The 288358-nt window shown below is 40.0% G+C and overlaps 9 protein-coding genes and 1 long non-coding RNA gene across 15 annotated transcripts; 7 read left to right on the forward strand and 3 right to left on the reverse strand.

Moving 5' to 3' along the window:
* Positions 1 to 6593: 6593 nt before the first annotated feature.
* On the forward strand, positions 6594 to 11625 carry rtn4rl2a (reticulon 4 receptor-like 2 a). The gene is made up of 4 exons (XM_046403601.1): positions 6594 to 6943; positions 7519 to 7745; positions 7901 to 8134; positions 8313 to 11625. Exons 1-4 carry the CDS (start codon positions 6886 to 6888, stop codon positions 9165 to 9167), a joined length of 1374 nt encoding a protein of 457 aa, XP_046259557.1. The 5' UTR covers positions 6594 to 6885; the 3' UTR covers positions 9168 to 11625.
* Positions 11626 to 26010: 14385 nt separating this feature from the next.
* On the forward strand, positions 26011 to 28466 carry LOC124066831 (N-acetylaspartate synthetase-like). Of its 2 annotated transcripts, none has more exons than XM_046403624.1 (3): positions 26011 to 26281; positions 26823 to 26987; positions 27790 to 28466. In XM_046403624.1, exons 1-3 carry the CDS (start codon positions 26149 to 26151, stop codon positions 28191 to 28193), a joined length of 702 nt encoding a protein of 233 aa, XP_046259580.1. In that variant the 5' UTR covers positions 26011 to 26148; the 3' UTR covers positions 28194 to 28466. The 2 variants fall into 2 exon arrangements, with proteins under 2 accessions (XP_046259580.1, XP_046259571.1); XM_046403615.1 differs by having other exon boundaries at positions 26012 to 26329.
* Positions 28467 to 31853: 3387 nt separating this feature from the next.
* Positions 31854 to 36456, forward strand: LOC124066838 (CD209 antigen-like). Of its 2 annotated transcripts, none has more exons than XM_046403636.1 (7): positions 31854 to 32043; positions 32339 to 32471; positions 33638 to 33736; positions 33827 to 34621; positions 34696 to 34838; positions 35408 to 35517; positions 35633 to 36456. In XM_046403636.1, the coding sequence occupies exons 2-7, from the start codon at positions 32366 to 32368 to the stop codon at positions 35769 to 35771; spliced, it is 1392 nt and encodes a 463-aa protein (XP_046259592.1). In that variant the 5' UTR covers positions 31854 to 32043; positions 32339 to 32365; the 3' UTR covers positions 35772 to 36456. The 2 variants fall into 2 exon arrangements, with proteins under 2 accessions (XP_046259592.1, XP_046259602.1); XM_046403646.1 differs by having other exon boundaries at positions 31855 to 32043; positions 32346 to 32471.
* Positions 36457 to 42397: 5941 nt separating this feature from the next.
* Positions 42398 to 44775, forward strand: LOC124053573. Its single transcript, XR_006842185.1, has 5 exons — positions 42398 to 42455; positions 43415 to 43515; positions 43663 to 43746; positions 44132 to 44215; positions 44692 to 44775. It is a non-coding gene; the product is annotated as an uncharacterized LOC124053573 (long non-coding RNA).
* A 1605-nt stretch (positions 44776 to 46380) lies between these two features.
* LOC124053317 (up-regulator of cell proliferation-like) lies at positions 46381 to 53828 on the forward strand. The gene is made up of 7 exons (XM_046378368.1): positions 46381 to 46406; positions 47214 to 47339; positions 48395 to 48683; positions 48772 to 48829; positions 49925 to 50194; positions 50289 to 50555; positions 51261 to 53828. Exons 1-7 carry the CDS (start codon positions 46381 to 46383, stop codon positions 53720 to 53722), a joined length of 3498 nt encoding a protein of 1165 aa, XP_046234324.1. The 3' UTR covers positions 53723 to 53828.
* A 4-nt stretch (positions 53829 to 53832) lies between these two features.
* Positions 53833 to 73672, reverse strand: cabp2a (calcium binding protein 2a). Of its 2 annotated transcripts, XM_046403668.1 has the most exons (8): positions 73056 to 73672; positions 72324 to 72506; positions 62329 to 62550; positions 58241 to 58271; positions 56609 to 56743; positions 55940 to 56049; positions 55249 to 55396; positions 53833 to 54964 (listed from the first exon to the last, which is right to left on the reverse strand). In XM_046403668.1, exons 1-8 carry the CDS (start codon positions 73113 to 73115, stop codon positions 54939 to 54941), a joined length of 915 nt encoding a protein of 304 aa, XP_046259624.1. In that variant the 5' UTR covers positions 73116 to 73672; the 3' UTR covers positions 53833 to 54938. The 2 variants fall into 2 exon arrangements, with proteins under 2 accessions (XP_046259624.1, XP_046259615.1); XM_046403659.1 differs by lacking the exon at positions 62329 to 62550 and having other exon boundaries at positions 53834 to 54964; positions 73056 to 73285.
* A 4266-nt stretch (positions 73673 to 77938) lies between these two features.
* vwa11 (von Willebrand factor A domain containing 11) lies at positions 77939 to 97483 on the forward strand. 2 transcript variants are annotated; one of them, XM_046403680.1, is made up of 18 exons: positions 77939 to 78097; positions 87798 to 87985; positions 88970 to 89106; positions 89245 to 89389; positions 89610 to 89703; positions 90696 to 90824; positions 91486 to 91672; positions 91811 to 91980; positions 92254 to 92366; positions 92463 to 92579; positions 92682 to 92855; positions 93006 to 93138; positions 93249 to 93401; positions 93915 to 94007; positions 94256 to 94527; positions 94689 to 94822; positions 96194 to 96353; positions 96525 to 97483. In XM_046403680.1, exons 2-18 carry the CDS (start codon positions 87803 to 87805, stop codon positions 96903 to 96905), a joined length of 2775 nt encoding a protein of 924 aa, XP_046259636.1. In that variant the 5' UTR covers positions 77939 to 78097; positions 87798 to 87802; the 3' UTR covers positions 96906 to 97483. The 2 variants fall into 2 exon arrangements, with proteins under 2 accessions (XP_046259636.1, XP_046259644.1); XM_046403688.1 differs by lacking the exon at positions 77939 to 78097 and adding an exon at positions 86720 to 87298.
* LOC124066874 (prostaglandin D2 receptor 2) lies at positions 78391 to 85174 on the reverse strand. The gene is made up of 2 exons (XM_046403700.1): positions 85040 to 85174; positions 78391 to 82359 (listed from the first exon to the last, which is right to left on the reverse strand). The coding sequence occupies exon 2, from the start codon at positions 82350 to 82352 to the stop codon at positions 80997 to 80999; it is 1356 nt and encodes a 451-aa protein (XP_046259656.1). The 5' UTR covers positions 82353 to 82359; positions 85040 to 85174; the 3' UTR covers positions 78391 to 80996.
* Positions 97484 to 98986: 1503 nt separating the features above from the next.
* On the reverse strand, positions 98987 to 110418 carry LOC124066885. 2 transcript variants are annotated; one of them, XM_046403719.1, is made up of 5 exons: positions 109892 to 110418; positions 105865 to 106040; positions 105703 to 105757; positions 103248 to 105571; positions 98987 to 102926 (listed from the first exon to the last, which is right to left on the reverse strand). In XM_046403719.1, exons 1-5 carry the CDS (start codon positions 110160 to 110162, stop codon positions 101115 to 101117), a joined length of 4638 nt encoding a protein of 1545 aa, XP_046259675.1. In that variant the 5' UTR covers positions 110163 to 110418; the 3' UTR covers positions 98987 to 101114. The 2 variants fall into 2 exon arrangements, with proteins under 2 accessions (XP_046259675.1, XP_046259666.1); XM_046403710.1 differs by having other exon boundaries at positions 105703 to 105769; positions 109892 to 110416.
* A 696-nt stretch (positions 110419 to 111114) lies between these two features.
* On the forward strand, positions 111115 to 122006 carry LOC124053327. The gene is made up of 8 exons (XM_046378378.1): positions 111115 to 111914; positions 113247 to 113365; positions 113643 to 113742; positions 113988 to 115156; positions 117546 to 117930; positions 118007 to 118137; positions 118421 to 118526; positions 120123 to 122006. The coding sequence occupies exons 1-8, from the start codon at positions 111653 to 111655 to the stop codon at positions 121277 to 121279; spliced, it is 3429 nt and encodes a 1142-aa protein (XP_046234334.1). The 5' UTR covers positions 111115 to 111652; the 3' UTR covers positions 121280 to 122006.
* The last annotated feature ends 166352 nt before the right edge of the window (positions 122007 to 288358 follow it).

Below are 288358 nucleotides of genomic sequence, written 5' to 3' on the forward strand. Positions count from 1 at the left end.
ATGATGAATTACTCAGAATCTTTCAAACCCTGCAAAAAACCCCAACTTGAATCAACTCTCTTATTTAACTCACACTCATCAAATATGAAATTCACCTATTCTTCAGTAAAAAAGGTGCGTGTGTGTCTGTATGAATTCAGTTTTTAAAGACGAATTAATCTGATGTCCTCCTGCTAATTGGTATTGTGACCTCTCTGCAGCGGCTGTCAGGAGCTGAGCTGAGGGATTCTTCTTGGTCTCTGTGCGGTCACATCTCTGACGTCTGCCGGCATATCTAAAGACAGAAGGCCATCGAGAAAAAGCTGTCGGATTACAATACACAATACATAAAACACAACGCATATTAAAATCACATATAAAACATAAAGTGACAGTGGTACAAAAATATAAATCAGTAAGTTATGGAACAAATAGGCCAAGGACAACAACATGAGAGATAACAGTTCAATGAAAACACACACATCCACTCTGCTCTCAGTCTATCAATAGACATTTTAATTGATCAAAATTTATTATTATATATTAATTATATTTATTTGTCTGAATTTACATTAGTTCATTCCATTTAATTTAGTTACTGTTTGTTCCATTTGTCTGGAGCATAACATTTTAGGGTCTCTTTCTCAATCTCAGCAAGCGCATAACTGATCTGACAATATTATTACAGAACAGTCCTGTTTAAAGGTTTGTCACATTAAAAGTAAGTGAAAGAGAGAGGGAATATTTTCACAATCACTATCACTACCTTACACCGGTGAAAGGTGTTAATAAGAAAGTGCACGTACAGACAGAAAACTCATACACATGGTGCACACACAACAAGCACAGTTTACGTTTGGAGGTGATGATGACATGAAGCAAGTCCGCGTGAGAGATGTGAGAAGAGAACTTGGGAAAACGAATAAAGCTGTGAATTTAAGTTGATCCCATTGCAGTGCGCTTTGGCAATTCTGTAATCATGCCATAACTGAATCAAACTGACATGCGTGACAGATGGAAACAGAGAGGACGGTGGAGCAAATCAAACGCTGTTACAGATCAGAGGAAAGAAGGAAGCTGGCTAACAAGCTAATTCATATGACAGAGGAAACATGACCTGGCTGATTATCTGTCCTCTGTGCCACATTCGATATGAGATCCCCGTCTCCCTGCAGATGAAGCAAGGCAAATGGGAAGGCTGTGTGTATGTGGTCACTGCATGATAAGAAAAGCACTATATCTTCCGTGGTGAGAGATATTTCTTGTTGTGGGAAATGTTCCACCATAATGTGAAGAAGGCGTTTTGAGATTCGCCACTCTGAGGACGGAATAATTAGTGAGCCTCATAGCTCAAGGAACAACTGCTGTGATTGCTGTGTGATGTGACATGAATGGGAACCTGTCAACGCCAGAGTTTCTATGCAACCTGTATTTCTACGTGTTTCACCTATGTTTTTAGAAGCTGTTACTTATTTAGATACATCATTTGAAGATAAGACACGTTGTGAGCTAAATACTATTATAGACATATATATGAACTTGTGAGATATCATTGCTGCAGTTACACACTGACAGCCGTACAGTCAGCACTGCAATAGAACCATCTATGCGCTCTCATATCAGAGGCACCAAATTCACTTGTAAGATTTTAACAAAAAGCTTTTTCTACACATATGTACTGTATACTGGTATTAATGTTTGACAATGGTTGTGACACAGAAACGTGGCGATTTGATGAACCTGTAAAATGTCGACATTTTGTATGAGATTTTTTGCATTATTTTTAGCCTTCAATTTTAAACTGCAAACCACCGAGAGAAAGAAAGAGAAAGAGAGACAGAGAGAGAGAAAGAAGACAAAATGCTCTCATGAATTTGGCAGTTTGTGAGAGCGGTGAGTGGACACTGAGCAGACGAGCCATGAAGAGAAATGTAGCGAGTGAGTGAATGAGTGAGTAAGGGAGGGAGGGATGGGAGGAGGAGGAGGAGGAGGAGGAGGGAGACTGTACAGTATTGATCTGAACACATGCTAACACATATGGCTGAGTGTTATACAATTGTTATGTTGGTGATGAAAGAGAAGGAGAAGAAGTTGCCAGCAGAGTGAGCACGGCCACTCTGTTGTTGAATAGCATGGTTTTTTGAGGCCGCTTTACACATTGTATGTCTTCCAGTATGAAGGATATGATCCGTTTGAACCACGTGCACAAACTGGGAGTGAGACCAGCATCCAGCATTTAAGGGGCTCATTTAGTTTGTTTAATACACTTGCATGCTGTGCCTTTGGGCATGTATAGCGTCTGCTTTGGTCATAAAGCTGTCCCTATTACATATACATAGATACCTTACCTCCAATTATTCAGTTAAACTAATTGTAATAAATACCAAACAATACACTTTTCAAACACAACAAGGCCAAAGTGAATCCTTGTTATGTTTTCTTCCAAAAATTATGTCTCTTGTGTAATCAAATCCTTTAATCAAATTACAAAAAAACATCATTCCATCATAAACCATCATAGTTTGTTGTAATAATATAATGTAGAATGTTTCAATGCTGCCAAGAAGTCCACTGTCTGATTAATCTCAGTTAACGGTTATTTTCTTAGACTTTAAAAAGCTCCTTCCAGAGGCACAGAAGACATTATACAACTGTTTTCACTGACTGACTAATACCCCTCATAATGAGTAAACTAAGCTGCCTGTGTAAATTTGGCAGAGTGCCGCTTTAAAGACAACAGAGATCAAAGCACATTACACGTACAATGTAATGTAATGTGCAAGCGATACAAACAGCGTTGTCAGTTGGTCGTCATTTGGAGCCCATCGACCCGTTTTGCCCCAGAGCTCCCTAATGCCCAATACTCAGCTCAATACTCAGGAAACCCCAAATACAAGACTACTTAGTAATAAAATGTATTTTAGTTGGCTGGTGTTAATACAGCTTCTCCTCTAGCACACAGATAAATCACTGTTAAATACAAAACATTAAATGCACAATATTTAACTTTAAAGTCATGAAAATGGTAGCATAAAAGCGATGACGTCTTCCAGAATTGTGTGTCTGGCATTTTAAAAACTCAATAACTTGTTGCCTTATAAGAAGAATAAGAAGAAACTAATAACATGTCACTCCATTAGCCATTGTGCTGCAGACTGGGTGCCAGTGTGTGGAAAGAAAGGCAGCAGTATATGGTTAAGCGGAAGTGGTGACGCTAAGGGACAGAACAAATGAAAGACTGGCAAAAAAAAGGGAGGGAGCATTGGAAGACAAAAGCAAAAGCGATGTAGGAGAGGGGGGGCGAGGAAGACACTGAAGAATAGCACAAGTGTCTTTGTCTGTGGCAACTGCACAGACGCTGAAGGATGCTGCTGGCTCCATGAATGCGTGTGTGAGAGGTACATGGGCCGCGCCAGTGAGCAATGTGTCGGAGAGTTTCCTACAAAACAATATGACATGTTGAGTCACGTTCCAGAAGTACATGTCCCGGTTTTTGTTTGCCATATTGTTTGTTTGCGTGACTCTACTCGTGTTTGAGTATCTGTGTGTGACTTTTAAGTATCTGTGCCTACATCAGTCCTTTACTTCATTGCTCATCACCCCGTCCTGCCCTTCTGTCTTTCTCGTACCTTCTCGTTGAGTATACACGTAGTGCACGCAAACACAGACTTTTGTGATGAGATGAACCATTTAAAAGTAAGTCTGCCTCACTAAATCCGTAACACTCCCTGTTGATATGAATGTTGATAAAGAGAAGCAAATAAAATGTTTTCATGCCAGTGTGAACTAAAAGAGGGCTGCAGTTCAACAACAGGAAGATATTACCTACATTTAATATTTTCATCACGGGCAAGAGAACAGAAAGACGTGCTGTTGCCTTGGCAATAGACACACCTCTACTGCAGTGTCCCATCAGCCTTACCAACACCTACTGAGTGTGATAGCGTTGACGTCACGCAGGACCGAATTACGCAGCCACACCTGCGGCAGTGAATCCAGGAGGCAAATTTGGATCAGTTGATTCAAAGTGCAATCATTTTATATCAGGATGCATCACACTACAGAGAGCAAGATAACAGAACACCTTTAGTGGTAGATGAGGTGATGGTGACACACTCCTCAGTTGGTAACAAGCAGGGCAGAGGGTGGATAAAGTAGAATAGAGCAGGATGCAGACAGAGGGCCACGTAAACAGACATTCAGATGACATTCAGATGGACACAAAGACTGGCTGGCAGATGTGCTGGAGTGGGTGAGGGCCGGGGAAGCCTCCGTTTGTTTCTGTGTGGGAAATACACAAACACGACGTAGGGATCTTCACACTCATTGAAGAAACCGTGCCTACACAGAACCGCAAACCTGCTGTGTGGGTGACTGGCACAACACGGTTTGACTGACACTCTGCGGTGGCATTTAGACAAAGTTGTGCCTCAGCAGGCAGGCATGCGAGCACACGCGCACAGACACACACTGAAACACACACTTGCACAGCTGGTACTGTGGGTGTGTGCGAAGGGGAGGCCTGTGAGGTGCTGGTCCCGGATGGCCAGTGGGCACTGAAGCTCATTCACATGTCCAGATAAGGACAAAGCAGGAGGTGTGCGGGAACAACAACACACAGCGTGTGATGGATCCCCTCAATTACTCATTTGTTTATCATTGCCTGTGGCTCATTTGGCTTAGTTTAGAGTGAAGCTTGTGTATACACATTGTGTGTGTGTGTGTGTGTGTGTGCGTGTGTGTGTGTGAGTACTGTACTTTCTGCTTGCTGAGGTGCGTACATGTGTGCGGCCATGCACACGCCCTTATGTATGACTGTTTCTTCCCTTGTACAGTTGTCTGCTCTGCCACCTGTCTCTTACTATGAATGGGCACATTCTCTCTCCTCATGGATCTCGTTCTGAGCATCAAGCTTGAATTATTCTCTAAGGTTAACTCTCACCCATTTTATATGCTGTTCACACAGTTGGAATATTTCCTCTCATTTAGAAGTGTTGCTTGTCAAATGTTATGCAAAACCAAAGCTCTTTAAAAACTACAGTGGCAGAAGATAGTTCAGATAGTTAGAAAGCTCTGCACAGCTATAGCTCTTTACATACTCTCTTACAGAAACAGAGACTGCTGGATCAAACTAATCAATGAACAGTTAATGGAAGACTGAGTCATAGAAGCAACAACAAACAAGAAACCAAACAAGTTCGAAACAATTAGTACTATTAAGCAGGAACATTAAAAGCGGATGCCGTCTTGAAAGGAATTAGTCTACGAGATTATTCTCTGCTTTTCTGTGGAATGTTAGTTGTTTGCACTGCTAGGATTTAATCCCTGGGTGCAGTATTTAGAGCCAGATACAGTTATTTTCTCCGTGGTCAGTGGATGATAGAACAATATAATAATAACAGGTAGACACTATGAGCAGAAAGATAGAAACACTTGAGATGTAATGCAGTACATTACAAAAGACCTGCAAAAACAAATGCAAACTTAGTTTTTTGTGCACTGACTCAATTCGGGGCTTTACAGTGCAATTTTAGAAATACTTAACACAAGAGCTCCACGCAAAACTAAGCCTTAATGAGCAAATCAGAGTCAACATAATCTAAAACTTCATGAAGGTAGCTAACGTTACAGCATTATTTCAATGTGCGGGGCTTAATGTTTTTTTTTTCTTCAGTCAGTCTGTTATTTCATCAGTAGTAAACTATTTCTCCAAACTACATTAGCTTTGATCAATGACAAGGCAAATGGCAGTTTTATTTATCACGCTGTATCCCTGTCACAATCGATGCTATCTTGCTGTCTTACAGTTGGTGGTCAGGCACAAGCAGTGACAGCTTGAGGCACAGACACACAGCAAAACAGACTTGAAGTGGCATGCATATTAAGGCATCTGCTGTATTTTGGCTTTCTGGCTTCATTTCTAGCCCGTTTCCCCCATTTATGAACCTAATTAACAATGTTTAAATTAGAGGAACAAAAACAGAGAAATAAGACAAGAGGGATTAAATTTCAAGTCACTTTGGATAAATGCAATCTCCCATTCATTCCTACTGATTTTGTTTAAAGCGACCTAACAAGCTCATCATTAGATGGTTAAAAAAAACCCCTCTCTTCTATCTGACCACCGTTGCCTTGTTTAGCCATTTCAATCCAGTTCATATCTACATCATCAGCTATAATTAAAGTACAAACAACATGACTGGAGCATGTCGTAGTTAACCTCCACAACAAATACTACTCAGTCACGGTTGTTTTGAGTGACTCTCTTCTGGCACCAAAGTCCCTCTTGGAGCTGAATCATAATTCGGGGGCATTCTCTTTCCCTAACACAGAACCATCAGCCTTTTTCTGTATCTTTCTGTCTGGCTGCTGAGAGCCGGAAACAGACCATAACTGTCTTTGAGAGAGCCAGCCAGGAAACGAACTGTGCGCTCTTCTCCTCCGCTCCTCCACAGAGCCCAGTCATTATTACCGGGCATCGTGCCTTGCTCACCCTCCCCACCCTCCACCCCCTCCCTTCACTGTTTCTACTTTCCCTCTCTCGGCCTCCCTCCCTCTTGTTCCTATGTGCGTCGAGAAAGTCTCCTCCTCTTCTCAGAGTCTGAGCGCACGTCTACAGCCAGTCTTTACGCGCGTACAAACTCTCCAAGAGAATCCCCTACGGTCGGCCCCTCCCCTCTCCGTTCTTGCCGCCCTCACTCATTCATGACCCGGGATTGGTGACGTAGGAGATTCCACGGTGCCCACTGCCGTAGGCAATAACGGGATGCTCGAGTATATATGGGACACTGGTAGCCATCAACCGGCACACTCTCAGTCGCTCCGACTCGGGAACCAGGGCATCAGCGGAGATAGCAGGCTTTACTTCGCCCTCTTAGGCTAACTCGCTTTGGGCTTTGGTTCAGGATGGAAACCTCTACGATTTCTCGGAGCCGACGATGCTCCATCATGCGCAACTGCAAAAGTAAGTTCCTCTCTGTCTAGTTGCTTTTTTCTGGAAACCTCACGGACGCTACAAACGTAGACCTAATGCTGCTTTTCATTAGTTGTTCAATAGTTTCTACGTTTTTAATCTAAGAATGGTACTTTGATACATTTTCAACCTAACGTCGATTATGGATACAAAACTGAATGGATGATACAACGTGGAAAGGAAACTCAGACGTTCTGTCAGAAAAGTACTTATTTTATGACTTAGAACAATAAAACTGAAGGATGAAGTAGACCGTAATAAGGACTTTTTATTAACTCTAAGAAATAGTTGCTTTTGGTTGAACAATTTTGTGCTCATGTTGTGCGTAATGGTCTGTGCATGCGTAGAGCTGAGGCGCAAACTTCATTATTGTAGCTGTGGGTTGTTCATCCTGCTATTCTAGATATAACTGCAGCTAAAACGCCAGTGCACGCATGCAATAAGAGCAAAATAAAAGTGCATTTAGTATGCAATTCAAGTATACTCTGTACTCAGTGTGTCGCGGCGGATGATTTCAGCACCTCGGACAGCTTAGCTCACCTCCCTCTCTCCCCGCTCTCTTCCAGGCGGTCTCTCTCTCTGGCTGGTGGTGTGGCTGGTTCTCGGCAAGCCAAGCCCGGCATCGGCATGCCCGCATCTGTGCGTGTGCTACCCGACTCCAATGACTGTGAGCTGCCAGGCGCAGAACTTCACCGCCGTCCCGGTCGGAGTGCCCTATGAGTCGCAGCGCGTGTTCCTTCAGAACAACCGGATCACGGAGCTTAGAGTTGGCTCTTTTGGCTTCGGAACTCAGGTAAGGAATGTGCAACATTGCATTTGCAATAAGCGAATGGGATGCTTGATGAAGCTATTTCTTAAGTTCAAAGCATAGAATATATAGTTGTATTTGTTTTTTAATATATATTTTTCAGATAATCACAGTTTAATTTATGTGTTTTCTTGCATCAGGTTCTGTGGCTGTTCTCCAACAACATTACGTGGATTGAGGCAGGAGCCTTCAGTGAGCTGAGGGACTTGGAGGAGTTGGACCTGGGAGACAACCCCAACCTCCACAGGCTGGAGGGGGGAGCCTTCCGTGGCTTAGAGAAGCTCCAGAGCCTCCACATGCACCGCTGCCGGCTCACTGCCCTGCCCCATGACATCTTCCACAAGCTTTACAGCCTGCAGTTCCTCTATTTGCAGGTAGGGGGAGAAATACAAATACAAGCACATAGCTCTGACACCCAGTAAAAAGCACACAGGCAGCCACCCACACATGTACATACACAAAGCACCAAAAATGTCCACTTACAAATATTATGAATTCTAGTGTGTCTGTGTTCTTTTCATGCTCAATCCCTTCTTTTCTTTTCTTCCACAGGAGAATAATCTTCACTTCCTGCAGGATGACATCTTTTCTGACCTCATCAACCTGAGCCAGCTTTTCCTGCATGGCAACCGTATCCGCACCCTCTCAGAGAACGTGTTCCGTGGCCTGGTCAACCTTGACCGCCTTCTCCTCCACGACAATCGCATCAGGCAGGTGAACCGCCGCGCCTTCCGTGACCTCGGCCGCCTCACCATGCTCTTCCTCTTCAATAACTCCCTGGCTGAGCTGCCCAGCCAGACCCTGAGGGACACACAGGGCATTGAGTTCCTTCGCCTCAATGCCAACCCATGGTCCTGCGGCTGCGAGGCCCGTGCCCTGTGGGAGTGGTTCCGTGAGGCCCGTGTCTCTTCATCTGAGGTCATCTGTGCCTCCCCTTCCACTCGCCGCGGCCAGGACCTCCGCTTCCTTCGTGAGATGGACTTCGCCCTCTGCCCCCTGCCCGATCCAGGCTCCATCGCCGGCTCCACCACCACCACCTTCAGCACCAAAACCCGCTGGTGGTTCCACAAGAACAAGCCCCAGTCGTCCACCAAAGGTATCTTCGAAAAAGCCTCAGAGACTGTGAAGGCTGGCTTGTATGGGAAAGGCCCATCCACAACCACCTCAGTAGTCAAGTATGAGTTGGGGGAGGAAGAGCTTGCACTGCCCAAACTCGACCCAGAAGAGTATTGGGCAAACTACGGCAACGAGGACTCAGGTGTCACCCTGCGATGCTTCGAGCTTGAATGTCCACCTGAGTTTGACCTGCCTCCATCCTCCTCCTCTCCTTCTTCATCCTCACCCTCCCTCCTGTCACTACTAGCCCTTTCTGTTTTCAGCCTCTGCCTCCATCTGCTATTCGGCTGAATATGACTCTTAGTGCCACACCCCTTTCCCTTTCAGCCTGTTTTAAAGGCTGTGAGGATCCCTGTTAGACTTTCTATACCCCCTTTGCCCGCTTTGCTGTCAAGGCACAGCGAGGGAGATAGGGGGACGGTTAGATTCTGAATCTACCACCTACAGGGCTTAACACTTTTCAGGGCTGCTAAGAGTTCTTCAGCTAAGATCATATCTATAATACTCTACAGGTGTGGCTTTCTGTGTCTCACCTGTATGATGTCATGATTCCCTGCAATCAGGGCTACGAGGGCTGAGTCCATCACTAATATCCGAGCAATTTGATAGCAGTTGTGAATGATGTTGTCAATTTTGTCACCTCAACTTAGTTAAAACTACTAGTGCTATTAGTGCATCCAATTAACTGGCTGCTACAAATACTACTACTACTGTTAGAATCAGTACACAGTAATGACAATACTGTAACCACTTAAAGTGTCATGTAAATAGAAATGTATTTTTGTGAGTGTTTAAACTGATATCTGTGGTCCAGCACAATCAACTTCATCTCAATCCAGGAAATACTTTGAAGACGAGTGCTTCTACAGGACAGAGCACAATGCACAGCGAGGCAGAGAGAAGCTGGGTGGGAGGGAAAAGAAAGAGGGGGACACAGGGACGTCAACCAAGAAGGAAGGGTGACAAGAAAAATCACAGAGAGAGGAGGGGAGAGGATTTTTAAAGACAGAATTAGAAAGAAGAAGAGGAAAAAGGAGGGAGGAGGGCAGCGGTGTTAATGCAGCAATAAGAAAAGATGCAGGGAGAAGACAGCGAGACCCTGTGCGAGACAGTGCTGGCAGTAGAAGCAGCAACATGCAGGAGAACAGTAATAATCATACTCATCATTAGTTCTATCCATCCAGCTTGTCCATCACTCTCTGTATATATGGTGTTGTTTGAAACAACCACAGGGACAGAATGCTTCTTGTCAGGGAGCCAGAGATTTTGGTTTTTGGATGTCTTTCTGTGACATATTGATATATTGTGTAAAGATTGTTGACTTGGATGCAGATGAAGATCTTGATAAAAAGACAAACTGAATATTTCCTGATTCATTCTTTTCTTTGGTGCAATATTTGCTGAATTTATTTGAAAGAAAGGGATTAGAGATGCACTACAAGGTTGTTTTGTGCTGAAGGAAAATGCAAATAACAAATGCCAACAAGCACCAGGGTGCCACTTACTAAACTGTGACAAAAATCTGACTACAGTGGACTAAAAAGACTGACCACATGGACCTGATGTCATAGATAGAGGCTGATCAGAATATCTCTCATTGTGATGGGCACTTGAGTGTGTGTGTGTGTGTGTGTGTGTGTAAAAATGAGGATGAATGGATTCACATGCTGGCACTGCTGCAAAAGGCAGATACGTCAGTAGGTTTGTCACTTCATTGACTCACTGGTGGGAGATGCCAGATGGATGGACGAAGTGTGAATTTGCCAACTGGCCAATTTGCAAATACACCAAGAGAGCAGTAATAGAATCTGATGACTGTCAGAGGTGGAGATAAATTAAGACTGACACATAGACGTGCCGACAGACTGATGGAAACGTTGTGGTGTGATAGCGTTAAAGTCCAACCTACAACACAGGGCTTTGGGGATTTGTTAATGATGAGACTGCAAAAAGATGAAAAAGAAATGTTCTGAGCGAGCAGCGGAAGTACGTGCGAAAAAAGGGAGAAGGAGGAAGTTACCAAATATAGGCATCCACTCGTTCTCCTTCAGCCATGTTTATCCATCCCTCCCATTACAAAGCAAGCGAGAAGCTGTAGGTGTGCTGATGTATAGCAAGTCGCTTTCTTCCTTCTTTTAATTTGCCCATCGTTTTCCCAAAGCGCTCTCCATCTCTCAAGGGCAGAGGAAAGAAGGAAGGAGAGGTTCCCTAGCTCCAGTAGAGGGGATGAGGGCAAGGCCGAGATGTAGTAGGAGTGAAAGAGTAGGAGGTAATGTTGGCGAGGTATACACACACATGCACACACACACACACGCACACGCACACACAGATCCACTCACAAAGCCAGTTAGCCTTGCTTCAACAGTAACAACCTCATGCAATCTTTTTTTCTCTATCTGGTTTTGACAGTCACAGAAAATAGACTGCTTCTTTGAGCTTTTTTGTTAGCGATGCTCTTGATTAAGAATGTTTTGTGGAAATATTCCAGTGTTTTCATGCTGTAGTCTCTTGCTGAGTCTGGTGGAGGAGGTCAAACTGAGCCCGGGTGCTCTTCAGTGACCATGACTGTGAGGTCACTGTCAGATGACCAAAGTGCCAGTTATACCATTTTCCTTGTTCAGTTTGTCTGTGTGCATGTTCTATGTTTTGTATCTGAGAAAGAAACAACAATTCTATATGACAGATTGGCTTATTTGTTATTTATTTTTACTGTAAAAGATGTTGAAAGATGCAGCATAAAGAGAGAATAAATTCATACTTTAACACATTGTTTTTGTGTGGGTGTTTCATCTTGGTGACTGTCAAACACCCAAAGCAATCAAAGTGCACACACACACACACACACACACACACACACACACACACACACACACTTGGAGACACAAACAGAGTTGCCAATGTGCAAGTCCTCCAGGCGGCTATTTAGCTTTCTCAGTTGCGCAACTATTCACCTTAGAAAGAATAGGAAGCGCGGAGATGAAATCAGAGCACGGCAGTGTAAACGCTATTACTATTTCACAACATTTCAAGCACAGTGATCCAACTATGTACTATATAACGCTTGAATGACACTTACTCCTGTAATGTGCTGACAGCATATAACCAAGAAGACTTAAGACAAATAACAACAGTACTTATAATAATTATTACTGTTGAGCATCACCTCTAGAGATTATTAAAAATAATCTGATGCAGCGACAAACACCTACCTAAAAGTAAAAGAGGAACTTGATGTACTGCTATTTCACAGTGATGTGTGACCATTAAGCTTCTATTAAAGGTCAAGTTTACGTTTTAAAATACAGAGTTCTCATGTGCATATGCATATTAATGGCTGCTCTTTGAGGTTTCAGCAGTCTGCCTTAGACAAATCAAGTGTGTGTTTTCCACAAAGAAACCAAATTCTGTTTCTGTCTCCTTGAACTACAGCGCAAGAACAGACAAGAGACAAAGCCAAAGAGTCTGTTACAATTTCTGCCAAAAAATACGTAATTAAATTTATTAAAGTTAAAATATTAGCAAGTACCAAAGGGTTACATCCACACATATGTTTTTTTTTTTTTTGTTAAAAGGGCTTATGTGTAGAGCATAACATTCATTTTGCTGCTGTGCATCATTTTGCCTTGTTTTTCCATACATATACATTGAGACATTTTGAGCACCATTTAAAGCACCAACAGGAGCTGCCTCTACATCCAGTACGTGCTCAAATTTTGAGCGGTGTTTTTGATTGGTTCTCTTGTTTGAACTGGCATCGTCTATCATCATCAATGGTTTATTTGACTCATATTTATGTTTTCAAGATGTACTCCAGCTTTTTTTCCCTTAGTGCCCATCCAGTAGGCTATTTATGCTTTAATAAACTTTGCCCAGTTTAAAACATCTGTTGCATCACCATCAATCATCAATAAGTTGCATCACTTTGATGATATAATTAAAATTGTTACATTCCTTGTTACATTTTCAATAGGATAGCTATCTGTAACCTATTACACTTCAAAAGTAACCTTCCCAACTAAAAGCAGAGATTTATGCACACTTAGATCTATGTAGTGTTTCCCTTTACTGTATTTTGTATGACAGTCGGACAGCTTTTGGTCTATCCGACCATCATCAGAGCATACACCAAGAGTAAATACATGCTAAGTAACCTGCAAAGACTCCTTTGGGCTCTAGACAGACACCTTACCCAATGACTGTAATTGAGAGAGGGAATTATAAATTCTGTAACTTCTGCTTATGTCAACCTCTGAGATTTTTGCTGTTTAATGGCATCTATGCAAGCGGCTCTGTGATGCTGCATTTTGGCACAACACCTTGAGCTACATGCTAACATCAATATGCTTACATGCTCACAATGAAAATCCTCACATATTGATGCTTAGCAGATAATCTTTATTATATTCACCGTCTTTGCTTATGTCAGCTGCAAATGTTACTAAACAAAAAGTACAACTGAGGCTGGTTGGAAAGTCATTAATTTTTCAGGCGTTTGCAGCAAATTATAATTCCAGAAACAATATCCAGGTTACTTTAGATAATCCATGAACATCACTATGGACAATCTTTCAGAGGGTCTATTTATTTAGTCGAAAGCAGTTCCAATGACAAGAGCTCATAGTGAGGCTGGATTATCTGGCAAGACCAGGATATTAGGTTTTGATAACACACAATACTAATGAATTTTTCAAATGTGACTTTTCAGTGACCTGAGGAGTGGAAATCTCAAAATCCTGCCGCATAAAACAAAAAGTGCCTGAAAGGCTTGGGATAAGGAAAAAAATATATAAATGTATATAGATGATGTAACATATGTAGAGAATAAAGCCTATCCCAGCTGACTATGGGCGAGAGGCAGGCTACAACCTGGACTAGTTACCTCAGTCCTCAGGTACTAGTCAGTGGCAGGACTGAGGTAAAAATACATTAACAATTATTTTGTAGGCAAGGGAAGATGCACACTTTGGCAGGGAAGGCATATATCACCTATCAAAAGAAACATTTTTTATACAACCACAAAATCAAATAATCACTTATGTGAAAATTTGTTCAACAGTATGTTTGTACCAGACTTCATTCTGAGAAAACAAGCTGTCACATACAAAAGTCACGGACTAACACTGCAAACACACACACACGCACACACAAACAGATCACACAGTGTAGCTCGCTTGGTGGAATCACAGCTTGTCATGCCTATTTAAGGACGAAACAAGCATCCTTCACATCCCCATTGGTCTCCAAGCTTTTGTGTGGCTGAAAAATTCCATGACGCACCTTCTTCGTAGAGAACATATATACAGAGTGGGTTTGATTGGATGCCGTCTGTGTCACTCAACCACTAGAGATAGTCAGAGGTGGGACGTGAACATCTCTGTGTAAGAAACATTATGTTGACTGGATGAATATTAATGATTCCCAGTTTATTCATGAGAAGAGAGGAAGCAAATCTGAGATGGGGTGGGCTGGTGTTTGCTGAGAGCTTTTTCATGTGCGTCACTACTTTGTCACAACTTGCCTCCACCTACTGTGCCCCCATCCCTCTCACTTTCTTTCCCTTTCTCACACACATATTCTCAAACATGCGAACAATTTCTCACTTTCTCATGTACTTACGCAAGTTGCACATAGTTCACCCTTTTATATGTTCAGGAGATGAACGTATGCAACCTCTCTAGCTTTTGTATAACAAAGCTGATATCACTTCAACTTTTTGTCACTGCACAGCTTTCACACATCCCCTACTTTTCCTAAGTGTCCATGATGTCATGTCCTCTATCTATCTATCTATCTATCTATCTATCTATCTATCTATCTATCTATCTATCTATCTATCTATCTATCTATCTATCTATCTATCTATAGATCTATCTATCTATCTATAACTAATTTGGAGGTGTGAATAAAATTCTGTCAGTGCAAATGCAAATTTCTTTTTACTCATGTTGTCCCCCCTGAATTATTTACATTATTCTTTTGCAATTTCCCTTCTTTTTAAAAAAACATACATTTTTGTCCTTTTATCTTCTTCTCAGCATGTAAACTAAATATTTTCCATATCAAAGAAATGAGAGCAGAAGTCAGCTGCTGCAGCAAGCCAGCTTGAAGGAAAGACTTTGATCTGGTGTACAACCGTGTAGCACTGCTCTCATTGTTGGTGTAATATATTTTCTATAGGTGGGCTTAGAGTTGTGTTTGCATTAAAAGGACATCTGTGCAATAGAATGCAAATCCAAAGAATAAATAGTATCTTAATGAAGCTCGTGATGTTGTGTGATGTCTGAGGCTGTATCGTGTTGTGCAGTTGTGTCACTTATGACAGATACACATGGTTATGTCAGACAGGATAGAAGAGATTTCCTGTGCAAGTCAATGCTAAGCACAGACTGCTTTGTGTCTGTGTGCAGCAAAAAGACAGAAAAAGGTGAAAAGTGACTGACGCCAATACGGGGTGAAAAACAGAGTTCGCTGTTGACAGAATGAGATGAAAATGAGAATTTGTGTGAAAGAGAGAGAGACAGAAAGATAGCAACAGAAGAGGTGTGATGTTTGAGTCATGTACTTGGATCTCTTTGCAGGCGAGAACATTTGGAAGGCTTAAGTGTGTGCACACACACGTGCAAATTCACCCTCATTGGCAGCGCTTAGTGTTGCTGGTATGCCTTGATAGAGGCCCACTGGGAGACAGACGTTCCTTCTCGCATCACACGAGTCAGAACCACGCACATGCAGGCCTGCACACGCGAACACCTACAGACATGCAAATAAAAGATATACTCTTACGTGCATAAGCAGCGTGGACTTACCACACTTTCTCAACCAAGAAGCCCCAAAATATCTTCATGTTTTCCAAGTCATATGCATTTGCATTTCAGTGCGAATTTTAGTGTGTTTGGCAAGATGAGTGCGTCATGAACTCTCCTATGATCCTGTTCCCCCTCTAATTATATTTGTGCAAAATTCTACCCTTTCACAGTAATATTGATGCAAGCAATAAAAACAGTCTACACAGAAGGCTGAGTGGACCAGACATACACATATGCAAACCAGCGCAAACACTCAGCAAACAGATGGAGACACTAGCATGCAGATGTCTCAGACGGATTCTGACATCATCTGGCAGGTTGTCATTTAAAGTGAGATGATAAAGAGTGAATAGGAGGAGGGGGAGAGAGAGCAACAGCGATGGGATGAAGAGTAAAAGAGGAAGAAAGAGGAGGAAATAAATGCTGAGATGAGCAGGACCCAAAAGGGGAACAAAGACAAACTGAAGTGTAGGAAGGAGTGTAAAGAAAAAGGAGACAACAAAACACTTAGTTGTCAGTGTGGGTCAAGACAAGAATGTAGTTGTTATAGTTGGTCTCACCTGTTCTCCCTTTTCTTCATTCATTAATGTGAAACTCTCCTCACACCTCGCTGAACTCTTCTACCCACTTTCATTTTCACCCCATGCAGAACTCATTGTCACTGAACTCATGTCATGAGTGTGTCATGGTTACAGTCAGCTCCTATAGGTCTGACTGCATGTGCAATCGCCCAGGAAATGGCATATTTTACGCACATTGTATTGTGCACATCAGATCTGTTCTTAAGACTTTTTGGACCTGACCACATCAAGTCACAAGTCTGCATAAGCAAATTGCAAACCATTTCAAAGCAACGTTTCTGAGAGCTTCTGAGAATATAACAAATAAACAAATTAGATGCTTTGAAAAGAAAACTTGATGGAATTTTGTCTATCTTCCCTCTTTTATTTGGGAAGTGACCATACTGAGTCTGAAGAATCATTTGTGCCAAGAATCATTAGTGGGTAGTTCTTCAGAAAGTGGAAGTGGAGTCATTTTTTCTTCTTTTTTTTTTACTTTTTAATATTGTAGGTGTGTAGGTATGTAGTAATAGCGATGTCTGCACATTTCAATATGTACTTATCAGTCTTGTACATAACCAACATTTCTAGTATCCACACACCTCACAATCACAATAGTAAAATACATAGAGTAATATAATATATATATAATTTTTCTTTTAAACCATAGGCCTGATGAGTAGACTAATCTTGCCTTATTCTCTCTTTGCCCCATCTCTTCTTTAGTCTTAGAGCAGTGAGTGTAAAGTGAAAAAATCATGCTGTTTTGTGCTATGTATAACTCATTCAGAGTATGTGCTTGTTTTTGCAGTCAACAGGAGAAGTGCCATAGTGAAAAGACAAAGGAATACAACTCATGTTTTTACATTTCACATTTGTTGCCAAGCCTTGTCCAAGGAGAAGTCTTGTTCTTCAAGACTCAAATAAATACAGGCAGCCATCAGATTCACCCACACTGTGGGAATCAGCTACATTATCATCCACTCCTATGTAACAAAGTCCTCCTGGTACTCTTCTGTCCATTTCAGGTTTCTAGAGGTGTCTTCCTGCAACAACACAGCTCTTGTGAAAATGAGAACGAGACTCTTCCTTAAGACTTGATAACAAACAGACTGAAACAAGTGAAAGGTAAAGAAATAAGTTGCATTGCTCTGTCTTCTCACTTACAAACAAACATTGTCCACACACCTATTCATGTAAAATTCTACTGTGAATGAAACGTTAAACAGTTCCCTTTTTGTCTCTATAACAGTCTTGACTTCATTATTTTTCCACTTTCTCACTACAGATGAAATATAGAGGCACTTGAGCATACCAACAAAGAGTAAAATCACCTGGTCAGTTCCATTTTATTATTGAATTTAAGACTAGACCCTGCAGCTGGTGTATTCATGTTGTTTCATTCACTGCGATACAGAGCGATGAGCAGAGTGTCTGCAGGAGAAATCAGCTTTTTCTGAACTTGCTTCATGATGTGTTCACTTCACACAAGCTGACCAGTCACAGTGGTTGCGGCCCCACCGTGGTATCTAGCTCCGATGCCTGGTTGCAATACTTGATGACGTGCTAGCACATGATAATCAGCATAGCCTGCTGTGCGGCTGCAGGGCTTTCACTAGCCCTCCATGGTACAGCATATCTCCTTAACACAGAACGATAAGCTATGAAAGCTTTAAAACTCCTGAAATCTTGAGTTCAAAGTGTTTCTTTACAACATTAAATATTCCTGGTAATCTAAGTTAGAGTGGGGAAAAAAAATAACCATAACCTGTCACTACCTTTTTAAAATACTTCATTACAGGATGAGAATCTTGCTTGTCAAATGAGACATGACATGGACACTTCACTTCAATAATTTGGAAATTAACTCTGCATGTATGAATATTTTATGATGTTGCGGAAGCAGCGGTTTGTCCCACAGTAAATTCTTTTGACTAATGTTAATAACTGCCAGAAGCTAAAATGCTCAGAGAAAATATTTCTGGAAACTAAGGGGGGTGTGCATGTCTGATCTCTCTAACTCATATTATCATGATACAGCACCAATAAATTAGTCCTCCTACCCACAGTTCCCACTCCTCTGTGTCCTAGTTTCCCTCTTTGCTTCACTGATTAAAACTGTCACAGATCAACTACATCACAAGCTCTAACCAAACTGATTCTTTGGAGCTGGCCCTCTGCAGATCACTGCCCCCTTCTTTCTTCCTGTCTTGAAGTCCACGTTATTACAGCTCACGTGGAGCCTCTCCACCTGTTTGCTGATCCCTCCTCTGTCGATCCTGCAGCACAGAATGGAACTTTGTATTCATCTGCCCACCTCTTTGTCTCTTCTCCCTCCTTACTCACTCTGTTCACTCTCTCCTCTCTCTCTCTCTCTCTCTCTATCTCCTCTGTCATCCTCGGGTACGTTCTGTACCAATGACTGTCCATGTCACTGAGGTGTCACCTCAGTCAGCAGTCATTTATACTCATCTTTCAATCGTGCAGTTGTTTCTTCATTTTTTCTGGATTCTACTGAATGAACATAGATTTGTAAATAGGAAACTACAAACTACGTGGAGGTGCTATAAATCATTTAGGTTCATGAAATCGTCAGACCCCATTTGATCACAAACATCTTATGGAGTTTATACATTTGTAAGCTTTTTTTTTTAATGCCTCCCTGTGCATTTATTGGACCCTCAAATATTCTGTGTAGTTCTCAGCCAGGGCTCCTGGCAATGGTTATTTATTCATATCTCACTGCGCTGTATTTTTCAAATCCCCCCTTTTTTCATTATAGCTCTTTTTATCTTCCACTATATGTATTTATTTTAAAAAAAGATCTGCCAGGCTTTAGACATTTTCATAAATCCAATCTATCTATTTCCTGCATGGAGTGTGAATGTGAGCAGGGCTTCATAATCAGGGAAATCTGTACCACCAATTTCCCATCTCAAGACCTAATAACATTTCAGGCGTTCTTGTGAATGAAAGATGAACATGAATAATAAGAGATGTCTTTCACCACATACACATACATCTGGCCTGACCACATCTTCTGCTTTAAGTTTTCTTTAAGTTTTGTGGTGAGTGTTGAATTACTGTCATTTGCTATAGACTATTCTTTGTGTCATCTACTCTGCCATTGCCATTGAAAAGGAGCAAGATAGAAATGTTTCTAAATCCAGCTGCATTTACTCAGAACTCTGTATGAATGACGCTTTTATATTGATGCCATTATCACTTTTGTGTTTTTGGTTTCCGCTTTGTCTTCAATGCTGGCAAAACGCCAATTAGCTTAACTTGCTGTGAAATGGTTGCTGTTGGCTAAAATGTTGTTAACTAACGATGCTGCAAACAGAAGGTCATGTTTTGTTGCAGTGGTGGCTTTGCTTCAGAAGGTGGTGTCGACTGTATGGTGTTGAAGAGGGGTGGTGGTTTTGTGGTGCTGAAACACTGTTGAGCCTTTTTAGCTTTAGCTTCAGTTAGACTTGACATGAAACTGTTTTTCCCTTGGTAAAAGAAAAAAAAAAGTCAAAAGACGTGTCATCATCTGATCAGATCGGATCATTCAGAGTCTTGATCAGAAGAATGGTATATGGGTGCACACTTAGTTTACACAGGGAAAATGAGCCATCCAAGAACAATGCGGTACGGCACGTTTATACAGTAGGACTTTGTAGTTGTTGTCAGCGGGTAACTGTTTTTCACACAGTTTACAATGACAATGGGCATGATAAAATGAAGGGTTCAAAAGGGAAGTAGTTCTCAGACAGTGCTCAGTGAGTTGTTACACTACGGTTCAAAGTATCTGATCAATATCAGAAGTATAGAACCAAGAGCAGGATGCTTCTTATCCAGTCTGTGCTTGTTAAAATGGGTATCCTTCATCACTAACTATTCACTAGCATCCCGAAAAATATATCTTAGTGATAATTAGAAGGCAGCGCCATTATCAGAGTTAGTCCATAAAACATTTTGTCCAACCAGTTGAAGGCCACATAGGTAGGTGGAGTGAAAAGGAGGCTGTCACAGAGATAAGGAAGACACAATGTCTTTCATATACGAGGATAATGGGGCACATTTTCAAACTGTCTCTCTCGAAAGTCATTCCTAGTGTCATACTCGGTTGGTCATATTAACAGCTCAGATGGCAGTTTTCTCACTAGTTTACACTTTGCCAATAATGGTGCAAAGTTGATGTTAACGTTGGATTGTTGAAAGTTACAGAAAGGTCAGATGGCCGACCCTCTGATCTGAGGCTGGTATAAAAAGAGCAAGAACTCTTACACTGCCCATGGATGTGAACATCTATCCAGGTTAAAGCAGTCACTTTAAGCTTGTGCTGGGGATAAAAAAACCCAAAACAGCAGTGATTAATACTTTGTGTTTGCACTGTCGACAGTTTCAGAGTGACGATTGCTCACCATTAAGCAGAAGAAGCAGCAGCAAACAGAATTTGACCAGAGGCATGGTGTTGGAACAGGGAAATGACGGACCAGCACAGAGGCCTCCACACTGTACTGCCCACTCAGCACAAACTGAACAGCCTGGGCCACCCGAGGATTTGACTCAGTGCAGCACTCGCTAACAAACATAACAAGGACAGTTGTTTCCCTGCAGAGTAAGTGAGAGAAGTGTTGCTCCTCGGAAGAAGCTGTGCTCCTGGCTCTCGTCCAGTTCTCTCTTTTTCTTTATGGTCCAAGCAGAGAAATTAGCATAATTGACTTAAAACGACTACAAAGTTCACTTCCTTCTGACTCACTTAGGGATATGGTTTTCTTTACAATATGGCTTGGCAGTTTATTCAGACAGACACTTGCATAATAATTCTTTTCTACATTTCCGTATTGCTTTAGCAGTGTGGTCCCTTGCTAAAAAAAACAAACAAAAAAACCCCCAAAACCTATATAGGTTAATATCCAAATGCACCAGGCCCTGTGAGTAGTCTGGACCAGCTGGATACTGCACCTATTTTTGAATTTTGACAAACTGCTTAGAAGCTGTTGAATGTTCTCTTTTAAAGGTGTGGGATGCTTAGTCTGACTTTTGTTTATATAAATTATGGTGTATTTACATCCTCTGTGGGAAGGTTTTATAGATGGCAGTGCACAGTTTGCACGGTTTGAATTTTGATGCATAAAGAAAATGTGTCTCACATAATGGCTTTAGCCGTGGGTGCCTTTTGAATTTACTGAGTCACTAGCTAAATTAGGTTAAAAACAAGCTATCACTCATGCCACTGCAACACTAGGATAAACAAACAAGAAAAAATGATCTGAAGGTGTTTGGGGGATCACCAGATATGGATGATCAAAGTGTTGCAAATCAGTCAGAGGCTTAAATGACATCACAGACACAGACAGGAAACTCTTCTCGATGAGAAATTGTCAGTTGATCTGACCTTGGAATCAATGCCACAGAAGATGAAAAGCTGAAAATATTTTCTCTGGCAAGGACTACAAGATGATGCAACGACTAAAACTCTGTCTGAATCCACGAGTGTCAGTTTAAATTTAGATTGAGATACTGTGGCTCCATGATGAAACAGCCAATCAGAGGAGAGGCTTAATGACCTCACCTGTCAAAAGGGTAATCTCTATAAACAGACATGTCTACATCTGCATAGGAATGAGGAATGGGTAGGCAAGAAATTCTGGTTTCTCCAGTAGGCAATGTGAGGGGAGTTCCACCCCCCTTGTGATCCTCTCTTCCTCTCTCCATCCTCTAGCAGAGAGAGTGCAGAGGTAGAATGGCTGTTTAGTTGAATGTGTTAATCTAGTGTGCCTGACTCATTGATCCTTTGTCTGACCGAGGTTTGTGTCAGTTAGACACACCTGACCCGGGTTCTGAAATATCAGTAGCCAAACTGTGCTGTGTTTTCATTTCCATGGTGCTGTCTGTGATGATGAAAACTGATTTGCTCTTTCTTTTCTCTGTTCTGTCCTTCTGTTAATTTTGCCTTGATTTGAAAATTGTTTCTTCTCAACTCCTACTCCATTATTGTGTCTTGAGTTGCCAATGGACTGTAAACACTTAGCTAAACAGAGAGCAAAGAAGAAATCTTGATCCTTTGTAGTATATCCACTGTCTACACTGAAAATTGTGGGACATTGGCCATTCTCACCAGAGAATTCATTGTTGTCACATGATGGCCGATGGGTTCCAAGATGGTCAGAAATGCATTCTGCTGCATGACCAGCATGATTCTGTGGCTTGAAAGGAATCTGATGAAATTTTATTGTTATTTACTTTTTTTGCTGAGAGTTACGTGAGAAGATTGATAGTTTTCTTATGAAGCTAGGCCATGCATTCAAAAATGTGCATATCTCTTAAAGCGCAAGTTAGCACTTGAAACAATGCAAGGTGGGTATGAATAGATACACAGCAGATAATAATAAACTTGATAATGTTATTTATGGTCCTTCAATTAATTAACATAGTTTGCTTTTTAATCTAAAAGTGAGAAATTCCCTGTCTTAGCTATAAAATTTAATGGTCTCTTTATTGTATTTTTATTTACATAAATGCTAATGAGAGAACAGTAACTGTGATGGAGATGATACTAATCATATCATAAGAGAGCTGAGAGTTATTAAGTGGGAAGCAGTATGTGCCAAAAGCATGTACAGTTTATTGCAAAAGGGAATGAATGTGTGTGGGTGTATTTGTTTTAGTGCTTCTGCATCATTGTATTACTGAGTGAAAATTATTTAAAAAAACTGTTCCAGGTTTATTATTTAGTTATTGTCAAGTAACGTTTCAGTTCACCTGTGAAGGAGAGGGTTTATTAACATGCAGTGATATCATCTTTAAAAGCAGACACTTTTTTTCTGAAGTGGCCGATAGACATGGAATGAGCTCCATTTTTCAGATCACACTGCGCTAATGTCATTGTAGCAGTTGGGACGCTTGTATTGACTGCTGATGAATGAATGAAGTAGGAGAGGAATGTCCATACCTGTACAAGAACTGCTGCCTCAGGATGTGTATAGAGCTTTTCATGTTGCAAGACGGATGTTCATAATGTGTTGTAATATACTGACCTGATCTTCCTGAGCTTAAGGGAAGCATAGTGTGTACAGCTATAGATGGAGACTGCACCAGGAGAGTTCATTGTCTGTCTCTCTTTTCAGATGAACTGGAACCTTGTTTGGAGGCTGCTTTAAAACTGAAAGAATAAAGAAAGTCTGAGCTGGTTTGGACTCGTTCTGGAGGAGCAGTTGCTTGAAGGCTAACTGGTTTCTATGAAGCATATTGTGATAATAAGCTTAAGTTGGGGCAACTGGACTCCAGTTTTGGACTTTTGGGGAGTGCACAGAGAGAGACTGGAGCAAATTAGCATTTGCACCTTACGTGACCACAAACAAGTTGGAGTAATGCACTGGAATTTTTCTTGTCTTCTCCCGCATTCCTGTACTATGGGAGTTTATGTATTGCAAAGGATGTAGGGCCTGCTGCTGTTTTTCTGTTATTTTTACCTTTTGTTTTTTTTTTTTTGCATTGTATTCTTGAGCCCTTCTCACCAGCTGTCTGGGTCTTGCAGTAGCACTGAAGTTTACCTTTAGTGGGCTAGGCTGTAAGCAGGTATCTACTGTGTGATTTTTGGGTGGTAATTTCATTTAATGCAGGTCACTTTCCCCTATTCTGTATATCAGCTGACTCTGTACTAGGCCAGGTCTGTGTCAACACACTGCCTCCCTCTCATGGTGGACACTCTGTGGTACTGCAGGATATGTTGTATTGGATATTGTAGATATTAAGTGTGTAGTGCACGTTTATTTGGTATTAGGCCTGCTGTGTTCCTCTCCTGTGTCCCACAGGACCCTGATGGGCCATGTGTTGTCAGGTATGCTACAGTACTAGACGATCATATCCTGAACTACTTACAGATAATGAGCCATAAAAGTGCTCCTGTTATTGAATGTTTCACAGTCTTTCCAATTTTGTCTCTTGCTCTTGTTTTAGCCATTCATTCATGCCTTCCTACAGTCTAGCATTTTTGTCAGTATCATTTCACATGCATCACAAGCAACAGGCGTCATCACAGTTAAATTTAGAATTCAACAGATCCCACCCTCATGTCATATTTGGCATGCTTGGTTTTGTCTGATGTACACTGATTCTTTATGATCTCAACAGACCTTTGAGAGTTCTTGGACTAGAAGTGAGTCATTCCCCACCAGTTGCCTTTGCCTTCTCCCAGTCCTTTGCTTTTAGCCATCACACCAAAGTCTATTTTTATTCTGTGGAAATTATTATAAAATGACTGCATTACAGTAGCAACATCCCATTGTAGTGCTAGTGATGAAGTGCATCTTTTGTGGCTCAATCTCTATCCTTGAGCCAACAGAGAGACAGTTGGTGTTTGCGTATGTTCTTTCGTCACTCAAAACCTTCAGTCGCTTGTGTAATCCTAACGATTTGCAGTTTAGTGGTGGACTAAGAATGTCCCTGAACCATATGTTCAGTTTCAGGTGAGATAGTGAAGACATTCTTACCAAATGTCAAGTGCAACTCATTTCAATCTGTATATAAAGGTTGCTTTGAACAGTGTTGGACACGGTATAATTCTTTGTGTATGCACATTACTTACATTACATTACTTTATTACATATTACATATTTTAGCAATGGATGATTCGGCAGGGAGGAGCTGAAAAAGCAGGGCCACAGAGCTGTGTAAGAAATCACTGTTACCTTTGATGAAAATGTCTTAAAAATAGAACGCAAAAAACTGTCACAGTAACATTAACATCGATCAGCAAAGGAACTGCACTTTGACTTCTTTACTATTCAATTACTTAACAGCAAGTTTTTAGCAACATTACTTTCCATTACTCAGCCTAGCTTAGTCAAAAGTGCCTTTACAGAACTTTCCACACTCACATATTACATTTTCTTTACTAACAGTGGTAAACGAGATAGTATGACTCACCAAGCAGCCAGTCTTAAGTTTGGAGGTATTTACTAACTCTCTATAGCGAGTTCAACCAATACAGCTCACAGCTCTCCATAAGTTCAGTCCTCACAGTCAAACTGCAGATGATTCCATAATATGGGTTTATGGAAGACACATCTTTCTGAGAGTCTATCTGCGTCCCTACACATTCAGTTCCTCCTCCATCAAGCATTCAAGCTGGCCCCCAAAGTACACCAAAGCATTACTGGGATTCAGGACTGTAATGTAATTACTAAATTTCAAATTGTAATCTCTCATACTGTTTGATAAGTTATTGCTCAAACAGTGTTGGATGTGACAACATGCCTTATTTGTACATGGGTTTTAGTGACTCATTTACTGGAATGACACGTTTGTTTCTCAGTACAGTTAATGTCTGTCAAACGTATAGGGATACACACGCTCGCTGAACGAGTAATTCAAGTACTTTATTCACGTAAGTAGTTCAAGATGCTAAATGCGCAGCTGCTCCTAACTCCTAACATTGAGCTGCACTGACGCAACAACATCGGGGGAGTGTCTCAGGTCCGTTGACTCCAGAGTGGTGCCGGGCTGGTGCGGTGTTGCGCGCAGCAAAAAAGGGGTCCCGGGTTTAAGCCCTGGTCTGGCCCTTTGTGCGCGGGGTGCTCATGTTTTCTTTGGGTTCTCCAGCTTCCTCGCACAATCCCAAAAACATGCACATTAGGTTAATTGGCCACTCTACATTGCCCCTAGGTGTGAGCATACGTGGCTGTCTGTGTCTGTGTCTGTGTGTGTCAGCCTTGCGATTGACTGGCGACCAGTCCGGGGTGAACCCCGCCTCTCACCCGTAGCCAGCTGGGAGAGGCTCCAGTCCGGACAAGCTGTACATTCTTACTGGTTTACTAGTTATTAGTGAGCTTATTAACTGAACATTTTGCTGTGTCTTAGTGAGTAGGACTTCGCAATCAGAGCTCCGGAGGAAAATACAAGGAAAAGAACAGGATGACCAAGTCAAACACATCAAAGGACGTGAAGAGTATACTTGTGCGTAAATTTGAGCCGGCAGACAATCAACGGGTCCAGCTGATCTTTTACGAAGGGCTTATGGAGATGGTACCAGACACTGCCTTCAGAGGTTTGAGACATCACCCCGAGAGTCTCCTTCTCTATACTGTCATGACAGGTTAGAACAGCAAAAAGGACATGTGTTTCTATCACTGCCTCTGCAGCTTTTTTGGGGGGGGCGGGGGGGGGGGGGGGGGGGGCGGCGGGGGGGGGAGGGAACATATATAGTAACTGCAAACTACTTAGAAACACTGAGACTAAGTGAAGATCTGGAGACTGTATTCACTTTTTAAGACACAGACATAAAAATGTTTTTATAGACTTTTTCATAGACCATCTTCTTGCTTTTTTGCAGGCAGAAAAAGCACATTTTCTTTTCTGGCTATTAATCCGTCTTTTTATGTGTGTGTGTATTATTGCAATTTATATTATATATATATATATATGTATATATATATATTGAAATTACTTCCTCATTGTTTTTGTTGTGCTGGCACAAGGGACAACTTTGTAAGTCTCAGCTTCATTCTGTAGCCATGGCGAAAGTTTAAAGTACAACAACTATAGACTTTTGTTACATTCACACATCTGTCTGTATTTGTTCTCTGCAGTTATATGCTTTATCATCACCATGTGTTGGTGGGTGATAGGACTCCTCCCTGCAATTGTGCTGTGTGGGCGTTACTTCTGCAGCAGACATGTGATCAATGGTTACCTGGAGCACGCAATGAGAACAGACATGGGAGACATCGAGGGCTTTTACATGAAATCACCAGGTATATATTGTATCATCTAAATATGAAGCACAGTAGATACTGAAAAATCACTGTCGTGCATATGTAGATTGGAAACACTACAGTAAAATGTTTCAAATCTTACTTACTAGTCTCGATCCCTCTCTTATTCCCTGAGTAAACTTACTGATAAATAAGAAGGACCCTCTCATGAACTCTCATTAGTGAGTCTTGCACAGCCAAACCTCCAGCACAGTTTGAACCCAAAATGTAGACTGAAGTTCTGAGAGATAATTTACATAGAAACTAATTACAGTGAAAACCACAAACTGTCTGTATTAGATCCTGCTCTTTGCTATTGTTATTGTAACAATATATTAAAACAAAATTTGAAGGTTTTAAAATGAATTCAAGTGGGGGAAATAATACAATTTCTGGATCATAAAAAACTTTTACTGTCCTATTGCTGATTATTACTATAAAAGTTGGAAGTCTTGTTAGCTCACTGATGTCTCATCCAGAAGTCTGTGTGAGAGTAAGAAGCAAACACACTCCAAAAGTGGAGTGTTTGACCTTACACTCAACGCTGAGCTGTAACCAATTTAAACCTGCCTTCCAGCATTGACACTCACTCAGTGATAATCGCTAACCTGTTTAAGCCTGTGAACTAGTTTACATGCTGCATTGCCCTACAGGCTGTCCTTTCTCGGTCTAATGAACTCAGGACTGAAAAGCATATAGTTACTCTGAAAAAATAAGGGAACCAAGTGAGTTTTTTGTTTTAAACAGAATGATTTTCCTTTTTTTCTTCATGTTCATGTCGTGTCCTTGCCCTCCACCTCAGACTCCTGCATGTGGGTAGCAGTGGTAGAAGGCAAAGTGGTGGGTATCGTTGCAGCAGACGGTCAGCATAAGTCAGGAGATGCTGTCGAGTTGCGACGGATGTCTGTTGACCAGCGCTATCGGTGGTGTGGAGTCGGCAAGGCACTGGGACGAAAGGTTCTGGAATTTGCTGTTGCTCAACGATACTCCTCTGTCATCCTGGGTACCACAGCATACTCAGTTTCTGCCCACCTGCTCTACCAACGCCTGGGCTTCCGCTGTGTTTGGGTCACCAATGGATATGTCACACCTGGGGCAAGAGCTTCCTTTCTGGAGCGAATTTTCTACAGGGTCCGCCATCATCACTACAGACTTGATGTACAAAATAGCAGAATCACTTCAAATGGGCAACACTCACTTTTGTGAGTGCAGCTGCCTCAGTTAAAGAGAAATTTTCAGCCTTGTTGCTTATGTTCTCCAACCTATGTGGATAGTGGCAGACACTGACAATACTGTACATAGAGTTTACTTATGTCTCCTGCTGACAATCAACTATGGTTTCTTTTAACCATGATTACAGTCTCTCCTATCCATGTAGTTTTATTTACCTAAACTTAATCTAATCTTAAATGTAGAATTGGCAGATCGAAAAGATTCATATGAAATGTTTTCTTTTTGTCAGACCTCTGACAAATTATGTCACCTTTCTCCCAGTGTCGCTATATTAGAATATGTCACGACAGTCAGTGTGGGTAACCAGTATGTGCATGTATGAATGTGTGTGTGTGTGTGTGTTTGTGTGCATGCGTGCAGGTGTGTGTACTGAAACAACTTAAACAACTTTTCTATACCGCTTATTCATCAGGGTCACGGGGGACTAGATAGATAGATAGATAGATAGATAGATACTTTATTTATCCCGAGGTAAATTCAAGCATCCAGTAGCCCATTACAGCAGCGTAGGTTAGTCAAAAGTAAGCAAACAAACAACCAAACAAGGCCTAACTGTTAGTGGGAAAAATAGACTAAACATACTAAATAAACTAACATATGCTACATAAAGTACAATAGAGTGCAGAGAATGCAGGTCGACCAGATTGACTGTGTGTATAAAACAAGAGGCTAAAAAGCTACAGTGTAAACATACTGAGTTATAAAGTGCAGGTTAATTGTGCAAAACAATATAAGGTAAGGTGCAAGGTGCAACATCCAGCTCTGTGCCCACCACGGAGATAAAATGTTGAGTGTTGAATGGGTGTGTGTTGAGTGGATGAAGGGGGAAGCAGACCCATTTGCATGGGGATGGGTGTGGTTGGGTGTTGAGTGGGTTGAGGGGGTAGAGGGGGTAATGGAGACATTAGAATGAGAGTCAAACCTGTTGAAGAACTGGTTGAACTGGTTCGCTCTCACTGTGTCCCCTTCTGCAGTGCTGCAGGTCTTTTTGCAGCCTGTGATGGTCTTCATTCCGTCCCAGACCTCCCTCATGTTGTTCTGTTGCAGTTTCGGTTGCACCTTGCCACTGTAGGACTCCTTGGCCTCCTTCAGGCAGACTTTGAGCTCGATCTGTACCTGCTTCAGCTGTTCCCTGTTTCCCTCCTTGAATGCCCTCTTTTTCCTATTGAGGATGTCCTTGATGTCGCTGGTAATCCAGGGCTTGTTGTTTGGGAAGCAGCGCACAGTTCTGATGGGGAGAACAATGTCCCTGCAGAAATTCATGTAGTCCATAAAACAGTGTGTGACCCCCTCGATGTCCTCACCGTGTGGCTCCATCAGCACATTCCAATCTGAATCGAAGCAGTCCCTCAGGGCCTCCTCTGCCTCAGGAGACCACTTCCTGAAGCAGCGGGTAGTTGTGGGCTGCCTCAGAATCTTCGGTGTGTACTCAGGCTGAAGAAGGTTGTGATCGGCTTTTCCCGGTGTGGGGAAGGGGGTGGCCGTGTATGCATCTTTAGTGTTAGCATACAGGAGATGTATTGTCCGGTTCAGTTTGGTGGGACAGTCCACAAATTGGTGGAAATCCTGTAGAGTATGGGCGAGAGGCGGGGTATATCCTGGACTGGTTGCCAGTCAGTCACAGACAACTTAAATGTAATTAAGAATATATATATTTAACCAATTATATATTTAGTAGATTAAATATACAAGATATTTCTTCTCATCAAATAGTTCCTATGTTGGAGCATTCGTTTGTTTCAGGCTATTTGTTTTAACATGTTTTGTTAGAGAGATTTTATTTCTCATTCTGAATAATTTAAGAAGAAGAAGAATCAGTTTTATTGACAGTATATATATTTTTACATACACTCACTGAATTTGTCTTCAGCATTTAACCCATCCTTGGTTGAACACACACATGCAACACCCAGCAAATTACATGCAGTGAAACACACAGGAACAGTGGTGCTGTCGCTATCAGGTGCCCGGGGAGCAAATCGGAGGTTAGGTGCCTTGCTCAAGGGCACTAATGCTTGAAACTATAAATACCACAACTATAAAGCTGTTTGACCTGCCGTGTACAAAACTACTGAATTTCTTCTTTTTCTTTTTCACTTTTTCACCTCTTTTCATCTGAAGAACAGAACTGTCTATATTGGCAATCTAAGAATCTGTCCATTTTTTATCATAAGAATGTTTAAAGAACCATCACATTTGTTATCTCTCTATAGGTCTTATATATTGATTGGGTCCATAAAGGCCACTGCCTTTATGTTGTTTTTGCTTCCTTTGTTCTGGCCACATTGAGTCTCTGGATATGACTACTTTAAAAGAAGTGAAAAGAAATGTATTTGTATTTGAGATTAATTTCTTTCTCTGAGCATGCCATTCTCATTTCTAGCAGAAGCAGAAGTTAATTTTTCTCATTCATTATTACTTATTTTAAACAAATTTTTGTTTTAGAAAGAATTTTTTTTCCATAATTCCAGGATATATAGATGTATTTGATAGAAAATTTACTTTTCATTTTCCTACGTATTCAGAAACTTATTCTTAAATCTTGTCTTTGTACCCAGACAAATGTACTTGGTTTTAATCTGGTCACAATAGTTTTAAGATAGCTGTAGGGTTTTGAGGCTAGATATTTTACTTGTTTTAAAAAATCTTGGGTAAGCGAAGTTTCCCTGTCTCTGTTTCCCTGTTGTCCCTTCTATTGGCAGACAAGTGAGCCTATCTTGAGCAATACTTCCTACATTTCATTGCTTTTTTTCTTGTTTTTGAGAGCTGATCTTCGCAGTATAAGGTCTGAAATGTTGTAGCGATCCACATTATGTGATAACAGATCATAAGTTAGGGTAGTTTAATTTCAAAGCAATAGTTGGTGATATATTTTTGAAAGGGCTTTTGTATAATACCTAAAAAAACCTTAATAAAATACTTTTAATACTCTTTCCCACATGTGCTTTGGTGACTTGTCCCACTACTGAGTAAGCCAGCTGAAGAGATAATAAGAAGAAATGAATCCTGACAGACTGGAATCAACTGCTACGCCCTTCTTTTATCTCACACTTGCAGTTGTGTGTTCAAGCTGATAGCATAACTATTATAACATAACTTACACACAAATAATCACTCCTCAGAGTATACAGAAAGCATTGTTGTTTACCCAGAGATAAAAACTGTTTGTGCTAGTGCTAGCTTGCACTGTGGCATAAAGCATGTTACGAATGGATTTACTGTTCAGTGAAATGAAATTGACAAATTCAGATGAATATGTACAAAATATAATAAAGACAAATTGTTACCAGTACACAAGCAATCGAACTGACTCAGATTTTCCCCCAGGAGGTTGATACGAAAAGTCAGTGTTCAGCATTTTTGTGTTTTGCGAAATCTGTTCTGTGAAATCTGTTCTTCCTCATATCTGTTCGTGTCATTTTGTGGTTCATGTTGTGAAATGGGCCAAGAGCTTCTGCTGCCCTATGCAGAGCTCAGATTACACCAAATCTTTTAATCTCAGTTGCCCTCGTGACCTTGGACTAGGCAAACCAACCACAAACTGATTTAAATAAATTAAAAAAAGCAGTGTTGAGATCAGTCTTGAATATCCAAAAGTTTAATGTTAACCTGACAGTCTGACTTTTCTGACTGACTTACTAGCAATTAGTGAGAAGGCAGGCTCTTGCTCCGCCTACTAAGAAACCCTCAGTTTTTGAGTATGGCATATGTTGAAATGCATTTGCAGTGCAAAGCTACAAGAAGCCAACAGGCTAGGTCTTACTATCTGGGACTGGTCAAAACATAATTCCATCCAAATCTGATCTCATCTCTACAAGCTGGGGTAAGGGTGAATTTGGTCATGTTACATTTATGTTATTTAAGGCCTAGACTTGTTATTATTGTTACACTACAAAAACACTAAACCTAGAAAGCCAAATTTTTAATCAGCAACAGACAAGTAGAGGTTCCAGTGCCTTGACAACATATGCAACATATATCTCAGAATATTCTTTATGTTGAGACAGGAACTTGCTATCAGAAAAAAGCATAAATGACATTGGTTAATTGGTAGAATTTCTAGTAACATTACTGAAAAGCACTCTCCGAAGCTAATGTTGCAGTTTATTTCTGGTAAGAGTACAGTTTCTGAAGCAAATGCAAGGATGGCTGTCGAGTACCACGCCACTACACTGTCAAACATGGACATCGACAACAGTAAAATTGGGTATAAGCAACTTTTCATGGATGGCAGCAAGTTCCAGTATTCAGGTAATAAATTAAAATGTTTATTCAAAATAGAGTTGTTACTATTATATAGTATATATCTATGTATCTGTTTTTATATATGTACGCATACACACACAAAATTAATTTCTCTGGCATTGCTTCTGAGCCTCAACAAATGTGCGGTGGTTTCTGTATCCGCAAAGACCCTGCACTCTCCTTGTATTTCCTTATTTTGTTTGCACTTTGCTGAGTCAGGACACTTGCGGACATCATCCTTCGTGCAGTTCTCTGTAGCCTTCAGCCAAATGTGGAGTCATTTCTCACTTTTTGCAGCAACAGTAAAAAAAATGCAGACAGGCCAAATTTACACACTGTGTGCCAAGAATCATACAGTGGACAGTCTGAGCTAACAAAGTTAGCAACTAGCTGGTTAAAAGAGTGGAGCTTTAAGCAACTATTGAGACTGGTATTTCCCTCAGGAAATGGTTGGTGATAACCAAAACAGAATAAAAAAAAGTGAATAATGTCCTTAATGCACTCATAATGGACTCAGATCACCAAAAACCAGGACTCCAAATAAATGCTAAAGTTACTTTGTGTCTATTCTATGTGTAAATAGGCTACTGTTTTCTAGCTGTTTACAACAGCATCTTCATGATATTAACATGTTAATGTTATGTTTATTCTGCTGCACCTGCTTAGTCAAAAAAAAAACAACAACAAAAAAACAATTTGTTACAGTTTTAATTCAGCTGTATCACTGTTAAAAAATGTCAATTGTGAAAACAGTGAAAAATCATCAAGACGAAAGAAGATAAGCTAATTTATAGCTGCCTCTCCATCACAATAATTACGACGCTATAAAAATTGTCAATTGCCTGTGATTTTTCCATAGTGTTTATATTGAGATTGATGTCCCAATCTCAATATCCCAATTAATAGTTTTTTGTTGTATTCATGGACAATGTTGCAAATGACTAAGCATGACTGATTAAAGGCAATATACGATTTACAGGATTGTTACATTTATGGGATGAGCATCTTGATTTTTCAGATTTTTAATATTAGCCAGTAACCACAAAACTACTTTTATGGTGTGTGTGTTTGTGTTTGTGTGTATTTAGACATACACACACACATACACACAACACTCTCACAACACTTTTTAATATTAACATTAACATTTTCCTACTCTTGCTGTCATTCAGTTTATGCACTGAGAAACAGTCCTTTCCGGCTTGCTACAGTTTGCCTAGGCCTGCTGTGTGTTCTCCTGTTGGCTGGGGTCATAGGCCAGAGTGCCCACTGTGAGTCTACCCCTTTGTTTTCTCTGTCACATATCAGCACATTTTAGAAAGCTGCCCAATAAATTCACTGATATGCCTCTTCTCTTGTAGACCAAAAAATGCATCAGGACCATCAGAACAATCTAAAAGCCATCACCAAAGAGAAAGAGAATCTGCAGGAGGACCTACAGACAACACAAAAGAGGAAGAGGGAACTTGAGACCACATATAATAACTTACGGAATAGTAATGATTACTTATCTAAAAGGAACAGCCAGATACAGATCAATAACAACTTACTAACCAAAGAAACAAACAGCCTTAAACTTAGTCAAAGCCAGTTACAGGCCAGTAACATTGCTTTAAGCAACAAGATAGAACAGCTGAACACCAGTAATGGCCAGCTGCAGACTAAAAACAATGCCTTGACTACAGCCAATGACCTACTTCAAAAACAGTACAATTCGGCAGTCAAGCGCAAAAATGAGTTACAGACCAGTTATGACTCAGTGACCAAAGACAGAGACAATTTACAGAACAAATACAATAATGCAACCAGATCAAAAGAACAGCTGCAAGTGGATTACAACACCCTGATCAATGATGTAGAGCATTTGCGGGACAGGTACAACTTCTCTATCAATGAGAAAGACAAGCTAGCAAGTAGTCACCAAAACCTGACAATAACAAAAGAAACTCTGCAGGCCAGTTATGACGTACTTTTAAAAGCAACAGATGAGCAGCGGGCTTCTTATGCGTCCTTGCTTCAGGAAAAAGATGAGCTTGAAAACAGCTGCAAAAATGTAACTGTGGAGAGAGCCCTATTGAAGAGGAAAAATGACAACTTGACTGCTGAGCGAGACCAGCTGCAGGTGGAAGTTGAGAGGCTAAAAGCAATAACTCAAGGTAAGCAGACTTGAAACTGACAAAATGCACATGGGAAGCATGTTTCATATAGCATAAATATACTATATTTTCAGCTAGGACATGCCCCACTGGCTGGAAGAAATTTCAGAGCAGCTGCTACTTTACTTCTGCTGGAAAGAAAAACTGGAGGGCGAGCAGAGAATACTGTCAAAACAAAGGAGGAGATCTGGCAATCATAAAAAGCCAAGAAGAAATGGTTTGTTTATCTGTATATATTTATGTCGGTATCTGCATGACTGTACTCACAGGTGTCACTATATTCATTTTCATAAAAGTGAAATGAATCAGGACATTTCAGTTTGTTAAAGCTGCATTAATCAATATATTCATAATCACAATGAAGCATCTAATGTATAACGTGAAAGAGGTTCCCCATAGTGATGAAGCCACAAAGAACTACTACTTGGAGCAAGTGGAATATGAGGGTTGTATGGTGAAAGAACAGGGAAACAGTTTAAGCAGGGCAAAGTGTTTCTGGCAGCCCCACCAATGTTTGTTCTGTATTAGCTCTGTTATTGGTCTCCACCATCTGCTGAGGGAAATATCTGCCTCTGTTGCAATTTGATTTTCCATTAAGTTGAATAGCAAGTTGCTAAAATCATCCAGATGTCATTTCAGTCATTGTTAGTATAAAATTATTGATTAGTGCAGCTTTAGTGCAACAACAACTGTATAACATGCTAATGAAACAAAGTGCAATTTGATTTAAATTTATGTGTACAAAATCTGCAGTAACTTTTAATTTTTATGCCTTATCTCTCATAGACCTTCATCAACGGCTTGTATGGAAGCGAAAAAGAAGTCTGGATTGGACTGACTGATACAGGAGTAGAAGGGGAGTGGAAATGGGTTGATGGTACCCCACTGACTACAGCGTAAGAAACTAAACTCACATGTCTTTTTATGAATAAACTGAAAACTCTGGGCTGTGTTAACTTTGGTCACCCAAGGATAGAGACAGTTTTTTGTGTGCCTCTTCTTGTGCTGTAGGTTCTGGGGTAAAGACCAGCCCAACAGTTTTGACGGCAGGAACCAAGACTGTGTGGAGTTCTGGCACCGTGCGACAGGGAATGGTGACTGGAATGATGAGAACTGTAACATAGAGCAAAACTGGATCTGTGAAATGTAATCTTACTGTACAGAGAGCTTTATCTAGCCTTGCTGGCCATTGTTTGGCATTGCAAATCATCTTGTATTATCAGTGTAGGGCAAAACAGTGATGCATAAAGAGACTGCTTTCAGTGAATTGGAAATACGAGAAATACTAGACTCTTTGTTTGCTTAAAAATCAATATGAGACCAATTTACACACCATGACAACATTGCTAATGGCTAATGGCTGAAATGTTTTGTTGTGGTTTATTGTTGTGATGAGGTTGTTGATTGTTTGAAACACAATATCTTGGTAATGTGGAACCACTTTGGTTCAAAGGGAACCAAGCTTTCCATAAATATTTGTACATATCGTAGAAACAGTTATGTTTGTGTTTTAACTAATTTCTAATTAATGATAATTGATTTTAATTTTACCAGTATGTAGAAAAAAAATTATTGTTGTCCAACTGTCCAACTGATTTGTTACTGTTACTAAGAGTTGTACTCATTAATCAGTTCATGTTGAGCTAGTGATGAGGTAGTTGGGTGGAGCTTGCGAGAAGAGAAACAAACATGATCAAAGTGAGATTTTTACTAATGTTGGCTATTTTTGTGTTCATTTTTTTCTTCTTGCATCACCGAGAATGCACACATCCAGCCAGATTCACATTAATGCAAAGAAAATTGATGCAATATACTCAATAAAATTTCAAAATCTAGAACCACTGAGTCTGTGTTTTAACTTAAATGAACACGTTTATTTTAGATTCTCATTAACAAATTTTATGTATTGATTCAGTGTAAACACACAAAATGAGTGATGAGTGATTTTTAAATAAAAGAATTTTTATTTTGAACGGCTAAGGTAATGAGTGATGAGCTTAAGTAATTTGGATACTTATAGCATACAGTATAATGTACCTGTAGTTCACATAACTGTTGCTCTCTTCCCCAAAAAGTATATCAATAATGACTTGTGTTATCAAATATCATCTACCACACTGTGTATAAAATAGTGGAAACAGCATTAATCAGAAGACATTAACCAGTAGTGAATTATATGAATAGATAAACACAGAAATACAACTGTATGCAATTTCTCCACAGCAAAGTACATGTTAAAAGTAAACACACAGTGTTTTTTGTTTTGTGTTTTTGCAGCCCCTCTATTCGCTCTTTTGACAGTGCTGTTTGCCTTTGTTTTACATATGGTGTGTGTTTGTTTTACTGTTTTTGACTGTGGCTCTCATAAATATTTGATATTATTTAGTAATATTTAAGATCAAAACTTTTCTTTTCTTTAATGATGGGTTAAATAATTGTAGTCATATGCGATCATCTCTAAGACTCCAAACTTCACTCTCAACCACCTTGTCTAAACAGTTCTGGTAAACCTACACTATCTTCAATGAACCAAACTACAGACAAGAGTTAGTGAATAGCAGGTGAACATTTAGCAGCTAAAAATACTTTTTTCAATAAAACAATTAAATAAATATCTTAAAAATACAAGCGGTATGGTATAGAAAGTATGAGCAGTATCGGCAATGAAAGCAAAGATGGAGTTGTGAGAGACAGGTATGTGTTACGGAGGTCTTGAATGGTGCAAGAATTAAAAAAGGTTACAGGGTGGATGACAGCTGAAGGGAAATGTAATGTTTATTTACATTACAGTTGAAAATAATGGGGCAGTACTTACCACTCTGGAACTCCAGGTGGCGGTCATAGTCTTCATACCTTTTCAGGTGCGATCACACAGAGTTTATCTTGTATTATAGGCATCCACTGGTCCTTAGCATAACCATGTAAAGTAGTATCTTATTTTTTTCTAGCTAGAAAGAGTTAGCTAGTTTGCAGCTAGGTAATTAGCTACCTATACATCTACATAAAACATAAAGACTAAGTGCCCTCCACCTGAGGGGGCACTTAGTCTGACTCTGGCTGAGGTGCTGCACTAATTTGTAGGTTTGCTGCTTTCTGTTTAAATCACGGCAACAATGGTTGATAAAGACAACGAGGGGTATCCAGTAGCAATCACCAAGCAAATTATAAACCATAAACTTAATTCATCTGAGGCATTAAAAAATGCAAGATATCCGTGATGGAAAATCAGCACACAAAACTCATACTGTCTGTAGATACAAGAAGGTAAAATGCTTCTCACAGCTAAAAATAAGTAAAGAAACTGTGTTCTGTCAAATGGACAGAACACATGGACCCTGCTGATTGGACTGACTTTTTTAAAGCATGAAATTCAAGCTACAATGTTGTCTCCTTCTTCTCCTTAACAAACAACAAAAAACAAACAAAAAACAAAAACCTTGCTTTGAGCCCACACCAAATCTGTGTTATCAGCAGTACAACCTTCATTCTGCTGGTGCCAGTGCATTCCTCATCTACTTCCACATCTTTAGCCTCAGCTGACTACACTGCTACTTCTATAGCCTTTTTTTTGTTCTGTTGTAAGTGTTTTCTGCTGAGGCTCTTTCTTGGTTCTGTATTTTTAGATCACTAATGGAACAAAAATTCTCTGTACATTGAGCCCATAAGAGGACAACCATTTACTGCCTAGCACAATAAAGCAGTGCCATGCATAACATTGCCTGAATCTCCTTCCCCATTTGGTCTGGCAGTGGCAAAGCCAGAAATCCTACTCATTCTTCTACACAACACCTTTGCATTTGCAGAAGAATGTGTTCTCATTTCTCTCTCAGTGTTGTAGGTGTTCCTTCCATTATCTCACTCACTGTACGTCCTTTTAGACAGAACTGTTTCACATGATGTGCATAGTAGTATATTAATGAACAAATTATAATGAACATTCAGCGACAAAAAACAAAGATTTTTCCAACATATTTTGAATCATTACCTATGAACTGCAATGTAAGAAATGAGATTGTGTTGAATGTGCTGATACATTAAACTGAAGATGAACAAACAATTTGACACAGTTGTAAACCTAATGATTCCACTGTGCTTTCTGAACTAGATGTGTTCCTAAACGACTTTAGCTGTTTCTCTCTGTTGCATTTTTGAGCTGAAAGAAGGTTCACTTAATATCTTATTTGCCAATATACCACAGCACAAGAAGACACCATAACTTATAAAATAACTTCCTACTTGATAGAGTACAGATATTTATGACCCCTGACTCTTTACATCTACTAATCTACTAAAGGGACATTTGATTCAACTTTGATTTTACACATGAAGATCAAGTTAATGTTGTCTTAATCTTGAAACTAAAGATCCATTGGCAAAGACACCAGTGTGTTGCATTGTAGGAAATCTTGCTCAATACTAGAGACCAAGAGTCACAGTATCTCGACCTCTTTTGCATCATGGGAGTACCCTTTCGACCTCAGTGATTCTTCCTTCTTTATACATTCATGTTGTTAGTCCCTGAAACAAATCTGTACAATAACAATAATAATAATAATAATGACAATAATAATAATAATCCATCCACTATTTATAAATTGAGGGACTCCAGTGTAAATAGTCGTTTTCTTTTCTGTGCTGTGTACAGCTGCAGGTACTTGTTTCATGTGTATTTATTCTTTTTGAATGCACATCCTTCCCTTATCCTTGTAAGCTTTGCACCCTCTATATCCTGTCTGCTGCTGTAACACTGTAATTTCCCAGTTATGGGACTAATAAAGGATTATCTTATCTTATCTTATTTCAGTCTTTTCATTTGCAGTGCAAACTATAGGCACAACAGATGCACTAAAAACCGTGAAAACTGCAGTCAAAAAATACCTAATATTAATTCACAGCTGGGAAATGCTTTAATACTGTTAACTGAATTAACTGCTTTCAGCTCATAATCTTAAACAGATCTGGCTGTCCGTGTAATTCCTTGTTTGCTGTCATTCCTTTCCAAACATGTTTTTGGCTCCCTGTCTGCTGATTCCCATCTGTTCTGTGATTCTATTTCTGACAATTATTCTGTGGCTCATTTTTCCATTTTTAGCCTGCATGTTTGTCAATTTAATGACACATGTAGAAATGTGGTCAGTGATCTTAGGAAATAATCTAGAGGTAGAAAAAAAAACTGATTGTGACTGACGAAGAGTTCACAGCAATTTTTTGAAGACACGCAAACCTGGCACATTGCAGTGATTGCCAGTTATTATTTTTACTGGGTAGATTTATATTGGAGATTGTCATATTTCATCTGAGTGTCTTGGACTTCAAATTCCAATGAGACTTTTAGGAATTTTCAATAATATGAATAAAGATATAACCTATAACATCTTTGCATCAAAATGTCTAAAATAAATAGATCTTTGTTTTATATTTTGTTGAATTGTGTATGTACGTTATCCCAAATGTTTCCATCAAATAAAATCCATAGAAAGATGTATTCAGTGTAATGGCTTCCTGTTTCTGAAACATCCAGGAGTGAGTCAAAGAATTAGGAAAGAAATTGCACAATGATGTGAATGAAACTTTAAAACATCACCTCGCCTGTGAACATTTGCCTAGAACAGTCAGACAGATTTTAATCTGCAGTGATGGTTGTTTAACAGTCAAGAAAACAACTCCCATGATCCCATACTTCTTCACTAAACATCAAACAAATATCTTGGCTCTTACGCCACATTAACAACTTGTGTTTTCTTTACTTACTGCCCTTGAAACAATGTAGCACAATTGTTTGCATGATTGAACAGAACCACCAAAACAACATGAAGGAAAGCCTGTATCCAGGTATGCTACATATATGACCCCACCGCATACAGTTATTGTGACCAAAACATGAAGGTTGGTTTGGTTCTTCTGAGTAGTAAAATGATCCTAAAACTGTGAATGTCAAGTATTAATGTGATAATCAGTAGCAAAGTCCTGTGATAATGCTATTACTAAGAATACACATGGGAGAAAATGGGTTGGTGAAAAATGGTCGCCATTCATCCTCTAATGGAACAAATGACTTTGAATCTCCATTTAGACAACAGTGACTGAAATGGTGCACATGGCATTTGGCTCCAGGTCTTAGTGCCATTGGTGTGAATGTGTGTGTTAATGGATGAATGACAGCTTACTGTAAGGTGCTTTTGATAAATGTGCTATATCAGTGCAGCCCATTTACAGTTTATCATGCAGCCCATTCAGGTCACTGACTGATCAGTGCCTATTTTATACCTCATTCATTATTTACTGAACAAAGGGCTCATCTCTTACTTCATGTTTGTTAGAAAGGGACATAACTTTTCCAGGTTTGGTACTTGTATGCATGAGCCACGGCTGGGACACACACACACACACACACACACACACACACACACACACCCTCCCTCTGTCTGTTTGTGTATTCATCTGTCTGTCTCTCTCTACCCCACCCACTTAAAGCTGTAGGTGGTGAGTTCTCAGTTAGGCCACAGTGCTGTGTGGGAACAGTTCCACACACACACCTCCTCAGAGGTAAAATAAAGGTTTCTGCCTCAAAACGCTCCAAATATACTTTAATACACAACCTGTGGCCAATCACTCTCCAACCCATGTTTTCCCACATCAACACTTGCCCCCTATATTTAGTCAGTAATCAGAAACACACTATTGTTTGGATAATTAAGATTCTATATATTCCCATCTTCTGCCATCGACTGAGATATATGTATCATTCACCTAGTTACATCTGCAGTAAAGCTCTGCACTGGCATGTACCATGTATGTTCATGTCATTTAATGAGGGATATTTTGTAAGCAACTTTCCGTGTACATTGAAACATGTCAGCATCATATAAAAAGCTGAAACAGGCTTAATTGGATGTTCAATCCAAAGGCCAGAATTCTTTTTTCTATTAAAGCATTTTATATTGTAGTGGAGTGAGACATTCATAATGACATTAATACATTTATCTTATGCTCTTGCTGTGCATGTTTGGAATGTCACTGGGCAAGTTGGCACAGTGCGAAAAAAACCTTTTCTTGTTTTTTACTTTTATGTCTGTAAAGAAACACAATTTGTAAGGAGACAAACTTGCCATGAATGAATATGATGTGAAATGGTTATGGATGATTACCTCACCTACTTGCACTATACTTCCACCCTCACTTTTGGACTCCCTCCAGAACCATATTAATTTTACTTTTATTTTGTTTTACCTTATTCTATTTTATTTTATTTTATTCTATTATTATATGTTACTCGTTACGTTCTATGTATGCACCAATCACCAAGACAAATTCCTAGTAATGTGAAACCTCTTCACTTACAATGGCAATAAAGACAATTCTGATTCTGATTCTGATTCTGATATTTTTTGAGACTGAACCAAAATAATCATATGTCTTTCTGCAGTTCCTGTATCTGTACCAGTCTATCATCTGTGGAACTTGAATTTGAACACGGACGCACGCAAGCAGACCATGACAGTGGTATCGAGCATAATTCTTTGTTATTAACAATAAATCAATGATAATGAAATTATAATCACATAAATGAATGTGTGCAAAATACATAAGTGAAAGAATTACAGCAATTTTGTCACTTCAATGACATTGTTCAAAGTGTCACAGCCACCTCCTGGCATGTGAACTTGTTACATATTATACGAACAAGGGAGAGGCCGGTGCCTAATTAAATTGTAAGTGATACGCAATCCAAAGCCTTTCTTATCCTCCCCCTTCCATCTAACTCTCTGCCTTTCAACTTACCATGTTCAGCCGTGTTCACATTCTTAGAGCACTGTTTCACCAGGAAACTCAGGTAGGCTACTAATGTATTTTTTCATATATAAGTGTGTTAAACTTACAGAAACTTCCAGTCAGACGAGGGTCGTGTGACGCATTTAGTTAAGTCTGGTGAACTTATAAATGCCATGCACCAAACAACCATGTTATGACACATCATTTTATTTGTGTAACAAACATATAAATACACATTATGTTATCTCATAATTTAATGTCATACAAGACTTACATTCCCTGTAAATTTGACTATATTACGATATTATATGCTCAATAAACAAATTATTGCAATGTATGACTAGAACGCTTCTGCTGAACTATGTATTTATTAATTATGTTTATGTTATTCTCAACTATGAACTAAAAATGACCTTATGTAATTTCCCATCAGATGCTGGTCATGTCATTTTTATGTCAGGTGTATTTAGAATGTTGATGTAACTGTACTATACCACACTAAACATTCTTTGTTAGAGCCGTTTTCAAAGAACATTTGTGTTGCTGATGTTGAGTGAATTCAGTGTACAGTTTTGAGTGCAGGACTTTTGTTGGAGTATTTTTCTATCTCTGAAACTCCTCTAACTGCTCCATTCCAGTTTAAAGTAATGTTTTATCATCTAGTCACACCTGCATTGTTGCAGTCGAGTGGACTCTGTACTTGCTGTAATAGTAACATTAAACTGGCTCAGACTAGCTTATAGGGAAGTCTTTTCTTAGTTTTGTGTGTTTGTGTTGATCTGATTTAAGTTGGTAGGTGTTATAAATCCAGATGTGGTGCAGCATTTCCATGAAAAGTCATGATTCAAGACCCTTACGCAATAAATAAATAATACTTTAACTATTCACAGCAATCATTTAAATTACACTTGAATTGTATGGGCATCTGGTTCAGGAAGTTCAGAAATGCTTGCTAATACTGAGCTGCTGATGATAATTAAGTTTTGATCCTTCATAACTGGCTTGTAAACATCTGTGCAGGTTGATATGTAGTTCTAGTCCAGTTGCAGTAAAAGTCCAAAGGTCGATGGAGGTGTAAGCCGTAACTGACTGATTGATTCTGTCAGGGAGGATAATTCAAGGTAAGAATACATAACCTGTATAGACCTCATATCAACTGCTCTTAAACACTGTACTTTTACTATACAGTGAGGCAGGAGTCTGGGCATCAAAGACAGTAGGTGCACTAAAAATTAATAGAAAAATTCCATTGTTTTAATATTTTTCAGGATGGATGTGAGGAGCCGCATGTCTACATTTAATGACAAAGAATTGGCAGCAATGTCTGCTGGCTCAAAGGACAAGAGCATAAGGTAAGACATTTTTACTGCATATTTAAATGATATGTAAAGCAATTTCACTTAGTATTAATTAAAAACATAAAAAGCTGATAATGAGCAAAAACCTTGAAAATTAAAATGATGCAGTTGTTTTTAATAAAAATGCATTTGAAAAATATTTGTTATGAACAAAGGTTGCTTTTGCTGAGCTCTGGCTTTCACGAAAATGAGATGCAGATTGGTGTTGGTATTGGCTGGTTACTGTCTGTAATAATGTGCTTATGGATAGGGGTCATGTTGTGATTAAATGCCAAAAGGAAGTTTAAATGTGAAAATTATCTAAATAAAATATGCATGTCAAGTAGAAGGCAATTTGTTACTAATAAAACATTCCCTGAGATTGCAAAATCAATTTCAGATTGAAGACATCAAGCTCATGCAGTGGACAGAGCGTGACGTCTAAACGGTCCATTGACAAGCCTATAGGTTTCAAAGGCAAACAGTAAGTTGACAGAAATTCACAGGCTCACTTGCACAGAGTTACATAAAATTTGCTAGTTGACATTTTGGGAAATGCTCAGATTTATTTATTTATTTAAGTTGTTGCTGAGGTTTGGATAGAAGATCAGTACCATTCTCCTGTCTGTATGTCTGTATGTAAGACTGGAAACAGATGGAGACAACAGGCCTGTATCTTGTATGACTTGTTTAATCTATTAAAAGTCACATTGTAAACACTGAACTACCAGGCAATGTGTATTGTTCTAAACTAAGATATTCACGTCCTGGCTGTAGCATAATATTGGTATCAATATTTTAATTTACCTCTCAGCAAGCAAATCAGCTTATTTCCCAAATGTCAGACTCTTCTTTTACATGGCTTTATATAGGGACACTTCAGTTTTTTTTATTCAAATAAGTGAATTTATAAACAGCATTTTCATATTTATTTAAAGAAAGCATTATATTTTTTTTCAGTGAGAAGTCACCAGGATCTACGTACTCTGCTTGTGAGTCAGAGAAGTCATCAAAGGATATCCCCCTTCATTTCAGAAAAGAACAGTGAGATATGCCTCATTAATTTACTTTCTGAAACACATTATTTGGGCCTCTGTGATTTGTTACACTCTTCCACAAAATTCTATGTGGAGTAAATCTCTGTCAGTTTGACTCTGTTTGAATTGGCGTGTGTTTTTTCAAGAAGGTTTAAAAACTGGCCGGACTGCTCACATCTCACAAAGAAACCAAAGGACAAAGATTTAGTGTATATACTGTGTACATATATACTTTGTAGTCATTAATTTGATTTCCCCATCTCTGTTTGTTCAGTGAAGAGAAACCAGGGTCTACCTACTGTGTATCAGAGAAGTCTTCCAAAGATATACCACTCCATTTTAGGAAAAATCTGTAAGACTGATTTTTATTTCTTTTAACATTGTGATTCAGTTTAACCCTCAACAGCAAGCTTTCATTTAGCTTAAATATACAGTAATTAACAAAATTAGTAAAAGAAATTGTATCAGGTCTAAAATATATTTTCTTTGAATAATTTTCAGCCTAAAAGTAAAGCTACTATATCTCCTGGATAGACAAATCATGAAATCTGGATGTCCCGTATAATTGAAAAAGCGTAAAGGGCAAGAAGCTGGTCTCAGTAATGTTACAGAGGCTGTTTGCTTTGTTGGAAATACTTTATAACTGTACCACTAATATAACATCGTTTTTCTCAAGAAAAATAATTGGAAATTCAATGCTGTCATTTAAATGTCAAGTGAAGTCAGTGAACAGTGTTTTTGCAATGGATTGTTTGCTAAGCCATGCCTACTTTATTACTACATCTGTCAAGCCTGTCAGTATTTATTTATATATTTTGTAGTGTTTTTATTGCATTCTATTGAGCCAGGTTCTTGAGTGCACCTGAATTTCATTGTATGTTTTGTACAATGACAATAAATAATCTTAATCTTAATCTTTTAGATGTGAGAGACCAGACTGTGATTATTCTGAATATGACACAGACTTGTCTTCAAAGGACATCCCTCTTCATTTTGATAACAAAATGTAAGTCAGACTTTTGACTTTTATACATTTTTATACCAGCAGTTTCCGTTTTATTCACTTTTATTGTTTTCAAACAACTTTATGGGAAACATTTGGGTCTGAGGTTTAAACATCAGTGTCTGGTTATGAAAGAGAGAAGTTGTCAGAGGATTGCAGTAAACACTATACACATACTGTATACACTTGTCAACATGTTGGAGGTTTCGGAAACTTTGAAAAAATATAATATAATATTATTTTATGATTCTTGCATCTTTTCTATTCACATATTTGTTACATTTTAAAATAATTTTGTTATCTTCTCTCAGAAAAGTACCTTATGGGATGCCCCAGTCTTGGGGTGGACAAGTGATTTGTTCTGTAGACGCACAAAGGTATGTTTCCTGCATCTAAATGTGTCTGATACCACGCTGTACATCTGTGTAATTAACTAGATAATGTGAAAACGTGAATACATTTATACTGTGTAATGTATGTAATGATTTTCAGGCTGAAGGTCCAATGCCCTCCTCCTGCTGTATATCCAGTACTAAGAACTGATCACAGAGTCCCTGATGACTTAATCCAAAGCAGGTAACCATCTCTGATCACAATGCTGTCTGATTCATGTGCTGTTATTTAAAGAGCAGAAGGTTAGTTGGTTAAATATTTAACACAATTTGTCCTGGATACATTTAAGCAAATTTTCAGACACCTTCGGATACTGGGAGATGATCAGATTAGATGTTTTCATGTACCTAAACAATTTGTTCTCACGCACAAAATCTGACACACACTTTCTGGTGTGCTGCTAAATGGCAGGAAGTTGAAGGAAAACATGTACAATGATACAGCCAGATTCTATCAACATATATCTTCTGTTAAAGGGGTTACACTTAATTGCATATTCTCTTTCTAACAAGTTACACCTATTCTTCAATTTTGAAGAGAATTAGCTGATTGAATAGAAAGATCAAGAGCTAAATTAGTTCCGTTTAATATTTTTGATTTGTACATTTTGTGTCAATAGGTGTGTTTCTTTATCATTTTCAGATTGAAGCTCAGACCCTCTGGGTATGTGACACGTGTGACTGACGATTCAAAGGATAGTGTATACAAGTTTAAACAAGACAGACAGTAAGAAGCTGGATTACATGTAATACTGTGATATATAGTGATTGGTTGTCCTACACAGTAACATTGTTAAATTAATGCTTTAGATACTTATCTCAGGAATTAATTACTGGGATGAGTATCTGAATTGATCTAAAGGATTATTCATCTTGTTTTTCACTTAAATGTTGCAGTAGTCATTGTAACCTCCACCTTGTAATTTGCTACTGTGACAATCTGAATATAAACAACATAAAAAATGTCTTTTAAAAGTGTATAGATACCAGTTTAAAGTCACAGATCAGTGACACAGTATCCTGCGGCTTTTTTCCCATTTTGCCTTTCAGCGTCAGCCTGGACTATCCACAGTCAGAGTCCATAGCCTCATCTGACACATCTGATTATTCATCAAGTACGACTTCTGGATCAAGAAATTCCCAATATGACGAGAAGACTGTTTTAGATGGAGATATGTAAGCCATTTTTTAAATTCACTACGTTAATGTACAAGTAATGGTGTAAACCAGTAATGTATTTTTGCACAAGACTGAAACTGATCAAAACTGATGCAGCAAAGGCTGAGATATCCTGACTCACAAAATCAAGTGAGCCATTGTTTGTGAAAACATGATCCAGCCAGCCGCTGCTTGCATTTTCACATACGACGGCTCACTTGACCAGAGCGAGCAACGGCTTAGGTTCCACCTGCACATGTAGAATGCAAAGACGGCCTGTGTAGACATGGTGTCACACTAACCTGTGTAGCAAAGGCAGAATGACAGTAAGCCATTATACGGTCTGTGTTGACACTTTTATATGAAGTGAAGTGTATCTGTTCTGTCAGATGGGTGTGAGATGGCTGACAGAAGAACATGCTGAAACACGTTGTGTAGACAAGCTGTAATCACTATGGATCAAGGTTCAAACAGACTGGATCCTACACTTCCTGCAATACAACTTTGCTTCTTTTTCTTAAACCCTAAAAGGGTTTGACATGCAGTTGTTGCTATCCGGAAAGTGTTATAGAAAGGTGATAAAAAGATCTTCCTAGGAGTGGACTTCATCAGTCTTCATCTGAGACATCATTAGGGTTATTTTGTCAGACTTGGAAAAAGAGTCACAGGCAGCATCATCAAACTGTTTGTATGTGCTGAATAGTTTCCTCTTCGACTACTAAACTGAGCTTCATGTGTCAAATAGGTGGGGTGCTCCTTTGTTAATGTCTGATTCATATACAGTGTTTTGGTTGGTATAAGCAGTCTTAATGACTCATGCTTTATACTCAAAAGTCTGAATTTAATTCCTGATTGTAGTAATTTCAATAACACCCAGTTTTCACAGAGCGTAAGCAAAGCTCATCTATATTAAGAAATCTCAGTCAAAATGTCCCATTATACAGCTTCTTTAGCTAATAGAAACTCTTTGCCATTCATCCAGTTTCAAAATTCAAGGGCAGGCTAACACATAGTACACAGTTTCTATTACTGGTTAATGTATTAAATAATATCTGCACTCTTTATCTGAACAGTGAAGGAGAGGTGATTTGTGACATCTGCTGTCAGACCACAGCTGTGAAGACCTGCCTGACCTGTAACACTTCCTACTGTGAGTTTGATGTCCGGCAGCACTATACGGTGAAAACCCTGCAAAGACACAGACTCATAGATGTGTGTGACGAAGTTGAGGGGAAACGTTGTCTGCACTACAAAAAGACTCTAGATTTCTTCTGCAGGACTGATCAGATGCTGATCTGCAGCATTTGTGCACAGGACAATCACAGCGGCCATGATATTGTCTCACAGACTGCTGCAAGTCAGGTGAAAATCTGAAAATATGCAAATGATGGAAAAAAATACAATAGTAATAGTCAAGTGCTGCATTGCAGTTAATATTATTTTATTACAGATATTGGGTGGTGGTGAATACAAGAACGCTGGGCTACCTGAAACAGGAGAGCAAAAAGGTACAGATGTTCCCTGACCAGTAAAAACACAATAAAGCATTTTTAAAGCTCTTATCTTTTATGACTGGCTGTAAAAAGATGGACTTTGTTCTGAAGTTAGAACGTTAAGTTTGAATTTACGCAAAAGTGTATCCACAAAGCAGAACACAAATGCTTACACAGGGAATATCCTTTAATGAATAACTTAAGTCACAAAAATAAATCTAAACTCAGTTTGGCCAACTGTTCAAGAGTTATAGAATTAAAAATCCAAAAAGCAGAGGCGTAGGTGTGGTGGGTGAAGCTAGTGTGGTCAGGAGAAATGGAGGCAAAGGGGGAAGATGATGGAGACTGAACGCAAAGGAGATCCAGAGAGAGGAGGAAAACAAGGGAGAAATAAGAAGAGCTAGGTGCCATGAGTTGGGGAGAGAGCTGGAAATGGACCTGGGGCACAAAGATGCAGGAATTACAAAATGCACATGCATAGACAATAACATAAAAAGGATACCTGGGCTGAAGAGTTTACCACAAACATGACTGAACAATCTGCTACAAAGGGGAAAATGACCAGGCTTCTTATACAGGTGGGATGGAGGTGATTGAAGTAGATGAGCGGCAGGTGTATGGGTGGAAAGGTGGGAAGGAGAAGTAGGCCACCATGCCCAGCTCTTGTCATAGACAGGACGGACAAGAACAAACCAAAACACTATAAACGGTAAACAGAACATAATGAAATATGGGGAGAGTAATAACAGGCCTTAGTACAGAAAGCATTTGGTCTGACTTGACAGGGTCAAGATAAAACAAGTCTCTATATTTTCTATTTTAAAAAAATCTATTTTATCCTTCTATTTCATCATTCACAAGACATTTCTACACCTGCAAAGCCAGTTGCCAAAAATAGACTTTTAGTGAACTGTCTCAGTGGTTAAGTGTCATTCTCCTTGAATTTTCTGGCTTCATGGGTAGAACATGTGATGGGGGAGAGTCAGAGAGAGCTAAGTGTGGAGAAGAATCAGATAAGATATTTCACAACATGATCATGTTTCCTCACTTGGTTTGAAAGAACTGCACCAGTGGTATAAATGATTTATTGTGCTGTCTTATGCTTGACAGTGGTGCCACCTCCTGGTAACATCAAGTTCCTGTCAGTGAAGCCAAACTCTGTGGTCCTGAGCTGGGAAGGCCCGAAGGGACTGGAGGGGCCCAAGAACTTCAGAATTAAGTGGAGCTCCTGCATGAAGGTGGAGGGACACTTAGTCATCAAAGATTTTTTTAAAATTGAAATAAACCACCTTCAACTTGGACAAAAGTATTTCTTCAGTGTGGCCACACAAGACGAGGATGGCAATTTAAGTGAATGGGTCACAGCATCTGTTTTCACAGGTAATATTAGATAGATAATTTATTTTATTTCTATATTTTATTGCACAGAATAAATAAATAAATAAATTGAATTTACTTAACTGTTCTTTTGCAGCTGTACCACCCCCTCAGCACTTAGCAAAAGGACATTCAGAGGCCACAGCCCTATCTGTAAAATGGACCAAAGGAGACAACATGGAAGGAATTCCACATCAGTTCCTCATAACTGTCACAAGTCCTGGGAAGGAGCCATTGGCAATACACACTGAATACTGCTACAAGATATTGTCTGGCTTGGAGCCAGACACAGAGTACATTATCTCTGTCTCAGCAGTGCTGAATGATCAGTGCAGTGAGCCGGTCTCTATAACTATACACACAGGTGAGAGGTCATGTCTTTTTTAAAATCCATTCATTCAGCATGAACCATGCTGTACTGTAATTACAGGGAAACCGAAATATCATCAGAAATAAAGGTTAGGTTTACAAAGTAAAAATGATTCCAAAAGTGTAAGCAAGTGATTTAGTATTGAACTTCCATGAAGTCAAGCTACATTGCTACCATGCTGATTTTCAGCTGTTCTTTTCAGACTCTGTCATGAGTTTGACAGTTGAAGAATGAATAAAGAGTGCCTGAATGTTCAAACCCTTCTTACTTTCACAGCTGTGCATGCCTTGATTATTGCTGTGTAAGTGGGTCTAGTGGACCAACCTATTTTGGTTCCAGAAAGTAAGGGATAGATGTGAGTTGAGGAGATTCTCATAGCCACCCAACCATCTGTCCTAATTAATACTCCCATCTTAATGTTTATCGTGACCACCTTCTTAGCTTAGCATGCTAGCATGTTAACATTTGCTAATTATGATGTTGGACTAAACTTGTGTTGTTCAAATAGCTCTAGTACTATTCTGTTAAGCTTGATAAAGCTCCTTAGAGACACACAACACATTATATATTATATTATTAGCTCTGATAGGCAGAGTGCTGCTCTGTGATGAATGAACTGATCTTCATGAGTACTTTGGTGTGATAAAGAGCAAAATGAAACAGCCATACATTCATTGATCTCTTTGTGTTGATTCACAGAGCCTTGTCTCAGGGAGTTCCTCTCAAACATCGGACTTGAAGACCAGTATGACAGCAAGCTCACACTTAGTACGGTTCTTGAGATTAATCAAAGTGATACATCAGAAAACACACTTGAAACTGCAAGGTCTCTTCCTGAGGCCTTCTTGAAGAAACTTATGATGTTGAATGCAAATGCGAGAAGTGTCAGATGTGTGTCTTACAATATGGACAATGACAAGAGCAATGCCATCAATCCGTTGGACCTGATAATTGCATTGTTTCTTTGTTCAGATAGCTTTCTTCAACAGGTCATAGTTCTGAAAATGGCACTCTGCCAGTTTGCGATTCCACTCTTGCTACCTAACCATGAAACAAGAGAAATCATATTGATGCTGTGGCCCATGCGTGAAATTGTCAAAACCTTCAGACCCTCAAACCAGGCATTCAGAAAGTTAAGTTGTGAAGAAAGAATTGTGCTCTCTGAAATTCCTCTGGTGTCATTTGTCAGGCTGGGGAAGACGATTTTGTCTAAGTCTCAGATGCTGAACAAACTGTTTAGTAACACTCAGCAGAGCCATGACACATTTTATCATCGTAACATGATGTGTGGGGATGTTCCCAGGAGGATTTCAGATGGGCTTGTTGAAATCAGCTGGTACCTCCCATGTGGGAACATGAATATAGACAAATTCACTGAGCCACTGGCCATTGCCAACCTCAGAGGAGACATCAGAGCCTTTGACAAGCAATTCTCATTACTCTGCCAGACATCTGCAACCATTTATATCTTCTGTGATGATTCAGAAGCAGATTACTTCAAGAATCTGGATGGAAAAGATGTGAAAGCAAATGTCATTTTGATTAGCAGTGCACAGGGGAAAACCTTTACACTCAAAATGATGATGATGAAACCAAGTTTAAAGACAATTAATGTGAGCCAGAAGAAAAAGACTGATACAGAGCTGATAAAAGCTCTCCAGGAATCAATCTCTAAAATGCTGGAAAATTGCACAAACAAAGTGTCGGTGGCAAATCTGTCTGAAAGTGCTCGGGGTTTTGGGATCCTGGTTGATGAGGACAGTGATGAATGCCAGAGCGCATGGAAGAACGTGGGTGAAATCACTAAACGCGTCACTACCACCTCCAAATTCAAAGACAAACAACTGCCTTTCCAGGGAAACATCTGGAAAGCGCTTTCATGGCTAGAAACTGAGTGCTGGAGACTGCGAAAAGCTGGCAACCAGATAATCGAGGACTACCGCAAATCTTTGAAAGCAAAACAAGAGGAGCTTAAAAAGAAACAGCTAAGATTTCAGTTGACAGCTGCAATGTCAAGCTTCCTTCATGGTGTGGTCACCTCAGAGGTACAATGTTACTATTTCCTCAAATGGCTGGAAATAGAGCTGGACAATCTCTGCCATAGTCAACTGTCAGCTCTGCAGGATCAATACAAAGAGCTAAGCCAGAAATTTCCCCAAGACACAGAAAAAATTGCAAAGATTGATAAACAAATATCTGTTTGTTCTTTACGCCTAGATCACTTCTTTCGAGAGTGTGGGCAACTGTATGAATGTGCAAGTTGCCTGCCAGAATACAGCTGTCAGAGAAAAACCATGATACAGCAACCTGCACTGTCTGCTCAGATGCTGCTAGATGGTTTCCCTCTTGAGCTTGTTGATGGAGATGCGGCAAACATCCCAATGAAATGGATCACTGAAGTTCTTACTGAGCTTCACTACATCATGCAGTCCAACAGTAAGCTCAAGGTCATTACAGTCATTGGAGCTGAAAACTCAGGAAAATCAACTCTGCTCAACACCATGTTTGGGGCCAGATTTGCCGTTAGCAAAGGAACATGCACCAGAGGGGCGTTCATTCAGTTGATTAATGTCAACAAACACATCAGAGAAGAACTGGGGTGCGACTGCATCATGATCATCGACACTGAGGGACTGAAACCATATCAAATGGTTCAAGATGATCACAGTCATGAACGTGATAAGGAGGTAGCGAGTCTCGCTGCTGCACTGAGCGACATAACAATCCTCAGCGTTCCCAGGGACAGCTCCACTGAGAAAGACATCTTGGAACTGGTGCTTCATGCTTTAAAGAATGTGGAAAGAAAGCCACTGTGCCATTTTGTGCATAGTTACATGTCTGATATGCCTGCTGTAGAGAGGAGGAGCAGTAAAAACTTGGTGGAACTGCTCAATAAAATGATCGAGAAGGACACTAGGATGAAGAAGGCCAACATCACTAAAATCTCAGATGTAATGGAGATTGATTCAGACACCTGCGTCTGGCACATTCCTCCAATTTGGCATGGAACTCCACCGATGGCTCCTTTTAGTATTGCTTATAGTGAAACTGCTCATGCTTTGAAAAAGCAACTACTAAGGGACCTCAAAAAGTGCCAGGAAAGGGGTGATCTAACAGATTTTATCCAAAGGGTAGAAAACCTCTGGAAGGCTGAAAAATAATAAATGTAGCGTCGTCATTATCTGTGGATGCGACCACAGAAGATGCAACAAAATATTTTGGAGGAACACATTTCAATTTCATCAACAAATTGGAATTCAGTTAAATTTAAGAGAGAAGAGAGAGATAGAGAAAAGCTATCCAGTAAATAAAAACTGGTTTATTGTCTCTATTATATATTAATTTTTTAAAATTTACAGTACATTTTTTAAAAAGATCTGACCCGATGAATACTGTACAACATAAAACATTTAACTACATGATTGCATAAAAGGAATATTTACTTTTGAGACAGTCTGTCAATTAAGTTCCATCTGAGTAGGAAAACAGAGGTATGAACATAAGTCATGTGTAAGGATGTGTGGCAGACACCAAAAATCATTTTGTTAGTATTATCAAATCTTTATCAAAAAGATATTTGACATTAATAATCACAGTATCTGCAATCATTGTATTTGCCTGCATTGGTTGAATTATATCAACGGTGCAAAGTTTAAAATAATTAATAGAATGAATTGATATGTTTAGGAATTCATGCGTCAGTTTGTACAAAAAGATGCATATGTAATCTCACTGATTATTTCACTTTTGCTATCTACTATACAGTAATATCATACAATCACAGTCATGACAGTTTTTTAGCATTGAAATCGTGACAGTAAATCCTCATTCACACTCAAATACGTAACTTCAGATAAAGTCAGGTAATGTAGTAAACGGGTCTATTCACCCAAGTTACAAAAATCTCAAGGAGGGTCAACTGAACACCTAAACTGGGGTTAGTGTTAATACTAACCCTAACTGGGAGACTAGAAAAGTCGAGAAAATGTGTGTCTGTGAACTACTATTTGTTCTTTATTTTTGTGACAACAACTGCAAGTATATGTGTGTTTATATGTGCATCCACTTGAGTGTATATGCTTGTATCTGGTTCTCAGTTCATTAAAATATAAATGCACTTCTAAAGAAGAAGCTTTGATTTATCTACCTCCCCTGACCCTCAACAATCTCTTATTATATGTTAAATACATATTTCATTCATACAACAGTAACACATCGAAGGGATTCTCTTATATTCGAGAGGTGATTGAACGAAATTATAATTGAAAAACAAATACAGACACCAAGAAGTCTTTGTACATCAAGAAGAATTACACAAACATTAACAGTGTGCAGTCTGGTCCATGTTATGTTCGATACAGCATGTGATGTTTGGAGTCAGCGAGACATCATTCGCACAAACTCTGTGGAAAGAAAAGATATGTTGTCACTATCACTTGAGGAAAAGGTTAATATCACCTTTAACTGCATTCTTCTTCTCATTTTCTTTCTTTTCTCAGTCAGAAAATCCAATTACTAGCTCCATTTTCTTGGTATTGGATGCTGCATACATCCTAGAGAAGATATTTTATCATTCCTGAAATCTTTATACTATTTTTCACTTCAGTCTTATTTCTTATATTTTTTTTTCTTATTTCTCTGTCTTTTATTCCCCTCAGCATCATTACCTTAAATATTAATCACTCACCTTCAAAATCCACCTGTCCATCCCCATTGAGGTCTACATCTCGCAGGATCTCATCGATCTCACGGTGGTTGAGCTGCTCCCCCATTAGCTTCTTCATAGCTTCCCTCAGCTCACCAAGGCTGATCTGACCATCGCCATCGGAGTCAAACTGAGAAACAAAATGGACGGAAGAACGAAAAAAAAAAATTATCTCCTCCCAGTTGTGCAGCTCCTTGCAGTATCAAATAGCAGTTTACATCAAAGTCTGTGGAGATTCATAATATACACTAACGACTTTAATGGAATTTAATAGAAGGTTCAAGCAGTCAGCTCAAGCTGCATTGCTACATACACGTGACATTCCTCACTCTCCCCATTGGTCACTTAACCACCCCAAGATGATGCCAAAGTTATTAGGAGAGCAATACAATCACTACAATATAATCACAATCTGATCACAATCTCCCCTTCTGTTCCTGAGTTATGGCGTTGAATAAAAGCCAAATGTTATGATGTCACAGTTAAGTTGAGCTTTTACCTGTTGTGTCATCAATGTCATCACTTCATTTTATCCTGTTAGAGGTTTGTGTGAAATTTTGTCATCATTTTCATATGAATTTTTGAATTAAGGCCAAAAATGTGTTTTGTGAGGTCACAGTGAACTTTGACCACCAATCTATATTGCCATAAGGTAATAAACTGTGCTGCAGACCTCTTTGAAGGCATCCCTTAGCTCTTTGACACCAATCATATCTGCAGTCTCAGCAAGCATCTTGGGGCCCATCAGTTCCACAAAGTCCTCAAAGTCCACTCTGCCACCACCTAAAGAATGCAGAGAACATGTTAGCCACTTTTCCAAAACCTGTTCAAGGCGGATATGTGTGATTATTCTGCTTTGTTGTTCTGTATAAATGGTATGAACACAGAGTAGGGGGACCCGCAGGAGAGGCAGTAACAGAGGTAGTAAATGTAAAAAGCTTGAGAGGGAAGTGTTGTATTACAAATCACACTTCAGGAATGCCAGCTTGCCATCTAAAATCACATCCAGTGGTGACAGTATGCTGGCATGCTGTTAGGTTTGGTGTAAAAAAAAGCAAAGATGGCATCATGGCAAGTCTTTTTATGGCAGTACTGCAGAATTTCCATTATAAACTGATCCTTTTTGGTGTCTATAACAAACAAGCAAATTAAAGTTTAAAGCCATAATATATAATACTTTACTGTTCTTCAAATGTATTTTGTATGTGTGGCCAGTAGCAGTATTATAAGTAAAGGTGCAAGCAGGGACAAATGATTTGGCCTCTGGTTGATTTATCCAATTATACATGTTTTTGTGTGTTTGTCTCTCTCTGCATGCATATGATGTGTGTGTGAGACTCACAGATCTGCTGGCTCAGTTCTATCAGTTCCATCTCCGTAGGCATGTATCCCATTGTCCTCATACACTCGCCCAAGTCCTTACAGCTGATAAAGCCATCTTTGTCTTTGTCAAACTCCCTGAATGCCTCACGCAGCTCTGCAGGGAAGACGTGTTAGAGAAAGAGTGAATGAATGAGAGTCAGATATTGCTGTTTCACTCTATAGGTGTTTTGTTAAAGTCCTGTGTGTAGAATATTGCGACTGTCACGTCTCTCGTATTAATCTGATGATAAAGTAAAGTGAGACAGTCCTTGGGACAACTTCAAACTGTATGTAAAAACCCACTGATTTAAATCATGGCTATTGTCTGTTTTTTTTATTATTTTATTTAGTTTTGTTATGCATCTCATCATATAGGTGAGTAAATTATTGATTGATGCTTTAAAGATCAGTTATAAACCTCAGCCTTTGGGAAGTCAAAACTCCCATCAACAGGTTGAACCACATGACACCTCGTTATATTTCAACAAAAGGACTGCAGATGGTCTACACAAAAATCCATTTACTAACAACACTTACAACTTTAGACTTTCAATGAAATCAGACTTGATGTATAAACGACTTAAAGGGGAACTGCACTGACATTAAAGTCTGCTTACAGATCTTTGGGATCTTGGTTTTACTGCATATGTGAAAAACAGTTGTATAAAACCTATGGAGGGTGCCTCTTGTAATCTGATAAAGTGTCAATTAAGTCAATGTTGATTGGGTCTTAAAAACTTGCATTTGAAAATGAAAAAAAATGTAGGGGTGAGGAGTTAGACATAAGTGAGCTAAGGAGAAATCTATAGGATGCTCCTCATCACTGCTTAAGGCAAGTGACTCAAGGCTTTATTAGCTGCTAGGAGCATAACAACTTGAATTTCTGATTGAACGGTAGGTGGTCGAATTGTGGGTAATGTAGGCGCCGGGTTTGGACTTTTCATTTTTAAAAACCAAATAGACTGAATAAACGAAACAAACCAAGAAGGTTTTTCTACAAATTTGCTCCTATGAATGGCTTACAATATTGGTAAAACACTGTCACCTTTGGTAAAGCCATTATAACCTTTTTAACAGGTGCATTAATTGAAACTGGTACCTCGATTTGTCACTGTTCTAATTTTTTTCTCTAAAATAAGCCAACTAACATGTCAGTGTTCATAATGTTTTTAAGTGATTTAAGTTATTATGTTCCTTCACCAAATGTATTTCATTTCTATACAAATTCCAGTGAACACATTCTCCATAGTCAAATCATTCCCACAAATGTGGAGTGTGAAAGTGTGAGCCAGACCTGCGTAATATAGTTGAACTGTGCTTAAATTGTGAAGAATAATCTTTTCCTTTGAATAATAATCCTTCACTTTGATCTTCCACAGTTCAAGTAAAAAAAAAAAAAAACATCTGCTGGTTCACATAGCCGACATTCAATGAGAAGGCAAAGTCAGGAAAGCCTTTTTAAATTCTGCTCTCTACAGTGGAGCATGATTTTTCACAGTCAAACAGACGGTGTGAGGTTTAAAAGGAAGGTGCTTCAGGAGGAAGACGGGAATGACTGAAGGAGACGAGAGATGAAGTGAGGATTTGGATTAAGCTTTACATATATCTGTACCTTCCATTTCCTCTGGTCGTAGATCTCTGTCCTGCAGTGGTGTGGATGGAAGACATTACAGACATACAGAGAGAAATGCACAGCCAGTCAGGTACACACACACACACTTTCAATATCACAGTCTATACCTTGTTCTGTTGTGACAATGGCAAAACATGCAGGAATCATATAGTGCCTCAAATGGTTCCTTAATGCCTGTGAAGCATTTCTCTTTCATTTTCAGCTGCTTCAGCAGAGATTCTGTTACGGGATTATTTCGTTTTTGATCCGACTGACCCTTATAACCTTTTTAGTCAATCTGCTACTGCTTTGTGTCCAATCACTTTCTGTTCTCACTGATGGAGAAGCTTTGGAAGGCTGCTGTGCATATGTTCCACAACAAGCATATGACATGTTTTATATATATAAATATATATATAAAAAACAAACAAAAACAAATTAACAAAAAAAAAAAAAAAAAGCTTGCAGATGCACAATGACTAATCAAGTACACATCATTTAGGCCTCTCTCTCTCCTTTTCCATAAGCATACAAGCACACACATCTGGATACACAAATGTATGCAACAAAGCTGAAGAAACATTTAGTTGTTGATAAAATTCTGAAATCCAGAGAAATCCACCCTAGAAAAAAATGTCACTTTGACAGATTATGATATCAAAGGGGCTTAGCTCAGTTTTATCTTACAGCAACACACGAAAATCTACAGCTACAGTTTATGTTGAATTGGCTTCAGCGTGTGCTGGCATGGACGAAAGGTGATGCCAGGATAACTTGTTCACATGTGTTCTGTGAGGCTGTGGCATCAGGAGCAGGAATAATACAGGGCTGGATTAGAGGATGCAGGGGAGAGAACAGTGGCAGGGAGATTACAGCTGTAAATTGTATTACAAATCACGAAGGCTTATCGTTTTTCATTTCTGCTGCTGATTTTTGCATCTGCATTAGCATCTGCATCTGCACCACTTGATTAACAGACATTAACACATCTGCACAGGATGGACATACAGCAAACACACACACTTTTACTGTTATCTTTTTATGATAAAAAAATTGTGACTACTGGGTTGTGCAGGGATGGAGATAGAGAAGTAATGTTTTCCTTGCAGACAGAAAACTTTTTTTCTGCCTGCCTTACTCAACAAGCAGGCCACCACTGCTTGCTTTTGAAAACTTCTGGAACAGCAATGACCCAGCATCACCGAATGCTTCTGACAGCTAAACAGGTTGCCACCACAGTTTGCTTTGAGAGGGGTTCTGTTAATTCGGTAATGTTGTAAAAATTTGATACCACGAATATCAGTGGGGTTGCAAAGTAGAACGTACGTACAGTTCTCCTAAAGGAGCATTCATTCTGTGGCTCATTTTAGAGAACAAAGGATTATAGGGATTAATAACCACTGTCACCCTATCCATCTCATAGACTAATCTGTCTACTCTTTCCAGAAATCCCATCTCTTTCCTCGATCCATCACTTTTAATAAGGTCAGAAAGTTGTGCCACAACTGTGGCATCTCAGAAAGAATTCTACTGGGTTATTTGAATGATGTAAGAATATCTAACACTGCTAACACTAAATTACAACATTGGTCTACAATGCTCCAAAAGCTGCGTGGACTTGCAGAGTTAGGTGATTATTTTCTAACTGACCATCAGCAACCCTTTTCACCTACATGTCTGTTAATATAAAGAAATAATGATTATGGTCAAGGAAAAGGTCCTAACAGTGCATTCTAATGAATATAATGTCTTTTTCTGAAGTAGCTTTTAGGCATTTGTGAACTGAACATGTGATTCATATTCTGTTCAGTTCTGACTGGACAATTCGCCAAGTGTTTTCTGCTGGAAACTGATTCCCTGCTCTAGAAAAGGTAATGTCTGTCTTTTTTAAAACCCACACTGACAGATGTTTTGGCAACATGGTGGCTGAATTAAGGGGCTGCAAAGCCCACACCACACACTACGCTGGCACTTACATATACAGCAGTTATGGAGCAAATTTGGGATTCATTTACACCTGTGTTTCTGAAGCTATCACTCAAACAGTGTAAGTGAACCAAAACAACAAAGCTGTTGGCCAGAAAAACAAAAACAGTGAATTAAAAGTGTTCAACAGATTTGAAGGAAACTTCAGTGGCAGGTGCTAATTCCCTGCAGAGTGATTTCTATGATTGATCCATTTTACAGTATGCATTCACTGTTCCACACTTCCAGTTGTGCCCCACTTTGCTGCCTTGAAACTACGACACTTGCATTTCAATAGTGGATGACAGACAAGTAAGTAAAGCCAGATTCAGCTTTGGTTTATGTAAATGTTGTCATCTGTCCATGTTCACAAGGTTCTGTTTAGCCTGCTGACTGTGCATCCTTGGAAGTACTGGTGATTTTTTTATTTTACCAGGAAGTTTCATTGAGATCAAAATCTCTTTTACAAGAGAGAGACCTGGTCGAGGTAGCTGCCACAAATCACAACAGACATTTTTGAGTGCCACTCAAGAAAAACAACCACATTTCTCCTTAACCACATTTCTAAGTATATTTCCACGAATGCATCATTTCGACATGGACCAAATGGCGCACTCACATTTGTGTGAAGTATTGCCCAGTGCATAGCTGCAGTATTCCCATAGATCACTATTATAAAAGGGACATGTAAAAGTATTGACAGGACACCTCAAACTACAAAAAGGTAGGTTAGTCATGACTCTGTCTGTTATGAATTTTTGATCCATGGAGATTTACATTTGTAAAACTTCCCTCAAGCTCAGAAAAGCAAAAATCTGATGTCATCACAATATAAAGTCTGTAGGCTGAGCAGGAACTTGCAGGTGGGGCCAATGGGAGAAACACTACTGTACATAATCAGTGGACTGCATACCCAAGAAGTAAGCCTTGAAGCTAGAAAACTTTTCTGGCCCATGTGCCAGGACGGAAGCTCTCATTGGATGCATTGGACTGAATAGGTGCCATCCTACACCTGGTTTCTAAGTCTCTACAGATACTTCTCCTCATCTATGCTCCTCATCTCTTGCACCAGTGTAAGTGGAAAAAACATTATATTTTCTCTCTCTCTCTCTCTCTTTTTTATTGTTGTTGTTGTTGTTCAGCCGAAAACAGCAAAAACAAGCTAGCGCACATTTTTGATCTTCTTCTTGACTTTTGGGGTGATTGGAAAACAAGGTTATGGTGCATTTCTGTCACCAAGTAGAACTGAGTGTGGATGGGAAGTGTGTGTGTATGGAATGTCAAAGTGATGTAGATCCTCATCACCAGATCCTCATCACCAGTGCAAGTCTACAGTTGTCTGGATGCAGATGGTGGAATCATTAACTTTTCCAGGCTGCAGACAGGTTCACAAGACTGCTTTCAACATTCAACGAACACACTAAAGTCAACTACAAAATACAGTATAAGAATATAGTCTACAGTATGTAAATAACACCATTACATTTATCCTCTAAACTCAGCCCAAGGTCTTCCAATAGCTCAGGAGCCTATAACTCAGTAAAGTGCCATTGACTAGTGGTCACATTACTGGCCTAATGGCTCTTTTCAATTAGCACTGTCAGGAAATTACTCTGTTATTGATTTCTTCAATATCCCCCTGTCCCTACATAGGACATTAATCTGTTAGAATATATGAGACTCTTGCTAACATTTCTTTCTTTCTGAAATCTTTTGTTCAAAGGTGACAGATATTGTCATCATTTGACAAATGCAGTGTGAAAATATTTATAGTTGAAAAAGCTGAATCCTTTCGAGTTATTACAAGTTTGTTGCAATATTTACAACATCGTTCCTGTTGTATGATCATATAAATTCTTCTGAAATATGGTGATATGGGGTTATATAGTATTAATGGGTTGACACTCACAGGGTGACATTCTCATTGGTGGAGATGGGATGTGAAGGCTGAGATGATGTCACACTGAACGGAATGGTGGCCTTAACTTCACCTTCTCTTGGACACTAGGAGCAGTATAAAAATGGATGGATGAAGCGCTTATTGGTCATTTTGGCTATGATAATTTTGGACTCTCTGTGTGTGTGTGTGTGTGTGTGTGCGTGTGTGTGAAAGTTATACATACAAGCTGGCTCTGTGCGAAGCCCTGTCTGAGGAAGATACAAGCAGGCCCCACTAAGTTGTGCAGCATGTTGCAGTTCTTAACCAAAGCACACAGGGGCTCATCGAACTCCCGCTCGCTCCCTCCTTCCTCCTCGTCATCCGTGTCCACCCCACCTGCACCACCCAGGCCCCCCAGCATGGTGGCAGTTAATGGAGCGCTGCTTCGTTCTACGGCCGACTCCCCCTTAAGAGGAGGGGAACCAATAAATTAGGATAGAGTTCTGACTTAAATTCCCCTGACTGCAATTAAACTGGCTAATTCACGTCCTTGTTCATTGTGTTATAGCACTCATAAGTCAAATTTAATATCAATTTATTTATATTGTTTATTTAAAACAAAATCCCTTTGAATGATGGTTTTTAGCTGAAATGCTTGAAAGTTTTAAATATATGATAAACTTTAACAAATTATTAGGTTTAGATATGTACATTAAATATCACAGTTCAGTTCAAACTAGCTTTGATAAAAATAAATCCATTTCTCTCGACCGAAAGCAATTAAATGAATCCTTACCTTCTTCCGTTTGCTCTTTTTAGAGGCTTTATTTATGTTTCCCATCACCCTGCCCTCTTCTTGTCTCCCCCCTCCCGTTTCCCCTTGTTTTTCCCCACACTTCTTCCCTGTTTCTCTTTCTCTTGTCCTTTTGCTCTCCCTCTCTGCTCAGTTGTCACATAAAAGTCCAAAGCCCATACTAAATCCAGTGCAGTCCACAGGGCAACACCTCTCACACCCAATGTGGTGATGTTTGCACTTGCACCACTACTTCTGAAAGCGAATGAGGATTCCTGTCAGTGCACGTGCTGTAATCCAAGATCCTATTGGTCCGGTGAGACGCAAGGTAGGCATACGATGCGGCATTAAATCCTAAACTCATATAGGTTGTTGGAAGCTGTCATGATGAGCTCTGAGATGTGTGTGATATTATAGAATAGCAGCAGGGTGCTGGAGATTGATAGGGTGGGGTGGGAGAGTCGGGTCATATCTGGGCTGAAACAACCTGCTGCTGTTGCCAGACTCTGGCTCTGATTGCATGACTCGACCATTTTCTCTCTCCCTTTCTATCCGGTTTTCCCTCTCTCTCACACAAACACACTCTTTTTTTTTCTATTTATCTGTCACCCCCTCTTGCCACGAGTGAGCCCTTGAATTTGGACCAACTTAATCTAATCCATCCCACCCACCTTCCTCTCTCTGCCTCTCAAACATCATGCTTATAGTCTCAAAATGACTAGTCTGGCAGATCTGTGTGTGTGTGTGTTTATGTGTGCATGTGTAATGTGTGTGTGGAGGGGAAAGAGAGAGAGAGGGAGGGAGAGAGAAAGAGAGAGAGAGAAAGGGGGAGGGGATGGTAGAATTATGGATAGAGAATTGGCTGCCTGTTTAATCCCTGGCATTTCAGATTAGAGAAAAAGAGTTATGTTGACAGACTATGGGAGTGCAGGCTTCAAGTGGGAAAAATAGAGGAACAGTATTTATATTACTCAGTCTTTTTAAAAGTAAAATAAAAGGGAGAAATATTGGGAAAGATAGAGGAGTAAAGAGAGGGATATGTAACCTCAAGAAAGTACTTTTGCAAATACTGAGAAGGAGTTAGGGAGACAACAAATTACAGTGCAAATAAAAAAAAAACAAAAAGACAAAAAGCTCTATGTTGGATACCAGTTCCAGGTGAACAGGGCTTTAGGTATACCGAGGTCTGAAGTCTATCAACCTATACTGCATTTTTAAAATAAAGACACATTTTATGTAATCATTCTCTGGTTATTCACTCATTATATTTTCTGTTAAGTTAAACTGACTGATATGTTCACTGTATATTATCTCTCTGCTTTATGCTCTGGTGCAGGTTTGCAACTCTGATGGAAAATGATAAATTCCCCTCATTTTACTGATTTCATTTTAATTTAGCAGTTAAAGTTAGTTTATCTTTCTAAACCAGTGATGAATGTAACAAAGCATTTACACAAGTATTGTACTTAAACACAAATTTAAGGAACCTGTACTTCATTTCTACAACTACTACTTTGGTTGCTAGTTACTTCACAAATTTTAGCATTTCTGTGCCAAAACTCCCCAAATTATTTTCTTTAACAGGCTGATTAATTTTAAAAGTTAGCACATTAATCCATTATGAAAATAATTATTTAATGCAGTCCTATGCAAAACAACGAGCTCAACATTATCCAACCACTACAGTAAAATCCTGCTTTTACATTAATGCATAAATCATAATATTCTATTGAAGGGGGCATTTTCTACATTACAGTACTTTTCTAGTTAGTAGATTTAAGTACATTTGATTATACTTTTATACTTTATCTTGTGAGATAATATTATTATATTTCAGTATTAGTACTTTAAGATAAGTACTTCCTCATCTAGTGATCTGAACTATGTAACCTACAACATTTTGACTATATCCTAACCAAACTCTACTAATTTCCTGGTACTGAAAAAAAGCACATTTTTAAAAATTGTTCTGTTCAGGATTATGTTCTGTAAATATCCTCCTACAGTCTGGTCACATATGTAATACCAACAGACAATATTACAAACTTACACGCATGATCTAGTAAACTGTAAATACATGCTTTCCTCTAATACACATTCTGATGCTAAATTTAGTCCAGCAGCAATTGGTGTTATATTATTTTAATATCGATATAAGATCATTGAGTTTATGTAAGCCCACACACATCACACATCACACACACACATATACACATAATGTAGATTATGCCCGTTGTATGGTGCTGGTCATGTGGTACTGTGTGCGCCACAGATTAGCACAGTATGTGCAAGACCAATGCTGAGTGCCTGCAGCCCTAATCCTCTGCTGCCAGCTGAGGAGAAATAACACGTTTCTCGACAATTCCTCATTTCTGTGTATGAAACCTCTCACTTCCCTCTATCTGTTTCTGCATATTTCCTGCTGCCTCCGTTTCAGTGCAAATCTCTCCACATTACTGCTCTACATTTTTTCTGCTCTGATTTTATAAATATCTTGGCATTTTTACCCTCAATAAAACTGGTGAAATGAGAGTACATAAGGTAGGCCGTGACACACTTTTTAATTCACTGTGCAATTCTGCATGAATACAGATTTATCCTTGAGAAGCTTTATGACCCTTTACTGTCATGTCTGTCATTGTCAGTGAATCGCCAGAAGAGTGCAGCAAAGCCCAGCCTGTTGATCATGGAAAGATGGCCTCAGGTGTAATACTTTTGCACCACCAGCAGATGCCAGCCTCATACCTCAATACTAAAGGTTTCATCATTTTGTCAGAGAAACACCTGTGTGTTTTTGGACGGCACACAAAGCACAAAGAGAGAGTAGAGATACAGCATCGTGGAGAGGAGATATTGAAAAACCTGATTTGAAGCCCTGGCACAATCACTGAAAAGCTACCAGCTCCAGAGACAAGATTCCCCACCTGACCCTGCAGTCTGACTTTTCTACAAACTTTGAAAATTTAACAAAAATAAATAAATAAAAAATAGCCTGCAAATCTGTTGAGTAGAGATGACAGAGAATGATGAGACAACTTAGGACAAAGGATTTGAATTCACAGTGTCTCAGTTATATAACGGTATGGGACCCACTGATCCAGCTGGACACCCACCAGATTAGCAAATGCAAGCCTCAGTCCTATTTGCATCATATATTTCACAGACATGCACAGAATGCTTCAGCTGCATTTCATCACGATTCATTTAACTGAAACAATGGCTCACAGTGGTATTAAGGGTAGATGTCTAAAACTAGATGCATGCACATGCAGAAAAGCACATGCACACAGAAAGAAAACGCTAAGCAGTTTTTGTCTTGCTCAGTGGAAAAACAGAAACACTGACACCCAGCCATAATCAACAGCCTGGTGTGAACACAAAGCTTCACAGCCATTAAACCCAAAACAGAGCAGTTGGGTGAGAATTCATGCCCGATCCCTCGACAACAGCAAGCACACCAGATGCCTGAAAAACAAGGATAGAAGTGAGGCCAACAGGAAATCCAGTGCCCGGGCAGCAAACAACATTATGGACACATTCCAAAAGTCAGGATTTGCATGACATGCTATGCTAACAGCTTTGGCGCAGGTCAGGTCAAACATCTTGGATGAGACGGAGTGTGTCTATGTGTATTTGGATGCTTACACATGCTTGCATATTGACATACAAAGGCAGAATTATCGCAAATGCTGTAAATCAGTTCATTTGAGGCAAACAGGGTGACCTACAAATTAAACTATGAAGGTACTCACTTCTACTGACCAAAAAGGTCAACAACGGCAGTTTTGCAGCTATCATCACTTTGGGGCTATACACCACCTCAAGCCTGCAAAGACAGTATCGATGTCATTCAACTTGCATTTCCCACAAGTTTGGTACCATAATCCCAGTGCATTAAAGATGGGTAATAACGCTGTTACAGGTAGTATACTAAGCCTCCTTTATGTCAGAGCTTTAATGGAAATGCTCAATTCTTCATTCAGTCTGGTATTTTTCCATTGTGTTCTTTCCTTCCCCTTTTTCGTTTTGTGGGTGTGTGCCTGTGTGTCTCCTGTTGATCCCATTGGGAAGATAGCTGGGCGTTTCTGTGTCCCTTGCTGGCAGTCTTCCATGCACCTGTTGGCAGGCAGCAATGAGCTCACCTCGTCCCCTGCCTTTACAAAGACCGTTTTCTCCGCTCTGCCTGTGGTTCACCTGCTGCTGCTGCTGCTGCCTGCCAGTTCAGCTTCGACTACTTGCTGCCTGGTCCTAGTCCTGTCTGTCTGTAGTTTGGTGTTTCTGCTGAGACCACATGCACTCACCTGCCACCCTGCTCAACTCTGGTTTGGATTTCCTTAGTAAGAACTGCTGTTAGTCAGCCCCCTGAATTGTGTAAAGAGACTACTAAAGGCTTCATTAAACTTGTTGTTTTGAACCTTTTTGCTGACTTGAGTGATATGCTTTTTGGGGTTCAATTTTTTGGTTTGGTACAAAGTTTGGTTTAATTCCTTGATGTTATTTAAAAAAGAGGGCAAAATGCCATGGTTGACAGCTGAGGACTGTTCTCATTGAGTTGAGTTGATGTACTGATGGGAACTTGATTCCACGGCTCTGCTGCCAGATCACTACTGTGCACACACTGGCTCCAAATGATGACACAAGTGCAAGAGTGCCAACACTTCACATAATGACTTAAAAGAACAAGTACATCCTTCACTCTGAGCATCAGTTCTTTCTACATGACCACAAACATTTATTTGTACTGAATGTGACAAAACACCCCAAAAAACAAAAACAGATCAAACGTGGCAGTGCGATGACGTGTTTTAGTATGTTTGTTTGTTTTTCAGCCAACAACTTTATTATTATGATTTAGATTTTTCTCTTGTTTTTGTTTTCTTTGGACTAATGGTGTTGATAGTGATAGTTCATATAAGGAAAAGTGCTGGTTCAGTCACAGGAGGATTTCTATTTTACAGATTGCAACCGCATATGGCTGTCTGGATTGTCCCACATTCTCTGATCTCATTCTCGCCCACTTACCCATTCCCAAAAGGAGGATAATGCCTTTTGCACCTGTCCAGATTTTGTTTATGCATTTTTATGTGACCTAAAAGTTAGATTGGAGTCTTCTCTGAGGTCCTGGAGGTCCTACGGATTAAAGATTCAGAGTGAAAAATAGGATGAAGAGACAGAAATTCACAGAAAGGATGAAACTGCATGTACTTTCTCTCTATTCACAAGTATAGGACACAACCGTTGCTGCTCAGAGAGCCCCAGTGGTAATGGTCCATCACCTAACCCACTTTTAAATCTGTCTACTAAAGCTGCTCTGTTTTTTGGGTTTTTTTTTTTTTTTTTTTATGTCATTGGGTTGTATGTACTGTCTACAAATACTGGCACGCAATAGTCAAAAGTCTGTGATTTGATGTAATATTTTTTGACTTGCAATGAAATAGTTAATTGCTGAGTTGAACTGAAATGAACCTGTTTTCTATAACAGCACGACATTAAAAACACTCTAAAACATGGATTTTTATGTAAACTTAGCAAATAAAGCAAATATACTTAGATTTTTGTATTTCTACTAATAATAAAATAAAAAAAAATGAAGTTAAACACTATCCTTTTTATCTTACTTTTAATTTATTCCAAGGAAGAATTAAAAATGTAAAATTTTGCCTGCATGATTGGTTAACTTATAAGTGCTGATTGGCAATAGAATTATATTGATTTGGTTGGTGTTTGAATCCCACTGCTACTATAAATAAGCACCAGAATAATATATATATATATATATATATATATATATATATATATATATATATATATATATACTGTATATATATTTATATATATATAATGGATCATATGGTACTGAATGGATGCTTCTGTTAATCTCCCAAATTTGGAGAAGCCAGTAAAAAGAGAGATGTTGTTGATTGTATTTTGACATAATGACACATCACTCTTTACAGTTCTGCTTTACTAACAAAGCAGAACTTGCAAAACTCAATGACTGTCACAAATTTCCACAAACTTTATGAGCAGGTGTGTGTGTGCGTGGCTGAAATAAGCTAAATACATAAACACACACACACAGAAAGAGGGTGTAAAAGTTCACATAGGACAAATGTATGTTAACAATGACAACATGTGAGTTTCATATATACGTCAACTCAAAATCCACATTAGTTCTCAACAGTCTAAAGTAACTGATTGCAATAAAAAAAAACTACCTCTTACTCTCTTAAACTATAATGCAAAGGGATACTTAATTTGCCCACTCTGTACTGACTAACTTGTTTTAGTGAACACAATGATTTATAAGGCATCTTTTACATTTGTTAGGAGGGCTGAGGGCTAGGGAGTGATTAATTAAGCGGAGTAATTAAACTTGTGTAAAACATGGATTAGCATGCAGATCAGAGAGTCTTAACTTAAAAGCTAAATCTTGCTGATTCTGACTGAACCAAATGTCAGATGTCAGTCTGACGCCTGCATCTGTGAAACAAATTTGTCTAAGCATTCACAGAAGTGCATCCTGTGACACAAGTGTACTCTGTGTAGCTTGAGTGGTGTTCTGCTCTAATCTCACTTTACGTCGCAATCAATCTCTTCTCTCCCTTATGACTTCAAGCCATCCATCTCATCCCAGTCCTCCCTCCCTTCAGTTTCTCATCATTCACTCCATCTGTTGCTGAGTGTATAGATGACTCATATGAATAGAGAGAATAGAGGGTAAAACAAGAAAAACAGAGACCAAAGATAAACACCGCAGGATCCCGCTTTCTTCTCAGTGGGCACTTCATAAATGTCTTGTAATTGTGAAGGAAAAAAAGCTGACTATTTGCTAAGCCCTGTGCCCTGTCAAGTAAATATTTAGTTCAGTGATAATAAGGTCCAGTTTACCACTGAAATCTTTCTATATTGTTTGAAACTGTGGATTCTTAAATCCTGATGAAAGCGGGGTTGTCATTTCAAGCACTTGGTTCCAATACACTCATTTTGGTAGCTGAATTGACAGCTGCTGGGAAATTTTATCAGCTGATGGCCATCTAGACAAAAACTCTATTCCAGGAAAATACAAAAATATAAAAAAAATATGTAAGAGTAGAATGCTTTTTCCTTTTGGAGTCTTAGTTTATTATTTCTAGAAAAGAAAGGAAAAGAAAAGGCTTTTAGTATTCAAGACCTGGTACCACACACTGATAGGCTACACCACTGACATATATAAAGATGGATGACTCATTTCCACTTCCTTCCAAGTGTACAAAAGTGAACCTAAAATATCCAGATACAAGTATACAAGTACTGCCATTTGGAAGCAGAAATTGGGCATTAGACCTGTCGTATCCAGTTCCTCCCATACACCAGCCTTACCCAGTTGCAAGCAGCTCTCAGTTGCCAATCATGATGTCTCACTTCCCTTTTAGAGCATCAAATATCTCATTAAAACCAAACTTATCTCAGTTATCTTAGTTAGCTGGACCTATATTCCATCTGCTAACATGAGAAGGGCCTCCATGTTTGCTTTATCTATTCTACAGCCTGCTTTATCTATTCTACAGCCTGCCTCCAAGGGGCTTCACAGGGTAGGTAGATGGGTGAGTCATAGACAGGAGTTACTTAATGATATGCCACTTTGCCTCAGAAGCAACACTTACTGTACTGAAAGCAAATTAGCTGGACATGCTAATGATTTCAGCTTATGTTGTTCAGCTTAGATTCTATTTTGTTTTGTTACACTTTTACTTTTGTTTTGTTAAAGTCTTGGAAAGGCAAATAAAAGACACTGTGCTCTAATCTCCTTATTTTTTTGAAACCACAAATTCCAGTCAGTCAGTCTGGAAATGAAAAAGTGTCTTTTGTTCTTGTTCCAACAAAACCACAAACCTGTCAGATAGCGTGTAATTATATATGACTAAAATCCAGACCAATCCAATGAGAACAGAAAGTGTACTGTTAGCACACAAGAGGAGAACTTGAAACAAACTACAACCTAAGCCAAGGTTCACAAAATAGGTGGTAAACACAGAACTTTAATTTCGCAGAGATCAGTTTGATAATCATTCAGTTATAATTACTGATGTGCATTAACAGGCATACTATGCCTTCATCACCAATGCAAGGCCCAACACACCTGAAGGTTATTAAGGTCCCTGCAAGATACCACCACAGCTACCTGTTCTCTCTACTGCTCTAGACTGATATAGACAGAGAAACAGCTTTTCCCGCAGGCCTTAAGACCCTTTAATCAATAACACACAGTTATTCTCAAACACTATCCCTCCGCACACACCCGTGAACCTATGCACAACACACAAAGACATGCAAAACAATAGCAAAATTATTTGTGCAATGTGAGTGTAAGTGCACCTTTTACTGCTTTCTCCAGAATGTAATACTAATAATTCTGCTTCTGTTACATTTGCTTATTTCTGCTATACCCTTTGCTGTTTTGCTTTCTATTGCTACATAAATATTGCTCTATATTAATTTTATATCTACACTGATCAGCCACAACATCAAAACGACTGTGCAACCACAGTGCAACCATTAATTGCATTGTAAACATGTGATTAATTTTATTCACTTCACCTATCAGTAGTTTTAATGTTGTGGCTGTTTAGTACAACAGTATTTTCTGTAGTGGAGCATTTAATCTTGAAATTTTGTTAGGACATAATGATTCACATCCATGAACTCCTTTTTACTGCTTGCTTGTAATGTCTGTATAATACTGTGATGTTGTTCTTCTCTAAATCATTCTGGATTCATCAGTTAAGTGCATAAATGTGCTTAATGATAAATGTCTTGAAAACCTAAAGAAAACTACTGTTGTTGTATTTGAAGGTGTCTCATATTCAGTGGTGCCATAAGCCAAATGAATACAAAAACATATAAAAAAGGTTTTTAACATAAAAATTTAAAGGCGTACCTAATACCTAACAAGTGCATTTCCTTCCTAATAAAACATTTGCAAAACTTCTGTTTTGTATATGATGAAACCTGCATTGCAATCAGATTTCCTTGCGTGCAGGTTTGCACTATGTGTCACATCCTGTACGACTAAGTATGTGTATTTGCTTGCATCTGTGTGCATGCTCAGGAGATACACAGAAAACGGGGAGCCACTCACCAAAACTTGGCTCTATATCACATGGTACCTTTAAATCAAGCAATAGTTTGATGGTCTTCCAGGTTTTGTTTACAGGCCAAGCAAGTGTTCTCACTCTGATGTGCTCACTGATATTGAAACTCACAATAGCAGTGAACTGCTCAAGATGTTCATGAATGTTCATTCACTCATTCACTCATATGCAGCATATTTGTCATTAAAAAGGATAATGTTATTTTTGACAGTGTGTGTGTGAGCCAAATACATATTAAGAAGGGTACAGTGATATGCCAATTTAGAGGTGCATTTACCAAAGACATAGATGTAATGCCCAGAGAAATCCTACCTGTCCGAAGACTGAGTCGACAATGGGTCGTAGCTTTCTCTTGTCTCCCTCTTGCAACCAGAGCTCATCGGGGTCTCCCACAGGGGAAGACAAACTCAAGGTCTTGGCCTTAGGCTTTGGAGGCCTTTTCATACTAGCTGAACTCCATCGCCTGAGTGACTCAATCTTCTTCTTTATGGAACCCTGGAAGATAAATGAAAAAGCTCAAGTAGGAATACTGTTCAACAACTCATTGGTAGATACGTGAATGAGTAGAATAAGAGATGATTACTCATATGGCAGAGATAATAAATGAATAACTGAATGACCAGAAATATTTAACACTGCACATTGCAGAGCACACATTGCACACAAGATTCAAGATTCAATGCACCAACATTCCTAGAAAGAGGGGAATCAGAAAATGCTGATACACACTTCCTTTAGGTGAAATTGCATTCAGACATTTGGAATATAACCTTTTAATGTACTATCTCAGAGAAGTTCCTGAATTGTTAGAATTGGGTTGACAGCCTCAGAAAGATGGATCATTGATGGAAATGATCAATTCTACATTCTTGCATAAAAATGAAACAATAATTCTGACTGAATGTTGTAAACACATAAAGTAAATAGTGTGTGAGTGCCAGCCAGGTCTCTGGGTCACCTCAGCATATCATGCTGAGTCTGTAAGAGTACCACTGGCAGGATTAAGGACAGCAAACTCATATTTTGGCATGTACATCCACTGACCTTCTTCATTAACTTCCCCTCTGGCGCTTCCACTGATGATACGCTTTTCACGTCAGTCATCTTTGCAGCCCAGCTTGCATGCACAGAGATGTCCTGTTTCTCTTCTGTCTCTCCTCCTGTTGCGGTCTTGTTCCCTCCTCCTCTTTATCTGTCTCTAGAGCATCTGACAGTGGTTGATAATCTGAGGCATATCTCCTACTGTTGTTGCTCCTCCTCTCATCCCTCTCTCTCTCACTCTTTCATCCCTCCGCCTGTTTCTACATCCATATCTCACTTGTTCTTGTCTATCCACCTCTTCTCTTGGGTCCCCACTTTAATATTGAGACACAGTAACTTGATAAGTAATAAAGAAATAAAAAAATAAATAAATATTTTGTAAGAATGTGGTAGTTACACACACATCTTGTCTTTTTTCCCATCCATGTATGTGACTTCTCCAATAATCCCTTATTTATTTCCTCTCTATGTCTCTCTGATCTCATCTGCTCCAATGCTGATGTAGGCTTGTCCTCAATCCTCTGCACTTGATAGTGTGTCTCATTGTTTATGACATTTGCCATATGGGCCATCCACAGCACATTTCCAACTTGTAGCCAACAAGATGATGGCCCGCAGTATACGATGTGACCCAGGAAATTTGGATTTTGTATAAAATTGCATCACACTTTATACAATAGGTGGGGCAGGAACAGTATGTAAAATAATATGCTAAATATATCTGTTTGTAAAGTGAAAAGCACTGTACATTATTTAACATTTAACAGTATTTATAACAAATAGGATGCAGTGCGCAAAATTTGTAGTATGAATATATGCAATGTGCAGAGATAATAATCCCAAAAATGTGTCAGTATAACACACTGACTCAGATGTGGTGACTTTTTAAGTTAATGTAACACATCTTGTTCGTGGGGCACGATGAGAGTCAGTCTCCATGGGGTCATGGAGACTGACTGAGGCCAGTAGCAGAATGGAGTATTTCCTGGGAGCAAAGAGTCACATTTCTTGCTTGTCTCACCAGACCTGAAGGTGCACACATCCTGGAGAGATGACCAGCAGCAGTAATGATATTGCAGAGTCTTTCTTGGTCCTTGGCAGTTGTAACAGCTCACCAGATTGTAATGGACGAGATGAGGATGGAGTTAATGATGATGATGCTCAGCTCCCAGTTGAGGTCCTCTGTGGTGATGGTGCCCAGTAAGCCACAGTCCAAGAAGATAGATCTTTGCAGTGGGTTTTATGTATGCCGTGCCATGATTTAGATGGAGAAAGTTTAGTGACATCCGATCTTTGAGCGTAGCCAGGCAGTCATGGAAAGTGCACAGTTGATTTAGTTTATTGGGTTTGGCAGTGAAATAGGCAAATAGGTGAAAAAACCTTTTTGCCATGACACTCACAACTGAGCTCAGATGCATCCTGTTTCCATTGATCATCCTTCAGAGGTTTCTACAACTGGAGTTGAGTTCACATGTGGTAAATTCAGTTGATTGGGCATGATTTGGAAAGACACACACCTGTCTATACAAGCCCTCACAGTTGATGGTGCATGTCAGAGCACAAACCAAGCCATGAAGTCAAAGGAATTGTCTGTAGACCTCCAAAGGTGCAGAAAGCATTAAAGGTCCCAAAGAGCTCAGTGGCCTCCATAATCTGTAAGTGGAAAAAGTTTGGAACCACCAGAACTCTTCCTAGAGCTGGCCGCCCAACTAAACTGAGTGATTGGGGTAGAAGGGCCTTAGTCAGGGAGGTGACCAAGAACCCAGTGGCCACTCTGACAGAGCTCCAGCGTTGCTCTGTGGAGAGGGGAGAACCTTCAAGAAGGACTAATCAGGCCTGTAGGGCAGAGGGGCCAGACGGAAGGCACTCCTCAGAAAAATGCATATGAAAATCTGCCTGGAGTTTGCCAAGCGTCATGTCTAGAGGAAACCAGGCACTGATCATCACCTGGCCAATACCATTCTTACTGTGAAGCATGGTGGAGGTATCATCATGCTGTGGGGATGTTTTGCGGCAGCAGGAACTGGGAGACCAGTAAGAGTCGAGGGAAAGATGACTGCAGCAATGTACAGAGACATGTTTGCTGACAACCTGCTCCAGAGTGCACTGGACCTCAGACTGGGGTAAAGGTTTATCTTCCATCAGGACAACAACCTTAAGCAGACATCCAACATCACAAAGGAGTGGCTTTGGGACAACTCTGTAAATGTTGTTGAGTGGCCCAGCCAGAGCCCAGACTTGAACCCTATTGAGCATCTCTGGAGAGATCTGAAAATGGCTTTGCACATACGATCCACATCCAACCTGCTGGAACTTGAGAGGTTCTGCATTGAAGAGTGGGAGAAATTGCCCAAAAATAAGTGTGCCAAGCTTATAGGATCATACTCAAAAAGACGTGAGGCTGTAATCGCTGCCAAAGGGGCTTCAACAAAGTATTGATCACAGGGTGTGAATACTTATGTACATGTCATATTTTTGTTTTTTATTTTTAATAAATTTGCAAAAAAGATTCAAGCAAACTTGTTTCCCTTTGTCATAATTGTTTTTTTGTGTAAAATTTTGAGGGAGAAATGAATTTAATCTATTTTGAAATGAGACTGTAACATAACAAAATCTAATAAGACGGCATGATCAGTGGTGTCAAAGGCAGCAGTCAAGCCAAGGAGAATGAATGCCATTGATAGTACTTAAAAAGTACTTGAAAAATTACTTAAATAAAGAAAAGAAGAAAAGAAGAGCAGGAGTTTCTGTAACAGGCAGCCTTTTGTGTGGTGCAATCTTGAGTGCATAATCTCAGAAATCTGGGGTATTGCGATGCACAAATGTCAGGAGTTTGATATACTGGTGCCTAGAGGTGCAGCTAAAAGCCACAAACATGATCATGAGTAAATGAAAAGAGAAGACAAATAAAGGGGAAAAGGGCTCAGCAGAGCAAGAGCTGACAGGTAGGGATAAAGAATGATAAACAAGAACATTGGTTTAGGTGTGGTCTGTTGTCCAAAGTGAAAGTAAAAAACAATCTTTTCCCTAAAAATGCTACATTATTCAAACTGCAGTCACATTTATAAAGTTTAAAAATAAAATAAAAAAAAATGTTATTTTACATTTTGCATTCTTTGCTTCTGAAAATGCATTGCTGATATTTAGACTGCAATAACTGGAAACAAACAAACATGATTTTTTTTTTTTTCAAGTAATGTTAGTTTTCCAAAGAAAAACACAGATGTGGATGACAACAACAACATTGCTTAGAGCCAGTAATTCCAAGAGACAGCAGCAGAGGGGTCTCTGTCTGTGCTGAGGCTACTGAGCTCACTGGTAGTGCGATCAAACCAGACGTGCGATCAAACTAGAAGAAAAGTTACAAGGGTATGGGCCGAAATTGAACTGATAGGATAGTGATTTTCAACAGCACATAAAAAATACATGAATGTTACAGCAGTTCATTATAATTTCATTATTATAATTTCAGTCTTGTGAAATGAGGTGGTAGCAAAAGTGAAACTAAACAGTTGAGATTTTGTTTTACTTCTCTTTTTAGTAATGTCATTCTCATGTTGTTAACTGCTTTCCTGCCTGTACAACATCCATTGCACATCCTGGGTGAGGGATCCCTCCTCTGTTGCTCACCCTGAGGTTTCTTCCATTTTTTCCTGTTAAAGGTTTTTCTGGGAGTTTTTCCTTAGTCGATGTGAGGGTTGAAGGGCAGAGGATGTTGCTGTTATGTTAAGCCCTTTGAGACAAACTGCTTGTAAAAATGGGCTATACAAATAAAGTTGACTTGACTTGACTTGACTTGATTATTCCAGCGAGGTTCGCTTTAAAAATGGAAATAGAAGAAACAGACTGTGCAACAACATGTTTGTAGCGTGGATAGTCCATGACCACAGTGACACAGTCCCTTTGCTAAAGAGGTATTTTGCACCTGGAGAATGGCTGCTAGACAGAGGCAACTGCATGTCAGATACTATCCAAAATGAAATACTTGAAATGTTTGCTAATGCCACAAAGTGTGACATCCTCTCTGAAACTTAACACTATTTTTTTCGTTGGACACACAGCAGATGGAATGACAGACATTAGTGTATATATACAGTATATCATGTTTGTGCAATTCTCATGCTGTTTGCAGTTTGTGGATTCAAATTCGATAGCACAGAACTTGTTTATTGGATTTTACAATGTATGTTTTTCATTAGCAGAAACACTGCTTTCATGCATCAAAGGTATTTTTCCCAGTTTAAATTTATGTCTTGAACATCTGTAAAGGTGGTGGTGGGAGAGTGCACGGAGTAAGCCATGACCGACATTGCTGTGCCTGTTGTTTGGAGCTGCATTCAGAAGGTCACTGGTGGTAGTCACGGTGGCTATCCCAGAATAGTTAACAATGAGTTAGAAGTTTTGGACACATTATGATAGACAGATGAAGATAATCTCTGTGTCTGCATAATGACCAAGAACTCCAACTAAACAAACTTTCAGTCTGGTGCTGAACTCAGTCAACAACTATTTGGAATGCACCATTATTTCTTGGACTCAGCAATCAGTAGATACAATTTACCCGGGTGATTATATCAACTGATTCTTAGGAAACTAATAAATCAATATGTAGGACCCACAACTTACACAGTGTTCGTCAGTATTCCTTATCAACTTAACAATGATATCACAGTGTTACAACTTGTGTTATTTCATTGTAAACCTCAATGGAAGTCTACTGTACTGTATAACTGTTTGAACCTAGTCTTCTGATTAAGAAACAGGACATTTAGTAATCAAGCTCACGCCCACTTCCGTCCATTCGTGTTCATAAGTTACAGCAGAAAAAAAAATCTCATGTTGCTACATGTATTGTAACAAAACAGTATAGCATTCTTGTAAGCACTGACAAACATAAGTTTGTCAGGGAGCAGGAGGACTTAACCCTCAGATATTTCTTACAAACGGAAAACCAAAAAGTCACTCAGGCTCTGGCAACCTTTCAAAAAGTAAAAGATACCCTTCATATCAGAGTTTCTTCAGAAAATCCTGGTTGGAGGCCAGTGGTGAGTATAATTATATGGGCAGTTATGAAAAGAAGTGGATTTATTATTTTCACTAGCTTTAAGCGATCTTGTGTCAGCATGTGCAAAATATAGGGCAATATTTTGTTGTGTTTTCTTCCATTGCCATAAATGACAAATGTATTTCACTAGTCATATAGCCAAATTAATTACAAATGGATTTCTATAGATAGAACGTACAGTATGAAACTGTCTGTTAAAGATTCATATTCTGAGATTTATACGTAATAGATATAAACCAAATAAATACATACACTCATAACATAGAACAAACATAGAATATGTGCTGACCTTTATTAGTGTTCTTCTACTTACAGAGATGTGCATTACAATATACATACACAGTTGCTGTGCTTGAAGCTTTTGATAATAATAGACATGCATAATACAGCTTTTTTGTGCATATTTTTTAACAAATGCAAATGTGTCTTCCCTTGTGTGTGTGCATTCATGAGTGTACACCAGTGCATGATGTTTAAAAGAAAAGTACTGATGTACAATGCGATTTTCCACTCAGCATCTGTCACCTATAAGCACTGTAACAGCATTAAACCCTTTTAAAGCAATACTTACCACCGACCCTCCATGTGCTCTCTCTTTCATTCTTTCCTTGTCTCTCATCCATACCAACTGTTTCTCACAGGACTTTATATAATCTCTTTAGCTTGGTCATTTTCATCATCTTACTTTGTCTGTGTTCTCACTGTTCTCCAGTTGTTTGATTATATCCTTATCCTTATCTGTGTGTTTGTGTCTTTTCTGTAGTTGAATAACAGTGTACCTCTAATCTTAACTACATCTAGACCATTCCATTCATGTCTCTTCAGAGAATCTTTAATAATTCAGTTGACTCATTCAAATTCAGAGGAAAGTGAGCCTAATTTTTCACTTTTAAAAAGCTGTTCCCAGTTAATTATATTTAGATCCTTCCCTTGACATAGCTAAATAAATCGATACATGCATACATATATACATATGAACCAAAATTTATCATATCTTAATTGAGTAATAATCTTCATATAGCTACCAAACCATACATTAGACATAGTATTTAAAGTTGCATTTGAATTGAATTTAAAACTGAGCAGGCAGTTCAAATTTGTAAAAATAATATCCATGTTATTTTACTTTGCCAAGTTAAATGATATCCCCGCTTGAAATGAGTCATGTTCATATATGAGCTAGCTATATGTCACATTTAACTTTTAACCATTTATGATGACCATTTATAAATATTTGACTTTTTTTAAAAAAAAAAAAATATTGCAAGGGAAGGCTGAAATAGAATATAATTAGACAAAACATAAGGATTTTGGTTGAGGAATTATGTGAACCTCTGCCAACACTTCTCCTTTTTCAGTTCTTTTCTGTCTTCTTTAGTTCTTCTTCTCATTCCTTTGTCTTTATAACTTCAAAGACTCCAGGAATTGTTGCACATTCAAAATGGCATAAGGAAATGAATTAATACAGATAAGGAAAAAATGAAAGATGGCCACCAACAGAGGGTGAGGGAGGAGGATAATCTGCTGAAACTGAATGGATGAGAGTAAAGCGAAGCTTTGTATGTCAGCCTGACCCGTTAGGTTTAATCCTGCTCTGTCTTTATATTTTGAATTTTCACTGTCTGATATTCTCCACAAATTACAACTACCTCCATAGTAATCCTACCCTGCTACGGCCTACATTAAACGTCAGCCTGAGTGTGATGTTGATTGCGGTGGAACCAGACAATTGAAACAGCTGTGGCAATCAAAATTGTTATCAGATATGAAAAAAATCTAGTAACTCAGAAAGGTGGTAAGCAGTTTAGATTCAAAGTGCTGCTGGATTACAGGACCTCAAAAGCATAATCCCACCTCATCATTTCATGTCTGTTTACGTAATCAGTGCTATACTGCTCTCTGGTGGTCAAAATTAACTTAGCTTGAACTCAGAATAAAAGAACACAGAAACCAAAGATTTTAGTCTGTTAGCCATAAACGGCTTTTGCTGCTTGCAATAAACCTTTCAATTGTTCCATTTGAATTCATTTGTTTTATGTTAAATAAAAATCCTCATTTTATTCTTCTCATGACCACTCACTCACATTTACCTTGTAACTCCATGGGATGTTGCTAAATAAAGGAAAGACACTTGAGAGTGCTTTCCTTTGATGTATTTTCCTGATTGTAGCTGCAGTTTACTGTGAGAAGGGAAAGTATCACAAGAACTGAATGATGGCATGTTGATAAATTAAAAAGTTTTTCACTCTTCTACTGAAAAAACAAACTTAGTGAAAAACCAAACTAAAACAGATGAAACATTTCTGTCTTTTCAAATCTTTTCAATTTAACACTGCAGACAAACAAAAAAGTGTTTATTCATGACAGTGAGTGAAACCATTCAAAAGTGGTGGTGCTATATGGAGAGTTAAGGGATCATCAAGATATACTAATTCAGGGGCACATTAATGTCTGTACCAAATTTCATGGCTAACCCTAAACGACTGAATCCCGTAATAGCTGTTGAGACATCTCACATAAAAACACTAATGTTAACCTCACAGTGGTGCAAGAGGAGTCAAGGTCAGTAAGCTTCACCCTTTGAGGACCATGCTGAGCCAAATGCATGCTAACCTGCTCATAGTGACAAAGCTAATATGCTGATATTAAGCAGGCATAATCCTTACTATGATCACCAGCTTAGTTTATCATATTAGCAGGCTAACATTTGCTAATCAGCACATAGTACAGGTAAGGCAATTAGAGATTTGAAGGTACTTTTGTCACAAACCAAAGTATTATACAAAATGAAATGCTGACCTGATGATGGTGACTACATAACTGACATCATTAAATACATAAATCAAGAGTCCCACTAATCTGGCATCTACCATCCAAGTTCAGCCAATTTCAGCCTTTGTTTTTAATTCATGTCTTGGGAAGGGAGGTGAGGATGAGTCATTTGGTGGCACAGGTGTCCCAGGGCGAGTATCTCTACTGCTCTTCTGCCTAATATGTGCTTTTAAACTTCTCCCTGGTACCATCAGCAACCCTCCCTTTTCTTCCACCAGACCATCAAACACTGCTCCCAGACTCTGTCGTATTGTCACACAGAAGTTTGGGCAGCTGAAGACGTATAGAATGGGGTTCAACACTGGATTCAAGAATGCAAATGTTGTAGCTAGGGGCAGCCCCACCTCAACCAGGCTGAGATTTTTGACCCAGTACTGGGCTGTCACTTCGATTATGCAGAAGATGTGATAGGGAGCCCAGCACAAAGCAAATGCTGCAATCACAAATGTGACCATCTTGGTGAAGCTCTGGGACATCTGACTGTGACTGGTCTGGTTAGACATAGTAGGAGACAAAGCAGTAGGTGTCTGAGATAAAGACGGACCAGATGCTGGAGGCTTAAGACAGACATTAGTGGCTTTTGTGGTTCGAGGGGTATTTGTAATTCCTGATTCGTCCTCTTTGTTTGACACAATAAGTGCATCAGTGAACCTGGCTACACTCTGCTTTCTCCTCATGCTCCTTTTCCTCAGGCTGAGACCAATTTGGATGTAGCTCCCTGCAATCACCAGCAGGGGGATCAGGAATGCTAGCAGTAACTTGGAGATGGCTGTTCCTGCCTCTCTCACTTTGCAGTCTCTGTCCAGAGTGGTTTGAGAGGTGAAATGCAAGGCAAAATTATGATAGCACAGTTGCCTACCATCCTCTTTCTGAATCACTGAGCGGAAAAGTAAGTAAGGTAATGTATTGATTGACGCCCATAGCCATCCCAATACACACACCTTCCAAGCTCCTGCCACTGATCGATGATTCTGGCTCCACACTGGCTTGACCACCAGAAGGCAGCGGTCCAGTGAAATGGCTGCCAGCAGGAAGGCTGACACAAACATATTCAAAAAGAAGATGGAAGCCTGTATTTTGCAAAGTGGGATGCCAAGCTTCCAGCTATGTGAGGAGCTAAGGTACACAGTGAAGAGGGGTAGCGTTAGTGTTGCCAGGAAGTCAGACATGGCCAGGTTGAGCACCCAGACTGATGCCACAGTGCGGCGCCGCAGGCGGAAGCCCACCACCCAGAGGATCAGGGTGTTTTCTAAAATCCCCAGGCAGGAGACCAGACCGTGGATGCAAATCACCACCAAATTGGTCTTTGTGTCGTTATTTAGGCTGTGGTTCCTCATGATCTGTAGTAGAGGACAGAACAGTGGTCCCCCCAAGGCACCTGGGTTGAACGTTGTGTTTGACATCAGTGCTCTGAAGAGGAAAGACAGTTTTAAGAAACTAATGGAGAACTAATTAAAGGAGTTAGGGTTAGGGTTATGGTTAGGAGTTTAACACATGCTTGGTCTTGTTTGAAATGTAAATGCTTTGTACATGTCATCTGCAGTAGCTGGGTTCTTTTCATGCATATTCTTGTTTACACTGAGAAAGATTTCTGTTTATTTTATTACAGTCATGGTGCTGAAGACGGTGATATTGATAATGATATTTTCCTGTCGATTTTCTGTAGACAGCTGATGAATGTATGATAACTAAATTAAATGAACACCATAAACACAGGCTTCATCTTTATTGCTCAATTACAAATCTTTGTTGATGTAGATGGCAGTGTAAAGAAAACATCATCAGACAGTCTCAGGCGATTACACATTTGGACCTGTACAGTCATGTAGTAATGAGAATTTCTAGGTGAACTGCATCATGTACCAGCTCTTAGGTGGATACTAAAAGCACTAATGCACATATTCTTTATTCCTCGTTTTTTGGAAAACAAGTAAAAAAACATTTCCCTTTAGTATCCTTTTGTTACAAAGGACATGTCAAAACCTGTTCCTGTGGTCTAACTACATACCAGCATCTAGATGTGTTTAGTTATGCATTACAGGCGAGGAATGTTTGAGGAGATACCATCACGTCATTGTCAGAACTATCTATCTTATCTATGTGCCTATCAATCTCTTTTTCATGGAGATAACAACTTCTGTATTACTTTTCTTTGATGAGAATAACAGGGCACATAAGTTAACAGAAAGTAAAAGAAATAAAGGTAGTCAGACCTTACTAAGACGCTGTCTTTTCAACCTCTGAATGGATGGCAGTCAGTTCATAATGCCAAATGTATCAATGCTCTATCACCCCATGCCAGAATGTTTCCATGGCAATGTAGTCACGTAACTGCTGCCATTAAACTGTCTGGAGTCATGGAGCTGGTTTACGCACCAGAATAATGATGACTGACTTGTTGGGCTGCATCATTGTATGTCACAATGTTCTTATTGTTGCAAGACCTGTTAGCTAAGAAAGTCTGGAGCTCTTGTACTCAGAGACTCAGCTCTAAAAAATGAAAAATACTCAGCACTAAGCTAATATAATAATCCTTTGCTCATCTTAGCTTACCACTTAGAAGAAAAAGCAGAAAACTAGTTATTTTGTTGTGTTTACGTAATATTTTTGCATTAAATGTCTCAAAATGAGTTGAGTTGAGTTGAGTTGAGTTGAGTTGAGTTGAGTTGAGTTGTGTACTTTACTTTTTTATATGATCCCAAAGCTCTTCAAAGCCAGAGAAATTTTATTCAAACTAAGGGTGTGCTCTAATTGGTCGCCACTATAGCTTCCAGAAGAGGTTTAAAGGGTGAGGAAAGAAGTCGGCAAACTTCACATAACGGGACCAAAACATTACATCGTCTTCGAACATTCCCGCCTGAGACACGTCAGATAGATTTTAATGAGCGATGGTGTTTTTAAATAATGAAGACAATAATGTAGACTCCTCCACAGTATGTTTAATATATTTATTACTCTGCACAAACTAAAGACCTAAACCAAGACAATCTCGACAGAGCAAATCACACGAAGAAACTGAACCTATTGCTCTATCAGATTTTGTGATCTGATAGGGATCTTCATCTATTTACATTTCTACTACCCTATTGCAGTTAAGTTAATGGTAATATGACATACAGAGTTACATACCAAGAAATAACTGACATGTGGAACATCTAATTCTAATCTAATTAATCCATGACAACACTTTCCCTGTAAGTGTAAACTGTCCATGTTGGTCTCAAATCTGAGGGTGTTTTTGCATGAATAAAGTTTTTAATTGTGAATGCACTTATTTATAATAATAAATTGACAGCTTGAACAACGACAATTTGAGAAGCAGGTGCTTATTGGAAACACTGAAAATATAGTACAAAGTGCACCCCTCTGTATCTTAGCAAACCTGCACAGTTCTTATTAACATTTCTTTTTCATAATCAAATTTTCTTGTTCATAGAGGTGTGTATTATGGCTAAGTGTGCTGTCTTAATTCCCTGCGAGCTGATAGTGTATGTAATCGTGCAATTTCCTGTAATGCTTTATATTAAAATTGCAGGTAGCACTACTCATGTTTGACTGTAATAGCTCTTTGTTAGCTGTTCTGCTGCTTGCTTGATTTTGATATTTAATACAGACAACAAATTGGCATTTTATAGGTAATATTTACTCTATCTTTATTGACATAAATCAAGTGGAAAAACAAAATATTAGAAACCGTTCTCAATATTAAACAATACAATTCAGCAGCGATATCAACATTCAATAATATAACCTTCATGAAGGTAGGATTTATTGCAGGGCTGTGTGTATGTGTGTGTGTGTATGTATGTAGACAGACAGACAGAGAGAGAGAGAGAGAGAGAGAGAGAGAGAGAGAGAGAGAGAGTATCAATCTGGTAATCTTACATAAAATTAGCATATCTGAGGATAAGGAACAGTATAATTTATGAGAATCTATTCTTTTTCCATGAAGCTGTTTGTGTTTTAAAAATGTACATCAGTTATAAAAACAGTCATGGTTCTACAGACTTCTTGGTAATGTGATGACAGTTACATACAATTATTAATGTGCTGTTAACTATGAATACATTTAAGTGTTCGAAACACTTACCTTGATCTTAGGTCACTTTCACCGCATGGAGGGACAGACACAATCTTTCATTCAAAATTCCTGTAATGTCTTTGTATTTGTCTTCCTGGTACTCATTCTCTGAGTTCTGTCACTTTGTACAACACTCCCTTTTTGGGAGACACCCACTGAATTCTGCCCCCACCCACAACCCCACCTATCCTCGCGTGCACACTCACACGCACGCACGCACACACACGCACGCACACACTTGCCTTGCTCTGTCCCATATACTAAGATTTCTGATGAGAGGCAAATTTGACTGAAATTTTGGGTAAACTACATAGAAAAACAGTAAGTATCATAGTAAGAACTGAAACATGATATGTCTGATGTGTCATTGTCTGTCCTACGTGACTGGGTATCTTGCCATAACTGGACTTGTGTGAACTAGTTCTCCTGTTACTTCATACTGTGTAGTAGTTTCCATAATGATGTATTACATCAACACAAATTGTAAACCTATACTGACACATCCTCACACTCTCTGTGTAGTTAACAGTCCTAATCTGCCTCCACCTACAACAGCAACATTCACACTGGCGTTACTTAGCAGCTCACAGTATTTATCAGAGGAAAGTGTGAGGAGAAGAGGAGATAACCAAGTTTTGTTTAGTGGTTCTGAACATCTCTGTCACCATCTGGTGCCAAAAATGACTCAAAACATCTTTCATTTTCAGTATGTCTCTTTTGTGTTTTGTGTTTACAGTATGACATATAGAGTGTAATAAGTAGACAAAGTGTCTGGGTCTGACAAGTGAAGCCAATGTATAAGTGCCTTAAACCTGCATTCTTTCTAATGGCCAGTAAATGAGGACTGATTGTATGTACAAAGATGAGAAAATGACCCTACCTCTCATTTGATTTATTAATTTAGTAAACAGTTTCCCAATGAGTCTATGGTCTCAATTTCTAGTTTCAAGTCTTTAAAAAAGCATGATGTTGTTGATCATTTTGTAAATTATGGCACACTCATTTAACATGATTGATGATGAGAACCTGGGGGGCTTCCAGCAACTTTTTTTCAAGGGATTTAAGCCTCCCTGGCTCCCCCCACAATTGCAACACTGGATAGAGGGTGGAAACAAATTGATGTGACTACATCATGAAGAGGGATCTACTCAGAGTGTCACAGAATATGGTCACTTTAGGTTGCATGAAGTAGAGCGGGTCATCCAGTTAACAGAAGGTTGCTTGTTCGATCCCAAGCTCCTCTGGTCTGCATGTTGAATTGTCCTTGAGCAAGACACTGAACTCCAAAATTGTTCCAGATGCTGTGACATTAGTGTGTGAATGTTTAGATCATAACTTTCTGATTGATATCAGCCTCTGCCATTAGTGTGTGAACGGGTGAATGTGACAGTAGTGTGAAAGTGCTCTTAGTGGTCAGTACATCATCATCCATCCCAGCTCCATCCTGTACTTCCTGAACACAAGTCAGGGTGATAGGGATTAAATGAAAAATGCATGTAATTGGGGAATATTTCACTAAATTTTAATGCATAACCACTCTACATGTGTGTATGTGCCATAAATAAATCGGATGTAATTCAGAAAACAGTTCCCTTGTCAGATGACATGCTGAAAACAAATGAATATTATAGTAAGCGCTTGTGCAAGTGCGGGGTTGGTGGGGTTGTGGATGGGGGCAGAATTCAGTGGGTATCTCCATAGAGAGATTGTACAAAGTGAAAGAACTTTGTCTCAGGAAGACAAAGAAGAAGATATAACAGGAATTTAACAGGAACAGAAAAACAGGAACCATGCTGTGTGAGTCATTGTCCACCAGTCCTCCAGTTCCATCTTGAGTGTTGGGAAGAATTTATCAAGTATTATCTTAACATGTCCCACCTTTGTTTGTTACTCACAGTGTGGTGGTTTTGGTAATAAGCTAATAAAATGCTTATAATCATGTATCATTCCACTATAGAGTTATTACAGTAAAGTTGGTACATTCCTCAAGATGTCTTAAGTTATGGCAGTGTTTAAGTGTCTACACCCTTGTTAATGCTTATACCAGTGAACAGTTGCATGCGCGCGCACACTCACACGTACATACACACACCAAGTCATGTTTCTATCACTTCTGAGAACATAACTTTCATTCCTCAAAACGGGGGATTCAAGTCTCCACCCAGCATATCCACAGTACTATATATATTCAGTTATAGAGGGGTGGTGGAACTGCACATTACACAACTTTGAGAGTCACTGTCATCTTCACAGCTGAGACACATCAAGGTAAGACTGTATATTAAGGTTCAATTTTGTTAATTTTAATCACAAACTACTGCACTGACTTTCCATGTTACTTGAGACATCAAGATCAAAATATTTCAGAATATTTAATTTAGAATGATGTTAAGATTTTCAAGATTTTAATTCTAAGAAGAATTAAGGAATCGGGGCATATGTGTATATACACTCATCACATATGTGTGTATACACACATATACACTCAGCTTTAAATAGAAATAATTCTCAGAATATTTGAATGCTACAGACAAACCTTCTAAAAATCAGCACATGTCCTCTGTACTTACTGGTTTTGTCAGCTCCATTGTCAGCTTACATGGGAGTGAAACAGCACTGAAGATGAAATTAATCTGTTTGATATTCTTTTAATATATATTCCAGAAACAAAGTCAGAACTCAAATCGGTTGAATTAGCAGCCCTTTTTCTATGTTTGTCATTCAACCAACCTGATTACTGATATCTAATCAATTTTTGTCCTTAGAGCGATCATGACTTCAGTCCTGGGAGTAGCTCTGCTGGCTTTTGCCCTGTCAAGGCCCACTGTGGCCTTTGCCCCCATCGGGGGTGGGACATCCACTCATATCAGCATTACAAGAACCGCCCTTCTGAAAAAAGTTACAGAGACATGTCGGGCAGTGGCTGAGGCAGCTGGTCATGAATTCAATCCTACGGTAGGGTGGAGGATTAAAGTGTGCATGCCAGCGCAAACAATCACGGCAACACGGAAAAACACACACACACACACATATTCACATATCCACCCTGATTTCATAACATTTGTGTGTTTAAACATTTAAAAAAATGTCTGAAGAGACTGGTAGAAGCTTGTGGGAGATGTTTTCATAGGGAACAGCAGCCATACATTTTATTTTAGACATGATAGTGGCATAGCTTTAGGGATGGCAAATATTTGACAAATGACCCACCACTTTGGTCCTGGAGCAACTATTGGACCAACTACAATGTAAACTGACTTAAAACTTTCAACAGAATCCTGCTGACACTGGCTTGACCAGCATGATGGTTTTCAGTAAAAAACTGAAAAAATATGTATTCAAAGTGGCAAAACAGAAGACCCTCTGTAGTCATAGTCTGTAGTCATCAACCTGACATGAAAGAAAAACTATTTTACATTGCTTAAAGAAGCAGAGTTTGGATTTTGCCTTTTAAAAAAAGTCCTGACAGATTTGATGGAGCTCAGGATTCATCTTGAGGACAGCCATGCTGCTCCGCATGATTTTGCAGGTAAATTTTTCTGTCAAATCTGTCAGTATAACTTCAAATCTGATGTTTAGAAAACTACTGAACATTAATGACCATTAGATCCTGGCTGATTCTGTCACATGTTAGGAGATTTAAATAATTAATGAAGTTGCTACTGCTGTGCCACCCCTGTGCAAAATTTTGCACAGCTCCTCTCAAATGAGAGACTGTAGGCAAAAGACCCATTCCACTCCTGCTGCTGTATGATAACAGCATGGTAAATTGCATAAAAAGTGCATTTGTTCATCATCTGGCTTTATGTCTGCAAGAAAGTAGAGCCTTAGTTATATCCTATTTGACCAACATTGCTGCTCAGCTGCTCTAGCTCAATTAGTCAGCTCTCTCACACTCTTTCTGAATTGTAACCTCTAGCTTCTGACCTTTGACAACAGGGCTTCTCTCCCGAAGAGCTGGTCCAGGCCTGTCTAGGCCCCACAGCAATAGGAGAAGTATCAGGTGCCAAGTTTCACTCTGCTCTTCAACAAATCTATGCTCAGAACGGACTGGTAGACCGTGACTTTCTCGACAGGTAGGAGAGAGATTGAAAAACAAAACAACTATTAGTAAAAAGAAATAAAATAATCAGACTGCGTGTCGCTTTTATATGCTTTAAATATGATTTGCCTTTACTTACTTACACTTATCTCTTGTGAAAAAATTCTTTCAGTGCTCCACACCACTTCAACTCCGAGGCCTTTCTGGAAGGACGTGGCCTAATCACAGAAGGCATGGTGACCATTAAGGCTAACATTCGAAAGGAGAACTTCCAGGCAGCCAGGGAAACACTGGGCAGAGTCCTTCACACATTACAGGTGAGAAGGTCGGATAGAAACAACTGAGCACAAAGAAGTTAAACATCAAGATGAGGAGGACATGGGGAAAGAATACATTGAATACAAGAATAATAAGGTTAGAGAAGGAAAAAAATGATACTCAAAGCAGGAGAGGCTCTAAAGCTCACTTTGCATTGTGCACAGAATATAAAATCATAACTCTTTCTGTAAAGGTCTGTGTGTTTCTGTGCATTGTCAGGACTTCTACAGTCACAGCAACTGGGTGGAGCTGGGATACACAGAGCCGTTCATCAACCTCATACGCCCAGACCTTCCCTTGGAAAACCTGGCAGGTGTGTTGTTAAACATATAAGATGTTGGGTTGTCATAAAGTAGGCATGTATTTGTCACACAATAATATATGGTTCTTTTATACCAGCCAGTAACACCATTGAGAAAACACGGACAAAAGAATGGTAGTAAAGATTCTTTTACTGTGAGAATCTCTTTTAAAATATAGAACAGTTGGTAAGATATGGATATATATAAAAAAAACAGTTCAGTCTTTTAAAAAAAGAGGGAGGAGGGGGCTACTTAATTTTAAGGTCTCGTGTAGAATGAGGGAGAGGATCCTGGTCATCGACTCTTCTGTTTCAGTCCTAGTGCGTGGAGTCCATGTTCAATTCTTGATTTACTTTCGAGCTATCAGAGTCAAATCCAGCCTTTTCCTTCTGTTCCTTGTATCGTCCACCTCTCGTGCCTTGTCTCCAGCAGCTCCTTCTCCCCCTGTCCTGTCACGCTCACTTTTCTTTTGTCTCCCTTTCCTTCTGCTGCCCACACCTGTCTCTTAATCAGTGCCGCTCTCTCCTGTGGGCTCCTCCCAAATCTCCCGGGTAATCTGTCACAGGTGTCTGATTGACATGATCCAGCTATAGGTAAAAAAGAGAAGCAAAAAAACCAAACACAAGCCAGGCACCCACACATCATAAGTAATAAAGGTAAATGTAATATAAAGGCACATCAACTCATAAACAAAAAACTGGATCAGACAAAAAAAACAAACTTATTCCCACCTGTGACATATTCTTGTAGGTTATGTAAAATTCCACATGGAAGTATATCTATAGATAAAAGAGCAGAGCATGTTATTGTCGCTATGACTACAGAGATTACTTGAATCTGATTAGGTGGTGGGTGTGCATAATTATCAAATAATCAAAAGGCTCCAATATAGCACTCCTAGTAGTGTTCTAAGATATAATGTAGACCAAAAGTCAACTTAAATTAAAAGAAGTGATGCTTAGTTATGCAAGTTGTGCTTCTTATGTGACCTTCATTTGTGTAGATGTAGACACTGCCACCTGCAGTGACTGTGCCAGTGGAACATGTCCCAATCCCATCCTCCCCAACATCCTGCAGGAGAAGAAACTCACATCAGGCTACATGGGAATCTTCTCTGCAGCCAAGCCCAAAGGTAACAGTGGCAAACATAGCACAAACCCATATTCAAATACAGAGAGTTACAGTATATTCATTTGCAGTCACAACAAGCATGACTGGCTAAAAGTCAAGATATGGAAACATTTATACTATGATACCCTAATTACTTGGAGACATGACTTTACAGACACATCATGGTGGAAAGAAAGCATACCAAACTAGAAGGTATTTCAAATACCTGGTTACTCGAAAGAAAATAATTGAATTTTGCTAGAATTCTGATTTATATAAGATATCACCTTCAGAGTAAGTCATTAAATTATTTTCAAAACAGAAAAAGGGTCAGCCCAGTCCTACACCTTAAAAGAATAATTTATACTTATTTGCTTTCTTGCCAATATTCCATGTGAAAACTGATTTCACTCCCAAATTCTCAGCTCACGATAAAGCAGTCACTTCCTGAAGCCTTGTCATCATTGTCAGATTATCAGGCAACTGGAGGGGACTCTGGGAAGTGACCGTTCCTGGCCAAAAATAGTTGCCAACATATACGGCCAAGAAACTTTCTTTTCACACTTAAGGTCACACTTAACTTAAGAATTAATCATATTCATTTCTAACCGAAGTATACCCGAATAGGCCATTAAGTCCACTATAAATAGTCAGTTTGACCAGCCTCTTCTGTCTTGCACCAGGTAAATGCAGCCATGGAGGTGCAAGTGACCTGACTAGCACTGCGGTTCCTCGCGGTGGCATCAACAAAGAGGAGCGTCGTTCAGACAACGTGGCCCTCCACAGCGCAGCTGTGAATGCAGCCATAGCTGCCAGTCTGCAGTTGCTGGATGACATCCGATTAGCTGCCGGTGACAATGACTTTCTGAGGTATGCTGTTAATTTGTGAAAAATCTCAATCTCAATTTGATCTTGAATCTCAAAGTTTTATTTCATAAAGAAAGCAAACATTTCACTGTCCACTGTTACCTGACCTCCAATTTTTCACTTTCTCTTTAATTCTCACAGGATGATGGGGATTGCCCGCTCCTCTGTTGTGTGCTTTGTTATTGACACCACAGGCAGTATGTCAGATGACATCGATGAAGCCAGGGCAGTCGTTAATGAAATCATTGACAGCAAAAAAGGAACACAGGATGAGCCATCTGAGTACATTCTGGTGCCCTTCAATGACCCTGGTATGAACTTTTCTACCTTACTAATCGTTTTCAGGAAACCACTGACAGTGTTCAACCCCTGGCATGTGATAATACTACAGAATGTTATACATATAATGCTTGGTCATATAGCTGTAATACTGGTTACATGTATGATGTTTTGTAAATTAAGGAAACTGGTTGTAAATCTGCATAGACTGACAGTGGTTATATAGGATGGAAAGTGATTTTGACATTTACACATTTTACCTGTTAGTCTTGGCACTTAGTCTCTTTTCTGTGCTTTCTGCGTAGAATTTGGACCTATGATCAGGACAACAGAGGCTGATAAGATGAAAAGAGAAATCTCTAAACTCACAGCAACAGGAGGCGGTGATACCCCTGAGATGTGCCTGTCAGGACTTCAGGTAGTAAAACTATGATATTGTCAGGTTGTAATTAGGATTATTGTTGATTGGAAAAAATTGAATGAACTGACCAGGTTCATTGTTTTATTCTTCCAGCTGGCTCTCACTGGTGCCCCTGCCTACTCCCACATCTATGTTTTCACTGATGCTACAGCCAAAGACATCGACCTCAAGGACACTATTGTTGCTCTTATCAGGAGCACCAAGTCAATCGTAAATACTGACTATGACAACTCCAACCTTTCCCTGTTCACTCTAAGTAAATTAAACGTAAAAGGCTGAGGGTATAATCTCTGGATTAAATGATCTCCACAGGTGTCTTTCTTAATCACTGGAACCACTGGGAGGCGTCGTCGTTCCCTCAGATCTGCTTCTTTTGATGATTACAAAGACCTGGCTTTGGTCTCTGGAGGCCAGGCCATCCAAGTGACTAAGAATGAGTTGCCTCAGGCCACAGATATCATCCTTGACACATCCACTTCAGCTCTGGTAAGCCTGTGCCGTTCTAATAGCACATTACTATGTTATTATTACTGTACTATCTGTAGCATGTACCATGCATGGTTTAGACCAGTCTGAATAATGGAGACGCAAGTCATCCATTTTGCTTTCTTTGTCCTTTGTTCTGCACTCCATCAGGTGACAGTTCTTCAGCGAGCGAGGAACCCTGGGAAGGAGGAGACCTTCCCCTTCATATTGGATGAATCTCTGAAAAATGTCACCATCTACATCACAGGAACATCCAATACTTTCACACTGACTAACCCTGCAGGTAACACACCAGTCCCAATGCAGGGTTTGCACTGACACTTATGTTTCACCTTTTCTTGCTGAGATTGTGATATATTTGTATGACTAATGATTCATGCTTCCTAATTCCAGGTGTGAGTCAGAGCCACAATGAGGCCAATGGCAAACTGGGGATCATAAAGTCAGTGGGCAACCTGAAAAGAATTCATCTTAATGCTGACAAGCAGACAGGAACTTGGAAGATAAACATAAAGTCCAACCAACCATATACACTAAAAATCACAGGTCAGACATGGTGTCTTGTTGTGTACATTACACTATATAGACAAAAGGAGTTTGTCTTATCCTGATGGACAAGTGTTTAAAAAAAAATGGATGGATGAGCTGCACCTAGCTGCTGATCAGCTTAGCTTAGCATAAAAACTTGAAAGGGGGAAACAAGTATCCTAGCTTTAGTCAACAGTACCAGAGATCTTCTGTAACTTTCAGCAAAGAATGAATAAATGTAGTTTGTCCCTAAGTGAGACAATACACACTGACCCCTGTTGTCTTTTTTAAATAAGATAACTAATATTTGTTTCCACTGGTTCTTGGTCCATGCGAACAGTGTTTATTAATTTTATTAATTAATCTACTCTCAAAATAATTGAACACATATTATTATGGCTGTCGGTCAAACTTTTTTGCATTTACAAATTTTGTGTTTAAAGCAGTCAGGAAAGGCAGTTAGGCCTCAAAAAGTCCATTTAATTATCCTTTTGGTGTGTATTTATTGCAAATCTGTCCTTGTGTTTTCAGGACAGAGTACAATTACCTTTATCTATGACTTTGTGGAACGCTTTGAGGGACCTCACCCAGGATATGCAGTACTCAGTGGGCGTCCACAAGCAGGTACACTACATGCAATAAAGCAATTTTTCCAGTGTTTCATAATGTTGGCATTAATTGTACATTGTGCTAATATAAAGTGATTATGTATAATCATTGATCATAAATGTGAGTCATTAATTAATTTAATTAATTACAATCATGTCATTGTTTTAACACTATATCCAAATAAAACAAATTGCAAGTTATTGTGAGATGCCAGGCTGTAAAAAAGTTATTAGTTTATTAATATCTGTCTTCTGAAAACCCAGGGCAGCCGACCACCCTGATGCTCTCAGTAATGGGTAGGAAAGGTCCGTCCTCAATGGCTACTGAAGATATTGGCCTGGTAACTGTGTCTGGTGCTGAGATTTTGAGCAATAGCACAACAACTGACATGGGCAATGGAGACATCTTGGTGACTGTTGATACAGTCCCTGAGGGGGAGTTTGTGGTCCTTCTGAGAGGAACTGACAAACTGTCAAACAGCAAATTTCAGAGGCAGTCAACCACTCAGATGTCTGTCTCCAGAGTGAATATCCAGGTCATTCTTTTCATTTTCTCTGTACATTTTGTGCACCCATTTGGAATTTGTAAGCAATATGAAAAAACATTTACACTTTTGCAGAGAGCTGTGAAATTTCAAGAACATCACTATTCTTCACCTGTTTTATTCCCTTCTTCTTCTTCCCCATTTCACTCCAGGTGGTGGAAAGCAGCAGTGTGGAGCCAGGGAAAGCTTCCAAGTTCCCCTTCAGTGTCATGACCAAGGGCTCTGGTGGTCAGTACTCCATTACCGCCAAAAATGACAGAAACTTCCAAATGTCCTTCCCAGAAAGGTAAGGAGAAGTAGCTAAAAAAAATTGTTAAATACCCCTATACATATCCATATTGACCATATTGACAGGTCATAAGGTATATACATAAGGCACAACAATTTCCTGCGGGATCAATAAAGTTCTTATTTTATCTTGTCTTACCCATTACTGCTGCCTGAAGATTAGGGCAATGTTACATCTGTCTGGTCTAATGTGGGCTGGGTATACTTTCTTAGAACTGTTTCTTGGACAATCACATAGCTTAGGAAACCTCTTCTCCTCACACATTGCAGATGCCAGATTGAGGGGTTATGGCTATCAACTCCACCTTTTCAAAACTGACAATGTCACTCTAGACTGCACAATAAATCTTTAATCTTTAGGAAATCTTTACTTTGCTCTGTGTTCACAACTTAGACTGTATAATAAATGGGTTCACGTAGAAAGCTAAGCAAATTTTTAATCATGTGAGTTTGATGGTGAGATCATTTGCCTTTATCATGTTACTTGTGTGAGTTTGACCACAGGTTTATCCACCCCAAATAGCCAATAACTTACTGTACGTTAGTCGCAAGCTAGTGAGCAACAGAGCCAACTGTGTGCATGTAATATGCATAACAAACCGTAATATGATTTAAATGAGTAAGTTATAAAATTCTCCGTCGTGACCTGTTTTTTGTACCCAGGTGCAAACATGTTTATTTTTTCTATTAAGCTGGACATTTTAACATGGGGTCTTATGAGGATAGACTTACTTTTGGAGACAAAAGTGGTCATTCCAGGAACTACAGATTTTGGCACTTCTGTATTCTCTTAACTTTTCAGCTCTGAATTTAGCCACATGGATCAGTCACAGTCAGTTCATAACTTGATCACGGAGTAGCCTTTGCTGGGTCTGAGAATTTGTTTTTCATGCATAACAAATAACTTGGTAACTTTCATGTGAACAACACCATGAATACCTTTCAGGAGGGACTGTCTGAAAATATGCAGGTTTATTCCCATATTTAAACAATAAGACATTTCCCTCTTCTTTATCACTTTTTATGTCACCTTAGAAAGTGCCTGTGCTTAACATTTATACACAGCTAGAGCTATACTTGGTCAAATTTGAGGTGTTACTAAAATCTTTAAATACTGCTAAATGAAGGTGATGTTACCATTTCTTGTACTTAATTCTTCATTATCCCTGCATTACATCACCATTGTCACTGTGAGCATATTAGCATGCTGATACTAGCATTTAGCTCAAAGTGTTGCTGCGCCCAACTACATTCTCACATAGTCACTACCATAGCAGTAAATTCATGCTAATATTTCACTCAAACTCAAATGGATGGATTATTGACAGTAATAGTTCAGTAAAGTGCATTTTTTTCTATCTTTTGACAGCCTCACTTTGACGACTGGACAATATGCAAATGCCACTTTGACGATTACGCCACCTGCCGACACTCCATCGGGAACAGATGTCACTTTGACTATAGAAACCAAGTCGTCCAGCGGTGATGACTCCAATTACAATGTTTTGAGATTCTCTGTTGTCTCCAAGGTAACAGTGCACATCCTGAATTATACATCTGCAAATAAATATGAAATAAAATGCTTTTGGACATGGTTACAAACATAGCTATTACAGATGAAGTTTTTTAAATGTTATTGTAAGTATCCCACAGATGTAAATTTGCTGTGATTCATACATACATTCCTATTCTCTGTCCAGATTACAGATTTTATTCCACCTGTGTGTGAAATTGTGACTGTGGTGGCTGATCACTGCCCTAAAGATGTGTCTCAGTGTGGACCTTTCCATTGGAATCTCTCAGCCAACCTTACTGATGGAAACGGCACTGGGATAGACAGTATTTCATTGCGTCAGGGCAGCGGAAACCTCACATACACCTCCTTGACTGTTCCCATCATTCAGGCAAACTACGAAGCCTCCTGCTGCTCAGAGATTGTTGAGTTTGTAGCTGTAGATAAAGTTGGCAATGTGGGCAAGTGCTATCATTCCATTGTACATTCTGCTGGCCCTCCTGCTTTCACCCTGTCACTGCCACTATGGTTTTGCCTGCTGGTATCTGCCTTCATAGCAAAGTTTTGAAGGCCTCAGGTGAGGTTGCTGAGATACCCCTCTTATCACTGATTAGGCAATGGATGATGAATGTGTAGTTCAGTTGTTACATATCACATATTCATGAAAGAGCAAACATTCACTTGTTTCAACATTTCAGTCTTGCTTACAAAAATTGTGATGCTTGCAAACGCTGAGGTGATGCTCTCAGAACAGGCATGAAAAATTCAGTGTCTAATCTGAACATAAAACAAGATACATTTCCCGTTATATTCACATTATACATATTCGTCACGGGGAAAATATATGCATGAGTAAATTATCTTCAAAGGACACACTGAACCACCTGTAATGAATGTCTAATTTGCTGTGTTTTCAAATGTAATTTTTCATTGTACAACATTTAATTCACTTTCATTGTATCTAAGTAGTATCAGAAATGTGTTGTGTCTGACTTTTTTGTATGTGTACCCCTCTTTTGTTGTACCCTATATAAGCATAAGACTAGAGACGCTTCAGCAGAGTGATCCATATTGGCTGGGATTCTCTCACATGCATGTGCTTAATTTGATGCTGAGCTTCATGTAATAAACTTCTTATGAAAGCAAGACAATGTCAGCGGAGATCCTGTTCAACATCTTCACATCATCACTATCAAATATACCACAAGATTTGGTGTTACGAACAGGATTGGAGAAAGTAACAAGATTTGGCATTATGAATTCCGGATGTGTTGTGACCTGCAGTGTTGCAGACAACCTCATCGAGCTTACCTCTGCTCCGAGCCAGGAGGAACTGTGAGCGTTTCCCACATGATTGGGTGCTGGTATGTTCGTTGAGGATGTGTGTGTTTGCTGTCTGGTCACACCAGGATTGTTTGTGTGGGTTGTCATGTTGTGCTGATGTTTTTGGAGACGCTTCATTCTAAATTGGGTTTTATTGCGTTGTGGTCAACGCAAAAGAGGGGTTTCTAAGAAAAGTTAAAAGAGAAATAAAGTGAAACGAAGTGAGAAGAGGAAAACAAAGAAAACAGAAGTAACAAGTACAGAATACCCTAATTAGTAACGATAAGGTGAGCTAAATAACACCATGCAAGATTCATGAAGACAGAGCTCTTTATCTTTTTTAACGGCAAGACGTGTATTTTAGTCACTGCGTAAAAATTAGCTTTGAGAAACAGTCAGCTTATAGAAAGAAAAAGAGTAACAGCCCAGGGTAAATTGGACGGATAGAGGAAAATGTGACAAGGGAAAATAAGAGAAAAAGAAATAAGAGAATTAAGAGTTAAAATAGAAATAGTAATAAAGAGAGATAAGAGTTAAAGTGAAGAAGCCACTGATTTGGACAAAAGCCCTCTGACAGGCTGTTTTAGACAGGCCGAAAATCTTGGAAGATCACTCCGTGAATTTCAACTGTAAGTTCCCACTCGAATATTGTTGACAAACAAGTGTCTGAAGCAGCTTCTTTTAAATATCTACACCTCATAAGGTAGCAAAATTTTAGAAAAGAGAAGGAAATATGAGATAAGGAGCAGCAGAAAAAGCATGCTAAAATGAAGGTTTGCTGAACAACTCTTCATCATATTTCCCCCGGTCACATTCCAACTCCGAGGGGTCATATGCGTGAGTTAGTTGTGGGCTTTGTTGATAGGATAAAACCAGTTGAAAGTAAGAGATACATGTTGGTGGTTGTGGACAGATTATCGTGATGGCTGGAAGCCTGTCCAACTAAGCGGAAGGATGCTTAGCCTGTTGCTAACTTTTTGTGTACAGAGGTCATAAGCAGATGGGGACTTCCAGTTCGGATATCCTCAGATAATGGGAAGGAGTTTGTGGATAAGGCGGTGAAACTGTTTTTGCAAAAACTGGTAATTTAACAGCTTCTTGGAAAATTGCATTGGTAAAATTTGATAGCACACCGTTCTAAATGGGGTAGCGGTGCTTCCGTTGGCGTTGATGGTGTGTTGCTCAAGTGAGTTGCATGATTTGCATATGATACCTCATGAGCTGATGAAGGGAAGACGGATGCCAGTGCTTTGTTTGCGTTTAAGTGGTGTTATGGCAATTTCTTGTCTACCTGTAGTGAATTAAAAAAAGAAAAAACAACAAGACTGGAAGCAGCCAAAATGTTTAATCTCTATATAGAGAGAAAGCAACACACAGAACCACATGACAGTAAGCAGTTCAGAGGTGTGCCCCACTGACTGAACACCTCATCCCATTTTTACACGCTCTGATATGTCTGGTCCTTTGTACCTGTGTTTTGACAAAAGATTAAGAGAAAGGTGCCACAAAGGCATAAAAAGTAATCTAAAACATGAACAGATGTGTTTAAGGCAGGATCAACAACAGTGTGTGAGCTCAAATAGGCAATATATTAACTTCAGTTTTGTTTTTTGTTTTTTTTTTAAAAAAAGCAATTGCACATATAATGCATTTATGGAAACTGTAAGGTTACATTCATTGGCTTGTCAGGGATTACACATAGATAGCAAAGAGATTAAAATAGTAAAAAAAAAATATCATAAACCTTGTTTGAGGAGTTAATCATGGAACAAGCACAACTATTAACCATTGATGTCATTTTTGCATCTTTGCAACAGTGAAAAGCGGGAAAAAAATAATTTTAAATAACAATACTTGAAATTCAATCATTTTCCATACATGTACTATATATTCCAAATAACTAACAGCTAAGTTCGCTTTTCAGATAGGACTGAAAAATAATAAAAATACTTTAAATTTTTCACAACCACAACTTATCTGCTGACAAGACTATAATGGCTCTAGTATGCAGCTGTTTACTCTGAAGGCAATGTCTAAAACAATATACTATCATAAAGGCTACTTGGGTCTGGTGTCAGGTTACCCTTAGTATTTTTTCAATAAAGCTGCAAAATCTAAAACATGTTATGGCTGTATACATAAAAAGAACTTATCTGAATAAACACACACAGAAATAAGGTGCAGCTGTAGAAATCTACAATGTTAATACTGGTTATGCATAATCTCAGAAGAGAAGACGGTGCCCTGAGAAAATTTGTTTTAAAGGATTAGCTTCACATATTGGGAATTGTGCTTACATGTTACTTTGCTGAGTTACCACTCTCATAGCTGTGCATTAAATACGGAGATGACGCCACTAAACAATTATTTTAGCTCTGCAAAAAAACTGTGAGCTGGAAGAAACAGGTGGCCTGACTGCGATCAGTGCTCAAAAATATGATGATGAAAACCTCTAAAGCTCTTAAATCATCTCATTTATTTAATCTGTACAGTTTAAATATGAAATTGACATTTTTACAACTAACAAGTGCATCTTTCAGTGTCAACTAAAATGCTGAACTACTGCTTTATGCCTTCTGAAAAATAAAATAAAAAATAAATCCTCCTCTAAAAGAGCTTACAAAATGCTTTCAAATGTGCATTTGCATTTGCCTTTAACCCCCTGGAGTCAAGAGAAGCACCGGCTCTTCTTTAAACAGGAAGGCGCAGAGGGAGACACAGAGACAGAGAGTGAGGACTCTGATGACGAAGTGGATGATTCCTCTTTTGTTTTGGAAGAGGAAAGAGAGAACGGGGAGCCCCGATGTGCAGACAGAGTGCTCCTGGGGCGTCTGCACAAAGGAAGGGACACCCACCAGGTCCAGATTTTCTGCTGACTCCTTGCCATCATACTATTAAACTCTGCACTGTAACGGACACACATACTTTTCCCTCAAAAATGTATAAATGTACAGACACATGTAAATATCTGATCTTTTATATTTTATTTTAGTTTATATCTCACTTCATATTTTAAATTTTCTTTCTTGGTCGGGAAAGTACAAGTGCAGTGTCTGTACGAAAAAAGAATTTCCCCTCAGGGATAAACGAAGGAATTCTGATTCTGATTCTAAAGTGTAAACGCTGCCTCCAGGTGGACAACAGGAGAAGTGAAACATCTTGGAAGTGTCAGGCCTGTGATGTGTCCCTCCATCTTGTGGTAGACAGGAACTGTTTTTTGGAGTGGCACCAAACAAGACAAGGTAAACCATTTTTAAGTTGAAATATAAAGGTAAAATCAAAAGTAGTCAAAAACATGACTCCAGAGGGTTAAAGATAGACTACAGCAAAGAAAAACAAACCACATCAAATTTCATTGCCACACTAAATATTCTCACAATAAGACTTTACATGTCTAATGTTAGAAACTTAATCCTTCTCAGTGGAACAGGATGGCATCATGGATGTCCACCTCTTATTGAATTTTATGTACATTTTTAACATGCTTTTTCAGGTGGCCTGACTGTGTAAAGTGCTTGGGACAGTGTGGGCAAGAATGTGGTTTCTCCCCTGTGTGAATATACTTGTGCCTTTTCATGTTATTGAAGTCTAAAAATCCTTTCCCACAGTATGGACACCAGTGTCTCTTCTCCCCATTATGCCACCTTAAATGGACATTTAGATCTACCCTCCTTGTAAATTTTTTTTCACAGAGGTTGCAGTGGAATGGTTTCTCTCCAGTGTGGATACGTATGTGGGCTTCCACATCTAGTTTTGTGAAGCACCCCTTGTTGCATATCTGGCAAACAAAAGGTTTAATCCTGCTGTGAACCATCTGGACGTGTTTGGTGAGGCCAAATCGGTAGACAAAGCCCTTCCCACACTGTTGACATACATGAATCCTTCCATTGCGGTGCACTCGTCCATGCCGTTTAAGACCCTTGGAGTCTGTGAAGCACTTCCCACAGAGTGTGCAAGAGAACGGTCGTCTACCTTTGTGCAGACGAACATGGCTTTCCAGGGCAGCACTGCTGCTGAGGACGCGACCACACTCCCCACACTGGTTTTTGAGCAGACGCCTACCAATAACTGATAAAGGCTGTAATGGTGAGACAACAGGTGGTGTTTTGACAGGTATAGGGTGGAGAGAAATGCTGGGGGGGTAAACAGCGATACGATTCTGGGATCTTGGGGAGATTGTCTCCTTTTTTACAGGTAAGCGTACTGACCTCTTTTCCCCTGCTGGAGGTGTTTTACTGGGTGGCATTTTAGGAGGGGTCCACACAGCATTAGCCATACATTTTTTTACAGCCTCACAGCTAGCACGGATCTCTACTAACTGGCTTGTTTTAGCTCCATTCTGCAATGTTGATTGATGGGAATCTCTCATTTTTGCGATTGTTGTGACTTTTGTTGCTTCACTTTCTACCTTGTTAAAATCCACCAGTTTTAAATTAATTTTAGGAATTGTACCCTCTTTAATTATGTGAATGACAGAGGTTAAATCACTGGTATGTATTTCAGGAGCAGTACAACTTTTGCTTGTACCTGATGTCTCAGAACTAACAGAAGTAGATTCAGTCCTTTTAGGACTAACAACAGCTCTGCTCAAGCAAGTCCTCTTAGATCTCACAGGAGTGGTTTTGGTATTGTTGGTTGGAATTTTTCTCTTTTTTAGGACAGCATCATCGCTAGTTGAACTTGTTTTCCCAGAAAGCACAGAAATGTTTTTGGGCTTTTGAGGGGTACCACCATCTTCAGTTGGGCTTGACCTCTCTGGACTGACAAAAGTGGATTTTTTATTTTTGGAACCTACACCATCTCTAAAAGAATTTGTCCTCCTGGGACGTATAGGAGTGGACTCATTACTGGCCTTAGACCTCTTCGAACTGACAGAAAACAAAGCACTAGAAGCGTTCTTGGATTCAACATCTTTACACAGTCCAGATCTCCTGTAACTAATGGAAATAGGGTCACCAGCTGTCTTTTTCGGAGATGTAACATCTTCTACTGCCCATGGGTTTTCTGGATTAAGAGGCATATGTACACTAGTTGTGTTTTTGTCATTTGGATGGTCATTCTCTAATCTAACATTTTTAAGGCTTACAGTCCCAGTCTCCGTTTCTGTGCGTGGTTCTGGATTTGTTTCATTTTTCTTAGCTTGTAAGTGGCTTTTGATGTGATGTCGGAGTTGGACCATTAGGAAATTTTTCTGTAGCCGTTGCTTGTCACCGGTGCTAGCCTCTGTACAAGAAGCTCTGGCATCTACAGACTCATTAGAAGATGCCTATATATGAGGAGAAGAAGAAAAAAAAAAATCACAAAAATAAATATAAAATACATAATAAACATTCATGTGCACATGATCACATCAAAGCTTTTAACAAAATGTAACCCTACCTATATAATCAACAACTTTCAATTCTAAACTATCTCATTCAGTTTCGGTATCACTTTAACTTGTGTTTAACCTATGACAATTGTAGATAGTGACTAAAAAAATTAAACTATCACTACCCTGAATGTGTAGTAACTAGTGCAAATATGATTTTCTCCTGACAGAAATCACAATGTCAGTCTGGGGGGGGGGGGTGTCCTACTGCATTACCTTTTGTGGGTCTTGTGCTGCAGGAGACATGGCCAACTGTGCCAGGGTTGTTTTACTCATCTGTAAATGAGGCTCAGATGTGTCCTTGGATGTGATGGATCCTACATTTATGATTGCAGCCGATTGCATCTCTTCTACAGGTTGGTCATTAGGGAATGCTTCATGCAATGAACTACTGATTATTTCCCTGTCCAAATTAGAAGCAAGTTCACCAGTTCCACCAGATACAGCTGAAGACTCAGTCATGTTGAGGGTTACTGTTGAGTTCAAATAGGCTGATGGTGCAGATAACTGCACATACCTGCTGTCAGGCAACTCTTCCAAAGTGGTACAGTTTTCAGAGGCTAATGATACCTTTGCTTTAATATCATTTGGATCTTCTGACATCTGAGAAGTTTTTGCAGACACAGCAACAGAATTTTCTTTGAAACTGGAACAAATGTCATTGGATGACACAAGTGTCTCTAATGGCGTTGATGATTTCTCTTGTATAGTACATTCTTTCAAAATGGACTGAGAGTCACAACATCCATTTGTGCACAGTCTTGAGACCAAAACTGATTCATTGGTTGATACTGGAAATGGGAGCCTGGTTAATCTGACCACAGCAGAGAGTTGGGGCTTAAAAACTGGGGCTACCACTGGAGACATGAAGGTAGGCTCTGGCCCCACTGAAGTTTGTGGAATCATAGTTATTATTTTTGGACGTAGTAGAGTCTCTGACTCCAAGTCTTTAGATGTAATGGTTGACTGTGTGACAACAGGATGGGATTTGCTGGCAGTAATGTTATCTGTTTTCTGAGAAGCAGAGGAAAAAGAAAGTGTTCCAAAAGGTAAACCTACAGCTGTAGAGCCTGGGAGTGTACTTTTATTTTGTGCAGCAACACACATTGACCTAACATTAGGTAGCTGGGTTGGAGACTGTACTGCAATTTTATGAGGCATTAATGAGGATACCGATCTTGGCACAATTAGTTTAGAAGGTACTGCTTTAGCCCGTTTACTTGATGTCATAGCATTAGATAGAGTGACCATGTGGTGTTTTTTTGGTGTGAGAATCTTAATGTGGGCCTGAGCATCGCTGCTTAGAGTGACATCCGTAGTCTGAGGAGGAAGTTTCTGCATTATCGACTGTGTTGTTGTGCACAGCTCTGTAGGTAGAGCATCCAATGCTTCATGAGTTTCAACAGGATGCAGCACTGTCTCTATCTCAGCTGGAGCCTTGCCCACAGATTGTAGGGCACCCACACTGAGAGCACAATGGGTTTGGGCTTGTGGTGCTGCTGTTCTTTGTTCAAAAGAGAATGTACTTTCTAACACTGGCTGATACATAGCCTCAACTAATAGCATTGCATCCTGAAAATTTACAGAGGTGCAACATTCTCTGGGCTGAACTGATGGTATTTGTGGTGACTCAGTTGGTGTTTCCAGTGTAGAAGAAACTTCAGCAGATGGCGCCTGAATTATGCCTTCTGCCATATTCATATGTTGTTGCGATACTGAAGAAACTTCGAGAGAAACAACCACATCTTTTAAGGCAGGATTTGTTCTCTCCTGGTTGGATGGAATGATAACAGAGGAAGAATCTTCAGGATGAACTGAGCGAGCTTGTGAGAGAGACTTGAGTGAAGTGATATTAACTGTATCAACTGCAGAAGAGACCTCAACCTCTTTCACTTCTTGTGCAGGGGATTTTTTCACTTCTTGCTCAGGTGTAATATCAGGAGATGGTGACTGAAGTATGTCTTTCCATGACCGTTGCAGATGTTTTGCTTTCTTTGGTGGCTGTCCTCTTCCATCAGGCTGGGAACTAGCCTCCACTTCTGCCACGCTATTTTTTAATTCATCACATATTTCTCCCTCATTGAGTGGTGTGTGTTGTGCTAACTGTTCCTGCACAGACTGCATATCAGCATGTTGTTGATGAGCTACATCACTTGGATCATTTATCGATGGTTGGCCCATGGTTTGACACAGCTGCCCTTCTTCAAGCAGTGCAGCCTCTGACTGATGATAATTCAACAACTGGTGTTTATGAGATGTCATGAGCTCTCCATGTGTATGAATATCTGATGTCTTCTGACTAACTTCAGGTTCATCTTGCATGCCATCTTTTATTGCAGCGAGTGAGATGACTGTGTGCCCTAGTTCAGATGATTGGTTCTGAGCTCCTTGTAAACAACTATATGTCCCAAAAGAAGGCAGTTCCAGTGCCACTTGGGTGTCTTCATGTCCTTGAGGCAAGGGTATTTCTCTAGTTGAACACACTGTGTCAATGAAAGGTCCTTCATGTTCAGTTCGACAAGGAGAGGTCCGTGGTGGATCTGGATACAACAGTGATAGACACAGCAGAAAAAACATAAGAACTATAAATGGTGAGAAGTTAACCTTACCAAATTTTGATAAAAAAGCTGAATCAAGTTGAAAAATCAAAGTCAAAGTTTTAATCCCGCACCTGCTTTATCACTTGAAACTTGTCCACAGCCCACAGTGGACTCAGCTTCCTCTTGCTTTAAGTGAGACTGCAGAGAAAAATCATCACAGGAGTTATGCAAATGCTAACTCTCAGCTTGGAAAAGACATGCAAGAAAAAAAGATTTGTTTGCTGCACACGCACCTCCTGTTTGACAAGTGTAAAGGCCATTTGAGAATTTCCCTCTCCACAGATCTCATAGTCATGCTCCTGTAAAGCATACACCATCTCCTCATAACTGTGGTGCTTTTGGTTTTGCGACAATGAGTGCCTCAGTGGTTGACACTGCTCTACCAGAATTGTATCAAAAGCATCAGGGTCTGTAAACATGAACAGAAAAAAAAGGTTAATTGATGATTTTTAAGACTCATCTTCTGTCTATAGCCAAGTGATGTTTGGTCTGACTCCTGGTGAATACGCTAAAAAAGGAGAAAAAAAAGAAGAAGAATAAATAAATCTGTCATCTGCATCATTTGCAATACAAATAGAAACTGAAGTTGTATTTAACCATAGGATGTCCATTCCGGTCAGTTTTGCTTTTGATCTATTAACAGTGATTTATATTATTTGCGTTGACAATGCAACAGTGATGGGCTTCCATACAGTCCATGTGGACAAGGACTGCACTAGGAGTGGTAAGCACGGGGGGGGGGGTGTGTGGCTTGCCATGCTTGTTAAAAACTGGCGGTGTAATCCAGCTCTCATTACAGTGAAGGAGCGCATCTGCAGCCTGGATATGGAACTGTGTGCCATTGGACTATGTCCACATTACTTGCCCTGGGGAGTTTTCACATGTTGTCATGGTGACTCTTTATGTTCCCCCCTCTGCAAACCCCAGCACAGCATGTGACATGATTCACTCTGCAATAGCCTGGATACAGACTCCAAGTGCATTCACTGCTATCTCGGGTGACTTCAACCATATTAACCTGGACAAAACACTTCCCAATTTCACTCAGTTTGTGAACTGTCCCACCAGAGAGGGACGAACAATAGACCTGCTGTGTGCTAATGTAAGAGACTCTTACAACTCTCAGTTTTTTAACAGATTTAACACAGTGACCCCAGCTCACGCTTCAAATGACTCCTCAGAAGTATGGCAGCACCTAACCACTCCACTCTCTCTCCCTCCCTCCACATCCCATCTGGATGGCGACACTCACACCTCATCCCCAGATGCCCCGGCTGACTGCACGCTCCTGGAAATCACCTGCACCCCTCCCCTACCTGTTACCGCAACAATGACCTTCACAGCTGAGTGCACTCACACCGGTACAGACACACCCATCTACACTCAGAGAGGGGAGGAGAGAGCATATTGCCAACATTAGGGTTAAAAAAAACCAAAAAGAAAAAATCAACAAGCACCCCCCCAATCCCCACCCCTCAACTCAAGCAAAAATCTCTGCTCTGCATTTCTTAAACAAATCATACAAGGCAAGGTGGGAAGCACAGCTAGCTCTACAGCAGATGCTAGTCTAAATGAGAGCATCTCTCCCGGCCCCGACCACAGTGCTTGCCAATCCCCTGCCCCGGTTAACGTCGCCACAACTAGTACTAAACACAACCCTACCACTGAGACACGTAGTAAGAAACTGCAGACGAGTCACCACCCTCAGTCTGGCTTTGATCCAGCATGGCTGTCAGACTTAAGATACTCTCCATGGCTGTACAAGACTGAACTTGGTGAGTGAATTGATTAATGAGGATGGATGGATGGATACATAAATAAATAAATAAATAAGTGAATAAATATACAAACAAACAAATGAATGAATAAATGAATGAATGCTGGATTCATTGATTTTTTGAATGAGTGACTGATTAACCAGCTGGCCAGGTTTAGCCTTTGGGACCACCTATTAGCAATTAGTGCAGTAAGTGCCCTGTGTGCATACCAAACAATGAGTCCTTTAGTTTGGGATATGCTGAGATGTGTTGACTATGCCAGAGTGAGTAAAAGAAAGCATTTGATCGTTATTAATCATATGCTTTTTAATCTTATCTTGTATTTTCCATCCATGTGAATAGATTTATTATTATTATTTTGGTAGTTTTTTTTTTTTTTTTTTTTTTTTTTTACAGGAATGTTTTGCTGATTATGTAGGCAGCACAAGCAGGTGGTTACAAGGGGGAGTCAGGGCAGAATTTTTATTGAACCTTTCAGTCCTATAGAAAGGACAAACTTGACCAACACATGGCATCTGATCATCACAGAACAGCATGTCTGCACCAGTCAAATCTGACAGCAGGTAAAGTATTTAAATCATTTTTTAAAATCAATACTAACATTAACATGCTCCTTGATATTGATGATGTGTTTCGTTTCAGGCAACTGGCTTGCTACTTTTGAGCCAGTAATTGTCCTGGAGCATGAAGCCGTGATGGGGGCATTCAAGTGCTTATACTGGCTCATCAAACATGAAACATCAAACATGAAATAGCACATCATACCAACTATCCAGCCTTGTTGGACCTGGCCACTCTGTTGGGCTGCAGCTATTTCGACAAGCTTAATGTATGCTTAAAAAAATTCAGTTGGTGTCATGTGATTGTTATAAATTACATTTAGCATAAATTTAGTTGAAGAAATAACATAATATTAATTTCAATGTATCTTTGTGTTTCCAACAATTTTATTTTTCAGATTGACAAGGCTACAAACTACAGATCATACTGCATTGTGATCCCATATTAAGGGATATTCATCAGTCAAAAGCGATCGGCATAGAAACAGATGAAACAACAGATGCGTCCATGTGCAGACAGCTGGACATTCATGTTAGGTATGCCAAAGTGTAACACTTAAAGCTGGAATCTGTAACATTGTTTTTGCTGTCAGTGTCGTCTTTACATCATATGTCTGTGGTCTGATTTTTGCTGTTGCCCTTGCTTCTATATATAAAAAGAAAAAATAGATGAAATAAATACTATGATAATTGAATGTTATATGGATTATTAGATACTTGGACAATGAGGGGAAGCTCTTCTGCCAGTTCCTGGACCTAATCTACCAATCTACGGATGGAAAAGTTGATTCTATCGTGGCAGCCCTGAGAAAGATCATACAGATCAAGGGCATCCCAGTAAACCTCATCTTTGGCTTGGGAACCGGTGGTGCAGCAGTTATGACGGGTATATCAAACTTTTTTTTTCCTTGTATGTCATTATCACTTTGAACATATTTGGTAATTTCATTAAAATCACTTATAGGAAAACAACATGGAGTGACCAAACAACTGTCAGAGGAATGGCCATGGCTCTTCAGTGTACACTGTGCTGCACATAGACTGGCTCTAGCCTGCAATGATGCATCAGATTCTGTCCCATACATGGCAACATTCAGAGACCACCTAGAACAGCTCCATCTGTACTTCAGAAACAGTGCAAACCATTCTTCATCTCTGAAGGCTGCTGCAGAGGTTCTCGGTTTGTGTGAGCTTGCAGTTTAATTGCAGAATTCCTTTAACAAACTTATATCTGTCATTTAAATTAACAAGTGAAGGACACCCGGTGGCTGTCTCAACATGAGGCTGTTAAAAACTTCATAAAAACCATCCCTGCAGTACTGGAAGCCTTGGCATTTTTGGCATTTTTTTCATGCATTTTTAGTTTCAGAAAATTCAAGAATTGTATGTTGTACTGTATGGAAAAGTGTTGCTAAAGTTATTGTTGCTAAAGTTAAAAAAATGTGAACACAAATCAGCGTTAATTGTTTTCCTGCTTTGTCTCAAGATTGAGGGGTTGCTGCACCCCCAACTTCTACTTTGGGAGAGGCATAAAACCCAAAGGGACCCCCCCCAGCTCATTCCAAGAGGTAACACTCCCTCATTTGCACAACATCGTTTTAAAACACAGTGAATAAAGGAGTACAGGTAAGGTTTTCAAATAAGGTGCAAAGGTATTGTTTTCAAGTTATCTTGTTTGAATACAGTCAACAGTTTAGTAGAGTAAACTGTTGGAACACACTGGTATTAAGATGTGCAGTTGGGTAGCTTAGTATGGTTTCCCTCCTCTTTAGGATCCCACGCTTTGGAAAATACTAAACTTGGCTTTGTGTACATGTAGTACGACTACACTCAGACTTCTGGGTAGAGCATCACACAGCATTATCAGACACTTACATTGGTAAAGATTACTAAGCTTATGATGGGAAAGTCTAAGAACTCACCACACTGTACAGCTGTATCACGTTTCTCTGAACCGCCGCTTCTCCCCACGAGAGGCTCACGTTCTGTCACATAAACAGTCGGTTGGATTCTCGCACTCTCATACAGGCTGCATCTCGCTTTGAGGTCTTCGTTCTCCTTCTTGATTCTGGATATTTCTGCCTTCAGTTCGTCGACCATACTTTCGAAAAGTTTCGTAGTCTCTGCGATAGCACTCTTGAGCATGCTGTCCATGACAGATGCGTACTTGGTCTGAAAATCGTCCGCTGACATTTTGTTTAGTTTACCGTTCGTCGTTTTAATACGAATCCACGTTTGACAATACAGTTAATACAGCATTGTTAAAACCGTGGTATTAGAAAGTGGCTGATCATGGCTTCCTGTAAGGCACAGCAAAGATTTCTACTACTACTACTACTTCTTCTTCTCTTCCTTCTTCTTCTTCTTCCCTTCTCTTTTCTCCTCCTTCTCCTTCTTCTTCGCCGCAGAGAATCAAAGAGAATTTTGTCGTCGTCATCTTCTTCTTGATGTTTTATGGCGCTTGGCAAAAAAAACCCCAACATGATGCATTACCGCCACCAACTGGAATGGAATGTAGATAAGGACTCCAGAGCATACATCCACTAATTCTATACATTAATGGAATCTATTTGACAAGAAATACAATTAGTAAAATAAAGTTCATTATCCTAGTAGTAGTAGTAGTTATTTATCTATTTGGGTTTTTATTATATGTGGAAGTAAAATAAACTCTTTATGTTCAAGCAATGACAGTAGGATCAGGTAGTATCCAAGGATTTATAAGAGATTGGCACCAACTGGACTGAATTTTCTTTCAGTTATTTCTAGTTGTTTTGCTTTCTGCTCAGTTGTCCATTGAAAACTTTTGGTTTTGCTTCCCTCCTTTTCTGAACAGTGTTTCAGTCTATCTTGTATTTGATGATCTTCATTATGTTCTTTTAAATTAACCCTGTAATTTAAAGATAACTATATTCTTTGTATTGGCCTAAACCTTCACTGTTCTGTGCTTTGCTAATTTTATGTTCTTAATGCATAGCAAGGTTAATTGTATATCTGCTTCTTCTGATCATTTATTATTAAACTCACTGAGTTCCATTTAAGAATAATCATTATGTAATTTCTCCAAAGACCCCTGTTTAAAACCTGCTTCAAGCCTTTGTTAATTTGCTCCTGGAATAGGCTAATTTTTTGACCGAGAAGCACCATTCTTCAGCAGACATTCATACAGCTAAAACGATTAAGATTGTCCCTACTCGCGACCTGTAGGAAGTGCGATTTGTTTACGGAATCAAGAGGAATTGCGACAGCTCAACGATTTGTAACATTAAACTAAATCGAAGCAACCAAATTACTTTTATTTCCAAACATAAACTAAATGCTTATAAAACACGATAGTTTTAAGTTTCCGACAATAGCTTATGGCATAGTGGTTGGATTCTGTAACGTTAACTAAGGTTGCAAGCTAGTTAGCTTACGTTAACATTACAAGCGACCCATTGTTCTTTAACATTAAGTTTGGTGTAATGGAAAGTAACCACACGGTAAATTTGGACCACCTCATGTGCGTCTACAACGCTGTCAACACTGAAAACCGAATTTAGGAAACTGGCATGTCCAATTAAAAAAATCGACCTTAGCTGTACCCGACAAATGCTACTCTACTACAAGTGCAAGTTGAAAGTTGCCTTCTGTCTTTAGTTTACTGAAAATAGTTTCCAGAGTTATCGCACACCGTTGTCATAATGGCCGAGGCAATAGTAACGTTTCAATCTCAACTTTCTGGTGTCATGGAAACGGTGTTCAAAGCTGCCATGTATGAGATCACCCGGCTGGTGGAAGACAGCTTTTTGGAAGAGGTGACGCGGTGCAGGGAGCAGGTCGAGTCCCTGAAGAGGCGCCTGAAGTGGTCCGAGAGTAGACGTAAAGACAGAGAGGGAGACAGGAGAGGAAGATGTATCGACTGCGGAAGAGTCGGGTTGTCCAGTGAGGACCCAGAGAGGACAGGTGGGTCTGTCTGGTTATTACTCGGGTATATTTTCAGCCATTATTAACTTCCACTATTAACCTTGCGTATGGATGACTAAATGCACATCTCCGTCATGAGCTGCATTACTAAATTCACTTCTCTCAGTGGGCTGAGCTCTTTTTGAGTTGAAAATGTTACAGATCCTCCAGAAACATTTTTACTTAATAATACAAATGAAGAAATATTTCTAGGGAATAACTTACGACTACTATCATTATTACTATATTAACAAACAGAGCTGTGCTAGCCAGGTAGCCTCAGGGTTAACTGGGTGTTTCACCCATTTCATTTACCCAGGTCATGGCCTCTCAAGCTTCTTTGATGAGAGGTGAAACGTCTTCAAAGACATATAACCAAGTCCAGTTGTGTTCCATTCAATTTCCTTGAGCTCACCATGGTAACTTGATGCTGCACACCTAAACTGTCCCAGAGCAACTTATGGGTGTATTGATTGTGAGAGGTGTACTCTTGTGTATAGTAGGAGAGCCCTCTCTATTTCTTCATTTTATTTTTGTTCCAGTCAAAACCATTTTGCTGTGCTTTTGCATACTGATATCATCCTACAACAGAGATTGGTCGAATCGCTAAAGCATTGTACTTGTTGTATTTTTTTATATACCATATATATGTGAAAGATGAGAATAAAACTGTCATACACACACCTCAAGAATGCATCTGAGCAACATGTTAATTGAACGGAATACATAAATGTAATTATAGCCAGATATACTCATTCTCTAATGGTGTGGGAGTGTTATTATAAGCTTAATAATTGATGTATTCCCAAAGATTTTTTTGCCAGTTGTGCCGCCTTGTCTCCTTCTTCTTCTCTTCCCTTCTTATGTGTTTAGCATCACATATTTGCCTAATGTTACAGTTTGCTTTTTGTAAAATATGCTGCTTAGCTGTGAGTGGACATATGCTGCAAACACGAGCTCTATATGTGAACGCGTTTGTGGCTACATTGGAACATGCTGGGTTGACTTACTTGTTGATAACCACATTCATGTGACCACTTGCTGCAACTTGCTGCTCAGCAGTGACAGTCGCAAAAGTGATGAGTCAACCAACACAGTAAGTCTGCTGGGTGCGAAAACCAAAACAAATACCCGAAAGTCAGTGGCTTTGTCTAGCTAGCTGGAGGGTGCTGCACATAATTTTTGAGTGACCCCTTTCACATTAAACATATTCATTTGATCCATAATTATTGGACTATGACCCATTTGAGCCTCCTTGGTGCTTCATTGACAATTGCCATGTTATCATTTTTCTTTAAAAAGAAAAAACATTTTCCATATCCTCTGCTACAGAAAAGAGTCTGAAACAGGAGAGTCTGTTGCAAGAAGAAATAAATAGCTCCCAGGACACTGATGGTGAGACACCTAGTCATGAAGCAGAAGAGGCCCCCATTGCCATGAAGGCACCACAGGTAGATGACAGTTCATTATACAGTTATTATGCAAGAGCTTCTGTAAATTAGGTTTAAATGTTTAAAACGCTGGTCAGCAGTCAGTGGAAATTTCATTGTTGTAAACTTGTCAAGAGGCATGTCATCTCTGTAATATTTAACAGTATTTGCTTTTTCGTGTAACTTTTGTCACTTTAGCATCAAATCAGCCTGTCTGTTGATGTAAGTTTGTTGTTTCTTTTGAAGTGACTAGAGTGAAGCCTCCTGTATTAATGGTACCTCTCTGCTTGTCTGTCAGTCTCCCGGTGTGCAGGGTGAAAAGCTGGATCGACTACTCAAGGAAGAAGCCCTTCACATCACGCCAGAGTCCCAAGAGAGATGGGAGGTCAATTTGGAGGGTCAGTCTCCTCATTTTTGTAGACAGGAAGGCTATTTTTAGGAAGGGAATTTTCAGTAGATTAACATCTTGTCACATGTAGGTATACAGCATTATCTACAGTACTGCTTCATCGGAAAATGTTATACCAGTGGGTGCATGTTATCGACCAAATAAACATTTCATTGTTTATATAAGTTGTGTTACTGTAGTCCCTGTATCCACATACCCATAACTGAATAATGTTTTCCTTCTCTCACTGGCCAGAAACAGAGGCGTCAGGTCTGCCAGGCCCCAGTAAACGGTACAGTGACCAGAAGATCCCAAAGAGCCATGTAAACTGGGAAGCTGGCTTTCACCAGAGGCCAGAATCAGGCCAAGATGGACACTCAGGTGACCCACCTGAACCACTTTACCAGAGTAGATATGGAATGGAAATGCTGGGTGGTTTCGACAAGACTGGCTATGGAGACAGCAGTATGATAGATATGGGTAACTTGGATGGGTTACAAGGATCACCATCTAATCTGGGTGAGGATCTGAGTTACATGGGGCACTATGAAGGGGACATGGAAGCACCAGAAGGAGCTGAGCATGAAGTTTACCAAGCAGGTGCTCCACGCAATAGAATGGGCACGGTCAGTTCACCTGCAGGCTCACCTTCAAAGGCTAACATTGATGTAAGTGGAGAGTTCAGCTGTTTGTTGATCAATGAAGAAGGATATCTACAGGACCCAGGTATCTTGTACCCTGAACATGTGTCTGGTGAATCAGGGGGCAGGTTGAGCCTCCGGGGCCAGGGCATCCGCAATGATCCATCTTTAGATGGCACAGCAGACATATATGGGCCATCAGATGCGTACAATGATACCTTAAACTTGGGTGACAGGTTGCAGCATCAGGCAGCAGCAACACGAGGGAGGAGACACACCTGTAACCAGTGCTCCATGTCCTTCCCAGATTCTGCCTCATTAACAGCCCATAAGCAGACACATAAAGGCACTGGACAGGGGCCACCATACTCCTGCACCCAATGTGGAAAGACCTTCGCTCAAGCCTGTAATCTTAAAGTCCACCAGAGGATTCACCTGGGGCAAGGACTCCACCTTTGCAGTCATTGTGGTAAAGGCTTCCCTTCTTTCTCTGACCTAAAGACACACAAGTGTGGCCAAACAGGTGACAAACCTTACTGCTGCACTGTATGTGGGAACAAGTTCAGCCGTCTCTGGAATCTGAAGTTGCACCGGAGAATTCACACACAGGAGAAACCTCATCGTTGTACCATGTGTGATAAGAGCTTCACACGGGCGGACATATTGAAGGTTCACCAGCGTACTCATACAGGGGAACGACCGTACTGCTGTACTGTCTGTGGCCTCAGCTTCAAACGCTTGGATCATCTGAAGTCACATCAACGCAAACACACGACAGATCTATAAACTAATACGTTTTGGAAAGAAGAGTAAGAGAATTTAAGGTTGTTTTAAAGTTGTTTGTATTAGGAGATTAAAATGAATTATTTATGAGCCATTTGTCAGCCAAAGCCATGTTTTCTTAATTATCTTCAATTCCAAGTCCTTTGGTTTTTATTCAAAAAGTTTCTGTAGATATGAAAAACATAAGACAAAGATAATGTACATATTTTTCATGTTTGATAAAATGCTAATCTGTTCCCAGTTATTGCTGAATATTTTGTTACTGAACCATGACTCTAAGTAAAATTGAGTAACTATTGTTGTGCTTATATTACAGATTCAGAATAAAACTAAAAATGGTGTCTGTAAATGCTTTCTGTAAATGAAACTAAAGCCATGAGTTTTATCTAATTTTCAGTAAGTTGTTTTTTTTAAAAAAAAAAATCACTCAATTAAATATTCATCGATCCATTTTCTATACCACTTCCACTATCCGTCGAGGTCACAAGGGGGTCTGTGTAAGTTGGCCCTGCGACTGACGGGCCTACCCTGCCTCTGTGTGTGTGTGTGTGTGTGTATATGTATATATATATACACAGTACTGTCCAAAAATTTTGGGTAGGTGTGAAGAAAATGCTGTAAAGTAGTTTAGTTTATTTTTATCAATTAAAAAAAATGTAAAGTTAATGAACGGAAGAGAAATCTAAATCAAATCAATATTTAGTGTGACCACCCTTTGCCTTCAAAACAGCAACAGTTCTTCTGGGTGCACTTGCACAACATCAGGGATGCTAGTAAGGTGAGGTTTCATATCAGTTTCATATCACAGGTCATACACCATGGCAAGACTGAGCACAGTAACAAGACACAAGGTACTTATACTGCATAAACAAGGTCGCTCCCAGACAAAGATTTCAAAGCAGACTGGGGTTTCAAGACGTGCTGCTCAAGCCCTTTTCAGGATGCATGAAGAAACAGGCAACGTTATGGACTGTAGACACAATAGTCAGCTAGGGAAGCTTAGTGCAGCATATGAAAAACACATCATGCTTACTTCCCTTTGAAATCGGAAGATGTCCAGCAGTGTCATCAGCTCAGAACTGACAGAAACCAGTGTTACCTGACAGAAACCAGTGTCACCAGTGTCACCTATCAGTAGATAGGTGTACTATCTACTGTTCGGAGAAATCTGGCCATAAGTGGTCTTCATGGAAGAATTGTCTCCAAAAAGCCATACCTCTGATGTAGAAACAAGGCCACAAGACTCAAATATGCACAAAAACATAGGAAATGGGGTGTAGGAGAGAGTTCACTTTGGATAAAGGTATGCATTTTCATATAAGGTTTTGGCCTCATAACTGGAGTTTGTCCCTTGTCACTGTGCTGTGACAGTACACTGCTCCTTATTAGGCTGAGCCACAAATATTGCTCTTTGGGGAAGTAAAATCAATAATAATAAAACAAACAAAAAAAAAACATTATGCACATCGAAATACATAGTACAGCTCTTCCTCATTTACAGGTTTTCTGTTCTGCCCTGTGGCCATTTTCCTTGCCTATTACTAAATGTAATTGGGAAAATCAAAATGTGGGGGTCCAGTTTTGATGTTGAAGTATCACACAATTTTAATATTGAAAACCTTAGTGGAAATTATTGAGATTACAGTCACAGTCATGTTGTATCTTAAATTGGGTTCAAAAATGTAATCTCACTTTTGTGCCCCTTGATAATAAAGCGTTATAGGACGGCGTGATCGTATCGGGCCATAATGTGTAGTACAACAGCTAAAATACATTCCTATTTTAAACAAGTAGCTGCAAAGAGATTCAGTGACAACCGATTGCTTGGAGCAACCTATGGGTTTCACTCTATTAAAACGCGTTTTGTTATTCGCATTTTTCAGGTAAGGCCACCGTACTGCCTTGTAAATGACGTCACGAGCAAAAACAAGGACCACAAGCAGTCTTTAAAAGCTAGCACGATCAAATGTTAAGTGCATGTGAGTGTGCTTACCTCAGTAATCGTTATTAGTGGAATCCACAAGGCCAAGTGTAAATAAATCAACACTCGACTATGGTTTATGTATTTAGTAATTGCGTACTATTTGCTAACGGTTTAACGCTGTTTACGTTAGTCAGTATACGAATGGTACCGTTAAGCTAAACAGTCACGTTAGCTGGCTACCTGACAGTTCGAAATAACATGAAGGCAATTCGTGTCAGTCAGCAGCTCGTTGTGTGTCAACAGTCCAGCCTCTGAACATTTATATTTAATGTGGATATCTGTTTATTTCTTATTACATGAAATGTCCACAACAACAAGTGGATGTATAGTTGAATAGACTGCCTTGCTATAATGGTGAACAATCAAAACAACCCGTGTTGGAATTTTCAGGAAAAACGAAACTAAGCGGAGTCCTTTTCCTTACTTTTATTTTCCTCGCAACCGCACAGAATTTCGTGGTGTAAAATTTGTTCGACAGGGGTTATTATGTCGGACCTGGACACCCTCATTGTCACTTTCCAGACCCAGCTGTCGGATGTGATGGAGACTGTAGTGAAGACAGCCATGTATGAGGTCACCAGATTGGTGGAGGATGGCTTCTTGCAGGAGGTAAAGCGCAGAAACCAAGAGCTGGAGTCCTTGAGGATTCAGCTGCAGTGGGCTGAGAGGAAATTAAGTGACCAAGAGGGGAAAGATGGAGGGAAAGCTGGGAAGTGTATTGACTGTACCAAGGATGATGTGGAACTGTTCTGTGACACCTCAAAACAAAGGCCAAAAGAACAGCAGGATGGTAAGAACAAACAAAGATAATTGTTTAGTTTAAAAACACTGTATTCAGTTACATTACTGTAATACACCTTTTCCAGACATTTTGAGGGACTGTGAAGTGAAAAAAGAGGGCGAATCTGCAGAAATGTGGACAAGAAGCCAAGAGGAAGTCACGCCAGAGACAGGTCAGACAGCAGTTGATGCAGCCACTCACAGCCCTGAATCACAGGTGGGTCTTTGAACTAATCTAGTACCACAAAATTTATTTATTTATTAGAAACAGGATGGTGCAACTTCCTAACAGTGTCCTATATACCTGAATGCAACATAAAAATGTGTGGTTTTTATACTGTACAACTAGCCAGTATGCATATGTATATGCATTGGTATCCGATTGGTAGAACTTGGCATCAGCCAGCACATTAAGTGTATCGGCAAGGATTCGTCCAACTAACAAATCAAAATGAAAGTATATTCTCAGAATTCCCTGATGTGTTCATTGTGTCATTTAGGCAACAGAAGAAGATGTGTTGCCAGCAGTGGATGTCAAGGAAGAACAAGTGAATAAGCCGTCTTGTTCTTCTGTACATTTGGGAGGGTGGAGTGGTACTCTTGATGGTGAGTAGAGTGGTCTGTCACCTAGGTCCATTGTTTTCAGTTGTACAGTTGATGGTTCTACACTTCCATGTGACTCAGCAGTGGTTCGTGGCTACAAGTCATACTGTAACAGCCAAGGCACTCAAATGTCGTCATACAAATGTCAGTGATGCTCCATCAGATGGCAGCAACAGTACACAAGCTTGAGTAACTGCTCTAAACCAAGTAGCCTGTTACAGCTGATAGTCAGTAATTTGTGCAGCCAAAACTTTTTCCAGGTAAAACTTGCACTCTTGAACTTCTGTTCATTATTTGAACAATAGATATAAATAGACTGTTCTGACAGTCATTATTGGGGCACAGGTCGTACCGAACAGAGCGGGCCGCATACCAAACTGAACGTCCTGGTCTGAACAGTTCAAGACAAATGCGTACTGTTAAACTCCAACATCTATCTATATACATATTGTGAAGAAATATGAAGTTTCATACTACCGTACTATAACCACTGTTGATCACTGTGTTGTGGAAACTGTATCAGTTTGGGATGATCATTAATTTCATTTCTGACAACACTTACTTATTATGTTACTAAAGTCAAGTTCCATTGTCCCATACACTTAGCATAAGAACACAGTATAACATTTTTAATCTTCACAAAGAACTAATTTAGCCACGTTTAGCTATTTGCTCAGTAATGCAATATGTACAAAAGAAATGTAATGGGCAGTTCCTTTATATTGTTATGTAAAATTTCCTTTGTGCCCTCTGAACATTTTCATTTTTCCCCTGTAGCAGGTACACCTTGGAATTTTTTGCTACTGTGGCTTGTGTTGTAAAGATCTTCAACTGGCTAGTGTGTGCATTTGTTTTTGAAACGAGTGTAAAAAAGGCACGCTTTATTTTTAGCTCTATATTTCCTTTTTCGAACACAGCTGTTCAGTTCAGCACTTTACACAACAGAGTGGTTATTTTTGCCTTTATTAAAACTGGTGGATAGCACCTATAGAACCACTCCTTTCCATCCTGTTTTATAGTTACTCCTCTGTTGAGGTACCTGGCACACTGATCCAAAATCGAAAGGCAAAGTCAAAACACAGCAGACCAGTGATTTACGAGGAGAAGCCAGAGTCCTTTTGTCATCTGTGCGCTGATGTGGGATTTCTCAACTCTGTTTTTTCAGCAGTTGTAATAAACAACAACACATACAAAGGAGAAAAAGCACATATGTGCATAATGAGTGTGCAGTTGAGCAAGCAGAAAAGTAACTGTGAATACAAAGCTTGCAGAGAAAAACATCAGCAATTTTTGTGTTATTCTGACAGTAATGTAGCCTCCCATAGGCTTTAGGCAGTGTAACACAGGCTGCAGCTTCTCAAGACCAAGAAAAGTCATCTCTGTTGTTTCCCCACAGAGAAGGGTTACCACTAAAGCCCCTTTAACAACCATGCCTACATTTAAGACTACTTTCTGCGGTGGAAATGCAAAACAGATGTAAGGTTGAGGTACATTCAGTATGGGTTACTTGATTTTAGTGGATGGAGCTAGCAGCATTAGCAGTGGGTACATCATCAATTGAAATCAATCATATAACTCCTGTTTCTATTCATTTTCTAGGTGAAGCAGGAGCTGAATCCTACAGTACTAATGAGATGACTGAGACACAACCAAAACATACTCAAGAGAACAGTGAGGAGTTATTGAGGAACATCATCAAGCAAGACCCCCAGATCTCTACTGATTATGTCCTCCCTGAAGATCAGAAGGAAACACACATGGCTACAGATCCATCTTTAGAGAGGGACAGTGGTTGGGCAGGCCTGACTGTTGCAACAGCTGGATTGCTACAGAATGACAGTCTTGCAGCAGACTGTGATCCAGTCAAAACTAGAGGTTCTTTACAGCAAGTGGAACACAAGCTGACCAACTCTGTCACAACAGATTCTAGTGTTCTGGTTGCTCCAGGTAGAGATCAGATCTCAGCCTCAGCATCCCCTTCAGCAAGTCTGCAAAACAGTGATACGCTGGGTGTGACCATCAAACAGGAGGTTATTGTTGATTCTGACGGGTGTGTGGAAAGCAAACCTGAGGAAAAAAAGATCAAAAAGTCTGGGATGGCATCCTTCTCAGTAAAACAACACATTTCCCATAAAGCTACTGTACAGGAGGTTATGAAGCTGCATTCCAAAGTGGGTACAGGCCTCAGATTGCAAGCTGCTATACAGCATCTCCACAGACCAATGAGAAAGCCTACCCACGGACTCTCGAACACCAACACAACAGCTCTGTCTGTAGCTCACTCTCAGGTTGTGAACTTAAATATCCTCAACAGAATTCCCTCCACATCCAAAGCCGCTCCTCCTCCACTTTCTGTCCAGCGAGGCCATCTCGGTGACAAACCAGCACATAGCCGAAGTGGTGTCCCATGGATCAGCATCAAAACCCAACTTCAGTCTGCAAACTCCCATCAGACCAACCCCTTACCCCATCCAGACTCTCATCCTCACGCCAGTCCCAGGCACCTCCTGCGCTGCACCCAGTGTGGGAAGTGCTTCCCCCACCCCAGCAACCTGAAGGCCCACTTGCAGACACATACAGGTGAACGGCCTTTCTGCTGCTCTCTCTGTGGTCGCAGCTTCACCAAGCTGAGCAACCTCAAGGCCCACCGACGGGTCCACACTGGAGAGAGACCGTACTGCTGCTTGGCTTGTGGGAAATGTTTCACCCAGAAATGTAACCTGAAACGCCACCAGAGGATTCATCTGGATGTATGATGATGGACAGCCAGAGAGAAAACAACAAATTTGGTGCGTTTGTATCTTTTAAAATAAGATGCTCTGTACAGTTGCAGTAATGCACTGCAAAAACGCTTCTTGTGTGTGCGTCCCTTGAAGTAATTATCCGAAGTTCCTTTGTGCATTTCAGAAATGATATTCTAGTGGCATACCAAGGTGACGTAATAAGCGTATCTTGTAAAATGTGTCACCCACAGAGAAAAGTTAATTGCCATTTTGATCAATAAATAACAATTGTGTGAATATACAAAAAGCACGTACTGTGTATTTGCCCATAGATCAGGGTTGGTATTGTGATGTGGAAGATAAAAGTAATTCACATACTGAAGTCTGAAACTGATTTACCAAGCTACCTTTGGCTTTACTGTTATTGAATTTAGAAGTGCTCCAGAGGTCTTTTAAGTTTGTTCAGTAGTAGATCTGTGATGGCTGCGGTACAGAACCAGGTGAACACACACCTAATAGGTGCTCATCTTTGGTTATGACTTACAATGTGTTACTGGAAGATTCATAATTTAGAAGTATAGTTATTGTAGTTTAACCTATATTTCGAGCATGTCATAGGACACCATTTTTTGTTTGTATCTCCACCAATTTCATATTTTTCCCTATTTATGTATCTATATATTATAAATATATTGACTGTTGTTACTTTGACTTGTGAACTGCTGCTATTTTATTAAAAAAAAGTCACTTTTAAAAAACATTTTTTCTTCACACTTAATGAAGAGCTTCTTTAAAATCTAGAATTTACCATAACGCACAGATTATTTTTATTTATTTATTTTTTTAATTGAGGTCTGAGTGGTTTTGTTGTAACTTGAATGAGCTTTGCTGCGATGAAGACTGCTGTACTAAAATCCTGGAAACACTTTTTGAAGAGCTGACATCACTTAGGTGATATATTATGGGTCGTGACTAAATTTATTATTTATTTGTTCATTAATCACAACTCTCTCCTAAACCTCCAAAATCAGAATCAGAATTCCTTTGTTATTTATAAAATACCTCACTGTCAAGTTTTACAGCTATAATGTAGCATCTTAAATCGACCACTTGGTGTCAGCCATTCACCTAACTTTGTGCAAATATCAGGATCATGGAAGAAATTTTTCAGGTGGTATCAGTCCTCTTGTCTGTCTGCTCATGCGTTAATTGGGTAGAGGAGTATTCTTAATAAATACATTCCATTAGAGTAGCACATCATAATTACAAGTGTATGTAGACACTGTTATATTCGGTCTGTATGCATGTTACACATCTCATGTTCAGGATTAAGCTCGATGTGTTGTATCTATCTGTGCAGGTGGTACAGCTGATAACATTTTAATCTTATTTTCAAGGTGAGGTAAAAGCTAGCAGGGGCTAAACTCTTTCTTGCTGTGTGTATGTGTGTGTGTGTGTGTGAGAGAGAGAGAGAAAGAAAGAGAGGGAGAATATGTGGATTAAAGCAATGCTTCTGTCCTAGATGGTATCTTTTCTTTTTGATGTTTGAACCCAGTAACAAGAGAAGTTATCTATGAAGAGCAACTGAAATACCTACTTAGCTGAATCTGCAGTCAGCATAGTAGATAGGGGTGGCTGAGGGAATTGTGAAACCAGCCTGTTGGTGCTCAGCTGAATGTGTGGGAGTGCACAGCATATGCATGGTTTGTTTGTGTGTTTCAAACTGATGAGCTGAAGTGTGACTTACAGTGTCTATTAAGCACAGGTGAATCCGTAATTGGATCACAGCTTTAAGCATTTCTTCTGATAATTACTTAAAAATCCTCTTTTGGTTGCATTCCCTATATTTTGTAGATGCTCTCCTACCAGCCCTTCAGCAAATAACAAGCCGCACTATGGCGAACATTCTGTGAAAAAACGGACTGTTACTGTGCAGAGAGTGGGTCTGTTTGGCTTTTCATTTAGCATTGTCTCAAAGCTACTTCAAGCTGAGCTGCTGTTCTGTTGGATTTTTATAAAAAAGAAAACATACTGGAAAAGATGATACAAAGAAAGAGGTGATGTAACCGGACAGTCATGGAACACACAGGGTGTACAGCAAATGAGACTAAAATGCAACTAAAGGTTAACATCAGCAGCAACCACCAATAAAATGGGAAAAGAAAATATGCTTTCTCCCCAAATAATTTTTGTACAGTTCCCAGATTAACTAAATGTAGCACTTGTTAAGCCCCCTACTCAAGAACCTCGTTCACAATGTTTAGTCTTTGTCTTCAGATCTCCTGCTGTTTTTTAATATGTTTAAAATTGTAATATGTGCAGCTCAGCACCGTGTGGTGGTTTTTAGCCACTGCCTTTCATTACAGAGACCGCTAATGTCTCTCTGAGGTGTGAGAGAGAAAGGAAAATGAATAAAAGGGGGGCAGACATGACAAAAAGCAGACAGAAAGTGTCAAAGAATGATGCCACTTTGAATAGGAAGACAAAGAATTCCAGTTACTTAATAATTTTCATCTTAAATTGCTGAAATCACATGAAATTGGCACCACCTTTACACCCTGTTTGTTAAATTTACAAGGCAATCAGTTTTATTAGGAGTGTGTGACTAGACCTCAAAACTAATGTATCTTCATATTTGAATTGATAGCTCTACTCTAAAAGAAACTCCTCTCTCTTCTGTGTCAGATCACTCCAATATTAAATTCAGTGCTTAACAGGGCACACAGTGCACTGCGGAAGATTTATGCCAAGTGTTGCAAGGCTAGTATGCCTTATAACGCCTTCATATTTCATAAAAGCAGCTCAGGCAGAAGAAATTGAACTTTGATGTGTTCTTCATTCTATCTTTTATTCCCATTTGTTGTAAGTCCACTAAATCCATTAAGACAAGGTTTTAGTCCTTGAGCCTCACCTTCTCTTTACTGTGTATGAAAGAATAAGTGTACCTATGAAGTCAACGTGCTTTCCTTGTTTCTTAGAAGATATGAAGAGGGAAGTATTCACAAACATTTAGAGAATACCTTCAGAGAGCTCCTCGCTTAGCCTTACTGTGTAATTAAACTTTTCATAGAGACATAGCTGGTGCTGTTGCTGTCTTTAAGATGTTTGGTCAGTCAAGAAAGTTTTTAGCACACTTTGTTTTCATAGAGTCAATCAACAGTTGTTTTCAAATTTTCAATGTGAGCAACAACTCACATGTACCAGATGCTATCACTGTATGTGTTAAATAAAGTGAAATACATATTGATGCATCATGATAATGCATGCTTCACTGTAACATTGACTTGTTGGTAAAGTGTAATACATTTTCATGCATTTAAAAGAATCTGCATCTGTTACATATTTCTAACCATGTTACTTTTGTGTTGGCTCTGTACTTCCGTAGCCCTACAACAGGTCAAGCTTTTGCTTATCCTTGTGAAAACTGGTGCAGCGCTTTAAGCTCATTCATCTCAGCATTGGATGAATGAACTGACATGCACTGTTGTCTGCCACAATGTCATAATAAACTACTGGCCCTATTAAGAAGCCTCCTTATCAGTGTTTTGATGATAGATGCTAAACTCTAGACTCGGGAGAACAAAGCCCACCAGATTTTTACAAACTTGATGTTTTTCTTTAGATTTATTCTTTGCTAGACGGGATGTTTGGTATTGTCGTGTCAGTGTTCAAAGCAATACATGGAACTTTGAAGGAAGCCATTGTGTATGACCCCAGGTTTTTTGAACAAGAGATAACCTTGCACAAGGATCAATGATGTGAACTACACCAGTTTTTAAGCTTTAGTTTTTTTCTTTATTTGTGATAAATATTCCTCCCAGTAGCTTCAAGAATAGATTTCAAGTGAAAACTCTTAGCTAGGAACACTTAGTACCACTCAGGAGAACTCCTGGTGGCAAGATGAAATACATTATGAATTACAGTCCCTGGTCACAAATAAACACTTCTCTTCTGTACTCAGAGAGCAGGACTGAGAGTGGCCAATTGACATTGGGCATTCTTTATGAAAAAAGGAATTTATTTCTATTTGTGTCTTTCTCTGTGCACGTGTGTGTATGTGGAGCAAGACAGAGAACAAGAGTCAAAAGTACCAGTGGGGCTCACACTGTTATTGACAATAGACATCGCTGCACATCTTTCGTCCCTGTGTGTGTGTGTGTGTGTGTGTGTATGAGAGAGAGAGAGAGAGAGAGTAATAATAACTGTGCTGGACTCTTTCCCCTGCCAGTTTCACAGTTTGACGCTTGTTTGTCCTTCAAGTCTGGCAGAAGCTTCTGAAACCACATAACCTGTCTTGCTGTGTGTGTAAGTGCACCTACAGTGAACGGACAAAACAACAGAAAATTCTACTTTTCATACAAAAGGAAACTTTGAAGGCCAGATATTTCTACTCTGCATCCATAGTGATAAAATATGTATCGTACCTGTAATTATAAGTGCCTAACATGTCTGATTATTACACACTTTTCTACAAAGAACCAGAGCACCGTAGGGTCAGGCCAGATCCTTGTTAACAAAACCTTCAGTAGTAATGTGATTCAATTTTGTCCTTGAATATGTTAGGCAATATATTAAGGCACAAGGTAAATGCACAGTATGTTATATTAGACAACTGCTTATCACCTGACCCTGCTGACCCTCCTCAGTTCTCAGTGTTTTGGCATATTTCAGCTCACTGGTTTGGTTCTCTGGCTCGCAGATTTACTCTTTGGTCCTAGGCTCACTAATCTTGCGCTCTGCTAATACACTCATCAGAAAAATTGTATAAGGGATTAGTCTTGGTTTTTAGTCTGATTTGCTGCACCCAGGGCACCAACATGAATGAATGAATAAATAGAAGAATAAAAATAATAATAATAAAATAATAAAAGAAATATATTTTTAATGCAGCTTTAAGTAACTCGATTTTGTCACAGGTCAGGACAGTGACACAGATACAAATTCCAAAACACATTTATCAAACTGCCAATTGAACCTTTTTGGTAATTCGTCCTTGATTCAGTATTGAACTGATGTAGCCTTTCAACAGGATGATAATTCAGAAGTAGCACAGTGACCATAGTGTTGAACACAACACCAAGTAGTTTTCCAGTTTTTTGCAATTCAGCCAGAAATTCCAGCTTATAAAAGTTTGTCATGTACAGTTCAGTTTACCTCTACAGCAGTCTGACTTTGCAGTAGTGGTTGTGGATCAATTCTGTGGTCACGAGGTTATAATTCTGTGAGTGACCATTGGATCTCTTTGCTGATGGAAAAATATTTCCACATTTGAAAAGTCCTCCACTTGGGGCAGCAACTCCTATCCAACCCGGAGTGGGCAATCCAACCTTTTCCGGTTGAGATCCATGGCCTCGGATTTAGAGGTGCTGATCTTCCTCCCAGCTGCTTCACACTCAGCTGCAAACCATCCCATTGCAAGCTGGAAATCGCTGCTCCATACCAATAGGACTTCATCTGCAAAAAGAGCAGAGATGGAACCCTAAACCAAACCTGACAACCTCCACCACTTGGCTGAGCATAGAAATTCTGTCTATAATGATTATGACCGGAACTGGTGACAAAGGGCAAGTCCAACGCCAACTAAAAATGAGTTTGACTCCACCTCATATTCCTGGAGAACCCCCCACAGGATGCCCTGAGGGACTCATTCGTAGGCCTTTTCCAAGTCCACAAAACACATGTGGACTATTGGGCAAACTCCCACGACCCCGCCAGCAGGGAGGTTGAGGAGTTTGATCTCTCTGTGGTTGGAACACACCTTCTGGTCCCCCTTTTCGGGGGACCACCACCCTTTGTCTGTTTCCTCCAAGGAATGCATGTTGTGGGATTAAAGAGACCCTCAAAGTATTCCTTCCACCGCCTGGCTATACAAACAGTGTGAACAAAGTGCTGCTTCCCCTTCCTGAGCCACCAGACAGTTTGCCAGAATTTCTTCGAGGCCGACCGAAAGTCTTTCTCCATGGTCACACCGAACCCCTCCCACACCTGGGATTTTGCTTCCGTGACTGCCTGAGCAACGCATCATTTGGCCTGTCGGTAGCTGTCAGCTGCCACAGGAGTTCCAAAAGCCAACCATGCCCTGTAGGATTCTTCTTCAGCTTGACGGCACCTTCCACCCTAGGTGCCCACCAGTGGGTGCAAGGATTGGCGCTGTGACTAGCAACCCGAGACCATCCAACCACAGCTGCAAACAGCCGCCTCTGTAATGGCAGCGTGGAACATGTGCCACCCACTCGGATTCCACGTCCCCCACCTCAGCCAGACATTCTCAGCAAACCCCCACTGTTCGTTTAAGTCTACCAGGTCTGTCTGGAATCCTCCCCCGCCACCTTATCCGACCCTCCACCAGGTGGTGATCAGTTGACAGCTCTGCTCCTCTCTTCACCCAAATGTCCAGAACATATGGCTGCAGATCAGTTGATGCAACCACAAAGCTGATCGTCAACCTGCAACCTAGGGTGCCAAGTGCACTTGTGGACACCCTTATGTTTGAACATGGTGATAGTTATGAACAAACTGTGACTAGCACAGAAGTCCAGTAACTGAACACTGTTCGGGCTCAGATCAGGCAGGCCATTCCTCCCAATCACACCCCTCCAGGTCACACTGTCGTTGCCCATGTGAGTGTTGAAGCCCAGGCCTCAGGTCTGGGGCTATACAACATGAAAAAAATACAACAGACTGATCAATGCATTGTTCAGTGTGTTTATTGTCATTCAGTTGCACAAGCACACATTCTTCCCAGGATGCAAAATGTTCAGTCAGGCATAGGATTACTCATGTTGAACTGATAGTAGCAGCACTACGAGGATCCAGAACATTGAAAAGTGCCATTCTGACTTGTCATTTTCTTTCGTTTAGCTGTAGGCACATACCCACCCACACTCCCAAAAGATAGCAGCTTCTGTCGCCACTGTCATCAGTCACTGGTTTTATTATTCTGTTTAACTACTTTCTCTTCTCCTCGTCATGAAGCTGAAAATGCCACTTGTGTGTGAACATTTACACAGCACTGAGTGATTTTTAAATGTATTTACACTTGAAGAGAGTGAATTTAATTATCCTTAGCTTGTGGAGTGATTGTGTCTATTTCATCACTTGCCTAAGTTTTATATTTAAACCTTTAACAGTTCCACCCATAAACATTATTTTAGTAATATTTTATAATTACAAGCCTTGAGCCTTGACAAAACAGTATAGATGTCCATTTATAGTACAACACCTTCAACAATTCTAATTTTAATTTTGTATTCTATGTACTGTACAACTTATGTTAAAATTGTTAAAAATACCACCTTTGCTATCAGTACAAAGACATGTTGAACAAGAATAAGAACCTACAGCCACCACACTACTGACACTGTGAGGCTGTGCTTTCCAACAGCGGATTAAATTCAGTTCAGTTCAATTCAGTTATCTAGTTATCTAATTCAGTTATCTAGTTATCAAGTTATTTAAAGTCAGTCTCAAGTTATCTTATGACACCTTCCAAATAAAGCAGGTCTAGAAAGTATTATAGTCTTTATATCATGTTGACCATCTTAGTTTAGCATGTTAGCATGCTAACATTTGTTAAACTATAAACACACAGTACAGTACTAATTTAATTCAGTCATTCATTCTTTAATTTCACAATTCCTTCAGAGAGTATTCTGAAATTGAACTAAAATCAATGAATAGATAAATAGAAATAATAGAAATACAGGACACATGCCATACCAAGGACAACACCTTAAAAGGTCTGATCTGAAAACTGCAGTGCAACCTGGACATTCATTTGAACCCGGTGTTAAAGGTGGTTAAAGCTGACTGAGTTTGGTATCACAGCTCCAGTTGTGCTCTACACACGCTCTACAAAGTTTCTGTAGAGGATGGTGTAGGTTGTCCCTCTCACCTTAATTGTTTTAGGTTGATTTTTTGTCTAAATTCTCAATAAACATTGCCCTCTTACTTTCCAGCTGCCAAAGATAAGAGAAGAGAGGAGCTGATAAAAATGTTCATACATTTATCTGAGTGGCTTTCAGGCTTTCAGTTATTAACATGTGCTCAGAGCAATAAACTTAACTAGCAGAAGCCAAGGGATTTGTAGACTTGTTTTTTTTTTTTTTTTAATTTGAAAGGAGGATTGCAGGCACTATTCAGGGATGAAATCATCATCCTCTGCATTAAATAGAATAAAAAATCATATAGATATATTTTACTTGATATTCTCCTAAAAAATATGCAAGAATTGCACATCAAGAAATCAGTGAAGCACAGTGCTCTTTGAGGTAAACATGAAAAAAATTAATCATTATCCGGTCTTTATTAAGATTTATTAAGATTGAAAGATTTTAAGGAGTGTTAGTCCCATCTACTGTTCATTTTTATTGGTATTTTAGCAAACATGTCTTCCAGCCTGAGTTGGGCTTGTGCACTCACAGCACTGCAAATCAAAAACAGACTGACATTTGATGTTCAGTCAGCCGATAGATTGCAGCTGAATCCCCAAACTGCCATTTGAAAATGTCGTCAGTGCTCCTTCAGCGCAGTGCGAGAAATACACCAGCTTGCACTCCTGAACAATCATTACTTTTGGAGAGAGCGGAGACGGAGGTCATTAAAAGTTTATGAAACCAAACCAGTTTGGTGAGAGAAAGAAGAACTAGAGAGAAGAAAGAAGACAAGAGAGTGCCATTGTCAGAACTTCATAGATAATCACATTCAGAGTAGTTGTTCATTGAAACGCACTCGCAACCTGTTTACCCCCCTTTGTTTGAGAGAAAGGTAGCAACTGAAGGTTTCTTTCAACAGAATGACATCTCTACATGGAAATATGAGAACTTATTCCTTGAGTCTAGTCTTTCACATGCTTAGTATAAAATGCTGTGATTAGGAGCATCACAATGATACTGATACATCTGAAAAACGTCTGCCTTCACTAGGGGTCAGTGTTGCTCCATTGAAATGTGTACCAGACCACCAACCATCTCTACGTTGTGCTGATTGAAGTGTGCGTGTGTGTGTGTATATGTGTATTCCTGTAGTTGTGTGTGTGCCATTTGGGGCAAACCTTGTCAACATAAATTGACATGATACCTCACACACACACACACACAAACAAATACACACTAATCTTGTCTCCAGCTCTTACTTCTGTTCAGTTGACACATTTTTCTTTACACTGACTGCCTCCTCTTGCTTCCTCTTTTCCAACTTATTGGTCTTTTTCTGCTTTGTGAAGTGTTCTACCCTCTGGCCACACACATGCACACACACATACATGTGCGATAGCAAGGCAAAGTGAGGGAAGAAAGGCAAGACAGGCTGTGAGTGTGGGTGAGAGTGGAGAGGGATGATAGCTATGGTTTGTGTTTTCTCCTTTTTTCTATTGGTAAAGCGAGCCACCCAAAGCAAAAGGACACACACACACACACAAATGCACACACACCTCAGTTTTTTTTTTTATTTCTCGGAGCAGAGCAGATGGAATGAATCCCTACAAGGGCCAACAAGCAGTAAGAGTGGCTGAAAAAAAATGTCAACCTCCCACTTCCCTGTGAGCTTTTCTCTATGTGGAATCAAAGTGTGGTCATTTTGACAGAATTTTTTCTCCCCAAAATGTGTTTGCACAATTGACTATTTGTAGGAGACACAAGAAGGATGAACTATATGTGTGAGTATATCCGTTTATGTTTGTTATCAGTGTCAGCCAGGATAATTTAGACTGCTTTAGCTGTGTAATGTTCATTTACTGTCTGACTGAAGGTGCTCTTTTGCTCTTACTACCTCTCTCTGTCTCTCTCTGTCTCTCTCTCACTCTTCCCCTCTTACCAAAACCTATTAGCTTGCTTGTTGCAGGAGCCAAGACCAACAAAATCCAAGGCTACATTTCCTCTCCCTGCCTAAGCCTGCTGCCACTATCTGGACAAACTATTGATGGTCTCTGAGCCCACATCGGTCTGTCTCTCAGTGTACTGAAGGAGTGTGATAGAGAGGAAGACAGGGGCTGGAGATGGAGAAAGGAGAGACAGATCGGATTAGCTGAGTCGCAGTTATTCCATCACCCCTCAGCCACGCATACATGAGTGTCTGCACCCACCCACCCACCCACACACACACACACACATACACACACATACAACTCCCCACTGTATTTGGCTAGAGACTGCAAATGCTGAACACAACACAAATAAAAACGCAAAGAAATAAACAACGGAAGAAGGAAAAGAGCAAAATGGTGAGAAAATTGATTGAGCAGCCGTTCCTTTAATTGCACTCTGAACGTTAGCTCTGGAAGCACTGAGTTCTGTGAGCTCTGGAATTAGAAGTATCCTGGGATGTCCTCTGAAGATTCTGTCTTTTAAGTTGCTTAACAGCATAATATTTAATAACCCCTGAGTAAACACTGGGAGGAATTGCTCAATAAATAATTGAAGGGAAATTTATAAATAATTTTTCCTCTTAATCTACTCCAGTGCACTGCTGCCAGGTCCCCAAAGTGATGCTCATCCCTCTGGACAGTCAGTGGTTCTGGCTTGCCTCCTCATGGGGGCGCTCTGGTTATACTGGAGAAACTGCCTCTTAAGGACTACCGAATAAAAAATAAATAAATAAAAAGTAAATGGGTTGCTCACAAAGAAAATAGTGCATGCTTCTAAGAAACAGGCCTTAACCCTCTATTAAAATCCTGTTGTTGAGAAGACTACTTTTGTTATCGTGCCGTCTCAGATTTCTGGGCGTTTTCAGGAAATGAGAGAGGTTTTATGCGCCCCAAGCAGCTGCAGAGTTCTACAACCTGCTCATGGGTCTATACAAAATGTCAGGAAATATACTGTGCAGGTCTGCTTGACTCTGTAGTTGGACTGAGCTGTGCATCATGTGTTCTAAACCAAATACTATAATTAAGCAGTAATAATACACCTATTGTGCTTTTGCCTCCTGCTTTTCACAGTTTTTTGACCTCTCTTTCCTTTTTGTCCAGTTTCTCTTCTTTCTCTCCCGGCTTTAGTAGTAGCCTTGTATACAATTAACAACTATTTGCTAATGAAAATGAGTGGGGGCTCATTATTCATTATATCATTAACATTTAATTACTCTGTGTTAATCCTAATAACTATCTCGCACATTATAATTCATTCTCACTTTCTGGAACAACCACGTCAGTGTCATGAAGTCCCCCGTGAGGCTATGGTCAGAATTTTGTGGTCATCATTCAAGATTCAAAGGTTCAAGATTAAAAGAGGTTTATTGTCATAGACATCAGAGGGAAGACTGAACATTGAAGTACTTGTGACAAGGCAGACAAGCAACTCCAAGTAGACCTAGAATAAATAAATAAAAACCTAAATAAATAAGTAAAATAGGCAAAATAGAAAAAAGAAAATCATTATATACATTATGGAAACATTATAAACACGTGCAGAAAACATTATGTACATGAGCAACATCAGACCAGATGTGCAATGTCAATGTGTAAAGTAGGTGAGGGAGATGATGTGATGGGAGCTACTGATTAAAAAGTCTAATGGATGAGGGGAAGAAGCTGTTTGTAAGTCTGGTAGTCCGTGCCTGGATACTCCGGTAACGTCTGCCAGACGGCAGCAGTGAGAAGAACTGTGACTGGGGTGTGTGGCATCTTTGATGATCTTCTGTGCTTTTCTGAGGCATTGTGGGGTGAAGATGGTTTGAGACATGAAGAGCATGTTTAGGTTAAAAATGTAGCTTTAAAGAGAATCTTGAGAATAATAACTAGGAGAATCCTGGGTATAAGCTTTATGAAGGTCAGACAAATTCCCCTGTTGTTGCCGATCACTGATATGGTCTAAGTGGAGCTTTGGAGTGTCTTTGGGCTCATCATTTTAGCTGTCTCCAGCTTTTGCTTCTGTCCATTCTCCTTTTCTCTCACTGCCTTCCTCTCTCTCTCTCTTTCTGTCCCACTATTTCTCTCTCTAGTTTCCCATCTCTTTTCCTCTTTATCTATCTCCCTGCATGTCAGCTTGTGTCTCTGTCTCCTCCTCCCTCACCCTCATCTGTCCCACAGTGCTTCTATAAATTGTATTGGGTCCAACAGTGGAGATGCTGACACTCTGACTGGCAGGGAGGGAGAGTGGAGGCAGGACAGATCCTCCCTCCATCACTCATCACCTGAGAAAAGTGGGGAGAGTCAGACATGGGTGGGGTAAGAAGAGAGATATAAGTGCATGGAGGGGTGAGAGGGAAAATGAAAGGGAGTGAGCAGCCACCCAACACAGTCATCAACTACCTTCCATACATCATCTGCTGCTGCCCGAAGGGTGCCACTGCTTCATCAGTGTCAGCTCCTTGTGCATTATGTGTGTGTGCATGTGCACATTCACAGGCAGGCTTATAAATATTTGTTTGTTAAAGTGTGTGCAAGATTGAGTGTTTAAATGAGTATTGTGTGTATCCGTGCTTGCTTGTGTACTTCATTTTCAGTTCAGTACAAATTAGAGTGCTAGACTGCAATCCATGGTTCATATTCCTGAATTCCTTCAGCAGACGGACACTCAATGCATAAATGCAAGACTTAATTAAAAGATTTTTTGATGCACACAAAACTTATTTTTCTATGCCTTTATGCACAAAGGCACTACAGACTACATGACTAGGGTTACAGATGTATATTTTTTGTTGATGGATACCCTAAAGAACAAAGAGGAGACATTTGTCTAAATCAGTGCAACACATCTTCTCATAGGGCTGATCAGGGCATTGGCTGAGGCCAGTGGAATATTGCTGCACTCCTCTTTAATGGCTGTGCAAATTTGCAGACTATTGGCAGGAACTGAAATATGCTGTCTTACATGTAGATCTGGAGCATCCCAAAGATGTTCATTAGGTAAGACATCTGGTGAGTATGCAGGCCACGCCAGAGCTTGGATGTTTTCAGCTCCCAGGGATTGTGTTCCTTGTTGCAACAGGGTGTTGTGCAATATCATGCTGCAACATGGCAATAGCAATGGATGAATGGCATGACAATGGGCCTCAGGATCTTGTCATGTTATCTTTGTGCATTCAGACTGTCAATAAAATACACTGTGTTTGGCTTATTGTATGCCTGCCCAGATGATAATGCAACTGTCACCACGGGGCACACTGTTCACATTGTTTTAATTTTTGTTGCCCACAAGACTTCACACACGCTGTGGACCGTCTGCATGGTACAAAGTAATCTAGGGTTCCTTCGTGAGGAGAACACCTCTCCAAAGTGCCAGACACCATCGAGGGCAATAAGGTTGGTTATAAGGTACAAGCTGCAGTCAAGTCAAGAACCCAGTGAGGACAATAAACATAAAGATGAGCTTCTCAGACAGTTAGAACAGAAATTCTTTGGTTGTGCAAACCAACTATTTCTGTCCAGATGGTTCGTCTCAGATGAGCTGCTGCTGAAGGGGCTGAATGTGAAGGTCCTGGGCTGGCGTGTGATCTGTGTTTGCGAGACTGGTTGAATATCCTGCAAAATTCTCTGAAATGACATTGCAGACAGCTTATGGTAGTCAAATGAACATTTAAAGATGGTCAGCAGCTCTGGTGGACTTTCCTGCTGCCAGCATACTGCACGCTCCCTCAAAACTTAAAACACCTTTGGCACCATGTTGTGCGATAAAACTACACATTTTAGAGCGGCCCTGATTGTGACTAGATGAAAGAACACCTGTGCTGTAATTATGTTTAAAAAGGATCGTGATATGCCACACTTCTCAGGTGAATGAGCTATCTTGGAAAAGAAGTGGTCACTAACACAGATTTTACCAAATTTGTACGTACAATGTGAGAGAAATAAGCCTTTTGTGTGCATTAAAAGACTGAAATGGGAGCAAAAGCAAAAGTGCTCTTTTTTTAGTGTCGCCTTATTCTCCAGTGAGTTAATATGAATAATACAATAACATTAAAACTTTAGCAAATTAAGAAAGTGTACAGAAGTATGCATCAAGGGTCAACTGGTTTCAGGTGCATATAATCTTTACCAAATATGATAAGAAAATTTAAGAAAATTTCACATTTAAATAAGGCAGCCTTTTCCATGTATCTGATCTTTGTTTTAGTTAGAGATAACTGAAAGCTTTCGACATAAAGACATTCTAAAAGTAAATGACAAATGCATTCTGGGAAATGGAGCACCTATCCCAGAATGCACTGAACTAGCTGCAGGGAAACACTAGCTGATCAAACATACAGTAGAAACAAATGAACAAATTCTGTGTTCTGTGTGTTAGAGGAAGCCAGAACATGCAAAAGGTAAAAAAACTGAACATGAACTGTTGCAGAATTGAAACAAACAAACAAACACAAAGAACGATAGTCCTGTTTCACTTTTGTAAAGAAGACACTGGATTTGCCAGTATTGCAGTTCTAATCATTCCTTTGTGAAAACCAAACTTGCATTGTGTAGCATATTTTCAATTAAAAGTACTGTATGTTGTTTAATTAATTAATTAACATATATTTTTTTAAACCATCATATTAAACTGTTGTATTAGTTGTAAACTGCTGACTTTAAGGATTAAATTAGAATGATTTTAGGATAAAGCCCTTGCAATTTGGAAAGCATCACTCAATCAAGCACACTAAATGTTTTAAAGACCTCCCCACTCAAACTGTGCTCCACTCAACTTAACCTTTTTCTTTCTTTTGTTGCATCCCCCAGCTCTTCCACCTCATTCTTTCCTCTCCAGCTGTCTTTGACACCATATTGCTAATTGCGCTTTAGGAGCAAGCTCTAATTGTGCAGAAAGAAATCCAGGCTGGAAGAATTATCCCAAGCTTTTAGTACTTGTTTATTATTCAGCCAAATGCCAAAACTAGTGTCTAATGCTTTCATTCACGACCCAGTGTACAGTAGGTGCCAGTCATTTTAAGGGCTGATAAATATGAGAGTTTTGCATGTTGGCATACGTCTATTTATTTATTTTCTTTTTGCTGGATGTGACGTCAGATGATTTTCATTTGGCTTAAGGCCTCTCAGTTTCAACAGCAATAACAACCATTTCCTCGACAAGTCTCATGGTTGATATTTACTGTGAATGCCCTTTTGCAAGTCTTTTCTACTACATTATATATGCTGTCTGCTCCGACCTCCCCTCCACCCTTTTCAGACAGTCAACAAAAAGCCACACAGCCAAACTTCTCGTAACACTCTCTCTCCTCCATCTCCTCCTCCTTCTTTTCTGAGGAAAGGGCAACTGAATGATGCTCACTGTATCGACACAAAACTTTTCCCTCACCCTCCCTCTTTGCTAATGAGCAATGCTAGCTATATTGACCTACTTGTGGACTTAAAGGAAATCCAATCACAAATGCCTCAGGTCGCTTTCTTCCCACTTTGGGAGATTAAAAGATTCAATTCTCCCTGCCTATCCACACTCATCATCATCATTTCTCCTTCCTCTCCTTTCGTCTGTCTCCTCTGCCGCCTGCCCCTCCCCTGAACCCCCACCCTGCTGACTGTCGCTCTCTCTTCCCCCGTTTTACTCTCTAACCAAGTTTTCAGGCTCTTTTTACAAACTTGCTCTTTGTCTTTTCCATTCAGACGTGAGGAGAGCAGAGTAGAGGAGAGCAGTCGTGCAGATAATTATCAGCAAGAGACAAGGGTGTTATTGGGACACAATGAAGCTGGCGCGCGAGTCTGATCTAGTCGGCTGAAGAAGGACAATGAATCATTGGCCGCAGCACATCCCCAGTGTGTATAAATATGTACAGAAACACCCACTCCTACACAAAAAACATCAAACATGCTCTTAAAGTCACAAGTGCAATTTTCCTTCTTATTATCACACTCACTCACACTCACCTGTTATATACATAAGCACACACAATTGTCAGTTTCGTCAAGTTACTGGAAATACTGTTATAATATATTGTTATAATATTGAAATATTACTAATCTCCATTATCCCAGTCCTTCGAAACACACATGCACCCACGCACAGCACAGACCCCATACTGTGCCTTAAATGGCAGCAGGGTGCTGAGCTACTGTTTGCTTTCCCTATTGCAAGGCTGTTTGTATGGCTCCATGCATACTGTGCTGTAATAGAACACAGTGACCCAGGCTCCAAAGGGGGTCTTTTAACAAACAGGCTCCACTTGCAAAAACACAGGCTCTCTGCAGGGTGGATGCAATATTCAGATAATGTACAGGGAGTTTACACTGTACGGCTGTGTAGGTGCAGACAAGATGAAGGCATGCTTGATGTCATTAAGTTGCTAGATATTTTCACAGTTTATACATTTACATGGAATTTATCTATTTAATGAATATTCCCACCTCATGTATCCTCATGTAAATAAAAACTATCTATCTAAATCTGTGACGATTTAAAAATCTAAGAATCTTTTACCTCAAGCAATATTATGCAGAGAAGAGGCTACCTTATACAGACACTGTGAAAAACAGCATGCAACTCCTGAGTTTTGGTGAGTCAGAGTTGGAAGCAAAAGAAAGCGAGAGAAAGAGACAGGAATGAGAAATGAGACGGGAAGGGCAAAGCTTTTCTGACTTGTTTTATTTGATGCTGATGTTTTGTTTTTCGCCTCCACATTTGTCTGTCTGGTCATGCAAGACAGCTGCAAAAGTGAATGAACTTTTAAACATGAAGAAAATCAAACTAACCCTTTAGCAAGATGAGTAAGACAAATTTAATGGGAAGGTGAGCTGGATGTCCTAGAAGAAAAGTTAAGGGACATGGGATTTTCAGAAGAAGCGCTTATATCTGCCGACTGCAAGTCTGGGCCTGAAAGCCTTTAGATAAATATGCAATAACACAATCCTCATTATTCAGAAAATTCAAGTCATCTGCTTTCAGAATTTGTCAAAATTTAGTGTACAGGCTATGCATTCTCAAATGGTTCAAAAGACACAAACATGGCATTTTCACCTCACCTGACCCTCTTAATTAGCTCAGACTTGCACTGGGCCCACTTATTTTTGTAGCTGGACTCAAAAAGTGAATACCATCTATTACTTGTGTCAGAGCAGAGCAAGAGCATCACATCTCACCCTTTTGACAAGAATCCTTCCTTTGGCAAATTAGTGGCAGGAGACAGCAAAATAAATTAGATTTATGTGGAACATCCCATCAAGTGCTCTCTCTGAGCAAAAAAAGAAAAAAAAAAGAAACTCCTTCCTTGTCCTCTCTTGTTAATGGTCTTTTTTTCCACTGCTGGACTGTAAGATTCTACAGCTTATGTGCATTTGTGCTCCCCAATCGAACTGCCTGTTCTCAACTGTTGTGTCTTTTTTGTTCCTTTCCCTTAGTTGCTTTTGTCTTCTATTTTGTTGTCGATTGATCCCTAGACCTCTGCACTTCTCAAATACAGTATGTTCCTGGCTTGAATGTGTGTACATGTGTGCATGGGTTTGTTTTTTCCATGAAAGTAGTAGCAAAATGGTTTGACCATAGGTCCATGCTTGGGAGTTATTCTATTATTTTTACTTAACAAAAATCAATATCAGCAAGTGCCTTAAATGTATTTTTGTTCTGATGGCCTGTGTGTCTTAGTGAATAGCTGTTCTTGTACAAGTCTGACAGAAGTGATTTAAGGATGTTGCAGCATCATGTTCAACAGTACCATCGATTTATGTGCACGCAGCGTCTATTTCAATAGGCATACCTTGTTGGTTCCCAGTAGTACATCTGCTTTTTCCCTCAAGAACAGCCTGAAATCTTCTGTGCAAAGCTTCTACAAGATGCTGGTAAAAGACACTGGTCACACAGTTCCTCATTTTGATAATTCCTAAAACCTACTGTGAGGATCTCATTTCACCTCATTCCAAAAATCATCTATATTTGGTTACGGTCTGAAAATTGTGCGAGTTATAAGAGCAGAATAAGGTAACTGTCATGTTTCTGAAACCATCTGGAAATGATTTGTGCTCCATGTCACATTATCCTGCAGGACATTTCTACCTGATGAGGGGTAGACTGTAGCCATGATGTGCCCATTTAGTTTCATTTTCATGTGTTTAGTTGACAGTGAAAAACTCCCCCAAGAATGATTTGCTAATGCTATGTTCCATTCAATTGACAGACTGTACTTTGTCACAGATGTTTGTGATTTTCATGGAAAGAGTGTCAGAGTGCAGTCCAGGTGTTCAGAGTCTGCAGTTTGGTCTGTTCTGGGTTGCACCTCTCCTGCTTCATCAAGGTGTGAACTCGAGTGTCTACCAGGTGTTTAACACCTCATCAGACAGGACAGCTTTGTTTTGTGATTGCTTAACTGCAGTCACAGTGTTTCCTAAACCTTAAATAAAGTCCTTTTCCCCCTTTTTTGTCACTTGGGGGACTCAGGGTCTTCAGCATATGTGTCCTGTGTTTTGTACTCCCAACCATATCCCTATAATTTATGCAGTGAAATAATACTGAATTAATTGATTATAATTACTGATGCATTAATATGTAAAAGATTTTTGAATGTTTCCGTGGAAATTTTTGCCCATTCATGCAATAGAGCAATAATGAGGTCAGGTACTCATGTTGGACCAAAAGTCCTAGCTCACAGTTTCTGTTCCAGTTCATCCCAAAGGTGTTGGATGGGGTTGAGGTCAGGACTCTGTGTAGGCCATTCAAGTTCTTCCACCCCAAAGTCATCCAACCATGTCTTTATGGACTTTGCTTTGTGCACTGGGGCACAGTCATGCTGGAATAGAAAAGGGCCTTCCCAAAACTGTTGCCACAAAGCTGGAAGCATAGCATTGACCAAAATGTCCTGGTATAATGCATGATTGGACTACTAAATTTAAAGCCCTAGAATTATACTCCAACTGTCACCTCTGAGGGTTGGAGTGTTTGTTGAATAATAAAATAAATAATGCTAATATTTAATTTTTTAAATATTTTATTAAAGCACAATAAAATAAAACTAATGGATAGAGTACTACTTTGCTTTGCTGCATACACTCAAAGTTGAATGAATTTCTGACGCTAGTAAAGGTTCACAACAAACAAGCAGTCAGATCTGGCAAGTCCAAAGAGGTATAAACATTAAAATCCAGGAAGGCAGGCAGAGTTCAAATGCAGGGCAGGCATAAAATAGACAAAGGTTGTATTAACATAGAAAGCAAATACAATTTTTTGCATCTAGAGTACACAGAAAGTCAATGCAAAGACCCAAATAGGTGTGAATTTGTGTACACGTGCCATGTGGATGGATAGCAATAATCAGCTTGTAAATATAATTGAAGAGGACTGAAGGGAAAATTGAATGACATTCCAAGCTCTGTGTTGCATAAACACTGACAGAATTAGACATTAAAGACTCAGTCTGTCCATCTCTTTGGTCAAGACTGAAATATCACAGCTTGTGAAAGAATAGCCATGACATCTGTACAGACATTCATGACTCCCAGAGGATGAAGTCTGCTGACTTTGCTGATCCCCTGACATTTCCTCCAATGCCACCATAAACCAATTTTCCTCCACTTACTGGGGTTGATTTGCAGTGGCAGAAGGCTAAGCAGGATATTCCAGACGTCCCTCTCCACAGCAAGGTTTTCCTGCTCATCCTGGGGAATCCCAAAGCATTATCAGGACCAGCTGAGCTGTGTAATGTCAACATGTGCCCAGAAGGTATCCTGAACAGAGGCCCGAACCAACTCAGCTGTCTCCTACCAATATGAAGAAGCAGTCGTAATGTCAGAAAAGTACTTTAGAAGAGATTGTTGGTGGATATTACAGATATGAATAAAACCAGGTTACAGTGTTTTAAGTACATGGACATTTTTTTTTTTTAACTTTGTTTGCATACTAACAAATTAAAATGGGGAACTTTCAAATTCTGCTAGGGTTCAGCGTGATGTAAATTTTGTCATCAGAAGACGGGCTCTGTGTGGATGCCTGCATACCTCTAATGGTTTATGGCTGTGTGGACTTGTACACACATCCACTACACGACAACAAACTATGGAATATATCTGTCCGTGTGTGGAATAATTCTTTCACACCGTTTCCAACAAATACATGCCTGTTGTGTTTACAGATGTCTGAGAATGCATCTGTTCAGGAATGTAATCCTGGCCTTAGTCTTCCCCTATGATGATCTAGAGAAGTTACAGAAGGTTCAGCAGTCTGCAAATTTCCTTTAACATCTGGGAGTCACAATCTCTTCCTGAAGATCCTCCCTACCTGCACTTCATTCTCTCATCAGCTCAGATCCATCGCTTATCTGCCAGTTCAAAGTTGCTATGTGCTTCTTGAGTTCAAACCATCTGTATTTGCATCTCATCTGTCTGTTTTTTCCCTACTACATGTTAGATTTCCTGGATTTTGGCCTGCTGCCTGTTTAAAACCTGCTGGCCTGTCTTGTCCCTCTGAATTTGTTTGCTTGTTCGAACTGCGTTCCTGATACTGACCCCTTTAGAGCACGTTTTTGTAAATAAGTATTCCAACTGATCTTGCTTTCATCTGCATTTTCTGACACTATCTGACACTGCATCAGCAATATTGCAATGTCATGTCAGCAATGTGACATTTATAGCATTGCTCCTTAAAGACATTTGATCATTTGTAATACAGAGATAACTATACATTTTACAGGAATCAGAGGTTAAATCATGTCTTTCCTTATGTAAGAAAACCATACATTGCACCTTGATGGCAGGTATTGAATAAAAGTGGCAGGCAGTGACACAAGGCTTTTTCCACTGTGTAATAACCTATAATACTGAATTTTGCTTTCATGCCAGGTACTATTTAGATGGAAGTCAGGAAATATTTCATATAGTAGCTGAACCACTGTGGAGTACATCAGTTCTAGTGCAGATGGAGAGAGACAGAGGGGAAAGGAAAAGAGACAGAGAAAGACAGGGAGATAACTGGGGGATTCTCAGATCCATTTGTATTTATAGCTGGAAAAGGAGAGTCTCACACACATACACACACTGGAGGCTATCCTAGTCCTGCTGCTAAATAATGCAACTGCTTTGAGATCTGAGGGACTCTTATTATATTAAGCTTGTCTCTCTCTCTCTTTCTCTGTGTTAGGAAGTTTACCCATGTCATTGGGATACACAAACCCTCCATCTCCCTGCTCCCTGCATGTGGGTGCTGATTGGTGTGTTTCTGACAGAATTTATTATATCCAAGTTTAAGACTCCATCATATCCCTGTGTCTGCTTTGCATTTGTTAAGTGTGTGTGTGTCTGTCTGCAATCGTGTGTAATTATCCGTGCCCGTTATGTGCCTCCCCTGGATGTGTTTATATTAGAAAAGTGTTTTTGAAGCGTTCCGCCACCAAACTTGTGAGGCCTCTTGTGCCCAATTAGGCAGCTTGTTTGAGTCGCCGTCGTCACATGGTTCCCTCTCTTGGCATCGTTCTTCCCCTTCATCACTCAATCCCATCGTCCCTTCATCTGTCCACCCTGCAGTCTGAGAGTAAAGAGGAAAAAATAAATGAATGTCAGTCTTGCAGCATCACAGTAAATGTGTGTTTTGGTGTCTCTGAAGATGCGTCTCAGTTTGCAAACTGTTGGATTTTAGAAATGACAATGGCTGATTGCACCAGAATGCAAATATGCAGAGCTGACCACTTGTATATACACCCTTTTAACTCTTGTTTCTGCCTGACATCAGTGGATGAAAGCAGAACAAGAAGAGAGAGTGATGGAGACAGGAGAGAGAGGAGGAAGCCGAGAAGAGGAAAGAGTGAGGGAAGGTGTCAGATTCTCTGCTTACCGTCTGAACTAGTGAATAGATCTGTCTCCAAGAGAACAGGCGACACTGATAGCAGGTTCGGTCTCTGCTGGCTAGTGAGATTGCACACACACACACACACACACACACACACACACACACACTGTCTTGTTTTTTTTTTCTCTCTGGGTGCACTGAGACATTCTGTGACCTTGATAGGGGCGGCAAACTTTACAGCCCCAACAAGGACACACAGAAACACACACACTAACAAGCCACCTGCTCTCATCTAAATGGTACTCCATGTTGTCATTGACCTGTTGTAAATTAAGCAGGCTGGTTTGTTTGTGTGTGTATTTTGGTGCGCTAAAGTGAAAAAGGAACAGCATACAACACTGGCAGCCTCTTTTCTTCTTCACTGCAGAGATAAACAGCTGGAAGAATTTTGTCTGTTTGTTTGATCCAAAGAGCTGTCTGCATTGCTAATTGTCACAGCAACGTGAAACAGAATGTCATGCAAAGATGTTTCTGTATTTACAGGTGTTTAAGTTTTTGAGGCTGGATTCATTCTTTCAGGTACATAACATTTACATTCTTTCCATAGATTCAAACTCACACACTGTTGATTGAACAGCTGACTGCATGAAGTTTATTTCTGTCAGGGAATGGAAGACAGAGGGAGACAGGCAGAGCGCGTGCTGAATTTTTTGCCAAACAGATGTTCATCAACATTTCAGAGTGTTCCCGTGAAGCCATTAGACTACATTACCAAAAACACACTAATTACGTAGGTGCATGAGCAACTGAAGGGAAGCAGGCCTCGCATTCACACACACACCCGCCGCACTCAGTCACACACACACTCATACACATACAGTCACTTGGGATAAAGAGAAAAACAAAATGACAACTAACTAACTAAAACCACTATATCTACATGAAAATAGATGCACATTTGTAAACAGTAAATATCTATTCTCTCTTGGGACTCTTGGGACTCTTTAGGCTTTGTCACTACATTTTAAAATCCATAATTTTATCCTTTCCTCCTTGTTTTGGCCATTTATCCACAATAAGCTGCTCTTCCTCTTTCCCAAAACTAACTTTTTTGAAACACTCCGCAGGTTCCAAGCATTCAAATTCAGTTCAAAACCCCACTTGATTTATGGTGGTAAAGGGAAAATGGAAGGTTTTGACAATTCTGATGTATTATTGTCACAGACAGGGGTACACATGCATCAGAATCCAATTGTCTGTCACCTCCAACTCACGGTGATCATTGCGAATTTCAGTGTGGCCAATCACATAATGCAGCTGTTGGCACTTACATGCTGTAAAACATTCTCACATTGTATATCAGTGGTTCATGCTTTTTTTCCCTTTTTTTTTTGGATGCATTGCTGCCAAATGTGTCTAAAACTACATGCTCAAAACTTAAATAATACATATTTAAATAAATTTCAGTTAACTTTTAATGAATTTTGATTCTGTTCACAAAAGTAGTGAATCATGTTGTTACTGTGTGGGTTCATTGCCTGTGTGAAAATATGCAGTGGCAGAAAACATCTGACTCCAATGACTTGTAAAAAGGCACATGCTGAGTTGGCGAACTGAAAGATGTGAAAAAAAGGAACTGAATGTAAGATTGGAATATCTATGGAGGGGCAAACTGCTGCTAACCTTGCCTTAGTCATGTTAAAAGTAAGCATCAACTGTCTTCTGACATACTCTACATTCCTTAAACTTGCAATAACTTTTTTTTTTTGTTTGGGCCACAAACCACACAACACGGACAAGGTCGACATGACAGCTACCAAACAGCTACCTCTGCACGATGCACCAGTATATTCACTAGCTCGTTGCTAGCTGACAGCTGTTTGGTGCTGAGCAGGTAGTTTGCAGTGGAAGCTGCTGCAGACAAAAGAGGTTGGTAAGAGTGAATAAAAACATTAAAGGTGGCTGATAAAAACTGGGCCAATGAGTTGAAAGATACTATGAAGCTCTGTAGAGATGAGGGAACTCACAAAGTTGGGCAATAATTATCTATGTGTTGCAGCATGAGTTGTCTCATGCCCGAAACTGTTGTCTGGGTCCCTGGCGGCATATTGTCACTAGAGGGGTACCCTATAAGTACCTGTTCTTCCCCCTCTCTGCTCTTTGGCACTCAGGCCTGCCCACCTGGTCGTCTCACTTCCCCTTCCGCTGTTACTGGTACAGGTAGGTTGATCGTGGTCACTGTTGGTTGTCTGTATCGATAATTTATTCGGCAACTTGGTTTAGTTTGGTTGGTGTTGCTGTGAGGTGATGAGCTTCTGCATGGTGGCTCATAGGTCCATATCCGTGCTGCTGCGTGAGCAAGAGGCCTCCTCCCCCTCTCCAATGTGCAGTAGCGCTAGCCTCGTCGGTATGTATACTTATGGCGATGTTCTCATAAGCTGGCTTTTATGCTAATCTCTAATTTAATCTGTGTGTGTCAGGAATCACAAGCAATAGTGTCTATCTGCAGCCCGCTGCTGTGCGGACGCTGCTGCTGTTTTGCCAGTAGCCTGGTGTGCTTTGCCAACTGCCTGGTGTGGGTGTGTTACCACTCTGGCTCCAGTCTCGTCCACCTCACCTGCCTCACCTGGCTTGGTGGTGGTCTTATTTGGTCGCCCCTGCTCTGTTCGTTCGTCCTGCTTGGTTGATTTCAGTTGGTTACTTTGCAGCTGGTGCTGGTGACCTGGGTGGTGGTCCCCCTTCACTGTGGGCAAGTTTTTCCTGAGTCGGGTTTGTTTTCACTGTAGTGTGTGTTTTCTCATGTGTGACATTATTTTTGACTTGGAAGCTCGTCTTCTGTCCCTCAGTACAATGAACCAGAGTGCCTTTGTTTGAAAACCGTTAGTGAACTTCATAAAACTTTGGGTGAAATTCCCAAGGTGGCGTTGTCTGCTAGCCTAAACCGCTGCCCCCAATAATTGCCGCATATGGGTTTATTGCATCCCTTCTATCAACTTAACATGTTGCAATGGAAAGTTCTCTTGTCCAGGTCACTTTCTCTAATGTTGTGATGACCTGTAATTATATATATATATATATATATATATATAACATCACTCTTGCAAAGAATTTTAACTCAAGGTCCTCCTATTGTTTTCTAGATCTGTCTGATCTAGAATGAACTCTTATGCTCAAAGCTAAGTTCGTCACACAAAGATTTTTAATCCAAGTTGTCTGTTCAGAGATTCTGACTGTAGTGCTGATGAAGATGAAAAGCTATGATCTGTTGCACAAGGTAATATACCACCTGGAGGATTTGTTGATTTTCTTCTCAGTTTTGTTTACTTCCACTAATTTACTTGCTGGTGGACTTAGAATTGGATACACTATGTTGAAAACAAAAGTAAGGAGCTTTTTGTCACAGCACTTACTTTTTAGACACCATTATGTGAACAATATAATTTTGTTGATTATATGAACAGTTTTCAGAGCACAATTTGGGGCATATTTGCTGTGCTTGCACCTTATTTCAGTTATTTCTACTTTTTGTCTTTGTCAAAGGAATAATTTGACATTTTGAAAACAAGGATATTCACTTTCTTGATAAGAGTCTGTATAGTAAGGTTACCGCCACCAGTTAGCTTAGCTCAGACTGGACATAGTACAAAACAACTACCCTGATCAAAGGTTGCAAAATTCACCTATACCAGATCATCTAAAGCTTACAAATTAACATATTTTACCTTGTTTAACTAACAAACTAAAACCAAACTTACCAGAAAAATGATTTGAACATGTCAGCCTGATAAGAAGCAACTGAGGTGACACAAACCATCTTTGGGAAAAAAATATTTGAAGTGCACTTGTTTTTAATTTGGCTCATGTCCCATCAGCTAACAAGGTGAAAGAGGTGTTTATGACTTGACTTGAGATGTTTTGGCCTCACTTTTGGGGAGCTCTCACGCTGTCCAACTTTGTGGTACGTACATTTACACACAGTTTAGCGGACATTGCACTGACTTCCATTCATCCCCAGAGGGCTTAGCCGGACCTCACTATAACCCCAATTAAGATAGAACTTGTCTTACACTGAGTTGAGTAAAATGTGCAGTAAAATCAAATTTGTGTCTCGAATTTGACAACCTGTCTCCCGTTCAGCTGGGTGTGAAGGCCAGATTTTGTCCCCAGATGTGGCCTGTGAAAGAATAAGACCCACATGTTCCCACAGGATGGCCAGCAGACAGCAAGAGTGAAATTAGGAATGATGAAGGGAGTGCAAAGGTCTGCTGTCCCCCTCTGTGATCTGACTGATCAGCAAGAGAGAGACAGCTGAGAGACAGCTATACCTCATTTAGTCTCATCCACTCCCTCTTTTCATCTTCCACCCCTGCTATTTCTTTATCCCCGTTTTCCTGCTTCTTACGGTCCCCCTTTCCCACTCTCCTTCCTCCTCCTCAGCTCCACTCTCTCTCTCTCTCTCTCTCTCTCACACACACACACACACACCACACTGTACTGATCACCTCCTCTCCTCTTTTTTCTTCTCTCCTGCCTTGCCCAGCATCTGTCTAATTCAGTGGTTGGGCCTGTGGTTAGCAGCAGTATGGTTTTTATGATCACCCTCTGAGTACACAGTGACCTTGGACATTATTCACACACAATGGATGGAGCTGTCCACACCGGGGACCACTGCAACTGCTGTGGGCCGTTGAGAGTCTGTGCCTTTGTGCGTGTGTGTGTGTGTGTGTGTGTGTGTGTGAGAGAGAGAGAGAGAGAAGGAGTTAGGCAGTAAGACTGAATGTACCAATTTAAATTGTGAGCAAAAGAGAGAGATCATGAAATAGAGAGAGGCACTGTTCCATTGGTGGTGGGCTAATGAATGTCAGACTGTATATGTGAAGGACCTTGGCTGGTTGCTTAAAAGTGTGGGACAATAGCCAATAAGTCTACAATTTAAATCTAATTAAAAAACAACTAGTTTTACTTTTTCTTTTTTAACAGTAACAGTAGACAGACAGAAAGGTTAGCTCACTTGTTTCTCTTGGTTTAACCTAGTCCCCTTATTTCCAGCTTTTTTTTTTTTTTCTTTTTGCTTTAAGATATCATTATGACGTCAATGTTGATTGTACAATGTAATGGATATAGAATAATGACACCATCTGCGTTTAGACTGGTTCCCTATAAACCTTGCTTTCACTATGCGATGTTGTCTGCCACTGGGTACGTAATCTCCCCCCGACAATGAAGGCTGACTGGCACTTCAGTCACGCTGGCAGCCTGGCACCATTTCTATCTGCTTTAATGTCTCCATTATAGACTAAATGAATGAATAAACTGCTTCTCTGAGGAAAACAGAAAGCAATCTGATTATCTTTGCAAAAGCAGCGGCAACAATAATATCACTTGAAAACACTGGGGAGAAAGTTGTCTGTTTCCGCTTCAAGGAAATCTTGAAGTGCAAGTGAAACCTAGTTTGTTCAATCTCTGTCATTTTACAGTCAATAATGGTAACTTGGTTTAGTTAAGTTAGTGGTTATTCAATATAAAAAGGAAAAGAAACAAGTATTTTACGCCACACCACTGAATGGGGGGGCCCACAAAGCTTCATTGTTTCCTGCTTACCCCACCAGTTACGTTCCAAATGTGTTCGAATTAATGTCAAAGTGGATGTTATTTAACTATTAATCATATAAAGATAGAAATCAAGTTTTCCATGCATTCAAGACAGAGAACTAATGTCTTTCTGGCTAGTTATTGCAATCTTGAAAGAAAAAATATAAAAAGTAAATTTTTCCCTTTTGAGTATAGTAAGTTTTTCTCGAAGGAGAACTGAGGACATGTGATTTAAAAAGCAGATATAAAGGCTGTAAAAAAAAAATAACCATACAATTTAATTTTAGTTGAGCTTTAATCCCGTGGCCATCCATGATCATTTAAACTAAAGTGTGCCTCAAACTTTGTGAGAAACAGTTTGTTCAATGCCCTTTTCTGTTTCAACATGGCAACACACCATTGCACCAACAAGGTCAAAAAAGAAATGGTACCTCGGGGCATCCCGGTGATCCAGTGGTTATGATGTACATACTATGTAACCTCAGCTATTCTGGCTCAGAAGCTTTTTTGTGTTTATCTCTTCTCCTCTGTCTGTCAACCATCAAATAAAAACAAAAATGCACAAAAATATTTTAAGAAAAGAGATGTTTTAGACCGGCCTACGCAGAGCCCTGACCCCAACTCCATCCAACATGTTTGGGATGAACTGGGACACCAATTGTAAGTCAGGTCTTAATGCCCAACATTAGAGCCTGACCTTTGTGTCATCTTGTGGCTGAATGGGAGCAGATTCTACCAAACAGGTTCCAAAATCATATGTGTTGACTGAACAAACAAAAATATATAACTGGGGGATAGGAGGACACCAAGGTTTTTCTGCAGCGGCAGCAACAGATATAACTTTATCACCCTCTGAGGACAATTTGGTCTGAAATGTGGACATGTTACGGTGAGGAAAAGCATTAGAATCTGTAAGAAATATTTTAAAAGTGACAGCCAAGGCCAGCAACACAGCAGTATTAATGACACATGTCCATGGCCATTGCCTGTCATTATATATGGCTCACTAGAGCTGAAAATGTTCATCTTTGATCAGTAATTATAAAGATAATGCATACTGGCATCACTTTGGCCATAATAATTGAACTATGAAATTTTCATTTTAGAGCATTTCTATTTCTTTACATCCACCACTGGCAGTATGAACTGTTTGTCCACTTCAGTGCATATACACACACATACTTGACCACGTCCACACACATACCTGCGTTGTTACAACACCAATCAGTCAACTGTCAGAGGTGGAGAGGGTTTATGGCAGCTTTATGGGAGGTGAAGCAGCACTCGGCAGTCCATTTGGCTGCCCATATAAATGACTCATGTGTGTGTGTGTGTGTGTGTGTGTGTGTGTGTGCAGTGAAAGCATGCATGTGTGTGTAACACACTGAGTGACTATGTAGCTTACCACTGGGCATTTGTGTGCGTGAAATGCTTTTCACATAGCCATGCACATCTCTGTGTTTGTCAGAGTGTGTTCTCGTCCTTGCGTGTGGAAGTAACACGCAAGTGCGCCTCCATAACCGTGTGTTGTGAGGGCACATAGCTGTCTGTTCTGTCAAGAGGCAAAGCAGATGAAGTGAACTATGAGTCTGTCTCTGCACCATTTGAGATGTAAGATACCAAGTAAGAGTTAGAGACACAGGGAGCTGGGCAGGAGAAGCAAAGAAGGGAGGGAGAAGGGTGTTAAATGGAGATAAGAAAGAAAGAAAGGAAAAAAAAGAAAGGATCCAACTTTTGATTTTCACCACATGTACTTTTTTTTTTTTTGCCTGGAAGCAGCAGTGTCTTTTAAATCATGTCATCCTCCCCCTCAAGTTTTAGTCACTGCACGCTGTCTCATCTTGATGAGCCTTCTTGTTTAAGGCCTTCAAAGATCACAAATACATAAATACAGCACCCATGCTAGTGTTCACTTGTTAAGCAGCCATCGTACTTTTGTTGTTGTTTAGCTTGACAGCCACAACTGCCACAAATATCCATCCATACATTTATCATTGCAATCTTAATGGCTAACCAAGTTTAGTCATTCGCAGTGTTTGTCTGAAGTCTAAAGGTGCAAACAAACATTTCCGAATAGGCTTTCTGCAGTGGGAGGATTGTCACTCTGGTGTGTGTCTTCCTAGAAAACCCATCAATCGCCAATGTTCCCGACATCTCTATACCTGCCTCAGGCTATACTGAACAAATGTTGCAGTGGTGGTTCAACTGCAAAACAATGAACCATGGGATTTCTTTTATCAAAAAGCTGAAAAATACTTAAGACACTGCAACTCTGACACTGTTGGAATTTCCAAAGGCAATGCAGAGTGTATAAATTTTGCATTTGAAATCCAGCAGCTCAAATTACTGTGAATAAACAAAGTGAATATGGTACACAAGCTATAAAATGAATGCATGAGATTATGAATCACCATTGGTTAAATAAAGCTGTGGAATCACTCAAAGAGTTAAAGCAAGGCATCTGGACTTGTGAAGATTGACTTGAAGATGTTGAACAAATATAGATACCTCAGTGGGTGTGGCTAAGTGAAACTAAACAAAACAAAGGATCTGATAGTCCTGCCACTGAGGTGTATATATTTGTTCCCCACCAAACAGTTTCAGAACTGATGAAGCTGCTTGGATTAGCAGTAAAACGTCTTCAAGTCAATCTTCACAAGTCCAGACGCCTTGCTTTAACTCTTTGAGTGAATATGACCTGGAGGACTGAAACTCTCCACAGACAAAGCTGTGGAATGAAACTGATACTTGAATTACAGGTTGTGGTTCAGTTTAATTAAATATTTTTCATTATTCACCTGGTAAATTTATTAGACTTTATTTCAGCAGCTGGAGCTCTCCAATGTCTGACTTGTTAATCAGAATGAGGCTCATTCTGTCCTGTTCCTCTACACATGGAAGTTACTGATTATTAGATGGTTAAGTAATATATATAGGTTAAAATTATTTGCAAAAACTAAGCAAAATCCTTCAGACTTTTGTGAAATCAAACCCAGATTTTTTGTACAATTTAATGTCAGCATTACATTCTTTAAATTTCCTCTTTATGACAAAGTTTTCATTTCATATGTTTAGTTTTCATTTTCCTTGCAGGATTCAAATGACCTACACAAGAGATTCACAGGAACAATGTTTCGTTAATTTAGCAAAGAAGTTATTGAAACTTTTTCAAAAACTTTATTGACAGTATATTTTTACATACACTGAAATTCTTCTCTGCATTTAACCCATCACTGGTTGAACACACTCATGCAACATGCAGTGAAACACACAGGAGCATTGGGGTGTTAGGTGCCTTGCTCAAGGGTTGTTACTAATGAAGGGGGAGAGCGTTGATTTATCACTCCACTCCAATCCCCCCATCCAAAGTTTTTCCTTCTGGTCCAGTGGGAATCGAACTGGCAACCCTCTGGTCACAAGCTTCTTCTCGAGCCTCTAGGCCAGGCATGTCAAACTGGTCCACAGGAGGGCCGGTGTGGCTGCAGGTTTTCTTTCCAACCAAGTAGCAGCACACCAGACTTGACTCATTTAATCAACTGATCTCCGTCTTCAGACAGTTGATTGGTCAAACGGTGTGCTCTTGGTTGGTTGGCACAAAAACCTGCAGCCACACCGGCCCTCCTGTGGACCAGTTTGACATATGTGCTCTAGGCCATGGCAGAGGCAGCAAGAATGTAACATGCACCATGAGTCAAAATCATTTTTGTTCAAGAGCCTTCTGATGTACTGGTGACATCGTCACCATGGTTACAATGACGTCACCGAGTTTATCAGTTTTTCTCGTGTAAAAGACCTTTTTTTAAATGATGTCACTTGTTGTCTATGGACAAGGGAGGGGAGTGGGAGGGCATGTACCCCTCACTTCTGTCCAAAATCCAAATGGAAACAGGTCAGTGCTGATCAAAACGTTAATGTGCTCATCCAAGTCACTGAAGTCGTAACTATCCTAACTGATGTGCACTCACAACATTTAACCTTTATGGTGGCAAGTTATTTGACTTTTTATTGCCCTTAATTTTACTTTTCAAACATTGTACAAGGTGCCCGTCCTTCTCGGTTCGAAGGCCTTTGATATTAAAGACAAAAAAAAGAAAAAAGGAAAACATTATTTGTTTAAAGGTTTGTTGTGTCAGTGTCAGTATGTTGTTCATCACCCTGCGTGATTAGCATTGCCTCTAGGCTTTGATAGTGGAGCAAAAGACATTTGAATTGGTTAAAATGTAATTACTTTTCCACTGAAATTCTGTATGTGCACTTCACCGCAGTGGAGTTCTTTCTTATGTGTCACACACACAGGTAATGCATGTACAAATGAGAAGGGCCCTGTTTGAAGACACTATCCCAACAGATTTGCATTTACATATGGTGGGTGAGTAGGGGGACTGCAGCATAAATACAAGGTCCAACAGGAATATTTGGTAAGATACAAGGCTCAAAATGTTTCGTCACTATATAAGAACATAGGTCTTAATAACACATTTCTTGAAAATTTCAAAAAAGTCAGTTATCTTACATTTGCTCTGTACAACTGCACTAAATGCTTTTAGTCACACAGATCTAAATGTAAACCTTTTTTGGCGGCCACTACAATGTGTGTGCCATTGGAATGAAATGGTGTAAAGTTGTGTCAACTAATCAGTGATCTTACCGCCCAATTAGAAATCTTCCAAAAAGCCAGCAAGGGCTGAACCAAAGCTGACCCCTGAGAGGTAGAGAAAGGTCTGTTTTTAACCTTTTTTGAGCTGGAAGAGGAAATATGATATGAGGTTGCTCTTGCTGATTGGTCACAAGGTATCCACAGAACAGCCAGGTAGAAGAGTGAGATTATACAGTCCGCAAAGCATCTTGGGAACTGATAGGCAGAAAGATTTGAAGGGATGGGAAAGACAGAGAAGGGCCCCTGTGGAGACTTTGATGAGGCAGAAGCAAAGGCATTTTCTTTGTCTTTCTTTGCCGTTCTGCCTCCTAAATGGTTCCCTGGGTGGGCTTGTGAGTAAAAGTAGACCAAAGAAAGGCACCACTTATCCAGACGAGAGGCAAGGTAATAGGTGGGCAGCTGGACCCATTGCACTTATGGCACTTTCCAATCAAGAAAAGAAACTTTTAAGCAAGAACCTGACTTTACACCCATCCATACATACATTCATGCATTCATGCCCTCGTACATGCTCATTATTGCTCAAGTGTGTATTTATTTAGCAGGGTGCTCGTATCTGCTAGAACCGCCTGACAGTGATTCACTGACAGTACAGTTGTGACACATTTCCAACCTTGATTGCTCACAGCTGACATGCTGGTTCATAACAGTGCCAGCTTTAGAACAAGGCTCACGGTGAACTGACTTAGCTTTGATCCACTCTTTTGATGTGGAATTGAGAAAAATGTCAAATGGGAACAATTTACAGTGGTTTCTACCTGAAGGACTTTACCACCTGTGACCTATCGCTACTTATTCTGGTTCACTTTGGTTGTAGAAGAGAAAACAAACCTATTGTTCTGTTCATCACTTCTGCTCTATCACACCATCTCCACCTATCTGTCTGTGGCTATGTTGATATATGTTGGATATATGAATGCTTAAAATTTGAAAACTACATGTTTAATTGATGTTGGTGTCAGCCACAAGATTGGTGTTGGTAGACCACAGACCTGTCCCTCAGCAAAATGAATAAATGGTCAGTTGGCCTGTCACCCAATCTTCTGTCTCATCAACAACTCAGTTTGACTGCATATGAGCAAATGTACCAATATTTAACTGAGCAGGAGTGAACAGTCTGCATATTGGGTGGGCTGGATTACAAAATAAATAAATAAATAAATCATTCTGATTAATAGTAGGTGTGTTGTGGGTGGGTGAACTAATACATCATTAATGAGGAAAATATTAATTACATTACATGCAGTGATACCCCAGTAACAGGAAGCACGTCTCCACCATCTGCAAAATTTACACACAAGGCACAGCAGCTTAACATAATTGATTATTTAAATCTCCCAATACACTGACAGGATATAATGTTAATTAATGTTCTGCGTTCTTCCACAAATCCAAAAGGTCACACGCCCAGTCTATGTTTACACATTGACAGTGATGACACACCGAAGGCAGAAGTGCCACAAAATGCTGACAAGCATGGGGAAGTGTTGCCCGCTTCCTTTTTGGCGTCTATATTAACAAATCAGGCTGTTCACACAAGTGTACCCTGGCCAGCAGCTGGCTCACAATCTGAAGTTCTGGAGTCTGTGTTATTGTCTCAATGTGCCACAAGTCAATCTCTCTAGAAAAAAGACTTACATAAGATAATCTATTAACACAAGCTGTTTGTGATTGTGTTTTTAAAGTTCTTGTTCCACAAAGTTGTCAGTAGTGTTTAAACAGAGAGAGAGAGAGAGAGAGAGAGAGAGAGAGAGAGAGAGAGAGAGAGAGAGAGAAGTAGACAGATAGATGCTCAAGACAGGAGAGAGTCACTTCTTACTGACCAATACAAAAGGCAGTGGTCCTTGTAACTTCCTTGTTGCAGGAGAAGCTTATTCACTTACTCAGGAACAAACAAAAGGCTATGGATTCTAAATTCAAGAGGTTATTATACAGATCAACTGTGCAGAAAAGAGCAGAGGAGTAGGAGGCCGGTGTGACCCCTGCGCCCTTGACTTTAGACATGTTTTTTGTTAGTGAATGGCACAATCGCTTTCTGGTGCCTCAGGATAGCAATACACCAACAGTGTGTCTAACCACATCTCATTTTTAGAACAGTGCGAGCACAGATGGTCGCCAGTACATTTACCCATTAAACAACATGAGCACTGGGCGGGAAAATGACAGCTTCATTGGTAGCAATGTACTGAAATTCAGTGAACCTGACTATGTAGTAGTATGGATTCACAGGAAACAAGGCATCTAGTGTCATTGATAACAGCCTCACCCCTTTATGTTCACTCTCTTTATACAGAATCAGGGCTGCTCCTTCACATCCAAAGCATTTAACCTCAGAGTCATTAAGAAACAGACCAACTGCTCTGGTAGAGTAGCTCTAGTAGTTTTTCTTTTCTATTAAACCACACTTGCTGTTACCGCTGTAACCACATGTCACCAAAGGACTGAAATATTATGCACTCAGTGCACTTAATTTAGTGGGTCTTTTGCATTTTTGCAGCAAAGAAATCAAAATGATGATTCTTGAAGCCACAGGTCCTTCTGAAAAAACAAAACAAAACAAAAGCAGCTAAATGCTGACCTAGCTTTTGCTTCTTTTATTCATCATGGAATTTGTTCCATCTATTTCTGATCTGCTTATCTATGTTCGTATTGCTCTCAGTAAACAGACTTACCTGTGTATTTTTAATTTTCATGCTTTTTTACTGTATTCATGCATTCACTCTGATTCATCATCCTAGCAGGCTCAGCTGGGGAGAAGCAGCTACCATTTTCTCCAATGAGCCATCGCCATGCCAACGGTGGGCAATTCAGCCCGTCTTCGTGGATGCTGCAGCTACTGCTCAACCTGGACCAAGTCCATTGTGTTTGTGTGTGTGTGTGTGAGTGTGTATCCTTGTGAATTAATGAATCTTGCAGGAGATGATTGTAATTTGACAAATATTAACATCTGCTCATAAACAGAGGCCAGGTCACACCATCCTACGACACACTTTGTTATCTCTGATGGAGGTTTATGTGTGCGTGCGTGTGTGTGTGTGTGTTGAACCTAATATTTAGATTAGAAATTATGAGCAACAGAGCAGCCAGTCTGTGTGGGGAGATGAGATTATACAGTGAGATATGAATTCAGTGCATCCGTCCCTTACATGAACAGATGAACTGCTCTGTAGATGCCACTGAGCTGAGCCTCTAGCACTTATCCTACCCCTTTATTCCTGGAAGTAATTTCAGTGTTTGACCCTCACCCATGGTGATATACACAAAATCCATCCATTTTAGTTATGTGTATTAGCTTGTTCATATTTTCTAATAGGCATCTAAACATACCAGCTGATGCTAATTGTATAGTCATTAGGTATGTGGTCATAAACCAAAATGGGGATCATGAATGTCGTTACAAAATTTCATATTAATCCATTCGTTTGTTGTTGGGATATTTCGGTGGTGGACATTTCCCCCGAGACAGCCGCACCTTTTTATGTGGCAGGGCTGAAAATCAGTACAATGGTATAGATGAGTGGGTCATTTTCATTGTTTATTGATTAGTTTCATGAGTTGATCATGAAATTTGAGATGACTTTCTAAGCATGTATTATATTTGTATGTACACAAGTTTCAAATGTGATTCTAAACATCAGGCTTTTGCATTTTTATTGTTACTTTCTCCAATGAAGATCTTATAACAGCTTTTTCTCAAACTTCTCGAACAGTTCTGAGTACAGTTAAACTTTTCAAAGTCAGTATCTTCTGAAATTATTAAATGGATTTGGTAACTACAAAATCTGTCAAACCATAACTTTCAGACATTTTATCTCTTGTGGCCTAAGCCTTAAAATAGAGCCTGCTAATGATGGCTGTGTTGGTGGGCCTGCAGGCAGCCCACGGAGTGAGTTCAAGCAGTCATTTACTGTACAGGGCAAGTGTGTGTGTCTATCTGGCTGTGCAGGTGTTCTTGCCTACCTATGGTACACCTATTTTTGATCCTGTCATCCCGTTCCAAAACCACCCACAAGCCTCCCTAAAGGGTGGTGGGTTAAACACACAGTGAGCAACACACTCTGAAACACCAAGCGCACAGATGCACTGAAGATTTTCTGCAAAGGAGCAAACAGTTTACTCTCTTCAAATCCCAAATCCCTTCATCTAGTGTGTGTGTGTGCATGTGTGTGTGATCTCTACTGTATAACAGTAGCTAACAGCCAACCACCAACCCTCCCCACTGTTTACACTGTGTTGTTAGAAACATCAGCCCAACAATGACTGAACTAAGTTTGAAGCCCAGCAGAGATGAAGTTAAGACGTGTTTCTGTCTCTCCGTGTTTTGAACTCTGTCTGCTCCCTGTATCCATCTCAGATTGTACCTACACATCTTGACTCCTGTGATTTCTCTGTTCAGTAACACAAGGAAATGAAAGTGAGGAATAGCAGGAAACTTTCTGTTTCTCTTCTACACTAAAGAGTGGTTTTCTAACACTCTGCCATAGAATCCAAACTCACCATGTTTGTTCTCTCTGCCTCAGAGAGCACGCCACCTTTCCAACTCATTCCCTCTTGTTCCTTGTTCTTTTGTTTGTCTGAATGATTCCAAAAGTATTTGTAAACACAATATCAGCACTAATTTCTGTTGATATCAACATACCAACACATGTCACATCACTCAAATTTGCAAGAATGATCAAGCTAGACTTTGTGTGAATGTGAGTATTACACACGTGCATGCGCACACACAGGACACTAAGGGCTTGAACCCTAAAGCAAAACTCTCAAATAGAGTGGAATAGAGTAGAATAGGAGTAGAATGGTTAAAGAAGACTTTCCTCGGTGCTCAGTGGGCAGTTCGACAGAACAGGCAGGGAAACCAGCTGGCTAATGAAAGACAGAGAAATGACTAATTGGAAAGCTGCAAAGGAAGAAGGTGACAAATGTCAGTGGTCAGTTAAAGCAGGAAACATAAGAGAAACAACTTATAAACAGGTTATACATGACAGGCCTGAAAGAATAGGAGATGTAAAGAGAACACAAAGCACAGGCTGATGATGTTGTGGAGACATCATGCGGAAGTGAATCATGGATGTGATGACTCCTTGCATGGTAACAGTGAAAGCGAGAACCACAGAATGTTGTTATCCTCCTTTCTTTAGGACCATACAATTGCCTGACCACAAGACACTGTGATTCAGTGATACCTGACCGTGAAACCTTTTTGAGGTTAGTGGATGGGATCACTGACATATATAAAGATGGAGGTGCCCCAGTACTTTTATTTATTTAATGTAGCTTGCAGCTTCAAACTGCCATTTTGTTGAGCAGCAGTTGGAGGGGTTTACCAATGAAGTGTCACTCAGCCTGTCATTGCAATCTTGTAGATGTACTAAACAGGGTCGCAAAGCCACATGCATGACTTTCACCTATAATACATATTATGGTATTATGGGTGACATTACCTGTTACATGGCGGAGAATTAACTAACACTAATCATGAAAACAAACAAACAAATAAGTGCTCCTAAATACATCTGCAGTGTGCCAACTTGCACTGGTATCTCCTTCCCTTTCCCTGTGTCTCTCCTCCTGTGACAGACTTGTAAGTCTCACCTTATTAATGTTTGACAGCCAATCAACAAGACAAATGACAACCTGTGACTTTGAGTACATGTACACCTGGAGTGAAATGACCCTGACTTCTAGCTGGGAAACAGAAAGTGCAGGTTGGCCCAGCCAATAGGGAGGTGCACCAGCCAGTAGAGAAACTGGGGATTGTGTGGTGAGAATACTCCTGTATGCAGGTTTCAAGGGAGCTAAGTCATGAAGAAACTCTGGTCAACCATATGCGTTGTAGCAAAAGTGTCACTCCTTAGCTGTTTGATTTGTTTATGCAGTTGCACACATTCAGTGGACTTAGGGCAGGGGTCTCCAACGCATCACTTGCTCGCAAGCTACCAGTAGCTCGCCGCCTCTTTCCAAGTAGCTTGCCAAAGGGCCAATGAATCAAACATAAATTTGAAAATTTAATTGACCTTTTGCAGGTGTCCAAACCAACAAGCGGATCATTTTCACCAAGAGTGGGAGACAGAATTTTGTTTTACAAATGTTAATGACAAGTGTGTGTGTGTCTCATCTGCGGTGCCAGTGTGTCGGTCAGTAAAAGGTATAACGTGGAGCGCCATTTCACCCAAGTCCATGGTAGCAGCCTACGAAAAGACAAGATAACGGAACTGTAACAATGCTTCAACAGCAACAGTCTCTGTTCACCAAACCAGCGAAAAAGGCCAATTCAGCAACAGAGACTACGTTTAAAGTGGCGCACATTTTAACAATGCGCAAAAAGCCGTTCACCGATGGTGGGATTGTAAAGAAGGCCATGACCGCGGTGGCTGAAACGTCATTCATGGATTTCGCCATTTAGAATATACTGATATATTAAAAAGGTTGATTTGTAGAAATTGTAAGTGATCCATAATAACATTTCATTTTCAGATGTTTTGTGAAGTGTGATAAAGTGACATGGTCATATATAACAATGATAAGTGAATAAGTAACAATATCTGTATTTGTAGTAATAATAAAAACGATGATAATAATAATATTTTGTGATGTTTCAGGAAAAGAAAGCTTATTGAGTTTCTTTGTTCGAAATGAGCGATGAGAATAAATGTTACAAAACATGAGTAGCTCTCAGCCATTTTTATTTTGTAAAAGTAGCTCTCAGAGGAAAAAAGGTTTGAGACCCCTGACTTAGGGTAAGCAGAACCAGGTGCAAAACTCATCAAAGAAGCAGAAAAACAGGAACCTTCAAGGCAAACCACAGCGAATGAGAGAAGTCCGTCCCTGAAATCTTAAAATGTGGACTTGTAAGGAGTGAGGAAGACAACACTTGTGGAGTGTGGGTGGACAGTTTTGGGAGCTGCCCCTTGATGGGTTGAAGGGGACCCTTTTATCACACAATATCATAGTCCTTAAGGAAGTAAGCAATTTTAATTGCAAAATTTCTCTTGGTTAACTTCTTGTCATATCTTGGTTATATTTATTTAAACACGAGTATCACAGGTCTAAGTGTCAAATTATCTTCTGTGCCAACCTTCAAATTTTCTTCAGTGCTTTGTATTGTTTATTTTTATTTCATTCTGTTTGGCAACTATGTCAAACCACGTGAATTGATCATGTCCATGATCCAATCTTCTATTTAAAAAAACACAGAATTTTGATATCTCAAGAAATTCAATCGAATGCAACTGGACTTAGTTATTTGTCTTTGAAGACAAATAACTAAGTCCAGTTGCTAGTCCCAGCCTAGTCAAGCGAGCATGAACTGATGAAGCCTCTTGGATGAGAGGTGAAACGTCTTCAAAGACAAATAACTAAGTCCAGTTGCATTCGATTGAATTTCCTTGAGATAGCCATGACCTGGATGAATGAGAATATTCACAGGCTTATCACAGAATTTTGAGTTCTGCTCCTCAAAGGCTTTCTTTCCAGTGCACACCTTCTCAGATCATCCTTGGCCTTCATTTCATTTCCACGCCTTTCTCTTGCACCCCCTCCCCACACTTCCCTTTGACTCACCTGTCTGCTCCACCATAATTCCTGTCGCCACTGCCACAGTAACTGCATGGATCAGGGGGACAGCAGCTGTCACATGTAATTGAAAAGAGAGTTACACCCACTGTGTGCGCGTGTGTGTGTGTCTATGATGTACGAGTTTGGAAAGCACGACCAAGCAAATCTTCTCTGATTTTAACGCCACTTTCCCCCTCCCTCCTCTTTTTTCCTTCCTTCTCCACTCTTCCTGGTCATCGTATCATTTCTTCTTTCATCTGCCTTTTCTCCCTCCAGTGTAGGCGCATTTTCTGCTCTCTTCCTTCACTTCTCTCTCTGTGCTTACTGTTTCAAGTCCAATCTGGCAAACTGAGTTTCCTCCTGCAACCTTTCTCTCTCTCTCTCTCTCGCTTTCTTTCCCTCCCTCTATTATGCCTCTTTCATGTTCTGTTGTTTGATTTCTCTTGGCCTCTCCTCCATTTTGGAATCTTTCTGTTTCTCCGTTCTTCTTTTACAGTTATTACGCCTTCTTCTTTATTTTTCATCTTCTATCGCTCTCCTCTCTCACCATCACCCTTTATTATTTTATAGTTACTCTGCCTTTCCTTCATCCCACCCTCTTGACACACACACACACACACACCCCATCACTACCACAACCCCCAGTCTCTGTGTCATCTGGTATGACAGATAGCACCTTTAGCCTTGGGCTGGGGGCCTTCTGACAGATGGACTAAGCTCACCAGCAACAATACAAAGGCAAGACGCAGTAATTGCATATTTGGTCAATTGAGTTACAATCACTACCTGACTTTCTTAGGTCTGTAGTAGTATACATCACCTCATATATTAATGTTTTCCTACTTCCTTTCAATAATGACTATTCTAACGTAAAACCAAAACAAAAATTGATTCAACCTAAAAATGTATTTACTTAAATTAAGAATGTTCTGTTTGAGCCCTCTGTCTTCTAACTTTCTAGTCTCCAAATGAGACTAACCTGTTTCTATTTTGAAGTTCTTAAAAATAGTTTTGCCAAAGCCACTCGTCTGTTTGTTTCATCTTGTTACAGGTATTACAATACACTCGACACTGAAAAGAGAACTTGTTCCTATGCAAATCTACACAGATCAACAATACAGAGTAATCCTTTCAGCCATCTGATTGTACCTAACCAAGCTTTTGTGGCAGCTGATTCTTTTATAGTATATAAGAATATTATGCCATAGAAACAGCTTTTAGAAACAGAATTTGTAGAAAGAAGACAAAACAACAACAAAAAAACATGTATGTTATAACATATGCTGTAAAACATGTCAGAAAGTCAGATACAGACTCTATCTTGTTTTTGATCAATTATGTAGTGCATTTTGTCTGTATAAGCTGTGTACTGTAAATAATCAAATTAAGCTTGACTTCCCAAAACAAACCGGTTTAAAATGGGTTAGTAAGCTGAGAGAACATTATTGGTAGATAATGCAGTTTCTCTGACCATTCAGAGGCTTTGTCCACAAGTATTGAGTTGGTTATATGGCAATGGGTGATAGTGAGAGCATTACATCTTTTCTATCTGTTTTATACTGCACTGTCCAGTCTGAGAACTTTAAACCCTTTTTTCTTGACTTCACTGCTTCTGTAGTTACTGCACTCTGTCTTCGTAAGGCAGTGTAACCAATCCCTGCTGTCAGAAGACACACACACACACACACACACACAAGGTGGTGTAGCATATATCACCTTTGCTGTTACCCCCCCCCCCCCCCCCCCAGCTGCGCCCACAGTGGCAATCTGGGTGATTTAATTGGCGGATTTAGTGTCCCAATCAAGGTGAAAGGCTGTCTGGGAAACAATTTAAAGGACCGTCAGAAGAGAGTGAAGCAAGGATTCTTTTGGGGGGAGACAGGCCAGAGTTTTCATAATGACAATTACTTGTACCTCTCTTTGGATCGGAGAAATAACCATGGAGAGAAGGATGGTAGGGGAGATGGTTAATTGGAGTACAAGAGAGAAAACTCAGGTTAGGCAGAGTTAAAGAAAAAATAAAAGGGAGACAGTTGAGAAAAAAAGAACATCAAATGTCAAATGTATTGCCCCTCCCTCCAACTCTTCCTTTCTTGTGACAGCCAAATAAAATCAGGCACTAGACCTGTTTGACAGGGAAGAGACTAGATGAGGGACGGAGCTCAGGAGCTCAACAGAGAAGAGGGATCTGTTCACAAAAAGAACTTGTCAATTGCTTTAAAGTCAACATATTGACTTGCACAGAAGCTGTGAGAGCTCTCAACAGCCTCTCAACATCTATCAATAAAAATAACACATTGGAGCTATCAAACGCATGTCCTCAGTTGGACCTGAGACAAAAATACACCTTGGTTGTTTTTCTTCTCACGCAGGAAGTTGAGGTTCAGCCTTTAGTGCTGCGAGTAGAAACCAGAGGTGGGACTCAAACTGGTGACGAGGCATTGATGTCCTGTGTAATTTCATCATTGTACCGTGATGGTTTAATGTAGGAAACACTGTGAGGCAACCGAATGACAGGTGTCAGTCACTTGTTAAAGCACAGACACAAACACACCTCTTTGTGTTGAGGAAGTCAAACTAATTCACTTCCATCTTTGACGAGGGGAGAGGATAGAAGAGGAAAAGGAGGAGGGGGAACTGCTTGGTGGATCATGTTTGTGTCCCCCGGCAGCATAGGCCTATAGCAGCATAGCTGTGATAGAGATTTAAAGATTAACAGTTAGTCAGACCTATTCTACCTGTTAGGCTTCCCATTAGACAGTACTTTTACCTGTGTTACTGAGTGGGCTCTCATTTCCAAGGTGCCAGATCTGGTTTTTTTGGGACATCTCTTGTGTGTCTAGATGAGACACACCAGACTTTACCAATAGAAGTGATCAGAATAACTGCACAACGCAACACAGTTTGCAAAGAGAGCAAGTCCCAAGAGGGCTGAAGGTTGGGGTTGGGTGATGAGTCACACACTCAACTTTAACACCGGAGAGCAGAGTTTGCCATGTCATTTTTTGTGTCTAACCTTAACCATCGTGGTGTTTCATGTTAAGCACATGTTAAGGCTGTGCGTTCCAGCCTTAGATGCCAATGGTTACCTTCTTCTTCTTTTATGTACTTGACTTTTTTTCTTCTGATCATTCTCATTTGCTCTTCCCATCTCATTTCATCTCCATCCATGTATCCTCTTCCCTACACTTTTGCTGTCTCATGCAGGTCCTCTTGCTGCTTGTGCTGGCTCTCTCTGCAGATTCATTCACTATGTTTCTCCTAAGATATGTCCCAAAGACAAGTGACTGTTTATCAAATATCCTAGAAAAACTAAGAAATTAATCTTAGCCCCTTATCCCTCTTGCTGAGAGAGAAAGCAAGAGAGAGGGGAGAGAAAGGACCAGGGAGTCTGGATATGAGGGTAAAGAAGCGAAACATCCTTCAGCTTTTAATTCAGTAAATTGGATTAATACAAAACTGTGTGGGAGGCAGCAGACGTGCATGTGCCTGCGAGCATGTCTGCGCATTTGTGTGTGTGTGTGTGTGTGTGTGAACATAGTTGCATCATGTCAGACCAGCCACTGTTTAATATCAACCCATTCGGAAATTCACCTCTCCCCTTTCGTTGTCCTCCTCCTCCCTCCTCTTCCTCTTCCTTTCTTCATCTCTCATTGAGTGTTTGGCCTGTTTTCAAACGGCTGCAGGCCCAGATGAAATTAGACTGAGTGCAGTGTAATGAAGAGCATGCCAGGGAGAGCTATGATATTAAATGTCACGCAAACACACCCAGACACACACTCACATTCGCCACAAGCATATCCACACTCACAAAGAGCTACAGAAGAACACAAACAAGACTCATGGAAGTTTTGGGAGAATGACAAAAGCTTGTTTGTGCATTCACTGTTCCAACTGATTGTGCGAGAGAGGCTGCACTCATAAATAGTAGGTCCATTAAACTGATTGACTGAAGAGAATTCAGGTGAAAGCCCTTATCCAGTATTGATTTCACCACTTACATCCACATCAAATCCAAATCACTAGTTAAATTAAAGTCAAGGTTGATGAAGATGAACAACTGAAGGCAAGTGCATAATGAATTCTCCAGTGCTAAAACAACTGAAACATGGTGTTTTTTTTTTTTTAAACAAAACAATGAGCAACCTTTGTGTAAGGTAGGTGTTTTGAATTCTGCAAATAACATGAATGCTGACTTGAATACATCTCAAAGGATTTAAACATGAATGCTGTAAAATGCAGGTCTGATATCCAGGATTTGCTGATGTCACACAGACAACAATTGCTTGGAGATGGAGGGACAGACACAGCAGAGAGCCGACACAGACTGGGGAGAATGAAGTCATACTATTCAAAGCAAAATGCAGGAAAAAGGTAGAAAGTGCTCAGTGAGGGAGAAATTCGGAAATTGAAGATAAGGGGCACTCTTACAGGAAAGATAAATGAGGAGGACAGTGAAGCAAAGAGACGGACACGCAGGAAGAAATTTTGGGGAGATGGAGAAGATTGGAAGGGGAGGCAGAGGGAAGAGATGTGGTGAAGATGGATAGAGAGCACGGAGCTCAAAGGCAGAGGTTGGCTTAAAGGTTAGAGGGAAAGCAACGAGCGAGAGCATAAAAGAGCGAGGTGAAAGAGATGACGAGGGAGGAGGGGGAGGACGGCAGTGAGGAAGGTGAGGCAGAATAAGAGAGAAAGAGAGGGAGAGAATGATGGATGGATGGAAGGTGGTGAAATGGAGAGGAGGGCTTAGTGGTGATGGATGAAGCTGCAGGATGCAGACCCTGTACGTCTTCCTGGGTCCCCCAGAGCTCAGTGTATGTGTGTGTGTGTGTGTGTGTGTGTGTGTATGGCCAGTCCAAATCATGAGTATATACAGTATAGTGTGTTTACGTGCCTGCACAGATATACTACACTTGTGTGGTGATAGAAGAGGAGTGAAAAAGTAGAGGAATAATAACAAAGGAGGGGCGTGCATGTGTGTGTGTCTGTGTGCGTCAGAGAACTGGCATAGCGTGAGGTAGTCACTGGATGGTAAAGGTCACCTGGTCTAAGTGCTCTCTATCTATGCTGTGGCGGGGCTGTCTGTCTCTGTATGACAAGTCTATGAAGCGTGGGGGTCAGATGCCACTGAGGTCACTGCTGAGGGAACTGCGTGACAGCTCTGGGTCCCACATTTACACTATGGTTCACAACATCTACTCTCACCTGTACAGGTAGAAGGAACCAGAAGGACAGGACAGATGGGCACAGAACATATTGGTAGTAGTCATCAAGAACCACAGTTAATACCTTTCACATCTAACAACATTGATAGAAATCGATAGATAGAAATAAATAAAATAAGGGTTTGATAAAAGTAAGTATTCCACCAAACTATTTTACATTACACTTTTCTTTACTATTCATGCAATCAAAACTTCTGGTTATTCAGATTTTGAAAACTACATGTACAGCAATAGTTTATTTACTTTCTTGCATGAGAAGATCAATAGCACGCTTGTATCTGGACTTTAAATGTGAGGGTGGAGTCAACAGCAGTTAGCTTAGCTTAGAATGAAAACTAAGAACTTTGTGAAAATGGTAAAAAAAAAAAAAAAAAAAAAAAGATTCGAGGATTATATATGAGATGCATTGTGATTACCTTAAGGTAATCACAATAAGGTTGCTAGACAGTCAGCAGAGGCTCCAAGAAGTCAACCTCCTGCAAAACCAAAATGTCATTTTCAGATTTAGTTTAATGTACAGACTAAACAAGTGAGTTACAATGCTTAAACAATAGAGTAGTATTTATCTTCTCATGTAAATCTCAAAAAAAGAACAAAAAGAGTATTTTCCATGATGTCAAACTGGAGACTGTGCTGTGAGTTTTAGCGGTCATATACAGGAACAAGTAGAGCATGATTCATTCCGTCTTATTGCACAGATTGGAACACGTAATTGGCATTAAAGGAACTGCATTAAACTGGTTTCAGTCTTATTCATCAGATTGATCTCAATTTGTTGATGTTAATGATACATTGTCCACACTCACAAAAGTTAGTTATGGAGTTCCCCAAGGTCTGTCCTTGGGCCAATACTATACACCGTTTATATGCACCTCATCGGTGATATTATCAGTAAACACTCCATACATTTTCATTGTTATGCAGATGACACACAATTGTACTTGTCAGTGAAACCAGAAGAAACAAATCAGCTAGTCAAACTTCATGGCATGTCTTAAAGATATAAAAACCTGGATGACTTGCAATTTTTTGATGCAGAAAAATTAGTCCATGCATTCATTACCTCCAGGCTGGATTATTGTAACTCCCTTCTATCAGGCTGCCCCAATAAATCTATAAACACTCTCCAACTAATCCAGAACCCTGTCGCAAGATTACTCACAAGAACCAGCATGAGAGATCATATTTCTCCTGTACTGGCTTCTCTACACTGGCTACCTGTAAAATTCAGGATAGAGTTTAAAATTCTCCTCCTCACATATAAAGCCCTGAACGGTCATGCACCATCCTATCTTAAAGAGTTAATAGTACCCTATTATCCCACCAGAGCTTTGCGTTCCCAAAATGCAGGGCTACTTGTGGTACCTAGAGTCCTCAAAAGTAGTTTGGGAACCAGAACCTTTAGTTATCAAGCTCCTCTACTATGGAACCATCTTCCGGTTTTGGTACAGGAGGCGGACACCCTCTCTACATTTAAGACTAGACTAAAAACTTTCCTTTTTGATAAAGCTTAGGCCTAGGCCAGCCCGTAGTTATAGCTCTCCTTCTGCACACATTTATGTCCCATTAATGCATATCATTAACTCAACTTCTTCCCTGTAGTCCTTGTGCTTTCTTGTCCCGCAGGTTCCCATGGATCGTGGTTGGACCTCCTGCTGCTCGAAACTAACTGCGATTACTACTGTTTAGTCATAATTTATTTTAATTCTATTACTACTCTGCTGCAGCTGCTTCCATTATTATTGTTATTAATATTGCTATCATAATCAGTTGTGAAGTGTGAATTGAATTGAATTGAATGATCTGTATTAAACACCACTGAATATTACTAGCTACCTAGTATCACTATTATATTGTCACAAGTGGAGCGTCGTGGCTGACGCAGAGTCAAAAAGGGCAGGCAGGCGAGGGAGTCCGAGTCCGAGCAACAGTCTTTATTTTCAAAGCCAAACTCAAAAAGCACACTCTTACTGTGTCATGGGATCAACAATAAACTGTGGCAAAAATAACTCCTCATGGCAGGACAAGGTTTAAAAAAAAAAACCAGTTTCCTGGCATGAACACACAGGCACACAAAGTAACACTCTGACACAGGTGACTGGGAACACGAGGACTAAATAGACAAGACAACGAGGCACAGGTGACACACATTAGGAGGGAGAACGCAATCACGAAAACCAAAAGCAAAGCTACATGAGAACAGGGCACACAGGGGAAGAGACGCTTTCAAAATAAAACAGGACATGACAAAAACCTTGAACCTAATACATGGAAACACATGACAAGACAAACATGAAACATGGCACGTGGACTGAAATCAAAAGACAAAGCATAACAAAAAAACACCAGACACGACATATATTTCCATTGAACAGAATGAATGCTATTAATCAAAAGGCAACTCAATTCATGTGTTCATCTATAATCAATGAATGAACCAAACAAGTTTGACACAAAAGAATTTGCATGTGTAACATGTGTGTATGTATGTGTGTATGTGTATGTATGTGTGTGTGAGAGAAAGAGAGAGAGAGGAGTCACAGATCCTTCAAGATGTGTGTTGACAAAATGACTGACAACATTTTGTCAACAACAGGCTTCATGCAGGGGAACAAGTGCAGCACAAAGACAGACAACATAGTATAGATTGATTGATCATTATGTGATTTAAAATGGCTGGACCCGGTCGGGTACAGCCCGAAGAAGCGACGTGGGCCCGCTCTCTCGTAGGCCCACCACCCGCGAGAGGGTTCAGAAGGGGCCGGTGCAATGTGGTTTGGGCGGCAGCTGTGGACGGGGATCCCAGCGACCCAAACCCCGGACAAAAACTCTAGCTATGGGGACATGGAATGTCACCTCACTGGGGGGGAAAGAGCCCGAGCTTGTGCAGGAAATTGAGCGGTACCGGCTAGAGATAGTCGGGCTCACTTCCACGCACAGCCTGGGCTCTGGAACCCAACTCCTGGAGAGAGGCTGGACTCTCTTCTACTCTGGAGTTGCCCATGGTGTGAGGCGGCGAGCTGGTGTGGGCTTGCTCATAGCCCCCCAGCTTAGCCGCCATGTGTTGGAGTTCTCCCCGGTGAACGAGAGAGTCGTTTCCCTACGCCTTCAGGTTGGGGATAGGTCTCTCACTGTTGTTTCGGCCTATGGGCCAAACAGCAGTGCAGAGTACCCGGCTTTCTTGGAGTCCCTGGGAAGGGTACTGGAATGTGCTCCGACCGGGGACGCCATAGTTCTACTGGGGGACTTCAATGCCCACGTGGGCGACGACAGTGATACCTGGAGGGGCGTGATTGGGAGGAACGGCCTCCCTGATCTGAATCCGAGTGGTGTTCTGTTGTTGGACTTCTGTGCTAGTCACAGTTTGTCCATAACGAACACTATGTTCAAGCATAAGGATGTCCATCGGTGCACATGGCACCAGGACACCCTGGGCCGGAGGTCAATGATCGACTTTGTGGTTGTGTCATCTGGCCTTCGGCCATATGTCTTGGACACTCGGGTGAAGAGAGGGGCTGAGCTGTCCACCGATCACCACCTGGTGGTGAGTTGGATCCGCTGGTGGAGGAGGAAGCCGGACAGACTTGGCAGACCCAAACGTGTTGTGAGGGTCTGCTGGGAACGTCTGGCGGAACCCTCCGTCAGAGGGGTTTTCAACTCACACCTCCGGGAGAACTTTGACCAGATTCCGAGGGAGGCTGGGGACATTGAGTCCGAGTGGACCATGTTTTCCACCTCCATTGTGGAAGCTGCTGCTCGGAGCTGTGGCCGTAAGGTCTCTGGTGCCTGTCGTGGCGGCAATCCCCGAACCCGGTGGTGGACACCGGAAGTAAGGGATGCCGTCAGGCTGAAGAAGGAGTCCTATCGAGCATGGTTGGCTTGTGGGACTCCTGAGGCAGCTGACGGGTATCGGAGGGCCAAGCGTGCGACAGCCCGAGCGGTTGCGGAAGCAAAAACTCGGGTCTGGGAAGAGTTTGGGGAGGCCATGGAGGAGGACTATTGGTCGGCCTCGAGGAAATTCTGGCAAACCATCCGGCGCCTCAGGAGGGGGAAGCAGTGCCCTGCTAATACTGTTTACAGTGGAAGTGGGGAGCTGCTGACTTCGACTGGGGATATTGTCGGAAGGTGGAAGGAATACTTCGAGGACCTCCTCAATCCTGCTGACGTGTCTTCCGTTATATAAGCAGAGGCTGAGGACCTTGAGGCGGGTCCATACATTGCCCAAGCTGAAGTCACTGAGGTAGTTGGGAAGCTCCTCGGTGGCAGAGCTCCGGGTGTGGATGAGATTCGTCCTGGGTACCTTAAGGCTCTGGATGTTGTGGGGCTGTCTTGGCTGACACGACTCTGCAACATCGCATGGCAGTCAGGGACAGTGCCCTTGGACTGGCAGACTGGGGTGGTGGTCCCTCTTTTTAAGAAGGGAGACCGGAGGGTGTGCTCCAATTACAGAGGGATCACACTCCTCAGCCTCCCCGGGAAAGTCTATGCCAGGGTACTGGAGAGGAGAATCCGGCCGATAGTCGAACCTCGGATCCAAGAGGAACAATGCGGTTTTCGTCCTGGTCGTGGAACACTGGACCAGCTCTATACCCTCCGCAGGGTGCTTGAGGGTTCATGGGAGTTTGCCCAACCGGTCCACATGTGTTTTGTGGACTTGGAGAAGGCATTCGACCGTGTTCCCCGTGGCATCCTGTGGGAGGTGCTCTGGGAGTATGGGGTCCGGGGTCCTTTGCTAAGGGCTGTGCGGTCTCTGTACTCTCGGAGCAGGAGCTTGGTCCGCATTGCCGGCAGTAAGTCGGACCTGTTCCCAGTGCATACTGGCCTCCGGCAGGGCTGCCCTTTGTCACCGGTCCTGTTCATTATTTTTATGGACAGGATTTCTAGGCGCAGCCAGGGGCCGGAGGGTGTCTGGTTTGGGAACCACAGGATTTCATCTCTGCTTTTTGCGGATGATGTTGTCCTGTTGGCTTCTTCAGGCCAGGACCTTCAGCGTGCGCTGGGGAGGTTCGCAGCCGAGTGCGAAGCAGCTGGGATGAGAATCAGCACCTCTAAATCCGAGGCCATGGTTCTCGACCGGAAAAAGGTGGTCTGTCCCCTTCAGGTTGGAGGAGAGTTCCTGCCTCAAGTGGAGGAGTTTAAGTATCTCGGGGTCTTGTTCACGAGTGAGGGAAGATGGGAGCGTGAGATTGACAGGCGGATTGGTGCAGCGACAGCAGTAATGGGGTCGTTGTACCGGCCCGTCGTGGTGAAGAGAGAGCTGAGCCGCAAGGTGAAGCTCTCAATTTACCAGTCAATCTACGTTCCTACCCTCACCTATGGTCATGAACTTTGGGTCATGACCGAAAGAACGAGATCTCGGATACAAGCGGCTGAAATGAGCTTTCTCCGCAGGGTGGCGGGGCGCTCCCTTAGAGATAGGGTGAGGAGCTCTGTCACCCGGGAGGAGCTCGGAGTAGAGCCGCTGCTCCTCCACATCGAAAGGAGCCAGTTGAGGTGGCTCGGGCATTTGTTCCGAATGCCCCCTGGACGCCTTCCCGGGGAGGTGTTCCGGGCATGCCCCACCGGGAGGAGGCCCCGAGGAAGACCCAGGACACGCTGGAGGGACTATGTCACTCAGCTGGCCTGGGAACGCCTTGGGGTCCACCCGGAAGAGCTGGAGGAAGTGTCTGGGGAGAGGGAAGTCTGGGTATCCCTGCTCAAGCTGCTGCCCCCGCGACCCGGTCCCGGATAAAGCGGAAGAAGATGGATGGATGGATGGATGTAAATAAAGCAGAAAATATACAGTACATGGTGTGAAACCTATTGAAATATTGGTTTGCAAATAAACTTTTCAAACTGTTATCCCAGGACTGAAGTCCTTACACTGATGACTAAGATGTGTCAAGATCCCCCAAATCCACAATTTTGTTTGACTTTCAATTTTAAGACAGATTCAATTTTTGATTTAAGCTTTTTTTTTATTTTGCTGATTATCTGGATTTGTTAAGATCAATAGATCTTTATGCCCTGAAAAGTTTCATTTAAATTCATTTTTCCAAAGAAAAATTACCCCTTTTTTCCAAATGGGTATTTTACGACAAAAGCTTGATTTTATCCTGGCGGAGTTCAACACAAAAATCCCACCATGGGATTCATCAATAAACAACAAAAGCATAAGCCCTCTTCAAAAATCTCCAATGCTGACGGGGTTATCTCAGGTACCAATGATTTGATCATGTTTGTCCACACAGGACACGTGTCTGGATGTACAGCTGAAGGCTACATTTATGCTGAAGCATTGTTTTTTTCTTCAGACATGCATCTTGCTTTTGATTGTGACGGTTAAAATTGAAAATTCACGATTTAGAATTGAAATTGCGGCACCTGGAGTATGACAGATGAACAAGCTCTGTTTGCTGATAAAGCCTGTGGGATCATAGGGTGAATGCAGTTTGTAAGTAAGTGGAGATTGATTTTAAAACATTTAACTGCAGATATGTCACCAAGTTCAAGAATGAATCTTTACGAGCTGTTTTATGTATGCTGTTAAACAGTCTCTTACTCATATCTCTGACTATGGGCATTTCTCCTTTCAACATTCTGATCTTTCCATTTCCAACCAATCATGTTGTTGCTGTCAGTGTTTGAACCAGTTGTTTCTGGGACAACCCCTCCATCAGAGCAGTGGTATAGCGTTATACAGCTAAATCACCAGTCCACTGAGCTCACATCGGAAATGAAATGGCAGCATGGTCCCACCAATGTCAACACTTCTCACAAATGTTTAAAACTATAACCATTAGAGGCAACTACAATTACAGACATTTGCATTTTGTAACATAAAACAGAAAATTCCCTAATGGGAAATGCAAGCCTGCACAGAGCCGCCAGTCCAGGGTTCAATGCAGACAGCTGCTACATTAAAATGAGAGCCATTCTGCTGCATGTGAGTAAGACATGCAATATCACCATCCAAATTATATGCATAATATTAATTGCTCTTGTAAAGCACATAGACAAGCTTTGGTGAGCAGGCATACGTAGAACAGAGATGTAAGGTGTGAGATACATTGGAAACGACGACAAACTGGTTTGTCCATTCGACTCATTACAGCAGGCAGATATGCTGCTCCACAAGAAATATTAAACAGCAGGTCGCAGATTCTCCAGATTGTTTTTAGAACATCTTAGTTCTGGTAGTAAGTGAGTGGAATCAGTGTAAGACAAAACAATCAGAGATCATCCCTTCAGTTTCAGTTTTCGATATTGAAAAAAATAAAAAATCTCCTTCTTGAGTTTAGCTTTAAAACTACTTTACTTCCACAAAATTCTCTAAACATGAAATACTTTTTCTATACAGTAAGGGCTCAGAGAAAATTTTGATACAGTTAATAATTACAATCACTTTTCTATTGAATGAAATGAAGAAAGCAATTCAATATGTTAAAACGTTGAGTAATGTGGTTAAATAAGGATTTTATTTAGCTGAGGGCTGTGACTCATAATTATTTCATTGTTTAGTAACATGACATTTTTTTAAAATTCTTTGGTTTATAGGCTGGGATAGGCTCCAGCCCCCCCGCGACCCTGACGGATAAGCTATATACAAAATGGATGGATGGATAGATGTTTGGTTTATAATATGGCTGTCATGAATCACAAGGTGACACCTTCAAATGACTTGATTTGTTCAACCAAGTCTAAAAGCAGTAAATCCTCACAATTGTTCAATTTGCCAAATATGTTTCGCGTTAGCTGAAAAATATTTGCTATCTGTGCTTAAGTAATGATTAGTCAGTTGATAAATATGAGTTTCAGCTCTAGAACAGTGATGGGCTGAGAATGTTTACCTGCACCTGGTAAACATGTAAACATACAGTCTATGAAGGATATGAAGCAACAATTCCAATATAAACTTATCAACACTGTGAAGATCAATGCAGTCCTTGTAGTATTAAACAGAAAATAACAGAGGTGACAGAAACAGGTGTAGTAAGAAAAGGGCAGGGGGGAAAAGGTCACAGTAAAAGGATGTAAAATTAGGGGGAGGACTAGTAGGTGGATCCATCAAATGAATACCATTACATAGGTGGTGCAGGCACCAAATTATGGGGTCAGCTTGAAGGCTGCAAAGAGAGAAAAGAGGGAAAGAGAGAAGAGACAGAAAACATGAGAACAAAGACAGAGAGCAAAGAGAGTAGCCTGCCTCTGTCTAGCTTACTGAGTGTAGACAACTGATAGAGATTAATGTCTTGAGTGGGTGGGCGGAGGGGAGAGCGAGGTCCAGACTGGCAGTGCGTGAGTCGGATGCATGATTGATGGAGGGAGCAACTCAGGGCAGGGGACGAAGAGAAAGGGCGAGAGAAGGGGTAGTTAGGGACGAGAGGAAGAGTTGCGAAGTTCAGCGTCATGAGTGTGGTCTACAGCGGGACAGCAGATTGATGAGAGCTAAGATGGAGGGACGGCAAGATGGAGTGAGAGCAGTTGAATGAGGGGGAGGGTCGGAGATTGATGGCAAAGTGCAGAGAGGTAGAGCGGGCTGTGAAAGGAAAGACACAAGTGAGACGGAAGGAATGCAGCACAGTGCTTGAACTGACACATATGGGCTACTCAGAACAAAGGTTTCATGCAGAGTGTGCACATAACTGGCCAGTAAGTGCACGTTGGGATGTGCTTTTACTTCACACAGTTTGGAAGCAGTCCTGACATACACTTCATCAAATTCCACCATTCATCTCATATTATGGGGGGTTGCAGTGTGGTGAAATGTAAATTGAGTGTGTGTTTGAGTGTCACACCTGCACACACACACACACACACACACACACACACATACAGTTTCCTCTACCATGGAGATAAGGAGTAATGAGCTCCGCCGGCACCTCTCGCAGTCCTGCAGCTGTATATCTCTCCATTGCCACATTCTGTCCATTCTCTTATCAACTGGCCTCTCACCTCTATTACTCTTAACTATTCTGCTCCCCTTCGTCTTTTCCGCCCCTCCCTTCCTTCGCTTTTGCTCCTTCCACCTTCTCACCTTTTCCTTTCCTTTAACTCTTCCTTCTGCTCTTTATCTCAATTTCAGACTTGTTTCTGTCCGCCATTTTCTCCTCTTAATGTTAGTACCTCTAATCAGCTAAGACTCAAATTTAAGAGGACATTCCGTATACACCCATCGCTACAAAGTCTGACAGGCTGACTTTGAAACAGAAAGTGAGAAACGAACTTTCATACATTTTACTGGCATTTTTTACAGTCAGTTGCTATGAAAATCGCATGCCATGATGCTTCTTTAACAATCTGAGGGAAAGATGCAAGTGCAAGGCAAAGTCATTTCATTTGCTCAAGTTCAACTTTGGCGAACTCCGATCTGCAAATGTGTTGGCCAGTAGCAAGCAGTCTTTACAGTGTGAGGGGACAAAGAGCTGGAAAGTCCAAAATAGACTTCAGCGTTCACTTTGTAATTTGGATGTTACCAACTGAGCTAAGCTAACACGTTTGCTAGCTCTTGAATAACTGTTTTGTGAGAGATATTACTATTGATCATCAACTAACTCTCAACAAGGAAATTAATTAACACAGAAAATTTAGTAATAATGATAATAATAATAATAACAATAACAACTGCAGTTTTTTAGATGAATGTAGATTAGTTTGAAATGATTTTCATTTGGAGTTTATTCTCCCATACACAAAGTGGTTTGTGAATTGCTAAAAAGAAGACTGTTAACCATAGCTTATTGTAAACATGGGACTAATTTGAGGAGGATTCAGAAAATGATTCTGCTAACAGCAAGTAAAGAGAAAAATGATAATGAAAATGCAAAAGAGCTACTGACTATTCTCCACACTGTGAGCTGAATAACGATGGTTTATGATTTGAGTTTCACCTACTTTTTCTTATTATTTATTTACATAAGTGCTCATTTGTTCTTTCCAAAGATTAAAAACTCTAAGACTAAATGTGCACAGTTGAGCTGTGACTAAGAACACAGTTTTATCCTGATATTTGGTGGTATTAATGTTAACACTGGTCTCATAACATGCTGTATGATATGAGTAAAGTCTTCAGTTTGATATTTAGTCTTTTTTGGCTTTCAGGAAGTTGTAAAATGTGTTTATGTGTCTGGGAAAGGGCAAAACAGAAATATTACCTTGCAGCTGCTGGGAGGAATGTCAAAGCTGTGCTTATTTGCCATTGCACACTTTCCTCCTGAATCACAGACATTTATGCCAATTTTCAGCAGTCTAATGAGGTTCAGTGGACAGAGTGATCTGTGTCTGAAAGATTTAATGGTTGATTTAAGGCTCCCTGTAAGGACTGAATGCTGTTACTAGTCTGTCTTTGTATTTAGAATGAGAAATGATAAAATATGAATGTGCACATTAATCAAAGCAACACAGAGGTTTCTTGTTAAGATGTTTATTAATTGTTTGCCTGTGTGACTGAGTGTGTTGTGTTAGCTTGAAGACATGGTCCATTGTGGGGATGTCAGACCATTCCATTTCAGGCTCACCTATAAACAATGGGAAAAGAAAATGCATTGCTTGAGTGACTGCAGCGATGAATTGTGTGGATAGAATAGAGTAACAGTCAGTAAACAAACTGTGAAAACTGTGTTTAATTGTTTGAGAGAAGCATGAACTTACCTCTGCCTGTCCTCAGTGTGTCTGGGCAAAAGGAATCCCCAGGGGTCCAGACAACTTTTATTAGTTCCAGTAGGGAGATACCAAGAGAGAAGTCTTGTTTTAATATTTATGTAAATTATTTAGGGATATTTTCTATTTGGATTTTGGTGTGTAAATATTTGTGAAGTCATTCATGGATTAATGTTATGGTGGTGCATGTCAATCAGCAGGGAGACATGTTTAAAAGTATGTGTGGTATGTATATGTGTGGGTGTTTCTAAACCTGTTGCTGGAGGAAATAATAATAATAAAAAAACAACTAATTAAATAAATAAACAAATTCATTTGAAGTACATCATCTCCGCCTCAAGATCTCCTCATTGGTCGCCTTGACCGCTCGGACCTGATAACAGTCCCTTTACCTAAATTACAGAAAACATTTTTTTACTTACCACTACTTGCTTTCATGGATGCTGGAGTCTTGCCTCCACCGCGTTACAATGGAGTCACATTGTACAGGTCGACATGTCTCACAGCAGGCGATCTGTGAATTTTTAGTGCTCATTCAGTCTGTATACAACAACTTTGATAGAATTATTGTATGCGAAATTTGAATGTTTCTCTTAATATGTGTTAATGTTTATCAGCTGTAGTCAATTTCAGATTGTGCTGTTTTGCAAGCCCAGTGGCAGTCTGTGTAAAACTTGCCCTGGTTTGTTTGAGAGCAGCACTTGAGAGCCACATCTGTGAACTAAAATGTGTATCACTGTAGAACCTTAACATAAATGCCCTCCATGCCCACAGATTGTATTATATTTTGAAAATTCAACAGTAACATTGCTTTCCAGAAACAGTTTCCTGGTTACCTTGAATAAGTTATGCCTCATTAGGAAGAATTTTTATTGGAACTTGGGCAAATATAACTCTGACTGGAAAAAATTTCTCTCTGTAAAACACAAACAATACAGAATTCAATAATATGTGAATCCTTTTTGAGATATACTCAACTGAAGTACAAAGACAAGTATGTTTTACTTCATCTGCTTGATTGATTTTTGTAAATATACTGTATGCTTCTTCTGAATTGGATTCCACCAACAGAGTGGGACAGGGACAACAAAAGACTGGACAAGTTGTGGAATATTCAGAAAAAACCTGTTGGGAACATTCCACAGGTAAACAGGTTTGTTGCTAGGTGATTTAGGGATTTCACCATATACAATCTCAAGACATCAGGGCCAAGGCTGAAAACCAGTGGATATTATGACACTTCAGAAAACCGTGGTCGTTAAACACAGTTAGACACTTACATGGTGTACGGTCCTGTTCTGACAGCAGGCATTATTACTGCACTTGCAGTACATTCCATTCGTTTATATGTACTCTGTCCCCTCTACATGAAGGTAATTAGAGAGTGATTTCAAACTGAATGAGTTAATCTCTTCTGTAAAATCACTTACATATTTACAAGAGCTGCTTTTGTTTGCTGGCATCTCAACACTTCTTTGCTTTTCGGGCTTTGAAAATCTTGTTTTTATGATATTTTTGCATCATGTTTATTTATACTGTTTTGTCCACCCTGTTGAGGTCAGATTTGCAAAATACATTTTTTTTTTCTTAATTATAATGTTCCTGGTTAAAGATTGGTTGAAATAAAATAAATAAATAAACATTTAAGTCTGCTTGTACCACAGAGTGAGATTGGGTCTTTCACTCCAAGTAACAGTCCTTTTCCATTTGATCTCCTTTTTTCTTTTCTGTCATTATTTTTCCATCTGCTTCTTCCACAAACCTTCCCATCACACTCACACTTCTGCTCTTTATGCCCTCATCAATCCTGCTTACAGTTCTGCTTTCTTTTCACTTCAACTTTTCTGCATACATCCATATCCTTCTTTCATTTCCATTGCCTCCCACTTTCTGTCTGTCGTCTGGCCTTTTATTTCTCTACATTATACCTTATCCCCATCTCCCTCTGCATGTGTGTGTGTGTGTGTGTGTGTGTGTGTGTGTGTGTGTGGCAGCTGGGTGCTTGTGGTTATTTTTCAGGCAGCAGCCCAGAAGATTGGACTGTCATAATCTATGGTCCTGAGTTATAAGTGTTTCTAACCCAAACCTGGGGAGGGGACCATTTTTTCTCTCTTTTTCCTCTCTGCCGCCTCCTTCTCTCTTTCTTTCCCTCCCTCTTCTCCCATCATCTCTCACTCTTCCTCTCTTCTTTATGTATCGCCATCCACTGTCTGCAGTGACCACAGTTCAGACTCATGCAACTGATCATCACTCTTTGATTTGGGTCATCAGCTGTGCACGAAATTTGAAGTTTTATCAGAATTAGATTGCATTTAATTTTTAAACTGTCAATGTTGAATCATTGTCATTTCATAATCCTAGTGAGAGCTGTAGTCATGACGTCACATCTGGGCTGGCCTCTTTTCCACCAGCTTCTGCAATCTCTCATTTACCAGTGGGCTTTCTGAACAAATGAAACATGTTCCCGGGGTTTATTTTTCTTATTTTAAGACAAACCGACATCCAACACAACACTGCATACTGGAGCGGCCCTGGAATCTAGAAGTTATGTTTTCATTTTGGCTCTCTCTTGTTCAGCATCAGAGAAATTTAATTATCAAAAAATGTGTAACTGTAGAGCTGCAACCATTACAAGTAAAAGAACTGTAGAGCACCACGTTCTGCTTTATAAAAAAAAAATCTGTGGCCGTGTGTGTTCGAGTATGGGGAGGAAATAGAAAGGGAGTGGGAGTAAATCAACCAGAAAAGAGTCCAAACATGATGAGGGTAACTACTTCTCTCATACAGCCACTCTTCAATGCTTTCTCCTTTATTTTGCTGCACTCCCGCATTCCTGTTTTTGTCCCCTAAATCCCCTTCATTCCTACCTGCCACCCTCTTTTTTCACACACGTGCCAGAGAGTTTTCAACTCATTTAATGTGATCAGTTCATTAGAGAGATGAAGCGCATTCCCTCTAATGGGCACTTGAGCAGCAACAAGGGAGAGCAGATTGCCTCCCTCGCTTGCTAAATAATTAGACTGAGGGAGAAAAGGGAAGGAACTCACGGGAGGAAAGAGAGAGAGGGAGTGTGTGTGTGTGTGTGTGTGTGTGTGTTGGAAGGGGGTAGAGTAAAGAGAAAAACATAAGAAAACAATCTCTTCAGTCCAGTGGGATGAGGTGGCGACATGTAGATGGCATAGAGACAGCTGGTATGTGTGTGTGAGAGAGTGTGTGTGTATATGCAACCCTGAAACTGCTCAAAAGCAGGATAAGTGCATCCTTTAAAGCTCCTCTCTCCTCCTCCATTCACTCAGGTAAGTCAAGGTCATTTAACACACAGCAAAAGAGAAAATAAAAAAAATATAAAAAAAAATACAAAAGACACTTGTTGGATCTAGCAGGAGCAGGAGAAAGAAAGGAGAAGGGAAGAGAGTTTTAAAAGCATTCCTCTCTTTCTCCTTCTATTCTTTCATGGGCTTTTTCTCTATCTGGAAAAGTGACTTTAAAGCTCTATTACATTTTTGTCATTATTTACATAAGCTTCAGCTCTTTCTTTGCCAGGCAACACAGACCTCAGGCAGTGAGGAGAAAAAAAAAAATCGAAATTCCCAAGGATTCAATTCTGGTGTATTCTGGCTACTCATCTCGAGGGAGATAGCCATGAAGATAGAGCCTCACTCTGGGAACAAAACTGTTTTTTTCCGACTCAGAGGCAAAACAGCAATAAGATAATAAGAGGGATCCGGCGGCCTAGACAGCACTGCATAAACACACAAACACACGCACACACACGCAGTCTCATTTACTTCTTCTTAAAGTCCTTTTGTCTCTCTCGCTCTGTTGTCTATCAAACCCAGACTGATAGTGATGAAGACGTGAGGAACATCACAACTCCACGGCACTTGGACATTTAAAGCCCCTGCCCCCTATTAAACCCTGTCAATGTGACATGATTGTGAAGGGTCCAAATCCTGCTCAACACCACCAGAACTAAAAACCTTTATCTTACACAAATCAGAACAAGAAGCATTGGAGCAAATTGGATTTAACTGTGTCTGTCTGAAGCCTGAGCTTTACTTACTCCCATTTTGAAGTCTTCTTCTCACATGAACACATTAGGGCCAACAGGAACTCTGCACACTCTTGTTAATCAAATGTGGAAATGTCAACCACAATAAAGGGAGGAGCTGACAGAAACTTTTAGATCTGTAATTGGAAAGCCAGGAAAGTGATTTTTTTTTTTCCAAGCTCTTACATACTCTTTCTGGTAGGAGTTAGAGATGATATCAGCTAATCTCAAGCACTAATCCCTCCACCTTCATAACAAAAGTGCATTGTGCTTGAAAAAAATCCTGCTGGCCACGACTTATCTAGACAATAAAGCAGCGCCGCTGATCCAAAAGGGAGGGGGTCGCAAAGACAGAAAGCAAAGAATGAAGGGATGAAAGAAAAATAAAAGATTTATGAAAGGTTAGGAGAGGTTTATGAGATTTGGGAGCCACATTTGTTGGGAGAGAGAATGTGATTTGCTTTATCAGTAGCAAACAAGATGTTATTTATGAAATAAGGTGTTGTTTTGCTTTGTTATGAGGGCAAGGTGAATCACACAGATGAAGACTTCTCGCACTGGTCTTAGTCCCTCGCTCTCATTTTTTGCTTAAGTGCCATTATTTTGGTGCCTCTCCATTTCAATGCAGTTCAAGGTTGAAGCTAAGTCCTGCTTTTATGTTTAAAAGCAAAGATGTTAGAAGTGTTTCCACTCATGTGAAATGGGTTTCCAGGTGTGTGTGTCTGTGATTGTGTGCGTGTGCTGGAGCTGTGCTTTTTTGTGTTTTAAAGGTTCGTTTTATATTCACCCAAGTCACACAATAAGAACAGTAGACAGCAGTAGGCCACCATTTTGAAAATTTTTGTGAAACGCTTTGGAAAGAGCACTAATGGTAGTTCCCTGTCGGAGAGGGGAGTGTTTTGCTGATGCTCCTGTTCACAGCAGCACATTGCTTAGCTTCTGTGCTAGTGCTCTTGGCTGCTTCTCCAAACTTGGTGGGTGCCGACCACCATACACTGTAGGCAATATTATGGACAGTACCAGTGTTATGGATAGTACAATATTATGGCAAGTACCTCATCCAGCCCCACTTCCATAAACCTGAATGATGAATTAAGTCCACAAGTATTGTGAGTCTGGAATTGCGGCGAAGTCTGAATATTTGGATTCAGCATCCGAGCTAGGCCTTTAATTTCCATCAAAGACAAATGTTAATGCTGACAGCAGAAGATGATAATTTAGAGAATAGTGTGCTTTTTACTTTGGGGTAATAGTTTGAAGAAGGACCTTTCTTGTTTTAACATAACAATGCCACTCTGCACAAAGCCAAGTTCATAATGAAGTGTTTTCCCAGCTTGGTGTACAGCCCTGACCAAAACCCCATTCAGCACTTCTCAGATGAAGTGGAATGCCGACTGCAAGCTAAGCCTGGTCACCCACCATTAGTGCTGACCCTCACTAATGCTTATATTGGCCAAATGGGGAAAAGTCCCAGCAGCCGGGTGCCAGTATCTTGAGCAAAGTCTACCAGGAAGAGTCAAAACTGTCATAGCACATTATTAATTCTCATTATCTTCATTGTATTGATGTTTGTGCTCTGTGTTGCCTGTTTTTCCTGTGTTGAAATTTTTGTGTTTGTGTGCATTGAGAGGCAGGAGCAACAAACTAGCTAAAGCTGTAAATGCTCCAGTATGTGGCATCGATCCACGCTGTGATATTTTCCCTATGAAATGCAACATTAGTTAAAAATAAAGAATGCAGAGTGTTTTTGAATGAGATGTTCAGCAGTCACATATGGATGTAATATTTGGCTGTCCACTTTGTTCAGTTATCCATTTACTCTGAGATTATCTGAGATTTCTACTTTTAACATTTACCTTGAAAACCCTTCATATCACCCAAATTCCTCTAAATTCAAGGAAAAGTACCAAAGTAAACTATAATGAACACAAAAAGACTTCTGCTCCATCCTTATGAGTCAATATATAACTCCTTAAATAACTCGTTAACTTACTTTGAGTATTGCTAATAATTACATTACGTTTTCAAGTTGAGTATTATTGAATGAGTAGTCAGAATGTTCTCAGTGGTTTTTTCTCCACACTTGAAGCTTTATCACCAAAACATCCAAATAATGGTGGAGAAAAATCAATAAAAATGACAGCCATACAGTGTTGTGTCGAATGCATTATTGCTGCACTGCTGAATGTGGTATTTGAATTTGATAACATCCTTGTTTTCACTCAAGAAAGAGAGATGTGATCCCTCCTCTCATATCGCTGATGTGTGTCTCTACCCCTCCCCCCCAAACACACACACACACACACACACACACACACACACACACACACGTTCCCTTCCATTTCCAATGTCTCCTGTCTGGCAAAAAACAAAAACAGTCCTGCTTGTCAGGCAACTTCACTAGGCAGACTGTCAGTCAAAGCTTGAATAAGAAATAAAAAACCTGTGAACAAGCAGAACAAAACTCAGGGCCCATTGAACAGAAGTGCTTGTCATTTAGACAGTGTATATGTGGCGGTGTATTGTTATTGTGTGTGTGTGTTATCACAGAAATAGAAAATGCTGACCTCTGTGCTTATAACTGTGCTTTGTCTCCCACCAGTAGGATTAGGCCACACTGACAAGGAGTTTCCACACATTTCTCCCTTTGGTCCTACATTCACCTGCAAAACATGCTGACAGACAGGAAAGTACAGAAAAGTTTTGATAAAACATAAAATACCAGTGCAGAAAAGTTAACAGCAGTTTGACAATGGGCATAATATAATACACATCTTTCCAGTAGCAGCTTAAAGGGAGGCTGTAGCTCAGGAGGTTGTCCATTATTATTGCAACAGTCAGAAGGTCAGTGGCTTGATCTCTGAACTATTTATGTGTCTGGACAAGCATGGAAAAATTGTAGGGTGCTTTGGATTCTCCAGATTTGTCCTTATTATCCCTCCCTACAGAGGGAAAATATACTGAGGAGTGGGAAGGCTACTAAGAGGGAAAAGTGTATCTAAACAATGCATAAGTAAACTGGATTAAAGCTGATTTTTTTTATTTTAACAATGGATCAAATGTCTATGTGTAATATTAAAGGGGTTGCTCATATCAACAAACCCACAGAGAGCCATCGCCCAAATCTGCAGCTCCCCTCAGTTCTACAAAGCAGTTTTACTTCATTGTTTCAGTTTTATATCCTGCAGCTTCAACCTTTGGTTCAGTCTTACCAAATGTTTAGTCTTTATCTAAAGCTGCAACAGGCAGCTGTTTTCACAGCTGTGTGATACTTTCCCAGCAGCAAATGGCAGACACACAAAGCTAGCACAGGTGAAGGTAAAAAAAAAAAAAAAAAAGCCAGATATTTCAGATATATATACTGGGCTTACATACACCCGGTGGCCAGAAACTCAACTCCATATGAGTACTGATCTTGATCCATGGCTGTGGGATGGGAACATCTTTTAGGTGATATGTCAACGTTATGTTTACAGTTTGTGCTACCAAATCATAAATTCATTCCTTTTATTGGCTGTCATATCACACGCATTTGACCTTGTCCCCATAATTTTTTTATAGCGTTCTGATGGAATTAAAAAAGTTTGTTTAAAATGTGTTATTTTTGACATCTCTTTAGAATCATTGTAATATATTAAGGACATTGTTTAACATCGTGTTTTTTGCTGCTAGAAAGTATGTCACACAGTCATACACACACAATTAGTTAATTAATTTGTAGCAAGTATTATTAATATGGGCACACAAGTTGCACAAAAAAACATACCTACAGGAACCAGGACCTGTAAAGGCCATCTGTGTAGCATGTGAAGCCTTCTGACTTGGGTGCTATAGGCATATAACAACAGCATTCAGTCAGAGCTTATACTACTGGCTATACTACTGCTCCTACTAACTCTAATAATGATAATGGAACCATGTAATTTTATGTCTTCAGAATTTGAATTTAGAAAAGGTTTCAATGCATTACTGAAATTCAGCATACAAATTAACCGCACATACTATGCTGAAATCAGAGGTCCTTTGCTCGTTCTCCTTTGTCTTCTCTTTTGTCTTTGTCTTTTGTTCTATTTCAGTAAAATAGTTTAACATAGTAATCACCTCATACATATGAAGGTGCAGAAACTTCAGCTGATAGCTAATGTGCGGCAGGAAGCTTCTGTTTTACACAACTCTCAGCGCAGCTGTTGAGGATGGCACACGTTCACGTGTGTGTGTCTGTTTAGTGTGCAAGTGTGCACGTGTGTTTAAAAGGCATGGAAACCAGCCAAGTGAGTCACAGTGTTAAAAGCTTGTACACATTTGGCAGTTGGTGCTGGCAGGTAATCCAGTCGGGTGAAGGATGGACCGCGTGCCAGAAATAAAATTGCTGAGAATAAAAAGGTGAACAAGGAAGAAGAAAGACAGAGAAGTGTTTGTCCAGCCTTGTCATTACATTAGTCTGCATACAATTCTGTAACATGTAATATGATATGATAATTCCCTACATTGGTAATTGCAATACTATCAAAACTAAAGGCACAACATTATGGTAAACATCGGGGATAATTGTTAGTAATTTGGTTGTAGAATCTTATCGAAGGCTAGCAGCTTTATGGGACTGGACTGTATTTTGATACTTAAGTAAAAACTTTCGCTACTGATGTAAAATTTAGCATATAATCTTACTTAAGTAGATATAAGAAAGTATTTTTAACTAAATATTCTGTAAAGAAAGTTGTCTGTCAAAAGTAAAAGTCCTCACTAGGCAACAGAATACCCTGTCTAAGGGTGCTATACCAGGCCTACTGTATATTCCTGGATTATAGTTATGACTGATGCAAGACTGTGCATGCGTCATTTTAATGATTCAGCTAATGAGGTGGAGATGAATTTGACGTTATTTTGTGTTGGGTTGTGTGTTAATCTATATGTTGTGTTTTAGAAGCTCAACTGATGTTTTGCAGAAATGTTTATTTTGAAAAATCTTGATCTGTAACTTTTCTTGTCAAGCAAATGTAGTTCAGTAAAAATAGTATTTCCCTCTAGTGCAGTACATTTATAAAGCAGCTTAAAAAATCAACTCACGTTAAAGGACCTCCAAATGGAACACTGAGGAAATGTAGCTAGTTCCTGAACCGTCACTAGTTAATGCTGATAGCAACATGCTAACATTCTCATAATAAAATATGTGTTTAGCAGTTCTCATTGTCCTGTAATTTTCCTAGTTAAGTGCATGAACCTACTAACATCTGGCTGACTTGAAAAATAAAAAAATTAAAAAAATAAATAAACAGAAACAAACAAAAAAAAAAAAAAAAAAAAAAATGGTGGATTAACCAACATATACTTACATCCACAGAACTAAAAACCTCCACAGGATAATGGTGATTATATCTATTAAGGTATTAGATGCCTAAAAACAGGGACTGCAAAATCCAATAAATACATGTAATCATTTCAGTAAAACCTGTTATGTTGTTACCAGCACCTACTGTGTCTGATTTGTCACAGAGTGATCTGGGGATTATAAGTCAGATGCAAACCATAAATATCAATTTCACTTGATTTCACCCCAGCTGGACTAGACTAATGGGATATTCTGCAGCAACGCTTGAGGCAGTCACCATCAACTCCATCATTAATGTTACACCAAATGAAGGAACGTATAATGCAAGAATGGTTTTTAAATAGACTTGCAGATACTGATGTGGAAAAACTGGTGGCTGGTGGTGCCTGTAGATAATTTATGTCTGTGATTTGTTCTGGAAATAACACACAGTTGCCTGTGTAATTCTTGCTCATAGCTGTTCCTAGGCTTGAATTTATTTTGCTGCTCACAGCTTGTTATTACACTTAAACATAGGCTCAAACTACACAGGAGTGCATTAAGTCAAGTGCTCTCTTGATGGACAATAGATAGTAGCTATTTGGTACAACAAAGGTGGCTCACACTCTCTTTTACATGCTGAAACATAATATGGCAGGAGACTGAAATGGCCACTTCACAAACTTTTCTCTGTCAGTACCCATCTGCTGACTCTTTCACATTTGTTTTTGACATTTCATTCTTTCTTTGGAACCAAAAGTAGTTCTCTTACTTTCAGGTTTTGTGTTTAAATTGTATATGTCTGACGTTGTGTCGATGTGAGCATAATGAAAATTTAAATGTATTCATCCTGGCCCAAGTATGTATATACAGAAGTCTAAGCTTCCTACTCAAACATGTGGGAGGGAGCTTTTTTCTGTGTGTGCGTGTGTGTGTGTCTGGCAAAATAAAATATAGTGCCAAAGGTGGTAGACTGGTCTTAAAATCTCGGTTTTTCTTTAGCAACATGTAACTGTTAAAGTCTAGAATGTACCTTGGAGAAAATGAAGGTATTTATGTTAAAGCTTCTTTAAACATATATTCAGACTACTGTGACTGAATATGAATACGGATTGTCTCAAATCTGCAATAGGCCAACTTTTTAAATTAGATTTTCTCCTAATTCTCTATATAAATTGAGGTTGAAAATAATTTGATTGGGTGAATATGGATGAGGGAGCTCAAATGCACAATTTTAGTTTTTTATCTTATACTGAATTCTTCTGAATAGTTGAGCTACACAAGCACACAGTGTAGTTGAACAAATGTATCACAACTTACTTGATGCTAATTTGCCAATCAATTCTGTGCATTTTGATAAGCTTGAGTCAGTGAATGAGATAGATACATGCCCAGGGAATTAAGTTATGGATGAGTGATGAGAGTCAGAAAAAAGTCATTTCACATAGCATGTTCTAAAAAGGAAAAAAGTAGACAGTGAACAGCTTTTAATCTAGAATGAACAGACTCTTACATGGTCACTCTTCCCACAGGAAGTTCAAAAACAGTATGTCTCATATTTCAGACTATGGCGATTATTAAAAGCATTGCCATGAGACAAAGCACAGAGCATCTTTTGAGCAAACATACCCTCACAGATCTGAATTGAGAGTGCAGAAAATGAAATGTTTTATATGGCACTGAGGTGGACCTCTATGAATATAACATTTTCTGAATTTAGCCACTCTGTCAGTTTTATCTTGGATCAACATTCTCTATCTTGGTATCTTGGTAAGTATTTTAAATCCAACATTTCTTTTTTACAGTGAAATGTACTAGTTTGCAGTCTTCTTTCCTGCAATTGTGGCAGCATTCCCTATTGTATCTAATCTCATAGTTTGAACACTGGCTCAACAAAATAAATAACAAAGGTCGAGTTGTCTTTAGTCATTTTTATGTAGAAATGCTGCATATTACTGTATATCTTTAAGTAAATAAAAATCTAAAATAAATCAGCTGTGTACTTCTACTTCTTGTGTTAGATTCCTGCTAAAGGTTGAGTTCTCTGCTTATCAATTATCTTAGTACCCACAGGGACAAGTTATACTAGCTTGCTCATTCTGTAAAGTTGCTCACAGTGTATGTGAAGATACCTAATGAAAAATGATGACATCGGTCACTCACACAACTTTTTGGTCTGAACTGAACATGTTAAAAACTGCTGAAATAAGGATAAATCCTTTGTCTATCACCTGACTGCCATGTATTGATCACGCCCAATAGTTTGCTGTGAGATCAAATACGCCACACCCCAGAATAAACAGCCATAACTTAGTGCTAATTAACAAATGTCAACATGCTAATGTTAAAATGGTCATGTTGAGCATGAGGAACATCAGCATGTTGGCAGTGTTAGCATCTAGCGCTACGCACCACCTAGTGCAAATACAGCTTCACAGATCATTTTAGTCATGTATTTAACCATGACACAGTGGCAAACATGCTGTATGTTTGCATGTGGCACGGGGTTGGGGGAGTCAGTTCGTGTCCTAGTATTACAGCAGTCTGCTGCGATGCCATCTGATGCAGACTGGAAATATATCTAGGAGATCAACTCAACTATCCAGAGAGAAACACTGGCTCTGGTACAAATTGTTTTTGCAATAGCTTATCATCAGTTTCTTATCTGGGAAGTGATTGTGATCTTACAGAAATAGAACATATTCAGTACAATGGCATTTTTTTGTAGTTAAGGTGTATGGAATAATGAAAATCATGATAATAAAGTATTTTTTTCTTTTCAGTTCAACCTTAAAGAAACCTACACCACCTCCTTCTCTTCTCTCACTCTCATTCTCTCTCACACATGCACTGCTTTTTTGATTTGTATTTCGTGAGATCAAAGTGACGTAAATATGGGAGAACCGAGAGTCCTAAAAGTTCTCTGGACAGCCAAATGATAAATGTGTGTTACTGCGCCTTTCTTCCTGCTGTATCTCAGGTAAAGAAAGGCAGTTTAACTCAGTGGCTAGAGTCATTACTTTCACACTGTACTGTGGTATGTCAAACTGCACCGTATTACACTTCTATTAATTTACTCGCTGTCGGTAAGGTAATCAATTGGATTATTCACCTCTGACAGAAATAGATCTCTTGAGTTTCTTTGATTTTGTTCCTTCAAAAGTCAGTGTTATAACTGCTGCCAGAACAGTGTTAAAGGGGATATACTATGAAAAACTCATTTTTTCAGTTCTTGTACACATATACTAGTGTATTTGGAGTGCCTAACCACTCATAAAATGTGAAATATGATAGATCAGAAAATGTGGAATTCTGCAAGCAGTTCTGATTTTTCTTGAAATCAAGAGGGGAGGCAAAATCAACACAGGACAAACTCACAAACTTGTCTTGAAAGAGGGATCAGTTCCAACGGTCCGTGGCAAAAGTGCAAACGAAGAACGTGTAAGTATCAGAAAACAATTACGCTAACAGCTGTTGTGAATATCACGTGTAAAATTATGTTATTACCTACAGCCTCCATGTTATGTTTGTCAGTTGTAGTTACTCTGAATGTCATCCTGTCGACACTAGTAAATAACGTGAAATTAAAATGAGAACATGGTTGGTAGTCTAATATCTTTGCAAGTGACTTTATTGTAATTCACAATAAGTTTCAGGGCTGCAGTGAATCGCAGAGGCCATTTCACCCCCTGCCCCCGTCTTACGTGTATCATTAGCAGGCCTGCAGTCAAGTTACAGCTGACTAGTTGTGTTCAGGTTATCGCAAGTTAATTATGTTAGCATGCTGTGGTAGGAGGAAATGTGCTTTACATGAATTTGTGCTTTCATCAGACAGTTGTCAGAGCATACATATGTATAGAAATGTGTATTTTTCTTTTGTTATGAGCACAGACAGCCTCAGAGCAAAGTCAGCGTTATATGGCTACAGTTGTGCAATTGCTATTGTATTTAGCATCTGGCCCGTTACACTGGCTGTGTTACCTGCTAAAATCAGTGACCATCGACTACCTTTCAGGCTGCTGTGTGATTATTGTAGTCAACACTGCTTCTCTTGCGCTGTTACTGTGTTGTTTGCATGTAAAGCCAACGGTCATCGTAACGGATGTAACTGACTGTGCCTACCAGGTAAAGCCCAATAATATAAACTGACTCCAAATTGTTATGAGATTTTTTTGTTTTTTTGGACTACAAACAAATTGTTACTTGTTATTTGTTTGTAGTCCATTGCGTAGGCATTGGCTTATTTGCGCTGTTAGGTTAATTCCCTTGGAATTTAGGTAGAGCTGTATTTAGGTATGCATGCTTCCGTGACATAAGAAAAGGCATTAAAATTACTGTTCTTTGTGTCTAGGCAAGCACAACACGACAACTGTTCATAGTACACCATGTTGCCTGACAAATCCACCTGAGACACATGCACAGTTGGCATACATACATAAATACATTTGTCTATTAAAACTTGATAGACAAGAGTGTTGTTTTTTCCTTGTCTCAGAATGTTGTGCAGTTGTGGGTGTATATGTAAGTACTGGATGCCTATCATATTGTTATTTGTTTTTTCACCTTTTCAGACTCTACCTGACAGCCCTGTATTTCAGTGAAAATGCTGGCCATCCCCAAACAACAACATCTGCGGCTAAACCACTATTTCAGATGAATTTCCCAAAATTTAAGAAAGGAGAATGCACTGTAAAGGCAGTAAAACCAGAACCAACCCTCTGTAAATTTAACATGCTTTTATTAAAAATTTCACACTCCAATATATTTTGAAAATAAGCATTGTTCTGTAAAACTTAAATAAAATAAATTTACTGCAGCCTTCACAATAATTTAAAAATAAAAGTGAAAATACGCATATATGCAATACGCATAATAAAGTAAGTAAGTAATAACACAAATGTGCAACAGGGCTAATGGATTTCTGGACAGTTTCACAGAGAATACAACATGTTATTATGTTTTACAGGTTACGTTGATGAGATCTTGGACCTCTTTTGGTTTTCCAAGATCCAACCCCATATATGAAAGAGGGGCAGCGGATTGCAGTGCCTGAGGATCTGGCTGCATAGTTTCCCCAAACCAGACAAGAAGGACGCTATAGACAGCTATGTGTTTAGGTTCAACTGAGGGAAGCTCTAAAGCCCACACATCTTCCTTTGCCGTCAGGGAATTGTGCCCGTATCCAAAGTGGCACACAGGCCGCCAATACTACTTGGATTCTCCTGCCCAGAAATCCCCATCATCAGCTTACAAAATTTCTGTAAGCCAAGTATCTGTAGTGGCTAAGCAAAGTGGTGATGGCATATAGTCAACACTCAGTAGTGACACCCTTTTATAAAAGAGGTCATATTTGAGCCATCCTTAGTCAGACACACATGCAACACCCGGCAAATTACATGCAGTGAAACACACAGGAGCAGTAAGCTTCATCAAGCACCCGGGGAGCAAATTGGAAAGTGCCTTGCTCAAGGGCACATCAGTCAGCTAATGGAGGGAATATATTTCGCGTTAATCACTCCACCACAATTTTTCCTGCCCGTCAGGTGGGGTAATCGAACCAGCGACCCTCCAGTCACAAGCCGCTTCTCCAACCTCTAGGCCACGGCTGCCCCCATTCCAAACGAATTCTTATTTGTGAGAAAACTTGCAAATGCAAGAAGTTGAAGTATTTTCACAAGGAGCGCAGGTGAATATCCTTGTCTAAAACGGGTATAATATGTCCCCTTTAAGCAGTTTAACAAGCTGTAAGTTATACAGTAATGTGCTGTACATTTTTGGCAAATTTCTCTTAAAATTCTGACAGCAGTTAAAAAAGTAGACTAGCCAATCAGCAAAAACTGCCAGGCCACATAGCCTTCTTGGACAGAAGTACATTTATGATGGCTATTTTGCTTCTGCTCATATGATTGTGGCATTTAATAGACTTGTGGAAGAAGTACAGTCTGTCAGTGCAGTCAGGCAGTGCATGTTTATGTGTTTCAATGGAGTGCCTTTTGGAGTGCCTTTTGCTCGTTTCTCCAACTTCTCTCAACCTCAGCTTTAAAAAGCTGAGGGTAATAACTGTGTGTCAGCAATATAAAAATGACAGAGAACACAAATCTAAACCTAGCATTGTGTCCTAGGCTTTGAAAGTTGGGAGTCCAAGGCACCTCAACATTCCTAAATTCATACTTCATTTGATTTAAAAAAAAAATCCTTACTCACTAGAGTCACTTCAGTCACCAGTGCACTGAGACCTCTTGCACCAGCATGCTGTGCTGCATATGCATGAAATTAGTTTGTGGAGTTAGGCAGAGTGAATGGACCAGCATTGGATTAAAATTACCTTACAGCTTCTTGAGGTCAAACCCCCTGTAAAGAAAAACAGGCACAGATGATTGATTCATACAAGTCCAGTAGCAAGCTTGATGAAAACAAGTCTGTCTGTATCCAGATGGTTTCAGTACCACAAGGAAGGCTAAAATCATCTAGTGAGAGCTTTAAGTCATCTAAACACATTCGAGCATCAAATGGCCATTCTTGTCCTTACAGTCTCTTGTCACATGAAATGAATGTCAAATGAAATGGAAAAATGTAATGTCTGCTCAAAGAAATCACACATACTCAGTGAATATCCACTGTTGATGCGGTAAATGCTGGCTGATTAGGTGCTAGTGAAGCTGATAAAGAACGGATTGATGGGAACATAGTTGTTTGGTGAAAATGTCACATTGCCCAGGACAAGCTGTTTAAGTGTATGGAGCGGGCAATACCCTACCCCACTTCTTTCCTACTTTTTTAAAAAATTGTTTAGTTAGGTCATACTTTCCATTTCAATGTGGAAACTCGAATGACCAATTTTACTCATCATAATGTCCTCCAATCCAAAAAATGCTCTCAAGCATTTAACCTTTTTAGGTCCTTAAAGGTCACACAGGTTCAAAAATAAACCTTGACAAGCTTAACTGCAGAGCCTAACCAGCAGCAGTTTGAACAACAGAAAAGAAAAGAAAACACAAAAATACACAAGAAACACCAAAACAACTGGCTATCATGCTCCAGAAAGAGAAAGAAAGTGCACTTTTGTGCAGCGGTCACCATGAACAGCACCTGTCCATCAAATCCCATGATTCAGCTCACAGCAGTTTAACAGGCATAAGGAAACCTAACCTGCCACATTAAGTCTATATTCCTGGTCAATGGAAAAGACCATACTGAGTGATGAATAGTAACAGCAGTTCATAGTGCTGTTCGGCTCTATTTGGGGGTTGCTGAGTTGCTGTCCATGGTGCTATTCTAACTGTTGGCTATAACAATGCAGTTTGCAGGAGAAAGGAACCTGCTAATTATTTAATCACAGTCTGCACCATATTTTCCTGCTTCATGCTAACTAGCTGATTCTTGGTACAACTCTCTGCATGAGACTGTGCCATTTATATTCATATAGTGTGGTGTGTCTGTGTATAGAGTTTATATCTGTGGTTTAGTATTATTGCTGTACAGTTTTCTCTGCTTGTTAGTCGCCGACTCGAGGCAGTTACTCAGCCCACTCTGCTTGGCAGTATCACTTGGTCTGTTGTCTGCTGTATCTGCTATACAGTACAATAAACAATAATAATCTCCTGGGGAAACCTTAATCTAAGGATAAGGCCAATTCTTTTTACTCTCACAAGGTAAAGCAGTGTAATGCACAAATTCTAGCCATACTAGCACAATGTTTTTAGAGATGGCACTACATTTACATTTTTGGTTTAAGTAACATATTTTGACAACAATTCGATAATTAGTATGGAATTTGGTATTCAGGGTTTCAGTTTCAGTTTTCAGTTTCAGTTTCAGTTTTTCTTTGAAATATTTCAACATCTACTAAATATATGCATAATAAATACAGAAATTCATGATTCCCAGAGGATGACTCCTGATGACACTGGTGATCCCTTTGCCTCTGGCACCATCATCAGGTCAAATTTTTATTTGTCCAATATGTTGGTTAAGAGCCAACTACCTGCCAAAAAATGACATTCCTGTCTGCTATACTTAATGTCAATTAGCAAATGTTAGAAAGCTAATACTTTAGAGTAGGATAATGAACATCGGCAACATTATACTACTAAACATCAGCATGCTGTTATTGTCATTGTGGGGTGCTAATGTTGGCATTTAGTTCAAAACACCACTTTGCATTAGTAAAGCCTCACAGAGCCTCTGGCATGGCTGTAGATTTAGATTTCTTTAAAATAATACAGTTTGCAACTGTGAGAACAAAATGTTGGTACTAAGCTTTGGGGTACCTCAGGGGAGCTACCCCAAAACTCAAGGCTGAGCAGGCTCAAGGGGAGCATTGGGGATATATGTTCCAATAAGCCCAACACATTATTTTAACTTCCATTTCATGTGTGATTTATTCTGCTTTGAAATATGAAATCATATTCCAGTTTGATTGTGACTTATAAATAAAGAATAAAGATTTTCATAATTTTCTCTCTAATACACTTGTATGTCTTTGCTAACTATGTATTATGTTGCAAACAGATGCAGGTGCATACAAGCATGAAGCCGTGCCTCACACAAACACTGAAGAATGGACATTTAGAAAGGCACACACTCACACACTGATCAGATTTGCTTTTTTTAATTAGAGGCAGAGATGGCTCTGTCCCTCTCCATCTTTTTGTTTTGTCTCACGCGGCCTCAACTTGCGACTCGTAGCAATCTGTTCATTGTGCCATGATATTAGGTGATTAAAAATCACCATATTGGAAGATGAGGAAAGGAGAATGAAAAGAAAAAAAGAGAATTATATGATGTGGTTGCTTTACCAACATCTGAGGAGATTACAGTATTTAACAAACACATCTGGCCTGCTATTGATATTCTAAGCAGTTTCCATGTGGTGAGAATCCCTCCATATAAATAAAGAAAACAAACAGATAAACAATAACAACAAAATCATAATACAGCTCACAAAACAAACAAACCCCATGCTACTTGTTCTACTCTATGCTACCAGTAGTTACCGTAATTTCCGGACTATAAGCTGCGACTTTCTTCACACGCTTTGAACGCTGCGGCTTAAACAATGATGTGGCTAGTTTATGGATTTTGCCTTGAGATGAAAGTGACACTGAGAGTGACAATGAAAGTGAGACTGACAAAGCGGATGTCTGCGACTTATAGACAATTATGGCCTATATATGAACAAGTTATTTTTTCTTTTCAAATTTAGTGGGTGTGGCTTATGTTCAGGTGCGCTCAATAGTCTGGAAATGAAGGTACTTAAAAGGCAGGTGAATGAACATTTTTCCAGTGTGAAGTAGTGATAACGAAATCCCCTCCTATTCAGAATGCACAAATAACAATGGTGGCTCAAAAGAGTCATATTTTCATGCTGAAGAAAAGGAGGTGAAGTGTGTAAATTGATAGGATGCAGCAGGTGTTACTTCAAGACTGGCAAAAGGAGAAATAATATATTTATGTAGCAGAATAATGAATTTGCTGTCATCCATGGCAGCAATGTGAAGCCTGGACAGAAAGGAAACAAGTCACAGTGGTGTGCCTGCATGTGTAAAAGTCAACAGATACAAAAGACTCTGCACAATGGGGACAATAAGTGCTTGTTAGCTTTCTCATAAACACACCGCTCTTCATACATGTTGATTATGGTGGTGAGTCAATTATCCTGAGTTTTTTTTTCCTCTGATGCTGGCAGGTAGGAATTTGATGAAAACCCAAACTGAATATAATTCTTTCAATTTATTTGCATTGCTTTGATCGCAGCGGTAGGTGACAAAAATATAAATCACATCACAAGAGATGTGCTCTGCCATAGTGGAAAAGGTGTTCCCTGAATTACAACACCGTCAGATAACATACAGACCATTTTCCAGTGTTTTCCAACTACACAAACACACTATTAATCACAGATTATCAGATTGTGAAATTGTTGACTTATCGCTTACCAGCAGAGTCATTAAGCTTTGTTGATAGAGGAAAGCAGTGAAAGCAGGAGACTGAAACACAAATAACCTTGTATGTCTGGTTTCAATTTGCCACAACCCATGGCACTCAATACTGTACTACAAACTGAATGCAAATTGTATATATAATTTAATAATTTCAAAAATACATTCTGTACAATGTAAAACAAAAAAAGATGAAAACATTTTTCTCTCAGCACACAGAAAAAGACAGACACCACCACTTTAGTGACATCTGATGATGAACATTATTGATGGAGGCATAGATGTTACCTCTCTATGGAATCTTTAAAATGTCCTTTATATCTTACATTTGTGCAGCAAGTAACTACATAAACATAGGCTCATTGCCTGCAGCTGTTTGCTCAGCCTGGCGGAGTAAGGCCCCTTAAATCTGAATTAATTGATCTTTAATGTACGTATTTATTGGTCATTTAGGGGCAGCGTAACAAGCTGTAAACACAACCTTGACATAGTAACCCATGTTTCCCATTTATAGCTTAAAATCTGCAATTTGTGGTGGGTTGGCAGTTAGATTCCCAGCTCCACCTGAACATTACTTTGTTCCCATTGGTCAGACCTGCACCCTTGCATGGTAGCTTTTTCACCAGTGGTGCTTTCCATGCAGTCCACTTACCATTTACCCAAACATCTTGTTTCAGGCTTTAGCCTTTTGGCTTGTATTGTATTCTCAACAACATTTTGGGACACAACAATCATTTTAAGGTTTACAGTTTTGTTCACCAGTTCATTTTGTTTTTCATCCTCTCATTTCACTGAAAACAACAGAACTTTAGACAGTCTATGTCTCACTTGTTCAAAGTAATCCGTAGACCCCTTTTCTAATCAGTTGGGATTGTCCTACCGCTGGCTGCAAAATCTTCAAACAAAAGAAAGATCATGTTTAAAATGTCTTCACTAAAGTCTGATATGGCATTTTTCTCAAATGTTAAAGCTGCTGGTGGTGACAAACCCAAAGACAACTATAGCCAACTCTAGTTCTCGTCAGTGTTCTAGCATCAATCAGCTAATCGCTTTGGTTAGCGGGACACAATTTTGCAACAATACGACAACAAAATCATTCTGATAAACCTATGTATGTATGCTCCTTGCCCAGTACCAAACAGCAGACAGACAAAGTTAGCAGCTAGCAAGTGAACATATTGAAAATTCCGATAGCTCCCTCAATAGCTAGTGGAGACTAAAACAGAGTTAAAATGACAGTGAATCTGGAACTTGCATTCAGCAGTTGCCCAAACAGACAACCTCAAATGAATGCTTTTGTTGCTACTGCAGATTAGACATTAAAAAGTGGTAAAATAGGAAATTTTTTAAAACCTAAAAAGTGTTCAGGAGAGGTGAAACAATGGTTTAGTAGAACCTTGAACAAAAATGCTCCACTATACAACGGAGACCTGTAAAGAGGTTGGGCTATGCATGCAGAACTCAAGGATATTATTTATTCATATAAAGTCATCCACATATTCCTACCAGCGTTTGACTTGTTGTTAGTGTTTGCACTTGAGGATTGTGTGGAAACAGTTTGTCTGACTGGGATTTTGCATATGTACTGACAATCCTTAACCTTTGCAAACACAGTGAAAACATGAAGCTGTTAAAAAATTATGTATTAAAAAGAAAAGAAGAAGAAAAGGAAAGGGAAGTGTGAAACAAGAAAGTAAGACAGAAAAAAAGATCAAAATAGAAACAAAAGTAAACTTGTCTGTTCGTGTGTGGCGGGGGTGGTATTGTATCACATTAACCAGAAGAACAAAGACTGTGTGATGGAAATGTGCCTGTTCCTTTGACAGACATGTTCCCATGACAACTGTTGTTCTGGGTGACATAGGCGGGGACATACAGAAAAGTCATACTGAAGATGCAAGGATGCACACGCACACACACACACACACACACACACACACACGCATGCCCACATATACGATCCCACCTTCTCAGCTTGCCTTTCCACTTTTTGCACCAAAAAGTATTTCAGTGCTCCCCTGCAGCCCATCTCACTCCGCCTCTTGTGTTTGTTCCTTCTCTTTCAACTCCAGGGGGGTTGTCATTTCTAAAATTCCTGCAAGTCAAATGACAAACATCTAGGACATTGTGATGTTTCAAAAAGCTTTTGTCTCATAGTCGGCCTCCTTCTGTCTCCCAGTTCGCTCTTTCGTGCCCTTTCTTGTGAGTTTTTCACTTTCTTTCTTCCTTTCTTCTAGTTTTTCAGCACAGCAAACACTGAAAGGGATTTAATCGACAAGCGGTGCTCAATCAGCCAACAAATCAGCTCATTTGTCTGTTTGTGGCTTTGCCCTGAGTCTTTTTCTGCAGCTGCTTCCAGCTCAACGTGGTGCTTTTCTGAGGACCCCTTCACACACAAACACACACAGTTTCCATAAACACCTTGCAGGTAGATGAGAGAGACAGTTTATAAAGTCAGTGATCTGTTACTTTTTTTTTTTTTTTAAAAAAAGGATTATGATAGCTTTCACATCTATGCCCATTAGCACTGTAAGCACATGAGCTACCATTAGGGATTCACAAAAGACTGAAGAAAGTTCTTTTTTCAGAGAATTCATCAGGTAGAAAAGAGAGCCTTCGGCACATCTGATACTGGCTTATTGCAGGTGCAAAAGTGAGTAATATGTATCTTGGGGAAAAAGAAATGCCTGCAAACTGCTTAGTAAATAACTCACTGTGTATTCTCTGGCATCTCCCCCCTCAGAGCCTTATCAAGGTACAATTCTTTTTGCTATTTGTTTTTTTCAATAAGCAGTGCTGAGACTTTCTCTTTAGTTACTGTAAAAGTCTTGATCTGGCATTAGTAACTTTGTATATCATTAGTAGATTAACTCGAACATAATAAGAAGCAGTTTTTTCTGTTTCTTGGCTCACAATGTTATTATTAAAGTTCTAACAACAGCCACAGAAGCAGCTCTATGGAGACAACCTGGGGGTGGGCGTCTGTTTTTTTCAGCAGTCGTTAAATCGTCAAATGTAAAAACTGTAGTAGTTTTCATGCCAACTGGCTCAAAGTGGCATTCTGATCATTAACAGGTAATGTTTAGCATGTCCATCAACTTAGTGTGTTGTGTAACCATACTGCTGTGTGTAAGCATTTGCTGACATGCAAATTGACTCTTAACACAAAGCATGTCTGAGACTCATTAAGTTTGCAGGTGAAGGGTCATAAGCAAAAGCACTCGACAAAGTGAAATTCTTAACTTATAGTTAAGTTATTACAACTTATTATATGGAGAAAAATAAAGTCTATGACAAAAGTTGTTGAGATATTTCACTTTTGACCAAATTAACAGACTTGAAGACTGTCCAACACTGCAGTCCTTAGAGCCACACTAGCAGGGGGTGAGCATATATGGACTTTTAAATCTTAAAAATCTACCTCGTGGTCCCTGCTATAGCAAATGGAGAGCAGAAACCGTGCCTGTCTACGGACAACAGCAAATGAATGTTGCTCAGAGAGTTGCTGGCTTTAATGCTGCTATAACTAATCAAATTTGGTTTTCCAGGACAGGACAGGATTCGGGATTCAGGACATCTGCTCATAATTTGGTACCGTCACACATTTTTGAGAACATCAGATCACCTCAGTGCAATCTCATGGATGAAATACTTGTTAAGACCGTGGATATGTTAAGGGAGCTGGCTTTCAAATATGCTTTAATAGCATCATCACTCTGCCTTTTTGGCATTTTGTCCCAATGGTCACTTGCTGCACTGCAATAAAAAATATAATATATACAGTAAAAATACAATAAAATAAACCGTGAAGGTTTCATATTTTGGAAAGTTTCCCAGAGTGCTTAGCAAGTGAATTTCATCAAAATCAAAATCCATGGATCCCATTTTCATCATACAGATATGGTCAAGACACATTTAATTTTGAACCAAAAATGTCCACCTGCTGTCACCAAAGAGTTATTCGAATACACTGTCTAGAAAACATGAATGTCTGCACCAAATGTGGTAATTTATCTAGTACTTTTTAAAGATATTTCACTCTAGACAAAAGTGATGGACTGACTGACAAGTAAAACCATTCATGGCTTTCACACAGTGTACATTGTTATCCAGGACCTCATTTCAAATATGCTTTTATGGCTTAAGAGTTTGAATGGTGGTGAAAAGACAAATGTGAGCATCTGCTACCTTTTCTCCAACTTGTATGCCTGTGCTGACACTGAGATAAACAACTCTGGCTCAAGATCCGGTTTTAGAGCTGTGCGTAAACCCTGCCCAGGACCAGGAAGTCATTCTAACATATAATCCAATAAGCCGGTGCCATCCTGTTCCTGGCAGGGCATCGTGGCAGTACAGCCTGGTGAGTGAGAATAGTAGCTGGGAGGTGACAGGAAGAGTGTCTCCTCACCTCTCTGAGCCCTACTGCCTCCCCCACAGCCACAGCGACCGCCTCCTGCCAAGTCATTCATTAACCCCAGCAGAGGGACTGCGGGAAGATGGGGAGCGGAAGATGAGGAGAGCAGTGTCTCTGTGGGAGAGAATGAATAAACAGATAAAATAGATAAAGAGAGAGAGAAAGAGAGAGGTGGTTTGTGAAGATGTGTAAGCAATTCTGTCCAAACACAGTAATCCAAATGCTGTTCTTATTCATGCATCTTGTTGCCTCTGTCATCAATCATCTTTTCAATGTTTTTCCTTGAACAGACAAAAATTTGAATCGCATCTCCAAAGAGACTGGTGCGCAATGTCATGGCAGAAAAGCACTGACAGCACTGCTGTGAGACGAATTCAAATGATTGGTGAAAAAGTTTTTCAATAGCAAAACTGTATTTATGTTGTTGAGTGTTAGAGGAAACTGCATCTTACAATTCAAGCAAACAGTATAGATAAGAGCTGTAGCAAAGTGATCGCTGGGGGGTGGGGGTGTGGGGGCAGAAAAAAGTGTTATTCTTAAGTAAAGAAGCTGGGAATGATGTTAACGTATAGGTGAATAAAATGTCTAGACCAGCACTGAGCTGGGAAGTGAAAGTAGAAAAGGAGGAGTTGTGGAGGAGGGAAATGTGGGGGTAAAAAGGGAAATGAAAAGGCCAAGTCTGTGAGACTGGAACAGTATGGTATTTTAGTTGTCAGCTAGAGAAGTGAAAAGCTGCACAAACACACACACACATACATGCACAAACACAAGGCTGTTTCCTCCCCTTGCTTCCTCTCACCTTTGTGGCGTGTCCGTTGTGCTGGCTGCAGCACTTGCATACACACACTTACATGCACACACAGGGGAAGGGAGGACAGGAAGCACTCCCTGTTCCCTCAGTGAGAGTGAATGGAAGGCCACTGCTCATGTTTGGCCACTGGCTCTGTTTTGCTCTGTTCTCAAGCAAGAGCTGGCTGTAGATGGCACTGTAGCACTACAGAAAAACCTTGCCAACCGGTACACAAACCCACATACAAACACACACACACACACATATATATATACATACACACACACATAGTGTGCATAGCCATGTGCACACATGATCATACATATAAAATCAGAAGTTACAGATACAGACAAAAGATATTCCAATACTCAAGGGACAGCAGTGTGTACAATGAAAATGAGCATGTGCTTATCTGTGTCTGTGTACAACATGTGTCATGTCTGCACTGGAAACATGGAGACCATACTGTATACATGCTCCTTGACAGTTTTGCAGTGTCACTGGATAACAATGTGGAGGTGATTTGCTTTGTCTCTCACTGTGTGTCCTGACAGCAGGAGATGGCACACTCTGAGATTTATGCACACACACACACACACACATACACATACACACACACAGTCGTGTTTCCATCACTTTTGGGGACATCACACAGACTTACATTCATTTTCTGGAGGCTTAACCACCACCTAACCATAACAATAAACATTACTTGCCTAATCCTAACCCTTACCTTAACCTAACCCTAACCGCAGCCTTAACTTAAAGCAAGTCTTCACTCTAATATTTAATGGTTTATGCTGTGGGGACTTGTATTTTGTCCCTATAACTGAGGCGGGTCCTCACAATGTGACTGTATAAGCAGATTTTTGTCTCCATAATTACAGCAATATGTGTCCACACACACATAAACATACATACAGACACACAGCTCCATCCACATGCATGAGAAGCACATGCAGCATTACAAGATTCAGTTTGCGATCGTTATTACAATCCTGTATCACACCTTATCTATCTAGAGATGCTCTTGGCAAAATCTCACTCGTGCCATTGGATGTAGGTACAGACAGTCACACACTGTCTGTCTCACAAGCAAGCACAAGCTCAACACTTGATACAATATTGAGATAACCAAAAAAAAAAAAAGAAAAAAAAGAGAGAGATTCTGAGAAGTTGAAGTTGAAGGAAGTGTGAAAAGCAGATAATGAGAGAAAGAAATATGTGCCGAAACATGAATTACAGGGCCTGTTCCTCTCAAGCCTGTTGTGTTGCGTTGTATAGAGGAGAGGGGAAGGTTGCTGAAATAGATGACTCGCTCAGGGGTCTACACATACTCAGAACAGATGCAAACACAGCACTTCCTTAATAGTGTTCCTCGAACAATAATAGTGGGAATACATCTGCAGGGTGTGTATGTGTGTGTGTGTGAGAGAGAGAGAGACTGCATATGTGGATTTCGATCTCTTTGAACTCTTAACTGCTATGCTCCAATGGAAGTTTGAGGTCTCTGATATGCACCTTAAAGAATAAGGATAATTTGGCCAAATTTACTCACTATAGGTGTGACTCTTTATTTGTGTGCACTTAAACATGTGCACATTCATATTAGACAAATGTCTTGGATTGAGGGGTATGATTGAAAATCCATATAAAGTACTGCAAACCCTGTTGGAAAGTTCCTTTTTCTACTGATACTTTAATACTTTACTAAGCATAGTACATTTATACACATATATAGACATCCACACACACATTTTTGTTGTATTTGGTATACCATGCTTCATATGTTTGCTTTCTTTCTTTGAATGAGGTGAGCAAATATTGCTTTCATGTTTATCTGTTAGATTGAGCTTAGCATGAAGACTTGAGAAGGGGAGAAGCAGTTAGCATGGCTCTGTTGGTGTTGTTCATCAAAAAAAAAAAAAAAAAATACTTGCACTAAATAACCATAAAATCACAAACTATAATTTTTTTATATCTCTTCTCATAAACACGCATGCCAGCACGAGAGCCACATGACTAGCTAAAACACCACACTTAGTCCTGTATGCTAGTAAGCTATTGATGCTGTGAAGCTGCAGTAGGTACAGAGGTTATTTGGGATAAAGGCTATAATGATGATAATGTTTTACATGTTTGCCAACTTTGTTTGTAATGCTACAGTAGAATACAAACATTAGTTAATTAGCATGAAAAAAAAACACAATTGAGGCTAATGGGAATGCAGGAGTCTGACAAAAGAGCAAAGAACTGAAGTTAAAATTTGGTTGGCTGATGAGGCCGCTATATTAGATGTTCCTAACTAAGAAAAGCTAGTTTTAATTCCATAAAACCTCACAGGTTTCCTGCAAAGGCTTGGTTTTGAATTGTTTTGTAGAATTCTTTGGTCTTGGGTGTTAAGGCCACCATATGCTTTTAAAATAATCATATACTACAGCACAATGCCAAATGAGGGTTCTTTGCTCACAATGACCCATTAGTTAAAGTCTCTGACTTGAAAATGGATACATGATTCATGAGCAAGCTAGAGAGCGGATCCTATTTTTAAGTCCACACTGGACCAGTCATTTCCATAAATTTCCCTGGTTTGCATATGAGTGGAGACTGTTGTGAGCCTCAGCCAAGGGCCAGGGGTGGAAGTGGTCCACTTGTGGTGAAAGACTCTTAACGTGAAATGGCTTTTCCTTTATATTTTTTCCATCGCTCCATCACATCCATTCTTTCCATTGCAAGCATTGGCCCCAGTTTGCCCTTCAACCTGCACATTCTCCACTTGCCCCTCTTACCAACCTCATGCTGTTATACCTCTATCAAACACAACTCCCTTATTTAACCTCCCTCCACCCTTCAGTGTGTCCATCCTTATTCTCCTGCACTTTCTCTCACTGTCTTCTCTGTCTCTCCTAATAAGTCTCCTTCATCTCTCTCTTCCTCTTCCTCACTCAATTCTTTCATCTATTTCTCCTTCCCCTCCATCCCATTTTTCTTTCTAATCCATATTCATGTAATTTCTATATGGCAGTTTGGGGCTGCTGTTAGGAGCTGTTACTTTGTGTTAAAGGTCTTGAAAGCCTGTCTGATTTACAGTAATAACTTGGGATATATCCAGAAATACCATTATCGAAGCATGTGTACACACATACGCACACTCACCGACACACACACACACACACACAGAGCTATTTCCTACCTTCTATGGCTATCTTCTGTCCTCTATCCTGCTTTAGATTTCTGATGTACTTCTTAGGCTGAGCTGTTATAACAATCAGGCATACAATCCAACAAAAATATTACTTTTAATGGAATCCCAGGAGAGTATGTGTGGTTTGTATGCTTGCGTGGCTTGGTGTTTTTCTGTGTATTCATTTCTTTTACACACGCATGTTTGAAGCTGTGAGTTAAATGGGAAATGTGGATATTAAAGAGCCATCAATTCTCACTGCAACAAGGGAGAATTTATTGAATTTGCCCAGAGTTACAATAACACCCAGGTATTGAGAAAAATCAAAGCTCTCTTGATGCATGAGGTGTCATTGCCTAAGTCGTGTAGTAAGCCAGTGGGATTTGATACAAATGATTTGTTCCGAAAGGGATAATTAGTTGTTTTCATCAGGGATCTGATGATTTAAACTGTCATCACAAGTGGCGGTCTCAGTGTCATAATGCCAGTGGGGGCCATGCAGCTGTCACACAAGAACATGTGACCAATAGTGAAAGTACAGTATGGGACAGCACAGCATGCATGAGACTGACAAAGAGAAAATGTGACAGACTGATCAGCAGAAGTAGGCTTTTCACATGTAAACTTAAATCTCTGAATGCAGCTGCAACTTGCCAAATCATAACCTATTAATAAACAACAAGCAAGCAGCAATTAATTATCATCTGTAGGCAAAAAATATTGCGCCCACAACATTTGTGCTCTGTGTTAACCTGCATCTAACTGATAGTGCTAATTTTGATAAATTAATCATCCAGCCAAAGTCCTGGATCATCAGCAAACTGAAAAACTGGTCATAGTTTACACTCTTACATGTGCTAAATAATGTGCTAAATATAAATAATGTGTATATGGTATCTTATTTATACAAATTTGATAGCTATAGGATCTAAACAATAAATAAATAAATAGACAAATGAGCCAAGTGCTGGCAAAATAATGATAAAGTAAATGAGTCCACTTTCTAAAATGCCAAAATAGTTTTTACTCCTCCCAAGTGTAACAACCTCTGTGAAAGCCTCTGAAATTACACTGAAATTATGCATTGTGAAGAAGGGGCTCAAGTCATATTCAGTGAAGATGAAAAAAAAACAAACTTTGCTTCATCTGTCAAGGTTTGCAAGGTTATTAAGACATGAGAGTTGTAGTCCCTTTAATCTACACAGAAAAAAATATCTACGATGAAGCACAGAGGATGAGTTGCTCTGTAGCCTGGTGGTACAAAAGTGGATACTTCTGTATCTCTTGCCAGAGAACAGTAAGGTGAGGAGGCTCTGGCAGTGGTATGTGTTGTCTTTTACTATGCTTTGGTCTCTGTCCTTGGGGGTTCTCCATGGGTTTGTGTTAGTTTATGCGGAAGCTGTTTTAGCAACCTTGATAAACTGAATTGCTTTTAATACAACATGTATTATTTTATATGTATTATTGTTTTGGCATTTGTTATGAGTTTCTAAACAGGTTACAACCACCTCCTTCACTTTAGTTGAATCCTCATTTGCAAAGGAAAATAAGGATTAATAATTGTTTTCTGATATGGCTGAGAAAGACATATATGTGGCTAAGTATACATTAAACTGTATTAAACTTTACTTTGAGACTAAGAAATTCCTGCTTGTTTCAGTCTTCCTGCTACATCATATATTAATTACATACAACACATCATACAGATACTGAGGTAAAATGGGTATCGACACTCATGTTACTGTGGTTTTGAGGGAAAACAGGAGGTCTAAGTTTTATCCAAATGTTTGATTGTTCATTTATTTAATCTTTATTGCAATCTTACTTTATACAACCTCACAGAGTGGTGAAAGTATAATGTTGTGTCTGTTCATTCAAGCTAATGTTTCACAGAGGGAATATTTGCTTTGTCTTCTCATCAGCCACCAAGGAAGAAGGCCGAAAGTGTTTCTCCATACTCCAGCAAATACCTCAGTACCTGATCAAGCTTTTTGCTGACATGGACAGAGAGGGCCTTCGAATTCACCACCATAGGAAGGAAACAAAGAAAACAATAATGCGAAAGCACACATTGAACTCTCAAAATGACTGTTTTAGAAAATCTCAACATCTACAGTGCAGCACAGCAATCATCAGAACCAAACAGTGAATGTAGGATGGAACAGTTCTGCACGCCACAGCCCGACAAACCAGGTTGCCATTTTCCTTTCTCGTGGACATCTGCACCACAGATTTGCAAGGTGAGAGATTGCTCCACTGTTTAGTGATTTTTTTTCTCAGCAGCAAGGGAGTGCAACCTTCAAATATACCTCCTGCTGTGTTCTAAGCCAGGGTTTCAGTTTTCATGTAATTGCAAGATTTTTCTTTCCAATAACCTGCTGGAGCACTTACTATCATGTAACATTTTGTATCTCTTCATGTTCTTCCTCATTGAAAAAGTGTGGAATAGCATTTTAGACTAATGTTATGTGAGTTCATAGAGCAGTCAGCAGAGACCAATGCTATTCAATACTGTATGTCTTGGATATGTTTTCTTTCAGTTCTGTACTGCTGCCCAACTTGTGCTTAGACACTACCAATGTAAGAAGTGAAAAGAAATGAATAGAGACTACCTTTTAAATGGTATTTTGATGATTTGACTTTTGGACTACACCTAACTTCCTACTTCCTATCAAACTTTCTACAGGGACTTTCCCATAATATTTAGGATGGTCTACCAGTCAAACATCATTACATTTCATGAACAAGAAAGCCAGCACATCAAGAGAACAAAGATATCTGACAAAGTTAATTATGATCTTAATTACAGGTTAACTGTATGCATGTAAGGTCTATTAAACAAGGCCTAGTTTCTTTCAGCTTACTGGTACTTAAAACAGAAATGTGATCAAATGCTGCTTTGATTTATCATAGGACTGGGCTCATGTTTCTGACTTACTTATTTTCAGAACAAACAAAGGAAATTTCTAAGAGAAATTTCACACTGGCTAATTTCAGCTCTTGTTTAAGACACTACCTAGTACTTAATAATTTGCTACAGAGCATAATAAGTGAGCGTGATTAGTGATTAATTTTCACATATATGCAATGTCTCCTGCAAATCATTTTCACAGACAAATTTTCCACTAGGAATTTTTCCTGCTACCACTGACAATAAATTACTTCTTCTCAGATGGCTTTGAACAGTGAATGTTTTATGCCATTCTCCACCACACTCAAGCCCCCTGAGCAGCCACCACACTATGTGAATGTTTAATGACTGTTACTTAATTAAAATTTTGTTGAATATACATAAATGCAGTGCACTGACCTTTCTGTGAATCTCTGCAATTCACCTTGAGATCTGGCTATAATGGTGAAACTAATTGGAGAGGTCAAATCAGGACACACAACCAGAGATTCGCCCAGACCCTCAACTTTGGATACAAAATACGTATGGACTCACAAGCATTTGGGCATTGTGCGCGCATGCACACACACACACACACAAACACACACACCATGAACAGATAATCAAGGTTATTTTTAAACACTGAAACAAAAGCAAAGCAAACCAAAAAGTCCAAATGAGGTGAGGAAGGAGTTGTCATGTGCTCCCAAACAGTTGAGACTCAATTAAAAGTTTCTTCATTCTGCTAATGACAAATTACATCAGTGATGGAGGGAGTGATTGAAAGACAGAGAGGAAGCCACAGAGTCCCTGATTGCTTTTGGAATGAGGAGAACTATCAGGGCCAGTTTGGGGAGATGGTTCCCCCTGCATGCATGTGACAGACATTGTAAGTCCACGCACAATTTCACTTTCTTTGCCTGACACACATACACGTTCATCCGCACACGCACATGCACATGCATCGACTTGTCACTATAATACAAAGCCTGTCCTGCTAACAAGAAAGCGGGGTGGACGAGGGCAAGCATCAGGGATTTAAAAATCAAGGGATGGAGAGAGGCAGATAGAAAGACAGCAATCCTTTAAGCTGTAATGAGCCCCCCATCTATTTTTTCATCCGTCTCTCTTTTTGCTTCCTTCTGATGAAAGGGGAAAGGTAGACAATGGAAGCTATCAAGGAAAACACAATAGGAAAGTGTTATTGTGGTATCATAAAACTCCTGTTGGCTGAGTTGATGTTTGAGTGGCAGCAGAGAAAGGCAAACCTTTAATCTATGACTTTTCAAGCGAGTGATGGAAATGGCTGTTGGCAATTATAGCCCAAAGCAAAAAGAACATTTTTACATGTCGAACTATTGTAACTGTACAGAGGGTGACAAGAAGCAGCTACTGTGCTGTCATCAGATTTTTTGTTACTTCTTTGCATTTCTATCTGCTAACCTTAACCCTAAACCAAAGCCTGACTCTAAATCTAACCCTAAGCCTAGATTTCAATATGCTGAGTCTGAGTGATGAAGGTCCTAATCACTGTGAAAGAAAACTTGGAACAGGGCTTTGGCTAACAATATTGTCTAGTAATGTGTGTAGTTTACAGATCAAACCAAAGGCCATCTAACCCAGTGTTATCTCATGGGAGGACAAATAAACAACTGGCTACATTCAGGGAACATTTCATACTTTTTAAGCTTGTCAAAAAGGAAGTTTTCTTAGGTTCTGTGAATCAAAAAACGTTAGCTAAGTTAACTTATGGACTAAAGTTGAAATTAGTGTTTCCTTTCAGTTTTACATGGGACTTTCACACTGGTCTCCTGAGTGAAAGTCCTGTGTCCATGTGCATACTTTCTCACTGTTTATATTGACATATTTTTCTGCATCATGTTCGCCCCTCACGGTGGTGCAGTGGTTAGCACTGTTAGCACTGCACCAAAAACATGCACATTAGGTTAATTGGCTACTCTACATTTCTCCTAGGTGTGAGTGTGAGAGTGTGTGGTTGTCTGTCTTTGTGTGTCAGCCCTGTGTGTACCCCACCTCTCCCTCGTAGTCAGTTGGGATAGGCTCCAGCAACATTCTAATTCTGATAATCAGAAAAATGCTGCATATCAGATCTGATTGCCCGGTTGATAATCACTATATCCCTAATAATCAGAAATGAGAAAAGCACACAAACTGTAAAATTTGTAGTCTTGTGTCAATTGAATGTTCCATTTAAGTTGCGTTTAGAGAAGATATAAGGATGTGTGTATACAAGTTCATGAGAACTGTGCACATGAACTTGGTTTGCATGTACTCGAACCACATTTTTGCACACAAGTAATCATGCGGACGCACACACATACACACACACACACACACATACAGTTACAGATACACAAGGATGACCCTCTCAGTGTCAAGCCACCTGATTTCTGCACGAATGACAGTGGGAGAGCTGGAGTTATCCTGGCTTCCAATCAGAACCTCAGCATGCCACAAAGAGAAAACCCTCAGGTCAAACTCCAACCTTGAGGGAGAGAGAGATACACACAAAGCAGGGGAGAGAAGGAGCAACAGACAGACAGCATGGAGAAGCATTAGTGTGTATCAGCAGTTATACAACCTCCAGAGTAAGAGGAACAAATACTTTTGTTTCAGAACACTTAAAGTTCAGACTCTCATGGTGCAGGAAGAAGTCCCGCAATGACTGTAACAAGATAAGGAAGCAGGCATCTGTGCTTATATTGAATTTCAGTCATGGGTTCACTCCTGTGTCTGATTTCACAGATATTCATATATACTGAATATTGCAAAAGTGTGGCTGTTCCTCCCTGTAGCTAACACACAAATGTGAATGGTGATAATGCCTAAAAAGACAATAACACAACATCAGTTAAATAAACACCAGTAAAATGCTTGTGATAATGTTTTACAATGTTTTTATTGGTGCTGCTTCGACAAAATGCTATAAATATGTGTATGTGTACACACACACAAAACACAAGGGAAACATGAAAAAACCCTAACAAATCCTTTCTGAGTATTTGAAGATACATAAAGGATAATCGAAAGCAGAGATGTGGACTTGTATCATTGTGACTTGGACTTGAGTCAGTTTTGTCAACTTACAACTTGACTTGAAAGAAAATCAATGATTTGAGACTTGACTTGGAAGGTAAGAGTTGTTGACTTGAGACTTGAAACGTAATGATTTGAAATGAGTTGTGTGTGTTCAGTTTATGTTTTCAGTTTAAATATTAAAACATAAAACATTAAAAATGTTCAGTGTTGTCTGTGTCAACACTAAAAGTGTCTGTATCTGAACACACAATGGTTATGGCATTGTCACAACGCTGCTACAAACAGATGAACAAGGGAAGAGTGTTGCTTGAGACCAAATTAGGCACATATCTGCTCTAAAACTAGAGTACACATTTCCTATTGATAATATGAGTTTGCCTGTTATGTCAACCCATAATAGACTGTGTAAGTCTCCTGCTTTTTACTTCTTCATTTAAATATTTATTTAGTTATTTGACTCTCCCAAAAGTGCCTGCTGTACCTTTACATCTACAGAGCAATGAATGGTCAGAGACAGCCTTGAGACACCTGCCTTTATATCAGACCAAACAATGGACACCATTTGAAATACAATCAGGTAATAGAAGGCTAATGTATTTTAGAGAGGTGAAAAGACGAGAATGATGTCTGAAGAGTTCAAAGGGTTCAAAGGGCTCTGAAGAAATTTTCAGGTGGCTGATCAATCTCATTTTTCTCTTCTTGTCTGTCTGTCACCTGGAAGTGCTCTTTCTATGTAGAGATGACCAGAGTAAGTCTGTGTGTAAGGCCAGTGTATCTGAGGTCCCATGGTACGATTCTACTGACTGTCGCTGAAGTTTGGACAGAAACAACCAAATAAAAAAGCTTTGATGATCTTTGCCCTGAGTGTGAAAAAGGCAACAGCAAGCTTTGAAACTCCTGGAAAGCTATTCCCACTTGCTGAGTTCAAAGAAGTGGTTATTGTCATGGAAAAAAAGCAGCCCTTGGATCAATAGCTCTTATTGATCCATTGAAAAAGTTGCTGTTGGATTTGAAGTCGTGTATCTGATTATTTTTCTGCTATGCTTATCTTTGTAGACACAGTTATCTTGTTAGAGTCTTGCATGTAATACTACTGGACACAATGAAAATTGAACATTTCAGAAACTTAATTTAGAAATTTTAATTTATTTAGCATTTTTCTAAAATTAGACCTTATCTGCCAAACTCAGATCGCAAGAAAACAGAATCTGGGAAATAAAAAAAACTCTAGAAAACTGAACTAGCTTTGAACTGAATGTAGAGACCCATTAATCCACAAGTACAAGCTGAAGTTAGCTGCACCCAAAACTACTGATGTCATGTCAGCTAAAAGGCACACAGGGGTTTCTAGGTTTCTGGGCTTCCACTCAGTAATGTGGAAATAGTTTACCAAACAATTTTTTTATCCACTTTAAAGGTGCTTATGGAGGCAGTTTGCAACTTCAAAGGTTGACTTCTGTCTCAAGGGCAACCATAATTCCGAACAGGCTTGCACACATGCAGAGACACACAAACAAACACATTCTTCAGACAAGCGGAGACACATGTACACACACACACACACACACACACACACACACACAGTCCAGAGTAGAGTAATGGAACTCGGAAAGGGTTCCCTTTGCTGGATGCATCCTGTTGTTATTGTTTCTCTGCACCTCACTTGCTCATCTCACTTCTCCCTGAGCCCAGGTTGCGGGGTATCAAACCAAGGACATTACATGTGAGAAAAGGAGTGAAAAAAAAGTAGTAGCAAAAAAAGAATAAAGGAATAAAAAAATATAAAGATCCTGTTGGGTCTGAAGGTAAGACTGCAATAGAACTGAGAGGAAAAAAGCAGGGAAGTGAGAAGTGGAATAAAGTGTGGAGGAACAGAAGAGCTGGAAAGTGTAAAGTAGTGAAGAGTGAAGGGGAAGTTTCATCCAGCAGGTGACAGATTATAGATATAGGGACAAGAAGTTGCTGAGATGAAGGGAAGAAGCTCCTTGGAACTCAGCATCTTTCTAGACAGTAGAAGACGTGGGAATTGAGAAACAGCAGGGGAGACTAATTGAAAAGTGGGAGATGGGTATTTGAAAATCCTGCACCTCTGGGTCACCACTCCTGATCCTGTCAACCTTTGCGTTGCAGGACGGCATGCAGTGTACAATAGCAACAGTTACAGATTTTCTACTTACATTCCTCAGTAATTTTTTTAAGTGTTGTTGGCAGATTTTATCAACTGTGACTAGCTAGATAAGTAAGCTAATGAAAGCCAGCTATACCATTATACATTTGATGGATTTGTTGTATTGACCTTAAAGACTGCTCCTAAAGCACCGGTGTCAAGGGAAAAAGTTTGTTTAATTTATTGTGTTTTATACTAACTTTTACATATGTACATAACACTACTTGTCCAGGATATTCATATATTCATATTTATGATGTTCAGCCTTATTTTCATCCCAGGTTACTCCCTATCCAGATGCACTTTGTACACCTTTACATCTGTTCTCTTTCGTTTGGGAGACACATTTCTTCATGAAAGTTCAGTAGGCCTTGATATGTTGCGTTTTAGTGTGCTTCTACATAGACTTTAATAAAACCGACAAAGTCTGGCATCAAGGAGAGCATTAGAATACTGGTGTAACATAATGACCCTTCCTTTCTTCCTCCTTGTTCAGCATCTGCTGGTAGATTCAGATTTTCTGCTTCTGGCTTACAACTGCAACTTGTGTCACGATAAATACAATCGAACGCTTCCATGCTTTGGCTAAGCAATGACAGGTTAACTGCTCTTTTTGACAGAGATTTATTGAACAATTCCTGTTCAACTTGGGTTTGTGTGTTTATACAAACCATGGGCTGAAGGTTCAATTGTTGTGCGATTGTCCCACATGCTCTTGAAATGTAGTCTTTCATTTCACAGGAAGGGGTGCGTATCATGAGAACATGATCTCTGTTTGCTGTTTTACACAGACAGTGCACCCTCCTTTATTCAGCCATGTCAAGCTGGCTGACCATTGAATCTGGGGGGTAAATTTGCTCCCATTTGCCCTCCATGTGGTGCATGAAGGGGTGCAGTCAGCAGTCACAGCTATGCTTTCCTGCTGGCAGAGGGAATGAGGCTGTGATTGATGTGGGAATGTAGAGGGGTCAAGCCCTCCCCTTGCCATCATGAGGTTAGATGTGATGCAGTATAATGTACATACACACAATGCATCCACACATGTAGGCCAACACCTCTGCACACATTTTTTTTCTCTGAACTTAGTACTACTGTGTTAATGTAGGCCTTTCCACCACCCTTCAACACACACACCTTCTCCCCAAAGTGTCAATCTTCCTGTCTGGTGCTGACGCTAATCAACTCTGACAACCAAAACTCACTGCTCCCTCTTCCCTTTCTGTCCCTTCATCCTTCCATTTTACTTAACCTCCATACTCACTTTCTCTCTATTTATCTGCCTCTCTTCCTCTGCCCTTGATGCTCCTCGACAGGCATGCCATGTCAATGGGTGACATTGAAGAGATTATTGTATTTCCATCTCACTGTTTTGAGACAGCAGGGAGCAGCTTTCTCAATGACTCAATTAAAATGGAATTACGTGCTTGCTACAATCACAGATCTGATACAATAGCTTTCATGTGGTTATTTTATGTAAACTAACGGGTTAGCTCCTCTCTGTTTCACTCTTGTCACCCTCTCATTTCATTTGCTGTGGTTGAGGTAGTCTGCAGGAAGTAAATTCCCAGTGATGATCCAAAATGAAGCAAAATTATTGCAAAATGCCTGGATGTGAATGATTGCACTGCCATTTCAGCGTGGTAAGCTACAATATGGCAGTTCAAATCAGTGACAGCAACAGCTGAGGAGCAAATTACTGTAAATGTTTTGAAAATATTAATATGTTTGATTAAATAATCAAGGTCTAGTCAAGTCTCTTAACTGGGCTCAAGCTGCTTTCATCCATTCACTGCTTCATCTTTCTCTCTTTCACTCTCTTTTTCCCTCTCCTTTGGAGTTTGATGCTTTTTTTTTTATCACATTCGATAACTGCTCATTAGGAATTACAGCGCCAGTGGCATTGCTGTAAGGGGTTAATAGCCATATAGACCTTGACCATGGAGGCCTTAATGGAATCAGTAACAGGTCCAGCAGAGGTGATGGGACTCTGAAGAAGCCATGACACCACTTATGGAAGCTCACACAGAGGAAGAAGTGCATGTACAATTAAGAACCATTTTCATTTGGAGCCCCTCAGTTCACTCAGCCAGTAATACTTGATTGAAAAACTCAATTTGTGTGAAGCTTTCTGCATATGAAGAGCAGGAAGGAAATTAATGAATTTAAATCTTTTTTTTTCATATTTATCTTTTCCCTTCCTTCCATTTCTCTTCCTGCCTCTCCTCTCGCTCTGTCGAGCTTCAGAACTATTCTCTAACTCAGTCTGTAATGATAAATTTATTTTTCTTATGCCACTCAACGTAAATGCGCACAAAAGCTCATTTGCATGTATGTATAAGTGTGTGTGCCACAATAAGGTTGGACTTCTCTGACTTTAAATCCCCTTTCTCCTCCTTCACTTCCCTCTGTGTAATAAAAATGTTAATTGAAACAAAGTCTGCCAAGAGATATGTGATTATGCGTGTGTGTATGAGTGTGAATGAGAGAGTGAACTAGATGTGTGTTTACGGATTTAAGAGCATTTGCCATCGTTCTCCCACACATACTTGTGTCTATCTGTGGATGATTCAGGTTGTCTGCGTGTGTGTGTGTGTGTGTGTGTATTCTGTGTGACTGTCACAGCTCATGGCAACACACTGTGATGCTGAGGTAGAGAGCTTGAGCTCAGCAAGGAAAGTCATTAATTTTTATCTGCTCTGACGATTCAACTGGAACTTCAACAGAGCCCACACACACACACACACACACACACACACACATGCAGAACTCAGATAAAGACACATAGAGAGATACCAGACATACATGCGCAGACGCCTTCAGAAGGAAGGACCATAATTCATTGCCATCATACATGAGAATGTATTTGTTGTGGAAGTAAAGCAAATATTGCTGGAAAAAAAAATGTGTGAAAGGCCAATCATAATATTATCATTTACTGTGCAACTAGGGATAGTCTTGATAGCTGGCTCCATTTTGCATCTGGTTCTCAGTTGGCAAAATAGAAACTGTTAAGTGCTGACACTGACTTTTTATCTCTCCTCACTCTTCTGTTAGGAAAGGGCTATGAAAGACGTACAGTACATGTAGTGGGATTATCATTTTTAGTTGACAGTAACTTGCTGACAGAAGTCACTAGCAGCACATTAGATTATCTATAGTTAATTAATGTTAATTTTGTAACGGCTAAATGAAAAGTGTGTATTTTCTCTGCCTCACCTAGCTTTAACTGAGGCTTGTTTGCTTGGTTACACAAAGTTTACTAATACTGAACATGCTGCTTTCCCAAAATGTATGTTCTTTGGTCCCCAGCAGCACACCCACTAAATGTGAAGTATATCAGATAAACAGTAGACAGACAGAGATCCATTTTCTTTATAGTTAGATTTTAGTAAGGCAGTTAGTAAAACAAATTGCTCCAGCCTTTGTAAGACACCTCAGTCCAAATGTTAGAGTTGTCTCAATTTTCTTAAGTGAGACTACAGTATTGAGCAGACAGCCTTTGATTTTGTACAGATTAAATGAAGCATCCAGTCTCATGGCTTTTCTTTCATCCTGTTCTGGGTCTAGTTAATAAATAATAAACAATATAAAATCAAAAAGTACCTTAAAGGCAAAACTGACATAATAGGAGACTTTAAATTATGAAATTCGACCTTTCTTTCACTGATCACAATCTCTTAGTTTCACTGCTAAAAAAGCTGACAAGGCTCACCTACAACAGCACTGGTGGACGAATGGCTCATGTTTGAGACGGGGTGCGACGCTGGCATTAATGGTGTCCTCCTCGGCTGAGCTGTAACATTAGCTTGGTTAGTGAGATGCTCAGTGGTACAGTGAGATCGATAAAAAGAAAATAACTCCCGCATGAAACTGCTCAAAACAAGGTCTGTGGAGTTTCCTGAGTAACAGGATCATAATTTCTGAGAGAGATTCTGAGAGACAAGAGACATTTTCGTTGAGTTTTTCAAATATTATATTCATATTGATGGGAGAGTAGAGATCTCCATGGCGGATGTTTCAAAAATGGATTAACAGCACGACAAACAAGAGGTAAAAAAAAACTGAGCTGTTCCTTTAAAATGAAAATGTGCCATCAACATTTCATAATTCTTAATAATATACTGATTTATTAAAATATAACTGAACTATGGTGCAGCAGCCTGTAGTTTAACCTGTTTATTTTTTACTTAAAGTTACTTGGAGGGAGTCTATTTAGAATCAATTTGTTTTCCGTTCTTCATCAGACACCTGAAGAAGACCTCAGTTACTGTGAACTGCTACGTTACAGTGCCCTGGCAAAAGAAAACACCACTGTTCATCGTATGAGAACATGGAAAATCAACATGGGCAAAGAATCAAATCATTTGTTTCAGTTTTGAAAAAAACAATATCTGTTAACTAACTAAAACAGATTGTTGATTCACTGAATAGACTAAAGTTGTGAGCATCAGAGTTCATTCTTAAACAGATCTGATGTCATTTTAATACACCAGATTAATAAATTTAGCCCATCTTTACTCATTTGTCAATCATTAACTGAGTTTTGTATTCATTAAGGCAACTTAGTTCTATTAGCAGAATAATAATATGTATTACTATTTATTAAATTGTTTAGGAGCTAGAAGGGTGAGCCCCACTATCATCATTTCATATTTATCATACAATTAGACCTTCTTTACATATGGATGATATACTTGGATGACTCAACTTTAACAATCCCACTGGAGCAGTTTGGATGTTTTAATCTGAGAGAAACACAAAGACCTCCTTAGATTCCATTCTGTTTTTGGTGGTTAGAGTGCACTGTTTAAGTGAATGACTTGATTCAGATGCAGCTGACCTGTCACTATATATTGATTTTCCTGACTTTCAGTCATTTCAAAGCTTTGGCCACAGTGACCACTGCAGTAATGAGGTGATGTGGTGGTGATGGTGGTGGTGGTGGTGTGTGTGTGTGTGTGTGTGTGTGTGTGTGTGTCAGGTCATCAAATACATTTGTCCAGGGACCAGACTGTTTTTGAAGCACACCCTTTGAGAGCTGGACTTTCAAATTACAAAATAGAAACTCATGTGTAGGCATAATTACTTCTTTTTTTTTCAGATTTTCACTTTTCCTACCTAATATTGTTTTTGAAAGAGTAGATGGTCACAAATATGGACTGAAACAGAATACTTTGTTAGAAATGACTTTAGAAATGATTACCTTTATCTTTTTTGTTTCAATTAATTTTAACCTTTGGACTTAACAACACTGTAAAAAAAAAGCGATTTCGCGAATTCTTTCTCTTTTCCTCTTTCTTCCCCACTTACAGTCGTTGGAAGATCTAGGCTAAATTAACACACAAAACTCAGCCAGTGCCAGTTACACGGCGCTGGTGGCTTTAAAAATATGTGAAGTTGACGGACGTAATAGCTAGATTTCTTTAAGCAGGTATCTCAGTTTCAGTTTGGGAAATCCCACAATCTCCAGAAAGCATTGACATAAAGTTGGCTGGCTGACTCAACAGGGACTCCATTGCTCAGCTTTTCCAAAGACCTGAAAACAGTGTTGCTTCTCATAAGTTCACTGGGTAATCAGCCCTTAACTACACAAACAGCTCTTGTTACTAGCATTTATCCTTTAGGCCTTAACTATTTCACAGTATATGAAATTTGCAAAATCACTCCAGCAGTCAAATGCAAATAAACTGAAATTTCACTTTGTGTTGTAAATAAAGACATCATTCCATTGCCACTTGTTTAGGGATTCTTGGAACATTAGCGGGAAACACAGTAATCACTTGGTCTTTCTGGGGTGTGTATTCGACATAACAGCAAGAAAGAAACAACATGAGGGAAAATTAAATGGATTATATATATCAGGAAATAAATCATATGCCTCCACAAAAAACATGCTAAAGTCTTGCAAATACATAGAGATGTGATAAGATCATATAAACTTGGATATAACGGCTAACAGTTAGTTGAATTTCCATTCTCAGGAAATCATCATGGCGAATTCCAATTGTGGGTCGTAAATAGATGGACAACATGCTTAAAGTGCACCATGATAAAATGGGCTGACTTCTTTCAGCTTTACTCTCCACCTTCTTACAGCAGGCAAGGTTACAGCAACATTTTTAAAGTTCAGATTCAGGGAAATCTCAGACTTTCTCTTTTATTTTTTCAGATCTAGCGTTGAGACGTGTTTTACATGTTCAGTGCTGATAAAAATGAGTGATGGGATGATTTCAAAGCAAAGGGAGGCTTGCAGCCCTTTAAAACTCTTTTTAAAAGTCCCTCCCTCCATCTCTTTGATCTAAGAGGAGATGAAAGTGGTAGCCTAATGCTTGCTAAGTGACATTTCTCCATCTCTGATCTCTGTCGCTCATGCAGACAGACAAGGGAATAAAAAAAAAAACAGTTAGCATCAAGGATTTTCACTCCCTTCCGCCTTCTTTCTTGTATGTTTTGGTCTCCTTTTTCACCCTCATATGTCTCTCCTGCGCTCTATCTCTTCACTTTTGACATTTGACTGCCTGCACACCCTCCTATTTCAAATCTGTTACTTCCCCAAATCAGATTTTTTTTGGGGTAAACAAGAGAAAAGTGCTTGGTAATTTGTAAAGCGTTTGTTTTCACCGCCTGCTTATCTTCTCCGGTTCATCACTCTGTAACCTTGAGATAAAGATGTGAATGACACTGGATGTTGTTGCGGTGCAATTAATCACATGAGTGCACACTCATACACATCCAAAGACGCAACTGCATGCACATGTTAATGTGTGTGTCCATGCACGGGGCACACAAACCATCCTGACATGAAATCTCAGGGGGACATTTTGTTTTGCATCAACAAATTATGACACACCATCGCCACATATCTTGCAATCTTGTGATCAAATGTTTATTCATGAACTTGATCATAAAGACTCATTCACAGGTAATCACACACACATACACATACATAAACACCCTCCACACTTTTTCTACCGCTCATCACCATCTGCATCACATATCACAGCACAGCCACCTAATCACCAGGAGTCAGCTCCCTCAGGGGAAATAATTTTATTGTCAGCTCTCTGTCACTGTAACAGATCTACCAACAACAAAACACTGGAATACTAAACAGGGCACATCAGCTTCTCTCCTCAGCCCATAACAAGACTGCTGTAACATCTCCAGTGCCATAGTTCTCACCATTTATATTGGCTAAAGAGTGATGGATCCAGGAATGCAGAGGTGTCTGTTTGCGTGTCTATTCATTTGTGTTTATTTCAGGGGCAGACACATATCTCTTTTTTTTTGATTATATAACTTGTGATGAGCATCAGGGTAATTTAATGATGTATTTTTAATGACAGCTGGTGTAATCTGTATTCGTGTTAACAGTGCTTTGCACCGATGCTCTGCATGATTTAATGATGTTGCATGGGTTTCTGTGATGGTTTGGAGGGGAGTAGTTGGCTGTGGCAGTGAAATAGATGCATTTTGGGTAATTGCTAGGAGACAGTGTGTGTTGATTGAGCTAGCCATGGCATGCAGTCTCTCTGCCTCTTCACTTCCACCCACTCTCCCATTAAAACAGCACTCAATCACTTTAGCTCAACAACTGAACTCTACCTGAAGCTAATTTGGCTTTCTCGTGTCTCTTTCTTAGAATTTCCTCTCCCTCTCTACCATTACTATATATGTTTTTTCCCCCTTATTTTGTAAACTTCTTTTCCAATCAGTGCCATTTCGAGTGTGTGCATGTGTTTGCATGTGGGAGGTGACACCAACTGTGAGGAGAAGGAGATTTACTAATTTAAACCATAGACAGTTCAGTTTGTGAGGGATTGGGGAAGATACTGTTGCAGTATTCTTGCACAGGTAAAACCAGCCCCATTTTTAATAGCATGTTAAAAATTGGTTATTGACATATTTGGCATATGGCGGAACCTGCGGGTTCACAGCAATGATGTCGGCATTTAACCCTTGTATGGTGTTCGGGTGTGTGGGACCCGTTTTCAGTTTTTATCATTCGAAACATGTCAGCAGACAGCTCCAGGACCAGAACAAGCCCATCACCAGCTAGCAAGTGAAGAAATATGGATGTCGAAATGGTGAAATTGAACGGTCTTCTTGCCCAAGAAATGAGCCACCCCACATGGCTGCCAATGTGATGAGGATGCAACCAGAGCAAACACGGATGGCAGTTAAATCTTCTTTTGAGCTTTTTCTTATCCTTACTGGAGTTTTCAGGTCCGAAGGGGAATCCACAGAACTTTTCTGGGAAACAATGTCTCTGGAAAAATTCCACATAATTTCCAGAATTATCTGCTTTGATAAGCAAGACGATAGACCAGCTAAATAGCAGAGAGACAAGCTGCTACCAGGACAGTGTGGGACAAGTGGGTGCACGGCCTCCCCCTGTTTTACAACCCTGGGCTTAATGTCACTATTGGTGTGCAGCTGATGCCATTCAGGGACTGTCAGGATTCGGCTTACACAGGACTCAGGCGCAGAGATTGTGAGAAAATAATGAGTTTTATTTTTCTAAGCAAGACCCCAATCCAACCTCTCACAGAGCTACAGGAAAAGCAAGAGGCTATGAAACTTAATCTTGGACACGAGGATCTAACTAGGCTTGAGTACAACTATCTAGTAAAACGAAAAATCACTCCAGCAGGAGGAAAATCAAACAAACTAGGAAGGGAAAACAAAAAACTTCAAAGAACAAAAAATCACTCTAAGAGAGGATAACTAATCTAATCTAGAGAAATACTACTAAGAACTAAAAGTCACTCTTTATAGAGGAAATCTATCTGAAATAACAAACAGAATAAGAACTGAAAATCACTCCGATAGAGGAGGAAAAACCAAAGAACATAAACAAACAATTCAATAAGGCTAAACCTGAACTATGAAATTTACAACAAAAATACTCTGTTTCAGAGGCTAGAATGTAACGAGACACGAGGAACATATACATACGAAGGCTGTGGCATAGAAGAGCGCTGGTGTGAACATGTAGAACGAAACACACTGGCACAAGACAAGGGAAACGCAGACTATTTGAACACATGAGGATAATGGGGACCAGGTGGAAACAATCAGGTGGTTGGGAAGACAATCAGACTGGAGACAAGAGGAAGGGCAAGTGACCTGAAACGAGAGGAGAGTTACTTTTCAAAATAAAACAGGAAGAGACGAGACATAAACCCAAGACAAGACCTCACCGCGGTGTGACAGTACCCCCCCCCCTAGGGCCGACTCCTGACGGCCCGGGCTGACCAGGATGGTCATGATGAAAGTCAGTGATGAGTGTCTTGTCAATAATGTGGCGGGAGGGAACCCATAGCCGATCTTCCGGACCGTAGCCCTCCCAATCAACCAAATACTGCGTACCGCGGCCCCGTTTTCGACTAGCCAGCAACCGCTTAACCCGGTACACTGGCCCACCATCCACGATCTCCGGAGGGGGAGGTTGAGGGGCCGCAGGTACCAAAGGGCTCTCCCGGACGGGTTTGACCTGGCTGACGTGGAACGTGGGATGAATCCGCAGGGACCGAGGTAGGCGAAGACGAATAGCCGCAGGGTTGACAACGTGGGCGACGGGAAACGGACCCACGAACCGCGGAGCCAGCTTCTTTGATGATACATTCAGGTTGAGGTCTCGGGCAGAGAGCCAAACCTTCTGGCCTGGCTGGTAGACAGGAGCGGGTCTCCTCCTGCGGTCGGCCGCCTTCTTGACCCGATCCCCCTGACGGATCAGGACTTGCCTGGCGGCTGCCCAGATTCGCCGGCACCGGCGCAGCAGAGCGAAAGCGGATGGAACCGACACCTCAGATTCGTTGTCTGGGAACAGAGGAGGGTCATAACCAAAAACACATTTAAAGGGAGTTAAACCCGTGGCTGAGGTGGGGAGGGAATTATGCGCATACTCAACCCAGACCAGGTGTTTGCTCCATGTTGAGGGATTCTGGGACACAAGGCAGCGGAGGCCGGTTTCAAGCTGCTGGTTAAGGCGCTCAGTCTGACCGTTGGCTTCCGGGTGATATCCAGATGTCAGACTTGCATTAGCTCCGATGAGCCGGCAAAACTCTTTCCAGAAGCAGGACACGAACTGGGGCCCCCGGTCAGATACGATGTCCCTAGGAAACCCGTGGATCCTAAAAACATGGTTCATCATAACCTCGGCTGTCTCCTTTGCTGACGGTAGCTTGGGTAGGGCAATAAATCTGACCATCTTGGAGAACCTGTCCACAACTGTGAGCACCGAGGTGTTACCCTGAGAGATCGGGAGTCCTGTAACAAAGTCTAATGAAATTTCTGACCATGGTCTAGATGGGATGGGCAGAGGTTGTAGGAGTCCCATGCGCGGTCCAGTAGACGTCTTGTTGCGTGCGCAGACTGAGCAAGCACCAACATACTCCCGGACCTCCGCCCCCATAGACGGCCACCAGAACCTCCGGGAGATGACGAACAGCGTCCGTCGTACCCCCGGGTGACAAGAGAGCAGAGAGGTGTGAGCCCAATGTATCACCCGTGAACGTAAGTCGGCTGGGACAAACAGCTTATCATTAGGACATCCACTGGGTGGGGGAGCTACACCGTTGGCCTGCTCTACCTCCTTCTCTATTTGCCAAGTGACTGATCCAACCACACAGGACCGTGGAAGGATGGTGTCAGGATCCTTGGCAACAGGTTCGGGGTCATACAGCCGAGATAAGGCGTCTGGCTTGATGTTCCGCGACCCCGGCCTGTAAGAGAGAGTAAAGTTAAAACGGTTAAAGAAAAGCGCCCACCTGGCCTGGCGAGAATTTAGTCTCTTGGCTCCCCGTATGTACTCTAAATTCTTGTGGTCTGTCCAGACAATGAATGGATGACTGGCTCCCTCCAGCCAGTGCCGCCACTCCTCCAACGCCTGCTTGACCGCCAGTAGCTCTTTGTTGCCCACGTCGTAATTTCGCTCTGCCTTGGAGAGCCTCCTAGACAGAAAGGCGCAGGGGTGCATCTTTTCATCATGCTCTGACCTCTGGGAGAGTACAGCCCCGATGCCCTCATTGGAAGCGTCCACCTCCACCACGAACTGTCGCTGCGGATCGGGCATAGCAAGAATGGGTGCCGAGGTGAAGCGGTGTTTGAGGTTCTGAAACGCTGACTCGGCTTCTGGAGACCACTGGAAACGAACCTTAGAAGACGTTAGAGCATGCAGCGGAGCGGCTATAGCGCTGAAACCTCGGATAAACCGCCTGTAGAAGTTAGCAAACCCAAGAAACTGCTGAACCTTCTTGCGGCTATCGGGTGTGGGCCAGTCAGCGACCGCGCTAATCTTTGCCGGATCCATCTGCACCTTGCCAGGGGCTACAATGAAGCCCAGGAAGGAGATGGTGTTGGCATGGAACTCACTCTTCTCCGCCTTGACATACAGCTTGTGCTCTAAAAGTCTCTGTAATACTTTTGTTACATGAACCTGGTGCGTTTCTAGATCTTTAGAATAGATCAAGATGTCGTCAAGATACACATAGACAAACTGGTCCAGAAAGTCGCGAAGCACATCATTTATCATAGCCTGAAACACGGCGGGAGCGTTAGTTAGACCAAAAGGCATGACAAGGTACTCATAATGTCCACTAGGTGTGTTGAAGCCAGTTTTCCACTCGTCCCCCTCTCTAATTCTGACTAAATGGTAAGCATTACGAAGGTCTAGCTTTGTGAAAATGTTTGCCTGTTGAATCTGGTCAAAAACAGAGCTCATGAGAGGTAGAGGGTACCGGTTCTTTATTGTGATCTCATTAAGAGGGCTATAATCTATACACGGCCTCAGGGACCCATCCTTCTTCTCCACAAAGAAAAAACCTGCTCCCGCTGGCGAAGATGAAGGGCGGATAAGCCCTGCCTTTAGAGAGGTCTGGATGTACTCCTTCATCGCCTCCTTTTCAGGACCGGAAACGGAGTACAGGCGTCCTTTGGGGATGGTAAACCCAGGAATCAGGTCAATAGCGCAATCATATGGACGATGAGGTGGAAGTGACATGGCCTTGGTTTTACTAAATACCTCCTTGAGCTGGTGGTAGCAGGTCGGCACGGCGCTTAGGTCTGGGTAATCAGGGTCTGAGACAGAATTAGTAGAGACAGCATTAATCTTGGTTTCAGTGCTCTTAGGAATCAGGGAACCCAAACAGAGAACCCCACAATCTTTTCCCCAACCCAAAATCTGTCCTGATCTCCAGTCAATATGTGGGTTATGTTTAATTAGCCAAGGATAACCCAACACCAGCGCTTGAGATGGTGACTTGAACACATAAAAGCTCATGAGTTCTTTATGCCCAAGAATATTGAGTTCCAGAGACTCGGTCTTGTGAGTGATCATGAACAGTTCTTTTCCATCCAGGGCACTGGCCCTGAATGGGTTAGCTAAAGGTTTGGTTTGGAGGCCGATCTTCTGAACTAAACCCATGTCCATTAAGCTCTCGTCAGCTCCTGAATCAACAAGAGCATGAAGTTCAGAGTCAAAATCCCGATGTACTAACCTGACTGGCGTGAGGCTACGCTGCACGCCGGTGTCCGAAACTTGACTCACCGCCTTGGGTTTCTTAGCCCGGCAGGCAGCAACGAGATGGCCCAACTCTCCACAGTAAAAGCAGCGACCCTCCTGCTGCCGACGCCGCCGCTCCTCCGGCGTGAGACTAGCTCTTCCCAGCTGCATGGGTTCTTCCCCTCCCGTAATGTGGGAGTGGGAGGGGGATGGCGAAGGAGGTCGGAGATCAGAAAACCCGGCTGTGGTTTGAGAGCGAGGGAAGCTTATTCTGTCCGTCGTCCCGCTCGGCCGCAGAGTATTTAGCTCCCGGAGGCGATTGTCGGTTCGGATGGCAAGGGCAATGAGTGAATCCAAATCCGTCGGCAGGTCCAGGGGTACCAACATCTCCTGAATGGACGGCGCCAGCCCCTTCAGGAACACATCGTAAAGGGCAGTGGAATTCCACCCACTTTCCGCTGCCAGAGTGCGGAAGTGAATGGCATAATCGCCGACTGATTTAGTACCTTGTCTTAAGCCAGTCAGCTCTCGAGCCTTTTCACGATCCCCAGAGACGGGGTCGAAGATCCTCAGTAGAGCATCCTGGAAGTCTGGGAGAGAACTGCAGAGAGGAGAATCCCGAGCCCACTCTGCCGTGGCCCAGGCCCGGGCACGCCCCGACAGGTGAGAGATCATAAACGCTATCTTGGAGCGGTCTGTGGGAAAAGCGTGTGGAGAGTGTTCATAATGAATGGAGCAGTCAATTAAAAATGGCTTACATTTCTTTGCCTCTCCCGAGTACCGCTCGGGGGATGCCAGTCTGATGCCAGTTCCCAGCACGGGAGCTGAAGGTGCTGGAGAGGGGGCTGCGGGAAGCACAGGAGCTTGTGTGGCAGTCGGAGGTTTAGTCATCTGGTCGAGGAGTTCGTTAACTCGGCTAGACAGGATACTGATGTGCGATGCCAAGGCTGTCTGGAATTCCTCCTGGCGGTTAAGGCGAGCTTCCTGTTCCCGCAGAGCCACAGCCACCTGCGGCATCTCCGTGGGGGTCTGAGGTGTCTCTGCTGAGTCCATCCTTGGCCAGTGTGTACTGTCAGGATTCGGCTTACACAGGACTCAGGCGCAGAGATTGTGAGAAAATAATGAGTTTTATTTTTCTAAGCAAGACCCCAATCCAACCTCTCACAGAGCTACAGGAAAAGCAAGAGGCTATGAAACTTAATCTTGGACACGAGGATCTAACTAGGCTTGAGTACAACTATCTAGTAAAACGAAAAATCACTCCAGCAGGAGGAAAATCAAACAAACTAGGAAGGGAAAACAAAAAACTTCAAAGAACAAAAAATCACTCTAAGAGAGGATAACTAATCTAATCTAGAGAAATACTACTAAGAACTAAAAGTCACTCTTTATAGAGGAAATCTATCTGAAATAACAAACAGAATAAGAACTGAAAATCACTCCGATAGAGGAGGAAAAACCAAAGAACATAAACAAACAATTCAATAAGGCTAAACCTGAACTATGAAATTTACAACAAAAATACTCTGTTTCAGAGGCTAGAATGTAACGAGACACGAGGAACATATACATACGAAGGCTGTGGCATAGAAGAGCGCTGGTGTGAACATGTAGAACGAAACACACTGGCACAAGACAAGGGAAACGCAGACTATTTGAACACATGAGGATAATGGGGACCAGGTGGAAACAATCAGGTGGTTGGGAAGACAATCAGACTGGAGACAAGAGGAAGGGCAAGTGACCTGAAACGAGAGGAGAGTTACTTTTCAAAATAAAACAGGAAGAGACGAGACATAAACCCAAGACAAGACCTCACCGCGGTGTGACAGGGACCATGCAAACTAATCTGAATGGGTAAAATTTCTAATGAAGTTCAAATAAATAAAAATCAATAGTTATGAAAAACCTTGCTTCATTTGTAAATTTGTTGAATTTTTTCCACTCATATATTGATTATAATTGATTTTGTTTTTCATTACATTTTATTAAAGAAAAAAAAAAACAAGTAGCACTTTAATTCATAAATGTGATCTAACTCTCTGGTTTAACTCTCTGGTTTTCATTTTTACTGTAATTTCCCAGTTATGGGACTAATAAAGGATTATCTTAATATCTTATCTTAACAAAGGTAAAGTTCAAATATTAACCATATATTCTGTTTATATTGCTTGTAATTTAGATGAACTAAATATCTATTGAGTATTTTAATGTAAAAATGTTTGATTGTGTTGAAATTAAACCCCAAAATGCAGCGGGTCCACCAGACCCACGAACGCTGGCTGAATAACAAAAATGTGAACACCACACGAGGGTTAAAGGTATCTGAGAGTTGAGATTTTGCTATCCACAAACCTTAAAAATATTTCCTATTTTTTTTTTTTTTTACATTTTCAAATATACATTATTTACATTAGCTTATGGTTTTCTTTTTTTGTTTTCTGTTTGGCTTTAATGCATTATGGTGCACTGACAAAACAGGAGAGGAGACAAACTACACTTAGACCATTTTAAATTAAAAAAATCAACGAGGCACAGCAGCTTGACTTCACTGATTATTTAAATCTCTCCGCATGCCAACAGGATCGGTCTTATATTAATCAATATTGTGTATCTTCTACACATTCAGAAGGTCACATACACAGTCCAAGTTCATTCATGAATAGTCTGGAGTAAAGCAGTTGTTCTCCTGATAAATCCTGAGCTCTATCAGAGTTGTTCAAAAATATGTATTTCAGAAGCTACAATTCTGTTTTCTCTGGAGAGTTTCCTCTCAAGATTATAAACAGAGTTTTTAAAGACATCACATGGACAGCTCCCACTCAGCATTAGCTAGCTAGCTAACCTTTCCTGCATTTTTTAAAAAAAAAATCAGACCTCGCTAACGAAAAGGAAAAACGATTGAAAAGTTGACACATGTAAATTTTGTTTCTTCTTCTAAAATAAATAATAAATTAGTTATTGCAGGTTCAAGTGTGTTGGTTGATGGTTAATCAGATGCGTTGGCATTAACAAGTCTGGACTCTTCCTCAAAGTGTCAATTATCAGCCTGTCACAGCAAAATTACCTCTAAGAAATTATGTTTCTAAACTACCAATTTGTAACAGGACATACCTTTCATACCTTTTCAAAAAGGATGATGACAAATAATGTATATGCCAAGTCGCAAAATGTTGATACCGAACACAATGTTGACTAAGAACATTTTGTTTTCCTACAAAATCTAAACTTAAACTTAAACTTATACTTCCAACTATATTTATCAGTATATTTTTACATATATCAAAATTTTTCTCTGCACTTAAGCCATCACTGATTGAACACACACATGCAACATGCAGTGAAACACACAGGAGCATTGTCAGGCACCCGAGGAGCAATTTGGGGTTAAGTGCCTTGCTCAAGGGCACGGTGACCTTCCGGTTACAAGCTGCTTCTCCAACCTCTGGGCCACAGCTGCCCCACTACTATTGCCATGCAGTATCCTCAAAGTGTCTAAAGTATTTGATAAAATGATTCTATTTTTATTTCAAGGCTCATGTTTGGTTAAAGTTATGGAAAGACTGCACTCTTTGTTAAATATTATGGAGAGCTAGGCTTTTTTCAGTGAGTTTATTAGTTTCTCAGAGCAATGCATCAGCACAGCAGCAAAATGTCTTTGCACTTACATCTTAAGGATGGGTCACCAGTGTTGCACTCACTGTCTAATCACATTTGCTCCTAATGCTTACTGAAATAAAAATAGCTATACTTTAGAACACTCTAGAACAAAATGTCAAACATGCACATGCACTGATATACATAAACCTGTTGCGTTTGTAAATGTTGAGGGGCTTTCCAGAAGACCAGCACCCTGGGACGCTGCAATACTGAAAAAGTCAACAGTGACTTGAAGCTGGAGACAGAAGTCTTCATCTGATTTAAGTGATATAACATTTTTTTCTAACCTTAAACAAATTGCATTTATTTTCTGAATCTAAACACACGCATGACTCAGGACATAGACCCTGGTGTCTGGTATCACAATCCAACAGTCCAGACTACTGGTGTTACATTTCCAACGTTTTCAGGGATCAACCACAAAACCCACAAGAGCATCTTGTTCTTGTTACTTACTTTTTCTTTTTGCCTCAGTGCAGTTTTCTGGGATCAATATACCATATATCTATGAGATTCATGCATGTAGGCATGTGTAAACGTTCTCTCTTTTTTTTTTTGACTTTATTGAACAGTAACCATTCAACAACTATGTTCTCATCAGTTGCACTTCAGAGTGCAAAATATTTCATGGTATTTTTATGTTTGTAAATTTATATACACAAGTTACTGAATTATTGGTATTTTTTTTGTCAGCTTCTTTCATATTTTCTTTCCTTCCTCTCTACTTTCTCTTTTTTATATATGCCTTTCCTTTATCTCCCTCTGTGTTTTCTGTGTCTCTATTCATCCCTCCTCTGAAATAGTTAATCAGGGGGCTCATATCCAAGAATATTACTACCATGTTCAATATGCTTCGGCTCACATAACTTTATGTCCAACAAGGACCAAATGAGCAAACGGAGTGAATCTAACGAACAATTTGTCCTTTTGGCGCAGCACGTATAATCTTTATTAGATTGAGCCGTAACATGGTATTGGCAGCAATTAGGCCCTGGAAGGATCCAATGCTGCAGAGGTTAATAACTGCAGTGTGCCTGCGTGAAGCTCTGTTATGATGGAAAGGTTAGCTGTATTAGCGACGGTGGCAGTGGGCCAAGCAAGAGAGAGAGACGCTAAGGGCTGCAAGGCCAAGCTGTGTACTGGGGTGAAAGTATTAACACTGAAGACCCAGGGTGTGAAATGTTCTCTTCCCACTGAGAAAAATCACTGTAGGTGTCTGGCCTATGTTCTGTCCATAACAGGTTGGTGTGCAACACCCATAGAGCGTATTTTGTGACAGGTTTAGTTGCGAAGTTTGAGTAGAGGTGATTGAACAAAAGTTTTTTAAAAAGCTGTTTTTGATGTTAAAACTTACACTTCTGCAGAAGAATACCTGCATTTTTTTTTTTACTAACTAGAAAGACCAGAACGGGTGTATTAGGTATTGCAAAAGCCAGACCAAATAAAAGCAGAAATAATACAAATTTGAGAATTCTATAACCCACAAAATATGAAATAAAAACAGTATAAATATATAGTTGAGCAAAGCTCAGGCAATCATACATGAAACACACCAAGATTTCTGTTATCTGCGTAATCAGTAGAAACCTATGAATATGAATATTTGGATAAAATTTTGGCTAATTCATAACTGAAAACTTTGAATTTCAGAGGATCACCATAGTCTTCCAGTTTATCATTGAGATCATGAATATAATATCATGAATTTCCCTTATCCAGTGATGGATCGACCAACATATCATCCAGTGTGGCATATAACAAGTTAACATTGTAAAATTTTTTGAAACTCTTCAGGTAAACTTCATTTGCAAAGGGAAGCTCAAGCTCAAGGCAAAGAGATTGAGTTGTATACATGAACAACAAAACAAGCTCCAGAAACATGTCAGAATAGGATTTTTAAGCATCTCAGCATGATTCTGAGATATTTATACCTGACTAAAAAGAAACAAAAAGTGGATAAGGACTAGGATCAGGTAAAAAGAACAGGTGTTTTTATCATCAAACAAGCCATACTTTTAGGGCGCTGACTGCTCAAAAGTCAAATGGACTTTAATTACCTTCATCTGCATCGATAGGTTAAATTTATTTAGGCCTACTGTAGATATAAGAAATGGAGACATCGGATGTAGACAAAGCTTGTGAGCACATGTTCACTAAATAAATGTCACTTAATTAGTATTCAGTGTGTTACATCACCTCGAGATGTTTTAGCTGCTTTGTGAGTGTAAATTAACAAAGCATGAAGGTGCAAGAGAAAACACGACACAAGCTCACTAAACATCTCCATCAGCTTACTCTAAGGCCATGACAAAAAGCAGACATGCAGCTGAATACAGTGAACACAAACACGCACAAGCACGAGCTCTTTAGTTTATAAACCCTTTGCCAGAGTCACGGTGAGACGAGACTGAGAGATACGGAGACATGCACAGCAACTGTCAGTCTCAGATGCAAATAGACACTTGGTAACAGTGCCAGAGACATCTACCTGCCACCGCTGAGGCCATTTGAAGTTGGAGCGTTATTGCCAAAGATGAGATCAAAGGCAACCTGCCAGGATGGCTCTATCTCTCTGCCTCTTTTTCTCTGACTCTCTTTCTCACACAAACTACAGCTGCATGTACGTCTCCTGAAAAAAAAATGTGAAAAAAAGGAAGCAAGACAGTAGAGTGAGAGACATGGACCAATAGATTGAGAGAGAAGCTGATGCCTCTAGTGTTTCTATTAACATTGTCTTTCTTCATCTGCTTAGCTGGTTGCATGTGTATTTAGTTTGACTTGAATAAATATCTTCTTTAGTCTGCCACAAAAAGTGAAAGGAAGTGGCTGATGAGATCTTTAATCCCTGTTTCCACCATCAACCCTGTCCATCTTTTCTCTTTTTCACTGGCTCCCCTCTAACTCTTTTAATTGGGAGCCTCTTGTAAAAAGACCCCATTTAAATCTGCCCACTTCTTTTTCTTTCCATAACATCTCTCCTTCCCACCCACACCCAATTTACAGCATATTGGTTTTTGCCTATGTGAGTACAATATGTGGTAACACATGTCTAAAGTGCATGTACATGTACACAACACTGTCAGTCCTCATCTAGTAAGGCATATTAAGATTTGGAATGCTTTTTAAAGCTGCTTTAATCAGTATTTGGAGCATCCAAATATTTCTTGCTGGTGCAGACCACATCAAAGCTATATTATAGATCCCAAAAAAAGTTGTGTGAAACAGGTTAACAGGTTCAGTGGTAATGATATCATGACCTGGGTATTAAAAGGGCATCCTTGAAAGTATTGAAAAGGTCATTCACAAGGGGCGAAGTTCAGCACTTACTACATGGGCTCAGGAACACGTTGTAAAACTGTTGTATGTGTAATTTGGCAGGTTTTTGTCACAACTTTAAAGACTGAAGACTAAATACTCAAAAGACATTAAACATACCAGAAAACATGAAAAGAATGTGAACTATGTCAAAAATGAGTTATGGAATTACTCAATTTCACAATTTTAGATTCAGGATTTTCTGGGCGTGTCTAAATGATGGCTCGATGACGCACCTGAGTCATAAACACGTAATACTGCCCTCAACGCTCTACCAGTATAAAACATAGTGCTCGTTAATACCAATGGCCAGCTGACACGCAGTTATTATAGTCCATAGTTTTGCTAGGTAGCTATGTCTTCATCCCACAAATGCATCTTCCCTGGATGCCAGAACAGCTTGGTCACCTTATTTAAATTTCCAAAGGAGGATGAGATGAAGATGATTTGGACTGATTTTGTGAAGAGCCACACTGATGGAGAGCTGAAGATAGCTACAAACATCTGCCTCTGCAGTGATCATTTTATGACCGGTAGCTTTACAAACTTTCACTGGAGACAACTGGTATTGACGGATAATCCGCTGATACTGGTGAATGGGGCCAAACCGACTACCTCGATAAGCAGCCTCCAGTGAACAGTGCTTTGACAAGGACTTATACGGATATAGGTCAGTGTTTTGTATTTGTGGGTCATACCAAACATGGACCGAAGGATGCCTTGCCTTCGGTTGTTAAATGAACCACAAACCACATGCGGGTAATTTTTTTTTGCTTTGGCATGTAATGAACTTTCCAGTCACGCAGACAGCTAACATTTAATAGTGTTCAGTATAAAAATGAACAAAGCAAAACAATAGCCACAGTTAGGTGTTGTGACATGCATTAAAGTCCATGTAAAGTATGTTTTTTACACTATAAGATATATGTTAATATGTTATTAACCCCTTCGCCAAATCAGAAAGATTAAAAATATCACTAAGTATATAAAATACAGTTTTAAAACTGTGAAAAATTGCGCAGTACTTCCTGTCTTGCACTTAGTTATGTTCAGTGTTATGTTGTTATCCTTCACAATGAGAGGCTGGTTAGGGGTAAGTGGGAAGCGCGTAGCTTTGGTTACATGCATCAGTATGTTTGAGTCATCAGACAAAAAATCTCCATTGTTTTTTCATTTTCAGTCAGTGTGATGTTACGCAGAAGGTCAGCAGAGATGTCGGCTGTCTGACAAACTGCTAACAAAGAACAGCAACAGAAAGAATACAGGTATGTTGGGAATATATGAATACAAATATGTTGAGGTGTATCTGTGATGTTAAGGTTACATGATATATTCTACTGTCACATACCACTGACACAACATGTGTTTTTCACATGAACAAACAAATTCAGTGGCCAGTAGAAATGTCCAATGACCTGCAGAAGTGCTTAATTTCAGACCCTGCCTGTCACACTCACAAAATTCTGAAATTCAGCTCACGTGATGTTATTGTGGTGGTGACTACCTAGAAATTATTTATTGCCACTGAACACTGACAGTAAGTTGCACAGGTTGGAGACTTCAAATACATTACAGTTTTGACAGCGCAAGAGAGGCTGTCATGCCAGGTGTACAAAATCTCAAAAAATGTAATATCTGATGTACAAAAAGTGTGTTCTATTTTCAAAGGTCCACCAGTCTTAAACATGTAAACAACATACATAAAAAAACTCTCATAGGTATCATGATCTGTTTACTTTTATTTTTGTGTTTTATTTTCCAGGTTCTCAAACTACGGTAGCCACCAGGAGTGTTGCTGTGGGCAACTGCATATCCAAGCTTCTTACACTCTGTTCTTCAACTCCACTTAAGAGGAAGGCAGAACCACCAAAAAGCCCACTGACAAAACATCCTCTCTTTACTTTCCATTTTCAGCGGACTAAATAAGATACAGACTTTAGGTTGTTTGATTATTTAATCTTATTCCACTTCCTGTTAGAGATATGAGATGTAGTTGAAAGCTCCAAAAATGTAGTAATTGTGCCTTTAAATCTATAACGTTATGCATAGTGTTTTCAAGGTCTAGAATGAACGTCCTTACTGAACAACATAATTCTGTTTTGTCAACCATATGGGGATATTTTTTAAAATGTTCTTTATCACACACTGGTGGGAATATATGACAACACTACAATCTTAGGTTGCATAAAATATTCTAAAGTCCACTTACATGCTTTTCCACAATGTTGGTTCTCAAATCCTTTTCTCCATGCTCAGGGTGGTACACATAAGCACACAACACAAAGGTTGAGTCAACTTTTCTCCATTTTAACTGGCTGCAAGTGTGATTTCCATATTGCCAGCACCTGTTACTTGCCACAGGTGGGTTTAATTACAAATTAAAGGAGCATCACATGCTTGAAATACGTTTTGAAAAGGTAATAAGGCCAATAAATTTGTCCAGTCTTTTAGTCTCTTGACTTTTTTCCTCTGCTTTTTTGTGTTCCTCGAATGCAACAAAATAAATAAACATGTGAATACCAAAGCTTTTGTAATTTCAACAGTTTTCTGGGAGAAGTGGTGCATTATCTGACAGAAGTGCAGGAGTGCCAATATTTTTGGCCATGACTGTAACTAATTTATTTCATTTGAGCTAACTAGTGTGACATTTCATGTGACTTGCAATGTCACAGTTGTATTTACTTCAACAATAGCCTAATTTACTTGTTAAAATAATGCAAACTGATTGCCTTAAAAAGACTAAGTAAATGTAAATTATTTAACTTACCGTAAGTGATTCAAACATCCACTACACACTAATAAAAAGGGCCCCACGGTCTTTAAATACTCATAAGACTAGGTAAATGAACAACAAAAAAAAGATTAATAAAATAAATGAAAAAAAACTGAAACTACATAAATATCAAGCAAGTTCAAGGTTCAATTTAAGTTTTGTTTTCCTTTTTTCTTTCCATAGCAACTGTGCTTCATTGAAAAGGCAACTCAAACCAACAACCCAGTTTCAGTCACTGAACTATATCAGATCCAAATCAGAATAAAGTAAAGTTTTTGGTCACAAGGGGCTTAAACCAGGTTGGCCCAGAAAAAAAATAACGACATTAGTGTCATCTTAACAAGTCACAGCAAATATTACCATATGACATTGGCTTCTGCACACCACCATGCAAGATAAATTATTCATGCTCCAACCAACATGTAAACTGAAACTATGCTTATAAATGAGATTACCACTCTAACACACTCACAGTCTAACTCAAAAGGAGATTTTGCGATAGCAGTTTTGGTGGTGAAGTTTGTTCTTTTCCAAACCAACGATCACTCTTTGACTGAACTAAGTGTTTCTCATGGCTTTTGGATACTCCAAATATAAATCATAGGACAGTCCAAACAGGATGCAAACTGCTTGAGGTAGGTTTGGGAGGCTGTCCATTACAATACTTCCCTCGATTATGATGGCAGTAGACACCATGTCAAGGTGGAGATGATTTGGAGACAAAGGAATATCTTTATTGATGACAGTAAGCACTAAGACAGGCACTTGTGTCCAGGTCTCATCACTGCCAGAATCCTGTATGAAATCAGACAAAACAACATTACAACAGGATAAAGTTGATAAGCAAAATCAAATGTCAAAGTGTCTTCATGGAAATTAGTTTTGCAGTTTTTTAAACATTTGTATTAATTAGTGGACCGTGGCAAAGCAACAAGTCACTTGCCTTTTACAGCTATGAAATAGCTCTAGGGGCGAGCAGCAGCAGAAGCACCTGTGGATGTAACAGGGGCTTCTGTCACATTCAGTGTTTTTGAGGACATCGTAAATGTAATTTTTGTTGTGACAGACCAATTTTAAAAAACAAGAGTCTGTTTATTTTATCAGAAATAGCTATGTTCAAGGTCACCAGACTCCATTGTACTGGATATTGCTGCTAGTTTGTTGCTACCACTTATTATACCACACAAAATAACATTTATTTTTTTATTGCAGATTCTCATTGAGATCAGTCAAGGCTTTACAAAGTCCTCTTCAAGAGCATCTCGGTAAGGATGACCTATGTAAGTGTGTGGTTAGACTGACTCTCTCTCTCATGCAGGCCATTGTTTACTGTTTACAGGCTTCTCAGTCTGTAACATATATTCTTCTTTTCTTGAAGGATCATAGAAATGGACGGTCTTATACGTGACTAACAGTTTTACGGATCGCTGTATAGGAGCTGGGTTGGTTGGTAGCTTCACCCTTCTGGCACACAATGAACTGTCAAAGTTAGATTGTAGCCTATTCCCATCTCATACCGCTCAGTTATTGGCATTATTCTTTTTATGTGACACTTATTAATGTATTGCCATATAGTAAATTTCCCCCATAAATCTGTGATAATATATATATATATATATATAATGAGAACTTACAAAGCAGATGTCACCACCAAATAGCACAGGGAAGCCTCGGAGTACAATGGTGCGCATTGCTATCATATCTGATTTCTAGGAGAAGACAGAACAAAAAAAGTTCATAATTATATAAGTTACAATATACAAACATTTGTCAGAGTGTGATGTGTATCAGTGCAGGAAGCAATTCCAAATCTATTAAAGGTCTACAAAATCTAAGCAGTACCTCAAAGATCAAAGAAATTATTGCAGGTGCATACATAATGACAACAAACTAAGTCAACATAAAAGTTCATTCTGATTAACAAACAACAGAACTACACCATCACTAGTCTCAGTGGACCTAAAATGGAGTAAGGCGATTTTATGATCCTTATTGTACATGTTACAAACTGTGGTCCAGAAGGTTCACTGTCACAAAGACTTAACCCCTCCTTAGCTTCCTTTAAGACCTCAGCAGTAAATAGAAAAGGCACTACAGATGGTGGTGAAAATGCATATCCCACCCACTGAGGGCATTTATCCCAACTGACTCAAAGAAGGCCTGCCACATTGTTAATAAACTTCTTGCACGTCAGTCTCTTCTTACTTTAATCAGGATGATGCAGGTTCTTCTTGAATGCACTGTTACCCCTTTCCATTCTTCTCTTCCCTTCTTGACCCATTTTATTCCCCCCAATGTCTTCTTGAAGAAAATGAACACTATTCATTGTCAATTCACCATATAAATGGAGTTAAATAAGGCCTGTGGTAAACTCACCTGTGAACCAATTTGCTGCACAGTCAGCCAGCGTCTGCCCAACACCTCTCTTGGACTTGACGATTGTGAGCAAGCATGGTGTATAGTGGTCAGCCTATAGTGTTGGTAGATCACATGCCAATAAAAGTCCATCCTCCCTATGGCACTTGCCAGTTGATTGAAATACAGGGCAGCCAGTTTGAGATCTCGATCTGAAAGACAAGTCACCACGCATGTGCAGGAAGGGTAAAAAATGAGTGCGGGAGCCAAATCAAAAAAGAAACCAAAAACTTATCACTTACATGTGGAATGGGAGGATGACTTTTTTTCACAATGTCACGTTCAACATGCATTTGCTTGATCCGTCAATCTACCATTGCTATTCTGAAGAAGGGAAATGTGGAGCGACACTTTCGGACTGTTCATAAAAGCTACAACATGAATTTCCCTCCAAAAAGCGAGCTGAGAAAAAGAAAGGTGAAGGAACTAAAATCACAGTTGTCCAGACAACAGTCATTTTTCTCAGGGCAGACTTCAAAAGCGAAGGCAGCTAACGAAGCTTCATTGCAGGTGAGTCACTCCATCGTTAAGCACAATAAGTCTTTCCAAGATGGAGAAATGACAAAAGAGGCATTCCTTGAAGCAGCAGACTCTGGACTGTTTCGGGACTTCAAAAACAAACTGGAAATATTATCTGCAATCAAAGTTGTCCAACTATCAAGAAGCACAGTTAAACGGCGCTGTGAAGTCATGACTGAGGATTTGACTCAGCGGCTTTGGAGGGACATCACACAGTGCGAGTGTTTCTCACTGCAATTGGACAAGTCAATGGATGTAAGTGATACAGCCCAGTTGTATATTTTTATTCCGATGGTGTTTGCAGATATGACTGCAAAAGAAGAGCTGTTAACAATACTGCCCATGAAAGAACATACTTGGGAAGAAGACATTTTTCAGTCTTTCAAAAACCTTATTGGGAAAACCCAGCTCCCAGTGTGCAAATCGATGTTGATCACCACAGATGGTTGGCCGCTCGAATAGATATATTGCTAAGTGCAGAGAGGATGATGATTTCCCTGACTTCCTTAATAATACACAAACAGGATTGATATGACATGATTTTGCACACTTTAAACTATTGTCACTATTACTTCTTTTTTTTTAGATTGACAGGTGTCTATACATGGTCACGACTGCACTGGTTACACTTGTCTCTCTGTAAAATGAGCTGGCCACTGTTCCTTCAATGTTGTCACTAGAGGTCTCAGGTCTACAATCTCCCCCCTCCTCAGTGGGAAGGTCTGGTCCTTCTTTGATGCAAGGACAGTTCCATCGGGGTTCCGTTTTTTCATTTCTTCAACCAGATGCATTCTCTGGTCCTCTAGGCTGTCTTCACTCTCCCCCTCAGAAATGTTTGGCAAGTAACTGACCTCATACCTTTTTGGTCTTTTGAGGCCTTTGGATGCCATTTCTGAAGCACCTTGCTTTCCTGCCTTTATACCAACCTCAACACAGTCTGCTCTTATCGGTTTAGTGCAATAATTGCCCATTTTGAATTTCAGGCTATTCTTCCAGCCTGAACATCCATCTGGGGACCCCAGTTCCTTCAGGCAGGGATGATTGCGCCAATGTGTGAGCACCAATGCCACAGATGGTATCCGCTCTTCATTTGGATAGGCACCAAACTTGTAAATCTCCTCAGCAAGCTTTTCAAAGATGCTATGTTTCATGTCTCTTGGTACATTCAGGAATTTCTTGTCTCACATTCATTCAAGATTAGCTTGTCTCAGTCTGTATTCTACATCAACTGAGAAGTCTGGAATGTCAAAAAACTCTGGTCATTTTTCTTGTCTTGTACATGACGAAAAGCTGTGTGCTGACAGAATATTGGTATCATCAGAGGCAGTGGAGGTATCAGACAAAGCTGTGGTGGAGGTAATGACATACAATGGAATGGGCTTCACAGTTGCTCTGGTAGCTGGCAAGTCTCCAATGTCATCAAGGTTGCAAAGGGCATTATTGAACTCTGGGTCTTCATACATAACTGTGAAGTCATACTGCAGATTACATTTTTCTTTGATTTTGATTTTTAGTTCTTCAACAGTGCCTGGTTTTTGATTCAGTGACACTTTCCGTATATGTTCCGTATATGTATGCTCATTTATGATGACTCCTAGTCTAAAGCCTTCCATGGTCCTGAAAAAGGTGGGAAAATAAAAAAATACAAACAGAGTCATTTTTGTGCCCATTCAACACAATATATAACAATATATAACGCTTTAATGATACATAGACATTGCCCTTCACTTGGTAGCAGGATAAGGGGAAAACATCATTCAGCTCAGAGAGCTGAGTGACTGTGAGAGATCCTCCCCTACTGAAGTACAACTCATAAAGCACATAAATGTTCAATGTACTGAGAGCTTATTATCCGGCAGATTAATAGGATTTTTGTGTTGATAACAACGTGTGTTATTTGCTTGAACTTTGGCAGGCCTGAAGCAGCAGCAGGAAGCAGCTGCCGACTGAAATGATCATGTTTGCACTTTATTTAATACTATGAACACATGCAGAAGATACAACCAGCACTGCACTCTGATTGGCATTTCGCTGAAGCAGCAAACTCTGAACATTTTCAGAGAAGAAACCATAACTGACTTCACTTTATTGATCTGCAAAGGAGGCTTGAAGAAGGTTGAGGCATCTAAATGGAAGGCCATCATTTTCTGGTGTCTCACAGCCAAGGTATGTATTTTTGAAAATTTCAAGTCTCATGAAGAACCCTTTTGAAAAAAAATGTGCTTCCCCTCAAAACACATTGCCCACACATCTACTAGTGGGCCAAAGGATTGTATCAGTTGAAGGTGGTGTTCGATAAAATTATGTTTGGGGCAAAGCTTATAGTTTGGGAATGTTTTCTGTAGTAACCCTTTGTGTTCTGAGATTTTGCAGTCCAGAAAATAGACTAACTTTTCAGTGAAGTGTGATGACATCACCAACTCAAGTACATCCTTCAGAAGCATCATTATCTCCCATGCTGGGTCCCCCTCAGGGATATCTTGGCCTATCATCAGGGGAAGAAGCCTCAGAAGAGACCGGTTTTCATGGCCATTTCCCCCAGTGCTTCCCTTGGGGATGAAGGTTTTTGGAATGATCTGTGGTTGGTCAACTTTGTCAGATAAAGTGTAAGGAAGCTGTTAAATAGCTGTATTCAAAGAGTCCAAAGAAATCCTTTTCTTGGTGATCAAATCCTGAAGGTGGTGACAATTCTGCTGGTACTACACCCCCTAAAAAACATGCAGAATGTCTATTGTAAAACCTTCCACCAGTATGTGCTCAAAGAATGAGGTCTGCTGACTACCTCAATATACTGAATGACCAGGTTATTCCATCAATGTATTTTTGCTTCCCTGATGGAATGACGGGCATACTCCAAGATGACAACGCCAACGTCATCGGGCTCAAATTGTGAAAGAGTGGTTTAGGGAGCATGAAACATCATTTTCACACATGGATTGGCCACCACAGAGTCCAGACCTTAACTCCATTGAGAATCTTTGGGATGTGCTGGAGAAGGCTTGGCACAGTGGTCAGACTCTACCATCATCAATGCAAGATCTTGGTGAAAAATTAATGCAACACTGGATGGAAATAAGTCTTGTGATAGTGCAGAAGCTTATCGAAACAATGCCACAGCGAATGTGTGCCATAATCAAAGCTAAAGGCGGTCCAATGAAATATTAGTGTGTGACCTTTTTTTTGGTGGCAACTTTTTTTTTGGCCAGGCAGTGTACTTCGCATCCCTTAAGGGGCAATTCAAGGAATTTGAGCTTGCAGACAGGAGTGTCAAGAGAATTCATTTATTTCATCCAAAAATACAAATATAAGTTAGAAGACAAACACAAGGATTAAGATGAGGTCAAAAGACCAGGGGTTTTTATCATAAAACAAGGTATACTGACCATTTTTAGTGCAGTGGCTGCTCAAAAGTCTAATGGACTCTAATTTCCTTCTACTGCCAGTGTATGACTGCTGGCACTAATAGGTTGGTAAAGACACAGGTTTTTCTTTGAAACATGAGCATTAAGTACATACTGTGTTTGAGCTATTCCAGTGTATTAATTCTGTGTGCCGCTCAACTAAAGAATTACACTGAACCTCTTGTATCTTTTATACCAACATTAAAATGCCAGACCGATGACTTTGTTTGCTGTGTCTTATTTGTCTGCTGCAGGTTTCTCTCAGTTTGTAACTGATGCACTTCATTGTGCTGCAGGAGCCTCCTCCTTATTAGACCGGACAGTTGGCTGATGGACAGCAGAAGAAAAAGCAAGCTAATTCACATTATACTTCATACCAACAGAGTGTTTTTTCCAGGTTTGCATACTCTGACAACATATCTTGTAAATGCAGTGTGATGCTTTGAGTGTCCGCAGACCCACACCAGCACATGACACATCTATGTGATTCTCTGAGTAGCTGTTTGGAGTGACAGGAAAGATGACAAGCAAATAAATACAATCCAAACTCAATATACCTTGGCTGAGGTAAGCAGTAAAAAAAACAGTACATTTGCCCAGACAAGAGTGAAGTTAGCATATATATTTCTATGTATTAGTACCCCTTCCCACTGTCTGTTTGTGCCTTGTGACAAATTTTTCAGAAGACACATCTTCCCTTCACTGCGCCTCTGAGGTACTCTTGTCTGTTCTGATTGCCTTGATGAGAGACTGGGTCAGTATCTCAGGTATCTTAAACAGACACACACAGACACTGGCCTGTAGGGAGGAAGACTCTGACGAGGTCAAATTTTGTGGGGAGTCCGGTACCCAGCGGATGTAAGGAGCTCAGAAAGTAGACAGACCATCACATGAAGAGAAATACATTAAAAAAAAACATGTGCAGCGATAAAAAAATGGACAAGAGATATTGTGGAATAGAAGTGGTTTCAGATGCATGTGTGGTTCAGTGTTTATGCTGCATCCATCCATCTCCCTCCCCATGTTTCTCCCTCACCTCTCTGCCTTCCAACTCCAGACTGTTCCCAATGTGGACATCTACCATAATGAAAAAGGATGTCTTGAGTGTGTGTGTGCCATGCACATGTGTGTTTGCTTGACTGCGTGCACACACGCATATGTGTGACGTGTGTGGTAATGAATAAGGATGTGCTATGTGTGGAGCTGGTCGTTAATCACTGGCAGTGCTGGCAGCTAACAGATAAGCAGATTGATCCAAGGCCACCGAGGGAACGCCGCCTGGCACTGGCCCATTCATCACAGACACGCACACACACACACACACACACTCACAGAGTGCACATGCATACAAAAAGACAGCGAGAAGGCTGGCCAAAGTGTTTTGAGCTTAGGATCATCTCTGACCATTCGTGTTAACATCTGTGAGAGTTACAAGTGTACACAATGAGCTAAGAAGAAAGCACAGAGAGGAAAAGAGAGACAGACTGTAGAACTACACCGTCCTGACAACATCTGCAACTGCTCCATGACTGCTCACCTGTAAATCCCAACTTGGCATTTGTTACTGTCTCAAAACTGTCTCGCACACACAAATACATACAAACACACACTTAGATACACACATGGGCAAAGATAAGGGTCTATGCCTTGGCCATCCAGAAATCCCTCAGGGGATTGGGAGAGACTCGGGAGCTGGGGAGAAGAATGGATGGATGGACGGATGGATGGATTGTAGGAGAGAAGACAGAATGACAGGATGACTAAACAGAGTTAAGGACACGCTCCAGTACCATGTGACAGCTCGGCAGGCCCACCAGGGATTGAGGGAGTCGAGAGGAAGATGGGAAAGAAAACAGGGAGAACAAAGCTGGAGGGAAAGCAAGAGGTCAAACATCTGTGGTTTCTCTTCTGTGGCTTCCATCACATGGTCTGCGGTGTGAGTTGCAAAAATCAGAGATGTAGACCAAAGTCAACCAGGCACAACTCACTTTAAATATAATTTAATTTCCAAGTCTGCTCATCGGGTCTAATAATTGTGAGTGGATTGAAATTTGGATTTGGATTTTGAATGTGAAAGCATTTTCTACCATCCCAAACATGCCACATTGCCCTCTACTTCTCTACAGCTATAATCAGAAGGCCAGATGTCTTGTTTGCTAGCCTTTGCAACTGCTCAGAAAGTGTTTCTCTGTCAGGATATTGCATTTGTTAGTATTCATCCAATAATCTAAATGCTATCAAATGTTATACTGTTGATTAAACTATTCAGATGAAATTAAGGGCAACATGAATATTGCCAAGTTATTGTTCACATATTTGCTGTGTCCTATTACAATATTTCAATTGGGTTTCTGTTGTTTGATTAACCTATACGCATTTCTGTGTATAGCCTCTGCCTTCCTTTTGAGGTTGGCACAACAAAAATTAAAATACAGGCTAACAGCAGAAAGAGGTTGTAGGTTTTGCTCTTGTGACCTGTATAGAGGGGAATTGTCATTCTTTTTCACATCTTCCCAATATTAAAATGATAGCGAGCAATAAGCCTTATTCATTTTTCTGATCTTACATCTGTTACTTGTGAACACATTTATTAGTTGGGTTAAATTTGCCAAAAGCCTCAAGCAAGGGGTCTAATGCATTTTCATATGTTATCACCTGGCTGTGTGTGAACAAGACAGATCAAAAACACCACTGCAAAGGATAATATGCTGAAAATACAGTTTTGTCTGGCAAAAACATAAAAGAGAAATCAGAAAGTCTGGTGGTGAGATGCGGCTTATGTAAGACTGCTTTCAGGTGTTTTTCAGAATGCCATGGTCAAAATGCAAAGCTGCACAACTAGCTCTTAAAGACATCTAATATTTGTCCAGTTTGAGGCTTCCACTTTGAAACACATTCCTTACATATTCATCATGTTATGCCATTTTTTTTTGTCAACACTTAAATGCAGGGCTGGAATTGCACCCAGAGAAACAAATTAAGCAGGCACCTAGTACACTTGAGATGATGAATTATATGGACCACTATATGAATAAAATTATTGGGAAACCTGACCATTATACCAATGGAGACTTTGGTGACATCCATTCTAAGTGCATGCATATTGGTGTGGAGTTGGTCCCCCATTTGTGACTGTGACAGCTTCCACTCTTCTGGGAAGGCTTTCAGAAGGATTTTGGTTTGTTTCTGTGGGGTTCTTTGCCCATTCATACAGTGGAGTGGAGTGTGGGATTGGGCACTGGTGTTCTTCATTCTTCATTCCAGTTCGTTCCATGGGTGTTCAGTAGGGTTGAGGTTGGGGCTTTACAAGGGCCAGTGAAGTTCTTCCATACCAAACTCATCTAACCATATCTTTACACACAGCCAGCAATAAAACCTTTTAGTAATAAGAAAAAAGTGGTGAGATAAAAATTAAAGGTGAAGTGGAAAAAAATTGCTCTTCTGGTCTAAGTGCAATCTTTTGGCAACAAATCACTTGGATTATGCTGCAGTTTAGAGAAATGTAATGTTCATTTTATGGTCTGTCTACTTTAAACATATAATCCCTGTGCACTTAAATTGTTTTTGGAAAATGCAGAGATGGAACCACACGGTGGAATTCTTGCCTTCTAGTTGTTGGTTGATATGAATTTACTTAAAACTGTATAACTGAACTTATTTAAGTTTGAGTTCAAATATAATGCTATAAGGCAAAGCAGCCTCTCCGCATTGCTAAAATGTAAATGTCATGGGAAATGTATTTTAAAGATGTTTGTATGCCTGGACTACCCAAGGGAATGTACTCCTGCTTTAGAGACAGAGATGGTATGGTGGTGATGTGGTTTAACTGCAACAACATGGTTTGCGTATACTTTTATGCTATTGGTCAGTGACAAGATTTAGATAAGATCCAGTTTAATTTGTTAATTTAATATACAATGGTTGGTTTCAGCTTATGCCTTTCAAGCAATAAGAAGGCAGTTCCTTGACTGATCAGTTGGATCCATTGACAATTTAGTTGGATGACAAAAGTCAATGACTGATTGTTGTTTAAGTGAGAAACTAAACTACTCGCCAACTATGTAAGCCTAAAGCTAGCTGGAAGGATGACCTATTTTATTGCTCGGCCACATTAATCCTAATTCTCGGTTTGTAAATGTCCTAAAGTTCCTAAAGTTTACTTTCATTAGCACCCTCTGGTATAAATATCCTAGGGCAAAAATCAAACCTCTGACAAAAACTAAGAGCTCCTCTAAACACCCTAATGCATAGTCTTTGCTTTTAGCTGTGTGCTCAAAACAAGTTAAAATCAGAAGTTTTCATCCAAATGTATCACAGATATTAAATAAATTTCCAGAAAATCAGCAAAAGACAAACAAACAAAATTATGTGGAAAACATGGTAGAAAAGTTACTCTTTTGTTTAACTGATTAACTTGAGTAATTTTACACTTACTACTACTACTCTACTGAAAGATAAATCAGAGATCAGTGGTAGACAAGAAGAAATTGCTTAAAATGTGCACATTAGAAAAATATTCAGAAAAATGTTTCAATTACTCATTTCAACTCATCTCAATACAAATGAGGTCAAGATGTATATTTTAAGACCACAGCAGAATTACTGTGTAAATACTGTATAAATATGCTCTGGAAATAGACTCTGGTCTTCCAAATATACAGTATGACTATGCGGAAAGCTTGTGTCAGTGTCTGCATTGTTGCATTTCAAAACTCTTCTCTTTTCTGTGTCCCTCATTCTTTTATTTCTCTTGCATAGACATTTACTAATTCATTTGTTGGTAACGTGTCAGGTGGAAGAGGAGAAATATAAAAAATAGAAGAATAATAAGTAACCACAAATAGGTTTATCTATGTATAATACATTAGAATCCTTGGTGAAAACTACTGCTTTTGAAATGCATGCATCCAGTACAACTATAAATTGCCTTTGTTGGTGAATCTTCTTACAGAAAAAATCCAACCTAAACCTAGTAAAATGCTTTCAGTGTTGTGTTTTAGCAACCGTCTTCCTTGCTTGTTTTGTTGTTTTCTTTGATCTCTCTACTCTTGTGTGCCTGTATTTCTCTGTAAATCTCTAGAGGCCAATTTGGCATTGAGATTGGGTACTGCTGTAGCAGCAAGACACAAAACTGACATTATCAAAAACTCATCTTGTCCCTGACATATCAGTAAAAATTAACAACCAACGTACTGCACACTTCAAGCCCACTTTTCTCAGAAGGCGCCATAGAACCATGTTCACCTTGGACCACTGTCTTACAGTACAATGAAACTGAGATTATTTTATGTGTTTACATGCTTGCAGGCTAGTCCACTACAGACTGCCAGCCCCTTTTCCCCCCAATGGTGGTTAGTCATTTGGCATTAAAGCTAAAATGTAGACTCTGAATTAAAGTTAATGGGTCACAAAATCTCCTCCATCAACCGCCACCTTCATGGTGGAGAGGTTTGAGGACCCTAATGGGTCAGGAGCTGTTTTCAGGGGCTGTTTACCTCTGGTAGGATCTCCTAAGACAAACTGGTCCTGGGTTAAGAGTGAAACAAAACGCAGTTCACACAGACAGCTATGAAAACCAAAACCAAAGACAAGTGTACCATGCCTGGAGGCCCCATGGCTCTCTGCCTGTATGTTAGGGTTTACCCCAGTGAATGAAAGGGTTGCTTTCCTGCATCTTCAGGTCAGGGATTGGATCCTGACTGTTGCTTGTGCTTCTGCACCAAATGACAGTTCAGGGTAACCACCCTTTCTGGAATCCCTGGGACGGATGCTGGAAGATGCCCCTACTGTGGATTCCATTGCTCTGCTGAGGGACTTCAATGCTCACAACCCAACAGACCCAAACGAATTGTGAGGACTTGCTGGAAATGTCTGATTGAGAACCCGGTCAAAATGGTCTTCAGCTCAGAATCAGAATTCCTTTATTTATCCCAAGGGGAAATTCTTCACCTAATGCAGACATTTGACTGTATCCTGGGGGTGGTGGGGGAATTGGAGTTGACTGCAGTCAGAAGGTCTCTGGTGCTAGTCATCAATCCTGGGGTAAAAGGTCCTGTCAAGCTAAAGAAGGAGTCCTATGCATGGTTGGCTTGTTGGACTCCTACTGACATGATGCGCACATCTGGCAGTCAAGGAAGCAAAAACCCAGGTGTGAGAGGATTTCAGTGAGACCATGGAGAAAGACTTTCAGACAGCCTTGAAAAAATTCTGGCAAGCCATCTAGCAACTTAGAAAGGGGAAATGTCACTTTGTTCACACTGTTTACCGCGGGAGTGGAGAGCTGCTGACCTCGACTGAGGACATAGTTGGCCGGTGGAAGGAATACTTCGAGGATCTCCTTAATCCCACTGATAGAGAGTCCATGGACTTGGGGGGAGTCTCTGCCATCACTGCTGAGGCAGTTCAGCAGCTCTGCAGCGATGGTGCCCTTGTGGTGGATGAGATCTGTCCTGAGTACCTCAAGGCTCTGGATGTTGTGGGGCTGTCATGGCTGATACGCTTCTGCAACATTGTGTGGTCATTGGAGATAGTGCCCTTGGAGTGGAAAACTGGGGTGGTGGTCCACCTTTTCAAGAAGGACCAGAGGGTGTGTTTCAACTATAGAAGGATCACACTCCCTGGGAAAGTCTACGCCAGGGTGCTGGAAAGGAGAGTATGTCCGTTAGTCAAAACTCAGATCCAAGAGGAACAATGCAGTTTTTTCTCGGCGTTTCAGTGGCGAGCCAGGCAATCGACAGCGGACGGAGATCAAGGTCCATTCCGAAGACCACAGTCATCTATTCACTTCTCTTTGATACAGATAAGAACATTCAATACAAAACCTACCAAGGTAGTAGAATGAACAGATATATGACACAACTTAAGATTGAACGCTATCTTCTGGTATAGAAGAAAGGACATTTTCATTGAACTTTACCATTTTTTTTTATTATTATTTGAAAGAACTCTATTTTTGGTTTTCCTCTAATTCCATACACTGAAAAATACTTGTGAATATTTGCTGCTTTGATGAAAGTTGCACAAGAAGGTCCGTGAGTGATATGTTTTTCTGGTATAGTTCAACAATGACCATTCTTTTGCTAATGCTGGTTGAGAAAGACACATTTTTATATTTCAAAGCAGCTGCAAAGCATCAATTTAAATTGTGTCACTTAACATTAACACTGTTGGTGAAGCTACTTTATGATATGATGGTACCCACAATATTCAAATATGCTTGAAATATATGTAAAAACATGCGTTCAAACTCATGTGCTTACTTCAGACCACACTTTTAGCATGCTGTTGTTCCTGGGTGTTCTAAACTATTCCTTAAAGACATTTTTTGTTGGCTTTAAATGCTCTTCATGTGCTCTCCATGCTACTTATGTGAGCTTTGCATATGAGTATGTAAATCTTCAGGGAGAATTTTTTATGTGTTCCTGAGCCGCAGCTGAAAACCAGACGTGATGGAGCTTTCACAGTCAAAGCCCCACAGCTATGGAGGTCAGCAGAAACACTGACCTTTTTTTAAATCTCTTCTTAAAACATACAGTATTTTTAGCAGAACCTTTCCCCACTTTACTTGATTTTTATTGACTGCCCTTACTTATTTTCTTATTTTTTTTAAATTATCTATCAAAATTATGTGAAGTACTTGGTAAAACTGGTTTAGAAAAGTGCTCTAAAGGTGACCTAAAATTGCTGGTTTTACACAAAAATTGGCAAAAAAATATCTGAACTACACAAATATGATTGTAGATGAATGACCAGCAAGCGACTGCAAAATGTAGTTCAACTACTACTTTAATTACATGTAGTTCACTACTCCCCAGTACTGACATTCAACAATTAAATGTGCTACATGTAGCTAGTGATGATTGGATGAATAATATAATAAGAGAGAATGGATATGGAACTAGATGGAGGAATAGATGGCGTGAGAGGAGGAGATGAGGAGGGATGAGAAAACCCCGTGCGAACAAATGATGAGCTGTAATCGTTCGGCAGGAATGCTGAGTTCTTTTCCATTATTCATTCCTCCCTCCAATCCACTTCTCCATCTCTGTCTCATCACACATTGCTATCTTCCCATATAGCTTTCTGTCATCAGTGTGTTGAGAGAACACAGGAAACTGAGAAGATGTGCCTGTGAGACAGTTTCACACTTAACTTTTGTTCGAGTCAAAAGGCAGGCAGCACTTTATCTATCTGTCTCTATAGAGTATCTACCTATACATGCATGCATGTCTGGCCACACAGTACTTCATTGCTTTCTTGCTGTTATGAAGCATTATTCTGCATTATTTTACAGCACGCAAAGGCCAAAATGAATTAGTAAACCAAATAATTGGTCTGACTCAAAATAAATGGTGCCTTGTTTTCTGAAAATTTTGTGAGTCAGAGAAAGTAAGCAAGCTTCCCAATGTTGTTTTCTTCTGTAATGCTTCATATTGAAGACAATATCTTGATGCACTCCTGCTTCTGCAGTTTGTGCCACAAGTCCCTGTAAAGCAAAGCCTTAATGTGCTGGCGCCCTTCACAGCCGAGCCCCTGTGGGTTCGAGTTCCTCATGCATTAAATGATCCGCATTAGAAATTACACCTAATTTAAGTGAATCATACAACAGAGCTGTCAAGTGCCCTCTGCAAAGTAGCACATGATCCTATGGGCATTAAAAGAAATCTAAAACAAGGTGACAAAATAGAACATGTAATTAACATGGGGTTTATGTGACCTGGATTGCTCTGAATAAAACATCAGATCAAGATCAAACGTGTACCGAGACCATTGTGGGTCTGTCTTCAGATTTATTCTGTGGCTTGAAGTCATTCCCTTGTATGTGACCCAATGTTAATTCCCAAGGGTTGGTTGTGGAAGGTTCACAGATTTAGTTGCTCTTACCCTCTCTCTCTTCTTCTGTTTATGCCAGCTTGTGAAGGCCTCCATAGAGACCTCTGAGATCCAAAATTACAGGCATCTAAGCACAAAGAGCACCTCAGTCTGAGGAGAGAAACCTTGGTGATCACAGGGAGTTAGTATGGTGGATTAAACCAATATGGAAGCTTCTCAGTAATAGAAGGAAGGCACCAGATACAGGCTGAGAATAGAGATGGAAAAGAGACACGATATGCTATATACTTTTAAGGAATTAAAGAAAAGTAGTGAGAGACAACATAACATTGTTGTGTATAAACTAAAATTCAAGCAATTACTTATTTATGCAGTGGTCATCCCAAAGGATTTACTTTACATGGCTAAAACTGCTTTTTTGTACTTAGTGAGAGGTACCAGTTTTCTCACCATTCAACATTTGCAACTTATTCCATGACAAGTGGGAGATCACTAGGGATCTCCGACCATTTAAGAAAGGCTGGAAGGCTCAACAAATAGTCAGACATTTCTAGCAAAACAACTGAATGTGGGTGGTCAAGTTGGTGGTCAAGTTGCATTCTGAGTAATTAGACATTGGGATTTGACAAGAAAGAAGAATGCATGGAAAAATAGGAACCATATCTTTGGTTCTATTTCATCAAATGTAAGTTTTTCAAACTTTCCATCATGATTCAGTTGCTCTCTCTCTGAAGATCTCCAAGAAGCAAATGCTATCTGCTGAAGTTCATGCAGTACAATTGAAAGCCCCAGGACATCTACTAAACATAACTTGCAAATACTTTGTCAGTTGTTTATGACAATTTAGACAATTTTTTTCTGTGTTGCTTTTATCTCTCAAAAATATATTCTTTTGTAGATCTTTGTACTTTAACAGAAAAATGATATTTTGTAACCATGCCTTGTAAACATGTTTCAGTTCAGGTATTATTGACTTGACATACATTTCAATTTAAATCAATTAGTGATTACAACATTCAAGTGACATAGAATTCTGTTTTTATTCTGTATTTTGTATTTATATTGTATTTTTATGAAATGGTAGAGATGTCAAGGAAAATCAACGTAAATCTATGTACACCTTTATAGATGAGATCCCTGGTGTTAATGCATCTACTGTAGCATTTTTCCGAACCTCCCGTGGAGATAATCAGGGAAACATTTGACTGAATTTGTAATTGTAATTCCAGTGCATCCAACAATAGTATGCATAAATAGAAATTCATGGGCAAACACAAAGAAATGGGCAGGAGGATGGGGGAGAGGGGTAACAGACAAGTAAAAACATTCTGTATTCTGATGCAGGGAAAAGATAAGTTATGACTGTCAATTCTAAAGCACAAAAATAAAAGACAATGAAGGTGACTTGCATGGCAAATGTGTCTTAGTGAGAAATAGAGAAACTGGATTTAACTGTCTTTAAATCTGAATTGTAAATATAATCCATCTACATCTGGTATCAATACAAGAAGAATGCTAATAACCGGTGCTAAGGGGGTTTCTAATTTGCACGGTCGCCTCGGCCTTATACTTCATACAAATCCACCCTCTGTTGCTTTCGCACACATCCATCTCATTGGCCTAGGCCTTTCAGTCACACTAATCTTGATAACCAAATCTCATTTGAAATCCACCTTAACATCACATCTGTCCCCATTCCTTCTCCCCTGTCCACCCTGCGTCAACTTGCCTTCCAAGGGTCAAGTCTTCTAACAAGGCACACTGGAGGGTATTATGTGTGCACTCTATAATCACATCCTCCTGGTTTCCATCACAGATCCTGTGTATGCCTCTCCAACTCTGTCACCACCACCTACACATACTGAAGAAGTGTATTAATATATAATTCATCACCAGTGTCTTTGCTCCAAAGCTGCTATAGATGCATCCACTTGGGGAGAAGGGGCTGTAGAAAGCAGTATTGGTGGCATGGCAGACAACATTCTGCTAATTTAGCTGAAATATGATGCTCCTGTCATCATTGATAAATTGAAATCTCATTGTGTATTTATGTACTTTTTTGCTGCAAGAACATAATAATTACAATATTAATGGAATGCAGATGAAAATGTGGATTTATAAGGTGTCATACTGTTTTCTCGTAGATTCATCTTTCCTTGCATATTTACACATATTACAGGCATTGAAGCAAAGTGAAGTGATAGTAGATGGAATACAGGAAGGAGTGAAGATACTGTAGAGGAAGAAATAACATGGCTAGAATATGAGAAGAATAATAAAAATTCCGACCATATCAGCAGCTCAAGGTTTTCAACTCTGTAAATAGCTGATATATGGAGAAAAACAGGAAATAGAGATGAGAGTGATGGGTGGAAGAGATAGGCTGTGTTAAGAATATAAGAATTACAGTAGGTGTACACACACTCACACACAAACACAGGGCCATGGCCTGGCATCCCTATGATTTTCAAAGCAGGCTAGAGGCGGAAATGAAAAGATGATAACACATAAAATAATACACACACACAACAATGCACATACAATCACACATACATACACATGCACTTGTGTTAAATGTCACTCAGCTCTGGTTATATTGAAGTCTGGTTGTGTGTCATTTCCACAGCAGATGGCAATGATTGACAGAGTCTGACTTCTGCTGTGATTTACATGACAGCCTGAGACAAACCTACACTGCATGAACACACACGCACACACACACCTGCGCAAAAAGGGCAATCTCTAATGATTGATGATTATTATTAAATGTGAGAAGATTTGGCCGTGTGTGTGTGTGTGTGCGTGTGCGTGGTCTACTGGTACCAGCCTGCTGTGCTTTCCAGGCTGGTACCAGCCTGGAAAGCACAGCACCAGCCTGGAAAGCACAGCAGGTGGGCAAGCAGCATTTCAGGGAAGCATGAACACTGCTAATTACTGTCTGGATCAGTTGTATTGTTGGTTGGCATTTTTGTGTGTGTTAGGTTAGGTTAGGTTGAGATTAGGGTGTGTGTGTGTGAGTGTGTAAATGCTGGTGAGGATAATTTTGGTTTGTAATCTTTCAGTTCCATCTGACCGTTGTTACATGTATGCTGGCAAATGCTTCACAGTAAAAGCCCTGTCATGAAATGGAGGTCTACTGAAATGTTAAAGGGTTTTCTTTTCTTAGCTGAATGGAGGAAGTGTTGAGTTCTGTTTATACTGACAGCTTAAGACAGTGAAATTAACCTGGAAAATGGGAACATGCTAATAATTCAGGGGGAACAACAAGGAAAGGCCTGCCTCAAATACCAACCTGCTTCATAAAGGCCTATTACCTTCTGCAGCTGAGCCAAATAAAGGCCCTGGTTAATGTTTTAGAAATCACAACCATGTTTTGTCATGGAATTTTTAGATCAGCTGTACGAACATAAACAAATCTCTAAGCATGTGATACTGAGTGATGTTTCCTGGTGTCAGAATTGTAGCATGAGAATGGCTGATAATGCTGGAGTTAATATACTGTGTGATGAAACTAGAATTTAAGTTGGACAGCAGTGTTTTGAATAGACAATAGTAATGAGCCGTATTCACAGATGTCTGCATGGAGCTGTTCATTCCACTTTCGCCCACCGAATGAAAAGTTTAGTTTTTTTTTTTTTTTCAAAAGAAATAAGAAGTATTAAAAGTTTAGAAAATGAAGAAAACAAAATAAAACCTGCCTGTCATTTTTGTTACTGTCTACTTTGTTACCAACATGAGGCACATACAAGTGAGAGCATCACACATGGATATAATCTTTTGTACAGGTCAATCTACCCATCTTATCTCTTCACATTTAATGGAGCAAAGTGGAAAGTTGTTATATTGGGCTGCCAGGAAGATGACCAGAGAGAAGTGAGAGAATATAGTAGGTGAGGAGAAAAAGAAAGGAAGGATCAGATGGCAGGAGAGAGAGAATAACCTCAAATAGTGGCTTAGACTCAGTCTTTCAAACAGTGATTCAAACAGGTTGTTCCTGTGAGCTCCCCATGTTATTTACACTCAAAAAGTCTGTATTTGCCAAAGAAAGATCAGAGATATTCACCCAGGACTGACATTACTGCAGGGACCATGAACAGAAGTCTGTGTCAAAATCATTTTGCTAGACATAAAACATTTTAGGAGTCTTTATGAATTTGCAAAGGCTGTGCTTATATGAAGTAAGACTGAAGACTTCCGTGGAGGAGCAGAACAGTATCATAAAATAAAAACAAATAGGTTTACACAGAAGATGTAAACTTCTGCTCTTTACCGCTACATATTATGCACTCAAAAATATCCTCAAAATTAGTCATTAGCTTGGAAGTTTCCCATTATAGCTGCAATACTACTGGCCCTGCAACAACTAATGTTAAAAAAGCTAATGTTAATACTGTATTTATGTATGTCCTTTGTGCCTAAAAACTCTTGTTACATCATAAAACACAGTATTGTGCATATCGATCCATTTTTCTGTCCAGAAGTGTTTTTACTTTTATCTGTACAAAGTAAATGCATTTTTCTCAACACCAAACCAAAAGATCACATCTTCATACAAGCAAAAAATATCAAAACCATTTTTACTGACCTGGTGCCAAAAAATATTTAGTCCAGTATTACGTAGAGTAAGAACACTGTGTTTCTCCTGGTTCTAAAATAAAACAGCTTTTTGTTCAATGCCATCATGAAGTTTGAGGTCACCGTACCCTCGTACCCTCACTACTCAGAGAAAGTGAACACACACTCCTCTGCAGTGACCAAAAACTAATGTTACCATAGCAACATGAATGTCTAGAAGAAATTCTTGATAGCATTTTCCACCATTTCAACCAGGGTGACTTGTATATTCGCTTCAAAATATTTATTTGATGAACTGACACAGAACTCAAATATGGTTTTTACTTTTTTTATTCTCTTCTTACTGCAAACTGAGCATGAGATATGAATCAGGGAGCAGAAAAAGAAACACTCCTACTGTGACTAAAAGAGGATCTAAGCAGATGCATTGTTGGTCAAAGCAGATCACAATACAGCTGACTGGATAAGAGGACTGGGTGACCGGTAGTGCAGTTTCAATAGTAAGTTTGAGAGCATGTGTAACTGATGTGTAATAGAGTTATGTTATCCAAAGAAACTGTAAAAATGTCCTGACCATTAACAATAAAGAAAGAAAGAAAGAGAAGCATAGTTTCATATTCTCTCATTCTCAGTCTGTCCCAGTGTTTCCAGTTTCTGTGCCAAGCTAAGCTAACTGACTACTGGCTCTGTCTGTATATTTAATTGACACACATAGTGGTATTAATCTTCTCACTAACTCTTGGAAAAGAGAGAAAGAAGTTGTTTAAATCATGTAGTATTGTAATTATATTGTAGCTGCTGTCCAAATATTTCAAAATATATGATACTCATATTCCCCTTGACATCAAATAGAAGCATTTGGCTGCTGAAATGATGACTTATTAGCGTCATCTTTTTTCCTCCACAGCTCCCAAACATTAACACTTTACATTACAAAATGAAAAATAACTTGTATAGCACAACCTTTCTGCACTGGAGAGGGTCAGGGACAAACATCATAATTGGTTCTTGTTAAATATGCAGAATAACAGAGTAACACTGTATTTGGGAGGAGGTGTGCCTGTTATTTGTTTTGAATTGTCCATTTTTGGCATGTGGAAGTAATCTAAACCATAACCCCTGGTCAGCTCCTAAACTTAGACTTGTTTTTATATTTTTCATTTTCTATCAATAAAGGCTCATCATTTTTCCTTTTATTCCTTTTTCTGGCTGGGCAGCGGTGCGATGTTTAGCACTGTTGCCTCACAGCAAGACAGGGTGCTTGCTCTTTATCCAAATAAAAATTCCAGACGTTTTCCAGATTTTTTCAAAACTGATATTTTTTTCCTCAAGACCTTGACTTTACGTACTTTTATACTTATGTGCCTACTTTTTTGGTTAAGATTGTACCTTTTTGTGTTTAGTATGATTAAATGAATATGAATGCATGTGACACTTTTGTGTTGGACTTGGGGTCCAGTGTGATCCAATTTTTTAAATTTTAAAACTTTAAATTTAACTTTAAATTTTAAAACATGCAACGACCCATTTCTGCTGACCGCACTGGCTAGCTATGTGTTGTGTCAAAGGCAGGAACAACAGACTAGCCAGACAAAGTCGTGTGTTTTATTGATCCTTGTGTGTTGTTGATAATTAAACTTAACTAAAAGCAAATCAGAATTATGCATTTTAAAAATTGAATTCATAACAACGTACCTTCTTCTGAACTACTTGTATCAGATTAGAGATTACAGTAAGTATAGCATTTGCTGATATGTCGGGTCAAAATAATGAACTGAGTGCGAAAAGGATGTTTTTCGCAGTACTTTCTTTGAAGCAATGAAATTCTTTTGACCCCCTACCGCACCCCCACCCACAGACAAATGCATTCCATTTTAGCTTTAGCTTATGTCTGATCTGTGCTTGCAGGCACGCTAGATCTTAGGTAAAGTAGCAAATTTTACCAATTCATAAATGCATTACCATATACAGGTCTGTGTATAAACTGCTGTAATTACATATCATCGTCATGGGCATGCAGACATGACCGTTGCTTTTACATAACACTACTAAAATTAATCTGATCCAGGCTATTTTTTTCTGCTACTGTTAATTTACCATATGACCAGGACCAAGTCATGGCAGGCTACAGCTGGCAATTTCAACTTCGGTCTTCACATAGGCTACATTACACAGGTTAGTTGTTGTTTCAGATTACAAAAATAAAAAAATAAAAAAATAAAAATTTACCTGGACGTCTTCTCATGGAGTGCGCCGTGGCTTTCTTCCCACAACGAATGACGACCTCCTCATTGAGCACATAGGCTACAAAGGCTTTAATTGAATGTCATTCAGAATCATAATCAGAATCAGAATTCCTTTATTTATCCCTGGAGGGAAATTCTTGTTTTTACAGACATTGCACATGCAGTATTCCCGACCAAGAAAGGAGAAAAGTGCGGAGTATAAAAATAGGATAAACAGTATCGACCAGTTAGCAAAATTATATGATTATAATTATTGTAATTATTTAATTATAAAATTATATAAGTTTTTTTATGCTTTTCCTCGTGTATTTCTTATCTTACAAGATTATATGCCTGTGAGCATACTGAAAAACTTGATTATAAGATAATTTTCCATACTTTATTAAGACTTTCATGCAAAATTCCAGACTTTTCAAGGTCTGGAAAACAGCGTTTAGAAATTCCATACCTTTTATGACCTTCAAGACCTGTGCAGGCAATCTACAAGAGGGTTCCGGGTTCAAGTCTCAGCCCTTCTGTGTGTAGTTTGCATGTTGCCTGCATGGGTTTTCTCTGGGTACTCTGGCTTCCTCTCACAATTCCGAAAACATGCACATTAGGTTAATTGGCTACTCTACATTGCCCCTAGGTGTGAGTGTGTGCATGTGTGATTGCCTGCCTTTGTCTGTTGATTGATTGATTCCAGGGTGTACCCTGCCACTCGCCCGCTTTCAGCTGGGATAGGCTCCAGAGCCCCATGACCCTGCACGGTTAAAGTGCAAAATGGATGGATGGATGGAACTTTTTCTGGCCATGTTTCAATGAATTGCTGAGTTTTTGAATGTGCCCCTTTGATCTTTGGTCTTTCTCTGAGGTTACTCTTTTACTTTTTCTGGTCTGTTGGATGATGCACCATCGTTGTGGCTTTCTAATGGCAATGATAGTGCAAGAGAGAGAGAGAGAGAGAGAGAGAGTGTTAATGAGAGTGGGGATCAGAGACTAACACATAGTAGATGTAAATGCCTCGTAGTTCTTCCTTTGAAAAGGGTTTCCTCTTTCATTTTTACTGCAGTGACCCTTTAAGTGTGCTTGCCATTTTCTCTGACACAGAAACAGTTTTTTTATGAATAGACTTATTTCCCTTTATTGGTTTGTTTACCACAGGAGTGAACAGGAGTGAACAGGAGAGAGTTGTTAGCATAATTATGGCCACATCCCTGCTTTATCTTATTTTTATCCTCCCCACTTCCCTCCATCCTGTCAACCAATTTCCACTGAGAGAACAAATGTTAGTGTGACCTTTTTAAATTGTTAAAACAGGCTGACACACCCTGTCGGTTCATCAGACATGTACTGATTGCCAGCTCTAAATCTTGCTGCCATGAAGGATTTACCACCAGCAGATGCTACCTAACTGGTCGTAGGTGTGTGTGTACTGTACAGCTTTAAGAGGGCTGAAGCATCTAGCTAAAGCATCCAAGACTAAATGTGTCAGGAGTTGTTAATACATTACACTCAGCTTACACAATCACTAAGCTCAGCCAAGCATATTTAAAGGACAGCCTGACAGTGAAATCATCCCTTTGTGACTGTTGTCTCGGTTCAGTAACACGCAAACACACACACATTTTTTTTAATGGCTGTGGATGGTGTGTCCTAGTTTAGCTAACCTTAAAACCTGGCTGACCCCATTCCATGAAATGTCATCTGATCAGAGAAAATTAAATTACTTTATTATTTGTGGAAGAAAATGGTTCCATTTGTTGGGCATGAATTAAAATTTGCTGTATTTATTCTAAAAGTAGATTTCCCTAGCTATCCGGTTGGCTACACCACTCACACACCATATTTTTCTTCACATTGTGTAAATCTGCTAATCAATGAGGTCATGCATAGTTCGGAAACTGAAGTATTGAATGATAAATGAATGATGATAAGACATATGTTTTCCAGTATGAGCTTTGTCCCACATTGTGTACACAGTTCACAGTTCATTCACAGTTCACATTTTTCCTGTCCAAGGAATTTTGTTTTTTGGTCATCTTTAGAGTATAGACACCCATCATCAGTGGAGCTCCAATATTATGATTCACCATTTAAACCAGCAAGAAAAAAAAGGTCATCCTACTCTCACCACTGGAGTCTACAGCTCTAAAATGCATGGCAAGTATGAGTGCATTTTCTTTAAAAAGTAACAAATAGGCAGCAGCAGTGGAGCAAGAATTGCTTGGTAGAGAATTACTGCCTGTGTATGTTTGAGTGCAGTAGCCTAGTCTTTTAACATTTAACCACACTTTTGTTTATTACAACAAGTGAAAAGTGGTTAGGTGTTATCTCATGGGCACACTTGGAGGTGAAAATAAAATCTTAAAATACAGCTGAAACACATAAGGCATGTGTTGCCACAACTCCCCTAAAATTCCGCTTAGTAGATTAAGATTTGTGTTCTCCACCAATTTAAAGAAGGGAGAGGTCCAGATAATGGGTGAAGGGCCAACACCACCTCTGACAGAAGAAGTGCTGGTCTTAAACCTTGACAGTGGGTGACCAGTGGCTGAATGTGTTCTTAGAGGGAGCTCAAGCTCACCAATCACCCACAGGATCTGCCTTTATTCAGCCTCCTGCCACAGCAGCCTAAGTAATGTAAGTATTGTAGAGGCTTTTTCAAACATATTACTTTAAAATATAATATAAAATAGTGCTCTTTTTCATCTTAGGATGATGGTGATAATGACATTGCAACTGCTGTCTCAGAGAGGGACTCAGAGAGGCCTTCTTAATATTGTATATGGTAGCTGTTAAGTGCTTTTTTGCATTCTCGTTTGGAATTTTTAGTTTGAAGTGTACACTGTAATGATGACAGTAAAACATGAAGAGAAAAACAGTTTTCAAATTATCATCCTTTGTAACAGCATAGCTGGACGCTATCATGACAACACAGATGAAGACAGTGAGAAGTTCAGCAAAATTCTACATGCAGGACTGTAGAATTTAATGTCTTTTTCATGCTTTCTCACTTACCAGCCAAAGACTTGTACAAAATGGACATCAAGAAAATGACAAAAACTGTGCAAGAAATGGTAAACATGTGCCAGCAGACTGAAAGAACAGATCTTGAATCCTGAATGTGAATAACTTGTCTAAAAATTTTTGCATTTGTGTTTAATAAAGCAAACATTTATGTAAATATATACTCATAGAATGATAAATATATATATTAATATATTATATAAAATATAAGAATGTAATATTTTAGCAGCAAGAGTAAAATCCAAATCAAAGGTTATCTGTAATTTATAGCCTACACTTTAACTATACTTTCATGAGTTTTTCATCTACCTGGAAATTTGTGCTCCTCCCTTTCTAACTCTCTCTCTCTCTCTCTCAGACACCAGACACACACACACACACACACACACTTTCCTCTCATTCGCCTGAAGCCTTGTGTGCATTTATCTGCCTGTCAATCACTCGCAGACTAAAAAAAACAAAACAAAATACAAATTAAAATATTTGTGTACCTTTACTTCCAGGCAAATTCAAACAGTATGTATCAAGCTCACTGTTTAGAGAACCCGCTGAAATGAAAGTTCCATAGCAAATAACCCTGTCAGTTCCTGAAAAAAAAAAAAAAGACCTGCTTATCAACATGTAGAAGACCTAGATGGAAGAGGAGTGCTGCAGGCAATGTGAGAAAGTAAACAAATCTCATACAAGTGCACCCGTGGAACTCAAAGTGGGGAGAAAAATAAAAGAGCAAAATGGATGAAAATAAAACTTCAGATGAATAAGGGAAACAAAATAACTTTCTTTCATATTTGTTTACTTGGAGCTATACTGCTAATAAATCCAGTCCATAAATCACTTTTCTGTTTCATATCACAGTGCTCTGTGATGGAGCTAAGCTTTAATGCATCAAGCATTGTGGGATTTAGATGAACGGTCTCATATTTAAAAGAATCTTGTATCAGCAAAAGACAAGGGCTATTCTCTTTCAACACCATAATGACCCCCCATCAGCCAACATACTGGAGAGCTGCCTGCAAATTAAGTGAGCACATGGATCAAAATTACTCAAGTTGTCTTTAACGTTGTGAAGTGCGCCATCCGACAAGCTCAGAATCCCTGCATGCAACAAGAGCATATTGTCATCGTTGCCTTCCTCAAGTGTGAAATTACCATCAGATTGAGAATGAGTTGTAAAAAGGCCTGTCTGTGTGTGGTGCCTGGCACTGGTTCCAAAGACTTTGCATGTGTCTTATCTCCTGCAGAAATACAAGTCAAGCTTAAGGGGTAAATAAAAAAAGTATGATATCTGTGCTATAAAGGCAGAAGACAGGTAATGGTATAGATATGGTAAGTATGAATGCAAAAGTTGGGGAAAAAAACAGATTTTTTTATTGCCCACCTTTATACAGTGCTACATAATCTGGCAGATACGTAAAATCTATCAAACCTTTTTGTAGCTTTGTCCATAGCTGTTGATCACACCTGGTTTGACCCATCAGTACCAATTCAGACAGTTTAATGAATGTAATGCAGTGATGATTTTAAAAAAAATAGCAAGCTTCAAACTTTGTGGCAGCAATTTGGAGAAGGTCTTCACCTGTTTCAGTCCACAAAGCTAGAACAACAAAGAAAAGTTTTTCCAGGTTTGGTGTTGAAGAACTCTACTGGCCTGGATGGAAGTCTGACCTTAACACCATACATCACCAACTGCTTGCAAGGCCTTATCACACAACATTAGTGCTGAACCTCACTAATGTTCTTGTAGCTGAAAAACTTCCAAAAAGGGAAAAACATATTAAATTAACCTGATTATAGGATTAGAATGAGGTGCTCAACAAGCATATACAAGTGTTATGTTTGTGATGTCCACATACTTTTGAGTTTTCAAGTCAACAGTTTAAACTAGAAAAGAACCATACTTCCTGTTCTGAGATAGATAAGAGTCCCCACAAATAAAGAAAGCCCAAACTTTCTTCCATTGAAGGACCAAGTGTAAAATTGTACATTTAGCAACATGAACCATAAGAACATGAAACAACACCATGAGCATCTCCCACTCCCAAACTGATACACAATCCACCGGTTTCCATAGAGACCCATCAGCCAATGAACCCACTTCCTGTAGCCTCAGTGAGTAAAACTAAGAGCATAACTGAAGACACACGGTATATCATGAAGTTATTAAATGTGTGTGTCTGTGTGTGTGTGTGTGTGTGTGTGTATTTTCATATACCAGAGAGGGCTGAGCCTGTAATGAAAGGCCTTTGTCTGAGTTAATGAGGACCAAAGTGCTTCAACAGACATTTGCTTTAATTAATAATTAGGCCATGCTTTAGCAGTTGGGCAGGGATTTTTTAACAATGTGCAATGTGTTTGTGTGTGTGTGTGTGTGTCTGTCTGTGTGCTTAAATGTGTGTGTGTGTCTGTGTGTACAGCGCATGCGAACGTTTTAAGCTTTGATCTTTCCATCGGTAGCAGAGATTGTGACTGTGATGCGTTTGAATTTCATGCTGTGAGGATTGCATTGAAGAGTGTTTTAGGCTCCATCAGTTTCTTTCTTCCTCTGGAAGTTCTGTGGAGATATGATTTATTTTTCTCAGGGCACATGCTTTACTGGTTGTGGCAAGGGCCAAGTTTCCTGTGTGTTTATCAATAGACAAACACACAAGGAAACTGTAGATGGACATGTGTGTGTGTGCTCACATCCACACATTTCAGTCCTCTGTACTACAGAACCCAGTCAATAAACCTATTTAAGCATCCACTGATATATCCACCTGTGTTGTCTCCACTTAGAATTTTAAGCAAAAAGCAGGTCATTCATTACGACAGGAGTAACAACACCACTGATGTCATTCAACAGATTAATTTACAGAAAAAGTCACTACAAATGAGTATAAGCAGAAATAGTGCAACAGACAGACAAACTTGTTCACACACATATTAAACTCTATTAACAAGACCACAGGGCAGTTCCATCTGTTCATCATAGGGCGTGAGGAAATAGAAAAAGGAAGAGGAGGGGAAAGAGTTTTATGCAAACAATCTGTGCTGGTGTTTTCATACATTTATTAATGTACTGTGTGGGGTTGATTCCACTCATATATCATTTGTTTTCCTAAGCGTGCATTTGCATACAGCCTTGAGCAAAGCAAGGACGTGAATTAAAACAAACAATGCAGTAAATGAGATTGTGAGCATCACCCATACATACGCCTGCAACGATCGTCACCCAAACATTTCTGCCTTTTCATTCCTTAGCACATTCATGTTGACACATTCATTCACACTGTCACACATCAGTGGATGCACGCTGCCTACCTACAGTATGGGCCATTGGGACATTCACCTATGGAATGGCAGTGAAAAATTGATAAGTATGAAAAAAATTCTAAAATGAAAAAAAAAAATCTCTCTTTTCTCAGCAGCTCTTGTAGCACTTGTCTGTCATGTACAGGAATACTTGTTACATTTTTAATCAAAGTGCTGTGGCTTTGACCTTAGTTCCCCTGACTATTCCTTTACTTCTTTGTTTAAGGGTGTTCCAAAGTTGCAGTAGCTGGGTCTCACTCACAAAATAGGCACAAAATAAATATGTGCATGCCGAATTATTGGAAGAGGAGGAGAAAAACCTTACTAAGGTTTTACCAACACTAATTTGTCATAAAACCCCCAATGCTCCCTTTAGATGAAAGCACAGGCTACAAAGTAATGAGAAAGTCATAGTTTGTGTTTTGTTTTGTTCAGTAATTAGACCAAAGTGCAGCCAAATACCAGAAATGACCTGAACTTTTTTTCTTACCAGTCAGCCAACATTCTGACTCTCCTTTCAATGTTCAGGTGGTGAATAATTTCAGCACTGTGCCTGATGTCACTGTGCCATCCTCAAACAGTGCTGGAGACATGGTTACTTAAATGTGCAATTACTGGCTTGGATTTTAGGACCAACAACACTGATCAACCATGTTTCCAGAGTTAAATAGCTACAGCTATTTTCAGCCAATAAATGCATATACAACTGAACCCATTACACCCTATCTGTCCAGCAGCTGGGCAGACAAAGTTAGCGACTAGCTTAACGTTGTGACATAGCTCAGTCTTCTATTTTTCTCATGAGTCAGTAGAGCTAAAAGGGGTGTGAATGTTGGATTTTCAAAAACTTGATCATAATGATGTGACATGTTTACATTGTGTTCTGCCAAACAACATCTATTAATGCAGTAACCCCAAATCTTAAAGTTTTATCCTCTTGTGCCATGATGTAATTGCTTCTGCTACCCTTCTTCTACTCCCTTTTTATGTCTTTATTCCAATCACTGCATGTATTTGAGTCTTGGAGTGCACATATTTCCATGAATTAAGCAGCCCTTTCCCTCATGAACTGTATTGGCTGTGTTGCAGACACCTGCCCCACTCTAATACCACCTTCCACCAGGCCATTGTGCCCCCCTGCGGGGCTCTCTTACAGTATCTGCTCCAATCTCAATGCATTGTGCCATCTTTATTTGAAGGTAAAACTGAAAGTGAGTACAACGTGGGTAACAATTCCTCATTGCACATGAGGTTAGCCATTTATGTTTGGCTAACCTCAAACTAACTTTGAAACTTATCTAATTGTGTGACTGCTATGTTTCATTTTCTGTCTGACTAAGGGCTCTATGTTTACAGAACTCTTGTTATACAGACTGGTAAGAAAGTATTTAAATAGATGTTTCAGACAGGAATATCTTAATTTTGAACTTAGCAGTCTCAAAAGTTTTCCTGTCATTTGCTAAAACCGTCATTACTGCTTAAGTTTCTACTTGTAATATCTCATCGATGTCTGCTCACTGTGACCCAAGCCTGAAAGGTGCACATATACATGATCTCTCTCTCTCTCACACACACACACACACGCACACACATACAGATGAGAAGATAAGGCGGTGGTCCTGGGCTACATTGTGAGGCCTTGTAGAGACAGGAGAGTTCCATTAGCTAAAGCAGTCAAGCATGGCCACTGCTGGCTCATCACTATCTGCCACCCCATCTCATCAGAAGTCTTGAGAGAGAGAGAGAGAGAGAGAGAGAGAGAGAGAGAGAGAGGATGATGTGCATCGAGAATGAAAGTGGGGGAATAAAACAGCTGCAAGAGAAGTTGTGAGGGGAAGAAAAAAGGGAGGGAAGGAGTGAGGGAGGGCGAGAAAAGAAAGAGAGACGGAAATAAATCAGTGAATATCTCTTCACACATCACAGTCTATTTGGTCAGCAGATGATTAGTCAGCATACATGGTACAAAAGAGCTGAGGGACCAATATATTTACCATTAAAGCAGTGGTTTCATGTTTCACTGTGATTTACGAAGGTTTAAATAGCATATCATTCCCCAGTTACTCACCATATTGTTAACAATATATCAATGCTGCTGCGCTCTTGTTGGAATCTAACTAGACATATAGAACAATTACGTTTAGCTAAGGGGTATATTCTCGGGATGCTCATCATGCTGCAGTTGATTAAGTTAGAGAATGTGTTTGCCTAACTGTTTGTCCATCTGCTTCCAAAACAATTAAGCACATGCCTTGTTTTTCTGTCTCACATTTCCTCTCATATTTTCCTCTCCTCTCCGCTCCTCTCCTCTCCTCTCGTGTTTGGTTTGGTCCCGGGAGCTAACTTCTCCACCTCCCTCCTCATTTCTCTCCCTCTCCTCCTGTCCTTTAATTCCCTGCCTGCGGAACACTGAGGAAAAGTGCTGATGAACAATTAAACATGGTCCTTCCCCAGGGAAGCAAGGTCACTCATTGTATGAGTGTGTGTGTGTGTGTGTGTGTGTGCGTGCATGTGTGGGTGGTAAGCGCAATGAGTGTGTAAGAGTGTGTGTGTGTGTGTGTTGGGGGGAGGGGGGGAGATGGAGAGAGACTTGGCAGAGGTACAGCTATATGCCAGACAGAGGGTAAAAAGCTAAATAATGTAATACAGTTTGTGTAGGTGTTGGAGCACTAGTGTTCAGAATATGTTTATCCATAACACTGCCCAAGCAATGTAAAATAATAATAATAAAAAGTGTCACCGTGAATGTATTGAATAAACATTCTTATGAGCATTAGTGTAATTCAGGAGCCACTGTGGAATACTTGCGTATTTAGTCTAGGTACGGTACAGTCATGAGCAAATCGCACTTGCTTCTCATTTATTCACAACCTACCGACTATATCATGACATGGGGACACAAATTCTCACTAAATATCATTTCATGATGCATTAAAGTTGAGGAACTTCAGACCAGAATATATACGGTGCAGCACCACAATGGTCCCAAGAAGGCCACCAAGGATTGCTGTAGAGCACTGTTCAGTGACGTGACCTCAAACTAACTAAACATGGACTTCACTTGCTGATAACCAGACTGAAGGGAAACCACCTTAAATCTAGTGATGAAGATGACTGTAGTAAAGCCTGGCAGATGGAGGTATGAGTCTCTGTCTGTCTGCGGGTTTTAGATTTTTTATCAAGTCAAACTACGAATGGTTTTTATCCATGTATCTGCACAATGTGTCACTGTACAGGAGAACAACCTGGAATTGTCTTTGTCTGTCTTTGTGTGTCGGCCCTGCGATTGACTGGCGATCAGTCCAGGGTGAATCCCGCTTCTCGCCCGCAGTCGGCTGGGATAGGCTCCAGCCCCCTCGCGACCCTGATGGACAAGCGGTATAGAAAATGGATGGATGTTACCACTGACAGATTAACTGCAGTAGATGGAGGAAGATAAGAGAGAGGTGTTTTACCATGCTGTTGCTAGCTAGCTAAGTGAATATTAGTTCAGGGCTGACAAAGTTGAAGAATGATATTGGCATATATTGTTAAATCAATTCCCATTAACAAAGGATGTCATCTAAAAAAGGATTTCATCTTAAAAATGCATTTTTCATTTGATCTCAGCTTTAACCAAGGGTTTTAGTTGCCTAACACTGACCATACCTAAAACCTGCATTAATTTGTTTAGTCACCTGGCTTTAACACAAAAAAAATGTGAGGGAATTATCTAGGTCTTGGATTCATATTCAAACACTAAAGAATCTGAAACCAGAAACAGTTTTAACGTGCAAACACACACTTGTATGCTCACTTAACAAATAAACAACAGTTGATACACCACTCACAAACAGTGAGGAGGCAGTCATGACCATCTCACAATGCTGCTCATCATCTCTCTGGGGATTCGTCATCAGCAGGGGAGTGGGTGGAGTTCAAAGTCAAGTAAAAATAAAGAAACAAAATGTAAACCAGACAACAGGGCATTCTGGCAGTCTCCTCTCAGTCACTGTCTGGCAAACCATTATTAGCTGTATGTATGTGTGGGAAATCATTAATTTTAGAAAAACAAAATATGTCAAGTTTATCCCCGGGGCCAGCGACTATTTCAGTGTTTTAAAAACGGAAGTGCTGAATGCGATGATATCCTTAAGGAAGTTTGTTATTTATTAATTTCCTCTCTTGCATTTTATTTGAGCTGGGGGTTGAAGGGGGAGGTCTAATTTGTGCATAAATACATGGTCTATTTACAGCCCGGGTAGGGTAATGCAAAAACAAATGCTTTCGGGAAGGAAAGATTTAATATCACTTCTTTTTAAGTATATTAATGTGCCTTAGCATGTCCCCTCACATTCGTTGTTCTACAGGAGCCATTCATATTTGTTTCCCTGACATTGCCGCTTGAGTGTCAGACCACCATCTCAAATTCAGCCACAAAAATATTCATGATTTCTGTCTCTTTGGAAAATCTGGCCCTCTGCAAGATGCCCTCCATGACTGCAGACAAGACAATGGCGACTGCCACCCAGAATGACAAAAACTCTGAGCCCACAATACGACCACAGTCTGGTAGTAACAATACAACATCAGACCCTTACCCACCTGAGAATGTGCCCAACTCCTTGCTCAAGTTTAGTCATCTGCTGTCTGGGCTGCTGTGCATCCCTCTGTGGCCACACTCCTTCCAGCCACTACAACTCATCCAGAACGCCGCAACACGCCTTGTCTTCAACCTCCCTAGACCCTCCCATGTTATCCTCCTCTTACAGTCCCTCCACTGGCTACTTGTGAGGAATACAAAATAGTGCTGCTGGCAAACAATGCTGAAAAGGGATCAACACATGCACGGCACCAGGCCACTGTCCAGGTCTACACACACCAGCCTGCCACCACTGGCCATTCAGCTTGCCACTTAGATTCATTCTTAGTCTGGCTGTGGTACCAGAGGTTTCCTTACTTCTCACAACCCCTTCCCCCATGCTGCAATTTCTCCTCAAGCACCCCATCTCTGTTTATTTCACAACTATTTATTTTATGTCTGGGCTCTTGGAAGAATTTTGCAAATTCTACTGTTGCACTCCAATTAAGTTGCTCAGAATGAGGGCGCCAGTCAAATTAATGAAATGTAAATGTCAGTCTTTCTGCCTGCCGCTGTTTTTCATTTTTTCCTCTTGTTCACCAACGCATGAGCGTGATGTGACAGTAATGAAAGTCCATCTGAATATCAAACTGTTTATTTGATTTCACTAGCCTTCATGTTAGTAATGTTTTGCTTCCTGCCCAGAATATGGTATACACGTGTGTCCACAGGGTGCATGTACAGTTTTAAGTCTCTTGTATTAACCCCATGGACCTCAGACGTGGGGAGCCTGCCTAAAGACTTGTTGTGAAATGTGGTGCATGTGCATGGATAGGACACACACATCACAGCATGGGTCAAAGGTATAAGGTGACCATAAAATACTAGAATACTGTGGCTTGATAACTCATTGCCTGAACAATAACTTACCAGTTAGCAAGGAATAATCACTTTATGGAGCCATTGGTCCTGTTTGCAATTTCTTCCAAAAGTCATACCGTCAACCTATTGGTGACCACTTTTACTAGTATTTTTTTTCCTTATCACTTATGTGATAAACTTGTATGGCATGTAGCCCATGTTCTATAACATTTTTAGTCATTCTAGCATCACTATTCTGTGAATGCCAGTGTTGATTTGTCAATCAGTGCACTACTTTGGTTAAGGATGAACTATCTCAACAACTAAACAATGGAAAACTATGAAATTGTAGAGACATTCATGGTCCTTTGGTGAATTACTGTTCTTTTCCTGTAGCATCACAATGAAGCTGACATTCTTTTAATAAGTATCTTGATGTATTACCAAAAAATGGTACAGACAACTAAATTTTATAGCTAGTTATGGATTTATGACAAAATACGTACAGATTTCAGCAACTGATGCGTTAACTGGGATGGCACGGTGGTGCAGTGGTTAGCACTGTTGCCTCATAGCAAGAGGGTTCCAGGTTCAAATCCCGGTCTGGGCCCTTCTATGTGGAGTTTGCATGTTCTCCTTGTACCTGTGTGTAACAGTGCTAACATGTAAAACATGATACCTATTTAGCATTGATGTGTTAGCATTGTCATTGTGAGCATTAGCATGACGATATTAGCATTTAGTTTAAATATTGCAATACTGAAACTCTTATAAGAAAGAAGCAGAAACACTTTGAATTTCAAAAAACAGAGTTTTCCTCTAACTTAATACCTGCCTTACCCATGTGCTGAGCAGCTAAATAGCAGCATATCTCTCACTTTTCCCTCAACCGTTTTCTTTCTGTGCCTGCCGTGTTCTCTGAAGGAGCAAAAATATGAGATGGATAAATGAGGAAAGAAGTAATGATAGAGTCAGGTATCGGCAATGTGATGGAGAGATGGATAGAAAATGGGGAGTGAGGTGAAAGGGGAAATGGAAAGATGGATAGAAAGATGGATGCATGATTAGGTGGGAGGATGGGAAAGCAATGGCATCTATAAATAGGTAAATGAATGGATGCATGGTTGGTTGCTGGCTGAATGAGTGGAGGGATGGATGAATGGATGGATTGTTAGAGAGATGAAGAGCCTTGAGGTAAGGAGAGATATTAAAAGATGAATGAATACAGAGCAACTACCTCTCTGCACTTCTCCATTTTCTTTCCTTTCCCCTCAGCTCTCCCTCTTTTCTCTCTCCCCTTAGCTGCTGACGCACTCTGTCATTGTTCCTCTGTCTCTGTTGTGCTCTCTCTCTCTCTCTCGCTCTCTTTTTTATTCTGACCATATGAGTAATAGCGGTGGCACTGCGGCTTGACTGATTAATGCACTCAAAGAGCCCAGGGAGGTGGAGCACAACAAACACACAGAGGAGGAAGAAAAAAGAGTGAGAGGAAAGATTGCAGAGAGAAGAACGAGAGAGAGTCAAAGAAAATGTGTGTGTGTGTGTGTGTGTCTGTGTGTCCATGTGGCAGAAACCCCAGTGATGCCATTTGGGAACTGCTGCATCAAGTGGCTTGATTCTCAGAGGGAGGTACCCTTCCCCTCATCAGTGGAAGTGTTCTCTCTTTTCCAGTTTAGAACAATCATGCTCACTCATACTGTATGACCAATCAGACAGCAGTGTGACTCTTGTAAGACACACACACACAGGAAATGCGAAAAGAGAAAAGAGATAAAGAAAGGTAGGACAAAGTGAACAGGCAGTTACTGTGGTTTTTTGAGGTTGATGAGGTCCAGACTAACTGTCACCTCTTCCTCTTTGTAATGCTTTCTAGCCTATTTTCCATCCATCTCTTTTAGCTCTAATGACTTTCTTCTGTCTTTCTGTAGTCATTGTAATGATGTAGTAATGATGCATCACACAGAGAAGCAGACAGCTCCCATTTGTTTATTGTTCTTCTTCCAGACCATGGATGCAAGGCACTTCACCAACAGTTTTAACGTTAAATTGTGGAATTAACCCACTAGAGTCCTTAAGGCTAAACCAAGGAGTAATGAACAATGATGAAGACTTATACATCATCATTAGTTAACCTGTCGCAAATGTAATTAAGCGTACAAATCCAGCGGTAAAAGTTACTTCCTCTAAATCAAACCTGGACCTTCAACTGACACTCTGACATGAAGCCGGAGCCAGAGACCAAGCCACCAACCACCAACCTCCAACCTTCTGATTGGTAGACGACCTGCTTCACCTCCTGAGCCACAGCTGTCCTGCACTATTGTTGGCCAGTGAAGAGCTGCAAATGTGTCCATCCTTCATAAGACTAGGAGTCACCAGTTGTTTATTTTCACCTTCCAGCAATTACTTTGTAACTACTGATACCTTACTAAAATTAAATATTGTGTTTTAAGATGGCATTATATTCTTTCCAGTGAACACTGAGGTTACATTTACTATGAAGACCACATCAGGTGTTATGTGGGGATTTATAGTGAATTACCATGACAGTTAGAATGGTTAGAATTCACTATACATGTCCCGTAATGCACTATAGATGTGATCTTTAATGGAAGTGTTTACAAAATTCTTTCCTTGGCCAGCAGAGTTCCCAGGTGTGATGCACAAACCCCTAGGAAGTTCTTTGACCTTTGAAGCCAATTTGACATAGAGGCTAAGCCGTGAAATTACAACTTTGTCATGTGACATGCACTGGCCAAAAAAGATTTTTTCCCGTAAACACTGTGAAAGAGGCATCTCTAAATCAGCAAATTTATTTTATTGTATTTTTTTTTAGGCACATAAACACTTAAATGGTGTTAATTTAAATTATTATGTCCTAAAATTTGTGAAATTCATTAATAGTTGAATATGAAAAAGTCATAATGAATGAGCATGAGAGCCAAAGAACTGCACCCTGCACTTGTTTTGGAGATTATCACACATCATAGAAATGTATGATTTTACCAGAAGGTGTGCAAGATTTGTGTTTTCACAAATCGCCCAGCCACATTGGAGACCTAGATAAATTCATTTGATGGATGCCACACAGATGGAAGCTGTGGCGAATGCATGGATGAGCCCTTGATAACTTCTCTCCACCACGGTTGGAAAAAACAGAGAAAACTAATCAGCATTTAACCAATCAATGAGAGTGACATTACTGGGAAACCAAATTTGACAAAGAAGATTAATTATCATGAAATCGAATATAAGGTATGATCAGCATCGTCAATCTTGTCTGTTACATATAAAAACAGCGTACACATGTGACCATGCTGTAGATTTTTAATCATACATTACTGTTAGACATGGATGTCCGGAGTAAGGCTTTATCACATAACCAAAGAGATTGGAAAAGTAAAATGCAACAAAGTATTGCTATTGAATAAATTCTCTGCAAACTTAAGAGTAAGTTTAAATTAGCTTCAGCTATGTAAAGTTTGCATATCGCACTTCATCTTTGTTCATGTATCTGGTCAAGTAAGTGAGTGTGATCGTGTGGATTTGACTGAACAGAATGTCTTTATTGTCATTGTACAAAGCACAACGAGATTGAAAAGACTGTACAAAGAGACTGTACGTGTGTGAGTGTGTCATGTATAGGCTACGTGCCTGGATTATGGTATGTTCGGATCTTTCTTTTTGTTTGTTTCTGGTTCTTGTTACTTGTGAACATGCAATGAAATGGTGTAGTTTTGATACTGGAAACACACATCTTTGACTTTAAGTACTAAATTCATTTCTGTGATCTTTATAGGCTCAGGTGGTGAAGTCAGGCTACACCTTTACCCCCATCTCCCGCTGCCTCCACATATGTATGGTGCATACTTTTCAAACCCCAATGATGAAGTGAGTCCAAATATTTGCATGTGTTTGTATGTGTGATTAAGCCCATAATATTAAAATCTCACCTCAGCCAAGCACCCAAAGTTGGCGACACTGGCAGCTTCATAGGGATGAACTGTGTATACTGCCACTGGACACTGAACCATAATTTTCCATAGTGACATTTATCATAGTCTGACATAAACTTCCACCTCTAATATTAATAATTTTCTCAAGATTAAAGTTTAATTCAATTAAAGGAAAAACTTGTTAAAAGAAAAACAAAAGATGATTTATTTTAGAATAAAATGATTTGAAGACAGTGGCTGTCTAACATAAGCTGTGCCTTTTATTTTCTCATTCTGATCTAAAATAGAAAAGTTGTCTTTGTCTTTTAAGGTGTAGCAAATATTGTTGCCTTCGTAGTGATATCTCACTTTGATTCGGTGAGTGATGGACGAGGATAAAGAAGAGCAAGGAAACGTCAAAACTGTAATGTTCCTCTGCATGATAAAGAATCACTGAAGTCGAGCAGATTATCTGAACAGACATTTGTATTGAGTGTGTGTGTGTTTTTAACCCGGACTTGTGGTTCTTTGGTGGCCAAGGCAGCTGCAAAGTAAAAGCACGGTTACCTTTGACCACATGCACCATCAGTGAGGAAAAAAAAAACAAAAAAAAGACAAGACACAAACAAAGTGATGGAGAGTTGAGGTAGAATTTCTAGTATTCTTTTGTTGCCTTCATTTTTCTTGATCCTTCTGTCTCATTGATCCAACAGTCCCCCAACTCTCTGTCTTTCAGCCTCTTTCATCAGAGGAGTCGGTTTCACATACGCTGGTTTCACTCAGAACACCCTTTAACTGTTAACCTTCATTCTCTGACTCCACAGATCCATCACCACTCTGGCTTTGTGTGAGCATATATAGCGAAAGTATACAGCATACTGTTTCAAAGGCTGCCATGATATTAGGGACCACTTGGTGGCACTGTGGTATTTGAAGTCAGACTTGAGCAATTTTCTCTTCTTTATCTTTCTTTTTTTTTCTTTTTTTGGAGTTTTAATGAAGGGGCACGAAATTAGTGGAAGGTGTGAGAGGCAGAAGAAAAGCAAGGGGGTGAAGAAGACGGGAAAATTGAGGTGGGGTGAAGAGGGACGGAAAAATAGAGGAACAGGGAGTTCTGGTTTGGGGAGCACTGACATATCCAGACAGCAAAAAAGCAAAAAAAAAGAATAGGGAGACATCAGACATTTTGCAACATAGCCTAACCCTCATTTTCATGCCTTAGCCTGACTGCCTATTTTACAGTACAAGGGATGCTGAAACCTGAGGTGATATAACATAACAGCAGCACATAACCATGACTACCCGCTCCTTTCAAAATGCCAAGTCTCTCATAAGAGTATGTACTAAACTCCTTTTTACGGCAGATATTGCAGATATTCAGACGCAGTGCACTGCAATTAGCTGCCATTCCCTCTGTATCTCAATCCCAAAGAGATTGAAAGTGGTGATAATGATTCTCGATGAATACTTATCACATTCTTGATCAGTGAGCAAAGATTCTATGGTAAAAAGAATTAAAATGAAACTTTCTTCCTTTTTTTTATTCAGTATTTATCTATGGAAAGTTGAGTGAAGAAAAAGTAAAACATGGCTACAAATTCACTGTAGATGTATGAGTGTACAGCTCACACTCACACTCACACTCAACAGCAGGTTTAATTGTTGGGGGAGGGTAGGTTTTTTTATTTCTTGCACCACATGCAGATATCAGCCCAGTCATTACATACTGCTATATCCAGCTGTGCATGTGTTTATAACATGTAAAGCCTTAAACGAAAAAAAAATCTCAACACTTAATTAATTGATTTTTTTATCCCTGCATAAAGTTGTTACGGCTAATGTGTGAGAAGATTAGCGTTCATTTTGAGATCACTTAGTGAATGTTGCTCTTCTTCCTGTATTTTTGTTCACTACCACCTTCTTGCTAACTGTCTGGTATTTGGTGCTGGGCAGGTAGTGCACGTGGATTTATCAGAACATTTGTGCTGAAAATACAGCAGCCGCCTGCATCCGATGGAAATGAGACTTCAATTGTAAAAAACAAAACAGTTAGCGGAAGGATGCTGCACAGAGCAAAGAGGCAGGGTTAACTCTCAGGAGGTTCATCACTACTCATGAAACCTCTCAGATCACCTGAAGTCATTTGGTCTGTTGTTTATTTAAAAAATATTTAGTACAGGTTTTAATTCTTTCTCTCTTGTGATAAAGATGCATTTACTAGAATGTTGGTGTGTGGATAAGGAGGGTGTCTCTGACAGGAGGAGACCAAAAGTTCCTTTTGCTGCGAGACTGCTTTAAGATAAAAAAACCAGAAAGCTACTTTTGGGCAATGAACTCGACCAACTGAGAGGATGGAGTGCAGGACAAGGGCTTTGCTCACTAGGACCCAAAAGTTATGTCCTGTAGCTTGTAAATTAATGATTGAAGATCCACAATGGCCAAACCTACTAAATTCTTCTGGCCGTGGAGGACTGCCTGAGCTTTATTGCCTCTTTAAAAAAATATCTTCTATTGACAGATAATAGATAAAACTGTCACATTTGACTATAATATGTGGAGAACCATTTACTGGCATATTTTGGACTTTATACCATATAGAAATTGTCTCAAATATTGTCTCAAAAGCTGCGTAAAGTCTTGGTAAAGTCTGTAATTCAGCTGAAATCAACAAACCAGTATAGCAAAATACAAGCATGTCTGTATTTTTATACAGCATCTTAGCACAAAGATACACATTTATGGAGGCATTTTCCTTCTTCAGTGTTTTAATAGATATTGATTTGCAGTAAACTCTATGTTATTCATGTATTGAAAATCCCAGTACAATTGCGAAGCAGCAGCAGAACTGATGGAAAACATTTCTTTGACAACAATGCAGGGACAGAATGTTTTCTACTCACAATGATCCCCACGGTTTTAGATTTTTATAGCTAAACAGATAGTGATGGAAATGACAGAAATCCTTTTCTTAAATATTAAAGCCTATGATATTAATAATTGCATCTACATGTATGGGCGAATGTGTCGAAATTACTCAAATAATACAGTCTTTATGCCTGCACGGCTCATTCGCACAGATGTGATTACTATTAAAGATCTACTCTTCGAACAATAACTTATTATATAAATTATAATATTATTATGTTATATAAAATAATCAAACACACATTGAGTGTGTTTTATTGTGAGCTGCACTCATCTAATTTATCCCCCTGAATATACAGTACACCAATTACATATAAAACACTGATGAATCACATTAGAGCACTGTACTGGAGCATTAATCATGTGTTAGGCAATCAGAGATAATTTATGGCTTCTCCTGTGTTTCTAAATGATCTACCCCCTGTCCCTGATTGATCCATTATTTGGTTGTAAGCAGAAACATGTTAGCCACATCAATCAAATGATTAAATGCAAATAATTGCCTTGACATCTGGACATAATACACTGTGCATGTGGGGTTATGTGGGGTGCAACAGAGAGAACTGTGCTGGTGCTACACCTTCATATGGTCTGTCTCTTTGTCTTGTTACAAAATACAAATACACACTGTCAAGTTTTTAAAAAAATGTATTTTACATTTTCTCAGTTAACAGTGCAACATGATGTCCTAGGATGGCCACTTTATCTGCATTTTGTATGTCATGTCCGTTGCAAAGAAATAGTGCATTTTAGGTTTGGATGTGCAGGTGACCTTCGTCATTAAGGTAACAGTTTGATGTGAAACAGTTGCAGTTTTATTAGGTTTAGGCATCAAAACTGCTTGGTTAGGTTTAGGAAAAGATTGTGACTTGGGTTGAAATGAGTCCATTAATTATGTAAGCTCAGTTACATATTAAGTTATCTTATGGTACGTGCATGACATAAGCTAAAAGGTCCAGTGTGTATGATTTAGTGGCAACAATGGAATATAGTATTCATAATCATGCTTTCATAACCACCTGGAGCTAAGAATCGTTGTTTTCATTACCTTAGAACGAGCCTTTTTCATCTACAGAGGGAAAAGGTCCTCTAATCCGCTATGTTGCAAGTCAGACTCATTCACTGATGCAGTCATTAACTATAGTTCCCAGCAGAAGCAGGTAGAAAAGCCCTCACTGGTGTTGCGTAAAGCTAAAGCCTGTTAAAAAAAACAAACAAACAAAAAAACCCAAAAAAAACTGCATGTATGGTTCTCTCACCAATCTCCAGTCGTAACAAATAGGCGCTAATAAACCTTGTGTAAGCTTGCTGCAACAGTATAAAGTGGATAGCATTTAGCAGGTAATCCCCTATATTTTAGTCAATGTTAATTTAAAACTGAAGACCAAAACAATTAAAATGCAAGTGAATGAGCTTACATATATGTTGTTTAGATTAGCTATCATGGCTTCCTGATGTTTTTTTTTTTTTCTGGCCCCAAAAGGTTAAAATGAAATAATGCAACTTGAACATTTTCCTTTCCCACTTTCTAGTGTGCTAGCAGCTGAGAGCACTCCTCACATTATTCCTCCCTGTTTCGTGCCTCCTCTCATTACTACCTTCCCTGCAGTTCATTGTTTCAAAATTCCCCACAGCAAGCATGAACTATGTTCTTCCCTCTTCTCTGCCATTTTCCTCTTTTTCTTTTCCCTCTCTCCTCCCTTTCTTCACCTGCATACTTGCCCTCCTCCGTTCTTCTGTTCATTCATGTCTGCCAGGCAATTACCACCTCCATTCCTCCTCTCCATTGATTTTCTCCTCTCCTTCTGTTCCTCTCTACCCTCTTCTGTCCCCTCTCGTACCGACATCCATCTTCACTTCTGCCTTATACCTCACTTTCTCAGTGCTTTCCTTCTCTTTATCTGTCCATGTCTTGCGTGTGATCTTTGTACACAGTAACCACCTCTGTTGGTCCTTCCTTTACCATCTCTTCCTCTTTCCGTGCTTCCATTTTTCACCTTCCACTAGCCCTACGACCCGTAAACCCACTGAGCCCCACCCTACCCTGTGTCTGCTGTGAGGTCTCCGTAGACATTAGCTGTCTCCATTCTGCCTGACTGAGCTAAATTATTCCACAATAAGTCACTGGGCTAATTCACTGGCATAATCACCTCATGCATTTGAAATTTAAATGATTTCATGAGCGTCTGCACCATTCCCTCATTACAGAATCCCTCTCAAGACTCAAACAAGCAGGTAGAGGCACACAGGAAGGCACTGTACAACTTTCACCTGTGGGTGCACGTGTTTGATGGCATCTTGAATTAAGTCTGAGCAGTGTGTGTATGTGTTCTCATTTGCTTTTGAGCCAGGAGATGGTGACGTGTCTGAAACTGACAAGCATGTGTATTCCCAGCTTCACCATGCCACCCCATCAATCGATCAATATACTCCCTGATTAACTGGCAGTGGCTTAAGCGTAGTTGACTTTTGACCTTCAAGGTTAAACTATGGCTTCATTATGAATATGTCCTTAAGTAGTTGACACCCTACAGGCCTCCCGGTGACAGCTTGACTGGATGCAGGCTCAGACAGGGTGCAGCATTGATTGGTGTGTTGATGTGGTGAGAGCCCCCAGAAAGTAGGAGACTAGTACACACACATACACACATGCGCGCACACACAAGTGTTTCCATCACTTGTGGGGACATCACATAGACTTACATTCAATTCCTGGAGGCTTGACCACCACCTAACCAAAACAATAAATATTACTTGCCTAATCCTAATTCTTACCTTAACCTAACCTCAAGTAATTCGTGTTTATGCACATCCAAGCAGACACATTTGTTAGATAGCAGAAAATCACACAGGACCAGACATTGAAGTGGCAATCATTTGAAATTGTGTCATCATTTATATTTGACTGTCTATGGGAGAGGCTTTGCAGAGTGGAACCTGCCAGTGGCGTACACAACCAAAAAATAAAATAAAATAAAATAACATAAAAATCTAAAAATATGCAAAGAGTCAGAATTTACAGGCACACAACACATGCACATTTGCACACCGTGTGCAGCAGTGAAACCATTATCCTGAACCTAAATCTATTTTGGGAGAATATCAAATTTCAGAACAGCAACAAGTCAGACAGTCAGAGAGCATGAAGCCATTGGCAACGGGTTGATGGGTTTAAAGAAGCCTGGGACATCCATTCATTCTTCAGTTCCACACTGATGCTGGTTTTTACTCTTTTATATCTGTATTTATCAAAAAATACAAGCTCTTTCACCACTCATTGTTTAAACGGGACTAATCAACACATTTCAGTTTTAAAACCACTGCAACTCATTTATTTATTTGTTTATTTTTAAATGATAATGACATTCCACTTGTTTTGCAGTGCAGGTTAAGCCTATAATTTATTTGTTTTAAGCAATGACTTACTAATGTTATTTATATTTGCATAGAGTATCCACATTGGTTTTAGTTTTGGATGAATTGTGGGTCATTTTGGTGGTTGTACTTTGTGGTGTTGTTGATTTTTATTATTTTGTCCACCCCATTTATGTCAGTGAGGGCAGGTCAAGTTCAACTGCACCACAAGCTACATATTTCAAAGTGATCATAAAACTCTCTGGAAACTGCATGAAGGTGGATTCTCAGCTTATTACTGGACTGTTGAATTAGACTGCATGACTTACAGCTACTGTAGGTGTGCCTGGCAACCTGCCTTTTCAACTTGGACTCTGTCACAGGTTGAGTCGAGACAGCACACATGATGAAGATTAGACTTATTTATTTAAAACAACAAAAAACAACCACAGAAGAAGGAAAACAGAGCAGATGGCTTGACAAAGAACTGAACTCAAACTGGACTGAAATACAAACAACATCGACGAGGGAATGCGGTGCAGGTGGAGAGATGGGTGGAGAAACACAGGTGGGGGGAATGAAGTGAGGAAACAAACGATTGGCTAGGGTGAACACTGGGATTAGAACTGAGCTAACGAGGCTGATGCAGAGCAGGTGTGCAGTAAGAACAGGTGCTGGAAAGGAGGAGAGTGAAGGAAGGAGACCACACCCACAGACAGACGAAAAGACAGAAGAAGGCTGGGCAACACCAGGGGGGAAAGGAAACACAGAGAAACACCGAAGAAACTTTGTTTGCCTGCATTATTTCTTTACATCAAGTGCTGGCTGTGGTTTTCTTCTACATCACCCTGCTCTTTCATTCCCTTTTATCTGCAGGATCTCCTGTTTTTGTATATAACTCATGTACTGAGTGTTTTGTCAGAGTGATTGATCTTAGGTGATTTTCTTGTGCGCTATTCCATGGAGAGCTGCCTTTTCCCTTTGTCTGCTCCTTGCTGGACTGTTATGGTGTAACCTCACAGCAAGAGGCTTCATTTGTTCCAAGCCTTCATAGCTTCACAGATGTTAAATATTCTGCTATGCTGCACAACTGGGGAGCATAAGGAGTTCTGTGATGCACCATTGTGATGAAGTAACTGGGCATAGTTTCAAAATCACAGTGCATAACCTGCTTGAACTGATCATACCTAAAAACAAATCAGTGATGTCCAAATGGGCTTTTGTGTCCACCCAAAATTCTCTAAATTCTTTATATTATTTTTAAAAATCAATTTAATAATAAACAAATGTTACATCAATTAGCAAATAAATATTGTAACATTGAATAATTAGCAAATTAATAGTATTATAATAAACATTAATCCAAATTAATTTATATGTAAAACAAAAAAGTACAAGAGAGTATGGCATCCCAAATGAACGCGTTAGTTTTTCCACAATTCTGTCCAGTGTTAGTGTCGCCTGTGTTGTCGTGAATCCTATTAAATAAATCGAGAAAAGATATATGTTCATTTCAGTTCTTGTTTTTGTATAAATGACAGTTGCGTCTCATCTGTGAAAAGGTCACAGCACCTCTAAGTTTTATCCCAGTGGCTGAACACAAGCAATCCTACCTGATTATGTGTGACAAATAAACTTGATGGCACAGGTTATGAGTTTGAGTTGACTGATCTGATAAGACTAGACTAGGTTAAGTTAACAGTGAGGCAGCAGGCTAGTAAGGTCTTAAGCTACTATGATACATAGTGAACAGTTTCCACTATGTACAGGGAGCCAGGAGGACCTGTTTCTTCGTAAGAACAATGCTTAATGCTTTATGAACAGGTTAATAAAAATTGATTAAATTTGAATGTGTCTGTATCTTTCATATTGCCATACTTGATAACCTCCGCTTAGCACCAGGCTGAACAATGCCCCTTAGCTGTTATATAACCATAATATATCACAGCCTGTCGTAAGCTTGTGCTTAATTATACAGCATTGCCTAAAACGCAAAGCAATGTTGAAAAAAAATTTAATAAGCAGCTGTGTATATGTCACCTTCAGGGTTTCAACATTTATTCAAAGCTCCACTGTCCGTTTTGTATGTACAGCTAAGCTATAGCTTAGTCCTGGCAAATCTCCAATCTCCTGATAACCACTTGCTCAACTTTCTCTTTTCCCCCACTTAGGGGTCCAGTTAAGTATCTGGACCTCCCAGATTTAGGTCATATATTGCAGATGTTTTCCATGCCAGAGTTCCACCTTCAGACAATGGTGGGTGAATTGACTTGCGTAAACACTATTTCATTGGCAACATTTGAAAACTTGCCAACCTTGCTCATTATAATGACATTTCTAATTGTCTATGATTGTACTATGGTGTAAAGGATACTGCATGTATTTCTGTCACTTAACATTAAAATGACACAGTACTTCTAACTTCTTTTTTCTCTTATTGCAGCATATACAACTTTAATTGGCTTTCAGTCAGTAGATTAGATATGATTTCCTCTAGGCAAAGTACTCTATTGACAAACTGACTGTGAGTGTACTGTGTGCAATGCAGTGCAATGTGGATATTGGATAGTGTCATATCCAGTTTTACATGACTATCTACAAAGTAATATTCTTGCTTCACCTCTCCTAAATTAAATCGCAATACTGTCATTTAATTACTGTCATTGTTGCAGCTGTATCACATCACATTGCAAAGGTACATTAATTAAAAGGTAATTCATGATTCAAACTAATAAATAATAATAAACACAGAAGTGTGTGTGTGTGTGTACTTTACAGCGGTCTGGTGTTGGTTGTATATGAATTAATCATCATGTTAGCCACAATTGTGTGTAATGGTGCTTTTGAATTAGAGACTACAGATGGAACACACATTCAGTATCTGTCCTGCTGCCTTCAGAATGCTGTAGGGGTTTAATAAAATAGAGCGCCTTGACACTGTAAAATCAGTTATGGATAACAGATAATGGTAAGAATCACTTATTAATCCACAGCACAGTTCAGACTGTTTCACTGACATTCTTTCTTTAATTCTTTTTAATTATTTCTAACTCCTTTTATTCCTCCTGAATTCCTTTGCTGACTTAGAAAACTTTGTTCGTGTTTGAACAGAAGTTATTGGTGTGCTTGTGTAAGGCGTACATGATTTATGGAGTCACAAATGGTCTGCACCAATCCTGGTCCAAGTGCGACATAAAAACTTAAAACTCCTCACTGGGCTGCTGCTGATGCCTAACTTCACCTTGAGATCTGTTCCTGTTTGTGGGCTGGGTTTTTGTTTAGTAAAATGCAACATTTGCATTGCATTTTCTACCCATAGAGAAATGAAGTTAATCAGTGATGGTGGTGCTTACCTTCAGAATACTGAATCATCGTGGACTGATGGTGGCACATTTGCAACACAGACTTAGTGAGCTGCAACATCGCAGTCTTGCTCTATTCCTGCTCAGCAGGATAGTTGCTAGTGATTGGAGCATGCACTGTAATGACTTGTTGCATGATTTCAATACAAACAGATAATGATCGGTGCCTTTATAGTCGATTCTTGAAAGGTGCTGCCTTAACCTTGTTGCGCTCTGTATAATTGTTTTGCTCTACATACACAGATTGTGGGTTAAATATCACATGAAGCAGATTATCATCCAGTACATTCACATTAAATATATCTGCAAAATCTTTTCTGTCAATGTTTCTCTTCTCTTTTCATTAAAGAAATATCCTCTTGTATGTTACGTTTAAGAAACTAAAAGCATTTGTTGAATGTTAGTGTAACATGAAGGGTGTGGCAACCACACATATCTTAAGCTTACTGCAGACAGTTCATGTCTGCTATTACATTTGCACCATTCACACTTCACTGGCAGTAAAAAAGCAAATTTACAGACAGAAAGCAGTTCAAGGTCAGGAAAATGTCCTGTCACTGTCCTGCGCAAAGAAAATAACAATTTGTATATTAACCTGACAACCAGTGCTTAAATACTGGAAGCCCAAATTCTGAGAAACATCACTGAAGAACATTAGAGGAGAATCTAACTGCATAAATCTCTAAGAGTGACAAACAAAAAGTCTCCTGTGCTCCTTAAAAAAATCAGACAGGTCTCACGAAAAGAAAAAGAAAATTATATAGCTCTTCTGCCAAACCCCCAACCCTTGTCCAACACACGCACAATCGCTTTCATACAATCCCTAAGTGAATTTAGCTGCAACTGTGCAAGTAGGATGAAGGCTTAATGCTTTTCTTTTGGATCTGTCACTACATTTCTGGTCATCTGAGTGACAGCCCGCGTCATAGGTATTGTCATTCCAACCTATTAGTCTGCCAAGCCTCAAAGTTTTTTCATCCTTTACGCTATTAGTGATTGCCATGAATTTTTGTACTACAACAGACTGATATATAGCTGTACACATACATTACAGCACATCATAGGGTGGAAATATTTTACCAGGAGGTCATTTTAACTATGCACTATTTATATCACTAGTTCTGAGTTTGACTAACACAGCTTACAAAAGTACATAAATGACTGTAATTCAGATGTTCAGTCCACAAAACACATTGGCACACACATAAAAGCATCAAAATTACAAAATCCACATATGTATGCTCACAAAGGGAGAAAGCCAGGGGAGGCACAAAAAGACAGGCAACATGAGGAAACCAACAAAAACATCGACTCACCGGCACGCACCACTCACCACTGAAGCATGCTGAAACTGAGTGACATGTGTTTACTGCTTTTGGTCTTTCCTCGATACTCAAATTGCTCCATGGATGGAAACAGTAAGAGCTCCCCAAAGCACAGAGGCTGAATATGTGAATTTTTATTTTCCAAAACCGTCTCTCCTGACAGGCAGAAACACACCTATTTTCTTTTCTTTTCTTTTCGTTTTTTTGGGAGATGTATTTTATGCACTTGGTCGTGTCAAGACTTGCCCACCTTGTAACATTTGATAGACAAAAAGCAGATGTAAAACACAAAACAGTAACATTGAAAACGGGAAGTTGTTTTGATGCACCTGTTGCTGGTTTTGTTTCTTTCTCCTCTATTCACGTTTTCAAGTCTGTTTTTTGAAATATGGATCGAAATGCATTTTGAACTAAACACATTTCACTTTGTTCCATCATATTCTTTCATCTCAAATGTATTCCTTGCTCAGTTAAAAAAAAAACAAAATAAAACAGAAACAAAACATAAAACTCTCCAAATGATTACATCAACTGTAACCTCGCAGAGAAACTTTCCATGACGTCAACTTTTCTCACCCAGTCACACGCAACCTTGATGAACTTTTACAGGCAAACACTGACTGAGGGGCGTCACAAGATATCAAAAGCTGTCGTCGGCATGGTTAAAGGGGAGTTTTGATTTGAATCCCTACGAGAAAATGAGAAGGGGATGAGAGGAGGAGGAGAAGAGAGGGATGAGAGGAACAGACTGATTCGTGAAACCCTACAGCAGCCCCCAAGCTAAAATCCATAACTGTGCTGCTGTATGCCTGGCTGTCATAGCTCTGCAGTCAGTCACTCATCCAGGCACAGACATGCAACACACACACACACACACACACACATGCATGGATGGATGCCCACTACATATGGTACACCCACAGCCACAGACAAACCTGCACAGTTGCATTTAAGTAGATATCATTAAGTGAACAGGTGCTCTAAAAAATCACATTCACAGAAATGTCAAAAATAATAAAGAGTTGATTAAAAAGTTTGCAACTCATTTAACAAAGGGAAGGTCATGCTAAAAGTAAAAAATTACTCAGCTCACTTTGCCCTTTTACCTACCTCACAAACACACTATTTGCATTAACACGCATAATGGAGCTAAATGGTTATATAATATGCAAGCATGCAAATTGAACACTTTTGCATGACATCACCATGAACATAATTGACCTGGCGCATAAATTGGAAAGCTATTTTTACTTGTGTGTTCACTTCTAAGATGAGGCACACAGCTTGTGAGCTTGTGCGTGTGTGTTGTTGGTCAGCTTCCTGTCACTCTCTGCGCCACAGTCCAGCAATGGCCTCCTAAATGCCTCTGGCCATGCCTCCAGCCAATCAAAGTTAAAAGTCCTCACCATGACAACTGCAGCAGTAACCCACTCTTCTGTCTTGTCACCGTGGCGACCACCCTGGCTTTTGATTTCTTCTAACGTATAAAAGACTTCATCAGCACCTTTCGGACACAAGGCAGCTGCCATGAAAGCTACTCAAATTTGTCTATATGAGTATATGCTTTAAGATGTATGTGACTGTATGAAATAGAAGTAAGGAAAGGGGATATTTTGCTTACATTTCCTGTGTGAATCAGATGACAGGTAACCGCTCAGCACACACCAACTCAGAGAGAAGTTTGAGGAGAAAAAGAGGACGCTCACAGCATGTGAATGACTGCTCGTCTTCCAGACAGACTTGTGAGAAATTCGGGAGATGGAGTGATTAAAGAGTGAAGGAAGAGGAAGAGGGCATGAAAGGAAGGGAGAGAGCCTGTCAGATCAAGGCGATGCGATGATTGGATAATGAAGCATTAGAAGTCAACATGAGCGCAATTTTTAGTGCACATGAGTGTGTATGCAACATGTTCAATTTTCAACTCTTTTCCCAGTTAAAGACAGAATTACAGTTAATAATCACAAATGGGACAGCACTCAACATGACCTGTCACGTCATACCTGTGTAGTACTCCTTTCAGTTCACACTGACAACACTGTGCTGCTGAATAACTATGGCCGCAAACAATGATTTGAATAACATGTCTGTTACTTCGGATTGATTCTCTTTCTTCAAAATATCATGAAATAAAGAAAGTCGAAATTACTTTTTTAAAATTGTTTTGTTTTGTTTGACCAACTCACAGATATTTCATTCGCAATTACATAAATCAGAGAATAGCAGCAAGTTATCTTGGACCTCAGAACCAACAAATATGAGAAGCACAACACAAGATCCATTGCAGATCACTGTTGGACCATTGTTGAAAAAAAGTAACTGCTTTATTGATCTGAAACCGCAGCGGTAAAGTTTGACTAGGTTTAGGCACATACATTTTATTCTTAAACTTGTTATGATAAATAGTTAATGTTAGGTAAACACCAATTGGGTTTGGGTTCATATGTTAAGGGAGCGTATTTCATCATGGTTATAAACATGATTAAAGCTGTTGAATAATGATGGAACCACAATGACTGCTGGTGGGAAAACTGGAACCAATGATGATCTCCACTCTAAAAATCTGACTGATTCCCTTTTAGAGACTATTCAGTCAGAAAGAATATCCTCATGCTTACTCTGTATAATTTATCATTATTATTTTTATGACTTTTGTTGTTGTTGTTATGTTGTTAATATGCCACTTTAAACTAAATCAGCAGTCTGAGAGTGTTTCACTACAACCAGTCACCTTTGGCCACAACCTCCATGAGTCAATCATCACAATACTGTCAAATAATAAGGATAATTACTAAAGTTTCTTTCTCTGCTGCAGAACCAGTCGCTCAAGGGCCATCCCAGCTCATCAGAAATCTGCTTCAGAAACTTGTCCCGATGACATCCATTCTGATCTTCAGTAAGACTTCTCTTCGCTCTTTCACCACCACCGCCTTGACTAGTGTCTAGTTCCCACGGGGAGGATATTTCTGTCCGACTAAATGCAAGTGTAAAATCTATTTATTTCCAAGACCCCCTCTTAGTAATATCAAGTAAATTTATTAAATAACCTTCTCACATTACCTTATCCCGATTGAAATGCAATTTTTCAAGCGACTGATGCTGTCATATTTCTTGGAAGGGCTGGTCTGAAGGAAAACACCTTTCCACTAAAAATACTGCTAATTTTTCCTGAGAATGCAAGAAAATCAATCAGGTGTAAATATGTGAAATTAAAGAGGAGAGATGTTGTGGGTGCCTCCAGGTGAACAGTGAAGCTGGTTGTCTTGTTTCTCCTTCCAGATATCCTGCAGTTTGTGAAAGACAGCAGGCTATGATTGGCCAAAGCCTAATATGTAGTCTTTCTGCCAAGGCACAGCAAGAATATATAACTCTCAGGCTGTCTAATTTATCACAGTGACCATGTCTGAGGCCAAAATATTGTTGCGGCATGTATTTTTATGTCTATTGGGAGTTGAAAAATGCGGCCCAGGTTATACCTGTTGTTGAAAGCTTGTGGTACTCCAGCAAGAGACCGTGTCACTGTAGCTTCCCTGCTGGAAAGAAATCATTTGAAAGCTAAATGTTGTTTACTTTTCAGCTGCTGGAAGGTGCAAGCAAAGGTTTAGTAACCAGACATTGAAAAACATGGGTTTTGTGTCTCATTTTGAGCCCATTCAGTACAACTTGACTACTCCTGCAAAGTATAGCCTGCAAAACCTCAAAGAAAAGAGGGAAGAGGAGAGAAAGCTACCAATGCAGCCAGATCACACCTTTGATGCTGATGTAAATGATGTGAATAATGGATGAAGCTGTTTTTGTGTAGAAACTAATAAATGCAGGCCAAGCATTCAGAGAACAATATAAAAAAAATAACAGTCCGAACCAAAAACCAGTGCTACAACTTGCACCTACACAACAAAACTAGTACTTTTGGCTGCTGTTAAACAAGCGATGCCCCCACAGGCTGCTGAGGAGCAACATCTGAGACACCTGCTGCCTGCCTCCATTTTCAGTTTTCTTACCACAATAAATGCAGTCTCTGGCACTGACTGTCATTTCACCACAGCCCAATAAGAAATGAAATGGAAATGTCAAATGGTAAACAAACAACCCTAACACGTTCCCTCATACACAGATATACAGTGTAGCCCTCATACATGGCAACCTCATGCTATTCAAATTTCCATTTGTTTAGCTCACTTGGTAGCATGTCCCGAGAGAGGCTTTGAGCAGCTAATGTTTTACTGATGGAAGGCATGCTGTCACCTGGCCTTGGCGCTTTTCTTTTATACAAGCGTGCATTCTGGACAGATATGCAACAGTGGGGTATTTTTTTATTATTTTCTATTTTCATGTTTTTACAGCAGCGAGAGGGATGCCTAATTCCAGTTGCTGAGGGTAAATGCATTTGTCTACGCTTGAAAGAATGCAGTTATTGCTTATTTATTTTTCTGTTTTCTCTATCTTTTTAGAATTCTTGGCTTCCTTTCGACCCTCGGGCACCTGCAGTCATTTACCTGAATTCTGGTTCTCTATCTAGCCCCCATTTCCTCTCCTCTCCCTCCACCACCACCACCACCACCACCACAATCTCTCCAGCAGCAGTGCATCCCAGCGATGGGATATTGCTTTTCTAATCTTGCTGACAGGGGACAATATTTATGTATTGTTTTTCAATATCCATTTCTCATGCTCACATAGGCTCCTGTTTTGACCTGGACACAAAAGCATGGCAAAAGCAAACACACAAGCTGCTCTCCCCTCCCCTCCCCTCCTGAAGCCTGTGTGTTTTTAATGTGTTCATTACATTTCTCCCTCTGTCTCCTCCACAACACCTATTATTAGACTTTTTTTTTTTTTTTTTTTTTTTTGGAGGGCAAATAAGGGTCAGGAAGTGAGGTATACAGAGTTCATGAAATGAAAGTTTGGGTGAAATACAAGGCTGTTTTGGAAGAAGAGCCAGAAGCGCTGCTGGTCAGGGAAGCACCCATGGAGGAGACAAGCCTTAACAACGATATGATTGGAGCTTGGAGACAAGTTTGGGGGCCCTGTGCACAGCCAGCACCGGCACGCTGCGCTATACTGCGGGGAAAGAACTTCTTCTTGGTATTCAACAGCTCTCCGCTTCCAGGGTTTGGGTTTCTTTAAACCCTCTCCTTCGCTCTCTTTCTG

The sequence above is a fragment of the Scatophagus argus genome, chromosome 2 (genome assembly GCF_020382885.2).
Source record: "Scatophagus argus isolate fScaArg1 chromosome 2, fScaArg1.pri, whole genome shotgun sequence".
In the NCBI taxonomy this organism is placed as follows: Eukaryota; Metazoa; Chordata; class Actinopteri; family Scatophagidae; genus Scatophagus; species Scatophagus argus.

Coding starts and splice junctions, on each gene's coding strand:
- rtn4rl2a (XM_046403601.1), top strand. CDS start 6,886: ATGGAAACCTCTACGATTTCTCGGAGCCGACGATGCTCCATCATGCGC. Junction 7,746..7,900: donor CTTTTGGCTTCGGAACTCAG/GTAAGGAATGTG, acceptor TTCTTGCATCAG/GTTCTGTGGCTGTTCTCCAA. Junction 8,135..8,312: donor TGCAGTTCCTCTATTTGCAG/GTAGGGGGAGAA, acceptor TTTCTTCCACAG/GAGAATAATCTTCACTTCCT.
- LOC124066831 (XM_046403615.1), top strand. CDS start 26,149: ATGACCAAGTCAAACACATCAAAGGACGTGAAGAGTATACTTGTGCGT. Junction 26,330..26,822: donor TCTCTATACTGTCATGACAG/GTTAGAACAGCA, acceptor TGTTCTCTGCAG/TTATATGCTTTATCATCACC. Junction 26,988..27,789: donor CTTTTACATGAAATCACCAG/GTATATATTGTA, acceptor CCTCCACCTCAG/ACTCCTGCATGTGGGTAGCA.
- LOC124066838 (XM_046403636.1), top strand. CDS start 32,366: ATGGCTGTCGAGTACCACGCCACTACACTGTCAAACATGGACATCGAC. Junction 32,472..33,637: donor CAGCAAGTTCCAGTATTCAG/GTAATAAATTAA, acceptor GCTGTCATTCAG/TTTATGCACTGAGAAACAGT. Junction 33,737..33,826: donor CATAGGCCAGAGTGCCCACT/GTGAGTCTACCC, acceptor CTTCTCTTGTAG/ACCAAAAAATGCATCAGGAC.
- LOC124053317 (XM_046378368.1), top strand. CDS start 46,381: ATGTGCTGTTATTTAAAGAGCAGAAG. Junction 47,340..48,394: donor ACTGTTTTAGATGGAGATAT/GTAAGCCATTTT, acceptor TTATCTGAACAG/TGAAGGAGAGGTGATTTGTG. Junction 50,556..51,260: donor CTCTATAACTATACACACAG/GTGAGAGGTCAT, acceptor GTTGATTCACAG/AGCCTTGTCTCAGGGAGTTC.
- cabp2a (XM_046403668.1), bottom strand. CDS start 73,115: ATGACTGACGTGAAAAGCGTATCATCAGTGGAAGCGCCAGAGGGGAAG. Junction 72,507..73,055: donor AGGGGAAGTTAATGAAGAAG/GTCAGTGGATGT, acceptor TTTATCTTCCAG/GGTTCCATAAAGAAGAAGAT. Junction 55,397..55,939: donor TAAGGGATGCCTTCAAAGAG/GTCTGCAGCACA, acceptor TTTGTTTCTCAG/TTTGACTCCGATGGCGATGG.
- LOC124066874 (XM_046403700.1), bottom strand. CDS start 82,352: ATGTCAAACACAACGTTCAACCCAGGTGCCTTGGGGGGACCACTGTTC.
- vwa11 (XM_046403680.1), top strand. CDS start 87,803: ATGACTTCAGTCCTGGGAGTAGCTCTGCTGGCTTTTGCCCTGTCAAGG. Junction 92,367..92,462: donor TGTGCCTGTCAGGACTTCAG/GTAGTAAAACTA, acceptor TTATTCTTCCAG/CTGGCTCTCACTGGTGCCCC. Junction 92,580..92,681: donor TCAGGAGCACCAAGTCAATC/GTAAATACTGAC, acceptor TGATCTCCACAG/GTGTCTTTCTTAATCACTGG.
- LOC124066885 (XM_046403710.1), bottom strand. CDS start 110,162: ATGTCAGCGGACGATTTTCAGACCAAGTACGCATCTGTCATGGACAGC. Junction 105,770..105,864: donor TTACACTTGTCAAACAGGAG/GTGCGTGTGCAG, acceptor TTTTCTCTGCAG/TCTCACTTAAAGCAAGAGGA. Junction 105,572..105,702: donor AGTTTCAAGTGATAAAGCAG/GTGCGGGATTAA, acceptor TGTTGTATCCAG/ATCCACCACGGACCTCTCCT.
- LOC124053327 (XM_046378378.1), top strand. CDS start 111,653: ATGGCCGAGGCAATAGTAACGTTTCAATCTCAACTTTCTGGTGTCATG. Junction 117,931..118,006: donor GCCAAAAGAACAGCAGGATG/GTAAGAACAAAC, acceptor CACCTTTTCCAG/ACATTTTGAGGGACTGTGAA. Junction 118,138..118,420: donor CTCACAGCCCTGAATCACAG/GTGGGTCTTTGA, acceptor TGTGTCATTTAG/GCAACAGAAGAAGATGTGTT.